Source organism: Saimiri boliviensis, chromosome 20 (assembly GCF_048565385.1).
Source record: "Saimiri boliviensis isolate mSaiBol1 chromosome 20, mSaiBol1.pri, whole genome shotgun sequence".
Lineage (NCBI taxonomy): Eukaryota > Metazoa > Chordata > Mammalia > Primates > Cebidae > Saimiri > Saimiri boliviensis.
The window spans coordinates 29,369,807-29,655,222 of record NC_133468.1 but is presented as its reverse complement, the minus strand read 5'-3'; the positions used below and the strand labels follow the sequence as shown (position 1 = coordinate 29,655,222).

Below are 285,416 nucleotides of genomic sequence, written 5' to 3'. Positions count from 1 at the left end.
CCTGACTGCTACGTTTGCTACTATCACCACAGTAAGGAGAACTAGGCTTGCTGGGCTGCTGTTCATCAATTTTACAAGCAGATTTCAGTCACCTCTGCTCTCCAGCAAGGCTGGCAGAGAGGGCTTTCTGTCTCAGATATCCCGGTTAATGGAGCATTCATGTGTATTTTGCACAGATCTCCTGTTCCCAGAGAATTATTTAAAAAAAGAAAAGAAAAGAAAAAGAAAAAAATGCACTTGGCACTAAAACCTCGGTGACCATAGTTTAATCTGGCTTTGATACACACAAAGGCTCGCCAGATCTTTTTGTTGCTGGAGGGCCATAGTTAGGAGTATGAGTTACTATTCCTACCTTAGGTATGCAGATCTGCTGGTAAATAAAGAGTTCTGGTGGGAAAAAGAATGCTCTATTAACCACGTCTTATGATCTGCAGTCTCAGCCTGCCTGAGAAGCTACGCGTATGGATGAAGACAGTTTTTCAGGCCCCACAAATATCTGTCTTAATGAAGATGTATGCTACCCTATTAGCATGCCCTCATTTCTTCCAAAGCTTGCTGTTACATTTGCAATGGATGGCAGATGTTTGCAGAACTACCAAATGCCTTTACACTGAGTTCCCATAAGATCTTCCGCCCCATGCTTTCCCTTCAGGAAGGCGAGTGATACTGAAGAATTGGCTACCAGATCATTCTGCCCTTGCCAATCACAGAACTAACAGAAATATACTCTATCCAGCCCTTGTAATTAGACTCTGTGGCACTGATATTTCAGATGAATACAGTAATGTTCAAAATAAGCCCAGATTCATCTCACAGAGGAAAGAATGATGCGATCCAAGCTGATTTTCATGTCAGGAAGAGACAGTGTTTTATTTTTATGATTCCATGTAGATTTATGTTTTTATTACCTATCACACTCAAATAAGAAAAAAAGTATAAAAGAGCATGTTTGCCTATTTTCCCATACAGGGGATCTCATAAACTGCATTAAGGATGTGATCACTATACTTACATGTTTTACAGTAATGTTTCCTTAACGGCCGAAAGCACTTTCATTTAATATTAATAAAGCAGATGTTTTGGCTGAAAATGACTGGAAATCACAAGGCTTTTATATGTTCATGAATGATGGTGCCTTCTTCTGTAATGTTCTCTAAGTGGTCAATATCTCCCTAGCCCAGAGGCCCAGCCTCCCAACAGAAATGAGGCAGGTTGATTGCTGTGTTGCTAGTCTCTTTCTTCTTCTTCTTCCTTTTTTTTTTTTTTTTTTTTTTTTTTTTTTTTTTTTTTTTGAGACGGAGTTTCACTCTTGTTGCCCAGGCTGGAGTGCAATGGTGCGATCTCGGCTCACCGCAACCTCCGCCTCCTGGGTTCAGGCAATTCTCGGGCCTCAGCCTCCTGAGTAGCTGGGATTATAGGCATGCGCCACCATGCCCAGCTAATTTTTTGTATTTTTAGTAGAGACGGGGTTTCACCATGTTGACCAGGTTGGTCTCGATCTCTCGACCTTGTGATCCACCCGCCTCGGCCTCCCAAAGTGCTGGGATTACAGGCTTGAGCCACCGCGCCCGGCTTTTTTTTTTTTTTTTTTTTTTTTTGAGACAGAGTCCTATCTGTCACCAGGCTGGAGTGCAGTGGTGTGATCTCATCTCAAGCTCACTGCAACCTCTGCCTCCCCAGTTCAAGCAATTCTTCTGCCTCAGCCTCGCGAGTAGCTGGGACTACAGGCACACGCCACCACCCTCAACTAATTTTTGTAATTTTAGTAGAGATGGGGTTTCACCATGTTGGCCAGGATGGTCTTGATCTCTTGACCTTGTGATCCACCCGCCTCAGCTTCTCAACATGCTGGGATTACAGGTGTGAGCCACCGCACCCAGCCATTTATCTTTTCTTAGAGCCTTAAATGAGGGTAAATTAGGGAGAACAGGAATTCCATTCTAATGAACCAATGTCTGAAAGACAAGAAGTGTGGGAAGAGACTTATTTCTTTCTTATCAGCCCCTCCACTGCAACGAACTTTAATTTTGAACTGAAATACAGAAATTGCCATAGGCAGCCAGACACAGTGTCTCACGGCTATAATCCCAGCAGTTTGGAAGGCCGAGGCAGGTGGATCACTTGAGGTCAGGAGTTTGAGACCAGCCTGGCCAACATATAGTGAAATTCCATCTCTACTAAAGATAAAAAATAAGCTGGGTGTGGTGGCACGTGCCTGTAGTCCCAGCTACTTGGGAAGCTGAGGCAGAAGAATCACTTGAACTTGGGAGGCAGAGGTTGCAGTGAGCCAAGATCATATCACTGCACTCCAGCCTGGGTGATAGAGTGAGACAAGAAAGAAAGAGAGAAGGGAAGGGAAGAAAAAGAGAGAGCAAGAGATACAGTAAAAGAGAGAAGGAGGGAGGGAGGGAGGGAGGGATGAAAAGAAAGGAAAGGAAGGGAGAGTGAGCCATGGGCCAGGCATGGCAGCTAATGCCTGTAATCCTAGAATTTTGGGAGGCCAAGGTGGGAGGATCACTTGAGGTCAGGAATTCAAGACCAGCCTAGGCAACATAGCAAGACCCTGGGTTTGCAAAATAAAATAAAATTAGGCGGGCATGGTGGCATGTGCCTATAGTTCCAGTTACTCAGGAGGCTGAGGCAGGAGGATCACTTAAGCCCAGGAGTTCAAGGCTGCAGTGAGCTATGATTGCACCGCTGTACTCCATCCAGCCTGGATGACAGAGCAAGACGCCATCTCTCTAAATATATATATACATATATGAAATAGCCATGGAGCTGAACATCACTAATAATCAGGGAAGTGAAAATCAAAACCACAATGCAATACCACCTTACTCCTGCGAGAATGGCCATAATCAAAACATCAAAAAACAGTAGATGTTGGCATGGATGTGGTGAGCAGGGAACGCTTCTACACTGCTGGTGGGAATGTAAACTAGTACAGCCACATGGAAAACAGTGTGGAGATTCCTTAAAGAACTAAAAGTAGAACTACCATTTGATCCAGCAATCTCACTGCTGGGTATCTACCCAGAAGAAAAGAAGTCATTATTCGAAAAAGATACTTGCACACACATGTTTATAGCAGCACAATTCACAACTGCAAAATCGTGGAACCAACCCAAATGTCCATCAATCAACAAGTGGATAAAGATATATATATATATATATCTCACAGTGGTTGAATGAGACAGAATGTTCCTAGGTACTACAGGAAAAATTAGCATTCAGATAAAAAGTTATCTCAGCAAGGCAATTTTACTTTCTGCAGAAAGGGTGCTCATTAGCCATCTTGCCGTGAGAGTACAATGAACAAAGGAAAGGCAGGCCTATTTATTCCTCATGCATTGGGTTCTTACTGCTGTGTCCAATCTCTGTTGGTTGGAGCCAGACCTCACAATCTAAACTAAAACCTGATTGGCTAACAACTTAAAACTTTTCTAAATAAGTAAAGGCAATGGAGAACAAAGGAAAAGAGGAAGTCCAAATAAGGAAGGGGCATAGGCCCCTCCTTATTTGGAGGGGCCTATGCCTGTGAGCACATCCAGCATAGATATCTTGGTTAAACTCCAAGTACAAGTAGAATGTACTATGTGCCCATGAGCAAGTCTAATAGCTACATAAGATAGGGCTTAACAAAGAGTTATTAGTAAAAAGCAAGAAGACTTTGAAGAAAGTTAGTCTTTTAAACAAACTATTACTTCTAACATTTATTGTTCTTCTTTAACAAGAAGGGAGACTCTGAAGAGGTACTTTTTACTTTCTACAGTGGTCAATATCCCTCCAGCCCAGAGGCCCAGCCTCCCAGCAGAAATGAAGGCAGGTTGGTTGCTGCCTCCAATTCATGATATATATATAATGGAATATTATGTAGTCATAAAAAGGAATGAATTAACAGCATGTGCAGTGACCTGGATGGGATTGGAGACTATTATTCTAAGTGAAGTAACTCAGGAATGGAAAACCACACATCGTATGTTCTCACTAACATGTGGGACCTAAGCTGTGAGCACGCAAAGGCATAGAGTGATACAATGGACTCTGGGGGCTTGGGGGAAAGAGAGGGAGGGGGTGGGGGATAAAAGACAGCAAATATGATGCAGTGTGCGCTGCTCGGGTGATGGGTGTACCAGCATGTCATAAATCTCCATTAACAAACTTACTCATGCAACCAAATACCTCCTGTACCCCAATAACTTACAGAAAAATAAAATCTAAAAAATAGAAATAGCCATGGGACACATGACTTTACCACTAAGGCAAATCAGAGTACAATTTGTGGGGTGGTGGGGACCGACAGAGCTGCTCTACTGAGCCCCGGCTGGGAGCATTTGGCGCCCGCATTGCAAACTCTGCTTTGGTGGCTGTATGACAACGCTCCCATCCAACAATGGGCCTGGGCACTCTCTCTCTCTTCACCATAAAAAAAGCAGCTGGTTGGGTAAATTTCCCCTTGGCAACCTCTCGTTCAGACAGATAGAAGATTTTTGAAATGTGCGGGGATATTTGCTCCGTAATACCCTGGACGGTTCAACACTTGGCTTGTCTCAGACACACACTATAAATAAAAATGAAAACCCCACACCGGTAATGCAGAACCCGGCTGGCTCCCATGCCTTCCAAAGGCAGACGACTGGCTTATCAGGAATGCCTCCCGGTGCAAGCCAGAAAGGGAGTGGAAGAGTGAAGCCGTGGAGGTTAAAACATACAACCTAATGAATTTATCCGTGGGTCCGGCAGCCCTGCCAGCGAACGCAAAAACACAGGGCGCAGTGGTGAGGTTAAAGGGTTGGATTCTCTCCGGCTTTGAGGAATAGATGCTTGCAACACTGATTGAAATGGGGGCCTGGGGCACCTAGCTTTTTCCCTCAGCCGAGGAAACATTCTAAAGACCCAGCATGCCCCTCCAGAAGTGGTTCTCAGGGTGTGCAGAATTGATGAATGGTCCTCTGCATTCACAAGAAGCCATGAGGAAGGCTTATTTCAGCCAGGGGCTGAACTCATCCAAATCTGTCACTCTGTACAAGGACCTCTAATCCACGAGGACTCACATCCCTCCAGTCCATTACCAGAATAACCTGGCCTTGAATGGACAAATAACTGGAGAATCGATTGTTTTCTTTGACACGGAGAAGGGCTTCAGGGATACTCTTAATGAATGAGGGAATGAGTGAATTAACCCACACAAGGACGCCATGGCTTTCTCGGGGGTGGTTATAAGTCTATGCTCCAAGCAGAATTGTCTGTAGTCCAGATCACCTTGGAGAAATCCCTTAGATGGGACAGAGAGAAGCAGGATAAATGTCTCCCCGGCAGGGGCTCCTTGTAGCCACCATTACAGGCCCTGTCAGAGCCTTTGCTCCATCTCTCAGAAGGGCCGTGACTTACTCAGCTCCAGCTGCCAAAACAAATTACCATGGACTGGGTACTTCGACCCAAGTTGTTAATTTCTCACAGTTCTGGAACCTGGAAGTTCCAGCGAGCTCCGTCTTCCTGGCTTGCAGATGGTGCCTTCTCATTGGATCCTTACACCTTGATCTCAGTTAGCCAAAAGGCCGAGAAGCTGTATCACTGTATCCTTACAATGTAAGAAAGAGAGCAAGCCCTCTGATGCCTCTTCTCACAAGGGTGCTACTCCTGGTCATGAGGGCCCCACCCTCATGACCTAATCATCTCTCAGAGAACCCACCTCCTAGTCCCATCACATTGGGACTCAGAGTTTTAACACAAATTTGGAGGGGACACAGACATTCAGCCCAGAGCAGACTGGCTTTCCATCCCTGGTGGGGCCATCCTGTTTCCCCAGCTACACCCAGACAGATGGAACAGGGGGATGGCTTGGCAGGTGCTCAGCTGCCCGGCTGCACAAAGCCATCAGCTTAAATGCTAGAATCCACTCTGCAGCCAGGGGCAAAAACACACTTCCTGCCCCAAGCTGCTGCAGCCTGTGGTCTTGTGTGTTTGCATTAGTATTTTCCTATCCTCCTCATTCACCCTCCTTTATTTTTATGCCAGGCATGATGATTAAAATTCTGAAATTTTAAACAGCTAAGTGAGGCCATTACAAGATAGAGCTGTTTGAAATCCCGACAGCTGTAATAAGCCCCTTCGCCCAGGAATCCACAGCTAGTCCACGCCCAGGGCACCGGGCACCTGTCCCTGCTGGTCACAGAGCCCATCAAGTTGAGAGCCCCCCCCTCTCAGCTTCTAGAGCGGAGGGTGTACAAGTGGTTCAAGGAAGCCCAAGACATTTCAAGGGAGTGTCAGAAAATGATGCTTGCAATCAAAATGCAAGAATGTTCCACCCAATGAATAATGGAGTGGTCTTCAATAATCTATTGGCTTATATTAAAAATTCCAAAATAATATGAAATACGAAAATCATGGGAAATGATCAAGCTATATTTTGAGGAAATGGAAGCTGGCATGCGGGATGCCTCCAGACCTCCACCACTCAGCTACGCACACACCAGCCTCTACCTTCCAGCTCCCTGTCTGACTCCACCTCCCTCCACCAGCACCTCCCATTTTTTTTGCCCCAATTCCCCTCTTCCTCCCTCCTCTTAAAGAGTCAGGCTTGGCGGGGCATGGTGGCTCACATCTGTAATCCCAGCTCTTTGGGAGGCCAAGGCAGGAGGATTGCTTGAGGATTGCTGGGGTTCAAGACCAGCCTGGGCAACATACTGAGACTCTATCTCTATACAATTTTTTTTTCTTCTTTTTTTTGAGACTCTATCACCCAGGCTGGAGTGCAGTAGCATGATCTTGGCTCACTGCAACCTCCACCTCCCGGGTTCAAGCGATTCTCCTGCTCAGCCTCCTGAGTATCTGGGACTACAGGCACGTGCCACTATGCCCAGCTAATTTTTGTATTTTTAGCAGAGACAAGGTTTCATCATGTTGCTCAGGCTGGTCTTGAACTCCTGATCTCATGATCCACCCACCTCAGCCTCCCAAAGTGCTGGGATTATAGGCGTGAGCCACTACACCCAGCTCTATAAAAACATTTTGTTTTAATTATCCAGGCATGGTAATGTGTGCCTATAGTCCCAGCTACTCTGAGAGACGAGGGTGGGAGGATTGCTCGAGCCCAGGAGATTGAGGCAGTAGTAAGCCATTATCTTGCACTCCAGCCTGGGCAACAGAACCAGACTTGTCTCTAAAAAAAAATTTTTAAATAAATAAATAAGACTCAGACTTAAACCCTCACTACTCCAATGTGCTTGTTTCCTGCGGCTGCCGTGAACAAATTATCATAAAGCGGAAACTTAAGAGAAATGCACTCTCTCGTAGTCCAGGGGACAGAAAGCGAAAACCACAGGGACAGGAGGGCTGCCTCCTTCTGAAGGCTCTGAGGGAAGGTCTATCCTGCCCATGCCCCCGCTCCATCTTCTGCTGGTTGCTGGCAACCCCAGGCTTGCAGTGGCATCCCTTCCAATCTCTGCTGTCCTCACAGTGTGTTTGTGTGGGGATCTTTTCTGCCTCTTATAAGGACACATGTCATTGGATTTAGGGCCGACCCTAAATCCAGGGTGATCTTATCTCGAGATTCATTTTGTTTGCTTGTTTTTTTTTCTGAGATGGAGTTTCGCTCTTGTCACCCAGGCTGGAGTGCAATGGCGCAGTCTCAGCTCACTGCAACCCCCACTTCCCAGGTTCAAGCAATTCTCCTGCCTCAGCCTCCCAAGTAGCTAGGATTGCAGATGCCCACCACCACACCGGCTAATTTTTGTATTTTTAGTAGAGATGCGGTTTCACCATGTTGGCCAGACTGGTCTCGAACTCCTGACCTCAGGTGATCCACCCACCTCAACCTCCCAAAGTGTTGGCATTACAGGTGTGAGCCGCCGCGCCCAACTTGAGATTCTGACCTTACTTAACTGCATCTGCAAAGAGCCTATTTCCAAATGAGGTCACATTCATATGCACTAACCCATTCATATGGGTTAGGCCCTGGATATATCTTTTGGGGGACCAGTGGTCAATCTATTCCATCCACCACAGCTGGTATCCCAGTGGCCCGGGGCCCCAAGCTGCTGCATCCAGCATTGATTCTCCATCTACATCATGTGTAGCCCATTACCAGCACCCCTCTTCTGGGTACTTCTTCTCTCAGCCTCCAGGACCCCACCCTCTCCCCTGGTTCTCCTCCTAGCTCCCTGGAGGCCTTTTCTCAGTTTCTGCTGGTTCCTTCTCCTCTCCCCATTGTGTTCACATTGGAAGGTCACAGGCTTAGCTGTTACTTTTTTTTTTTTTTTCTTCCAGAAACAGGATCTTTCGCTATCACCCAGGCTGGAGTGCAGTGGTGCAATCACAGCTCACTGGAGCCTCAAACTCTGAGCTCAAGCAATCCTCCCACCTCAGCCTCCCGAGTAGCTGGACCCACAAGTGTGTGCCACCATGCCCAGCTAATTTTTAAATTTTTTTTGTAGAGATGGAGTCTCGCTATGTTGCCCAAAGCTAATCACAATCCTTCACTTGTGTTAAATCATCCCTCTGCTTTTCTTTTTCACTTCTTTTTCTTTTTTAGAGACGGGGTCTCATCCTGTTGCCTAGGCTGGAGTGCAATGGCACCATCATTGCTCAGTGCAGCCTCCAACTCCCTAGCTTAAGCAATCTTCTCATCTCCGCCTCCTGAGTAGCTGGGACCACAGACATGTGCCACCATGCCCAGCTAGTTTTTTTTTTATATATATATATATAGATGGGGTCTTGCTATGTTGCCCAGGCTGGTCCCGAACTCCTGAGCTAAAGGGATCCTCCTACCTTGCCCTCCCCAAATACTGTATTACAGGTGTGAGCCACTGTACTCAAACTCTGCTTCTCTTTAATGTTTTCCTCAAATACATGTATCCCTAAATACATATATTACATATATACATATATACATAATAGATACATGCATAATATATATGATGTTTCTTCATTCACATTTTTAAAAAACATGTTTATGTGCATGGAAGTGCTGACAGTAGTCATCTCCAAATTATAGGCGACTTTTAATTTTCTCTTCGTTCTTTCCTGTATTTTCCAAAGCTTTTGTAATAAACCCTGATTTTTCGATCAGACAATGATGAAATGCATGCCCAGAGATACCTGAATGGCCTCATTGCAAAACAGGAGGCACGCTTGTTTGTGAGGCAAATCAATGTCACTTCTCTCCTTATGTCCCTCTATGGCTTACCCTCAAAAACAGGTTCGGATTTGTTTAAGAGGGCAGACAAGCAAATATTGCATAAATGAATCTTGAAAACGACGTGCTTATTATGACTGGCTGGGTGAGCTGCAACGGAGCCTTCACCATTCTGCTCCCCAGGAGGGGGCCCCCCAGGTTCAGCTGCTGTTTCTTCCTGTGATTTGTAAAGCTGATCTGCAACCTGGATGGGTCTCCAGTCTTTTTACGGAGATTTATCTCTTCCATTATAAAAGACACTGACAATTCTTTTTCCCTATTGCAACTGCCAGGCACACCCACCCAATGGGGCTGAGGGCCATGCAGCGGAGTGGGGTGGGAGGCTGCAATGGGGAAATGACGCCTGTAATCCTAGCATTTTGGGAGGCTGTAGTGGGAGGATCTCTCAAGGCCAGGAGTTCAAGACCAGCTTGGGCAATATAGTGAGATTCTGCCTCTACAAAAACAAACAAACAAAACACAACAAAAACAACTTTGTGGGAAGACAGGGGACCGTGATGGGGGAGTAAGGGGCACACAGGATGTCAAATGAACAAGCTATGTTCTCATTTCAAGCTGGATGGCGGGCATGTGTGTTGCTCAGGCTGGTCTCAAACTTCTGACCACAGGTGATCTACCCGCCTTGGCCTCTGAAAATGCTGGGATTACAGTGTGAGCCACCATCCCCATCCCTTTGCTCTTTTCTTGTTTGTTTAGAGGCAGGGTCTGGCTCTGTCGCTCAGGCTGGAGTGCAGTGGTGCAATCATAGCTTAATGCAGCCTCCACTCCTGGGCTCAAGTGATCCTCCCACCTCAGTCTCCTGAGTAGCTAGGACCACAGGCACGCACCCCCATGGCTAGCTAAATTTTCTTATTTTTTATAGAGACGGGGTCTCTTCTAAAAATACTGAAAAAGAAAAAGAAAAATGAGCCAAGCCAGGTGACAAACATTTGCAATTCCAGCTACTCGGGAGGCTGGGGCACGAGAATCACTTGATCCTGGAAGGTGGAGGTTGCAGTGAGGTGAAATCATCCCACTGCACTCCAGCCTGGGTGACAGAGTGAGACTCTGTCTCAATGTATATACATATATTTATTTATTTATTTGGTAGTGGAGAGACATTGGATTTTTCTCGAAGAGCTTCTCCCTCTCCCACCCTAAAGCCATCACCCTTCCAGTTTTACAGACACACACGTATTTGCACACACAGAGACACAGGAAGCTACACACATGCAGAAATGATGTGCACACACATGCTCTTGCAAACATACATGTACCTACGCATGCACATACAGATACACATGTGCACCCTCATACTGACACACACACTCACACACACCACGGCAGCCTGTTCTCCGAAACGCCACTTCCCCTGATCTCCCCCCTCTCTCTCTCTTCTCATCAGCCCTCGCTGGGTCCCAGCTCCTCAGCATCTCCCAGGATGAAGTCCCTGAGACACCATATCAGAATCTCCTAAGGACTTCAGATGAGAAGGGAATCAAGAGAAATAACCACTAAATGCATGTGGAACAGAAAGTGAACGTTAGCACAGAAAATAGTGCAATGCAAATACGATGTGCCTTTTAGCTAATGGCACTGCAGCGTGTAAGTTTCCTGAGTCTGATCATCGCACAGTGGTTATGTCTGACGTTAGCTAGAGGTGAAGCTGGGTGAGGGGGGATCTGGGAACACTCTGTACCATTTTTGCAGCTTTTCTCTATGTTTCACACAAACTCAAAATAAAAAGTTGTTTTAAATCACCTTGGGAGGTTTTTTTTGTTTGCTTGTTTTTTGTTTTCCCCCCACCCCCACCTTGGGAGTTTTCTGAATCAATGTTCCTGGACCCAGTGCAGACCCAGGGAAGGAGAAACTCTAAGCCCGGCGTGGTGGCTCACACCTGTAATCCCAGAGCTTCGGGAGGCCAAGGTGGGAGGATCACTTTAGGCCAGGAGTTTGAGACCAACATGGGCAAAACAGTGAAACCCCCACCTCTACAGAAAATTTCAAAAATTAGTCGGACTTCATGGCACATGCCTGTAGTCCCAGCTACTCAGGAGGCTGAAGTGGGAGGATCACTTGAGGCCGGGAGTTTGAGGCTGCAGTGAGCTATAATCACACCACCGCACAGAAGCCTAGATGAGAGAGGGAGACCCTGTCACTAAAGAAATGAAAATAAGAGCTGGGTGCAGTGGCTCACACCTGTAATCCCAGCACTTTGGGAGGCCGAGGCAGGCAGATCACAAGGTCAGGAGATGGAGACCCTCCTGGCTAACACAGTGAAATCCCATCTCTACTAAAAATACAAAATATTAGCCAGGCATAGTGGTACATGCCTGTAGTCCCAGCTACTCGGGAGGCTGAGGCAGAAGAATTGCTTGAACCTGGGAGGCAGAGGTTGCAGTGAGCCGAGATTGCACCACTGCACTCCAGCCTGGGAACAGAGCGATGCTCTGTCTCAATAAAAACAGAAATAAAAAAAATTAAGAAACAAAAATGGGGCCAGGCACGCACCTGTGATCCCAGAACTTTGAGAGGCCAAGGCAGGAGGATCCCTTGAGCTTCATAGTTTGAGACCAGCCTGGGCAACGTGGCAAAACCCCCATCTCTACAAAAAGTAAAGAAATTAACCAGACATGGCAGTGTGCACCTGTAGTCCCAACTACTCAGGCGGCTGAGGTTGGAGGATTGCTTGAGCCCAGGAGGTTGAGGCTGAAGTGAGCTCAGATTGTGCCACTGTACTCCAGCCTGAGTGACAGAGTGAGGCCCTGTTTCAAAATAAATAAAATAAATAATAAAATGGGAGACACTGTTTTGTAGGCAGGAATGGTCAAGGAGATGGGCGAGGTTGCACACGGCCCCTTGGCGTCTTCTCACACACGCAGTGCTGCTCCATGCTTTCCAGGAGACCTTGAATAAGTGACTAAAGGTCAGCATCTATCCACAGACCTCAGGCCCATTTATTTCTGACCCTTGTCTTTACCAGAGGGTGCTCTAAATGGATGTGCAGGAGGCAACCCTTGGACCCTAATGAAAGCAGCAAGCTCTCTACGCTTGTGAAACTCATACAATCCCATTTTCCAGCTAAGAGCTCTTCTCTCCCTTGCAATGGCCTATCACACCCGTGAATCACAGGGCCTGATCCCTATCTGCAGGGAAGAGGTTTGGAAGGACACCCTTTGGATGCAGGGTAGGCAGGCTGCAAGTCTGGACTTAGCCTGTGAGGGTTCTCAGCTTCACGCTGGAAAGAATTCAAGGGCAACTCTCTCCGGTCTGGGCCTCCAAGATGACAAAGAAAAGGGCCGTGACCATGTGTGGTCTATTTGCTGCAAGAACTGTGCTCGACACGTGCCCGAGGACAAGGTCATTAAGAAATTCGTTATTCAGTCTGGGCATGGTGGCTCATGCCTGTAATCCCAGCACTTTGGGAGGCCAAGGCGGGTGGATCACCTGAGGTCAGAAGTTCAAGACGAGCCTGACCAACGTGGTGAAACCCCAGCTCTACTAAAAACTACAAGAACTTCAGTCTGGCTTTGAGTGTGATTTTTCTAAGAAGTAGAGAAAATAATAATATATATTTTTTTAAACAACAAAAATTAACTGGGTGTGGTGGCAGGCACCTGCAATCCCAGCTACTCAGGAGGCTGAGGCAGGAGAATCGCTTGAACCCATGAGGCAGAGTTTGCAATGAGGTGAGATCACACCATTGCACTCCAGCCTGAGTGACAGAGCAAGACTCCATCTCAAAAAGAAAAAAAAATTCATAACCTGAAACACAGTGGAGGTCGCAGCAGCAGTCAGGGACATTTCTGAAGCAAGCATCTTTGAGGCCTGTGTGCTTCCCAAGCTGCGTCTGAGGCTAGAAGCTACATGATGGTGTGAGTTGTGCAGTTCACAGCAAAGTCATCAGGAATCAATCTCGTGAAGCCCACAAGAACTAAAGACCCCCACCCCAATTTAGACCTGCGACTGCTGCCCCCGACCCCCACCAAAGCCCACGTAAGGAGCAGGGTCCTCAAAGGCTGCAGACTATACTCTGGAGAAAAATTAAATGGAAATTGTACAAAAAAAAAAAAAAAAAAGGAGAATTCAAGGGCGAGCCAGCGGTAGGGTGGAAGAAAAGAGTTTTATTGAGGCTGCAGGGCTGCAGCTCTGTGACGGCTCCTGTGAGCAGGGCTGCCCCATAGGCCAAGAGCAGCAGCTCAGGGCAGCTCTGCAGTCACATTCATCCCTACTTCTAATTACATGTAGATTCAGGGAGCAGTTTGTGAAAAAAACATTTTTTTTGAGACAGGGTCTCACTTTGTCGCCGAGGCTGGAGAGCAGTGGTGCTATCTCGGCTCACGGTAACCTCTGCTTCCTGGGTTCAAGCAGTTCTTCTGCCTCAGCCTCCCAAGTAGCTGGGATTACAGGCATGCACCACCATGCCTGGCTAACTCTTGTATTTTTTGGTAGCAACGAGGTTTCACCATGTTGGCCAGGCTGGTCTCAAACTCCTGACCTCAAGTGGTCTACCCACCTCAGCCTCCCAAAGTGCTGGGATTGTAGGCGTAAACTACCTCGCCTGGCCAAAACAGCCTTATTGAGGCTGCAGGGCTGCAGCTCTGTGATAGCTCCTGGGAGCAGGGCTGCCCCACAGGCAGAGAGCAGCAGCTCAGGGCAGTTTTGCAGTCAAATTCATACCTACATTTAATTACATGTATATTAAGGAAGTGGTTTATGAAAAATTTTCACTTTTTTGTTTTGTTTTGTTTTGTTTCTGAGACAGGGTCTCATTCTGTCGCCCAGGCAGGAGTGCAGTGGTATGTATGATCTTAGCTCACTACAACCTCTGCCTCCAAGGTTCAAGCAATCCTCCCACCTCAGCCCCGAGTAGCTGGGACTACAGATGTGAGTCACCGCACCCTGCCACCCACACTGGTGGGTGCGTCTTATGGAAAGCTGCTTCTACCCTGTTTTGGGGGGGGGTTTTCTGAGACAGACTCTCACTCTGTCACCCAGGCTGGAGTGCAGTGGTGTGATCTCGGCTCACTGCAACCTCTACCTCCTGGGTTCAAGGGATTCTTCCAACTCAGCCTCCCACATAGCTGGGATTTCAGGCATGGGCCACCATTGCCCAGCTAATTTTTGTATTTTAAGTAGAGATGGGCTTTCGCCATGTTGGCCAGGCTTGTCTCGAACTCCTGACCTCTGGTGATCCACCTGCCTCAGCTTCCCAAAGTGCTGGAATTACAGGTATGAGTCAAGGGGTCCAGCCCCCATCCCTGTTTTAACTAGTGCTCAGTTTGGTTGGGTGTCCAAGCCCCATCTCTGGAGTCAAGTCCCGCCTCCTACCGCCCTTTGAGAGGGTGGGGCAATGGTCTGTCCCCAAAACTGCCCTAATTCTGGCTGGGAAGATCTTGCCAGGTGCAAGGGGAGGGATGGAGATGAGTAGGGTTGCATAGAGTTTCTGTTACAGCCATAAATCCTTTGTTTCTCGGAAACGTGGACCCTCTTCCCAATAATAGGCATTTTTTTCGGAAGAGGTGTCTTCCAGAAGGTTTCTTTTCACAAGACCAAGGAATGTCTGAGACGCTCTTTCCCCAGGCACTACAAGACCATAAAGTTCCTCGTCTCCTCTCCCACTCTGTGAATTACAGCCTCTTCCTGCTCATTTATTATTCATTATTACTGTGACATATCCAGCCATCTAATTCATTGTCTCCAAACACTGACTTCATCTCCTTCCTTAAATGCTCATCCAGCTGGAATTTCTTCTGAGAAACTCCTGAGCCTCACACTGGTGTTATCTTTCCCCAAACAGGCATGATCTGCTTAGAACTTTATTGGAGATCTCGTAAAAGAGCCCTTCGGAAGCAATCAGGGACCCAATGTGTCACCAATCACTTAGCACGAAGAGAGGACAAACAAGAGCGAAATGCAATTGCCGGTTCCGCGGCACTGCAGAGAAAACTGAAGGTGTCATCCTGCAGGTTTCCCGGGGTCAAGAACGCTCCAAACACGCCCCCGATCCTAAGAGTTCATCCTGGCCACCAAGGTTGTCACCTGCCTGGGGACAGGGGAGGATGGGCCAACATGTCTAATTCCCACAGGTCAGCAAGAGGCTGTCCGCCCGCTGAGAAGTGAGAGGGATCAGGGACCTCTTTTTTAGGGGCCTGTGGACCCCACAGCATGGAAATTAAGTAAAATTCTGGTTCTTTCCAGAGAAATTCCAGGCATCTAGCTAGCCCGAGATGTAAATAAGTCAATTGTTAAAACAAAAGGTAAGAGTCGGGCCGGGCACAGTGGCTCACGCCTGTCATCAATCTCAGCATTATGGGATGCCAAGGTAGGTGGATCACCTGAGGTCAGGAGCTGGAGACCAGCCTGGCCTACATGGTGAAACCCCATCCCTAGTAAAAATACAAAATTATCCAGGTATGGTGGTGCATGCCTGTCATCCCAGCTATTTGGGAGGCTGAGGCAGGAGAATTTCTTACGTCCAGAGGCAGAGGTTGCAATGAGCCAATGTCGTGCCATTGCCTTCCAGCCTGGGCAACAAGAGCGAAACACTATCTTTAAAAGAAAAAAAAACACATAAAGGTAATAGCAGCCTAAAACAATACGCCAAGAAAGTTAGAGCTCCAGAGATGTTCGCTTACCCTGTAGAAACTAAAGGTAACATTTTACCATATGTCCCTGAGTTGTGTTTCAGAAACTGGAACCTCCGCTGAAGACCTGAGGTAAGGGGGAACTGAAGATGGAATTCTGACCACCGTAATTTGGTCTAAATTTCCTTCTGAGGGGCGTTGAGGGAATCACACCTGTGAGACAGTTAACATTTTTCTCTGCTGACCCCAAAGTTTTAAACAAAGCTTCTCTTCCTTAACCAATTTCAAATCAGAAAATCTTTGAGGCTACCCATGACCACTAGGGTGGCCATAAGTAGTAAGCCCTCGCTTCAAGATACCGCACCTTTTACACCTAAACCAATGTGTGACCTTCATATATTAGTTCACAATTTTGCCTGTAGCTTCTGCTTTTCTGAAATTTACCTCTGCCTTTTAAAACTTTTGCCTGCAACCCATCAGTGAGGCCAGAATTTGAGCATTTTGCAACCTGGTCCTTCTTGCTTGGCACCATGCAAATAAATGCCTCCTTCCCTCCCTCCCTCTCTCCTTCCCTTCCTCCCCCTCCCTTCCTCCTTTCTTTTATTTCTTTCCTTCTTTCTCCTTCCTTTTCTCTCTTTCTTTCCTTTTTTCCTCTCTCTCTCTCTCTCTTTCTTTCTTTCCTTTGACAGGGTCTCACTCTGTTGCCCAGGTTTGGGTATAGTGGTATGATGTCAGCTCACCACAACTTCAACTCAAGCAATCCTCCCACCTCAACCTCCCGGGTAGCTGGGACTACAAGCACACACCACTATGCTCAGCTAATTTTTTGTATTTTTGGTAGAAATGGGGTTTTGCCATGTTGCCCAGGCTGGTCTCGAACTCCTGACCTCAGGTGATCCACCTGCCTAGGCCTCCCAAAGTGCTGGGATTATAGGTATGACCCACCATGCTCAGTGTATTTTTTTTTTAAGACAGAGTCTAGCTCTGTCTCCCAGACTGGAGTGCAGTGGTGCAATCTCAGCTCACTGCAGCCTCGCCTCCCAGGTTCATGGGCTTGTCCTGCCTCAGCCTCCCAAGTAGCTGTGACTCCAGGCATGAACCACTAGGCCCGACTAATTTTGTATTTTTTTAGCAGAGTTGGTGTTTCACCGTGTTGGCCAGGCTGGTCTCAAATGCCTGACCTCAAGTGATCGGCCTGCCTTGGCCTCCCAAAGTGCTGGGATTGCAGACATGAGCCACTGCAGCCAGCCAATGTATTTAGATACACAAATGCTCACCATCGTGCTGCAATCGCCTGCAGTATTCAGTACAGTCACATGCAGCGCAGCTTATGACTTAGGAGCAATAGGTTACATCATCCAGCCTAGGTGTGTGATAGACCACACCATCCAGGTTTGTATCAATACACTCTACATTTCACACACCACACAACAATACATTTCTCAGAAAGTGTCCTTGGCTTTAAGTAACACATGGCTCTCTATCTGAGTCACTGAGTATGTTAAAACTGATCCAATTGTACCCTTTTTTTTTTTTGAGATGGAGTTTACCCTCTTGTTGCCCAGGCTGGAGTGCAATGGTGAGATCTCAGCTCACTGCAGCCTCCACCACCTCCCGGGTTCAAGAGAGTCTCCTGCCTCAGCCTCCCAAGTAGCTGGGATTACAGGTACCCACCACCATGCCTGACTAATTTTTTTGTATTTTTAGTAGAGACAGGGTTTTACCATGTTGGCCAGGCTGGTCTAGAATTCCTGACCTCAGGTGATCTGCCCGCCTTGGCCTCCAGAGTGCTGGGATTGCAGGTGTGAGCCAACATGCCTGGCCCAAATTATATATTTTAAATATGTGCAATGTAACATACTACAATTATACCTGAATCAAATTGAAAAAAAAAAAAAAAAAAGTCAACTCAAGGAACTAGAATAAAACATTTTCAGAAGGAGAGCTTCACCTACCCACTGGCCCTGAATTTCTACATCTTTTAACCCAACTTCTAATTTTAGATAGAAAAGAAAGAAAAAGAGAAGAAAAAAAGACACCGAAGTGAGACATCGCTTTAGAAATGTGTTGAAAATACATTAAACACTGAGATGTTACCATAATAAACTAAATGAATAATTCCAGATCTGTCTTATCAAATATTTTTAAATATTTTAAATTAGCAAGAAAATTAATGTTGGGTTCATAATTTTAATGAATATATCCTATTATGTTCTAATGAGGGGTTTTTTAAATTTTGATTTTATTTTTGTGATAGAAGCTTTTCTTTCCAAGTCTTCTTAAAGGGACTTCACTATTCCATATGTTTAAAGCACAATTTTAAAAGAATGAATCTGTTTTAAACTAGATAATGAAGTTCCCACAGGGCACAGATATGTGCCCTGACTTATCTCATGTGCAGACTTTCTACCTGGTCCTTCAGTTGATTTCCAGTCTGTTTCTTTTTTTCTTTCTTTCCTTTTTTTTTTTTTTTTTTAAAGAGACAGGGTCTCACTCTATCACCCAGGCTGGAGTGCAGTGGCACAATCACAGCTCACTGCAGCCTCAAACTCCCAGGTTCAAGTGATCCTCCCACCTTAACCTCCCAAGTAGCTGGACTACAGGTGCGTACCACCATGTTCGACTAATTGTATTTTTTGTAGAGACGAGGGTCTCACTATGTTTCTCAGGCTGGTCTTGAACTCTTGAGCTCAAGCAATCTCCCTGCCTTGGCCTCCCACAGTGCTAGAATTACAGGTGTGAGCTACCTCACCTGGCCCTGTTTCTTTTCTGTTTTTAGGCCTTGCACAAGTCACGCTGCCACTACAAGCCTCAGTTTCCCCATTTGTAACACGGAGACAATAATCCCTCAGCCCCACGTAGCCCCATGCATGGCACACACTACAGAGATGAAAGAGGGATTTTCTTCCTATATAGCAATAGCTGATAATTTATTTGATGTTACTCTCAATTACCCTGAAAACTGTTATCTCCCAAAAGGATGTCGAAGGAAGAAAACGATCATGCTTGCTGCCTCCATTCAAGCCTGAGTGCTGTTTATACAATAAACTGGGTGCTTCTGGATGCGACATAAAATGTTCTTTAAAAAAATCCCACTTTTCATTCCTCACCTGCCAGACAGCTGAACCACAGCTTTATGAAATATGAAGGAAGCCCACTTTTATGGCCAGGCCTTCATCTTCAGGTTCCTTGGCATGCGAGTCCCTCCAAGTTATTTTATTATTTCCAAGAAACCGTAACTGAGCCTTTTTATATACCTTCTGTTGTCGTAAGAGTGATCACACATAAAGCATGTCAGCCGAATCTGAGAAAGGCATCCTTCATCTGGTTTACTGTTTCCTTGAGACAGCTGCTCTCTGGGCTTGTTCGGCTGACAGCTTTGATAGGATTATTGAGCACAGCTTTTCATGCAGAAGAAACCTGGAGACTGAGGCAGTCCGCCCTTGCTTGGTCAAGCCAGGGGGCTGGGGTTAACAGGAGGCTACTCTCAGGAGATTCGGATCTGGCGAGCCTGACCCAGCCCTCCCACACCTGCATTCGTACCACTGAAACAGCAGTGAGGGGCTCAGCCACCCTGCCCTCTGTGTCTCCACCCTCCTTAGGGTTCCAGCCCAGCCCCAACGCCCTGCTGGGGCCAGCCATCTTGCCCCTTTTCAGCCGAAGGACCAGGTAAGATGCATCTTCACAAGCAACAAGTCAGGGTACAAGTCTGTGCCTTGTGTTAACTTCATTATATAATAATTCAAATCTGATTTGTTCTCCCTCTTTTTACAGACAGGGTCTTGCTCTGTCATTGAGGCTGGAGTGCAGTGGCACCATCTCAGCTCACTGCAACCTCTGCCTCCTGGGTTAAGTGATTCTCCTGCCTCAGCCTCCCGACTAGCTGGGATTACAGACACGTGCCACCACACCCAGGTAATTTTTTACTTTTGTAGAGACGGGGCCCCACTATGTTGCCCAAGGTAGTATCAAACCCCTGGTCTCAAGCAACCCTCCTGCCTCGGCCTCCCAAAGTGCTGGGATAACAACCATGAGTCACAGCACCTGGCCTTTTCTCTTTAAATTGTGATTTTAAACAGATGCAATAGTTAAGTCCCTTTAAGAAGACGTGGAAATAAGAGCTTCTGTTACAAAAATAAAATCAAATTTAAAAAAGCCCCTCATTGGAACATAATAGGATATATTCATTAAAATTATTTACTCAACATTCATTTTCTCTGTATTTGCTAATTTTAAATGTTTAATCTGACAAGACAGAGCTGAAATGAGGCAGATCTGGCTCCAATTCGACTTCCTGGACCTCAATTTCTCAGTCTTTAAAATGGGGACAGAAAAAAATACTTAAAAAAAAAAAAATCCAATCAAGCCCTGGTGGTGAACAGGCTTTGTAAATTAGCCCGAGGCCTTGGTGGTTCACGTTTGTAATCTTAGCAGTTTGGGAGGCCGAGGAGGGCAGATCACTTCAGGTCAGATCGAAACCAGTCTAACCAACACAGTGAAATCCCATCTGTACTAAAAATACAAAAATTAGCCGAGTGCGATGGCACATCCCTGTAATCCCAGCTACACGGGAGGCTGAGGAAGGAGTATCGCTTGAACCCGGGAGGTGGAGGTTGCAGTGAACTGAGATAACGCCACTGCACTCCAATAATAATAAATAAATAAATTGGCCCGAGGCGAGCTGTTATTGTCATTATTATTCCTTCTTTGCTTTAGAAAGACGCTCACCCTCCTCCCGCAGGCCCTGAGGCTTGCAGATAAACAGTGAATGTTTGCCGACTGCAATCCCTGCAGAAGCGCTCCTCCCTTGAGCCGGCTCAGCCTGGCAACCCTGAAGAAATCACTTAGCAAATTTAGCAAACCGAGGAGCGCCAGCCTTCCCGCAAGACACCTCCTACTTCCTAAAGGGAAGTCTCTAAATGCCCCCCCCAAAAAAATCTCAAAAAATAATTATAGCCTCATTAATTGTGGAAACAAACAAATGCAGAGGGAAGACGACGACCCAAATAAAAGGACATGGCAAAGGGGGACGCGAGGGTCCTGGAGGGGGGCGGCGACCCCCCACTTGGCTGCACTCACCTGGACCTGCAGAGGCAGAAAGCATGGGGCGGGGCCTTGGCGAGGTGGGGCCTGAGGTGGGCGGGGTCAGGGCGGGGCCACTTGATGGGGCGTGGCCCGCAGCTGGGGGTGTGGTGGGTCGTGGTCCACCGGCGGGGACAGGACGCCAAAGGCCGGAGAGGGGGCGAGGCCTGGGAAATAACACGACGTGGGTGGAGCTGGGGCAGGGCCTGGGATTGAGAGGGGGCGTGACCTTTCCGCCTCTCTGGCATTGCAGGTGCAAGGAATGGGGATTCCCGGCCGCGTGGCCCTGCAGGTGCGTGGAGAAGAGGAGGCCAGGTTGCGGCGTCGCAGCAGTGAAGACAGCTTTCTCCTCTCTAAGGTTAGAACTACGTGAGCACCACAGGCTTGGTGGAGCCCCCGCCTCACAAAATAGGGGCACTCCAAGAGGAGGAGGAGAGACACCCCCAAAGTATTAGGAAATTCCTGGCTCCTTCATTAGCAACCCGGAGTCTTTCCAAGGAGAGATCTGCACTCCCTCTTAGGAGGTGAAACTCCTCCCCAAAACTGCTTTGGCCACTGGGTTCATACTTCAGTAGTCACAAAAGCCATCGCCCTCCCTGCCTCCCCTTCCCTCCCTCAACCCTGGAGGCAGGCAGTCATGGGCACTGGCGCTGAAGGAGCTAGAGGAGGTAGTCAGCACCCCTGCCTCAGTACCCTGGATCTAATGTGGAGGAAAGTAAAGCAACCTTTATAGGCCAGGCACAGTGGCTCATGCCTGTAATCCCAGCATTTTTGGGAGGCTGAAGTGGGCAGATCACCTGAGGTCAGAGTTCGAGACCAGCCTGGTCCATACGGTAAAACCCCATCTCTACTAAAAATACAAAAATTAGCCGGGCATGGTGGCATGAGCCTGTAATTCCAGCTACTCTGGAGGCCAAGGCAGGAGAATCACTTGAACCCAGGAGGCAGAGGTTGCAGTGATTGAGATCACACCACTGCACTCCAGCCTGGGTGGCAGAGCAAGACTCCATCTCAAAAAAAAAGAAAAGAAAAAAAGAGAAACTTTTATAGGGTGGCTTGGTGGGGTCCATTTCCAGCAAGGTCTCAGAACTTTTCTTTCCAAGTTGTTTATGCCCTTTTTTGTTTGTTTGAAACCTGAAGTTTGCAAAAATCCTTCAAGAATCTACGTCGCAAACCTAGATTTATGTTTTTGTTTTTGTTTTGAGGCGGAGTCTTGCTCTGTCACCAGGCTGGAGTGTAGTGACACGATCTCGGCTCACTGCAACCTCTGCCTCCTGGGTTCAAGTGATTTTCCTGCCTCAGCCTTCCAAATAGCTGATACTACAGGCACATGCCACCACAACCAGCTAATTTTTTGTATTTTAGTAGAGACACCGTTTCATCATGTTGGCCAGGATGGTCTTGATCTACTGACCTCATCATCCACCTGCCTCGGCCGCCCAAAGTGTTGGGATCACAGGCGTGAGCCACTGCGCCCTAGGTTTATGTTTTAACCCTGTGGTCCCCAGAAGCAAGGTGCAGGGAATATATTCCATGGATGTGTTCACATCCACAGGGACCAGGGCTGCTTTCTTTTTTTAAGAGCAGAACCAGGAATGGGCAGGTGGGTAACCACTACATTATTGTCTATTAGCAGACATGATGCATATCAGGTCCAAATGGAAAGTTTCATCCACCAGCTTCTTCCCTCTGCTTTGAGAATGAGAGACATCCACCAAGAAGCAGCTCCTTCTGCCTGGGTCCCAGAATCAGACACATGGAGCTGGCCCACAGCCACAGGCTCACACCATGAGGGAAAATAACTGTTTGTTTTGGCAAGCCACTGAAATGTGTGTGATGTTTGTTATTGCTGCAAATCTGACTCATACAGTCTGCAAACTAAAAACAGAAACAGCAGGAAGGGGCACGGGTGTTGAAAAACGTCTGGGCAAAATGATGATGTAGTCTATGTACTTTGGTTCATCAGAAGATTTCTTGCACAAAGGGAGGAGGGAAGGAGAAAAGGGACAGGCACAGGTTTTGGAATTGTGGGGAAAAAGGCTTCTCCACTCCTTTGTGAATGTAAAGATCACCTCATTGTTTGAAGACCCTGTTTTCTAGTCTCCTGAGAGGATCTGAGGAGGTCATATATACACAAAGCTGGCACACACCAAGCCTGCGGGACAGGTTAACTCCCTCTCCTCCCTCTACCTCATTCTAAACTTTACTGTAGCCGGCTGGGCATGAGCTAAGCAGTGCTAACACAGAGCAGGTGAGGCTCCCGGCTGACCTCCAGACCCCAGCATCTTGGGAGATGGGTCCAAAACTATCCATGGAGGCTGGGCCAGTACCACCCCAGGAATGAACCCGTGAGTGTGCCCTGAATTTAAAATAACCAGTCCCTCAGAATATCCACCCCATAAGGTCCCATGCATGGTTAATGTGGCCCAAGAACCCAGCTCTGCCCTGGTGTTGGTCCGTTTTCACACTACTATAAAGAACTACCTGAGGCTGGGCACAGTGGCTCAAGCCTGTAATCCCAGCACTTGGGAGGCCAAGGCAGGCAGATCACCTGAGGTCAGGAGTTCAAGACCAGCCTGGCCAATATGGTTAAACTCAGATCTACTAAAATTACATAAATTATCTGGGCGTGGTGACACATGTCTGTAATCTCAGCTACTTGGGAGACTGAGGCAGGAGAATCACTTGAACCTGGGAGGCAGAGGTTGCAGTGAGCCAAGATTGCGCCACTGTACTCCAGCCTGGGTGACAGAGTGACACTATGTCTATTTAAAAAAAAAAAAAAAAAGGAACTACTTGAGACTGGGTAATTTATAAAGGAAAGAGGTTTAATTTACTCACAGTTCTGCATGGCTGGGAGACCTCAGGAAACTTACAATCATGATGGAAGGTGAAAGAGAAGCAAGTACCTTCTTCACAAGGCAGCAGAGAGAAAGAGCCCGAGGGGGTAACTGCCACGTTTACACCATCAGGTCTCAGGAGAATTCCCGCAGTATCATGAACACAGCATGGAGGAAACCTCCCCTATGATCCAATCCTTCCTGCAGGTCCCTCCCTCATCACGTGGGGGTTACAATTCGATGAGATTTGGGTGGGGCACACAGAGCCAAACCGTATGAGCCCTCCCGCAAATTCCCCAAAATAGGTCATAGGGGACGCCCCACAGGCAGTCCAGAAAAGAGAACAGACTCATCGAAGGGGTTGGGCTCAAAATCCCTCCAGTGGGTTCAGCTTTGGAATACAAAATAAGAAAGCCCCTATGTTTCAGATGCCCCTTTCTCAAGATCAGGTTCGGAGTGTGGGGTTTCGGGTGTACATGTATGTACCATGGGCTCTTGTCCCCTTTCCCCTTGAGATGTGTGCTTCCCTTTTGCAAGGGTGGACTCATGCTGCCCAACCAGGGACAACATCTCCCAACCTCCCCTACAGATGGGCGTGGCCACGTGGTCATATGACTGAGTTCCAACCAATGGAATGAGAGGACCTGGTTAATGGAAATGTCCCTGCCTGTCCTCCCATCTCTGACACATTGTCAGGTGGGTAGTGATGCCCATGGTGACTTTGGAGTGAGCTGGTGGCATTGGCAAAGACTCAGGAGCCCCCCACCCCACCTCCAATTTGAGAAGGAAAAACACTCCTACCCTGCTGGGCCACAGAGCCTGTGAGGTTTATCTGTTATAGCAGCTAATGGTACTTTAACTAACTCACCTCTCAATGTCCTTAGCCTGGTCCTGCCCTCAAGGGGCTCCCAGTCTAGTGTCCACAGCAGTTGGCCATTCAGTGACAACAGTGAAGCACTGAAGAAGGTGAATTCAGCCTCTTCCTGATAACAAAGAGTTATCAGGGTGGGAGGGGGTTGTGGGAGGGACAAGAAGAAGAACATGGGCTGGATGTGGTGGCTCAGCCTGTAATCCCAGCAGTGAGGCCGAGGCAGGTGGATCATCTAAGGTCACGAGTTCGAGACCAGCCTGGCCAACATGGTGAAACCCAATTTCTACTAAAAATACGAATATTAGTCAGGTGCAGTGGTGGGCATCTGCAATCCAGTTACTTGGGAGGCTGAGGCAGGAGAATCGCTTGAACCTGGGAAGTGAAGATTGCAGTGAGCTGAGATTGTGCCACTGCACTCCAGCCTGGGCAACAGAGCGAGACTCCATCTCAAAAAAAAAAGAAAGAAAGAAAGAAAGGAAGCATGCCAGATGGGAGAACAGCATATACCAAGGGTTTTCCCCTAAAACGTGTCCCCGCAAAATGTCGTATGTTGAAATCCTACCCAGAATGTGACCTTACTTGGAAATAGGGTTGTTGCAGATGTCATTGGTCAAGATGAAGTTATAAGGGTGAGCCCTAATGCAGTATGATGGATGTCCCTATAGAAAGGGGAAGTTTGGATGCAGAGGTATGGAGGCAAGAACGTTTCATCATTTCGTGAAGAGATACAGGGAGAAGATGGCCACGGACAAGCCCAGGAGAGAAGCCTGGTGTAAATGATCCCAGCAAGCCGGGCGCAGTGGCTCATGCCTGGGACCCCAGCACTTTGGGAGGCTGAGGCAGGTGGATCACCTGAGGTCAGGAGTTAGAGACCAGCCTGGCCAACATGGCAAAACCCCATCTCTACCAAAAATACAAAAATGAGCCAGGTGTGGTGGTGCGTGCCTGTAATCCCAGCTACTTGGGAGGCTGAGGCAGGAGAATCGCTTGAACCCAGGAGGTGGAGGTTACAGCGAGCTGAGATCACGTCACTGCACTCCAGCCTGGGTATCAGAGTGAGACTCTGTCTCAAAAAAATATAATATAATATAATACATGCTGCTCCCAGCCCACAGAAGGAATCAACCCTGCTGACACCTCTATCATGGCCTTTGTTCTCCTGAACTGAGAGAGCATACATTGCTGTCGTAGAAGCCACCCAGCCTGTGGTACCTTGTTACAGGAGCCCTGGTAAATGAATTCACCAAGTAAGTCACAGAGGTCGAAACTGCATGCAGCTTGGGGGCGAGGGGTGGGGGGAGTGGGGACTGCAGACAATCTGTAGCAAAGTAGGAGGTGGGAGTGAGGGAAGATGAGGTAGGGAGGAGGGGAGCTCTGTGCCATGTTCAGGAGTTCGAGGTTTGTCCTTGGTTAAGGCAGAGAGGTCTTAGAGCCAGGAGGGAAAGTGGTTGGTTTGAGCTTTATAAAAACCCACCTGGGCCAGGCGCAGTGGCTCATGCCTGTAATCCCAGCACTTTGGGAAGCCAAGACAGGAGTATTACTTGAGCCCAAGAGTTCAAGAACAGCCTGGGCAACACAGTGAGATCCCATATCTTTTTTTTTTTTTTTTTTTTTTTTTTTTGGCCGAATTCTAACCACTAGACTACTAGGGAGAGACCCCGTCTCTACAAAAAGAAAAATTTAAATTAGCCAGGCATGGGGGTGCACCTGTAGTGCCAACTATTCAGGAGGATGAGGATTGCTTGAGCTGGAGAGGTTGAGGCTGTAGTGAGCTGTGATTGTGCCACGGCACTCCAGCCTGGGCAACAGAGAAAGACCCTGTCTCAAAAAAACAAATAAATAAAAATCAAAAAAAGAGAAAAGAGAAGAAACCCAACTGGGCTTCAGAGTGAAGGAAGCTGCTACGGCCATCCAGGCACGAGGCGGAGTTCTAGGGCAAAGGGAGGGAGAGAAGAGGGCAGTTCTGGGGTATGTGGGCAGTGGCACTAACAGGATTCCACAGCAGTTAGTGGGGGCTGAAGGTGACCCCCACCCACACCTCTGTTGCTACTGTGATCTGTCAGAAGAACCCAGCACAGGTCAGCCACTCCCCCAGCCTAGCCCAAGCAAGGCGACCATTTCCTTGGGAACCCGCTACTGTCTGAGCCCAGCCCTCCCCAGCAAACTCAGAAATCTAATTTCCATTCATTCCGGTGATATTTATCGAGCGCTGGCTGTGCACCAGACATTGATTTTCTGGGCACGGTGAAATGGTTCCCTCTCTCTTGGAGGTGACCTGGCATGAACCAGGTTCAAAGAAGTGGATGAATAAAACCACAGTGCCAATTTAGTGACTTGCCCTGAGAGACACAGTTATCGGCATGCTCCCAGGAGAGCCAGATGAACACAGTCTAGCTGCTTCAGATGGACAGTCCTTCTTGCAAACGGACTTTAATTTCTTATCCAATAGGCAGGTCTCCTAGAGAAAGACACCAATGCCCCCAACTTTGCCTGCTTAACCCAGAATCAGAACAAGAAGAGGGAGGTGAAGAGGGGGCTCTGGACTTGGGTAGCCTGAGGCTTTCTCTCCCACACCAAGGATCAGTCCTGGCGAAAACACCTCGATGCCTTAGCCAAGATGCCTCTTGGCTGGCCCCAGCTGAACGGCTGTCTGCCCACAGCTGTCTCACCAGCCTGCTTCCCTGTGCCTGGGCTCTTTGCAAACAGAGTATGATTCAATTGGCCAGATTTCCATGAACTGAAATTACAAACCCAGGCCAGGCTGCCCTCCAGTGACTGCCCCCAGATCCGACAGCACAGGCATTCTGGATTTTTCTAAATCCTCCAGCATCCCACTCACACACCCGGAATCCCATTGAAAGGGAATCCCACCCAGGGCAGAGACATTGCTTTTCCAGGCACCCTCATTCCCGGAGACAGGTTTTGGGTAAAGCTAATGATACCCCAATGTCAGGACCCCTCGCTTGCTTGGGCCCCTGCAGGAGTTGGGAGATGCTGGGAGTCATAGTGTTCTAGGTGGAGAGAGAAGCCAGGTTGGGGTCTGCAAACATGTCTAGTAAATTACCTAAAGGGGTGGCAGAAGAAAGGGGCTTGAATATTCAGGGTTCCTATACTTCGTAGTGATTTCTTTTCTCACTTTAAATAAACATTCACTTTCATACCTAAGCTTATACTGTATTTACATATTCTTTTCCTCAAAGGGAATCCCCTCAAAGTATCTGAGCTTCAGGCCTCACAAAGCCTGGATCCACTCTTGAGGGTTTTCCTGGAGTTCTAATCCCAGCTCTTCTCCCGCCAGGAAAATGCCCACCGCCCCTCCAGCCCTCCCCAAGGTGACCATAGCTGTCAGAAGGATCCACGTGGCTGCTGCAATCATGTTTTTTCTTCATTTCATTGGAGGGAGAGACTTTCATCTTTTCATAACACATGTCTTCATGTTCCTTTCCGGGGACATTTTTTAAGCTCTAAAATTTTTTTTTTAAACTTTGAACATTGCTTTCAAAGTTGAATCACGAATTCTGGTGCCTCCCCCTCAAAATCAGAGTACTGTATTTTTGCAAACGAAGGAAAGAAACATCAGCTGTCTTCCCTCAGTCATCTGTCTGTCTGACTGACACATTTTAGGGACAGACGGTCTCAGTGCTTAATTTATGCCTTTGGATATCTGAACGAACTTCGTGCAATCATTTTGATTTGGGAGTTGCTGTATGGCCGTCTACGCATCTCTTAGTCTGGTCTCTGGTTTGCTGTCTCTTCAGCCAGGGAGATTTTTGCTATATGCCCCGCCCCCCACCCAGTGCTTTGTTTTGTGTCTGTTGGTTCCCTCCCCACCCCACCCCCGTGTCAGCTGAGCTCCATATGGGACTGCTTCAGGTGCCAAATTCTCCATTCAGGATAAAGCCTGTTACATTCGGACAATGTGCAGGAGGTGCTGCAGCCAGGGCACCGTGGCCATGGGAATTGGTGTTAGGGCTCTGGACTCTGCAAGTTTCCCCTCCAGGAGCCTACATCCATCGCCCCCTGACAAGGTCGGTCTGCTTCTCCCCGTTCCCCATCCCAGCCAGAGTCCCTGACCCTTCGTCTCCTCCAGCGCATAAACATTCTCTTTATACCCCTCCCTTTGCCAAGAGCTGCCACCTCTGTGAACGGCAATCACAGGAACAAATGCATGATTCATAGGACAGCTCTTGTCCTGGGAGTGGGTGCTGAGGGAGGGGACCATGAGGCCCACGGAAGCACTTTGGTTCAGGGAACATTCATTCATTGATGCACATCTGTGCTGCCTGGAAGTGCATTAAAGAGAATCAGATGTGCTGCTACTTCTGAAATAGCTTTTGAATGTGCAAAGTGGCCGAGGAGGGCGGGGAATGGCAGTGGGGCTGACAAGGTGCTGGGTTGCTAGGGCTTCATTCCAGCTTTGTCCTTGAAGCACAAAGCCTTGATTGCCCTGTAGTGGCCCTTCTGGGTGCCTGGGGAGGAGACAAGCCCATCTCAGCAAGAGCAGGGCCACCGAGACCTCCAAGGGGCAGCACTCCACTCTGTCACCAAACAAAGAGAAGATTCTTTCAGCTCTATGGCCATTTTAGAAACAGGAACAGCCCAGCCCAGTGGCTCATGCTTGTAATCCCAGGGCTTTGAGAGGCTGAGGTGGTAGGATTGCTTGAGCCCAGGAATCTGAGACCAGCCTGGGCCACAAAGTCAGACTATGTCTACAAAAAATTTAAAAACTAGCCAAACATAGGGTATATGTGGAAAGTAAAAAATTCCTCTTCAAAATTTCCCTTCTTATTAAAGAATCATAATAATAAATGTTAGAAATAATAGTTTCTTTTAAAGACTACCTTTCTTCAAAACCTTCTCACTTTTTGCTAGTAACTCTTTGTTAAGCCCTATCCTATGTAGCTGTTACATACAAAGGAATAAATGCATTCTTTGTCCTTGTACTTTAACCAAGATATTTATGTTATTACTTTTCTAAGTAATTTTGCAAGCAACTTCCTCTCCCTTCCTTATTTGGACTTCCTCTTTTCCTTTGTTCTCCATTGCCTTTACGTATTTAGAAAAGTTTTAAGTTGTTAGCCAATCAAGTTCAGTTTAGATTGTGAGGTCTGGCTCACACCAATGGAGATTGGACACAGCAGTAAAGACCCAATGCATAAGGAATAAATATGCCTGGCTTTCCTTTGTTCACTGTACTCTCGTGGCAAGCTGGCTGACAAGTAGTACCCTTTCTGCAGAAAATAAAATTGCCTTGCTGAGAAAACTTTCTGTCTTAATGCTAATTTTTCCTTGTGATACCTAAGAACAAGCATTCTTTCTCTAACAGTATGCAGCTGTGGCCCCAGCTACTTGGAGGCTGAGACAGGAACATCACCTGAACCTAGGAGTCAAAGACTGCAGTGATCTGTCATTGTGTTACTAGACTCCAGGCTGGGCAACTCAGTGAGACCCATCTTTTAAATAAATTAATAAGAACAACAATAATAATAAAAAAGGAAACAGAAACAGCTCTGTCATCCCGGTCTAACAAGGATTTCCCCTCCACCTTCACCAGGCTCCCAGGTCCCACAGCTTAACTCAGTCTCAGCTCCACCACTCACCATCCAGGGCACCATGGGCAAGTAACCAGGCCTGGGAATCAGCAAAGGTGCATCCTCCTGACAAAAAACTCTCACCTCCCCAACTTCTGATCTGCTTGTCTCCATACAAACCAACTTCTGATCTGCTTGTCTGTGTGCAAACCAAGTATTCAGAGGACCACCTGACTGGCAGACCAAACTTCCCGAACTGCCACTTGAGGAACATGGAACCAAGAAGGCATGCAAAGGCCAAGGCCTGGGTCCCGAGGCATGTGCCTTCGTCCTGACCTCTAGTGGCAAGTGACAGAAATCCCAACCCAGGCCGGGCGCGGTGGCTCATGCCTGTAATCCCAGCACTTTGGGAGGCCGAGGCGGGTAGATCATGAGGTCAATAGATTGAGACCATCCTGGTCAACATGATGAAACCCCGTCTCTACTAAAAATACAAAAAAATTAGCTGGGCATGGTGGCGCGTGCCTGTAATCCCAGCTACTCAGGAGGCTGAGGCAGGAGAATTGCCTGAACCCAGGGGGCGGAGGTTGCGGTGAGCCGAGATTGCGCCATTGCACTCCAGCCTGGGTAACAAGAGCGAAACTACGTCTCAAAAAAAAAAAAAAAAGAAATCCCAACCCAACTTGTTAATGCCCATAGGTGAGAGGTGGCTTCAGGCATAGCTGTACCCAGGCACAGAAACAACATTGTCAAGACTCCCTGCTTCTGCAATTCTGGACTTTGTTTTCCTTCTTTTGGCCTGATTCTCAGGCAGGCCAGCTCCCTGTGGTGCTGCCTTCTCAGCCCAGCCTTGCCATCCAATTACAGGAAAGGGTCCCCGATCCAGATCCCAACAGAGGGTTCTTGCATCTCACACGAGAAAGAGTTCAGGGTGAGTCTGTAAAATGAAAGCAAGTTTATTAATAAAATTAAAAAATCATCAGGCGCAGTGGCTCACCCAGCACTTTGTAATATCCTGGCACTTTGAGAGGCCAAGGCAGGCAGATTACGAGGTCAGGAGTTCGAGACCAGCCCGACCAACATGGTGAAACCCTGTCTCTACTAAAAAAAATACAAAAATTAACCAGGCGTGGTGACACATGCCCGTAATCCCAGCCACTCAGGAGACTGAAGCAGAAGAATCACTTGAACTCAAAAGGCAGTGGTTGCAGTGAGCCAAGATTGTGCCACTGCACTCTGGCTTGGCAACAGAATGAGACTCCGGTCAAATAAAAAATAAAATAAAATAAAATAAAAAGACAGCCGGGTGCAGTGGCTCACACCTGTAATCCCAGCATTTTGGGAGGCAGAGGCAGGTGGATCACCTGAGGCCAGGAGTTTGAAACGAGCCCGGCCAACATGGTGAAACCTTATGTCCACTAAAAATACAAAAGAATTAGCTGGGCATGGTGGCTTGCACCTGTAGTCCCAGTTACTCTGGAGACTGAGACGGGAGAATTGCTTGAACCTGGAAGCAGAGGTTGCAGTGAGCCAAGTTTGTACCACTGCACTCCAGCCTGGGCAACAAGAGTGAAACTCTGTGTAAGAAAGAAAAAGAAAAGGAAAGAGAAAGAGAAAGTAAAGGAAGAAGGGAAGGAAGGAAGGAAGAGACGGAGGGAGGGAGGGAGGGAAGGAGAGGAAAAGAAAGAGAGAAAGGACGACTCCCTAGAGCAGCCTCGAGAGCTGCTGGTTGCCCATTTTTATGGTCATTTCTTGATGATATGCTAAACCAGGGGTGGGTTATCCATGCCTCCCCTTTTTAGACCATATAGGGTCACTTCCTGACGTTGCCTTGGCATGTGTAAACTGTCCTGGCGCTGGTGGAGGGTAGCAGTGAGGACCACCGGAGGTCATCGCTCTCGTGGCCATCTTGGTTTTGGTGGCTTTTAGCTGGCTTTCTCACTGTAGCCTGTTTCATTAGCAAGGTCTTTATGAGCTGTATTTCATGCTGATCTCCTGTCTCATCCTGTGACTTAGAAGGCCTTCATCATCTGGGAATGCAGCCCGGCAGGTCTCAGCCTTACTTCACCCAATTCCTATTCAAGATGGAGTTGCTCTGGTTTAAAAGCTTCTGACAACCCCAATGGAAGACAGACCCTCTTGTCCAAGGGCTCCAAGCTAAAGTCTCAGGGTTATGTGCCCAGCCCTGGACTGACTAGTCACTGTGCCAAGGAAGATGGATCGATAATGACTAGCTTAGGGATGGTGTCAGGACTACCCTATCCACGTGAAGTGGGGTGGCAGGGTGTTCCCTAAAGCAAACTCAGAGGCACCAGAAGGACGGGGACAGTCTACTGGGAAGAGAAATACAACAGACATCCGGCATGGAGTGAGGACAAGGACCCTGTCATAGTTTCGTGCTGTTTAGGTGGAGTGCAACCATCGCTTCTGATTCCAGGTTTGTTCTCCCTGGGAGTCAGATTAGAGAAACTGGGGTTTGAACTGAGCCATTGAGAGGAAGCACAAGATCTCCACACAGGCAAAGAAGAAAAAGCATTTCAGGCAGAGGGAATGGCATAAGCAACGGCTCTGAGGTGTGAAACACAAGGCTCACAGGGTAGAAAGAGCCCTGGCTTGGGAGCCTGATGGATGCAGTTAAGCCCAGCTCTAACTCTAGCTTACTGTGTTTGGGTGTCTCAGTTCCTCCTCACTACGTTTTTCCTTCCTTCCTTCCTTCCCTTTCTTTCTTTTTCTTTCTTTTTTGATGGCGTTTCGCTCTGTCTCCCAGGCTGGAGTGCAGCGGCACAAATTCAGCTCACTGCAACCTCTGCCTCCTGGGTTCAAGCAATTCTCCTGCCTCAGCCTCCTGAGTAGCTGGGATTGCAGGTATGCACCACCATATCTAGCTAATTTTTTTTATTTTTAGTAGAGACAGAGTTTCACCATGTTGCCCAGGCTGGTCTCAAACTCCTGATCTCAGGTGGTCCGCCCACCTCGACCTCCCAAAGTGCTGGAATTACAGGCATGAGCCACCACACCCAGGCTGTATAATTCCATTTATATGAGGTATCTAGAGCAGTCGGACTCATAGAAACAGAAAGTGAACGGTGGTTGCCAGGAGCTGGCGGAGGAGGAATGGGGATTTGCTTAGCAGGGACAAAGTTTCAGTGTGGCCACATGACAAAGTCCTGGAGATGGATGGTGGTCACGGCTGCACAGCAATGTGAATGTGTTTAACGCGACTGAACTGTACACTTGAAAGTGGTGCAGGCCAGGTGCAGTGGCTCACACCTGTAATCCCAGCATTTTAGGAGGCCAAGGCAGGAGGATTGATTGAGGACAGTTCCGGACCAGCCTAGGCAACATAGCAAGACCCCATCTCTACATATCATTTAAAAATTAGCCAGGTGTGGCCAGGCACGGTGGTTCACACCTGTGTAATCCCAGCACTTGGGAGGCCAAGGTGGGTGGATCACAAGGTCAGGCATTCAAGACCAGCCTGGCCAACATAGTGAAATTCCATCTCTACTAAAATACAAAAACAGCTGGGACTACAGGCGCCCGCCACCCCCTCTCTACTAATACAGTTTTTAGTAGAGACGGGGTGGCGGGCACCTGTAGTCCCAGCTACTTGGGAGGCTGAGGCAGGAGAATAGCTTGAACCCGGGAGGCAGAGGTTGCAGTGAGCTGAGATCACGCCACTGCACTACAGATCAGGCAACAGTGCAAGACTCCATCTCAAAACTAAATAAATAAATAAATTAGCCAGGCGTGGTGGCATGTGCCTGTAGTCACAGCTACTCAGGAGGCTGAGGCAGGAGAATCACTTGAGCTCAGGAATTGGAGGCTGCAGTGAGCTATGATTGCACCACTGCACTCCAGCCTGGGCAACCAAGTGAGACCCTATCTTAAAATAAATACATAATATAAATATTATATTATATATAATTTTAATGGTGCAGATGATAAACTTCCTGTTATGTGTCTTTGACTATGGTTTTAAAGAAAAGACTGGAAGATGGGGTAAAGAAAGAAACCAGCGAATTTCTCCTGCTCTCTCCCTCTGGGGGAAGCCTCAGGCAGTGGCTCCTCCATAGCCACACCCCCTGCCGCACAATCCCTCCCTCCGAGGTCCCAGCTTCCTACGGTCAGCCTGCCACGCCTCCACCCCCAACCCCATGATCCAGATTCTTGGCTCCAGGAAATCACTTCCCCCTGGGTCTTACCAACCCTAGGGGTGGTTGTGGCTTCGTGCGTTGATTTTTGCACTTCCCCTTTTGGTTTCTTAACTCTGTTCTACCTGGGTAACCAACAAGTTTACTCTGAAATACCCAGAGTGGTCTCTCTTTTCCTGACTAGGCCTCGTGTGTTACACAGCTTCATGAATGGCTCTCCCGCAGAAGCCCATATTAGCCCAGTGGCCAGTGTGGTCAAAGGGGTCCCCAGCACCCCTGGCTGACTGGGGAACACAGGGGTCCCGGCAGAAGCCTAAATGCTTGGCTACCTCTGATGCAGTCTGCTCAATCAAGAACCAAGCTGCTGCCCTCGCTCAAACCCCGAGCAGCAGCCGGCCAGGCCTCTCAGCTTCCCCAGCAGGTGGGGCCCCTCGTGGCAGCCGCTCCACAGGTGCAGAGGAGAAATCAAAGAGAATCTACAAGCACCCTTCCCACGGTGTGGTTCTGTAAGTAGCTGCAGCTTTTCATTATTTATACCTGCCAGCTCCAGCGGTAGCTGCTCCCTCAGCTTGGGCTGGGCTCCCACCCGGCCTGGTTTGGCTCTAGCCTGGCCTTGGGGACTCCCTGGGAGGTTGTCCCATGACTCTTTAAATTCTACTTTTCCTTAGACTGCCTGAAGATAAGCAATCTGGAGGTCATCTCCCTCCTGCCTCCAGAACCCCCCAAGCTGTCCTCCCACCGGGACAGCCCTTCTCCAAAGCCTGGAAAGAGAAAATAAAACTTGCGACACTCCCCAGGTGGGCCAGGGCCTGGCCTGATTACCGAGGCTTTGGACTGACAGGCAGATAGCACCTAGAGCCACCAGCACAGCGACCCAAATGCAGAGACAGAGAGGCAAAGGTGAGGAGGCCCCTCCCACCCCTCAAGATTACCAACACCAGCCCCCAGCCCAGGCAGGAGGAGCCAGGCTCAGAGAAAAGGAGGCGGTGGTCCAAGGTCACACAGCCTGTTGGATGGTCGGGGCAGGATGGTATTGGGGACTGACAGTTTTGCATTCTCTGGGCTGTGCAGCAGATTCGCCATTGTCCTCCCTCACTTCAGGGACCCCCTACATTCGACCCAGGATCCCACCCTGGCTGCCCTGTCCTGGGTGTCCAGCCCTGCTCCCTGGACCCAAGCTGACTTTGGTGGCCGCATTCCCTTTTATATCAGCCAGCTTATGAGTTGCAAGCAACAGAGATGGATCTGGTTAATTAGACAGAAGGGAATGATGGGCAAGGTACTAGGGAGTCCACACACTTGCATTTGGGGAAGCCATGGCTGCCCCGAGCCAACACGGTCCACGTGACCGCCACCCCCGGAAGGAGCCCCCAGGAAGAGCAGACCTCTCTGGTTGGCTGAGCTCAGGTCACATGCTGAGGCTGCAAGGCATGCTGGGAATGGAAGACCTAGTGTTTTCGGTTCCTAGAGCGGGAGGTGTCCCCGCTGCCCACCAAGATGCTTAAGGAGGGGCTTCAGTTGTCAGACTGCAGAAACAGATGATCTGTGACCTACAAGCTTGGGATTCAAAATCCAGGCTGCCCCTCATTCACTGGATCCCACCTCCCATTCATTCTGCACCCCCAACACTTTCACCCACAGCCCAGAAATTCAGGGGCATCTTCACCATCACTCTGCACCAGGGCGTTCTTGGGAAGAAGGTGGCCATCACTGATGTCCTTCTCCGAGTCCCCAGCTCAGCATCTGTGGCTGCAGAGGGGCAGCTGGCCCCAAGGAGGCTCTGATCATTCCAGGAGCAGGAGTCCTCTATGGTGTTTGGTGGGGCGGAGCCAGGAAAAGCAGTCAGCCTTAGACTGGGTGCCGTGGCTCACGCCTTTAATCCCAGCACCTTGGGAGGCCAAGTCAGGTGGATTACTTAAGGTTGGGAGTTCGAGACCAGCCTGGCCAACATGGTGAAACCGCATCTCTACTAAAAATACAAATATTCGTTGAACATGGTGGCAGGCACCTATAATCCCAGCTACTCAGGAGGCTGAGGAAGGAGATTCACTTGAACTTGGGAGATGGTGGTTGCAGTGAGCTGAAATCACGCTGCTGCACTCCAGACTGGGTGACAGATCAAGACTCTGCCCCCCCAAAAAAAAACAAAAAACAAAACCTGCTGCTACTGGGACTGAGTCTTCTAGAAGCCAAAGGTCACAGATCCAAACTCAGCAGGTGTCTGAACCTTACTGGTCCCCAAAGGAAGCCCACCCCTGGCCTCTCCCCTGAGAAGGAAGTTGAGCTCTCACCTTGGTTCATAAAATAGAAACTTCTGCCTCCCCGGGAGATACCGCTGTGGGGGCGACCACCTAGCTCTCTTTCCTTCTCCATTCCTGTCATGGCCAGCGAGTGACCACTGTGACTGTGAGATTGGCAAGGGCTGGTGCCACCAGGAGGCCGGAGCACCTGTTCTCCTCTAGGCAGAGACCTCAGGGATCAGGAAGAAAAGAGAGTCCTTCTTGCCTCTCTCCTCTTCCAACCTGTGGACATAGGAGGCAGGAGCTACTGGCTCACCACTCAGCCCCAGAAACTTACTGTCTTGCAGTCCTAGAGGCTGGAATTCCAAGGTCTGGGCAGGTTGCTTCCTCCTGAGGCCTCTCTCGTTGGTTTGCAGACGACTGTCTTCTTGCTGGGTCTTCACATGGTCATCCCTTTGTACGTCTATGTCCTAATCTCCTCTTCTTATAAGGACCAATTTATATTGGGTTAGTGCCCACACTAATGATCTCACTTTAACTTAAACACCTCTTTAAAGAGGTCTCCTTGGCCAGCCACTGTGGCTCACGTCTGTAATCCCAGCACTTTGGGAGGCTAAGGTGGGCAGATTATGAGATCAGGAGTTTGAGACCAACCTGGCCAACGTGGTAAAACCCCATCTCTACTAAAAATACAAAAATTAGCTGGACATGGTAGTGGGCACCTGTAATCCCAGCTACTCGGGAGGCTGAGGCAGGAAAATCCTTTGGACCAGGGAGGCAGAGGTTGCAGTGAGCCGCCAAGATCGCAGCGTTGCACTCCAGCCTGGGTGACAGAGTGAGATTCCACCTCAAAAAAAAAAAAAAAAAAAAAAGCCGGGCGCGGTGGCTCATGCCTGTAATCCCAGTACTTTGGGAGGCCGAGGCGGGTGGATCACGAGGTCAAGAGATCGAGACCATCCTGATCAACATGGTGAAACCCCGTCTCTACTAAAAATACAAAAAATTTGCTGGGCATGGTGGCGCGTGCCTGTAATCCCAGCTACTCAGGAGGCTGAGGCAGGAGAATTGCCTGAACCCAGGAGGCGGAGGTTGCGGTGAGCCAAGATCGCGCCATTGCACTCCAGCCTGGGCAACAAGATCGAAACTCCATCTAAAAAAAAAAAAAAAAAAAAAAAAGTCTCCAAATATAGTCTCTGGGGGCAACGGCTTCAATGAATGAACATGGGGAGAGTGATGCAATTCAGCCCGCAGCAGGTTGGCTCAGTAGGCAGCTCAGTTGACGTCAGTCCTTCAGCGGGGCCTGTTCCCTGTCCACGGTCATTACTGTCCTGCCAGGTGGATCTTGGGACTCACCCTTGGCATCTTGGGCCACAGTGTCTCCCTGTTTACCCAGATGCTGTGGTATCAAGTTGTGGTGACATACATGATGTGGACCTAGGAAGAGGAGCCATCCTGGGGATAAAGCCTTCATCACAGAAAGCAAAGCAGAGAAACCCTCATGACACTGGACTCACTAAGTGAAACCCACACTGGCACCCACCCTGCCTCTGGTCTTTCAATCACATAAGCCAGAAAGTCTTCTCTAATGTTTGCGCCAGAGTGAATGCAAACAGCGGAACCTGTTTTGATAATGTGTTTGTGTCTTTGCGGTTCCTGTCGAATGTTATTCCCACGCACCACCAGGCTCCCTGGGGAGGTATCAGGCCAGTGGTCACCGGGAACAGCTATTCCACCCGCTTGGGTTTCTTTCTTAGAAACTTATATCCTGATGGACATTCAAAACGTTATCTTTTTACAAATCGATATCAAGCTTCTCTGAGTGTCCTTTGGAATTTACACAGCAGGATGTCCTGGAGAAACGGCCGCTAGGCCTTTATTCCCTTGCGTAACCTGAATATATCTGGGTGTTCTCATGGACCAGTCCTTGCAATGTATGCTAATGTAAATCTTTCATATCAGCTTTGTCAAAAGGGAGGCCCAGGGGCTTTAGACAAATCCTTTCAGGAACATTTTCTGAAAATCCTCACTGGACATCTCTTTCTCTCTCCAAAGTTTCCCACTACTGGCATCTACTAAAATAGCTCTACAGCTTATTCATGCAGCACCCTGGCTACTATTTATTTCTCCCTCCTCCTCTCTGGGTCCCTCAATCCACTCTGCATTTCCGAATTTCTGCCCTATGATTCTCCTCTAATATAGCCTCCTTCTATTGTTCCTGTTCTTGAGAATTAGCTTTTTCTTAAAGAATAGTACATCAGGATCTCACGCATGCTTGCAATCCATGCACAGTACCTCACACATTCAAACATACATACGCACATCCTTACAAATGCACAAAGTTCATATACGCATATATTCATATATTCCACACATTCACTCATGTCCTTACACAGACTCACACAAATGTACACACACACAATGCACACAAACATGTATCCCCATTATGTGCACATATTCAAACATACATGTATCCATTATATGCATGAATTCAAACATACATGTACCCACTATATGCACACATTCGAACATACATGTACCCACTCACAAGACACTCATGTTCATTCATACACAGGTTCACATTTACTCACACACCTACACACACTGATGCCTGCACACATATATGTACTCACAAATACACTGACACACATATTCACACTCAAGCTCACACACACACACAGCTATAGAGTGAATGTGGCCCCCTAGAAAGCATATGTTTAAATCTTAATCCCCAGAGTGATGGTTTTGAGAGAGGGTAGGTAAATAGGTCATGAGGGAGGAGTCCTCATGAATAGGATTAGTGCCCTTATAAACAAGGCCCCAGAGAAGCCCTCACCCATTTTGCCACATAAGAACACCGCAAGAAGGGAGCTGTCTATGAACCAGAAAGTGGGTCCTCACTGGCCAAGGAGTCTGCCAGTGTCTTGATATTGGACGTTCGGCCTCAGGAACTGTGAATAATAAACTTCTATTGTTCAGAAGCCACCTAGTCAGTGGCATTCCATTATAGCAGCTCAGTGGACTAAGACACACACTCACAGTTATGTATCCTGTGGGAAGTAGAAAAGTTCCTTGTTAAAGTATCCTTTCTTCTTAAAGAATAAATCATAAGTATGCTAATAACTCTTTGTGAAGCCCTATCTTATGTAGCTGTGAGACATGCCATGCTTACAGGCACGTGGTACATTCTATGTCCTTGTACTCTAAGATCTCTGTGCTGGACGTGCTCACAGGCATGTCCCAGCTCTCCACTGCTTTTACCTGTTTAGAAAAGTTTTAAGTTGTTGGCCAAGCAGGTTTTAGTTAGATTGTGAGGCCTGGCTCCAGCCAGCAGAGATCAGACACAGCAGTAAGGATGACCCCAAATGCATAAGGGATTCGTGTGTTTTCCTTTGTTCATTGTACTTTGTGGCAAGATGGCTAGTGAGGGTACCCTTCCTGCAGTCTAGAAAGTAAAAATTGCTTTGCTGAAAAATCCTTTGTCTCAGTGCTAATTTTTCTTTGTGGAACTGAGCATCTATTTCCAGCATATCCTTACACTCACATAGACACACACACCCTACTGCACATTTTCCCTTCCTCTCAGGGACCTCTAGCAATGCCACCAAACTCCATCAGGCTGGCTTCGTACATCCCACACGTTCACTCCCACACTCATACAGACTCGCACAAATGCACACACACATACAGCACATTCATTCAAACACACGTGTATTCATTATGTGCACATATTCAAACATGCATGTATCTATTACATGCATTTCCTCCATGAAGGTGGGGAGTCTGGCATCTCGGGGTTGCCAGCCCACGAGCCCCTAGGTGCCAACACTCCTTCTCCAGCCCCCAGGATCTTTCCCTGGGGAAGGAGGAAGATGCTGCCTACAGCTGTCCTTTCCCTGGTGGGGGCTGTCAGCCATGGGATGTTTCTTGCATCTTGACCTGAAAAAGTTACAGGGACATCCCCACTCCCAGATTCTTGAAAAGCCCCTGAGTGGTCATGAAATCCATTTTTGGTGGGTCTGTGAAACGCCAGAGGATAGGAGAACAGGCCATCCAGTGATGCTGCTGCTGATGCCCCCACCACCCTGGTAGCTGCTGGGGACATGGTGACTCCCTATAGCCCCAGTGGGCTCTGGGAGGATTTCTGTCTGCCCCTACCCACTGGCACTGGCTTGTAGAGGTTGCCTTCAGAGCTTGGGTACACCTGCATTATTCCCGGCTCTCCAGGCCTGCCCACTGCATTTTAGTTCATTGATACTGCAGGCTACTGGAAGGGTCACTCTTCCTTTCCCAGCTGGTGACTCTAACAGTGAGAAGTCAGGACAACCTCCACTTTGCAACAAAATCCTGGTTTACTCAGCCATTCTTGCTTCCAAGGGGTTCTATGAAGCACCTGGCCCACCATGTCTGAATGTCCAAACTTAGCTCCACCACGACCAGTGGGTGGGCCTCAGTGATCCATTTCCCCCTTCCGTTGAGATGCTCTTTGACAAGTGAAGGCCAGCCAGATGCTCCTCTGGGCAGCGAGACTGTCCACCTCAGAAATGGAGGCACTGGCTGGACACGGTGGCTCCCGTCTGTAATCCCAGCACTGTGGGAGGCGCAGGTGGCAGGATCCTTGCTTGAGACCAGGAGTTTGAGAACAGCCTGGGTAACAAAGCCAAATCCCATCTCTATTAAAAAAAAAAAAAAATTTTTTTTAAATTAGCCAAGCATGGAGGCACATATCTCTAGTCCCAGCTTCTCAGGAGGTTGAGGCAGGAGGATCTCCTAAGGCCAGCAGTTCAAAGCTGTTGCAATGAGCTATGATTGTGCCACTCAACTCCAGCCTGGGCGACAGAGTGAGGCCCTATCTCTTAGAGGGAGAGAGAGAGAGAGAGAGAGAGGGAAATGGAGGTGTTGGCCTCCAGGACAGGAAAACCCTCAATACGGGGTCTCACAGATACTCATCTTCCAGTGCTTAAGCCCCCCATCCGCATGAAGACTCGAGGAGACTTCAACCCCGTCCTCCCGCTCACTAAGCCTGGTGCCCTTCTCAAGTGCTCGCTAACAGTGGTCTTAACCATTTCCCCCGCAGCAATTTCAGCACAACTGTACATCCCAAGGAGATCTCATGGATAGGACCACAGTGTCTGCCACGGGCATCCATTCTCCACCAAGAAATGACTCCAAGTTCTTAAGAAATGGGACACCTCTTAAGGTAATGCTAAAAATTTCCTTCCAGCCTTTAACTTCATGAAGCATTTTGACTTCCTTGGTTTAATGAATGTATGTGAAAATCTGGTCCTCCAAATCTGCGTGTCCTCCCAAAAATAGAAATTCCGATCACGGCATGTTTTTCACAGTGGCGTCCCTTTGACACAGGTGCTATTTTAAGCCTCATGAATTCCTTTAGCAGCATAACATTCAACAGTTAGGTGGTACCTGTGGCACCCACCACCAGGCCTGGCACAAAATAAGTCCTCAAGAGATAATTTATTGGCTGACAAAATGAAATAAGGCATGGTGTTCTCTTGGCTCTGCAATTCCTGCGATGCGATTCTGACACTAGGCACTTGGAGTTAACATTAGACTCCACAGGTTCAAGGGCGTGGTTCCCAGCAAGACCACCCTCATTTCAGAGGCCAGTTCAGGGGTCACCAAGCCACATGCACTTCTGACCAACTGGCCACCAGTCTGAGACAGGGAAGGGTTTCATGACCCTCCTGAGCATCAGTAATTTGCCAAAATGACTCAGAATTCAGGTAAGTTCTATACTTGCAATTACAGTTTTATTATAAAGAGTACGAATCAGGGCCAGGTGTAGTGGCTCACACCTGTAATTCCAGCACTTTGGGAGGCCAAGGCAGTGGGGGTGGATCACAAGGTCAAGAGATCGAGACCATCCTGGTCAACACAGTGAAACTCTGTCTCTACTAAAAATAGAAAAATCATCTGTGCATGGTGGTTTATGCCTGTAGTCCCAGCTACTCAGGAGACTGAGGCAGAAGAATTCCTTGAACCCAGGAGGCGGAGGCTGCAGTGAGCTGAGATTGCACCACTGCACTCCAGACTGGGCAACAGAGCCAGACTCCATCTGATTGTTAAAAAAAAAAAAAAAAAAAAAAGATTCCACAGCCTCTAGATGTCAATTTGTTGTGGTCCTGACAGCCCTGGAAGCCCTCCCGGGATGGGTTGAAGGCCCACCCCCATCCTTCCACTGAGCCAGCATCACAGGTCATGGGGCCAGCCACCATTGCTCCAACCAGCAGCTCAGGCCAAAGCCAGCAGAGACAATCTCCTGAAAACCCTCACGCCGTCCTCTGTAGGGACAGACAGGGTATGTGAAAGACTCCAGTCACTCCTGCTTCCAGTGATCCTGCAAGCCTTTCTGTTATACTGGACCTCTAAAGGAGAGCTGAGAAATACAGCATATGCAATCTCTCATCCCCAGCTCCCCCATCCTGGGATGGGGTGCCAAGGGACAGCCAGGCACTCGGATCAGCTGGGACCAGACTGCCAGAGCCCATCAGCGGATGAGCAGGTAAAGAAAATATGGTGTGTATATATCAGGGAATACTACCCAGCCATAAAAAAAGAATGAGGCTGGGCATGGTGGCTCATGTCTGTAATCCCAGCACTTTGGGAGGCTGAGGCGGGCAGATCACTTAAGGCCAGGAGTTTGAGACCAGCCTAACCAACACAGTGAAACCCCATTTCTACTAAAAATACAAAAATTAGCCAGGCGAAGTGGCGTGAGCCTGTAGTCCCAGCTACGAGGGAGGCTGAGGTGGGAGGATCACTTGAACCCAGGAGATGGAGGTTGCAGTGAGCAAAGATAATCCCACTGCACTTCAGCCTGAGTAACAGAGTGAGATTCCATCTCAAAAAAAAAAAAAAAAAGGAAATGGAGCAGGGTGAGGTGGTTCATGCCTGTAGTCCCAGTACTTTGGGAGGCCACGACAGGAGAATTGCTTGAGACCAGGAGTTCAACACCAGCCTGGGCAACATAGTGAGACCCTCATCTCTACGAAAATTTAAAAATTAGCCAGGTGTGGTGGCACACACCTGTAGTCCCAGCTACTTGGAAGGCTGAGGTGGGAGGATTGCTTGAGCCTGGGAGGCCAAACCTGCAGTGAGTCATGTGCTGCTGCACTCCAGCCTGGGTGACACAGCATGACCCTATCTCTAAAAAAAAAAAAGAATGTCTTTTCCAGCAACTTGGATTAAAGTGGAAGCCATTATCCTTAATGAAGTAACTTAGGAACAGAAAACCAAATACTCCACGTTCTCACCAATAAGTTGGAGCTAAGCTATGGGTATCCAAAGACATACAGAGTGGGGACATTGGAGACCCAGAAGGGGGATGACAGTAGGGAGTGACGGATGGAAAACTATGTATTAGTATAAAGCACACTGTTCAGTGTTAAAACGTGTGCTTTGAGTGAAGGGACCCCCCAAACAGGCTTTGTGTAAGCAACATGGATGTTTATTCACCTGGGTGCAGGTGGGCAGAGGCTGAAAAGGACGTCAGTGAAGGGCGGTGGGATAGGAGTTGGTTTTATAGGTTTGCGGTGGGCAGTGGAAAGTTACAGAGTAAGATCAGTTACAGCGGTGGGGTGGGGGCAAGGAGTATACATTACCGTAAGTTCAGTTACAATGGACTGTGTGGGGTAAGAGTAGTTAAGATGGTAGGGTGGGTGAGGAGTATTCACATTATTATAATAACAGTTAAGATGGCAGGGTGGGGTGACTGTCTTAACTCAGGCAAGCTCTGCTGGGCTATCAGGGCTAATGGCAAATGCAGGCAGGGGTTTGGGGGTGATCAGCCGAGGCAGGCAGGACTTCAGACTTTCTGGGTCCGTGCTTGCACATGGAGGCCTGACATGCAGGTGACAGATACTCTAAAATCCTAGACTTCACCACTATACAATTCTTCCATGTCTCCAAAAACCACTTGTACCCCTCAAGCTATTGAAATGAAAAAACAAAACAAAACAAAACAAAACAAAAAACAAAAAAACTTAAAAATAAATTTTTGGGCTGGGTGTGGTGGCTGGGATAACACCTGTAATCCCAGCACTTTGGGAGGCTGAGATGGGTGGATCACCTGAGGTCAGGAGTTTGAGACCAGCCTGGCCAAAATGGTGAAACCCCATCTCTACTAAAAATACAAAATTCAGCTGAGCATGGTGGTGCATACCTGTAATCCCAGCTACTCAGGAGGCTGAGGCAGGAGAATCACCTGAAGAGTGGGGGGGGCGGGGTGCAGAGGTTGCAGTAAGCCAAGATCATACCACTGCACTCCAGCCTGGGCATCAGAGTGAGACTCTGTCTCAAGAAATAAATAAATAATAAATACTTTTAAAAAGAAGAGGAAAAACTGAATTGGCAGAGCCACACAGTGTAAGAAACTAATCAGATCTATTCGGCTGGAAAACCAATTTTGCACAATTGTGTCCATTTTCCCCCATAAGGAGTTTCATACCTTGATGCAAATGGGGAGATTTCGGGAAAAGTGTAATTTAATGTTAATTTGCATTTCTGACCATGGAGGGGTATGTGAAATGTGCCTTCTTTTCTATTGCATAGATAAAACAGTGGCACTCTGAGAGGCTCAAAAGGAAGCTTCCTCCCCCAAAAGCCATCCCCTACATAACCCTAAAACAAAAATGGCGCATCTCAGAAGGGCCTTGGAGGTGTCGTTGGAAGGTTGATACCTGCAGCTGCGATTATGCTTGCATTCCCTGACATGCAGTAGGTGCCCATAAACACCCGATGGCTGGATGAATTCACAAGCTCTTTATTCAGTGGTCCCACCCCAAACCTGCATCCCTCCAACAGTCCTTCCGTTTCCATCTAAGGTGAGGGGGGCAGGGTTGTTGATGGAAATAGGCAAGAACCAAATTTGCAAACTCCCCTGCTGGCCTCACAATAATTCATGCTCATCTGCGTCTAATAAAATATGGAAGCAATTTTACAGGAACATTTTGTGCTTTAGCGATTCATTTAACTCTTTCCTCCAGGGGGCACGTTGTCTATCCTCATCCAGATGTGTGGGAAGTTCCGTGAATAAATCTGCAAATATCTTAAGAAGAGATGCTCCTCTCCCCGCTGGGAGCCCAACTCTAGTGAAGGAAAGCTTGAAAGTGAACACTAACCAAGCTGATCCTGGCCTCCTTTCCCACCTGTGGTTTCGTGCCCCTGTGTCTGTCCCACTGCTGATGTGACCTGAAATTGCTAGAGGAGGTGAGTGCTGAAGGCAATGTCCTCTAGAGTCAAATTCACCCCCTCACTTGGCATGGCCTCCAAGAGATGAGCTGCTGTCCACCCCATCAGCCCTCAACACCAGACCACCAGGAAGGACACTCAAGTGCCACAGCGGCTGCCACCGTCTCCCCGGACACCACGAACAGCCCCTTCACTGTTCCCAGCTGTGTCCGCCTCTGTGAGCTGCCCCCAAACTCCTTGCAGATTGAAGAACGGATGAATAAAAATGAGTAACACCTGCCCCGAGCCGCCCACCTATCGCTCCACTCACGTCCTGATTTTCTGGGTCACTAATTTTTTTTAATTAAACTTTTCATTTTCGGATGATTGTAAATTCACATGCGGTTGTAAGAAATAATACAGCGAGAGCTCATGAATCCCTTACCTGATTTCCCCCGAGCGGTAGCTGTCAGGCCTCCATGTGCGAGCCTGAACCCAGAAAGTCTAAAGTCCTGCCTGCCTTGGCTGATCACCCCGCACCCCCGCCTGCGTTCGCCGTTATCCCTCATATCCCAGCGGAGGTTCCCCCGGCCGTTAAGCTGCTGCTTTTTTTTTTTTTTTTTTTTTTTAATTATTTAGTCATTCTGTTTGCAATTGAAACTGGGAATTCAGAATTAACATTCTTGCCCGTGAGCTCCTTACAGACACCAGAAAAAGTTTCAGCCTCGTGTTCCACATACTTCTGCTGTGCTTTGTCCAAATGAACCTTTATGAGCCGACTGCCATCCAGTTCCACGCGGATTCTCTTGCCCACAATTTCTCTTGGGAAGAGCAGGTCCTCGAGGACTGGACCGTGCACAGCTGTCAGGGTACGACTCCTGAGACGCTTTTGCTTAGTTTTTGTACGGCGTTTTCAAGTTGGCTTAGGCAGAATTCTCCTCTGAGCGGTAAAGACAACATGCTTCCCACTGAACTTTTTCTCCGATTCGCGTACTAGCCGGACTTGGATTTTCTGGAAAGATTTTAGTTGAGGAACGGGAACGAAAATTATGATAGTTTTCCGGCCACCACCAACTTCAATCTCCTTGGCTGCTGTGATATTCAGCTCCCCGAGCTGAGCCTTGAGGTCTGAGTACACCTCCAGCTCCAGAAGAGCCTGGGAGAGGCCGGACTCGAACTCATCTGGCTTCTTGCCACTGGGCTCCGCGATCTTGGCGCTCGAACTGAACGTGGCTTTCTCCTTGGTGAGCGCCGACTTAGGAAAAAGCCGGATATTAAGCTTCTAAACCCACCCTGCCAACTTAACTGTTATTATGATAATGTGAATACTCCTCACCCCACCCTGCCATCTCAACTACTCTTGCACCTTACCCCACCCGCCGCTGTAACTGAACTTATAGTAATGCCTACTCCTTGCCCCACCCCCACCACCGTAACTAATCTTACTCGGTAACACCCCTGCCCCCTCCCCAAAAGATTTGCCCCAACCTATAAAGCCAACTCCTATCCCACTGCCCTTCGCTAATGCCCTTTTCGGCCTTAGCCCACCAGCACCCAGGTGAATAAACAGCCATGTTGCTCACACAAAGCCTGTTTGGGGGTGTCTTCATTCAAAGCTCCAGTTTTAACAGAAGCATCTTGCTAAACTATAGTACAATATTGGGTCACCAATTATTTATTTATTTATTTATTTATTTATTTATTTATTTATTTATTTTAAGACGGAGTCTTGCTCTGTTGCCCAGGCTAGAGTGCACTGGCACAATCTCAGCTCACAGCAACCTCCACCTCCCAGGTTCAAGCAATTCTCCTGCCTCAGCCTCCCAAGTAGCTGGGATTACATGGGCCTGCCACCATCCCAGCTAATGTTTTTGTATTTTTAGTAGAGATGGCGTTTCACCATGCTTGCCAGGCTGGTCTCCAACTCCTGACATCATCTGAGCCCAGCCATCTTCTTCTTATTTATTTATTTATTTATTTGAGACAGTCTTGCTTCTGTCGCCCAGCCTGGAGTGCAATGTTGCAATCTGGGCTCACTGCAACCTCTGCCTCCCAGGTTCAAGTGATTCTTTTGCCTCAGCCTCCCGAGTAGCTGGAATTACAGGCGCCCACCATCGTGCCCAGCTGATTTTTGTATTTTTATTAGAGACGGGGTTTTGCCAAGTTGGCCACGCTGGTCTCAAATTCCTGACCTCAGGTGATCTGCCTGCCTTCCTTGGCCTCCCAAAGTGCTGGGATTACAAAGGTGAGTCACCATGCCCAGCACAATTTTTTTTTTTTTCTTTTTTTTTTAGGAGAGAGGTCCTCACTCTGTCACCCAGGCTGAGTGCAGTGGCACAATCATAGCTCACTGCAGCCTCTACCTCCTGGGCTCAAGTGATCCTCCTCAGCCTCAGCCTTCCAAGTAGCTGGGACTACAGGCACGCACCACCATGCTCGGCTAATTTTTTTTAAATTTTTGGAGAAATGGGGTCTTGCTATGTTGCCCAGGCTGGTCTCAAACTCCTGGCCTTAATCGATCCTCTCACCTTGGCTTCCCAAAGTGTTGGGATTACAGGCATGAGCCACCATGCCTGGCTGGTCAGCAGTTTTTTAAATGTAATATCCCATCCCTATTTTGTAATATTTGATAGGAAGTTTATTTTCACCAAACAGATAGTTGACCCCACTTGCCCACTCCAAAATCTGCTTGGCTTGTTTACCCAATATTTCCCATCTGGATAAAGGACACTCATTCCCCAAGTCCCAGATCCACATTAAGGAGTGATTCCTGTCTCTTCCCTGCATTCTCCCACCCAAATCCAAACTATCAGCAAGCGTTTTTTTTTTTTTTTGTTTTTTTTTGTGTGTGTTTTTTTTTTGAGATGGAGTTTCGCTCTTGTTACCCAGGCTGGAGTGCAATGGCGCGATCTCGGCTCACCGCAACCTCTGCCTCCTGGGTTCAGGCAATTCTCCTGCCTCAGCCTCCTGAGTAGCTAGGATTACAGGCATGCGCCACCATGTCCAGCTAATTTTTTGTATTTTTACTGGAGACGGGGTTTCACCATGTTGACCAGGATGGTCTCGATCTCTTGACCTCGTGATCCACCCGCCTCGGCCTCCCAAAGTGCTGGGATTACAGGCTTGAGCCTGGCACTATCAGCAAGTCTTAAGGATCCTAGCCTAAAAGTCCCGAATTCACCCACTTCTCACATCCTCTTCCACACCCACTGGCCCTGCCCTTTAGCAGAATTGCCTCTGTCACTTCTGGGGCCCACTGAAAAATGAACACAGGGAGCCCCCTGTTCAAAAATTATTAAGAATTTCAAACCAGGCATGGTGGCTTCAACCCAGGAATTCAAGACCAGCCCGGTTTGGCTGGGCGCGGCGGCTCATACCTATAATCCCAGCACTTTGGGAGGCCGAGTTGGGAAGATCACCTGAGGTCAAGAGTTAGTTGGCCACCAGCCTGGCCAACATGGCAAAACCCCGTCTCTACTAAAAATACAAAAATGAAGCCAGGCGTGGTGGCTCACTCCTGTAATCCCAGCACTTTGGGAGGCCAAGGCAGGTGGATCATGAGGTCAGGTGTTCGAGACCAGCCTGGCCAACATAGTAAAACCCCGTCTTTACTAAAAATACAAAAAATTAGCCTGGCATAGTGGCGGGTGCCTGTAATCCCAGCCACTCTGGAGGCTGAGGAAGAAGAATCGCTTGAACCCGGGAGGTGGAGGTTGCAGTGAGCTGAGATCACACCACTGCACTCCAGCCTGTGCAACGGAAACGAGACTCCATCTAAAAAAAAAAAAAAAAAAAAGACCAGCCTGGGCAACATAGCAAGACCCCATCTCTAAAAAAAAAAATCATTTTAATTAACTGGGTGTGGTGGACACACCTGTAGTCCTAGCTACTCAGGAGGCTGAGGCAGGAGGATCGCTTGAGCCCAGGAGCTTGAAGCTGCAGTGAGCTGTGATCACACCACTGCACTCCAGCCTGGGCAACAGAGAAAGAGATCCTGTCTCTAAAAAAATTAAAAGAATTCAATATGGCAGCAGCCAAGCATTAATCCAGCCCAGGGATTAATGCTTCTAAGTGCAGAGCTCTGTGAATTGTACAGGTCCCACATACATGAAGCCGGCCCTGCCTCTCCAAGCCCCCCAGGAACATGCTGACAGCTGAACAAAGTGAGTTTATTGATGTGATGCAAGAAGCATGCACAGATCTTGGGAAACCGGAGGCATCTCCGTAAGGATGTGTTTAGGATTCAGGCTGGTGTTGTATGTTTTGGAAGATAGCTCAAGGAAGCAAGGCTTTGCCCTGGATTGCATGCTGTTAAGAACCAGGCCATCCCACAATTGAGCATCCCCTTTTTTTTTTTTTTTTTTTAAATTCATTTAATTATATTTTAGATTCTGGGATACATGTGCAGAACATGCAGGTTTGTTACACAGGTAAACATATGCCATAGTGGTTTTATGCACCTACCACCCATAGGTATGAAGCCCCGCATGCATTAGCTGTTTATCCTGGTGCCCTCCCTCCCCCACCCCCCAGCAGGCCCCAGTGTGTGATGTTCCCCTTCCTGTGTCCATGTGTTCTCATTGTTCAGCTCCCACTTCTAAGTGAGAAATACGGTGCTTGGCTTTCTGTTCCTGCGTTAGTTTGCTGAGGACAATGGCTTCCAGCTCCATCCATGTCCCTGCAAAGGATATAATCTCATTCCTTTTTATGGCTGTGTAGTATTCCATGGTGTATATGTAGCACATTTGCTTTGTCCAGTCTGCCATTGATGGATATTTGGGTTGATTCTGTCTTTGCTATCGTGAAGAGTGCTGCAATGAACATACGTGTGCATGTATCTTTATAATAGAATGATTTCTATTTCTTTGGGAATATACCCAGTCATGGGATTGCTGAGCCAAATGGTATTTCTGGTTCTAGATCTTTGAGGAATCGCCACACTGTCTTCCACAATGGCTGAACTAATTCACACTCTCACCAACAGTGTAAAAGCATTTCTATTTCTCCACAGCCTTGACAGCATCTGCTGTTTCTTGACTTTTTAGTAATCACCATTCTGACTGGCATGAGACGGTATCCACAATTGAGTATCTTGATAATTTTTTTTTTTTTTTTTTTTTTTTGAGACTGGGTCTTGCTCTTTTACCCAGGCTGGAGTGCAGTGGCACAATTACAGCTCACTGCAGCCTCACCCTCCTGGGCTCAAGCGATCCTCCTGCCTCAGCCTCCCAGAGCACTAGGAGTACAGGCGTGAGCCACCTCACCTGATCATCTTGATCGTTCTCATCTAGAAGGTGAGAAAATTGAGCAAGCCTAGAATTGTGATTATTTATTTACTTTCATTTTATTTTGAGACAGAGTTTTGCTCTTGTTGAGTGCAGTGGCGCTATCTTGGCTCACTGCAACCTCCACCTCCTGGGTTCAAGCAATTCTCCTACCTCAGCCTCCTGAAGTAGCTGGGATTACAGGCACCCACCACCATGCCCAGCTAATTTTTTTTTTTTTTTTAGTTTAGACAGGGTTTCACCATGTTGGCCAGGCTGATCTTAAACTCCTGACTTCAGGTGATCCACCCACCTTGGACTCTGAAAGTGTGGGAATTATAGGCATGAGCCACCATGCCCGGCCTTTATTTTTATTTATTTATTTATTTTTGAGACAGAATCTCACTCTGTTGCCCAGACTGGAGTGCCGTAGCACAATCTCAGCTCACTGCAACCTCTACTTCCCAAATTTAAGTGATCCTCCCACCTCAGCCTCTCCAGTAGCTAGGATTACAGGCGCGCGCCACCACACCAAGCTAATTTTTGTATTTTTAGTAGAGGCAGGGTTTCAATTCACCATGTTGGCCATGCTGGTCTCAAACTCCAGATCTCAAGTGACCCACCCTCTTAGGCCTCCCAAAGTGCTGGGTTTACAGGCATGAGCCACCATGCTCAGCCCATTTTTATTTTTTTGAGCCAGGATCTCATTCTGTCACCCAGGCTAGAGTACAGAGGCATGATCATGACTCACCGCAGACCCTTGACCTCCTGGGCTCAAGCTACCCTCCCACCTCAGCCTCCCGAGTAGCTGAGACTACAGGTACACGCCACCATGCTGGGCTAACTTTTTATATTTTTTGTAGAGATGGGGTCTCGCCATGTTGCTTAGGCTCATTGATTAAAAAAAAAAAAAAAAAGGAAAGAAAAATTCAAAGGCTCAGTCTCTCCTGTCAGCCACAATGGGGCATGTTTGGTTAATTCTGTGGTTAATGCTGTCCACATTTTATCGGTTTTCAGACATCGTTTCGGGGGAGGAGGGGTCTGACTACTGTCTCGATTCGTCACGGCCAGAGTGGCCTTGCCTGACGCTGATGATCTGTGAAACCATTTACCTCTAACAGGAGAATACCTGGGCCCAGCCGTGAGAGTGCAGGAGGCTGTGACACTTTTCTCTCTCTCTCGCCATCATCCCTGGCCCAGCTTCCTGCAACGGCCCCATCCCCCACCTTCCCACTTCGGCCTAAACTCCATATAGCAGCCAGCGTGATCTGTTACAGCAGCAGTGAGATCAAGCCAGTCCTCTTCATAAATTACCAGTAACTTCTGTTGCAGATTGAACTGTGCCTCCCAGAAAAGATGTGGCCAAGTCCTGACCTCTGGTGTCTGTGAAGGTGACCTTATTTGGAAACAGAGTCTTTGATTGAATAGGGCCTTAATCATTAAGTTAAGGATCTTGAGATGATATCATATTGATCTGGGCCCTACATCCAAGGATTGGAGTCTCTTTTTTTTGAGACAGAGTCTCTCTGTGTCACCCTGGCTGGAGAGTGCAGTGGCGTGATCTTGGCTTACTACAACCTCCACCACCTGGGTTCAAGAAATTCTCCTTCCTCGGCCTCTCAAATAGCTGGGATTACAGTCGTGTGCTACCATGCCCGGCTAATTTTTGTATTTTTAGTAGAGATGGAGTTTTGCCAAGTTGGCCAGGCTGGTCTCTAGCTTCTGACCTCAGGTGATCCACCCACCTCGGCCTCCCAAAGTGCTGGGATTACAGGTGTGAGCCACCACACCCAGCCTTGTGTCTTTTTAAGAAGAGAAGATAGGCTGGGCGCAGTGGCTCACGCCTGTAATCCCAGCACTTTGGGAGGCCAAGACAGACAGATTACCTGAGGTCAGGCGTTCCAGACCAGCCTGGCCAACATAATGAAACCCCGTTTCTACTAAAAATAGAAAAAATCAGCTGGGCGTGGTGGTGCACACCTGTAATCCCAGCTATTCAGGAGGCTGAGACAGGAGAATCGCTTGAACCCAGGAGGCAGAGGTTGCAGTGTGCTGTGATTGTGCCATTGCACCGCAGCCTGGGCGTCAGAAGCAAGACTCCATCTTAAAAATAAAAAAAAAGAAGAAGAGAGAGAGAGAGAGAAGGAAGACGGCTGGACTCAGGAAGTGGTGTCTCAGGCCTGGGAAAAGAGTGAGACCTGTCTCTTAAAAAAACTTTTTTCACATGTGCAGATTGTGCGGGTAAAAATAAATAAATAAATAAATAAATAAATAAATAAATAGAAAAAGAATTTTAAGTTACAAAAGGAGGCTGGGCACAGAGGCTTACACCCATAATTCTTGCACTTTGGGAGGCCACCTCCGGAGGATCCCTTGAGACCAGGAATTTGAGACCAGCTTGGGCAACATAACAAGACCCCATCTCTACCCCCCTCCAAAAATACAAAAATTAGACGGGCATGATGGCGCCCACCTATAGTCCCGGCTACTCAGGAGGCTGAGGTGGGAGGATCACCTGAACCCAGGAGGTCAATGCTGCAGTGAGGAGCCATGATGGTGCCATTACACTGGCCTGGGTGACACAGCGAGACCCTGTCTAAAATAAATAAAAATAAAATTTTTAAAGGAAATTAAATTTCTAAAAAGGAAAGAGAGTGATCATAGTGAATAAGAATCAGAAAAGAGGGCAGGTGCGACCACGGCTCACACCTGTAATCCCAGAACTTTGGGAGGCTGAGACAGGAGAATCACTTGAGCCAGGAGTTCAAGATCAGCCAGGGCAACATTGCAAGACCCCACCTCTACAATTAAAAAAAAAAATTACCCAGGCATGGTGGTGCACACTTGTAGTCTCAGCTACTTGGGAGGCTGAGGTAGGAGGATCATTTGAACACAGGAGGTAGAAACTGCAGTGAGCCGTGATCGTGCCACTGCATAGCAGCCTGGGTGACAGAGCCTCCTGAGTAGCTGTCTCAAAAGAAAAAAAAAAAGGCCGGTGTGGTGGCTCATGCTTGTAATCCCAGCACTTTGGGAGGCTGAGGTGGGCAGATCATGAGGTCGGGAGTTCAAGACCATCCTGGCCATAGTGAAACCCCGTCTCTACTAAAATACAAAAAATTGTGCTCGCTTCGGCAGCACATATACTAAAATACAAAAAATTAGCTGGGTGTGGTGGCGTGTGCCTGTACTGTAATCCTAGCTACTTAGGAGGATGAGGCAGGGGAATTGCTGAAACCCAGGAGACAGAGGTTGCAGTGGCCGAGATTGTGCCGCTGCACTCCAGCCTTGGCGACAGAGCCAGACTCCATCTCAACAACAACAACAAAAAGATCAGAAAAGCTGGGCGCGGTGGCTCATGCCTGTAATCCCAGCACTTTGGGAGGCTAAGGCAGGTGGATCACCTGAGGTCAGAAGTTTGAGACCAGCCTGACCAATACGGTGAAACCCCATCTTAAAAAAAAAAAAAAAAAAAAAAAGATCAGAAAAGAGAACATGAGCAGCCGAGCATGTTGGCTCACACCTGTAATCCCAACACTTTAAGAGGCAGAGGCAGGTGAGTCACCTGAGGTCAGGAGTTCAAGACCAGCCTGGCCAACATGGTGAAACCCCACCTCTAGTAAAATTACAAAATTAGCCCGGCCTGGTGGTGCACGCCTATAATCCCAGCTACTTGGGACGCTGAGGCAGGAGAATTGCTTGAACCTGGGAAGTAGAGGTTGCAGTGAGCCGAGATCGCACCACCGCACTCCAGTCCAGGCCGCAAGAACAAAACTCCATCTCCAAAAAAAATGAGAACATGAGCGACGCTCAGGAAGAAAACGGAGGTGGGCAAGGTTGAAAACGAGTGAGAAAAGGGAAAATAAACTTCACCAAGAAGAGCCCTGACCTGGAAGGGAAAGAGTCTGAAAGGGGCCCGCTACCTCTAAACTACCCCTCTCCTCCTCCTGAGGGAAGACAGGACCCTGTGGTCAGCACGGGCTTAGGATTCATACATCAGCAGTAACTTCCTATTTTGAAGCTAAGAAAAAATAAAGAAAAGAAAATAGAATAACTCTGGTTTCTTTGGCAGCCCCTTTCTCCTCTGTGGTCTTCTTGGCCCCTAGAATGCTGTAAACAGAGTTTAGGAGTTTATCGCTGCAACTGGGTTTCTCTTTCAAGCCTTAGGAGATCGCATTTTCGTTTGTTGCTAGGTAGCGCTGAAGGTGAGATTTTGGGTCGAGAGCAGCCTCTGCCCCCTGAGGCATCACATGCAGCTGGTTCGATGCCAATGGGAGGAACTTTTAGATAAATGATTCCATCTGTCTAGAAACAACAATTTGGGGAAAACGTCTACCAGTTGTTGTAGATATAAAAGAGAGTCTTTCTCAAATCTCACAATTAGGCCAGGTGCCGTGGCTCACACCTGTAATCCCAGCCCTTTGGGAGGCCAAGGCAAGCAGACCACCTGAGGTCACAAGTTTGAGACTGGCCTGGGCAACATGGTGAAACCTCGTCTCTACTGAAAATATAAAAATTAGCTGGGCATTGTGGTACATGCCTGTGATCCCAGCTACTCAGGAGGCTGAGGCTGGAGAGTCGCTTGAACCTCCAGGGTGGAGGTTGCGGTGAGCTGAGATCGCACCACTGCACTCCGGCCTGAGCAAGAGAGCCAGACTCTCTCTCAAAACAAAAAAGAAACAAAGAAAAACAAAATCTCACAATTAGCACCTGCCCTAACAAATCAGCTTCAAGGAAAGCAAGATGTGACTGATGAACCCTCCCTGGGGTTAGAATTAAGGGCTCTCCTCCTATCTTTTTTTTTTTTTTTTTTTTTTTTAGCGTTTATTTCAAGTTCAGGGGTGCAAGTGCAGGTTTGTTATGTAGGTAAACTTATGGCATGGGGTCTGGCGCGTGCTGCGTCCTGAGCTGCACAAGGGTTCAAAGACCTAAGAGGGAACGGTGGGGAATAAAGAAAGACACAAACAGAAACAGAGAGAGCGGGGTCAGGCGGTCTGAGAGGTGAAGGATGTCAGTCTCCCCAACCTGTCTCAGTGTACTTTATCATATAGGAGATGTTTTACTATTCTTTTTTCTTTTTCAAATGGAGTCTCGCTCTGCCGCCCAGGCTAGCATGCAGTGGCATGATCTCAGCTCACTGCAACCTCTGCCTCCCAGGTAAAAGTGATTCTCCCACCTCAGCCTCCTGAGTAGCTCATATTACAGGCATGTGCCACCACACCCAGCTAATTTTTGTATTTTTAGTAGAGATAGCGTTTCACCATGTTGGCCAGGCTAGTCTTGAACTCCTGACCTCAAGAGATCTGCCCACCTCAGCCTCCGAAAGTACTGGAATTACAAGCATGAGCCACCATGCCTGGCCGGATGTTTCACTATTTATAAAGCAGTTTCACAAACATGGCTCTCACTCCAGTCTGCTGGGTGAAAACTCCCTCACGCATCTTCCCCAACATGACCCCAGCCCTGTGTGTGCGAGGGGAGAGGTCACTGCATGGAGTTGGTCTGCTTTGGGGCCCATTTGCTAATGCATAGGTCCCTGTGCCTCTGAGGGCTCAGGCATCCCAGCTACTAGGGAGGCTGAGACAGGAGAATCACTTGAACCCAGGAGGTGGAGGTTGCAGTGAGCTGAAATGACACCACTGCACTCCAGCATGGGCAACAGAGTGAGACTCCATCTCAAAAAAAAAAAAAAAAAAGAAAGGTGAAAAGGGACAGAATTTCTAGAAAGTTCTAGAAGGATCTGCCACCTCCACATCCCCTGGTCTTCCTCTTCAGCCACTCAAGGCTGCCTGCCCACCTTCAGCACAAAGCTGCCACTTAACTCTCATGTCTGCTCCTTTTTAAGGCCAATTTACATCTTGTCTCACTTAGCAGGCATAATTTCCTTTTTGTGACTAAAAATTCCTCTTTTTTTAACAAGACTTTTTTTCCTCTTTCCTCTCAGCTTGTCATCAGTATTCTGTAAATAGTACAAGGCAGAAAGCAATTAATTCACCTGCAAGAAACAGGGAATTCCTATTCAGAGATTAGACTTTCGCTCTCTTTTTTAAGGAGAAAGTTCTGTAGAGAGAACCACTCGGGCTTCATTTGTATAAAAATGACAGTGATTTTCCAAATTTCAGATTCATCCCATAAAAAGGTCTGACATTTGTCCCCTGGCTGTGAAAACGAAAGTTCTCACCTGCAAACGGAAGCCTGTCCTGTTTAAACTACAGTCTAATGAGAATGTCACATCCCGGTGGATTTTTCTGCATAAAAGGAGAGAAAACCTCAACTTTCCTCGTGAGGGCCTGAGAATACAGCTTTCTCTCTAAGCATTTTCCTCCGGTATAACTTTTTTTTTTCTTTTAGAGTTGGGTGTCTGGCTATGTTGCTCAGGCTGGTCTTGAACTCCTGGCCTCAAGTGACCATCAAGTGCTGGGATTACAGGCATGAGTCACCACGACCAGCTGTGTGTCTGCATGTGTGTGCATGTGTGCGTGAGTGCGTGCATGTGTGTATTGTGTTTTTTAGGGGTTCTTTTTGTTTTGTTTTGTTTTTTGAGACAAGGTCTTCCTCTCTTCACCGTGGTTGGAAAGCAGTGGCGCCATCACTGCAGCCTCAAACTCCTGGACTCAAGCGATCCTCCCACCTCAGCCTCCCAAAGGGCTGGGACCGCAGGTGTGAGCCACCACACCCAGCCAGGTGTAGCTTAAATGAGAGTCACTGTACCAAGAAATGGCCTGGCCAGAGAACTGACTCCTCCGCTTCTGAGAAGGTACAGCCCACCCCTCCCTTCCCTACCGTCCCATACCCTCCCCTCCTGCCACCTTCAATAGGTCATGGGTGGGGCAGGTAGCCCACCAATACCCCGAGAGCCAACTGCATGCATCTCTTCCCAGATACTGGTTCTGTGGCACCACGTGGGTGGCTTGGAGCCAACTCGATGGGAAAATTTACATGGCAGAGTCAGCAGCCCCAGCGCGGTGGCTCACACCTGTCATCCCAGCACTGTGGGAGGCTGAGGTGGGCAGATCACAAGGTGAGGAGTTCGAGACCATTCTGGCCAACATGGTAAGAACCCCATCTCTACAAAAAATACAAAAATTAGCTGGGCATGGTAGTGGGCACCTGTATTCCCAGCTACTCAAGAGGCTGAGGCGGGAGAATCACCTGAACTCCGGAGGCGGGCCAGGCACCGTGGCTCACACTTGTAATCCCAGCACTTTGGGAGGCTGAGGCAAGCAGATCACAAGGTCGGGAGATCAAGACCATCCTGGCTAACACAGTGAAACCCCGTATCTACTAAAAATACAAAAAATTAGCCAGCCGTGGTGGCATGCACCTGTAATCCCAGTTACTCAGGAGGCCAAGGCAAGAGAAACGCTTGAACCCGGGAGGTGGAGTTTGTGGTGAGCCGAGATCATGCCACTCCACTCCAGCCTGGGTGACAAAGTGAGACTCCATCTCAAAAAAAAAAAAAAAAAAAAGAAAGAAAGAAAGAAAGCAAGAAAGAAAAGAACCAGGGAGGCCGAGGTTGCAGTGAGCTGAGATCACGCCACTGCACTCCAGCTTGGGCAACAGAGGAAGACTCTGTCCCAAAAAAAAAAAAAAAAGCAGAATGCTACCAGCCAGCATGAGAAGTAGGTGTGGGTTCACCAGCACATCACTCTTCTGGGGAAGCTCTTTGGCACAGACCACAAGGGACCACCACCAAGAAGAATCAAGCCTCCCTGACTCTGCCAGTCCCGGCTCGCTATGTGTGGGGCTCCGGGCAGGCAGGCCCCTATCCTTCTCCTGAAGAGTGTCTTCGCCTGCACTGGACCCTACTAGCCCATCTGGCTCCACAAGATGGGGCCAACCAGACCCTAGGAATTCAGGAACCAAGCCAGGGTCTCTGTCTGTGGGCAGGATGGTCCCAAATGTTACTGGAAACAGGGAAATGTACAGATAGGCAGAAATGAGGAGTGGGAGGCCGGGCTCAGTGTTTCACACCTGTAACCCCAGCACTTAGGGAGGCCGAGGCGGGCAGATCATAAAGTCGAGATCGAGACCATCCTGGCCAACATGGTGAAACCCGGTCTCTACTAAAAATACAAAACTTAGCTGGGCGTGGTGGTGCATGCCTGTAACCCCAGCTACTCGGGAGGCTGAGGCAGGAGAATCACTTCAACCTGGAAGGCAGAGATGCAGTGAGCCAAGATCACACCATTGCACTCAAGCCTGGCGACAGAGCAAGACTCCATCTCCAAAAAAAAAAAAAAAAGAAGAAATGAGGAGTGCGCGACTGGGGCCTTGTCTTTTCTTTGTAATTATTGAGACTTCAGGTCTCTTGGCTTTTACCAAAGGATGTTTGCTGCTGAGGAAGCTGGAAGCTGCAGCTACAATGGGCGTTTCCAGGGGAGCATGAGAGCCCCAGGTAAGGACCCCTGAGTTAGATAGGAAGGACAGGGCTTAGTGGGAGGGCAAGGTGCATCACTTTTCCCCCACCCAGACCCACAAACCACAGTATCACATCCCCATGCAAGGCCCCACTCCTCTCTGTCTGCCCGTCTGATTTCGTGATTCCCAGTTATTCCCATTCCCACAACAGATAAACATTCTGATGGGTTCAGTGCAAATACTTTTATCAAATCTCACTCTGTCATCCCAGATGGAGTGCAGTGACCCGATCATAGCTCCCTGCAGCCTCCAACTCTCAGCCTCAAGCAATCCTCCCACCTCAGCCTCCTAAGTAACTGGGACCACAGGTGCACACTGCCATACTCGGCTACATTTTCTTTCTTTCTTTCTTTCTTTTTTTTCGAGAGGGAGTCTCACTCTGTCGCAAGGCTGGAGTGCGGTGGGGCTATCTTGGCTCACTGCAACCTCCAACTCCCTGGTTCAAGCAATTCTCCTGCCTCAGCCTCTGGAGTAGCTAGGATTACAGGCACATGCCACCACACCAGGTAACTTTTGTATTCTTAATAGAGACGGTGTTTCACCATGTTAGCCAAAATGGTCTCAATCTCCTGACCTCGTGATCCACCCGCCTTTTCTCCCAAAGTGCTGGGATTACAGGCATGAGCCACGGTGCCTGGCCTAAGTTTTAATTTTTCATAGGGACAGGGTCTTGCTATGTTGCCCAGGCTGGTCTCGAACTCCTGGCCTCAAGCGATCCTCCCACACTACTGTGATTACAGGGATGAGCCACTGCTCTTGGCCCAAATGTCTTCTTAAACACCTGTGTTGTTATTTGGCACGTGGGTATTTTAATGTACACAAATGGCATTGAGCTGTGGCCTTGTGGCATTGCTTTCTGTTTTCAGGCAGCACTAGACTTTTTTTTTTTTTTTTTTTTTTTTTTGAGACAGAGTCTCGCTCTGTCACCCAGGCTGGAGGGCAGTGGCAAGATCTCAGCTCACTACAACCGCCACTTCCCAAATTCAAGTGATTCTCCTCAGCCTCCTGAGTAACTGGGACTACACGCATGCACCACCATGCCCAGCTAATTTTTTGTATTTTTAGTAGAAACAGGGTTTCACCATGTTGGCCAGGCTGACCTCAAATGATCCACCTGCCTTAGCCTCCCAAGGTGCTGTGATCACAGGCATGAGCCACCGCGCCCAACCAGCACTGGGCTTTTTACATGACGCTGTGTGGGCTTTTTAAATGACGCATCTAACCAGTCACGTCTCCCTGCTGGACCATCTTCTGTGTTTCTGCCCAGCTCACCTGCCCACTCCCCTGGGGAGGGAACCCCAGGGCATCTCCACCTCCCGGTGCACAAATGTCATTGAGACGAGCAGCGTGGGACTGGGTAAGGACCTATGCAGAGCTGTCCCTAGGTAATGATGGCATCAGAGTGAGAGGCTGGACGAGGGTATGGCTGGGGGAACTTCGTGGTGCTGTGATGTGTAAGAGATCATTAATTCCAGGATATCACCCCAAGGAGAATGTGTGTGGGCCAAAGATGAGGGGCCCCTGGGAGGGCTGAGCACCAATCGTAAGGCCCCAGACCCCATCCCCGGCCAGGATCCTTGCTAAGTGGCAATTAGAAAAATTCCTCTTTACAGAAAACAGAATGTCATTTAGGTCGTCAACTACAGAGCCAGTCCTCTGCCCTCTAGTAAAAGCTTCCAGTGGACAAGAAAAGCTTGGGAAAGACAGAAGGAATAGGCTCCACAGCTCAGGCAGGGCCATGGCCTCACCAATCAGAAGGACAATTTTTTCTTCTTATCGCCCAGGCTGGAGTACAGTGGTGTGATCTCAGCTCACCGCAACCTCCACCTCCTAGGTTCAAGAGATTCTCCTGCCTCAGCCTCTCGAGTAGTTGGGATTGCAGGTGTGTGCCACCATGCCCAGCTAATTTTGTATTTTCAGTAGAGACAGGGTTTCTTGGTCAGGCTGGTCTCGAACTCCCAAACTAAAGTGATCCACCTGCCTTGGCCTCCCAAAGTGCTGGATTACAGGCCTGAGCCACGGCGCCTGGCACATTTTTTTTAAGAGATAAGGTCTCACTTTGTTGCCCAGGTTGGTGTGCAGTGATCCAATCATGGGTCACTGCAGCCTTGCACTCCTGGGCTCAAGCGATCCTCCCGGCTCAGCCTCCTGAGAAGCTGGGACCACAGATGCACACCACCATGCCTTGCTGACTTATATTTTTATTTTATTTCTGTGTGTGTGTGTGTGTGTGTGTGTGTGTTTTGAGACAGAGTTCTGCTCTGATTGCCCAGGCTGGAGTGCAATGGTGCAATCTTGGCTCATTGCAACTTCCATCTCCCAGGTTCAAGTGATCCTCCTGCCACAGCCTCTCAAGTAGCTGGAATTACAGGCACCCACCATTATGGCTGGCTAATTTTTGTATTTTTAGTAGAGACGGGGTTTCACCATGTTGGCCAGGCTGGTCTTGAACTCCTGCCCTCAGGTGATCTGCCCACCTCAGCCTCCCAAAGTGCTGGGATCACAGGCGTGAGCCACCACACCTGATCCCTTGCTAATTTTTAAACTTGTTTGTAGAGATGGAGTCTCACTATGTTGCCCAGGCTGGTCTTGAGCTCCTGACCTCAAGCAGTCCTCCCACCTCAGCCTCCCAAAGTGCTAGGGTTACAGGTATGAGCAACCATGCCTGGCCCCAGAAGGGCAATTATTACCCAGTGACAGCGGAAGGAACAGAGACACAGTCAGTGGGTGGTGACAAGACAAGAGCATTCACTCTGACGGCTTCTAAGCACGTTAGAGATGTGAGCTTCTGGCAGGGCGTGATGGCTCACATCTGTGATCCCAGCACTTTGGGAGGCCGAGGTACAGGTGTATCACGAGGTCAGGAGTTCGAGACCAGCCTGTCCAACATGATGAAACCCTGTCTCTACTTACAATATCAAAATTAGCCGGGCGTGGTTGTAGGCATCTGTAATCCCAGCAACTCAGGAGGCTGAGGCAGGAAAAACGCTTGAACCTGGGAGGCGGAGGTTGCTGTAAGCCAAGATCCTGTCACTGCACTCCAGCCTGGGTGACAGAATGAGACTCCATCTGAAAAAAAAAAAAAAAAAAAAAAAAAACAAAGAGCTTCAGCAGAGCAGAAGGGAGGGAGGGGAGGAAGCACAGGAGGTTTGAGGAGAGAGAAGGATGAAATCACTGCTGCAAACCTTCTGGGAAAATGTAGAGGAGCTGCCGGGCAGCCCATTTGAAGTCTGTGAATTTAAAGTGAAAGTCCAGCCAGGCCTGGTGTGGTGGCTCACACCTGTGATCCCAGCACTATGAGAGGCCGAGGCGGGTGGATCACCTGAGGTCAGGAGTTCAAGACCAGCCTGGCCAACATGGTGAAACCCCATCTCTACTTAAAATATAAAAATTAGCTGGGCATGGCTGTGGGCACCTGTAATCCCAGCTAATCAGGAGGCTGAGGTGGGAGAATTGCTTGAACCTGGGAGGTGGAGGTTGCAGTGAGCCAAGATCACGCCACAGCACTCCAGCCTGGGTGACAGAGTGAGACTCTGTCTCAAAACAAAGAAAAAAGTGGAAGTCCAACCAGACATGGTGGCTCACACCTGTAATTCCAGCACTTTGGGGAGTTGAGGTAAGGAGGATTGTCTGAAGCCAGGAGTTCAAGAGCAGCCGGGGCAACATGGTAAGATCTCATCTCCACAGAAAACTAGCTGGGTGTGGTGTGGTACACATCTGTGATCCTCCCAGGGAGGCTGAGGTGGGAGGATTGCTTGAGCCCAGGAGGTGGAGGCTGCAATGGGCTCTGATCAAACCACTGTACTCCAGCCTGGGCAACAGAGTAAGACCCTGTCTCTAAAATGAATAAATGAATGAATGAATGAATAAAGAGATGAATAAATGAAGTGAAAGTTCAGCTGAGTGGGTGCTTTCCCAGTGATGCTTGGTGGTCCAGGCACAGATGCAAGCAATCCAGCCCGTTCACGTCACTCTTGCTGGGGGAACAATGTCAGGAGAGACAGAAAAAAGCAATTGATTTTTTTTTTTTAAAGACAGAGTCTTGCTCTGTCACCCAGGCTGGAGTGTGGTGGTGTTATCTTGGCTCACTGCAACCTTCACCTCCTGGGTTCAAGCGATTCTCCTGCCTCAGCCTCCAGAGTACGTGGGATTACAGGTGCCCGCCACCATGCCCGACTAATTTTTGCATTTTTAGTAGAGACGGGGTTTCACCATGTTGGCCAGGCTGGTCTCCAACACCTGACCTCAAATTATCTGCCCACCTCGGCCTCTCAAAGTGCTGGGATTATAGGCGTGAGCCACTGCCCCCAGCAGGAGTTGATTTTAATTATGAACCACAATTAAGGAAGGCAGTGACCACAGAGAGACTAACAGTGAGGCCAGACGGAGAGTTCTGGAACAGGAGGGGAGAGGTCAGCAGGGAACTGTCTGAAGTCCCCTTTCCAGGTGACGGAGGGTCCCAGGAGTGACTGCAGGGAGGGGTGGCTGAGAGGCGCGTTGGAAAAGTTCACAGGAGCTGCAGCAGTCCTGGTGTCCAGAGAGACAGGAAGTAGCCTGGCCTGTCCATGTGGGTGACGACGTCCTTGGGAACAAGACAGCAAGAAGGATGGAGAACACAGTCAGCCGGGAGCCCGGGTCTTCAGTGGATGAGGAGGTGAAAGCAGAAAACCAGCAGACACAGGGACCAAGAGGGACAGCAGGTGACTCCACTGCCTTTGGATGATAAATGTCTTGGATGCAACCACAGGAAGCATAAACGATGTGGACCCGATCTTCCATTCTGCGGTACGTAGTGTCTAAGAGAAGAAAGAGACCCTGGATCAGACAGTCCCAGGGGAAGTGGGGTCCTGAGAGCCCAGAGGGGTTCGAGGGAGGGGACCCACCTGTGAGAGGCTGAGTGGTGGCTCCAGGAGCTGGGGCAGAATGCGGGGTGAGGAGGAGGGTCCAGTCATATGAGGCAATGCACAGGTCTGGTGGGAGGGCCCATGGCACAGAGGCTCTGTCCTTTGAGGGTGACTGAATCAACAGGGGAAAGTGAGGCATGATGAAAATAGCTGTGGATGGCCAGGCACAGTGGCTCACGCCTGTAACCCCAGCACTTTGGGAGGCCAAGGTGGGCAGATGACCTGAGGTCAGGAGTTTGAGTCCAGCCTGGCCAACATGGTGAAACCCTGTCTCTACTAAAAATACAAAAATTAGCCAGGGGTGGTGGCAGGTGCCTGTAATCCCAGCTACTTGGGAGGCTGAGGCAGGAGAATCACTTGAACCCAGGAGGTGGAGGTTGCAGTGAACCAAGATCAGGCCACTACGCTCCAGCCTGGGCAACAAGAGTGAAACTGTCCGGAAGGGAAGGAGAGGAGAAGGGAGGGGAAAGGGAGAGGGAGAGAGGGGGAGAGAGGGAGAGAAGGAAGGAAGGAAGGGAGAAGGGAAGGAGGGAGGGAGGGAGGGAGGAAGATAACCGTGGATGACCTCAGAGGGCCACAGGTGACATTTCCAGCTGAGGTTGAAGTGTGGGTGCTCCAAGAAACTGTGGGGTGACTGCTCCCCCTTGTGGCCATATATGGCTAAAGCAAGTACAAGTCCAGATTCACACCTGGAGAACAAGGGCCATTGCCTGAAAGCAACAGTAACCAGGACAGCAAGGGCAGGTGCAGAGCTCCTGGTGAGCAGAGACCGCACCTGCACTCCAGCCTGGGTAACAGAGTGAGACCCAAGAAAGAGAGAAAGAGAGAGGGAGGAAGGGAGGAACGGAGGGAGGGAGGGAGGGAGGAAGCGAGGGAGGGAGGGAAAGGTCTGGTAACTCTGGCTGAGACCCAGGCCTTGTCCCACCTTCCAGGTGACAGCAGTTTGGCTCTGGTCTGAGGTCACAGCTAATTGGCTACAGATCTGTGACTAGATCTCAGGTCTGCTTGCTGTTCACCCTCTGTTTACAACAACAGGGTTTCTTCTAGAACAGGGGTTCTCAAATGTTAGTGCCCATTCTAATCTCTGGAGGACCATACCTCCAGATAAGGCTGAAGAATGTGCATTTTTGGCCGGGCGCAGTGGCTCACACCTGTAATCCCAGCAATCTGGGAGGCCGAGGCGAGTGAATCACCTGAGATCGGGAGTTCCAGACCAGCCTGATCAACATAGAGAAACCTCGTCTCTACTAAAAACACAGAATTAACCAGGCATGGTAGTACATGCTTTAATCCCAGCTACTTGGGAGGCTGAGGCAGGAGAATCACTTGAACCTGTGAGGTGGAGGTTGCAGTGAGCTGAGATCATGCCGTTGCATTCCAGCCTGGGCAACAAGAGCAAAACTCCAGCTCAAAAAAAAAAAAAGAATGTGCATTTTTGGCCAGGTGCAGTGTCTCATACCTGTAATTCCAGCATTTTGGGAGGCCAACATGGGAGGATTGCTTGAGCCCAGAAGTTCAAGGCCAGCCTGGGCAACATGGCGAGACCCCATCTTAACAAAAAAATATAAAAATTAGCTGGGCATGGTAGTACATGCCTGGCGTCCCAGCTACTTGGGAAGCTGAGGTAGGAGGATCACTTGAGCCTGGGGGGTGGAGTTTGCAGTGAGTTGGAACTGTACCACTGCACTCCAGCCTGGATGACAGAGCAAGACTTTGTCTCAAAAAATAAAGAATTGACCGGGCATGGTGGCTCACGCCTGTAATCCCAGCATTTTGGGAGGCCAAGGGGGGGTGGATCACAAGGTCAGGAGTTCAAGACTAGCCACCTGACCAACATGGTGAAACCCCATCTCTATTAAATAAATAAATAAATAAATAAATATTTAAAAAAGATTTTGCATTTCTAATCAGCTCCCAGGTGATGCTGACGCTACAGATCCAGGGTTTGCAGCTGAGAACCATGGTTCTAAAAGTGAATTGTGAAAAATTAGCCCGGCATGGTGGCAGGCACCTGTAATCCCAGCTAGTCGGGAGGCTGAGGCAGGAGAATTGCTTGAACCTGGGAGGCGGAGGTTGCAGTGAGCTGAGATCCGGCCACTGCACTCCAGCCTGGGCAACAGAGCGAGACTGCATCCTTTCACTTTTTGACATCCCTGTAAGTATCTGTTTTTGTTGTTGATTGTTTGTTTGTTTGTTTTTGAGACAGGATCTGGCTCTGTTGACCAAGCTGGAGTACAGTGGTGCAATCATAACTCACTGCAGCCTCGAACTCCTGGGCTCAAGGAATCCTCCCTCCTCAGCCTCCCAAGTAGTTAGGACTAGACATAAGCCACAACCCCCAGCTAATTTTGTATTTTTAGTAGAGACAGGGTTTCCATGTTGGCCAGGCTGATCTCCAACTCCTGACCTCAAGTGATCCTCCCGCCTTGGCCTCCCAAAGTGCTGGGATTACAGATGTGAGCCACCGTGCCCAGCCCCATACCATCTTTTAAAAATACTTATGAATTTTGTACCTCAGGATTAGAATTAGGATTAGAATTTAGTACCTTAGGAAAATAGCAAATCCATGAATTCACACATACTATATACTATTTAAACTGTTTCCTCTCTAAATAAATTTAAGTTTAAAAAAGAAATTGATTAGAAAGACCAATATTGATGGACTTATAAAAACAGGGGCCTGAGCTGGGCCCAGTGGCTCACACCTATAATCTAAGACCTCTGAGAGGCTGAGACAGGGGGACTGCTTAAGTTCAGGAGTTTGAGACCAACCTGGGCAACATAGCAAGACCCTGTTTCTTCCAAAAGACATAAAAAAATTAGCTGGGCATGGTGGCTTTGTCTAGTCCCAGCTACTCAGGAGGCTGAGGAGGGAAGACTCTTTGAGCCCAGGAGTTCGAAGCTGCAGTGAGTTATGATTGAACCACTGCACTCCAGCTTGGGCAACAGAGCAAGACCCTTTCTCAAAAATGAACAAACAAACAAAAGCGCAGAGACTTACAGGGATTCAAAAAGTGAAAGGATTTTGCCTGTGATCTGAGAATTCCTGCTTCCATGGATTCCAGGGAAAGGCGAATCGTGGAGACGCAGAGTGGCATCTCCTGTAAGGAAAACTCATGTTCTTTTTCCCGCAAGCTGTAAGTCACTTCATGAGGACAGAAAAGCAATTCTAGTTATTTTGCATTTGTATTTTGTGACTTCTTTTGCATATCATTCTTGATAACTCACGATAGCATACTTATTTCCCTTAAAATATGTGAATTTACATAGATGCTACAATTTTAAAGTATGATTTTTATAACATTTTGGGACTAGAATTCTTTTTCCTGAAGGGATGCATTTTCTGTTTTATAATGAAAGTCAGCTGGAATATAAGCTTCTGCACATAATAGATTACTTTAGAGACAAATTTTCAATATCTTTTTACTTATAAATGAGTTGTGTTGTTATTAAAAAGCAACTTTATTCAATTATGTTTATTTCTTTATTTTATACTCTGCCTCATTTCGTGTCTATCTGAGACAACTTAGAATACATATGATAAAATACAAATTAAAAAAACAAAAACTGGGAGTTAAAAGTAAGACGTCAAAGTAAGGGCAAAGGAAACAAACTCTCCAGACCCAAGTGGTGAAGAGCTGAGTTTCAGGCCAGAGGCAGTGGCTCATGCCTGTTCTCCCAGCACTTTGAAAGGCTGAGGCAGGTGGATCACTTGAGGTCAGAAGTTCGAGACCAGCCTGGCCAACATAGTGAAGCCCCGTCACTACTAAAAATATAAAAATTAGCCCGGCATGGTGGCATGTGCCTGTAGTCCCAACTACTCGGTAGGATGAGGCTAGAGAATCATTTGAACCCTGGATGTGACGGTTGCAGTAAGCTGAGATTGTGCCACTGCACTCTAGCCTGGCGACGGACTGAGACTCCATCTCAAAAAAGGTTTATAAAGAGAACAATGGGGTTCTTGTTTTGTTTTGTTTTGTTTTTTGAGACAGAGTTTTGCCCTTGTTGCCCAGGCTGGAGTGCAGTGGGGCGATCTCGGCTCACTGCAACCTGCACCTCCCAGGTTCAAGCGATTCTCCCGCCTCAGCCTCCCGATAGCTGGTATGCAGGTGCTCACCACCACACCTGGCAAATTTTTGTATTTTTAGTAGAGTTGGGGTTTCACTACTTAGCCAGGCTGATCTCGAACTCCTGACCTTAGATGATCCACCTACCTCAGCCTCCCAAAGTGCTGAGATTAGACATAAGCCACTATGCCCGGCCAGGTTTTTAAATTTTAATTTATTCTATTTATTTATTTTGAGACAGGGTCCTGCTTTGTTACCAAGGCTGGGATACAGTGACAAAATCAAGGCTCACTGCAGTCTCAACCTCCAAGTCATCTCCCACCTCAGCCCCTATGAGTAGCTGGGACTACCGGCACACACCGCCACCTCTGGCTAATTTTTTTTTTTTGACAGAGTTTTGCTCTTGTTGCCCAGGCTGGAGTGCAATGGCACAATCTCCACTCACCTCAACCTTCACCTCCCAGGTTCAGGAGATTCTCCTGCCTCAGTCTCCCAAATAGCTGGGATTACAGGCATGCGCCACCACTCCTGGCTAATTTTTAGTAGAGACAGGGTTTCTCCATGTTGGTCAGGCTGGTCTCGAACTCCCGACCTCAAGTGATCCCCCCACCTCGGCCTCCCAATGTGCTGGGATTACAGGGATGAGCCACTCCATCTGGCCCCATCTGGCTATTTATTTTATTTTATTTTATTTTTGAGACGGAGTTTCGCTCTTGTTGCCCATGCTGGAGTGCAATGGCACAATCTCAGTTCACTGAAACCTCCGCCTCCCAGGTTCAAGCAATTCTCCTGCCTCAGCCTCCTGAGTAGCTGGGATTACAGGTGCATGCCACCATGCCCAGCTAATTTTTGTATTTTTAGTAGAGACGGGGTTTCACCATGTTGTCCAGGATGGTCTCAATCTCCTGACCTTGTGATCCGCCCTCCTCGGCCTCCCAAAGTGCTGGGATTACAGGCTTGAGCCACTCCATCTGGCCCCATCTGGCTAATTTTTATATTTTTTGTAGAGACAGGGTTTTGCTATGTTGCCCGGGCTGATCCCCAACTCCTGTGTTCAAGCAATCCTCTTGTATTGGCCTCTCAAAGTACTGGGATTACAGGTATGAGCCATCACTCCCGGCTTATTTGTCTTTTTAAACTTTTTTTTTTTTTTTAAGAGACAGAGTCTTATTCTGTGACCCAGACTGGTGTGCAGTCAGTGGCACAATCATAGCTCATTGCAGCCTTGAACTCCTGGGCTCAAAGGATCCTCTAGCCTCAGCTTCCCAGATGGCTGGGATTAAAGGCACAGGCAACGACACTTGGCTAATTTTTAAATTTAGATAGATAGATAGATAGATAGATAGATAGATAGATAGATAGATTGATAAGGTGTCGATATGTTATCCAGGCTGGTCTCAAACTTCTGGACTCCAGCGATCCTCCCACCTTAGCCTCCCAAAGTGCTAGGATTACAGGCATGAGCCACTGCACCTGGCCTAAACATCTTTAAATGTCAATACCTGTACATATTTCTGTCACATAGTGACATGGTGATAGATAGAATGTATAGCAAGCAATCAGAGTGCAGTGTCTCTATCATGGCTCACGGCAGCCTCCACCTCCTGGGCTCAAGCAATCCTCCCACCTCAGCCTACCAAGTAGCTGGGACCACAGGTACATGCCAGCTAATTTTTTAAATTTTTTGTAGAGTTTGTAGCCCAGCTAATTTTTTAAATTTTTTGTAGAGTTGAGGTCTTGCTATGTTGCCCAAGCTGTTCTCAGGGTAATTAGCAAATCCCTCTTCTCAAACGTGTACCATTTCCTTGTGTTGGGAAGGTTCAGTATCCTCCTCCTAGCTATTTGGAACTATATCTTGTTGTGAATTACAGTCATCCTACACTGGTATGAAACACTAGAACTTATTCCTCCCATCTAGCTGTAATTATGTATCCTTTAACAAATGTCTGTCTTCCCCCTACCCTTCCCAGACTCGAGGATTCTCTCTTCTACTTTCTACTTCTATGAGATCAACTTTTTTTAGCTTTCCCATATGAGTGAGAACATGCGGTGTTTAACTTTCTGTTCCTGGCTTATAGAGAAGAGTGTTTTAAGACATTAAACTGTTGATACCATCTTTCCATCAACAACTCCCAAATTTATATTCTCCCAACTCCAGACTCATACATCCAACAGCCACCCACATCCCTCCACTTGGGGTCCAATAGACGTTTTAAACTCAACACGGCCAAAACCAACTCCTGATCTTCCCCCACGAAACCCACTCCATCTGCAACCTCCCCCACGCTTCAGTTGATGGCAGTTCCATCCTTCTTGGAAGGATGGGGCCAAAAGCCTTGAATCTCTCCCACCCTTCATCTATCAGAAATAGTATTGGTTCTATCTTAAAATTGCAAGGCCAGGTGTGGTGGCTGAAGCCTGTAAGTTCAGTGCTTTGGGAGGCTGAGGTGGGAGGATCCCTTGAGGCTAGGAGTTTGAGACCAGCCTGGACAACATAGTGAGACTCCCCCATCATCTCTACAAAAAAAGTTTAGAAATTAGCCAGACAGGCCAGGTACAGTGGCTCACGCCTGTAATCCCAGCACATTGGGAAGCCGAGGCAGGTTGATCATGAGGTCAGGAGATTGAGACCATCCTGGCTAACACGGTGAAACCTCATCTCTACTAAAAATACCAAAAAAATTAGCCAGGCGTGATGGCACGCACCTCTAGTCCCAGCTGCTTGGGAGGCTGAGGCAGGAGAATCACTTGAACCCGGGAGGCAGAAGTTGCAGTGAGCCGAGGACATGACACTGCACTCCAGCCTGGGAGACAGATCAAGACTTCATCTCAAAAAAAAAAAAAAAAAAAAGAAAGAAAGAAAAAGAAAAAGAAAAAAAGTTAGCCAGGCATGGTGGCATGTGCCTGTGGTCCCAGCTATTGGGGAGGCTGAAGTGAGAGGCTCACTTGAGCCCAGGAGGTTGAGGCTGCAGTGAGCTGTGATTGCAGCCCTGCACTCCAGCCTGAGTGACAGAGACCCTGTCTCAAAAATTAATTAATTAATTAATTAATTAAACATAGCAAAATAGTCAGAATCTGGCCAGGCACAGTGGCTCACACCTGTAATCCCAGTACTTTGGGAGGCTGAGGCAGGAGAATTGCTTGAACCCAGGAGGCAGACATTGCACTCCAGCCTGAGCAACAGAGTGAGGTTCTGTCTCAAAAAAAAAAAAAATAATAATACAGAATCTGTCCACCTAGGCACTTGTCCCCACCTCTGCTGTCATCCATCCTTCCATCCTGCCCCCACCCTTATATGCTGTCTCGTCTCAACCCAGATGCCTGAGTGATCCTTTGCAAACATGAATCATGTCATGTCATGTTTGGGTTCCAGTCCCTACTGTGGCTCCCAAGTTCACGCCAAAAACTTGGTGAGGTCCTCCTGTGGTCATGAGGCTCCACATGGCCCCTCTTACTTCTCTAACTTCAATTCTCACTTGGCTCACCCACCACCCCCTTGATCTTCCTGGAATACATCAGACACATCTCCAACCTTTGTTGTATCCCTGGCCGCTCTCCTGCCTGGGACAACCTTCATGCCAGGTACCTGCACACCTTACTTCCTTTTCTTCCTTTTTCTTTTTTGAGATAGAGTTTTGCTCTGTTGCCCAGGCTGGCATGTAGTGGCTCAAACACAGCTCACTGCAGCCTCAACCTTCCTGAGTCAAGCCACCCTCCTACCTCAGATTCCTGAGTAGCTGGGACTGCAGGCATACACCACCATGCCTGGTTATTTTTGGGTTTTAGTAGAGATGGGGCCTCACTATGTTCAGGCTGGTCTCGAATTCCTGGGCACAAGCAATCCTCCTGCCTCAGCCTCCCAAAGTGCTGGGATTACAGGCATGAGCCACCACACCTGGCCCTCAGCAATACCACTGATCCTGCTGAACATTTTTTCTCCATTGCTCAAATCTCCTTCTAGCAATCTATATAATTCTATGATCTTATTATTATTGTATCAGTCAGAACAGGCCAGGTTATACTGCCATAACATACACTACAAACTCCAAAATCGGTGATGTAAAAAAACTGTTTATTTCTCACTCATGCTACATGACTCAGGGACCTACGCTGATCAAACGGGTTTCATTTCGAATATTTCCAGTTTTCATGGCTGGAGGTAGAGGGGAAGTTCTGTGGGGCCTCATGCTAGCAATTAAACACTCTGCCCGGAAGTATCGAATCACTCCTCACAATTCATTGGCCAGAACTGATCACATGATTTCAACTAACCGGAAGAGAAGCAGGAAGTAAAAGTGCATCATGGCTGGGCTCGGTGGCTCTCACCTGTAATCCCAGAACTTTGGGAGGCCAAGGTAGTTGGATCGCTTGGGCTCAGGAATTCAAGACTAGCCTGAGCAACATAGCAAGGCCTCACCTCTACTAACATTTTAAAAAAAAATTTTTTTTTCCGTTTGTTTTGTTTGAGATGAAGTCTTGCTGCGACATCAGGCTGGAGTTCAGTGGTGCGATCTTGGTTCAGTGCAACCTCCGCTTCCCAGGTTCAAGCTGTTAAGCACATCACTCGCCTAAAGAGACCACCAGGCAGGTATGTAGGCAAAGGAGGCCGTTTTATTTCGTGCCCGGGTGCAAGCGGGCCAAGTCTGAGAAAGGAGTTAGGCAGGGAGAGTAGGAAAGGGTATTGGTTATCTAGATTGGGCAGATGGTCAGTTTAAAGGTGGTAGTCTATTTTGGAGAGGGGAAGAGCTTCACAGGGTGCATGATCACAAGGGTAGGGGTTATCTATTACAAACAGGCATGGTCATAAGGGTGGGGGTTATCGGTTGCAAGCAGGGGAAGGCTGCGGTAAATACGTAGTTATCGGGTGGGGGTTTTGAGAAACCTAATATCTACGGAGGAAATTTTGCAGGGCTGAGCTGGAACAGTGGTCGAATGTCGCAGGAGGAGAGCAATCAGTTGAGGCAGGAGCAAGTTGTTTCACCTCTCTTTATGGCCATCCAGTTATTTCAGACTTTCTGGCTCCTGGAGACCATCTGGAGGTGTATGTGCAGGTCACCAAGGCTGTGATGGCCAGGCTTGGACTTGGAGTCCCGACAGAAGCCATTCTCCTGCCTCACCCTCCCAAGTAGCTGGGATTACAGGCGCCCACCACCACACCTGGCTTATATATACACACACACATATATATATGTGTGTGTGTGTATATATATATATATATATATATTGTATTTTTAGTAGACAAGGTTTCACCATATTGGCCAGGCTGGTCTCCAACTCCTGATCTCAAGTGACCCGCCCGCCTTGGCCTTCCAAATTGCTGGGATTACAGTCATGAGCTGAGCCACCATGCCCAGCCAAAAAAGAAAATTTTAATAAAGAAAAATAAAAAATCCTACCACGTACCCAGAAGGGGGAGAATTCAAAATAGAGAACAGCACTAATAACTACTCTAATTTGTCGATTTTTATTACTTATCTTCCCCACTAAAAGGTAAGCTCCACAAAAGCAAGTATCCCCAGCACCTAGAACAGTGCCTAGCACTTAGTAGATGCTCAGAAAACTTTTTTTTTTTAAGTAAGTAGTTGGATATCATCATTATATTTACATCTGTAATTAAAAGGCCTTGTCTATGCAGCAGGCCTGGGGCAGGGATCAACTAACAGGTGCTATCTATACTGCCAGGGAATTCCCAAAAGCTGTGCTCATCCGGGGACGGTGCAAGGCGCTCACCTGTGCAGCCAGCACGCCATCTAGTGGACGCAGCGGGCAGTCAGCGCGGCTCCCCACACACCTGCCCCTCCTGGGTCCCAGGCTACCACTAGTGCTCCAATTCTGTGCACACCATAGGGCAAGGCAGTCCCATTATCCTTCCCTGCAGGGGAGGGTGGAGTTCCAGGACTGCTGCCTGTCACCATCCTCTCCTTTCATCCATCCACAACTCTCATCTACCACACTCAGGAAGAATCAGACAGGACAGGTGTGGAGAGGGAGCAACTGACTCAGCACACTATTTTATTATTTTATTTATTTATTTATTATTTAATTTATTTTGAGACAGTGTTTCTTTCTGTCTTCCAGGCACCCAGGCTGGAGTGCAGTAGTGACGCGATCTCAGCTCACATCAACCTCCACCTCCCAGGTCCAACCAAGTCTCCTGCCTTAGCCTCCCAAGTAGCTAGGACTACAGGCGCCTGTCACTGCGCCCATCTAATTTTTGTATTTTTAGGAGAAACAGGGTTTCACCCTATTGGCCAGGCTGGTCTTGAACTCCTGACCTCAAGTGATCCACCTGCCTTGGCCTCCCAAAGTGCTGAGATTACAAGCATGAGCCACAGCCCCCAGCCCCTCAGCACACAATTTAAAGGAACACCAAACCACTCAGTAAGCAAGAGGTCTTGGCCAGGCGTAGTGGCTCACACCTGTAATCTCAGCACTGTGGGAGGCCAAGGCTGGTGGACTGCTTGAGGCCAGGAGTTTGAGACCAGCCTGGCCAACATGGTGAAACCCCGTCTCTACTAAAACTATAAAAATTAGCCGGGCATGGTGGCACACGCTTTTAATCCCAGCTACTCAGGAGGCTGAGGCAGGAGAACTGCTTGAACCCAGGACGTGGAGGTTACAGTGAACTGAGATCGCACCACTGCCCTCCAGATTGGGCAACCGAGTGAGACTTAGTCTCAAAAAAAAAAAAAAAAAGACCTGAGTTCAGCTTTTTGTTTTCATAAGAGATGGGGTCAGGCTCTGTCACCCAGTCTAGCTTGCAGTGGCATGATCATAGCTCACTACAGCCTCCACCTCCTGGGCTCAAGTGACCCTCCCACCTCAGGCTCCCAAGTAATTGGGACCACAGACACGTGCCAGAAGCCCGGCTAATTTTTTACGTTTTTTTTGTAGAGGTGGGGGGTCTCAAACTCCTGGCCTCAAGCAGTCCTCCTGTCTTGGCCTTTGAAAGCACTGAGGCTGCAGGCATGAGCTACCACACCTGGACCTGAATGCAACATTTTAAAGCATCAACATTAATGCAAAGGCCAGTGGTGGCTCATACCTGTAACCTCAGCACTTTGGGAGGCAGAGGTGGGAGGATCACTTGAAGCCAGGAGTTCAAGACCAGCCTGGACAACATAGTGAGACCCCACCACTTAAAAAAAAATAGCTGGATATGGTGGTGTGCGCCTATAGAGCTGGCTTCTCAGGAAGCTGAGGCAGGAGGATCGCTTGAGCCCAGGAGTTTGGAGCTGCAGTGAGCTATGATCGCACCACTGCACTTCAGCCTGGGCAACATAGTGAGACCCCGCATCTCAGAAAACGTTAATGTAAAAAAAAAATCCATGATAAAATATAACATCTTATTTTATTTTATTTTTGAGACAGAGTTGCACTCTTATTGCCCAGGCTGGAGTACAACAGCATGATCTCAGCTCACTGCAACCTCCACCTCCCAGGCTCAAGCAATTCTCTTGCCTCAGCCTCCCGAGTAGCTGAGACTACAGGCGCCCACCACCACACCGGCTAATTTTGTATTTTTAGTAGAGATGGGATTTCTCCATGTTGGTCAGGCCGGTCTTGAACTCCTGACCTCAGGTGATCCAGCCACCTTGCCTCCCAAAGTGCTGGGATTACAGGCATGAGCCACCACGACCGGCCAAAATAACACATTTTAAAAGAAAAATAGATCCATATGCCTTATGTCAAATTGTTTTAATAAAAATGGATCTTTCCCTCTGCATCAGGCTCCAATAGAGACCACACCCATGTCAGGAATCCTGTGCCTCACCCGCCTGGCCCTGGAGGGATGAACGGGCGGACCAGCCAGGGTGGCTGAGCTGGCCCACTGCCTGGAGCTCAGCAGTATCAATGGCCTCTACCTCGTTGACGTGGGAGTGCCTCCAGCCCTACTCTGCACCAGCGAACCAATAGCAGCAACCCTGGGACAGTCCCCTGGGTGGCTCCTGGGCTCAGATCACAGGCTGCCAGTACCTGAGTGGTTCTGTCGCTGTCCACTGCAGGCCAGGATTAGGCCTGTGCCCACACAGTGACCCAGGACCACCCCATCTCTAAGGCTGTGGACCTCAGACTCAGTCATTGCATACAGCAGATGAGATCCTCCCATGCGACCCCCAAGAAAGGGAGAAAGGAACCCTTGCTGGTACTATATAGCCCTGCCTTGTTTTTTTGTTTTGTTTTGTTTTGTTTGAAATTGAGCTGAAATTCATAAAACATAAAATCAAACCATTTTAAAATGTACAACTCGGCTGGCCACGGTGGCTCACATCTGTCTTCCCAGCACTCTGGGTGGTCGAGGCAGGAGGATCACTGGAGCCCAGGAGTTTGAGACCAGCCTAGCCAACATGGTGAAACCCCATCTCTACTGAAAAAAAAAAAAAAAAAAGCCAGGAGTGGTGGTACACACCTGTAATCTCACATACTCAGGAGGCTGAGGCACGAGAATCATTTGAACCCAGGAGGCAGAGGCTGCAGTGAGCTGAGATGGCATCACTGTACAACTGCACTCAAGTCTGGGTAACAGCGAGACTATGTCTCAAAAAAATAAAAAGATAAATACACGCGCACACACACACACACACGGAGAGAGAGAGAATAAAATGTACAATTTAGCCAGGCATGGTGGCTCACGCCTATAATCCCAGCACATTGGGAGGCCAAGGCAGGAGGATTGCTTGAGTCAAGGCATTTGAGACCAGCCTGGGCAACACAGTGAGACCTCATGTCTACAAATAATCAAAAAATTATCTAGGCATGGTAGTGTGTGCCTGTGGTCCTAGGTACTAGAGAGGCTGATGTGAGAGGATTGTTTGAACCTAGGAGTTTAAGACCTGCCTGGGCAACATAACAAGACCTCATGTCTACCAAAAAAAATTTTTAATGATCCGGGTGCAGTGGTGCGCACCTATGATCCCAGCCACTCAGGAGGCTGAGGCGGGAGGATCACTTGAGCCCAGGAGGTCGAGGTTGCAGTGAGCTATGATCGCACCTCTGCGCTCCAACCTGGGCAACAGAGTGAGACTCTGTCTCAAAAAATAAATAAATAAATAGATAAGTAAATCAGTGAAATAAAATGTACAATTCAGGGAAAGCCAACACATTCACAGTGTCGTGCAATCCTCACCTCTCACCAGTTCAAAACCTTTTCATGACCCCAAAAGGAAATCCCGACACCTCTCTTGTTGTATAACCAAGGGTTACATGACCCTGAAGAAAATGACAAAATTCAGGGCCCAGTGGGGACCCTGCGTTTACACAGGGGAGACCAGTTTAAGGTTTTTATGCAGTGAGGGAAGCAGGCACAGAGCTAGGGTTAAACACAATCCCCTACCCTCTTGGGGTAGTATATATCTAATTTTTTTTTTTTTTTTTTTTTGAGACAGAGTCTCACTCTCTTGCCCAGGCTGGAGTGCAATAGTGCGATCTCGGCTTCCCGCAACCTCCGTCTCCCGGGTTCAAGCGATTCTCCTGCCTTAGCCTCCTGAGTAGCTGGGATTACAGGCATGCACCACCACACCCAGCTAATTTTTGTATTTTTAATAGAGACGGAGTTTCACCATGTTGGCCGGGATGGTCTTGAATGCCTGACCTCAAGTGATCCCCCCACCTTAGCCTCCCCAAGTGTTGGGATTACAGGCATGAGCCACCCCACCTGGCCAGTAGGGTCTGTCTTTTAGCTGAGACATATAGTAACAGGAAGTAGAGTATTAGGGGATCCTCTGGTTGGATTATAAAAGATAGAGACCTGGAGGAGACAAGAGCACAACCTCAAAGTAGGGACAGCCTTTCCCTGTAGTAGTCAAGGACACACCTTCCTTGGCTACAGAACAATCCCCAGCCATTTTCCCACCCTGAGAGTCTCTGGTCCTTCCACAGACACGTCATCATACGAAGTGAACACCCATGAGCCTGGTGTCCTTCACCTTTTCCGCAAAGCCCAGCCCGGGTGGTGAAGTTTATCTCCAAGACAAACAGAGCTGCCCCTGTGTCTGTGACTGCCTGTATTTGCTGATGACGTCATATCTGTCCTGGGCTTCCTGATCCAAGTGACTCCAGGGTGAGTCTCTGGTCATGGTGAGTCATGCCTCCACCCACCCTGGCAGATAAGGATGTGGCTCCAGGAGTGACCCGGTCCTTAGAGAGCTAAGCTGGGGTGAAACCCTAGAGGAGGTGTGGCTGCTGATATAAAGGCTGCTGACGAAGGTGCATCTCAGACCCCCAAACCCACACTCAGCACCCTGCAGCAGACTCCGTCTATACCACATGGGCAAAGCTCACAGCATCTCATTCCCATTTTGCAAATGAGCAGGGGGAAAGGCTCAATGTGGAGAAGCATCTTACTAGGACACACAGCAAGAAAATGCTGGAAGGGGCCTGGCGCAGTGGCTCACGCCTGTAATCCCAGCACTTGGGGAGGCTGAGGCAGGCAGATCATGAGGTCAGATCAAGACCATCCTGGTCAACATGGTGAAACCCCATCTCTACTTAAAATAAAAAATAAATAGCTGAGCATAGTGGCACGCATCTGTAGTCCCAACTACAGAATCATTTGAACCCAGGAGGCAGAGGTTGCAGTGAGCCAAGATCATGCCACTGCACTCCAGCCTAGCGTCCAAGCAAGACTGTCTCAAAACAAAGAAAGTGACGGAAGAGTTTGCTTACCTTCTGGTAGCAGAGGCGGCAAAATCAGTCCAAGAGCAATGATATCAAAAGACCAGTGGAGGAGAGGTGTTCCATGGGAGAGGCGGGCAAAGCCAGCTTGTAAAGCATCACTCAGGACACTGAGGTCTCGGAAGTGTGGGTCTGGACTCCAGCAGCCTGACCCGGGATTCCCCCAAAGCAGCTGTATCCAGATGGTAGCCTGGGGCAAGGGTGGCTCACAGGGTTTCTTCCAGGCTTCTTTGGTCACTTGGCCTATCTGTGGCTCAGGCATTTCTCTACTATTGTAAGGCAGAGAAATAAATAAGCCAGCAGAAATAAATCAAAGTCAGGAGTGGTGGTGTGCACCTGTGGTTCCAGCTACTCAGGAGGATCACTTGGACCCAGGAGTTAAAAGATACGGGGAGTTATGATGGTGCCATTGTACTCCAGCCTGGGCAACAGATTAGGACCGCATCTATCATAAAATAAAGTCATTAAATAAATAAAATAGTAAGAAAGTTCATTCAAGAAAGTTTACTCTGTTGGCCAGGTGCAGCGGCTCACGCATGTAATCCCAGCACTTTGAGAGGCCAAAGTGGGCAGATCACCTGAGGTCAGGAGTTCGAGACCAGCCTAGTCAACATGGTGAAACCCCATCTCTACTAAAAATACCAAAAAAAGTATCTGGGCATTGTGGCAGGCGCCTGTAATCCCAGATACTTGGGAGGCTGAGGCAAGAGAATGTCTTAAACCCGGGAGGCAGAGGTTGCAGGGAGCAGACATCGTGCCACTGCACTCCAGCCTGGGCAACAGAGCAAGACTCTGTCTCAAAAAAGAAGAGAGGAGGAGAGGGGAGGGGAGGGAAGTAAGTTCACTCTGGTCAGGCGCAGTGACTCATGCCTGTAATCCCAACACTTTGGGAGACTGAGGTGGGTGGATCACAAGGTCAGGAGTTAGAGACCAGCCTGACCAAAATGATCTCTACTGAAAATACAAAAATTAGCTGGGTGTGATGGCGGGCGCCTGTAATCCCAGCTACTCAGGAGGCTAAGGCAGAAGAATTGCTTGAACCAGGGAGGTGGAGGTTGCGGTGAGCCAAGATCACGCCGTTGCACTCCAGCTTGTGCAAACAAGAGTGAAACTGTCTCAAAAAAAAGTTCACTCTGTTTAAAAAAAAAAAAAAGTAACTAAACTTGAAATGGATTTGCATGGTAGTTGCACAACCTTTGTGGGGGATGTGGAAATTTCACGTGACTTGACCAACCAGACTGAAAGTGGGGGGTGAAAGACTAGGCCAGCAGACTTCAGCGTGAGCTGCAATTTCTGTTGACTGGAGGTCAAAGGCAGCCTTGAAGGGGAGGGAGGGGACAGCCAACGCAGACAGTGACTTTCCCTCGCCCTCCACTCAGGCAGCGCTGGCTGCTATCCCCCACTCACCTGGCGTCACACCTGGTAGGTGGCAGCCATATCTCTGGGGAAGTGTCCCCAAGGAAAACCGTGGCCTCTCACCCCTCCCTCAAGGTTATCTGGAGCGCTGCCCACTCCAACTCCTATTGACCAGGACACAGGGAACTGGGGACATGACCGTGATGTGACTTGCCCCAAGTCACAAGGGGATGTTGTCACTGAGACAGGAAGTGAATTCCCCAGACCTGCTGTTTTCCCACCAGGATCAGGACACCATCCTTGCATTCTCTCCCATTCCAAGGAGACCTCAGACACCAAAGTCACACAGCCTCCAGCTGCTCCAAATTGGGAAGGTGGTTTCCTGTTGTAGCCAATGTCAGGTTTATGAGTGCCTGGAAACATTTCCAGGCAAAAATGTCACCTCTTGGCCAGGCACAGTAGCTCATGCCTGTAATCCCAGCACTTGGGGAGGCCAAGGCAGGTGGATCACCTGAGGTCAGGAGTTCAAGACCAGCCTGACCAACATGGAGAAACCCCGTCTCTACTAAAAATACAAAATTAGCCAGGTGTGGTGGCACATGCCTGTAATTCCAGCTACTCTGGAGACTGAGGCAGGAGAATCACCTGAACCCGGGAGGCGGAGGTTGCAGTAAGCCGAGATCGCACCACTGCACTCCAGCATAGGCAAGAAGAGCGAAACTCTGTCTCAAAAAAAAAGCCACCTCTTTGTCCCAGCTGCTGTGCCTACCCTAGAAGGAGGAAGAATCCGTTGATTCTAGACTCAGGAGTCTATTCAACAAGCAAACAGCAGTCAGAGTCCGGGGGAAGGCGGGGGATGCACACACCCACATATTTTCCCTGTCAGAGTCAATATCCAAATGTTTCAAAACCTAATACGATCTAAATGACTTTCTGTCATTCTGCCATGAATAAACAGCCAAAATCTCAGCGCCTTTTGTGCTCAGAAGAAAGCTGCTGCTAGAAGAGAAAGAATCTTGGCCAGACACAGTGGCTCACGTCTGTATTCTCAGCAGTATGGGAGGCCAAGGTGGGAGGATCGCCTGGGGCCAAGAGTTTGAGACCAGCCTGGCCAACATGGTGAAACCCCATCTCTACTAAAAAATACAAAAATTAGCCAGGCATGGTGGCACATGCCTGCAATCCCAGCTACTGGGGAGGCTGAGGCCGGAGGATCACTTGGACCCGGGAGGCAGAGGTTGCAGTGAGCTGAGATTGCGCCACTGCACTCCAACCTGGGTGACAGAGTGAGACTGTGTCTTAGAAAATATGTATGTATATTAGACCAGCTCTTGATGTCAGAAAAATATATGACTCTTATTATGTATTTATTTATTTATTTTGAGACAGAATCTTGCTCTGTTGCCCAGGCTGGAGTGCAGTGGTGAGATCCTGGCTTACTGCAGCCTCAACCTCCTGGGCTCAGTGAATCCTCCCACCTCAGCCTCCCAAGTAGCTGGGACTACAGGCATGCACCACCACGGCTAGCTAATTTTTGTGAGACAAGGTTTCACTATGTTGCACAGGCTGGTCTTAAACTCCCAGGCTCAAGCAGTCCACCCTCCGCAGCCTCCCAAAGTGCTGGGATTATAGGCGTGTGCCACCACACCCGGCCTCTACTTATCTTTTAACATTTTCTCTTTCAGAAGAGGAAAGTTTGGCCACACAGGGTTGCCTCTGATGGTCGTTTTTGTCTGCACCCCACCTGATTGCACACCTGTGGCTATGTTCAGGTGCCAGGTACCGCCTCACCACACTGGCCTCTTACTGATGTTTCTAGCAGATTTGTTTCTACAACAGCTCAGGCCTTCTGCCACTTTTCACTGTATTCCTCATTGTGCCTCATCTCTGGCTTGGAAGTTTCACAAATCTATCAGTGCCGTGAACAATGAGAGAATGCAACCATATGGTCGGGAATGGTCGCTCATGCCTGTAATCCCAGCACTTTGGGAGGCCAAGGCGGGCAGACCACCTGAGGTCAGGAGTTCTAGACCAGCCTGACTAACATGGTGAAACCCCGTCTCTACTAAAAATGCAAAATTAGCCGGGTGTGGTGGCGCATGCCTGTAATCCCAGTACTTGGGAAGCTGAGGCAGGAGAATCACTTGAACCCAGAAGGCAGAGGTTGCAGTGAGCCGAGATCGTGCCATTGCATTCCAGCCTGGGCTCTGTCTCAAAAGTCAAAAAGAGAGAATGCAACCGTTTCACTAAAAGGGGATGTACCAGCCTCATGGATCTTGAAATTCAGCATAAAACAAAAATTTCCATTAGACAAATGCACACAATGATGAATTATTAAAACAAACCTTGAATAGTAATTTACCCATTTCTGTAAATATGTCCCCAACATATTGAAGTGCAGGAATGCTTAAGAATCAATGCAAACTTTGCTAAGTGCAAAAGGCAGGCTTCGCCAACGAAACCCTTTGGGACGTGCCTTCGGTATCTGATCACTATAAAAGTTTTAGCATGGATTGGCCATAATGTTTGGAAGTACTGTGGGCCCAGAAATTCATGGTGGAAAGAACTTTTCTATTTTGATACTCACTGCTAAGATGCCCTCACAACTAAAAGGCTGCACTATATGCATTAGTTACTGTATTTAGAGATTTAAAAATCTATAGTTGCTCTAGTGTTGGTAAGGCAATATGCAGGCACATAGGGGCAGATCATCCATCCCTTTTTACTTTTTTTTTTTTCTTTGAGATGGAGTCCTGCTCTGTCACCCAGGCTGGAATGCAGTGACGCAATCTTCGCTCACTGCAACCTCTGCCTCCCGGGTTCAAGGGATTCTCTTGCCTCAGCCTCCTGAGTACCTGGGACTACAGGCGCCTGCCACTCTGCCTGGCTAATTTTTGTATTTTTAGTAGAGACTGCTCCTTGCAGTCAGGAGCAGCAAAATAGACACATTCTGGCCAGAGACGAAGGAGACAAAGGAGGCAAAGGGACAAAGGTCTGCTGAGAAGGCTTAAAGGTGAAATAGCGGAGGGTCAGGGAGCTTTTTTCTTTCCTTCTTCTCCCGACCCCAACACCCCCAAGAAGCTGTTTTCTTGCCCTCCTCACAACTGCCTAGAAAGCAGATACGGGCTGGGTGCAGTGGCTCACACCTGTAATCCCCATGCTTTGGGAGACTGAGGCAGGAGGATGGCTCGAGCCCAGGAATCTGAGACCAGCCTGGGCAACATAGCAAGACCCCATCTCTGCAAAGAAAAAAATAGCCCAGTGCAGTGGCAAGTGCCTGGAGTCCCAGCTACTCGGAAAGGTGAGGCAGGAAGATTGCTTGAGTTGAGGAGTTCAAGGCTGCAATAAGCTGTGACTGCGCTGCTGGACTTCAGCCTGGCAATGTGAGCCCCCATACCCGGCCACACGGTTGCATTATTTCATTGTTCACGGCACTGATAGATTTGTGAAACTTCGAAGCCAGAGATGAGGCACAATGAGGAATACGGTGAAAAGTGGCAGAAGGCCTGAGCTGTTGTGGAAACAAATCTGCTAGAAACGTCAGTAAGAGGCCAGTGTGGTGAGGCGGTACCTGGCACCTGAACACAGCCACAGGTGTGTAATCAGGAGGGGTGCAGACAAAAACGACCATCAGAGGCAACCCTGTGTGGCCAAACTTTGCTCTCCTGAAAGAGAAAGCGTTAAAAGACAAGTAGAGGCCGGGTGTGGTGGCTCATGCCTGTAATCCCAGCACTTTGGGAGGCCGAGGTGGGTGGATCACCTGAGTTCGAGACCAGCCAGGCCATCATGGCAAAACCCTGTGTCTTTACTAAAAATACAAAAAAAGAAACTTAGCTGGGCATGGTGGCATATACCTGTAGTCCCAGCTACTTGGAAGGCTGAGGCAGGAGAATTGCTTGAACTCGAGAGGCGGAGGTTGTAGTGAGCAAGATCATGCCACTGCACTCCAGCTCGGGGGACAGAATGAGACCCAGTCTCAAAAAAAAAAAAAAAAAAAAAAAAAGGAAGATAAAGGACAAGTAGGCCTCATGGAAAAGAATATTCCATTCCATTCCACCCCCTTGACATCCCCTGCTGTCCCTTTTGGGGAACACTTAGCAATCCAGGTGTTTTTCTTCTGGCTTCACTTTGGTGACAGCAGCTACTAGTATAGAAATATATTAAACATCATAGCAAAAAGCACAATTCCTTTTTTTTTTTTTTTTTTTTTTTTTTTGAAACAGAGACTCTATCACCCAGGCTGGAGTGCAATGGCACGATCTCGGCTCACCACCTCCTGGGTTCAAGCAGTTCTCCTATCTAAGCCTCCTGAGTAGCTGGGACTATAGGTACCTGCCACCACGCCCAGCTAATTTCTGTGTTTTTAGTAGAGATGGGGTTTCACCATGTTGGTCAGGCTGGTCTCAAACTCCTAACCTCATGATCCGCCTGCCTCGGCCTCCGAAAGTGCTGGGATTGCAAGCGTGAGCCACCTTGCTTGGCCCCCACAATTAATTTTGCACCAACCTTTTGTTTTGTTAGACTTCTGTAAAAGTACTTCAAAGGCTTTCCTCTCAGAAAAATCACCAAGTGAAGGGAAAATGGTTCCAGAACTTAGTGCATTTGTTGATCAAGGGAGAATACTTGGCATACCCGCAAGGATTTAAGTCTTACTAAGAGGACGTTTGGAGCCGTTGTCGATATTTGGAGTTCTGTCAATACAGAAAACAAATTTGCTTAGGAAAGGAAAGTCTGGAATTTTCTCTGCTAATGTTTTCCCATGGGAAAAAACAAATCAAGACAAGAAAAATGAAGATAAGCCAGGCAGATCAACTTCCACAAATCCGGCTGGGCCATTTCCCCGAGAAGCCAAGTCACCAAGAAGTTTTCAGGGCGACAGATCAGCGTCTCTCTCTGCCCCTGGAAAAGTAAAGAATGTTCACGTTATCTTGGCCTTCAGCAAATCAATAGCCTCTTCTCGCAGAAGCCAACCTGCACCTAGAGAAAGATTGCAGAACCAGAGCTGTGGGTAGAAGTTTAAAAAAGAATACACAGGAGCCTAAAGAATTGCCTTTCTTTGGTCTGTTGGCCATTTCGTAAGTTCGGAAATGTAGTGGTCTCAATTCATTAGAAAGAAACATGAGCCATTTGTTATAGATGTGGGCTAATATTTATAGTCTTAATACTAGGGTTCCAAAATATCCATAAAATATTTATAATTGTCAAAAAAATAAAAGTAAAAAAAAAAAAAAGAATACAGAGAAGCTGGGCACGGTGGCTCATGGCTATAATCTCAGCACTTTGGGAACCGAGGCGGGTCGATCACCTGAGGTTGGGAGTTCGAGACCAACCTGGCCAACACTGTGAAACTCTATCTACTAAAAATACAAAAAATTAGCTGTAGGAGAATTGCTTGAACCTGGGAGGCCGAGGTTGCAGTGAGCCACAGATCGGGCCACTGTACTCTAGCCTGGGTGAGAGTGAGACTCCGTCTCAAAAAAAAAAAAAAGAATACACAGAATTTTATAACTAAAAGTAACTTGAAGACCAACTGCTGTATGTCAGAGATGTAAACACAGAGACCAAGAAGTGGAAAATGCCTTTTCTTTTTTTTTTTTTTTTTTTTTTTTTTGAGACGGAGTTTCACTCTCGTTACCCAGGCTGGAGTACAATGGCGCGATCTCGGCTCACCGCAACCTCCTCCTCCTGGGTTCAGGCAATTGTCCTGCCTCAGCCTCCTGAGTAGCTGGGATTACAGGCACGCGCCACCACGCCCAGCTAATTTTTTGTATTTTTAGTAGAGACGGGGTTTCACCATGTTGACCAGGATGGTCTCGATCTCTTGACCTCGTGATCCACTCGCCTCGGCCTCCCAAAGTGCTGGGATTACAGGCTTGAGCCACCGCGCCCGGCCAGGAAGTGGAAAATGCGTTTTCTGATAGTACAGACTGGTAGCAACAAACTGAAACATAGCCCTGGGCCTCCTGGGGCATTATCTGTGACACCACACAGTTCTCACTGGAGAGTGAGAACTACAGAGGCCCTTTCGTGTTTCTGGATGACATTGCCATCCAGAGTTCCTCTGGTAACAAATATTTAAAATTATGGATTAAAATATAACAAAACTGTCATCCGGTCACAGTGGCTCATACCTGTAATCCCAGCACTTTGGGAGGAAGGCTGAGACAGGTGGATCACCTGAGGTCAGGAGTTCGAGACCAGCCTGACCAACATGGTGACACCCCATCTTTACTAAAAATATAAAAATTAGTTGAGCATGGTGGTGTTCACCTGTAATCCCAGCTACTCAGGAGGCTGAGGCAGGAGAATCGCTTGAACCCAGGAAGTAGAGGTTGCAGTGAGCCGAGATTGTACCACTGCACTCCAGCCCGCAAGACAGAAAAAAAAAAGGTACAAACCATGCTTCCATTATTCATGTTAAAACAAACAAACAAAAAAATAGGTTCTCTCCCTGCCTACCCCAAAGATGACCCCGTAATAAAAAAAATTACTGAAACAAATAAGGAAAAAAATCCACTATGATAGGGAACAGCAGACACGACTGTGGCTGAGTAAGAATAAAAACAACCAAACCAAACCAAATCAAACAAAGCAAACAAAACCACACAGAACTATCCTGGTAGACACTATAAAATAATTTTTTTTTTTTTTTTTTTTTTTTTTTTTGAGACAGAGTTTCACTCTTGTTGCCCAGGCTGGAGTGCAATGGCGCGATCTCGGCACATTGCAACCTCCACCTCCCCAGTTCAAGCAATTCTCCTGCCCCAGCCTCCCAAGTAGCTGGGATTACAGGCATGTGCCACCACGCCCAGCCATAAAATAATATTGTAAGTGATTAAAGAGATGCAGGAATAGAAGCTATAAAGAAATAACATTCTGAAAAAGAAATCGAAAGACCTGCACCAAGTAAAACAATTGTATTACTAATTTTTTTTTTTTTTTTTTTTTTTTTTGAGACAAAGTCTCACACTGTCACGCAGCTGGAGTGCAGTGGTACGATCTTGGCTCACTGCGACCTCCATCTCCCTGGGTTCAAGCAATTCTTCTGCTTCAGCCTCCTGAGTAGCCAGGACTGCAGACACCCACCATCACACTCAGCTAATTTTCTGTAATTTTAGTAGAGCTAGGGTTTTACTGGGTTGACCAGGCTACATTTGAACTCCTGACCTCATGATCTTCCCGCCTCTCCTTCCAAAGTGCTGGGATTACATGTGTGAGTCACAGCGCCTGGCTGCGTTACTAATTTTTTTATTTTTATTTTTGCAAGACAGAGTCTCACTCTGTCACCCGAGCTGGAGTGCAGAGGCATGATCTCAGCTCACTGCAACCTCCACTTCCTGGGTTCAAGCAATTCTCCTGCCTTAGGCTCCTGAGTAGCTGGGATTACAGGCGTGTGTCACCATGCCTGACTAATTTTTGTGCTTTTAGTAGAGACAAGGTTTCACCACGTTGGTCAGGCTGGTCTCGAACTCCTGACCTTGTGATCTGCCTGCCTCGATCTCCCAAAGTGCTGGGATCACAGGTGTGAGGCGCCGTGCCCTACCTTGCATTACTAATTTTTAAACAACCCAAAAGCAAGGCTCAGGCCCACATGGTTTCACTGGTGAATTCCATCAGATATTTAAATTTAAATATCGAATTCTTCAAAAACTCTTCCAAGAAATAGAAAATGAGAAAAAAACAGTTTAGCAGTTCTAAAAATGTTAAGTATAAAATGATCATGTGATCACTTGTGAACATGTGATCATGTTAAGTATAAAATGATCAGGGGCTTTTTTTGCTATATAAGGTGAACTGTGTTAGTCCGTTTTCACACTGCCGATAAAGGCATACTCAAGACTGGACAACATACAAAAGAAAGACGTTTCTTGGACTTGCAGCTCCACATGGCCAGGGAGGCCTCACAATCATGGCGGAAGGCGAAGAGGAGCAAATCTCATCTTACATGGATGGCAGCAAGCAGAGAGCTTTTGCAGAAAAACTTCATTTTTAAGATGATCAGATCTCATGGGACTCAATTCACTATCATGAGAACAGCCCAGGAAAGACTCATCCTTATAATTGAGTCACTTCCCACTGGGTTCCTCCAATGACACGTGGGGACTGTGGGAGTTACAATTCAAGATGAGATTTGGGTGGGGTCACAGCCAAACTGTACCATGACCATTCACAGGTTCTGAGGATTTGGACTTGGAGGGCATCTTTGGGGATCCTTTATTAAACGTACCAGAGCTAGCGCTAAGCACTATTAAAGTAGATCTCCAATTTACGACGGTTCACCTTTGACGGTTTGAATTTATGATGGTGCAAAAGTGATACACATTCAGTGGCAAGTGTCCTTTTTTGAATTTTGAATCATGATCTTTCCCTGGGCTAGGAATATACAGTAGGATGCTTTCTGGCAATGTTGGGCAGGTGGAGTGAGCTCCCAGGTCAGACACAGCATCACCAGGGTAAACAGCTGATACTCTGCAGCGCACTGTGGTGGCAGATGGTTTTGCCAGCTGCAGGCTACCACCAGGCTAAGCTATGATGTTTGGTAGGTTAGGTGTATTACATGCATTTTTCAACTTGATGTTTTCAACTTACGATGGGTTTATTGGGCTATAACCCCCATCACAACTCATAGGGCACTGGTGTAAAAAATCTTGTTTATGTTAACAACATTTGTAAGACACAATAGCAGGTGACAATGTCAATAAGTTTTTTTTTTTTTTTTAAACAGAGTCTCACTCTGTCACTCAGGCTGGAGTGAAGTGGTGTGATCTTGGCTCACTGTAACCTCCTCCTCCCAGGTTCAAGTGATTCTTCTGCTGCAGCCTCCTAAGTAGCTGGGACTACAGGTACACGCCACCATGCCCGGCTAATTTTTTGTATTTTTAGTATAGACAGGTTTTGCCATGTTGGCTAGGCTGGGATTACCATGCCTAGCTAATTTTTGTATTTTTAGTAGAGACGAGGTTTCGCGATGTTGGAATTTGAACTCCTGAGCTTATGTGATCCACCTACCTCGTCTTCCCAAAGTGCTGTGAACCACCACGCCCAGCCTGCACTACCCTTTGGTGTTGCTACAGACCAGGAACTGACCACTCTCAAAGACTTCTAAAGGAGTAGCTTGGTCATAACCAGAAAATTATTTCCGTGAAGGAGCATTAACTATGATTGCATATCTGTTTGAAGATTTGCATATAATATGAACCTGGTCCTTTGATCAAATTCCAACCTCAGTAATCAAATTGGGCCACCTTGAGATACTTGTGGGCCTTTTTTTTTTTTTTTTTTTGAGGTAGAGTCTTGCTCTGTTGCCCAGGCTGGAGTACAATAGCACAGTCTCGGCTCACTGCAGCCTCTGCCTTCCGGGTTCCAGTGATTCACCTGCCTCAGACTCCCGGGTAGCTGGGATTACAGGTACACACCCTGACACCCAGCTAATTTTTGTATTTTTAGTAGAGACAGGATTTCACCTTGTTGGCCAGGCTGGTCTCGAACTCCTGACCTCAGGTAATCTGCCCACCTCGGCCTCCCAAAGTGCTGGGATTACAAGCATGAGCCACCGTGCCTGCCCATTTGTGGATTTTATGGTGGTTTGTTAATCTCTGTCTTTTCCAGCTCTTAACCACACCACCGAGCTGCGGAGGTGTTAAAAGTCAAGCCTCTACTCTTTCCAGCTCCTCAAATGACCCCCTGGCAGCAGGGGGTGAAACGATCTCATTCATCAGAAGGCACAGAGGGAAGTTCTAAGACAAAAGGTGAAGTGAAAAATTAAGGTGGCGATTTTCAAGTTTCAATAAAAAACCAACAGACGTTCTTGCAGAGCCGAATGGTAGTGATTATAAAGTCATGAATGTGTCTTCTGTATGGGAAGTGAAACCCAGTTGGCAAATCTCATAAACTAAATACTGTAAATCTGTTCAGGAAGGAGGCATCTGCTTCCATTGCCAGAAACTTGGGAGTGATGTGTTATTTGCCCTCTAACATCAGGGTCATATAACCTTTTGGTTCCCAAGCATGATATGTGTTTTTTTTGTTTGTTTGTTTTGAGACGGAGTCTTGCCCAGGCTGGAGTGCAGTGGCACAATCTTGGCTCACTGCAACCTCTGTCTACTGGGTTCAAGCGCTTGTCCTGTCTCAGCTTCCCAAGTAGCTGTGACTACAGGCGCCCACCACCTTGCCTGGCTAATTTTTGCATTTTTAGTAGAGGTAGGATTTCACCATATTGGTCAAGCTGCTCTCAAACTCCTGACCTCAGGTAATTCACCCACCTTGGCCTCCCAAAGTGCTGGGATTACAGGCATCAGCCACCACGCCTGGCCACATGATATATTTTATAGCTTGCAAAACCCCATAAAACTGTCCCCAAGTCGCAAGTGACAGTTTCTGTTCTAAGTCCAGTGGCATCTCTTCCTTTCGGTGTTCCCATCTGGGTCACACAGTGCCTTCATTGTGTTTGTTACCTAGTGAACTTTAGCATAAGATTAGTTTAGAAGTCTCACATTTTAGCCCATAACAGATGCAATTGCACTCACAGAGAAGTTTGTGCATTTTTGTTTGCTTTTTGAAAGAGTCTCACTCTGCAGCCCAGGCTGGAATGCAGTGGCATGATTACAGCTCACTGCAAACTCCACCTCCTGGGCTCAAGCCATACTCCTACCTCAGCTTCCAGAATAGCTGGGACTACAGATGCACACCACCACACCTGGCTATTGTCTTTATTTCCCTATATTGCCCAGGCTGATCTCGAACTCCCGGACTCAACCAATCCACCTGCCTCCGTCTCCCAAAGTGCCGGGATTACAGGCATGAGCCACCCTGCCTGGCCCCCAGATAGAAGTTTTTTTGTGGCCGGGTACAGTGGCTCACACCTGTAATCCCAGCACTTTGGGAGGTCAAGGCGGGCAGATCGCAAGGTCAAGAGATTGAGACCATCCTGGTCAACATGGTGAAACTCAGTCTCTATTAAAAATACAAAAAATTAGCCAGGTGTGGTGGTGCGTGCCTGTAGTCCCAGCTACTCAGGAGGCTGAGGGAGAGGAATCCCTTGAACCCGGGAGGTGGAGGTTGCAGTGAGCCGAGATTGCGCCATTGCAGTCCAGCCTGGCAACAAAGCAAGACTCCGTATCAAAAGTTTTGTTTGTTTGTTTTTGAGACAGTTTTACTCTTGTCCCTCAGGTTGGATTGCAATAGTGCTATCTCAGCTCACCGCAACCTCCGCCTTCCAGGTTTAAGCAATTCTCTTGCCTCAGCCTCCTAAGTAGCTGGGATTACAAGTCATGCGCCACCACGCCCGGTTAATTTTTGTATTTTTAGTAGTGATGACGTTTCACCATGTTGACCAAGCTAGTCTCTAACTCCTGACCTCAGGTTATCTGCCTGCCTTAGCCTAAAGTGCTAGGATTACAGGCGTGAGCCACCAATTCCAGAAGGTTTAAAAAATCAGAATAGCCGGGCGTGGTGGCTCAAGCCTGTAATCCCAGCACTTTGGGAGGGAGGCGGGTGGATCACGAGGTCGAGAGATCGAGACCATCCTGGTCAACACGGTGAAACCCCGTCTCTACTAAAAATACAAAAAACTAGCTGGGCGTGGTGGCGCGTGCCTGTAATCCGAGCTACTCAGGAGGCTGAGGCAGGAGAATTGCCTGAGCCCAGGAGGCGGAGGTTGCGGTGAGCCGAGATCGCGCCATTGCACTCCAGCCTGGGTAACGAGAGCGAAACTCCGTCTCAAAAAAAAAAAAAAAAAAAAAAAAAAAAAAAAAAAAAATCAGAGTAAGACCTCCTGCCCTTGTTGGGTACGAGTCTCAGGTGCTAAGCCATGGTTCTTACTGGGGAGAAGGTTGTCATCCAGCCCAAGGTACATACTCCTGGAAAAGGCCCAGAGAAGGCAGCTGCCTCGCCCTTTGGCAGGGCCGGGGCTGGGAACAGGGAACCCAGGAGCCACACACCTGCACAGAGTGTGAGTGATGACAAGAAGAGCGGCTTCCCTAACACCTCAGCTCAGGTGGTTTTGTAAACCCTGCAACAATCTTGTGAGTAGCACAGTTATATTGCACTGAGTTAAAGGTCGTTGTTAACGTAAAGTTTAAAGATGTACCACGGGGCCTGGCGCCGTGGCTCACGCCTGTAATCCCAGCACTTTGAGAGGCCGAAGCAGGCAGATCACCTGAGGTTAGGAGTTCAGCCTGGCCAATATGGTGAAACCCTGTCTCTTCTAAAAATCCAAAAAAAAAAAAATTAGCCCAGTGTGGTGGTGGGCGCCTGTAATCCCAGCTACTCGGGAGGCTGAGGCAGGAGAATTGCTTGAAGCCGGGAGTCGGAGGTTACAGTGAGCTGAGATTGCGTCACTGCACTCCAGCCTTGGCGACAGACTCTGTCTAAAGAGAAACAACAAAAAAGTACCACTGTTTCGGTAACTATGTCTCGGCATTTATTAACTTTTTGATATATCAGGAGCTTTCAAAACTGCAAGTGGCAGCCTTTCTCCACCTAGGAGAGCCCATGCCCCACAGGTGTTCCTCTAACTTTTGGGCAGCGGGGCAGGGAGAGATCAATCAGAGAAATCAATACAACTGGGGAATGGGGCCCCTCTTCCCTTGGTCCCCAAAAGGCAGGGCTTAGAGGAAGCGCTCATGGAGGGCGTGGGCCTCGGGGTCTCCGGGGCTAGCACCAGGCGAGGCAAACAAGGGCTCTAGGACGACAGTCTAAACACCCCCAGGCTCCCTCTACCCTAGCTAAACAGCAAAGCGAGCAGCCCCCTCCGCACCGGGTCCCACTCCAGGGTTTCGGGTCCTGCGTTGCCTGAGCTCTGGGAGGGCCGCTAGGGGGCGCGCCGTGGCCTCCCCGCCCTGTGCGCCACAGGTGGGGTGACCCCGCCCGCACGGGCCCCTTCGACCACGCCCACCATCTGCCAGGTCCCGCCTCCTCTCCGCCCACCCCGGCCAACTCAAGGGGAGCCGCCCCGCCCATCCCGGCCCGGCCCCGCCCACCAGGCCGCCTCAGGTGGGGGCCGCCCCGCCCGCCCCAGGTGGGGCCACCCGGCCCGCCCCGCTCGCCTGGGCCGCGTCCGGCCGCCGTTCTCTGCTCGTCGCAGACGGCCGAGGCGGCGCCGCAGCAAGTTTTGACATTTTGGCGGCGGAGGCGCGCGCTGGCACTCTCCGGCCGAAGGCTACGGCGGTGGCCCACACTCCGGGGTCCCTTAGTCGCGCCCCGGCGCTCCCGCTGCCCGGAGTCCGGCGGCCACGAGGCCCCGCCGCGCCCTCCAGCCCTCGCTCGTCCGCCCGGCTGCCGCAGCCATGTCCCGGGGGCCCGAGGAGGTGAACCGGCTCACGGAGAGCACCTACCGGGTAAGCCCGGGGCTTTCTACCTCGGGGGTCAGAAGGGGACTTGACGTGGGAGGGTACTTCCCCTGGCCCCCAGCTCCCCTTCCCACCCCCTCCCCCCGTCCCCTCCTTTCACCTCGCCCCGTCTGTCCCACTCCTCCCCTGGCCCTTCACAGTCCGTGTTCTTCCTCCTCTGGCCCTCTCCCTTCTCCCTGTCCCTCCCCTTCTCTCCGTTTCCCACTCCCCACCTTCCCTGCTCTTCCCTCCCCTCCTCCCCGTGCTGCTTCCCAGTCCCTTTCCTTCCCCAGCCCGTACCTCCCCTTCTGCCCTTCCGCTCCCCCATTCACTCCCTACTCTTCCCTGTCCCTCCCCTCCTCCTGGGTCTTCCTTCTCCCCCTTGTGTCTCCTCCTCCTCCCCTGTCCCTGCTCCCCTTTCTCTCTCAGTCCTTCCCTGCCCATCCCCCTCCTCCCTCTCCCTTCCCCTCCTCGAGCTTCTTCCTCCTCCCGCGTGTGTCTCCCCCTCCTCTCCTGTCCCTTCTCTTCCCTGTCCCTCCTCCCTTCCCTGACCCTCAGGGCGCTGGAGACCGCCGCTCTATCCCCATCAGCTACACATTTTACAACCAGTGCAACTTAGGTTGGGGAGGGGTCTGTGGTGCGTCGGTGGGGCCCACGTCCCCCTCCCAACTTCTTGGAATCAGTGACCCGCGCTGGCCTGACTGCCGGGCTTAAGCCCTCCGGGACCAAAGACACAAGCTCGAGTTTCCTCAGAGAAAAGAAAGCGCCCAAGAATGTGGGGGAGAAACTCCCCTGTAATTAGGATCGCCAGGTGAGCAGGGCTCAGGGCGTTCTCCAGGGAAACACCCTCCCCCTTAGACCCTTCCTCTCCCAATTTTTAATTGAACTTGGCTTTTATATTTGGGTTATTTGGTAAGGTTCTTGGAGTCAAAGAACACCCGAGGTCTTAATGAAATTGACCTATCTTAAGGAATGCGTCGATGGCCGGGCTCTTAACTTGAACGTGTTAAGAAAGACTTTTTCCAGAAACAGACATACACTTAGGATTAGTGGCCAGCTGAGTTAGTTTAAGTACTAACAAATGAATTCCAGTTGAAATAAGATATGTGTTTAATCATCTGCTATTAATAGAATACAAAACAACTTTTGTTTTAATTCAGCCTAGGCACCTCGAACCCCTGAAACTTTAAAGTTCACATATAGCATGTTTAAGGTTATAAATGGTTGGTTGGTTGACGTGTTTTATCTTTTTTTCTGTCCCTGGTGCTTGAATCAGGAAGTTTGGTCATTTTAATAGACTTTTTAAACTCTAAAATTTAGTTTCTGGGTTTTCAAGGTCTGAATTCCTAAAATCAGAGGAGTCTATCAACTTTTGTTGAAAGAAAGTAAGAGAAGAACACGAACATTTTCATTATGTATTGAAATCCAAGAGACTATCTGTTTAGTTTATCTTAACACACAAAGTGTATACTGTCTCTATGAATTATGCCTCACAGATAGGGAGAGTAGATACAGTTGACAGAGCGTTTTTGATGCTCAGCCACTGTGACCAAAAACTTTTCCTGTTGGTGTGTTGCCTTCATAGAGGGCAATCTTTAGAAATTTGGGAAATTCGAATGTTAAAGTCCTACGTTTGTACTGAGATTGCCACTATTTAAATGACCCGGAAGACGGTGCTGCAGGAGGTGTAGGGTGCTGACCGTGTGTAAATAAAACGTTCTTTCGGCTGGACTCTGACCTGGGAAGTAAGTAGTAGCTGCTGTGATGATTGTCAGTGAAGGGAAAACCGTGTAATTGAGGAACACAGATTATTGCAGATTTGTGTCAGAGTCTGATATCTGCTGGGGTGCAGAACACCACTGCCTTCTGCCCTCCTTCCAAGAACAGAGCGCTGTGTATCTTCCCAGTATCAGCTGCGGTAGCAGCTTGAGACCAGCAGTCAGGTGTTCAGAGTAAATACCGTTACTCCCGCTTCTTACTGGCTTTTAGTAATGATTTGTCAGAGGGACTTTACCAAGGCGTCACAAATGCCAGCCTCTTGGGCATGTCGTATTACCCAAAGAATGGAAACAGTGTGGATTTTGTCATTTTGGTTGTACGTGTTTGTAAACATAAAGCTATGTAAGGAGACCAAAGACCAGTACCTTTTAGCTTTCCATTGCCAGGTGTCTGAAAGCATACTGGAAAGCTCACTAAATGTTTGTTGATTGATTTTAATTACTATTCCCTTATTAGTGTTTTGGGATCATGGTTTTTTAATGTCCAGGTGGTAGGATAAGAATTTACAGCATCAGACGACAAGTTTATGTCAGCTATGAAATAGTGATGTCTGTTAGCCCATGCTTTGGCCATGAAGGAAATGCAAAGTAAAATTGTACATCTAGGGGTTTGAAAAACCTTTCACCGCCTCTGTGTTTGGTTCTTCCCCGCCCCCGCCTCGATGTTCAAGCTGAAAATAATTTCAACTTAATATGGCAAAAATCTGGCAGTGTTGATGAACCTAGCGCTTTTAAGAAGAGGCGTCCTGGCCGGGAGCGGTGGCTCAAGCCTGTAATCCCAGCACTTTGGGAGGCCGAGGTGGGTGGATCACAAGGTCAAGAAATCGAGACCAGCCTGGTCAATATGGTGAAACCCCATCTCTACTAAAAATAGAAAAAATCAGCTGGGCATGGTGGCGCGTGCCTGTAATCCCAGCTACTCAGGAGGCTGAGGCAGGAGAATTGCCTGAACCCAGGAGGCGGAGGTTGCGGTGAGCCGAGATCGCGCCATTGCACTCCAGCCTGGGTAACAAGAGCGAAACTCCGTCTCAAAAAAAAAAAAAAAAAAAGAAGAGGCATCCTTTTATGTTACCTGACCATCTACAGTATTTTACTAATAGAAAAGCAACCCAACCAGGTGTGCTCACAAAAGCCACCTGCAAGTTTTTTTTTTTTAATGACTTGCTAGTATGGGTTTTAGATTAAAAAAAAAAAATACTCAGGTTTCTCCAATTTTGAAGTAAAGGAATAAATTCTTTAGAGAAAAGGAGGGATTATAAAGTAGCGTGATTCTCTGTAGACAGTATCAAATTTCCTTAAATGTATGCTATTTACACATTTGCTGACATGTCCAAAATGTATACTTAGGCAAATGATGACTGGAGATCCAGGCCAACTCCCAGGAGGATGTGTATATTTTACTCCTCCATAAACAAATGATGTTATAAAGCCCCCAAAATGTCAAGTAATATTGCTGTTACTCATTAGAGTTCAGCCAAAAATCCCTCCCCGAACACCCAATTTAGTCTATAACATGCCCATAGTTTGCCCTCAAAAGCTTGCTTGTGATTTTGCATGGTTTTCTGATGAGTTTATGCTGTCATGATGGAGGAGGAAGTTAAAAAAAACACCTCAATTAAGAGTAGCCACAGCTTTCCTAGAAGGACTGTTAAAGACAGGAAGTGGAGGAAGGACGGGTGTGGCGGGATCCAGGGATGTCCTACCTACAGAAATCTTGCTAAATGGAGTGAAGAGGGAAATGTCGCAGAAGCCTTTCAGTGTCACCTCAAGGAAGCATCCTCAGACTCTCTTTCAGATTGCAGACACCCCCTTCCATCTCCCAGCTCCACCTTAGGCTATGTTACCTTCCTCCATAACACTACCTTAGAAGAGGCTATGTGATGTATTTCTTTTTTTTTTCTTTTAGTGTGATGTATTTCTTTTTTTTTTTTTCTTTTAGTGTGATGTATTTCTTTTTTTTTTCTTTTTTTGAGATGGCATTTCAGTTTGTCTCCCAGCTGGAGTGCAGTAGCGTGATCTCAGCTCACTGCAACCTCTGCCTCCCAGGTTCAAGTGATTCTCCTGCTCAGCCTCCCTAGTAGCTGGGATTATAGGCACCTGCCACTATGCCCAACTAATTTTTTAAAAGTATTTTTAGTAGAGATGGGGTTTCAACATGTTAGCTAGACTGGTCTCAAACTCCTGACCTGGTGATTTGCCCACCTCAGCCTCCCAAAGTGCTGGAATTACAGGCATGAGCCACCACAACTGGCCTCGATGTATTTATTTCTTACCTTTCTTCCTCTCTTCCCACCCCAACTAGAATGTGAGCTCCACTAGGCAATGAGCTTTGTTTTGTTTTTGTTTTTTATTCCAAGCACTTAGAGCAGTTACTGGCACATAGTAGGCATGCGTATTTGTTGAATGAATGGGCATTTATCCATTTAATATATGAAGCACCTGTCCTTTGCTAGGCTTCTGGTGCCCTCCTATTTCATAGAGTTTGTTTTTTGGGTTTTTTTTTTTTTTTTTTTTTTTTTTGAGACTGAGTCTTGCTCTGTTGCCAGGCTGGAGTGCATTGGTGTGATCTTGGCTCACTGCAACCTCCGCCTCCCAGGTTCAAGTGATTCTCCTGCCTCAGCCTCCCCAGTAGCTGGGATTACAGGCACGAGCCACCATGCCTGACTAATGTTTTTGTATTTTTAGTAGAGATGGGGTTTCACCATACTGGCCAGGATGGTCCTGATATCTTGACCTTGTGATCCGCCTGCCTTGGCCTCCCAAAGGGCTGGGATTACAGGCGTGAGCCACCGCACCTAGCCTATTAGAGTGTTTAATTCTGAGTAAACATCAGCCCTCCAAGTGAATGTGGATTGTGTTTGCTTAATTTTTTATTTATTTGTTTTTGAAACTCTTGCTCTGTTGCTCAGGCTGGAGTGCGGTAGTGCAATCTCAGCTCACTGCAACCTCCACCTCCCACTTTCAAGTGATTCTCCCACCTCAGCCTCCTGAGTAGCTGGGACTACAGCCACCCGGCTAATTTTTGCATTTTTTGGTAAAGGCAGGGTTTCACCATGTTGGCCAGGCTAATTGTTAACCAGATTGAGAAACTGAGGCCTAGAGAGTCTGTTAGTGATCAGCTGCCACATCCCACTAACCATGCTAGTGTTTGTATGATAATTTAGTTTCCTGTGACCTACAGGTACATAAACCAAATTACATTTTTATAATGCAGCGATCTAAGATGTCACTGGAATTTTTTGTCATTCTCTTAATTCATCATCATTGACATGTTTTGAACAAACTCTAAGAAAATAAGGCCAGGCGTGGTGGCTCATGCCTGTAATCCCAGCACTCTGAAGGAGGCCAAGACGGGTGGATTGCTTGAGCCCAGGAGTTCAAGACCAGCCTGGGCAATGTAGTGAGTCCCTACCTCTACAAAAATGCAAACGTTTGCTGGGTGTGATGGCGCATGCCTGTAGCCTCAGCTCCTCAGTAGGCTAAGGTGGAAGGATCATGAGCCCAGGAGGCAGAGGTCGCAGTGCTGAAATTGTGCCACTGTACTCCATCCTGGGCAACAGAGTGAGATACCATCTCAAGAAAAAATAGTAGGCCAGTCGTGGTGGCTCACGTCTGTAATTCCAGCACTTTGGGAAGCCAAGGTGGGCGGATCATGAGGTCAAGAGATCGAGACCATCCTGGCCAACATGGTGAAAGCCTGTCTCTACTAAAAATACAAAAATTAGCTGGGTGTGATGGCACATGCCTGTAATTCCAGCTACTCGGGAGACTGAGGCAGGAGAATCACTTGAACCCCGGAGGCAGAGGTTGAAGTGAGCTGAGATCATGCCACTGCATTCCAGCAGCGTGGCGACTGACAAAAATAATAATAGTGATTATTTTTTAACTGAAAGCTGTGTGAACTGTTGAAGAAAACAGAATTCCAATTTGTTTTAATTTCATGCACATTAGATTTCCCTTGCAGGTCTTTGTAAGACAAGAAGTAATGCCCAGAACTGAAGTAGCGTATCAAATGTAAATCAAAAGCTACAGGCATGTAGCTGGGACCACAGGCATGCGCCACCATGCCTGGCTAATTTTTCATATTTTTGGTGGAGACGGTGTCTCGCTGTGTTGCCCAGGCTGGTCATGCACTCCTGAGCTCATGTAATCTGCCTGCCTCGGCTTTCCAAAGTGCTGGGATTACAGACCTGTCTTCCAAGCGGTAATAATTCCAACTTAAAAATAAGTTACTGTAAAAGCTACACAACATTTAGTTTATCTGCTGACTCATGCAAATATATTTTAAAATTTGTTTTTAAAACTTTGAATTGAATAGCAATATACATAAAGTTATGATAACTCACTAAATTGTCACAAACTGAACACAACTCGGTAACTACCCAGCTCAGGAAGCAAACCATGGCTACCCCGTGAAGTTCCCCTTGTGCCACCTCCCAGTCACTGCACCCCTCCATGGGTAGCTCCTCCTTTTTTAATTTTTTTTTTTTGGAAGACGGAGTCTCGCTCTGTTGTCCAGGCTGGAGTGCAGTGGCTCAATCTTGGCTCACTGCAACCTTCACCTCCTAGATTCAACCGATTCTCCTCCCTCAGCCCCCAAGTAGCTGGGATTACAGGCGTGTGCCACCACTTCTGGTTAATTTTTGTATTTTTAGTAGAGATGGGGTATCACCACATTGGTCAGGCTGGTCTCCAACTCCTGACCTTGTGATCCGCCACCTCGGCCTCCCAAAGTTCTGGACTTACAGGTGTAAGCCACCTCGCCTGGCTGGGATTATTTTCTTTCTTTCTTTCTTTTTTTTTTTTTTTTGAGATGCAGTGTTGCCCTGTTGCCCAGGCTGGAGTACAGTGGTGTGATCTCGGCTCACTATAACCCTTGCCTCCCAGGTTCAGGCGATTCTTCTGTCTCAGCCTCCCTAGTAGCCGGAATTACTGACATGCGCCACCACATGCAGCTGATTTTTGTATTTTTAGTAGAGACAGTGTTTCACCATGTTGGCCAGGCTGGTCTCGAACTCCCGACCCCAGGTGATCCACCCGCTTCCACCTCCCAAAGTGCTGAGATGACAGGCGTGAACCACTGCGCCCAGCTGGGATTATTTTCAGACTACTCTAAGAGATTATGAGTATGAATGCTCTCGCTCATGTCTGATGGGCATAGGCCCTCATTTCTCTTGGGTAGATACACGGGAGCAGACTGGCTGGATATCAGACATTCAAATATTTTGCTTTAGGAGGAGCTGCTGATTGAGGTTCCAAAGTGACGCAGCAGTTGCCTTTCCACCAGCTGAGTATGAGAGTTCTGGTTGCTTTTCATCCTTGCCAGCTGCTGCTGTTTCCCTGCCTTTTAATTTTTGCCATTCTAGTGGGCATGTGCAAATAAAAAATTTTAAATTAAACACAAAACAAACAAAACCATTTGTTCCAGTTCTGCTGGTGATCTGCTTTTTCTCTGTAGGGTGTCTGTAACCTTGGCAGGGAGCCCCATGGGAAATCCTTAATGTCAGAGGAATTCTGGTCTCAGGCCATATAGTGGTGGTAGTCACTAGAGTAAAATGTAAACTTACGTTCATTAGACTCTAAAACTATCATAACTGAACACAGGAAAGGGTTTTTTGTGTGTTTGTTTGAGATGGAGTTCCGCTGTTGTCCAGGCTGGAGCGCAGTGGTGCAATCTCGCCTCACTGCAACCCCCACCTTCTGGGTTCAAGTAGTTCTCCTGCCTCAGCCTCCAGAGTAGCTCAGATTACAGGCATTTGCCACCATGCCTGGCTAATTTTTTGTATTTTTAGTAGAGACGGGGTGTCTCCATGTTGGCCAGGCTGGTCTCAAACTCCTGACCTGAGGTGATCCGCCTGCCTCAGCTTCCGAAAGTGCTGAGATTACAGGCATGAGCCACCACACCCAGCACATGAAAGGGTTTTATTACATAAAGGATGTTGAAGGCACAGATTAACCCTATTTAAACTGGAGTGCTTGGAATGGGAGCAGAGTTATGGTTAATTCCATTTTCTTGTTAATTAAATATTAATCAAAATACCTTCCCTTTTTTTTTTTTAATGTAACTTTTCTTGAAAATGTCCTACTTGGGCCAGGTGCATTGGCTCATGCCTGTAATCCCAACACTTTGGGAGGCCAAGGTGGGTGGGTCACCTGAAGTTGGGAGTTCCAGACCAGCCTGACCAACATGGTGAAACCTGGTCTCTACTAAAAATACAAAAATTAGCCAGGTGTGGTGGCAGGTGCCTATGAAGGCTGAGGCAGGAGAATTGCTTGAACCCGGGAGGCGGAGGTTGCAGTGAGCCAAGACTATGCCATTGCACTCCAGCCTGGGCAACAGAGCAATACTATGTCTCCAAAAAAAAAAAAAAAAAAAAAAGGGTAAATAAGTACACCCAGAATCCTGCAAACCAGAGATAGCACTAACTCTTGCTGTCATTCTTTCTGATCTTTTTCCTCATGTATTCCCATGTCACTCAGTTTTCTGTGCTTTATCATTTTGATGACTGCACAGGACTCCATTTTTCCTCATAATTTATCGACCAGCACCTGCTGTTGGACATAGATTGTTGCCAGTAGTTTGCTGTTAAAGCGTGGCAGTGGGCGTGATTGCAGTTAAAGCTTTGCACATATCATAAGCAGATCCTTGATGTTTTCCTTAAGCCACATTCCCAGAAGGGAGCTCCGGGTCAAAGGGCAGGTACATTTTAAAGCCTGTTTGCTCCACGTTGCAAAATGCCCTCCAGAAAGCAGGCACCAAATGATGCTGTCCTCTGCATTGCGTGAGAGTGTGCCTTTCTCTGAACTCCAGCCAGTTAGGTAGACTTCCTTTTTTTTTTTTTTTTTTAGGAGAGGGAAGTCTTGCATTCCCTAGGCTGCCCTAGAACTCCTGGGCTCCAGCAATCCTACCTCAGCCTCCTAAGTAACAGGGACTACAGACATGTACTGCAGTTCCCAGCTCAATTAAGTAGATCTTTCAAACCACTTTCTTTTTTTTTTATTTGAGACAGAGTTTCGCTCTCGTTACCCAGGCTAGAGTGCAATGGCGTGATCTCAGCTTACCGCAACTCCGCCTCCTGGGTTCAAGCAATTCTCCTGCCTCAGTCTCCCGAGCAGCTGGGACTACAGGCGCGTGCCACCATGCCCAGCTAATTTTTGTGGTTTTTTTTTAGTAGAGATGGGGTTTCACCTTGTTGACCAGGATGGTCTCAATCTGTTGACCTCGTGATCCACCCGCCTTGGCCTCCCAAAGTGCTGGGATTATAGGCATGAGCCACCGCGCCCGGCCTCAAACCACTTTCTTTTAAGTAACACATAGAAGAGGCGTGTGTGTGTTTTCAGTAGTAAAGCATGTGTACCATATAGAAGATGGACGTTGGCCAGAACACCTACGATTTCATGCCCATTGCTAGGCAGACTTTCCACCATAAACTTAGAACTTCTGGATATGTGCAGGGTGATTACAGCTCTGTGACCTTTCAGACCTGTAGACTTATGTTCTTATGTGCCTCAGCCTTGATTTTATACTTCTGTTTGCTTTCCTAACCTTGAGACCTTTTGGTTTATCATGATTTTAGTGACTTGTTTTAGATTTTAGTGATTTTAGTTCCTGTTGTAACAGCTGCCTGAAGTCTTTGTGGATAAAAGTGAGATGCATGTAAATGAGATAAAATGTGGCCAGTTTCTCTCTCTTTAAAAAATAAAAGAAAAAAGAGTACCAGAATGTGTTCGCAAACCAGGGAGCAGAATAGATGGGCCCAACTCAGAGATGTAACTGATCATTTGCAGCATCCGAGACTGCCTGTGCTTTTGAGAGAATAGCAGGTGCGTGAAATAGCCTTGGGTTTGTTGCTTAAACTGTGTTTATGACTGTGTGGTGGATCACAAGGTCAAGAGATCAAGACCATCCTGGCCAACATGGTGAAACCCCATCTCTACTAAAACCATACACACAAAATAGCTGGGCATGGTAGTCCCAGCTACTTGGGGGTAGGCTGAGGCCGGAGAATTGCTTGAACCCAGGAGGCAGAGGTTACAGTGAGCCAAGATCACGCCACTGCACTCCATCCAGCCTAGTGACAGTGCGAGACTCCATCTCAAAAACAAACAAACAAAACCCCTGTGTTTATTCATACGGTACTTTGGATATTAAAAAGTCCCTAAACAATAGCAGTTCCGCACTGGTTAATGCTAGTGCGAGAGGAGGGAGACTTTGACTTCTCACACTCTACCTTCTGGAGCATTTACATTTGTTTGTTTGTTTCTTTTGTTTTGTTTTTTGTTTTTGCAACGGAGTCTCACTTTGTCGCCCATGCTGGAGTGCAGTGGCGTGATCTTGGCTCACTGCAACCTCCGCCTCCTGGGTTCAAGTGATTCTCCTGCCTCAGCTTCCTGAGTAGCTGGGACTATAAGCATGCACCACCATGCCCTGTTAATTTTTGTATTTTTAGTAGAGACAGGGTTTCACCATGTTGGTCAGGCTGGTATCGAACTCCTGACCTTGTCATCTGCCCGCCTCAGCTTCCCAAAGTTCTGGAATTACAGATGTGCATCCTGCAGGAGCGTTTACATTTTTTAATGTGAATTTGTTACTTTTATAACATTTAATGTAAATGAAGCAGATAAATATGTAGATAAATATATGTATATTCCATTTTAATGGGCATGTTTTTAAAACTAAGCTAAAATTTACCATCTTCTGCCTCTGTTTCACAAATTACTCATTTAAAGATAAACCTAATTTTAAATCTTACGGTTTCTGTCTTGATTTTTACATATGGGAGTATACCTTTAACATTTACTTACCCAAGACTACACATGCAGCAGGCAAGTAACTGAACAAAACTGAAAACACTCATTCTAGTTCTTAAAACTGTCTTTTGAAAGTCAAGACTGTACTTTCAAGGATCATTTCTATAGTTTGTTCAGAAGTTTCTCTGAAGGTGTAGAGCAAAAACAAAAGTCATTTCTGATGTTGCAAGCAATTAATTGCTCTGCAGGCATGGCTATGTCTTTGAAAGGCAAAAAAGCAGGTGACAACAGGGACAAGAAAAGGTACAAGAGTGGTAATAACTTTTCAGAAGTATGGGGGAAAACTCAGATGATTAAAACATAAGGCCTTCTCACGCCTATAATCCCAGCAGTTTGGGAGACTAACGCAGGCGTATCACCTGAGATAGGGAGTTCAAGACCAGCCTGGCCAACATAGTGAAACCCCATCTTTACTAAAAACACAAATAAATCAGCCAGGCGTGGTGGTGGGCACCTGTAATCCCAGCTACTTGGGAGGCTGAGGTGGGAGAATTGCTTGAACCCAGGAGGCAGAGGTTGCAGTGAGCTGAGATCACGCCACTGTACTCCAGCCTGGGCAACAGAGTGAGACACTGTCTCAAAAAAAAACCAAAACAACAACAACAACAACATCATAAAGCCTCAAACAAATGTACAGAAAAGAGTTGGAATAGGTCCCAGTTGACAGATCCAAACAGCAACTACCCTAATCCAGCAGCCCCCCACTGAGTCAGGAGGAGGGAGGGCCCTGCCTGTTGAGGGAGGGGAGAGGAGTACAGGAGGCAGTACCCACTGTCACTTTCACATGACCGTCTGACACAATTGCCTGAGTCCTGGTTAATAGACCAATCTGTTTCTGGCCACAAAACCTCAAGTGACAAATCAGGAAAGTCACAGTGGTAATTCCTCATACTTAGGGGCCATAATTTTTTTTGGATAATACTTTGATGATTTTTTTTTTCTTAGCTTCCCTATTGCCCAGGCTGGAGTACAGTGGCATGATTACAGCTCACTGCAGCCTCAGCCTCCCAGGCCAAAGCCTTCCTTACACCTCAGCCTCCCAAGTAGCTGGGACTACAGGCAAGTGCCACCATGGCTGACTAATTTTTATAATTTTCATAGAGATGGGATTTCACTATTTTGCCCAGGCTGGTCTTGAACTATTGGGCTCAAGCCATCCACCTGCCTGTTTCCCAAAGTGCTGGGATTACAGCGTGAGCCACTTCATGGCCCAATTGTGATTATTTTCATGGTCTAAGTAGTATATTTTATCATAGCATGGGCTTATCTTATACTTTGAGCAGCTTAAGATCAGGACATCAGCTATGTCTGACAGTACAGTGTGTGTCTAAACAGTAAAATGCAGGCACAAGTACAGTATGCTTTTAAACAAAAAAGTTTAAATGTGCAAAACATTGTGGGGTTTTTTTTTTTCTTTTTTTCTTTTTTTTTTTTTTTTGAGCGGGAGTCTCTATCACCCAGACTGGAGTGCGGTGGCACGATCTCAGCTCACTGTAACCTCTGCCTTCCAGACTCAAGTGATTCTTCTGGCTCGGCCTCCTGAGTAGCTGGGATTACAGACATCTGCTTAGAGACTCAGTCCATCTCTTACGTGCTCTGAGGAGGTTTCCTCAGCTGACCAATGCATCCCTTGTCATCCCAGACTGTTGTATATGCTCAATAATACCCTATTTTTTTATTTGATGTTGTGCTTTAGTCTGTAAATAAGGATGATGATATACCGACCTCCTAGGCTTGCTGTGAAGATTAAACATGGTCATATATGAAAGTTCCTAGAATAGTGTCTGGCACATCATAGGTATTCAGTTAGGGTTAACTGTTAGTAGGTGCAGCGTGGGTTTACTAGAATATCACCACCCCAAGAGTATTGATTTTCATCTGTTTTGTTTATTGCCCTCCCCTTTATGTACAGGATGACTGAGTAGTTGGAGCTGAGTAAATAACTGATGTTATTGAAAATGTTGGCACACATTTTTATATCCCTGAAGGAGCTATATGCTCCTTGAAGGTTACATAGTGTTGTTTTGTTTGAGACAGGGTTCTTAACTCTGTCACCCAGGCTGGAGTGAAATGGCATGATCATAGCTTATTGCAGCTTCCACCTCCTGGGCTCACACAAATTCTCCTGCCTCAGTCTTCTGAGTAGCTGGGACTATAGGTGTGCACCACCAATTGTTTTTAATTTACGTAGAGTCTTGCTCTGTCTCCTAGGCTGGAGTGCAATGGCGTGATGTCAGCTCACTGCAACCTCCACCTCCCAGATTCAAGTGCTTCTCCTGCCTCAACCTCCTGAGTAGCTAGGATTACAGGCATGCGCCACCACGCCTGGCAGATTTTTCTATTTTTAGTAGAGACTGGGTTTCACCATGTTGGTCAGGTTGGTCTCAAACTCCTGACCTTGTGATCCACCTGCCTCAGCTGGGATTACAGGTATGAGCCACCGCTCCTGGCCTAATTTATTTCTGTTTTTTGTTTTTTGTTTTTTTTATAGAGGCAGGGCCTGCCTCACTTTGTTGGCCAGGCTGGTCTTGAACTCCTGGGCTCAAGCAGTCTTCCACCTCTGCCTCCCAAAGTGCTGGGATTAAAGGCATGAGCCACTGCACCTGGCCCTTGAAGGTTTATTTAATTCCTTATCGTGCTGCAGCATAATAAGAACTCGAAAATATTTGTGTTATAAATGCTGAACTCCTGTGCTGGTCACACTGGGTGACTGGAATCATCACCAGCTCCTTAGTGGCCCTGAGATGACGTCGGTAATAACAGCTGCCATGTTATAAGCACCTGTTAAGTCTATGCCGAGCTTACCACCAACAGTAGTTCTTCCTGCAACTGTTTTCCTGAGCACCACAGCTGTGCCAAGCACCATGGTTACCACCAGGAGCCACACTGCAGAAAAGACAAAGAGGGTCTGTGCCCGTCTAGAGTTTATAACTGTGACAGGACAGCAGTGCCAGGTTCCAGTAGCCCCAACCCCTCCCCTCCGCCTGGACTCACCCATAGCGTAAATTAAACCTGCTTGCTCCTTTCCTACCCTCTGTCCCAGAGGGGGCCAGCCTTTGCTACTTCGGACTTTGTTTTGTCTCAGTATTGAAAGCTTACTATGCATGTAGGTGAAGTTTGAGAGGAGTTTTAAGGCATTTTAAAGAAGTCTTTAGAAAGTCGAATATAGGAGAGAAGTAGATGAGAGACAAAAAAAAAAGTTAGTGCAAAGAACATTGTAGAAATGTTGATTCCTGGCTGGGTGTGGGGGGCTCATGCCTGTAATCCCAGCACTTTGGGAGGCTGAGGCAGGCAGCTTACTTGAGGTCAGGACTTCAAGAGCAGCCTGGATAACGTAGTGAAACCTCGTCTCTATGAAAAATACGAAACAATTAACTGGGCATAAGGGTGTTGGGCTGTAATCCCAGCTATTCTGGAAGCTGAACTGCTTGAGTCCAGGAGGTCGAGGCTGCAGTGAGCTGAGATTGTGCCGCTGCACTCCAGCCTGGGCAAGAGAGCAAGACCCCATCTCAAAAAGAAATGTTGATTCCCCCTTACTGGTGTCTGATAAATAAAAGTAAAAGATTTAAACTTTTTGAATTATTTGGAGTTTTTGAACAACTTCTCAGATCGTAAGGGCTGCAATTTTATTTTATTTATTTGAGATGGACTTTCTCTCTTGTCAACCAGGCTGGAGTGCAGTGGCGCAATCTAAGCTCACTGCAGCCTCTGCCCCCTGTGTTCAAATGATCCTCCAACCTCAGCCTCACAAGTAGCAGGGATTACAAGAGGCCCACCACCATGCCTGGCTAATTTTTGTATTTTTAGTAGAGATGGGGTTTCACCATATTAGCTAGGCTAGTGTTGAATTCCTGGCCTCAAGTGATCCACCTACTTCAGCTTCCCAGAGCGCTGCAATTATAGGCATGAGCCACCACGACCTCCCACCTGCGTTTTTAAGACAGTAGAATGAGGCCGGTTGCAGTGGCTCACGCCTGTAATCCCAGTACTTTGGGAGGCCAAGGTGGGTGGATCACCTGAGGTCAGGAGTTTGACACCAGCCTGGCCAGCATGGTAAAACCCTGGCTCTACTAAAAATAAAAAAGTTAGGCCTGGTGCCATGGCTTACGCCTGTAACCCCAACACTTTGGGAGGCTGAGGCACACGGATCCTGAGATCAGGAGATTGACACCATCCTGGAGAACACAGCGAAACCCCATCTCTACTAAAAATACAAAAAATTAGCCGGGTGCCATGGCGCGTGCCTGTAGTCCCAGCTACTTGGGAGGCCGAGGCAGAATAATTACCTGAACCCGGGAGGCAGAGGTTGCAGTGAGCCGAGATCGTGCCACTGCACTCCGTCCTGGGCGACAAAGTAAGGCCCCCATCTTAAAAACAAACAAACAAACAAAGAAAGACGGTAGAGTGATCTGTCTCACAGAGTCTGGTTGAAGGAAGTTTACTAGAATTATTCCAGATGCTACTGTAAGAGTGGCATTTGGCTCGGTATGGTGGCTCATGCATGTAATACCAGCACTTTGGGAGGCTGAGGCAGGAGGATCATGAGGTCAAGCGATCAAGACCATTCTGGCCAACATGGTGAAACCCTGTCTCTACTAAAAAATACAAACATTAGCTGGGCATGGTGGTGCACGTCTGTAATGCCAGCTACTCAGGAGGCTGAGGCAGGAGAATCGCTTGAACTCAGGAGGTGGAGGTTGCAGTGAGCCAAGATCACACCACTGCACTCCAGCCTGTGTGACAGAGCGAGACTCCATCTCAGAAAAAAATAAAAAAAAAAAAAAGTAAGGCCGGGCACGGTGGCTCAAGCCTGTAATCCCAGCACTTTGGGAGGCCGAGGCAGGTGGATCACGAGGTCAAGAGATCGAGACCATCCTGGTCAACATGGTGAAACCCCGTCTCTACTAAAAATACAAAAAATTAGCTGGGCATGGTGGCGCGTGCCTGTAATCCCAGCTACTCAGGAGGCTGAGGCAGGAGAATTGCCTGAACCCAGGAGGCGGAGGTTGCAGTGAGCCGAGATCGCGCCATTGCACTCCAGCCTGGGTAACAAGAGCGAAACTCCGTCTCAAAAAAAAAAAAAAAAAGTAGCATTTGGAGAGAACTAGTGCAGTAAGCCAGCGTATTTGACCCAGTGAAGTTCCTGTTACATGCTTCGAGGCGTTCTAAACAAATGTAACCCAGCATATAAGATGTTCTTTCCTGTAAATTGATTGCTTGCTTTTTTGTTCCAGAACACACCTTTTAAAAACAAAAACTAGGCTAGCAAGAACACTTAGCCCAACAGTCTAGTGTACTCTGTGGCCTTCAAAGTGTGTATCTTTTGACAACTATATCAGACTCAGTAACTAATCAATTAGTGGTTCCTTAACATATGTCATTCGTCTGTGATGGTTTCATATTTCTAAATGATATTAAGGTAATATTAAAGGTGTTTGCATTTCTTCTTTTTTTTTTTTTGGAGACAGAGGCTGGTGTGCAGTGGGGCAATCTTGGCTCACTGCAACCTCTGTCTCCTGCTTCAAGCGATTCTCCTGCCTCAGCCTTCCAAGTAGCTGGGGTTACAAGTGTGTGCCACCACACCTGGCTATTTTTTTTTTTTTTTTTTTTTTGTATTTTTAGTAGACACAGGGTTTTACCATGTTGGCCAGGCTGGTCTCGAACTCCTGACCTCAGATGATCCGCCTGCCTAGGCATCCCAAAGTGCTGGAATTACAGGCATGAGCCACCGTGCCCAGCCCGAATTTCTTCTTTTCACCATGACTCTGAATTGTCTTGGTATTTCTTCATACCTGTTTTCCTGTAAGACAGTGCATTTCCAAGGACTGGAGCTCTTTCTTCATTCATCTTTGTGTTTCCTGGGTCCAGCGTGTTGTGGGCTCAGTGTAGGCATAATAATAAAGTTGCAGAAATGTGTAGATTTGTATGATGTTTCAAGGGCCGAAATGTGAGACTTTACAGAGTTGGTGGAATGAAACATAAGTACACCTGTTCACATTCTCTCTCTCCCCCACACAGGCACAAACTTACACAAACAGGAAAATCCCAGAAAAGAGGCACATTTGCAGATCCCAGTTGAAATGTTACTATTAAGACTGAAAGTTGTCTTATATTAGTAGTCATCTTGGCACAGCAGCTTAGAATAGGAAGGGTTGCGTTTCCATTCTTTCTTTTTTTTTTTGAGATGGAATCTGGCTGTTACCCAGGTTGGAGTACAGTGACACCATCTTGGCTCACCCCAGCCTCCGCCTCCCAGGTTCAAGTGATTCTCCTGTTTCAGCCTCCCAAGTAGCTGGGATTACAGGCGCATACCACCATGCCCGGCTAATTTGTTGGATTTTTAGTAGAGATGGTGTTTCACCATATTGGTCAGGCTGGTCTTGAACTCCTGACATCAGGTTCCATTCTTTCAGATAAAAACATGAATCTCTAAGAACCAAGCAAAAATGGATACTGATATTATCCTAGTAGGAATTTCAAGAAGTGATTTTTACTTCCATCTTATGGGCATTACTGATTCCCTCTGGAGTTCAGATCTAAAAGTTGCTTGAATTCTGGGGCAGAGTTCCACAGTCCCTCGCCTGGTGGAGGCCAGTGTGGACTAGACATTGTCCCGAAGTCTGATACCTTGCTAATTGCCAAAGCTAGGAATGCCTTGCCAAGAAATACATGTAACTATATAGAGTTTTAGTGTCTGTGGACCTTAAACCCAGTATAATCATCCACATGTAAACTACAAGGGAAAGTGATTTTGAACGATTCTGTTCATAGGCAAATGTAAAGCCTTTGTCTAGTAATTAAAATAGAATGAAATTTTCTAGTCTTTTTTAGTCTGTTTTTTTTTGTTTTTGTTGTTTTTTGAGATGGAGTCTCACTGTCACACAGGCTGGAGCGCAGTGGCACAATCTTAGCTCTCTGCAACCTCCGCCTCCCAGATTCAAGTGATTCTTCTGCCTCAGCCTCCAGAGTAGCTGGGATTACAGGTGCATGCCACCATGCCCAGCTAATTTTTGTATTTTTAGTAGAGGTGGGGTTTGACCATATTGATGAGGCTGGTCTCGAACTCCTGACCTCATGATTTGCCCACCTCAGCCTCCCAAAGTGCTGGGATTACAGGCATAAGCCACCATGCCTGGCCAAACTTTTCTAGTCTTTTTAAAAATTTTATTTTTTGTGGAGACAGAGTCTCCTTATGTTGCTCAGGCTGGTTTCAAACTCCTGGCCTCAAGCGATCCTCCTGCCTTGACCTTCCAAAGTGCTGGGGATATAGGCATGAGCCACTGTACCCACCTGAAATTTTCTAGTCCTGAACTAGTTTCAAGACAGTTATTTTTTTCTTCAAGTTACTCTACCAGATGTCCTGAGCTCAGTTTGTCTTACATTGTTCTCCCTTCCCATTCTTTTTCCAAGTTACCAATTGAAAAACCTAGATTTTTACACTAATGTGGGTGGCGCTAGGTCTGGGACTTAATTTTCTTAATGGGCTTGATAATTTTGTGCAGAAGATGTGAACCATTGTAGAACATCCTTCTCTCTTATCTCAGTGTATTAGGGCCAATCTTTGGCTTAATTGTGCTTTAGCTGCAGAATAATTCTTGCTGCCTAAGTGAGTAGGGAATAGGAAACAGAGTGTGTGTCACAGAAATCTGTCTCTTTAAGAAACGAAATGGAAGGTGGTGGCAAGGTGATTGCATCTGGTAATATATTGGAAGAGGTGGCAGTGCATGGCTTTCAATAATCGCACTGGTCCTGATCGCTTGGTTGGCTTTAGGGAGCTCAGGCTGTCATAGGTGCTCCCAGGACTCTGAGAGTATTCTCTGAGAGGCCGAGCCCAAGAACTGTGCCTGTGTGTCATTGACCGCTGGCCCAGTGGCTCCCTCGCAGGTTACATTGCTAGGGACAGGGCCACATAAGCCTGCAGGCCTCTTGGCTACCTTTCTGCCATGATGTTTGCACCCTGAAGGACAACTTTTGCAGTAATAATTCTGTATAAACCAAAACCTAGATTGTGGGTAAAGATGGGAAAGGAACAATGATGATATCATCATTAAAGTCTCCCGGAGTTTTCTCGGCGCGATGAAGATTTCCTATGAAACTCCCCCTATTAGAAAGACACAGTAAGGATTTTTGCCTGGAAAAACATTGGCCAGACTCCCTCCCCAGTCATAGCTGGAAAAACAACTGCTACGCCAGCTGGAGATTTGCCTTAAAATAGCTGGGTTATCATTTTCTGCTAATGGGTCAAATTGATTTCCACCCTAAGAGGGGAAATTGCTGTAGATGGCTCCATAGGCACAAATGCTTTGCAGACCAGTGACGCGTGTCCAGCTGTCTGGGAGTCATGTTCCCAAAGGATGGGATGACCTGTGCATCCTTGTACACTGGGCTCTGCTGTGGGCTGGCTAGAGACGACCAAAGAATGAGCAAAGACACACGTCTCTGTGGCCATTCCATAGCATTAGGGATTTAGATCCCCGAATCCTTAGCAGCCTGTAATGGAAGAAGGGTGAGGGTGGGGGTGGGGTGGAAGTTGTTCCTTTAAAAAAAAAAAAAAAAAGACCAGTGTGGTGGCTCATGCCTGTAATCCCAGCACTTTAGGAGGCTGAGGTAGGAGAACTGCTTGAGGCCAGGAGTTTGAAACCAGCCTGGGTGATATGGTTTGGCTCTGTGTCCCACCCAAATCTCATTTTGCATTGTATTCCCATAATTTCCACGTGTTGTGGGAGGAACCTGGTGGGAGATAATTTGAGTCAGGGGAGCAGTTTCCCCCATACTGCCCTCATGGTGGTAAATAAGTCTCCTGAGATCTTTCTAGGGGTTTCCACTTTTGCATCTGCCTCATTTTCTCTTGCCGCCACCATGTAAGAAGTGCCTTTCCCCTCCCGCCATGATTCTGAGGCCTCCCCAGCCATGTGGAAATGTAAATCCAGTTGAACCTTGTTTTCTTCCCAGTCTTGTGTATGTCTTTATCAGCAGCATGAAAATGGACTAATGCACTGGGCAACATAGCAAGATCCCATCTCTAGAAAAAATTTAAAAATTAGCTGGGTGTGTTGATACGCACCTGAAGTCCCAGGTACATGGGAGGCTGAGACGGAAGGATTGCTTGAGCCCAGGAGTTTGAGATTACATTGAGGTCTGATCACACCACTGCACTCTAGCCTGGGCAACAGTGAGAGTCCCTATCTCAAAAATAAATAAATAAATAAATGCATTTATGAAGTGTAATTTATACGCATAAAATTCACTCATTTTAAGTGTACAATGGTTTTTAGTAAATTTATAAAGTTGGGCAAGCATCACCACAATTGAAATTTGTGACACTTGTGTCACCTCAGAAATATCCTTCATTCCCATTTGTTATTATTACTCATTTTCACTTCCAGCCCCAGGCAACCACATAGATTTTGTCTGTATAGATTTGTCTTTTCTATACATTTTATATAAATAGTTGTAGGATATGTGGTCTTTTGTGACTGACATAATGGATTTTATCCACGTTGTATAGTGTCTTACATTTTATTCCTTTTTTGTGGCTGAATAATATTCCATTATATGAATATACCATATTTTGTTCTTCCATTCACCAGTTGATGGACACGTGGGTTGTTCCTAAACAAGATTTGTTTTAGGCCACATTAATGCCTAATATTTAACAGGTAATTTCAACGACAGCTTGGAAAAACATAGGATTGGAAAGCAAAATTCACAAAGACAGCCCTGGTATTTGCAGAATTGTAAGCCTGTTAGGACTTAGTAGGTAGAGGGCTGAGCCTGGCAGCTTTTTGAACCTTGGTTGGAGTTATCGCCTTGAGCAAGGGAAGTTGCAAGCAGTGGCACCATTACCTAATGCTCAATTTTTGAGGCTAATTGGCCCACAGGGCTTTGTGTCTGAGGGATGTGTTCAGATGAGCTGGTGGAGCTGAAGGTACAGCCTGCAGGTGGTTCATCTGTGGGCGCAGGCGTCTCTTGTGAAATACAGATGTCAGAACCTGCTGCTGCCAAGGCCACTGTGAGGCATTAATCAGATGATCCAGACACTGTTCTTGGTGCTGGAAATGGCGGTGATGATTACATTAAGATTCCTAGCCTTGGCCAGGTGAGGTGGCTCATGCCTGTAATCCTAGCACTTTGGGAGACTGAGATGGTTGGATCACCTGAGGTCAGAAGCTCGAGACCAGCCTGGCCAACATGGTGAAACCCCATCTCTAATAAAAATACAAAATTAGCTGGACGTGGTAGTGTGCTCCTGTAGTCCCAGCTACTGGGGAAGCTGAGGCATGAGAATTGCTTGAACCCAAGAGGTGGAGGTTGCAGTGAGCTGAGATCACGGCACTGCACTCCAGACTGGACAACAGAGCAAGACTCCATCTTAAAAAAAAAAAAAAAAAAAGATCCCTAGCCTTGATTACGTGTAGTTTCTACCAAGGAAACAAACAGGGAATATCTTATATGGTATGATAAGCACTTTAAAGAAGAAGAAGCCAGGAACAGAGCTAGAGAGAGGCTGGGGTTGCCACCATCTGTCGAAGAGGACAGAGGATGGTCAAGGAAGGTGTCTCAGAGTTTGTGGGAATGGATGTGACTTGTTCGGAGGACAGCCCAGAGGCCAGTGTGACTCAGCGCAAACCCGGATGGAGCACGAAGCTGCAGGGAATGTCCCGGCTGTCAATGTCTCTTCCCACCCTGTTGTTAAAAGGACAGAAGTCACTGATGACATTCACTTTTGATAAACACAAGAGCTGAGCCTAAACCATACCATACCAGGAAACGACCTTTCATAATTTCCCTCCCTTGCTTAGCTATTTCCAGTCATGTGGTATTTTTTAATGCTGATGAGAAATAGTGTATGGTGCTTTTAAAAGATATTATTGTTCGGCTGGGTGCGGTGGCTCATGCCTGTAATCCCAGCACTTTGGGAGGCTGAGGCGGGTAGGTCACGAGGTCACAAGTTCAAGACCAGTCTGGCCAACATGGTGAAACCCCGTCTCTGCTAATGACATACAAATTTAGCCCGCACCTATAATCCCAGCTACTTGGGAAGGCTGAGGCAGGAGAATAGCTTGAACCCAGAAGGCGGAGGTTGCAGTGAGCCAAGATGGCGCCATTGCACTCCAGCCTATGCAACAGGACAATACTCTGTCTCAAAAAATTAAAAATAGAAAAAAAAAAAGATACTATTGTTCGCCTATCAAATAGGCAAAAAATATGACAGTACCAAGTGTTGGGGAGAATGTGGCAAAACAGTACTTTCACACAGTGGTTTCAGGCATGAAAATGGCTACAGTCTTCAAATTTGGCAGTATCTAACAAAATTGAGAAATCTGTCACATACCCTGTGTCTCAGCAATTCTGTTTCCGGGTAAATTCTTACCTGGATGTACTAGGAGACAGGTATCATTCCTTTCCACATCGTTAGTATTAGCAGAAGCTTGTAAGCCATCTACATGCCCGTCAGTCAAGAAGCAGATGGGTAAAATGCAGTCTCTTTCTATCACGGGTATATATATGTATGTTTATGTACATCTATATGTAAATAAAAAAATTTATTTCAAGAAATTGGCTTCCATGATTGTGGGGCTGACTAGTTGAAGATCCGAAGGATAGCCTGGGAGCCGGCACTGCAATCTCTAAGCAGAATATCTTCTGCCTTAGGGAAACCTCTGTCCTTCAGGCTTTTGACTGATTAGGTTATACCCACCCTGATTATTGAAGATAATTTCTTTTCTTTAAAGTCAACTTTAAATAACAGTTGTGGTGTAGACGTTGACCGTATCTACAAGATACCTTCATAGCAACACTATGTTTAGACAGCATTGTGTTAGATTCGTGGGTTGGGGTTTTTTTGTTTTGTTTTGTTTTGATTTTTTTGAGACAGTCTCCCTCTGTTGCGCAAGTTGGAGTACAGTTTTGTGATCATGGCTCACTGCAACCTCCACCTCTCTGTCTCAAGCAGTTCTCCCACCTCAGTCTCCAAGCACCATGCCACCCCACCTGGCTAATTTTTTGTTTTGTTTTCAGTAGGGGCAGGGTCTTATTGTGTTGCCCAGGCTGGTCTCAACTCTTGGGCTCAAGCAATCCTCCTGCCTCAGCCTCCCAAAGTGCTGGGATTTCAGGCATGAGCTCCCATGCCCAGCCTAGATTCGTGTTTAATTGACTAACAGAATACTGTAGCTTCACTACCTGGACACTTCAAATGAACTGTCATTAGGGGATACCGTATGGAAGTTAAATAGGAAGAAACTTCATCAGCATAGGTCGAGGTGAGCAGATCTCAGAAGTATGCCACTGAATAAAGAAGTAAGATGTAACAGTGACATGCCTTATATGATACCATTTAAGAATTTATCTAAGTTTTTTTTTTTTTGTTTTTTGTTTTTTGAGACAGAGTTTCCCTCTTGTTACCCAGGCTGGAGTGCAATGGCGCGATCTCGGCTCACAGCAACCTCCGCCTCCTGGGTTCAGGCAATTCTCCTGCCTCAGCCTCCTGAGTAGCTGGGATTACAGGCACGCGCCACCATGCCCAGCTAATTTTTTGTATTTTTAGTAGAGACGGGGTTTCACCATGTTGACCAGGATGGTCTCGATCTCTCGACCTCGTGATCCACCCGCCTCGGCCTCCCAAAGTGCTGCGATTACAAGCTTGAGCCACCGCGCCCGGCCTATCTAAGTATTTTTTAACAGACAAAGCAAAATTTTATGTTAATCTTGACTAAATATATGCATGTGTGTGAAATTATAAAATATAGCTTAGGTAGTTAACAGCAGTCTGAATTAGTGGCTCTTCCAGGGGAGAAAAGAAGGGGTGTGAGACTTGGATGGGGTGGCCAAGGCACCCTGTCATTTTATCTCTAGCATTTTGGTGCCTTTTCAGCAAAGGGAACCAGTGTGACTGTTAACTATTAAGAATTATTTTTGTTTTTGAGACAAGAGTCTCACTTTGTCGCCCAGGCTGGGGTGCAGTGGCACGATCTTGGCTCACTCCGCCTCCTGGGTTTAAGTGATTCTCTGCCTCAGCCTCCCAAGTAGCTGGGATAACAAGCATGCGCCATCATGCCCAGCTAATGTTGTATTTTTAGTAGACACAGAGTTTCTCCATGTAGGCCAGGCTGGTCTCAAACTCCCAGCCTCAGGTGATCTGCCCATATCAGCCTCCCAAAGTGCTGGGATTACAAGTGTGAGCCGCCATGCCTGACCAACTGTTAGTAATTTCTGTGGGGACTACAGGTAGTTGTGGATTCTATACCACTCTTCCCCCTTGCCCCCCGCCTCCCCCAGCAACCCTTTTTTTGAGACAGAGTCTCACTGTATCTCCCAGGCTGAAGTGCAGTGGCGCAATCTCCGCTCACTACAACCTCCACCTCCTGAGCTCAAGCACTTCTGCCTCAGCCTCCCTGGGACCACAGGTATACATCGCTATACACAGCTAATTTTTTGTATTTTTGGTAGAGACGGAGTTTCGCTATGTTGCACAGGCTGGTGTTGAACTCCTGACCTCAAGCAATCCTCCCACCTTGGCCTCCCAAAGTTCTGGGATTACAGGCATGAGCCACCGTGCCCATCCACATTCCCCTTTTTCTTTCTTCTTATACTTTTTTTTAAGGGAAAGAAAAGGAGAGGGAGGATCAGACGTATTTATTTGCCCAGGCAGAATTGGTCCACATTATGCCATTAGATTAATTACATTCACCAAAAATCAGGAGTAAGATTACAAGAACACTTCTAAAAAGAAAAAAAAAAGTATGGTAGAGATGCCTACAGTCACTCATACTAAAATACGTCAGTCCTCTGACCTCATCAAAAGCATTTTCATCACACTTTTATTTCACCATTCATTTGAAGGAGCTACTGAGGCCTCAGGCAGGTGCAAAGGTCAGCAGGGAAACTGCTTGCACCTGCTTCCACCCCACCCCTTGCTGCTGGTAGGACATTCAGCAGGGTTTGAAAAGTCAACATGTCAAAGCTTTGGTGTCATGTCTGTAAAGTGGGCTTAGTAACAGCCATGATGTTAGGATCAAATGAGACAATCGATGTCAAATGTTAGCCATAGAGCCAGACACATAATGGCACTCCATAAATGTTACAATGTGTCTCAAATGGAAAAAAGTTAATGATGTAAATATTCTGGGGCCAGATATGGGATCACACCTGGAATCCCAGCACTTTGGGAGGCTGAGGTAGGAGGATTGCTTGAGTCCAGGAATTTAAGAACAGCCTGGGCAACATAGCAAGACCCCCATCTCTACCAAAAAATCCCAAATTCGCCAGATATGGTGATATGTGTCTTTGGTCCCACCTACTCTGGAGGCTGAGGTGGGAGGATCGGTTGATCTCAGTAGGTCAGCAAGGCTGCAGTAAACCATGTTCATGCCTCTGTACTCCAGCCTGGGTAGCAGAGCAAGACTCTGTCTCAAAAAACAATAAGTAAAAATAAATAAAATGTTCTCAACCGAATAAAGCAGAAGATTGTAACACCTTCAATATCCTTTGTCCTGTACCCATCTCTAGAGGTGCTGTGTTCATGATCTCCCTTGTTCTGACGATGACACCAGGGTGGAAGAGCTGATGCCATTTATTTTCATATTAGAGACAGGAAGTGGAGGTTCCTGGAGATACCTGTGTAAACAGGAGTGTTCCTTTGTTTGGAGAGTTGACTCACATTTGAGAGCTTTTCTCTTAGAATATTAATTACTACAGTTGGTTCAGTGTGTACTGAGTATCAAGTGCTATCAAAGTGCTTGCAGAGCACATGTTAAGCACTCCATAATGTTAAGTTACCTCACTGAATCTTCATGCCCCTTATGAAGTAGAAAGTGTCATGATTCCAACCGGGCCCGGTGGCTTACACCTGTAATCCCAGCACTTTGGGAGGCCGAGGTGGGCGAATCACAAGGTCAGGAGATCGAGACCATCCTGGCCAACATGATGAAACCCCATCTCTACTAAAAATACAAAAATCAGCCAGGCGTGATGGCGGGCGCCTGTAGTTCCAGCTACTCAGGAGGCTGAGGCAGAAGAATTGCTTGAACCCAGGAGGCGGAGGTTGCAGTGAGCTGAGACCGCACCACTGCACTCCAGCCTGGCAACAGAGCAAGAATCCGTGCCAAAAATAAATAAATAAATAAGAAAGTATCATGATTCCCATTGCAGACAGGAAACGACTCACAGGCTTTATATAGAGGCTCACAGAGGTGGTGATATGATTTGCACAAGAATTCAAGGCCACAATTTCTTTCTGCCGGATTTCTGCCATACCTCCCAGGCCCATTGCTATTGAGATGGCATCTTATAAATTACAGAAAACACAATTTAATACATAATGCAAGACAGCTAATATAATAGGTAATATTGACCAACAGGGAACCAAAACATTTGACCAACAGAAAGCATTTTTATGGGTTTATATATTTCATTGAGTATTTCTGATCTAGCTCAATACTGCAAAGAGAAACATCTCCGTGGTCTAATTTTCCTGTACTTGGCTCATGCTCCAAATGCATGATGGGTATGAACAGCATGATTCTTGTGACCATCTGTTAGCCCACAGGCAGCTGTCTCCTTGCCAAATTTGCTTACTAATACTTTCCCTAAAGGGAGAGGAGGTGATCAAGTATTGATGATGTTAGTCCAGGAACGGCAGCTTCCAGCAACACTCGGGGAAGAAGGAAGCAAGATTTTCTACAAATAAAATTGATCTTGGCTGGGCACGGCGGCTCACAACTGTAGTCTTAGCACTTTCGGAGGATGAGGCACTGGCCACTGCACTCCATCCTGGGAGACACAGTGAGACTGTGTCTCAAAAAAAAAAAAAGATCTTGACATATCCTCAGTTAACCCTTGTTACAGCCATTTTTGCCACATGACATTAGAATGTACCTTGATTGGTGGGAACATTTGTGACATTGCTTGGTTAATTTGTATGAGATCGTAGAGAAGAAAATACGTAAAATGTCAAGGATACTACATACATTACAAGTCATAGAACTGCGTATTTACTTAGATATTCTTAAATCACTTTTAATGCTTATCTGTCATAAATATTATACTTTTAGCTGAGGAAAACAAAGCACTGAAATATCAAATAATTTGTCCTTGTTCATATAGAGATTTTTTTTTTTTTTTTTTTTTTTTGAGACTGGGTCTCACTCTGTCACCCAGGTTGGAGAGCAGTGGTGCGATCTCAGCTCGCTGTAACCTCTGCCTCCTGGGTTCAAGTGATCCTCCGCCTCCTGGGTTCAAGTGATCCTTCTGCCTCAGCCTCCCGAGTATCTGGAACAACAGGCGCCCACCATCACACCTGGCTAATTTTTGTATTTTTAGTAGAGACGAGGTTTCACCATGTTGGCCAGGCTGGTCTCGAACTCCTGACTTCAGGTCATCCAACTGCCTAGGCCTCCGAAAGTGCTGGAATTACAGGCATGAGCCACCACACCCGACCTATAGAGAGCTATTAAACTAAAAGAGAAACTAATTCTTAGAAGTTTAAAGTCTACTCAGCTTAGCTGGCTAGTCATAAGTGAATTAATGTATCCTTTATTAATTATAAATAAGTGCAGTTAATTTATGCACACTTTCATATTGGTAATTCTTTGAAAATGAATTCTAAAAAGTCCAAATGCTAAGGAAGCCAAAACCATTGTAAGATTACATAATTCATTTCTCATAATTATTCATAATTCATAATTATGATCTGTAACTTTACAGAGCCGGGGAAATGCTGGGGTAACAGACCAGCTAGAAGTCTGGTGGAAAGTGCCTATTGGTTCCAGGGGGCCTGTCCCCAACATTTTATTTAGAATAGCTAATCACTTATTTTCCAGTACTGCTAAGGTTTTGCGGTAGAACCAAGCCTTCTTTGTATGCGACTCAGCACAAGAAGAGTGATGTTACCACTAGCCTAGAATTTATTGTGCAACCATAGCTATGACTGCCCTTCCCTGGTTGGAAATGAAACTCATTCTGGTTAAAACCAGTTTGGCAAAGTTTCCTCTTTGCCAGGCAGTAACTGGTGGAAATATACTAAGCTTTTGTTACTTTTTTAGTAACAGTGCCACTTGGCCCATTTGTATTTTTTCTGTTCACTTTAAGATTCACTTGGTATCCTAAGCCTTTTAATTCTTAGTGCCAAACTTAAATTAAAATGGATTTGTTCGTTACCCTGATGACTCTTAACATTGCAGGCTGTTTAAAATTCAAGTCTTCACAAGCCTGGCGATAGCACTGACCTTTGCCTCAACTATGGCTCTCCCCCAAAATGTGGGGCCCTTGCAATTTACAAGTGAATCCACAACTACTATAAAACTAGAGATTTTGGAATACAAAGGCAGCATTGCCTTTTTGTTCCTGGGTTTAAAACTAACATGTACTTCAGCTAAAAGATGTATGGCCAAGAGCCAATATAGGAATGGATTTTCCACTGCTAAAAATGCCAAAATTTCTGGGGGAGAAATTTCTGTAGCTTAACCTAAGTACAGCAATAAGTCTATATGTTGAAGTTTTCAAGCTTAAAAATTCTAGTATTGACTGTAAGCTCATTGTAGTCTCAAGTCTTAGTCGAACTGTTCCTCCCCACCCCCCGGTAGAATCATTTGGATAGGGGTTTATGTATGATGTTAACTTGGAAGTTCTCATTAATTTGCTCTTCTTGATGTTTTGGGTTTTTTGAGACAGAGTTTCACTCTTGTTGCCCAGGCTAGAATGCAATTGTGCAATCTCGGCTCACTGCAACCTCCGCCTCCCTGGTTCAAGCAATTCTCCTGCCTCAGCCTCCCAAGTAGCTGGAATTATAGGCATGTGCCACCATGCCGAGCTAATTTTTTTTGTATTTAGTAGTGATGGGATTTCACCATGTTGCCCAGGCTGGCTCAAACTCCTGGGCTCAAACAATCCATCTGCCTCGGCCTCCCAAAGTGCTGGGATTACAGGCATGAGTCACAGTGCCTGGCCTATAACAATTATAAATATCTTTAAAATAAGTTTATCTTTTAATTAGAAATGTAGCCATTTTTGAATGAAATTATGAGATTTTGAAAATTAGTGAAATCTCATAGATTGCTAGTGGAGGATGTAAAATGGTGCAGCTGCTCTGAATAAAAGTCTGGCAGTTTCTTATCAAGTTAAACATGTGCCTACCATGTGACACAGCAGTGGGGCTCCCGGGTTATCCTAGAGATATGAAAACTGACGTTCACATAAAAACCCGTACGTGATCGCTCAGATCAGCTTTGTTTGGAATTGTAAAAACCTGGAAACAACCCAGATGTTCTTCAACAAGTATGTGGATAAACAAACTGCAACTTATCCATACCCTGGAATAGTACTGGCAAAAAATAATAATAATAAATGACACCCAACAACTTGGGTACATCTTAGGGCATTGCACTGGGTGAAAAAGGCAATCTTAAAATGCTGCATACTATATGATTGCTTTTTTTTTTTTTTTTGCTTTTTTTTTTTGAGATGAAGTCTCACTCTGTCACCAGGCTGGAGTGCAGTGGTGTGATCTCGGCTCACTGCAACCTCTGCCTCCTGGTTTCAAACTATTCCCCTGCCTCAGCCTTCCAAGTAGCTGGGATTACAAGTGCACCACCATGCCTAGCTAATTTTGTATTTTTAATAGAGATGGGGTTTTACCACGATGCCCAGGATGGGCTCCATCTCCTGACCTGATGATCCATCCACCTCAGCCTCCCATGATGCCTTTTTGTTTTGTTTTGTTTTTGAGATGGAGTCTTGCTCTGTCGCCCAGGCTGGAGTGCAATGGCATGGTCTCAGTTCACTGCAACCTCTGCCTCCCAGGTTCAAGCAATTCTCTGGCCTCAGCCTCCTGAGTAGCTGGGATTACAGATGCCTGCCACCATGCCTAGCTAATTTTTGTATTTTTAGTAGAGATGGGGTTTCACCATGTTGGCCAGGCTGGTCTTAAACTCCTGACTTCAGGTGATCTGTCCGACTTGGCCTCTTAAAGTACTGGGATTACAGGCATGAGCCACCCCACCAGGCTGTGAGTCCTTTTATATTGCATTCTCACAATGACAGAATAGTAGATGGAGCTCAGGAGGTGTCAGAGGTGAGGATCGGTGAGGAGAGTGTGATTATTAAGTGGTGGCACAAGAGAGACGTGTGTTAATGGAACAGTTCCGTATTTTGCTTGTGGTGATGGTCATACCAATCTACATATATGATAAAGTTTCACAGTAATGATGAAACCAAGCCAGGCATGGTGTCTCACACCTGTAATCCCAACACTTTGTGAGGCTAAGGCTAAGGCAGGTGGATCACCTGAGGTCAGGAGTTCGAGACCAGCCTGGCCAACATGGCTCTACTAAAAATATAAAAATTAGCTGGGCATGGTGGTGAGCACCTGTAATCTCAGCTACTCAGGAGGCTGAGGCAGGAGAATTACTTGAACCCAGGAGGCAGAGGTTGCATTGAGCTGAGATCATGCCACTGCAGTCCAACCTGGGCAACAGAGCAAGACTCTGTTTCAAAAAAAAAAGAAGTGATAAAACCTTCCCCCCAAAATAAGTGATAGAAAAAGTGGGAAAATCCACGTAAGGCCTGTAGTTTGGTTAATAGTACTATATCAATGTGAGTTTTCTGGTTTGATAATATACCATGGTTGTAGAAGATACCACATATAGAAGCATACCTGGGAACTCTGTGTATTATTTTTACAACTCTTAGGAGTCTTAAACTATTTCAAAATAAAAAGACTCCAAAGAAAAGAATTGAGAAGAGATGACAGAAGTAACAGCTGTGGACAGATCAGCCTGGGCGACATAGCAAGACCCTGTCTCTTATAAAAAAAAAAAAAAAAAAAGAAAGAAAATTGTATTTTAATTACCTGGGCACAGCTCTGAACTCTGTGGTTCCAGCCCCCTTCCTGACTGGGAAAGTTGACCACCTGATGATTGTCCCCGACCCAATGAAAGGAAAACAGAAACCTCTCAGCAGAAACCCAGTGGCGCCTGATTACTGTAGAGCGGCTATTCGCTGGAAATGAAGCCAGCAAGGCAGCCACCCTGCTGTGCACACACCCACAGCTTCCAGCTGGCAGTGATGGGCTTCACTCCTAAATACGAACTGACCATCAGGGATCACCAGATGTGTGAGGATAGTAACACGAAAGACAGGGATATCAAACAATGAAAGGTAATAGGGAGATGATATGGGAACTGGAATAAAACACACCAAAAAAATTATAATTAATTCAGAAGGAGAAGCTACTGCATCTATAAAACAAGAACAGGAGGATGCTTCTAAAAAGAAGCAATCAAAAGGCTGGGTGTGGTGGCTCACACCTGTAGTCCCAGCACTTTGGGAGGACAAGGTGGGCAGATTGCTTGAGCTCAGGAGTTCTAGACCAGCCTGAGCGTCATGGCGAAATGTTGTCTCTACCAAAAATACCAAAAATTAGCCAGGCATGGTGGCACATACCTGTGATCCCAGCTACTTGGGAGGCTGGGGCAGGAGGATCACTTGAGCCTGGGAGGCAGAGGTTGTAGTGAGCCAAGGTCACACCACTGCACTCCCAGCCTGGGTGACAGAGCAAAACTCCATCTCAAAAAACAAAAATAAAAAGCAATCAAGAGACATGAACATGCTCTTAGAAATTAAAAATATATCAAATTAAAAAATAGAATTGGAACATAAAGTTGAGGATATCTGTTATAGTTGTAGAACAAAAATACACAAAGTGGAAAATCAAAAATTATTATAAACCCAGGATATATAAAATCTTCATCAGAGTTCCAGAAACAATGAAGAGACAAGAAATAGGAACGACATTTGGACTTGAAGGACATAATTTTCCACATGGCTGGGGTCCCACTGAGTATCCAGTAAAATAAATGAAAAAAAAAAAAAAACTAATTTTGGGAGAGACCATGGTGCAATTAATTATAGAATACAGGAATAAAGAGAGGCTTCCAGAAATAAGCTTTTTTTAAAAAAAAGTCACATGGGAGGAACCCACAACTGACTTCAACAGCAGACCCAGATGCTAAAGACAGTGGAGTAATACCTATATTTTTTTTTTTTTTTTTCATGAGACAAGGTCTCACTCTGCCACCCAAACTGGAGTGAAGTGGTACGGTCACAGCTCACTGCAGCCTCAACCTCCTGGACTCAAGTGATCCTGCCTCAGCCTCCCAAGGAGCTGGGGCCACAGGCACAAGCCATCACAGCTGGCTAATGTTGTTAATTTTTTGTAGTGATGGGGTTCTCAATATGTTGCCCAGGTTGGTCTCAAACTCCTGAACTCAAGCAATCCTCCCACTTCAGCTTCCCACAGTTCTGGGATTACAAGCGTAAGCCACCACACCTGACCAAATGATATCTTAAAACTTCTTCTTTTTTTTTTTTTTTTTTTTTGAGACGGAGTTTCGCTCTTGTTACCCAGGCTGGAGTGCAATGGCGCGATCTCGGCTCACCGCAACCTCCGCCTCCCGGGTTCAGGCAATTCTCCTGCCTCAGCCTCCTGAGTAGCTGGGATTACAGGCATGCGCCACCATGCCCAGCTATTTTTTTTTTGTATTCTTAGTAGAGACGGGGTTTCACCATGTTGACCAGGATGGTCTCGATCTCTTGACCTCGTGATCCACCCGCCTCGGCCTCCCAAAGTGCTGGGATTACAGGCTTGAGCCACCGCGCCCGGCCGATATCTTAAAACTTCTAAGGAAAATAGTTTCAGTCTACACTGCTCTTCTCAGCACAATAGCAAACAAATGTCAAGGTAAAGGTAATTTCAGACACATGGGGTCTCATTTACCTCTCATGCATCAGTTCTTAGATCATTTTTGGAGAGTGATCTCTCTTTTGAAGAAAGAGGAAGACGTGGACCTGGCTAACAAGCTCTGCCACAGGCCACCAGAACAGTGCTAGGTCAACAGTGACAGTCAAGCCAGACTGAGCAGGATGGCGGAGAGTCCTTAGAGGAAGGCTGGGGGAAAAGACAGCACGAGAGTTTAGCTGAGAGTTTTGTACATTTGAAAAACAGTATTGACAGGCCTCAGCCAAGTCGAATACAGCATGGGGACAAATTTAACACAGATAAACAGAAAATTAGGCAAAGGTGGTGGGGGTGGGGGGTGGGCAGAATGAAACAGTTGTCCATCCCAGGAAAAACAGCAAGGCTTTACCAAGAAAGGAAACCATCACCCTTATGACAAAGTCATAATGAACACCAACTATTGGTCCATCGGGAAATTGCCATCTAGTTGCATAGGAAGTCCACTGGATGGCCAGGCACAGTGGCTCACGCCTATAATCCCAGCACTTTGGGAGGCCAAGGCAGGCAGATCACAAGGTCAGGAGTTCTCGACCAGCCTGGCCAACATGGTGAAACCTCATCTCTACTAAAAAAATACAAAAATTAGCCGGGCATGGTGGCAGGCACCTGTAATACCAGCTACTCGGGAGGCTGAGGCAGGAGAATTACTTGAACCTGGGAGGTGGAGGTTGCAGTGAGCCAAGATCATGCCACTGCATTCCAGCCTGGGCAACAGAGTGAGACTCCATCTTAAAAAAAAAAAAAAAAAAAAAAAAAAAAAACACTGGAAAGGAAGAGTGAGAGATATAAAGACCTAAGGCCCCATCTGCTGTAGCAGGAATCCAGAGTTACTCTCCAATATTGAGAAATCAAGAATATTTATAAAAAAGAATATTCAAAACTTAACAATAAATACAAAAATAGGAGTGTTAGTTGAAAGTGCTCTTGGGAGTAAGACCAGGGGTTATGGAAAGGTTGAGGCATGGGTTGTTTTTTTGTAATCGTTGTTTGATAAAAATAAGGGTTGTCATGTTCTCTCTCTCGTCCTGATTCATTTATTCTGAAGAGTATGTATGTAAAGCACCTGCCTCTTTGAATATTGGGTAGTTGTTCATTCTTTTTATCATTTGGTATCTATAAATGGCGTATGCATTTGGGGAGGGGGTCGATGAGACTTGAATGGTGTGTTTGGGATGATGAATATCATAAAGCTTATTGTTCCTAGATGGAACAAATACATAAAGTTGCCACATGTTCTGAGTCATGAAGTCTGGGAAGCGTAGGAATGATTTATTTTCTGTACTTCAAAGTTAGGGTATTTTAAAACTGAGTTCAACATCCTAAATAGTTGCTTGTCTTATACCTGTCCTAGCATTCGTCTTTATCACTTTCTAGTGATACAGGAATAGCACGTGTTAAAATGGAACCTGACGCTGGCTGCACTGTGAAATCCATGAAGGGGAACTGCCTTCTCATCCTTAGCTGTGTGCACATGGCTGGGGCCACGGTAGTTACTTCACAAGTCCAAGTTTATTCACAAATAAACTAATCACTAGAAAGACACCAGGGAGGCTGGGCGCAGTGGCTCACATGTGTAATCCTAGCACTTTGGGAGGCCGAGGTAGACAGATCACCTAAAGTCAGGAGTTTGAGACTAGCCTGGCCAACATGGCGAAACCCTGTCTCTACTAAAAATACAAAAATTAGCCAGGTGTCGTGGCAGGCGCCTGTAATCCCAGCTACTTGCGAGGCTGAGGCAGGAGAATCGCTTCAACCTGGGAGGCAGAGGTTGCAGTAAGCCAAGATTGCATCACTACACTCCAGCTTGGGTGACAGAGACTCTGTCTCAAAAAAGAAAAGAAAAGAAAAATGCCAGGGACACCCAGAAAGAAGTTTCCAGGCAGGCCTGTGTCCTAGGGCCATCAACAATGTGCCATCAATGCCCACACCCCCATAATTAGGCACAGTAAAAACAAAATCTCCTGGAAATTTCTATTCAATTGATAACCAAAACATTGCCTTTATACTTAAGTAAAGGTGGCTGATCCTGCACACGTGTTCCTTAACACTAGAACGACAACCAGTAACAATCTACTCCAACCCAGGAGGATGCCCGGCCCACAGTCTCACAGTCCCTGCAGGAGATGGTAGAGACATGAATGTCTGCTGCCTGCTCCATTTATAGCAGGTTCTAGGGAGCCCCTTGGGCAACTGAGAACTGCCAGGGTTATGGGCACCTTGCTGCCTGAGAGCTCTGTTCCATCAGGTAAGGGAATAGATATTCTTCATGATTTTTAAATCAGCAGGCCGGGCGCGGTGGCTCATGCCTGTAATCCCAGCTGTCTGGGAGGCCGAGTCAGGCGGATCACGAGGTCAAGAGATCGAGACCAGCCTGTGGTGAAACACCATCTCTGCTAAAAATACAAACATTAGCAGGGCATGGTGGTGCATGCCTGTAATCCCAGCTACTCAGGAGGTTGTGGCAGGAGAATCACTTGAACCCGGGAGGCAGAGATTGCAATGAGCCAAGATTGTGCCGCTCCACTCCAGCCGGGCAACAGAGCAAGACTCCATGTCCAAAAAAAAAATAAAAACAAAATTAGCATTCATTACTTTGTAGACTGCGCTATTAATCATCCTTAGTTCTCCTGGGCCACACAGCGACAAAATCTGAAAATGACTTGGTTTATTGTTTATTTTATTAATTAGTGTGTTTTGTTTGTTTGTTTGTCAGAATGTTGTGGAACAGTTCAATCCTGGGCTTCGAAATTTGATAAACCTCGGGAAAAATTATGAGAAAGCCGTAAATGGTAAGTCTGTTTTTCTGAATTGATACTCAGTAAATATTTAATTATTTTTAAATGCTTAGTATTGAAGTTTTAAATACCTCTAAATGGTAAAAATTGTTTAAATGAATTTAATCTGCAGAACTTTGCAATGACAGTACACAGTGACGTTAGCGTATTTGAAACAAGTCACTTGAATGATAGTGAGGCTACTATAAGTGATGTATTTTAATTGTCAAGCCGTGCTTTCTACTTTTTAAACCAAATTCTTGGTAAACTAACAACAAATATAAAATGCATACATAAGACATTTATAAGTTAGTTCCCTACAGCACAGAAATTACTCCTTTTTATTTATATAAAAGAATTTCTTGGCTGGGCGTGGTGGCGCACACCTGCAGTCGCAGCACTTTGGGAGGCCGAGGCAAGCGTATCACCTGAGATCGGGAGTTTGAGACCAGCCTGGCCAACATGAAGAAACCCCGTCTTTACCAAAAATACAAAATTAGCCAGGCCTGGTGGCACATGCCTGTAATCCTAGCTACTCAGGAAGCCGAGGCAGATAAGTGCTTGAACCCGAAAGGTGGAGGTTGCAATGAGCCGAGATTATGCCATTGCACTCCAGCCTGGACAACAAGAGCGAAACTCTGTCTCAAAAAAAAAAAAAAAATCAGTGGTCCCCTTAAAAACCTAAAATGCTAGCAATCACCAAATTCTAACATGCTCAAGACAGTTCTCCCCCAAAATGTAGCAAGTATCACCCCAACACATTTAGACCCTAGTTTCACCCTCTGCCACGATTCACTGAGACTACCAAGTACCATCAGTAGAAAATGTAGTTTCTGGCTGGGCATGGTGGCTCACGCCTGTAATCCCAACAATTTGGGAGGCTGAGGCATGTGAACTCCTGAGGTCGGGAGTTCGAGACCAGCCTGACCAACTTGGAGAAATCCCATCTCTATTAAAAGTACAAAATTAGCCAGGCGTGGTGGCACATGCCTGTAATCCCAGCTGCTCAGGAGGCTGTGGCATGAGAATCACTTGAACCCGGGAGGCGGAGGTTGTGGTGAGCGGGTATCTTACCATTGCACTCCAGCCTGCGTAACAAGAGTGACACTCCATCTCAGGAACAAAAGAAAAGAAAAGAAAATGTAGTTTCTGACAGATTTGAAGGCGGCTTCCGATCAAGTTTTACATCTTTGACTTATCTTTCTTCCCCCTCCGTCCCTCTCACTCTCCCTTTCCCCCTTCTCTTTTTTTCTCTCTCCTCTTTTTTTCTCTTCTTTTCTTTCTCTTATTTCTCTTCCTTCTCTCTCCCTCCCTCCCTTCCTCCTCGGTCTCTCTCCCTCTGCCTCCCTCTTTTTTCTCTTTTTCTTTCTCTTCCCTCCTTCCTGTTTTCTTTCTTTCCTCTCTTTCTCTTTCTTTCTTTCCCTCCTCTATCTCTCCCTCCCTTCCCCTCCCTCTCTTCCTCCCCCTCTTTCTTTCTTTCTCTTCTCTTCTCTTTTCTTTTTTCTTTTCTTTTCTTTCCTGAGTTCAAGCAGGAAACTCAGGAAACTCCTGCTTCAGCCTCTCGAGTGGCTGGGATTACAGCCATGCACCACCATGCCCAGCCACTTTTTGTATTTTTAGCAAAGACGGGGTTTCACCACGTTGGCCAGGCTGTTCTCAATCTCCTGACCTCAGATTATCCACCCACCTCAGCTTCCCAAAGTGCTGGGATGACAGGCATGAGCCACCGTGTCAGGCCTCTTAATTCTCTTTTTTGCCATATTACACCTTTGATTGCTCCCTGTTGGTATTTTGAAAATAAACCTGTAGCCTCACACACGCTCAGCATGAACCTGCCCCAGGAACGCGGGGCGAGCTGGCTAGACTGTGGACTCTGGGTGAGGAGGCGCACCACTGTGTGTAGTCACTGGAAAAGCAAACTGCTCATTTACTGTCTTCTGCCTCCCTTTGCTTTCGGGGACTTCAGCAGCAGGAAGTGCAGCAGGTCTGGGAGTTTTCTCCCTTGCTCTCCAGCATTCCCCGTGACTTCTGCAGGTGCCTCCGTCCCCCAGAGAGCCAGAACTGCGCACTGCTGACTCTCCCTCGAAGACTGCTTAGTCACAAGGCCACAAAGTCATTGCTTTAGATGTCCTTGTGAAGGAAATCACTGTGACCTGCAGTTTTTTTTTTTTTTTTTTTTCCTTTCTTTCTATCATGAGCTGCCTCCCTGAGGCAGAGTTTTACAAGGTGAGTCGGTGAGCTGCCTACAGCTTAGTTTCCTGCCAACAAGCCGCCTCCCCAAAGGGCTCTCACCATTTGAGCACCTCCTGGGGAGTATTCTGTACTTCAGAAAGTATTTCCAGAACTTCTGCAGGCCATCTGGTTGTGCCTCTGCTGAAGCCATTGAGAAATTTAGGTGAATATGTAATGTCCTTGGTGAAAATTTGGAAATAGTTGAGGCAACCAGAAGTGCAGTCCCCAGTTAGGTTAGAACACCAGGAAGGCTGGGCGTGGTGGGCTCATGCCTGGAATCCCAGCACTTTGTGAGGCCAAGGCAGGAGGATAGAGTTCGAGACCCCCATCTCTACAAAAAAAAATTTTTAAATTGCTCAGGTCAGGCATGGTAGCTCACGCCTGTAATCTCAGCACTTTGGGAGGCCAAGGCGGGCAGATCACCTGAGATTTGGAGTTCAAGACCAGCCTGGCCAACATGGTGAAACCCCGTCTTAGCTAAAAATATTAGCTGGGCGTGGTGACACGTGCCTATAGCCCCAGCTACTCGAGTGGCTGAGGCTTGAGAATCACTTGAAGCGAAGAGGTGGAGGTTGCAATTAGCCAAGATCATGCCACTGCACTCCAGCCTGGACAACAGAGCAAGCCTGCCTCAAAAAAAAAAATTACCTGGGCATGGTGGCATGTGCCTGTGGTCCTAGCTATCAGGAGGCTGAGGTGGGAGGATTACTTGAGTCCAGAAGTTGGAGGCTACAATGAGTTGTGATTGTACAACTGCACACCAGCCTGGGAAACAGAGCAAGACCTTGTCTCAAATAAATTAAATTAAAATTTTTAAAAAAGGAACCCAGGTAAACAGGTGAATGGCTAGGAGCATTGTACAGACCGGCGTCACAATAATATGAGTGGTGTGGGATGGTGTGGACTGGAGGCCCTGCAGAAGCTGAGCTAGCTGACAGATGCTAAGTTTCAGCAGGCACACACTGCTGCACACATAAAAGACAGCAAGTAAGCCAGGACCTGGGGTCCTTGCTGGCATGGGTGGCACACTGTTGGGGAGTGGGCGGAGTAGGGTCAGATCCCTTGGGCACTTGAATGCACACGTCAGAGCTTGTCATATGCTATGTCAGTCAGGCTGCACACATCACTGCCTGCAAACCTGGTGGCTTCAGACAGCAACAGCTGCTGCTTTCTCCTGTAAGGGCAGGGCAGTTCTCCAGACCCTTGGGACTCCCTCCTGCACCAGCAGTCTTCTGGGGCCTGTGAGGGGCTATGGGTTGGATGCACTCTCCCCATGGGGTCTTTCCCCTTCAAGGAGGCCAGACTCGGTCCTCATTCAGTAGCGGTGGCGTTCTAAGAATATAAGCCCCAGTGCCCAGCACCTCTCAAGCCTCTTCGGGAGTCATGCCTGTTGACAACCTGTGGGTCAAAGCAGGTCCCATGGTCACACCACCTGGGTGGGGACCGCATAGGCTGGGAATTCTGGGAGGTGTGATTCCTGGAAGGGCATTACTGTAAGAATCTACCATGGGCTTACCTCGTGGGCAGTGAGAGGCCACCAAAGGCTTTGAGCAGAACGTTCACCCAATGAAACCATATTTTAAGGAAAAAAATATCAGGTAGAAGCACATAGATTAGTCTAGACCTATGAAGTATTTGGCCAACCACTAACATAGAACTAGGCCAGGTACAGTGGCTCATGCCTGTAATGCCAGTACTTTGGGAGGCTGAGGTGTGAGGATTGCTTGAACCCAGGTGTTCAAGACCAGCCTGGGCAACATAATAAGACCCTGTTTCTAGAAAAACTAAAAAATCAGCCAGGTGTGGTGGCATGAGGGAGGATCGCTTAAGTCCAGGAGTTTGAGGCTGTGGTGAGCTGTGATCACACCACTGCACTCTAGCCTGGGCAACAGAATGACACCCTGACTCTTACAAAATAGATATATAACTAATATGCTTCTTTCCTTAAAACAATGAGCAGTTTTGAGATGAAGTCTCGCTCTATCACCCGGGTTGGAATGCAGTGACACGATTTGGGCTCACTGCAACCCCCACCTCCCTGGTTCAAGCAATTCTCCTGCCTCAGCTTCCTAAGTAGCTGGGACTACAGGCACATACCACCATGCCCAGCTAAGTTTTATACTTTTAGTAGAGATGTGGTTTCGCCATATTGATCAGGCTGGTCTTAAGCTCCTAACCTCGTGATCCACCCACCTCTGCCTTCCAAAATGCTGGGATTACAGGCATGAGCCACCACACCCCGCCAAAAAGATCTTAATGTGTCCACAAAAGGGGGACAAAATTATGAAAGTATTATTATTTATCTCTTCAGGCTAAATTTTAAAATTTTCAAGTTAACTTTATCATAATAGCAAAGATATTTTACAAGACCAAGAAGGTTACATAGTTTTAAATGTAAGTCAACAATTAATGAAAAAATTTGATTTAATGTGTGGATGCAAATCAAAAATTTTGTTTAAATATTGTGTAATCCTGCATGCCATTCCCCCATTAATTTGCTTTTCAGATTATCAGTACTTTCCAGCTTCAAATCTTCACACTAAGATGTTACATCTTATAACTTGATGGTTTACTGGCTCCACACCTTGGGTTTAGGGGGAGTCACTTCTTCGTTCTAGCTGAGACCAAAGAGTCAGATAGCACCATCGTTTAGAGCTGAGGAAGTGAAGCGCCCAGCCAGAGCTGTGTGCTTTCCTTCCCGCTGACTCAACACTGACCTTGGGCACGTCCCAGAATGTCTCCACTCCACTGCCCTTAGTGAGACAGGCTGATGACATTACGACCCACCTCTTAAATCGTTGGATAGATTACCTAAGTACATATATAAATGCTCATTGCTACTGTTCTTTCTACAATCACACTTTAAGGTTATTCTGAGTCTTATAATAGTACAGTAGAGCATTACATTTCGTGAAGTTGTTATATGTATAGAGTAAAAATCATAACTTTTGTAATTTTCCTGTCTTTGCCAAAAAGCAAAAAAAGTAGTATTTTTTTGCCAGAAAAAAATACTAATCTCTTGGCTTTTCATACCTTCAGCTGGATCTGCACATGAATTCTATGGCTCACAACTAAAATCCCAGCACTTTGGTAGAGGCTCAGGCAGGAGGATCGCTTGAGCCCAGGAGTGCAAGACTAGCCTGGGCAACAGAGAGGGACCCCAACTCTAAAATAATAAAAATAAAAATAATAAAAATACATATATATTTTTTGAGATAGAGGATCTCACTCTGTTGCCCAGGCTGGAGTACAGTGGTACAGCTGTGGTTCGCTGCAGCCTTGACCTTCCGGGCTCAAGCGATTCTCCCACTTCAGCTTCCTGAGTAGCTTGAACAATAGGCATTTACCACCACCACCATGCCTGGCTAGATTTTTTGTTTGTTTGTTTTTAATAGAAATGGGGTCTCCCTATGTTGCCCAGGCTGATCTCGAGCTCTTGGGCTCAAGTGATCCTCCTTCCTTAACCTCCCAAAATGCTGAGTAAAGGTATAAGCCACCGCACCCACCCCCCTCAACATTTTTTTTTTTTTTTTTTTTTAATTACTGAGGAATGGTGGCATGTGCCTGTAGTCCCAGCTACTCAGGAGACTGAGGCAGAAGGTATCAGGTGAGCCTTCTGATCCCTTGAGCCCAGGAGGTTGAGGCTGCAGTGAGCCATGATCGTGCCACTGCCCTCCAGCCTGGGTGAAAGAGCAAGACCCTGCCTCTCAAAAAAAATAAAATAAAATCCACCAAGTTAAAACAATTGCTCGCTGTACATCGGGGCATGGCAGCTGGTGTGGCCTCTAGGATTTCTGAGGGCACGTTTAGCTCCAAAACACTGTGGTCTCCAACGCTCCAGGGGAAACTGATTTCTAGGTCTGAAATCAAACTTAGAGTAAAATTCCAAATAAATGTTTTTCTCCAAATTTACATTAAGCAGGCTGGGTCTGTATCATATCTTCAAGCCCCTCAAACCTAGATTGTAAAGTGAAAAAAATGTGTTAGCAGCTTCCATTTGTTCATTTATTGCTCACATTCTTAGGGCATTTTAAGGATGAGCAACCTTTGTTCAGAAAGGATAGGTAATTTGCCCCAGGAGATCACATAGTTATAATTTAGTCTTCAGAATTAGTTTGAAGGGGGCAGTATTATTTTTAAGATAATCAGAACCCACTGTGTAGCAATACAGTTTTTTCCTGTCTTTGCCAAAAAAGAAAAAAAAAAGTAGAGCATTCAATTTATTTTTTTGTTTTTTGTTTTATTTTGAGATGGAGTCTCGCTCTGACACCCAGGCTGGACTGCAACCTCCACCTCCTGGGTTCAAGCGATTCTCCATCTTCAACCTCCCAAGTAGCTGGGACTACAGGCACATGCCACCATGCCTGGCTAACTTTTTGGATTTTTAATAGAGATGGGTTTCACTGTGTTACCCAGGATGCTCTCAATCTCCTGACTTTGTGGTCCGCCCACCTCAGCCTTTCAGAGTGCTGGGATGACAGGCCTGAGCCACCGCACCTGGCCTATTTTTATTTTTGAGACAAGATCTGGCTCTGTCACCCAGGCTGGCATGTAGCGGCATGATCTCGGCTCACTGCAACCTCTGCCTCCTAGGCTCAAGAGGTCCTCTCACCTCAGCCTCCCAAGTAGCTGGGACTGCAGGCACATGCCACCATGCCCGGCTAATTTATGTATTTTTTATAGAGGCAGGGTTTGATCATGTTGCCCATGCTGGTCTCAAACTCTTGAGCTCAAGCAATCCTCCCACCTCAGCCTTCCAAAGTGCCGGGATTACAGGTGTGAGCTGCCATGCCCAGCCAAATCCCTAGTTCAACGTCAGAACACAGTTTCAGAGTGGTCTGAAACTGGCATCACGAGCAAGCAGAGCCTTCCGTGGACTTTGAGCACCTGCTGCTGAAGGTTCCTCGGGGCTGGTCAGAGACGAGGATCTGTCTCATGGGGCTGTCCCTTGGGTGGGGGCCTCCACCCTGGCATGCTCTCAATGCAGGCCTTACCTCCTGAGAGCCACATTTACCACAGCCCGAGCCTTCCTGCAGCCAGAAGGGACTGAGGGGTGTTTGGAAGCAAACCCATGTCACTTTCTCCTTTCTTTGTCTAAGTGACAGTTTTGTGTGTCACCTTTCGTGTCTAGCTATGATACTGGCAGGAAAAGCCTACTATGACGGAGTGGCCAAGATTGGTGAGATTGCCACTGGGTCCCTCGTGTCGACTGAACTGGGTGAGTATCTGTCCCTTTATACATAAAGCCCACTCACCATTCTGTGAACCCTGATATAAAAGCATGGGATGGCCCGGTCAAGAACAGAGCAGAGAGCTGGGCCAGCACGCTGTAATTCTGTTTCTCTGCAGCCTGTGGAAATGGAGGGTGGGCCGGGGCTGGTGCTGGAGGCCTTGTTTTCTAGCTAGTCTCCCGGCTATCCTAGGAAGTTGAGCTTCTGCCTGGGGTGTCTGGGCTCTCGCCCTTCCCACTGGGAGTTTGACCTACATTCCTGATGGGCAAGCCAGGCCTCCTGGGGCCTCGGACTGTGGCCGGAGTGTTTCCTGTGACTCACCTACCAGAAAATCCAACTCCTTGACGTTGCTCTCTTGGCCCCCGCTTCTTTCCTGGTTGCTTTCAGCGGTGATTTTTCCGGTTCTGCTGGTATGAATCGCTCTCCTGTGCAGGCAGAGATGGCGGTCACACCCTGGGCAGTGCCCGCTGCTGAGGGGATCTGGGCTTCTGTGTACAGAGCCCTTCACTGTCAGGAGGAAAGGGGAGCTTTTAAAACAGCCCCACACAGCACCCTCATTTCAAACACATGTTGAATGTATTTTATTGTACAAAGTGTAAGATTCTTGGCTTAGCAACAATCATCATTAATTTGCAAGGCTCTGAAAACTGGAGGAAAATAATGGTAAAGTGTGTGTGTGTGTTTAAAGAAAAATACATCCATGCCCAGTTAAAAAGTAGGAAGGGGAAGCAGAGGAGGGGGCGGGTATCACCAGAGGAAGGTGCAGGCAAGTCACACAGTTTCTCCATGAAGTCGTCTTCAGAATTGTTTGGGAAGCTCTTAACTGACCCATAAAAGACGAGGAGAAAAGGAGAGGCCTGACAGCAGAGCTGGGCTCTTGGGAGCAGAGGGATCCGGGTCCTCACGGCTCTGAGGACTTTGCACTCAAGTTTACAAAGCCATAGGCACACGGTAGATCATATGCTGGAAGTGATGCTGTTAGTGAATAACTCAGTACTGTGAGAGAGAGTTACATATATATTTTATTTATTTATTTTTTTAGTGAGACAGAGTTTCTGTCACCCATGCTAGAGTGCAGTGGCATGACCTGAGCTCACTGCAACCTCTGCTGCCCAGGTTCAGGTGATTCTCCTGCCTCAGCCTCCCAAGTAGCTGGGATTGCAGATGCATGCCACACCTGGCTAATTTTTTTTGTATTTTTAGTAGAAATGGGGTTTTACCATGTTGGCCAGGCTGGTCCCGAACTCCTGACCGCAGGTGATCCTCCTGCCTCAGCCTCCTAAAGTGTTGGGATTACAATCGTGAGCCACCATGTCCAGCCCATACACACACACACACACACACACACGTGTGTGTGTGTGTGTGTGTGTGTTTTTGTAGAGATGGGGGTCTCTCTATGTTGGCCAGGTTGGTCTTGAACTCTTGGCCTCAAGCAATCCCCCCCACCTTGGCATCTCAGAATGCTAGGACGATTGGCCTCATCCAGCCCAGTACTGCTATATTTAGTAGACTCATTTACATGCAGAAAATTTTCAAAGTCCTGCCTGTGCCCCAGTTGGTGCCATAATCCCTCATGTGCCAGCGAGGACGGAATCATAGTAATTACAGTCCAATCACAATGAATTTAATAAAATACAGAGACTGCCAGATGTAGACAGAAGCAGGATATTGTGGGGAGTTGTTGAGATGATTATAAGCTTTCAAAAATAGCATGAATACGAAGAAACCTCCTCTTGGCGTCATGCATCAGAAAGAAAACATGTGTGACCCTTACATTAAAACATATGGTGCTTTGACTCACCGCACCCAGTTTGCCTTTTTAATGTTTTATGGGTCCTGCCGCTGTTTAAATAAGACTTCTGTTCCACACCTTACTTGAGTCAGCCGTGAGTTCCTAATGTTGAAACAGCTATTTCCACAGCAACAATGTTGTTATTAAACACAACACAGGTTTAGAACTTTCATTTCAGTGAGGAAAATATTTTGCAATGGTGAAATTTCTTTCATGTGTGTGCATATATATGTGTGTGTGTGTGTGTGTGTGTGTGTGTGTGTGTGTGTATATATTTTTTTTTTTTTTTTTTTGAGACAGAGTCTCACTCTGTCACCCAGGCTGGAGTGCAGTGGTGCAATCTTAGCTTGCTGCAGTCTCTGCCTCCTGGGTTCAACCGATTCTCGTGCCTCAGCCTCCCGAGTAGCCTGGATTACAAGTGCCCGCCACCATACCCAGCTAATTTTCATACTTTTAGTAGAGATGGGGTTTTACCATGTTAGCCAGGCTGGTCTTGAACTCCTGACCTCAGGGGATCGCCCACCTCCACCTCCCAAAGTTCTGGGAGTACAGGCCTGAGCCACTGTGCCTGGCCACTTGTATGTATGTATTTTATTGAGAGGGAACAGAAATAACTTTCTGTTTTGTTTTGTTTCAAGCTGCCCTCTTGCTTAATATTCGCTATCTCATGTAGTTACTGGTTTTTCTTCTCGTTTCTAACAATCCCATCGTACAATGATATCTCAGGAAGAGTTACTTTTGGAGGTCTCCTGTTAACTTCCTTGACTGGCTCCATTTTTATTTTGTTATTGATACAGTTGACACTAAAATGCCACCCCATATCTGTTTAAATTCCCTGTATGGAAGAGTTGTGGACAATTCATAGAAAAAAAGGCCAAAGGTAGATCGTATTCTTCTCATCTTCCAAGAAGATTTTATTGTCTAGTTACTGTGTTTCAGTATTTGGTATTCACAACTTCCTCATGAAACTTAAAACTCTCATATGAGAAAACTCAAAGGGGTGTGAGTTTCACATGTGTGAAGATCATGAATCATTTCAAAATGTTCTTTCCATGTGCCTTGAGGGTTGGCCTCTGTTACAGCAGCACCATTTCCAATGTCTAGCTGTGGATACTTCCACTTAGATATCTCCCTCCTGGCATCAGCTCACTCATTGTTGTGTGAATAACACAGGATGCTTTTGCCCAAAAGTAAAAAAACGCCCAATGAACAGTGACTTATGCAATCAGCGTCTTTATGATTCCACATGAGGAGCAGCAGGCTCTCAGTTAATCGTCACTAGGGACCTAGGTTCCTTCTGCCTGTCTTCTCGTCCCCATCCTCATTTCCTCATGGTACCGGCATGGCTGCCACTGCTTGCCCAACCATCACATCCTGTCTCTCCCCATTGTCTCCAAACGCAGGAAGGGTAATTTCTTCTCAGGTGTGCCAGTAATCTTTGCCCCAAAGGTCCAGCTCACAGCCCCTTATGCCCCATGGCCCAATTTAGATCACATGCCCAGGACCCAGCGGCCAGCAAAGCTCCCCAGGCATGGGCCAAGGAACAGAGCAGAGAGGACATGGCTGTTAGGAGATGGCCTGGTGACAGCCCCCACATCAGCATCTCTGGTGTTCAAGGTCTGTTTTCAACAACTTTCAGTGAAAGAGCAGGACTGACAGAATGATTAGCGGTGCCCTGGGTGTACATGGGACCCCCACGTTTTGTGTGTGTCTGAGTGGAGCAATATTCTTCTCCCTGGCGGGCTGGTGTGTGGTTTTACCAGCATGCTCATACTTCAAACTTCATAATTGCGGCTGGACACAGTGGCTCAGGCCTGTCATCCCAGCATTTTGGGAGGCTAAGGAGGGTGGATGACCGGAGGTCAAGAGTTTAAGACCAGCCTGGCCAACATGGTAAAACCCCGTCCCTAATAAAAATTTTTAAAAACTAGCTGGGTGTGGCGGCGCACACCTGTAATCCCAGCTACTTGAAAGGCTGAGGCAGGAGAATCACTTGAACCCAGGAGGTTGAGGTTGTGGTGAGCCAAGATCGTGCCACTGCACTCCAGCCTGGGCGACAGAGTGAGACTCTTGTCTCAAAACAAAAAATCTCATAATTGCCCAGGCTGACCTTGAACTCCTGGGCTCAAGCGATCTGCCCACCTCAGCCTCCTAAAGTTCTGGGATTACCACCCAGCCACTATGCCCAGCTGTGAGTATGTTCTTATATAGTGTGCCTACAAATGTCTGAACTACCTTTTCCCATGTGTGGTTTAAGACTGCCCACCTTTACAAGATAGCAGTAGTGACAGCAAACCTTGGGTACCTGCTGTGAGCCGGGTGAGGGACCAGGCCAGTATTGTATGTGTTTCATGGCCAAGTTCTCTCAGCAGACCTGTGAGTCAGATTTAGGTGTCCATGCTGTTTTATAGGCCCCACAGTGAAACTACCTGCCCTGGGTCTCACACAATTAATTGATCTGTGCTTCAGCTTTAAAATCTGATTTTTTTCAACTCTGTCATCCTGCACTTCACTGATGCAAAGGAAACAGGAAAGAGCCAGCCCAGAAGGGGCCCCTGAAGAGGAAGAATATGCGACCCCCACAATGGGGTCTTTTTCTTTTATTTTTTTGAGACAGAGTCTCGCTTTGTTGCCCAGGCTAGAGTGCAATGGCGCAATCTCAGCTTACTGAAACCTTTGCCTCCCGGTTTTAAGCGATTCTCCTGCCTCAGACTCCCGAGTAGCTGGGATTATAGGTGCACGCCACCACGTCTCGCTAATTTTGTATATTTTCTTTTCAGTAGAGATGGGGTTTCACCATATTGGCTGGGCTAGTCTCTAACTCCTGACTTTGGATGATCCGCCCACCTTGACTTCCCAAAGTGCTGGGATTACAGATGTAAACCACCACACCCAGCCTGACCAGGACCTTTTCAAGAAGGAGATGAGAGGTGATCATTAGTGTTTGAGCGGCTGGCAGGTGTCATGTTTAGTGGTCACAGTCCCCTTGGAAATGGTGGTTTCATTGGTGTTCTCACCATAAATGCCAGGAGTTATGGGGTAAAGATGATGGAAATCACAGCGGAGTAGTGTGCGTGTGGCCCTTCTTAGAAGTATTGCTCAGCCCACTGGGCACAGTGGCTCACGCTTGTAGTCCCAGTACTTTGGGAGGCCGAGGCAGGCAGATCATGGTGGTCAGGAGATTGAGACTATTTTGGCTAACACGGTGAAACCTCGTCTCTCTTAAAAACACAAAAAATTACCTGGGCATGTTGGCACACGCCTGTAGTCCCAGTTACTTGGGAGACTGAGACAGGAGAATCCCTTGAACCCAGGAGGCAAAGGTTGCAGTGAGCCGAGATCACGCCACTGCACTCCACTCTGAGTGACAGAGGAGACTCTATCTCAAAAAAAAAAAAAAAAAAAAGGAAGTAGTATCACTCAGCTCTTGTGCCATCTTAGAAGTATTGCCCAGCTCTTGCACCGCCGTGCTTCCATACAGAAACACAGGTCTCTGGACATGCCCACCACATGCTGGGCACTTCCGTTACCTCACTTCATCCTCACCAGCCTCCTGGGTGACTTCTTTCTCCGTGGCTTCAGGGTGCAGTGTTCCCTTGCGGGTGGCTGATAGGCCCTAAGGGTAAACTTGGCTGTCATCTTTTTCTGCATGGGCATAAGAAATAACCTCCATCGGTGACTACCTTGGATCACATGCCCGAGCAATGTGTTTTGCAGCCAAGCAAGGCAGAGCATAGACTGTGGGGGCAGTTACCCCTCCAGGGATGGCAGGGACATGGGTGCTGCCTGGGTTGCAGAGCTCACCCCATCCAGGCACGCCCAGGAAAGATCCTGTGACCTAGGAAAATAATTCCAGGCTACCTTTCACTTTCCCTGGAGACTGCCAGAGAGTGTGCTTCCTGGCACCTATGAGTTGCTCCAAAGAGGTGACATTGCCACATTCCTGCTGTTAATTTGTTGAGTGACCTTGGGCAACACTTCACCTTTGGTAGTGGATTAGTTACTTATCATGGCGGTGATGGCCACGCCTTGCAGTACATTAGATAAAATGAGATGATGTGGGCAATATTTCACCTTTGACAGTGGGTTAGTTACTCATTATGGAGGTGATGGCCACGTCTCACAGGACATTAGATGAAACGAGATGACACGCCTTGTGGCTTCTATAGTCTCAAATAGACTAGAAAAATGCCTTTCTGTTTCCACTTCACACATTTGCACATATTTCAGAATTTTAAGAGTGCTAATTTTCTTCATTGACATTGTTCTCATCACAGAGTAGGTAATAAATATCTTTGTAACAATATATAGCGTTTTTATTCTTTTTCTTTTTTTTTTTTTTTTTTTTTAATTTTTTGAGACAGTCTCCCTCTGTCACCCAGATTGGAGTGCAGTGGTGTGATCTTGGCTCACGGCAACCTCTGCCTCAGCCTCCCAAGTAGCTGCGGTTATAGATGCACACCACCATACCTGGCTGATTTTTGTATTTTTAGTAGAGACGTGGTTTTGTCATGTTGCCCCGGCTGTTCTTTAACTCCTGACCTCAAGTGATCTAGCCACTTCGGCCTCCCAAATTGCTGGGATTACAGACGTGAGCCACTGCACCTGGCCGGAATATGTATTTTTCTTGATTATTCATGAACCACTTGTTCAAGACTTTCCATTGTATCTTTGTTTTATATTTCATTACTCTCTCCTTTACTCTCTTCCATATATCTTTGGGATGACTCTGTTATTCTAATTTCTTAAGTGGTATATTTAACTCATTAATTTTAAAAACAGACAGCCCTGCTTTGCATGGTAATGGCATTATAAAAATGTGCAAGCTGAAACCACGCAGTCATCTTTTTTAGTGACTTTTTAAAATGTTTGTTAAAAACTCTCTCATTGTTAGTTATAAATGTACAGGGAAATTAAAAAATATTGAAACTAATATTATTACACTGTAATTTAAAGGATTCGAAACATTGAGAATTAGCGTTTTTATTTGTAAAAATCCTACCAGGAGTAGTGTAAATAGTGCTTGCTGCCGCCTTCTCATGGCTTACAATAGAGCAAGTACCTTTTCTATGCTTTAGCAAATTGCCATACTCCTTGCTAAATTTGGATCAGCTTCCAACATTTTATCCTTGTGATTACAATGGTGTTAAATAACTTCAAGAGTTCCTTCAAGGTGAAGTGATTTTTTGTTTTTGTTTTTATTTTTGGCTGCCATTGCTTTCTGAAACATCCTCATCCTTTTCATCACAGCCACTTTGCTCCATTACATTGATAAGTATTGGCTTCACTTAGTTCCTGTGGCCGTTCAGCGGCTCAGAAGCCGGCAATGTCAGCATTCCTGATCAGCTATTTCTTCTCTAATTCCATTTACATTTGACTCAGTGTTGCTACCTTTCATTTCATTGCTGCGTTTTCAATTTTGTTGGCCAATTTCTCTTGCAGTTATTCATTTTTGTAACATCACGTGAGTTATCACTGGGAGACAAGGAGGCAACACAGGGACACACTGCTGTCTGTGGGGGTTGCTCTGCTATCCTTGCACCAATAGTACACTGTCTTAATTACTACAGCTTTCTGATCTCGATATCTAGTAGCAGAAGTCCTCTCGCTTTGTGTTTATTTGAGATTACTTTGGCTATTCTAAGACCTCTGCATCTGTTTATATTTTGGAATCAACTCGTCAATTTCGACTTTAAAAAATTCACTTGGAATTTTTATTAGGAATACGTTGAATTGGCCGGGTGCTGTGGCACACACCTGTAATCTCAGCGCTTTGGGAGGCCAAGGCGGGTGGATCATGAGGTCAGGAGTTCAAGACCAGCCTGGCCAACATGGTAAAACCCCGTCTCTACTAAAAATACCAAAAAAGTTAGGCAGGCATGGTGGTGGGCGCCTGTAATTCCAGCTACTTGGGAGACTGAGGCAGAGAATTGCTTGAACCTGGGAGACGGAAGTTGCAGTGAGCTGAGATCATGCCACTGCACTCTAGCCTGGGTAGAGTTGACGTCTTAGCAATATTGGATTTTCCACTCCATGAAAATGGTACATGCTTTCATTTATTTGAGATTTCTTACATTTCTGTAGCACTACTTTGTATTTCTTTATTGTGGAAGTCTTGTACTTTTTTATAGAGCCATTCTTAGACGCTTATGGTGTTTTGTCCTATTGTAAATGGTATTTTAAAATTTTTATTTCCTAATTGCTGGTTCCATTGAGTTTTTTATTTCAGTGTCTGTCTTTCATTACTTAAAGTCCTATTTCGTTCTTTATTGAAATCTGCAAATTAACTTTTTGTTGTATTTATTTTTGAGACAGAGTCTCGCTCTGTTGCTCTGGCTGGAGTGCAGTAGCGCAATTTCAGCTCACTGCAACCTCCACCTCCAGGGTTCAAGAGATTCTCCTACCTCAGCCGCCGAAGCAGCTGGGACTACATGCCTGGCTAATTTTTTATATTTTTAGTTGAGATGGGGATTCACCGTGTTAGCCACAGTGGTCTCGATCTCCTGACCTCATGATCTGCCCTTCTTGGCCTCCCAAAGTGCTGGGATTATAGGCATGAGCCACTGTACCTGGCCTGTTGTTTTATTTTTTATAGCGGCTTGAGATATAGTTCACACATTTAAAGTATACAAGTTCACTGGTTTTTAGTATATTCACAAAGTTGTGTGATTATCACCACAATTAACTTTAGGATATTTTCATCACCTCAGAAGGAGATGCTGCACCTATTAGCAGCTGCTTCTCATTTAACTGCAACATATCCAACAATTAATATACTGTATATCTTTAACATTTGTTATTATCTTTTTTTTTTTTAGTATAGCCGTACTAGAAATGATTTTTACCTATCCTGATAGCGTGAAGTGGTCTCTCATTTTTTTCTTTCACATCTCCCTAGTGACTAGTGACACTGAGCATCTTTCCATGTTCTTACTGGCCATTTGCATGTCTTCTTTGAAGAAATGTCTGTTCAGATCCTTTGTCCATTTAAAATTATTATTTTCTTAAATTACTGAGTTTGCAAATTGACTTTTAGGCTGGAGTGCAGTGGCACGATCTCGGCTCACTGCAACCTTCGCCTCCCAGGTTCAGGCAATTCTCATGCCTCAACCTCCTGAATAACTGGGACTACAGTCGCCCACCACTATGCCTGGCTAATTTTTGCATTTTTAATAGAAAAGGAGTTTCACCATATTGGTCAGGCTGGTCTCAAACTCCTGACCTCAGGTGATCCACCCACCTCAACCTCCCAAAGTGTTGGGATTACAGGCGTGAGCCACCATGCCCAGCTATCTTTTCATGTTCTTACTGGCCATTTGCATATCTTCGTTGGAAAAATGTCTGTTTAGATCCTTTGCCCATTTTAAATTATTGGTTTTTTAATTATTGAGTTTACAGATTGACTTTTGTCATTTATACAGCAGTTACCTTGTTTGAAGTTCTTGAGAGTCTGATTCTGCTGGGTACTGTTTTGTATCTCTTGATGCCGGTTCATGAAGGATTCTTTCTGTAAGGGTTTTGTCAAGCCCTCTCATTATTCTCTTCCATGTTGGGCTGCTTGTTCTCTTTCATTGATTGTGGGTATAGTTGTGGTTTTTTTTGCCATTGGAAATCACCAAGAAGTGAAAAGGAGAAATGCCAAGAGCCTCTCCGATTCTCTGATAAACAATACAGTTGGCCAGGCACAGTGGCTCACACCTGTAATCCCAGCACTTTGGGAGGCCGAGGTGGGCAGATCTCAAGGTCGGGAGATTGAGACCATCCTGGCCAACATGGTGAAACCCCGTCTCTACTAAAATAGAAAAAATTAGCTGAGTGTGGTGGCACACACCTGTAATCCCAGCTACTAGGAAGGCTGAGGCAGGGGAATCACTTGAACCCAGGAGGTGGAGGTTGCAGTGAGCTGAGATGGCACCACTGCAGTCCAGCCTGGCAACAGAGCAAGACTCCATCTCAATCAATCAATCCAATCAATCAGTCAAATAGTTTACTTCCTACAAAGAAGATACACTTTAGTATACATAAGCAAAATTTGCAAGTTAGTCTTAGTATCTAAAACTCAACAAGTAATGACAGATTTAAATGATCTACAAATCTATCAGACCTATATTTCTCCCCTACCAGAGAACTCATTTCTTGATTTTGCTTCTTAAAATAAAAGGTCCTTTATGAATAGAATCTATTCTTCTAGTACAGAGATGATTCAAAAAATGTGTCCTTGCTCTTTTTTTCAAGTATATTTGAAAGTGATAGAAAAATATTGATGATTTAAGGGAAATACCAAATTCTAGTTATTTTCATGCTAAATGTTCTCAATGACTTGAGGATAAGAGTTGGCATATAATTTGAAACGTTTCCGTTTCATTTTGCTAAAGTATTAGCTTTACCAGATAGATGTACCTTAACTGCAGGGGTGAACAAACTACAGCCAGGGATGACCAGGGACTGCTTGTAAAGAAAGTGTTATTGGAACACAACCGTACCCATTTGTTCCTGTCTGTGGTTGCATTCAGGATATGGTAGCAGGACTGAGTGGCTGCAGCAGAGAAGTTTGGCCCGTTAGCTGGGCTTGGTGGCTCACGCCTGTAATCCTAGCACTTTGGGAGGCCAAGGCAGGCGGACCACCTGAGGTTGGGAGTTTGAGACCAGCCTGACCAACATGGAAAAACCCCCTCTGTACTAAAAATGCAGCATTAGCCAGGCATGGTGGCACATGCCTGTAATCTCAGCTACTCAGGAGGCTGATGCAGGAGGATAACTTGAACCCGCGAGGTGGAGGTTGCAGTGAGCCAAGATCACACCATTGCACTCCAGTCTGTGCAAAAAGAGCAAGACTCTGTCTCAGAAAAAAAAAAAAGAAAGAAAGAAAAGAAGTTTGGCCCACAAGGCCTAAAATTTTACAATTTGGCCCTTACCCAGACAGTAGAAGATCTCTTGTGTTGTACAGTTGCTTGCTTCAATCAGAGTAATCATGAGAGGGATTTGGTATCCTTTTCTCTTTTTTTTTTTTTTTTTTTTTTTTTTTTGAGTCAGAGTTTGCCCAGGCTGGAGTGCAATGGCACAATCACAGCTCACTGCAACTCCGCCTCCCGGGTTCAAGCAATTCTCCTGCCTCAGCCTCCCAAGTGGCTGGGATTACAGGCCCATGCCATCACACCTGGCTATCCTTTTCTCCAAAGAAAAAGCACTTCCTTACTACGAGCTAGCTAAGTGTCTGGATTTAAGGTGCTTTAATATCATAATCCTAACAACCACAGTAGCATGCGACACTCAAGTCCTAACCACCCCGTTGGGAACAACAAACAAACCATAAATCCAAATCCAGAGCTCTGTAGTCAGGGTTTGGCCAGTACAATATTTTAATCCCGCTGTTTGTTTGTTTATTTTTGAGACAGAGTCTCGCTTTGTCGCCCAGGCTAGAGGGCAGCGGCATGATCTAGGCTCACTGCAAAATCCGCCTTCTGGGTTCAAGCAATTCTCCCACCTCAGCCTCCCAGGTAGCTGGGACTACAGGCGTGCACCACCATGCCCAGCTAATTTTTGTATTTTTAGTAGAGACGGGGTTTCACTATGTTGGCCAGGCTGGTCTCAAACTCCTGATCTCATGATACACCTACCTTGGCCTCCCAAAGTGTTGGGATTATAGGCGTGAGCCACCGCGCCCAGCATGACTTCCACTTTTGTTCCTAAATCAAGCAAGGTTTATTTTTATAACTCAGAAAATATTGAAAAGGTGAAAGGGAAAACAGAAATGGTCAGGGGAAAATGTTTTGCCAAAATATTTAAAAGAAACTTTGAATCCGTGTTTTCATCTTTAAAGCAGAGAAAAATAAAGGTGGTTCTCATTTACTTCGTAGGAAATGACACTTTCTTTGGGGAGTTTATAAATTTGCTGTGAGCTTTTTAGAGCTCACCATTATGTAAATTTAGGCTATGTTATTTTGTTCCAGTTTAGTCAGCTATTGCATTTTGAATCATTTATTGTTTGGGCTAGTTTCTTAAATTGGGCACAAGACAGAAGATTTTATCTCTTCACCATCAGGGAACCTGGAAAATCGTAGGTTTTCTTTAATCATTGATAGAATGCTATGGGTCATGTGATTTTTTAAAAAACCATATTATAAGGTCGGGTGCGGTGGCTGACAGCCTGTAATCCCAGTGCTTTTGGAAGCCAAGAAGGCGGATCTTGGGGTCAGAGGTTCAAGAGCAGCCTGACCAACATGGTGAACCGCTGTGTCTACTAGAAATAGAAAAATTAGCCGGGTGTGGTGGTATGCACCTGTAATCGCAGCTACTCAGGAGGCTGAGGCAGGAGAATCACTTGAATCCAGTAGGCTGAGGTTGCAGTGAGCCTAGTTTGTACCATTGCACTTCAGCCTAGGTGGCAGAGCAAGACTTCGCGTCAAAAAAAAAGAAAACAAAACCATATTACAGATTTGTCTTGCTGATACTCATAATCCAACCCAATAGTATTTAGTCTAAAAATTAGAGCAGAAGCCAGGTACTGTGGCCCAGGCTGAGCACAGTGGCTTACGCCTGTAATCCCAGCACTTTGGGAGACTGGATGGATCGCCTGAGGCCAGGAGTTCAAGACCAGCCGGGCCAATGTGACAAAACTTCATCTCTACTAAAAATACAAAAGTTAGCCGGGCATGGTGGTGTGCACCTGTAATCCCAGCCACTAGGGAGGCTGACGCATGAGAATTGTTTGAACCTGGGATATGGAGGTTGCAGTGAGCCATAATCACACCACTGCACTCCAGCTTGGGTTACAGAGTAAGACTCTGTCTCAAAAAAAAAAAAAAAAAAAAAAAAAATTAGAGCAGAAAAAAAATTTTTGAAATATTCTAAAAAATGTTACAAATTCACAAAAGTATGACAAATATATTCCTAATATCTGGATAAAAGAATTCATGCTACAATAGGGAAAAAGTGCTGGGCTGAGCCACAGCAGTTATAATTGACCATAATCATTTATCATTTAGTTATAGTTTGGGCTCACTTTAAAGAGATTAAGAATTTCCCACAAAAATAGCAAAGAAACAATAGGAGATGTTATCTGAGCACAGTACCTGCTATATGCCAGGCACAGTTCTAAGCACGTTATAAATGTGATATTAATTCCTATAGTTGTCATGACAGCACTGCGAGGCCCATGCTGTTATTTCCATTTTACAGATGAGGACTGAGGTACAAAGACAGTAAGTAACTTGCTGAGGTCACGTATCTGGTCAGTGGCTGGTTCATCTGATCACATGTTACCTACCAGGTAATTGACCTAGCCTGCCAACTTAATTTTCTACATGTCAAAAAGCTGAGCTTTAAAAAAAATTTTTTAGAGATGGGGTCTTGCTATGTTGCCCAGGCTGGTCTCAAACTCCTGGGCTCAAGCAGTCCTCCCACCTCAGCCTCCCAGAGTGCTAAGATACAGGCTTGAGCCACTGCACCTGTGCTGTGCTTCTCTAACGTGCTTTAGTTTATGGCTGTCAGAGTTCCCTGCCCATTAGAATTCAGCAAAACAAAGGATTTCGTTAAATCTCAAACCATCATATGGTCCCACAATGACTCAACATGTAAGTATGAGTCTATTTTCTTGGATTTTCCTCAGCTGCAGTCACAATTTTGCTGTTGTTACTTAGAAGCATTTATAATGTGATCATTTATTTCAGCTTTTTTTCCTTGAGTTATTTCAGTTTGGGGTTTGGAAAATAATTTTTTCCCGCAAGCAAGCACATGATCAATAGCTTTAGACCTTGCAGGTGGCTTTTCTCATCTCATTTTTTGGGTGGATGTTCTTTCTTCTCCCTTTGGGAGCAGGAAAGATCGAAGCTAGAGTAATTAGAGAGAAAGATAGGCTTATAATTTATAAAACCTGTAAGAGCCAAAAAAAATTAGCCAGGCATGGTGGCACATGCCTGTGATCCCAGCTACTCAGGAGGCTGAGGCAGGTGAATCGTTTGAACGCGGGAGACAGAGGTTGTAGTGAGCTGAGATCTCACCATTGCTCTCCAGCTTGAGTGACAGCGAAACTCTGTCCCCCTCAAGGAAAAGCCTGTAAGAGCATGTAGCGTGTAAGTCCATATGTCAGGTAGGCACATTGTTATAAATATGTATAAATTCATAAAGTTTAGGAAGATGTTCTGTATTGTAAATCGTACTTGTTTACAAAGTTGTTAAAAGAAGAACATTCCTTCTCAGCTTTGAAGTGAGTATATACACACTCGATGTACTATAATTAGTAAATATTACTTACATAAAAGCTGAGTCATCAAATCAGGATTAGCCAGTTTAACACTTAATGCCTCCAGACTGCTTGCTGGGCACGTCCTAAGTGTAAATCTGAAATATCATTGCCTGATTTTCATTATAACTTTATTGCACTTGCTTATTCTCTTAAATCTCTGGATTTTTAAGTGTTTGAACGGAAAATTGTTTAAACCCAATTTTCACAGTTACTTAAATTGGTCTTGTTCTCCTTGAAGTATATCGTGTGTCCTAGTAACTCAAGATGGAGAGGGCGTAAGCGTCCCTGTCCTCACGCTATCAGCCACAGCCAAAGAATAGCTGGCCAAGGGGCTGCTGCAACTGGTCGGGACAACTGGCCTGTCATGGTGAGGGGGTGGCACAAAGGACCTGGAGCTGTGCCTCTGCCATCATCACCGTCCTTGTCCACAAGAACTACTTACGTCCTCTTACAAGTAGGTGTGGATTTCTTACTTTTTCACAGCATTGTGCCGGGCCAGCAGTGAAGGGTCAGGAAATAAATACCAGGTTATGGCACCCAAATTGGGGGTGGGAGTTGAGAGCATCTCAAGAAAGAGTGGCTGTGCTCAGACGAACAGGTAGCAGCAGAGGGCGTAGCCCCCGTGACAGGTTGAAGAGAGGGATACTCAAAGATGGATGCAACTAGAATCACGAAGTAAGTGGGGCCTGGCCATGCCAGACGCATTCCCAAGCACACCATGGTCCACGATGGAGGGTAGACAGTTCTGCTGGGGCGTTAGGCAGAGTCTGTTAGTGCATGTGGGGTTCTAGAAGTTTTTTTGGTCTTTAGCAACTTGGGAACAAATGCACATCCTTACATACTCTTTCCTCTTCTGAGTGACTTGACAAAACTGGTAAAAGTAAGGGTGCCAACAAGCACATGGAAAGATATGCAGCGTCACTAGCCATTAGGGAATTACAAATCCAAATCACAAGATAACTACAGCACACCCAATAGAGTGGTCACAATTAAAAAGTCAGACAATAACAAGTGTTGGCAAAGGTGTGGAGAAATTGGAACACTTCACCATTGCTGGTGGGCATGGAAAATGGAGCAGCCACGTTGGAGCCATCTGCCAATTTCTTAAAACTCAATCATAGAGTTACCATGTGACCAAGAATTCCATTCTAGACACCAACTCAAGAGAAATGAAACATATGCCCACACAAGGTCTTTTTTTTTTTTTTTTTTTTTTTTTTTTTTTTGAGACAAAGTCTCACTCTGTTGACCAGGCCGGAGTGCAATGGAGCAATCTCAGCTCACCACAACTTCTGCCTCCCAGGTTGAAGCAATTCTTCTGCCTCAGCCTCCTGAGTAGCTGGGATTGCAGACATGCGCCACCAGGCCCAGCTAATTTTGTATTTTTAGTAGAGATGGGGTTTCTCCATGTTGGTCAGGCTGGTCTTGAACTCCTGACCTCAGGTGATCCACCCACCTCAGACTCCCAAAGTGCTGGGATTACAGGGGTGAGCCACCACGTGGTCTGCAGGCATATGTCAAGACACATAGTCTTGACCACAAATGTTCAGAGCAACACAACTCACAAAGGTGGAAACAACCCAAATGTCCACCTGCTGATAAGTAGACAAAGTAGAATACTATTTAGCCATGAAAAAGAATGAGGTACCGATACATGCTGCAATACAGGTGAACCTTGGACATGTGCCAAGTGAAATAAGCCAGATTAAAAAGCTATTTATTATATGATTTTGTTTATATGAAATCCCCAGCATCAGCAAACCACATAGACAGAAAGCAGATTTGGAGACTTCAAGGGAGAAAGCAGATTTTGAGACTTGAAGCAGGAGAAGAGAATGGGGAATGGCTGCTTAATGGTATCTCTTAGAGTGGTGCAGATGGTTTTGAATTGGGTAGTGGTGACAGTTGCACAATATTGTGAATGTACTAATGTTACTCTTGATAAACCTATGCATATCATACCACCAAAAAAAGAGCTGAGTATGCCAATATGGGGTATTCTGTTGAATTCATACCAAAATCAGTAAAATAGGCATTGTAATAGTTCAAGAGGCTAGCTGTACATACCCAGCTTGGAAACCTGTAGGGGTAGCAGTTACTTGACCAAATGTTTTCTGGCCCTCTGAAAAATTCAGGCAGCCTGGCAGCAATGCCATTAACATCTGATTGCTACCTTACTCTCCTCAACTGTTTGCACAAGAAGGCATCTGAGGCCAGGTGGATCACTTGAGATCAGGAGTTCAAAACCATCCTGGCCAACATGGGTGAAACCCCATCTCTACTAAAAATACAAAAATTAGGCCGGGCGCGCTGGCTCATGTCTGTAATCCCAGCACTTTGGGAGGCCGAGGCGGGTGGATCACGAGGTCAAGAGATCGAGACCATCCTGGTCAACATGGTGAAACCCTGTCTCTACTAAAAATACAAAACATTAGCTGGGCATGGTGGTGCGTGCCTGTAATCCCAGCTACTCGGGAGGCTGAGGCAGGAGAATTGCCTGAACCCAGGAGGCGGAGGTTGTGGTGAGCCGAGATCGCGCCATTGCACTCCAGCCTGGGTAACAAGAGCAAAACTCCGTCTCGAAAAAAAAAACACAAAAATTAGCTGGGCACGGTGTCACATGCCTGTAATCCCAGCTACTTGGGAGGCTGAGGCAGGAGCATTGCTTGAACCTGGGAGGTAGAGGTTGCAGTGAGCCAAGATTGCACCATTGCACTCCAGCCTGGACAACAGAGCCATACTCTGTCTTAAAAAAGAAGAAGGTATTTAGGCCAGGCTTGGTGGCTCACACCTGTAATCCCAGCACTTTGGGGGACCAAGCTGGGCGGATCACCTGAGGTTGGGAGTTCAAGACCAGCCTGACCAACATGGAGAAACCCCATCTCTACTAAAAATACAAAAATAGCCTGGCATGGTGGTATATGCCTGTACTCCCAGCTACTCCGGAGGCTGAGGTAGGAGAATCACTTGAACCTAGGGAGAGGCGGTTGCAGTGAGCCGAGATCATGTCATTACACTCCAGCCTGGGCAACAAGGGTGAAACTCCATCTCAAAAAAAAAAAAAAAAAAAAAAAAAAAAAAAAAAAAAAAGTATTTGAAAACCTGAATTGGGTCTTGTTGGTCAGTCAGATCTTTCAGATGGCGTGCTACACGCTTTCCAGCCCTTCCTATGTGCACTGCCTCACAACCTCACTGTGACCTTGTAAAGAGTTTTAGTTGGCCCCGACTCAGTGCGCTTTGCACAGTAAATGAATTTTATTAGCATTAATGGCAATACAAAATTCAGGAGTCTCATTTAGTTTTCACAGCAGTCATCTGAAGTAAAAGCTATTATTCCCATTTTTTGGACAAGAAAATGGAAGCTTAGGTTAAGTAACTTGGCTAATTTTGTCCCACTAAGGAGTACACACAATCAGTAAGGAGCAAAGTTGGGTTTAGATTCAAAGTCCTTGATTCCATGGATAGTAGAATATTCACCACAAAACTCACGGCGCTCAACCTCAGGCCTCTCTAGCTAGCCTCTCCACCCCTTCTAAAACCTGGTAGGGCACGTAATTTTCAGTTTGTAGTTTTGTATTCTCTTTCTTAAGGGGGACCCCATAAATGTTGGATGCCTATGCAGAGAGCAAATCATGAAAACAGTCTTCAAAAACTGGAAGACTGGGCATGTAAGAGAAGGATATACTTATAGTTTTATTTATTTATTTATTTATTTTAAGACAGTCTTGTTGTGTCGGCCAGGCTGAAGTGCAGTGGTGCGATCTTGGCTCACTGCAACCTCCGCCTCCCAGGTTCAGGCGATTCTCCTGCCTCAGCCTCCCGACTAGGTGGGACTACAGGCACCCACCACCAAGCCTTGCTAATGTTTGTATTTGTAGTAGAAACAGGGGTTTCACCATGTTGGCCAGGCTGATCTGAGCTCCTGACCTCAAGTGATCCTCCTGCCTTGGCCTCCCAAAGTGCTGGGATTACAGGCGTGGGCCACTGCGCCAGGCCTATTTATGCATTTGTTTATTTTACTTTCAACTTACATTTTGACTCGGGGTGCATGTGCAGGTTTGTTATCTGGGTATATTGCAAGATGCCAAAGTTTGGAGTATGACTGATCCTGTCACCCAGGTAGCGAGCATAGCACCCAATAGTCACTTTTTCAATCCTTATTCCCCTCTCTCCCACCCCCACCATGGGCCCCAGTGCCTGTTGTTCCCATCTTGATGTCCACGAGTACCCATGTGGAGCTTCCACTTACAAGCGAGAATATGCGGTGTTTGGGTTTCTGTTCCTGCATTAATTCACTTAGGATACTGGCCTCTAGCTGCATCCATGCTGATGCAAAGGATATGATTTCCCTGTTTATGACTATGGAGAGGAGGGTTTAGACCTCCTGTGTATTATACCTTCAGTCCAGTTAAGGGAGGATCCAGGAAGCCAGAATTTGGTTCAGTATAAAAATGGCCTTAGGCCGGGAACAGTGGCTTGCACCTGTAATGTCAGCACTTTGGGAGGCCGAGCCAGGTGGATCATGAGGTCAGGAGTTTGACAGCAGCCTGACCAACATGGTGAAACCCCATCTCTACTAAAAATACAAAAATTAGCTAGGTGTGCTGGTACCTGACTGTAATCCCAGCTACTCAGGAGGCAGAGGCAGGAGAATTGCTTGAACCTGGGAGGCAGAAGGTTGCAGTGAGCCGAGATTGCACCACTTCACTCCAGCCTGGGTGACAGTGTGAGACACTGTCTCAAAAAAAAAAAGAAGAAGGAAAAAAAAAAGGCCTTGGGACAAGCCTTTCTGTAAACCCTGGAAAGGAACTGTGAATTACCATGCTGCTGCAATGTCTCAAGAACAGGACTAAAGCTGAGGGAAGATGTCCGGTGATCCTTCAGTGGCACCTGCTGGAGGGGAGGTATCAGCGGGGGCGGTGGCAGCAGTTTCTGCACCTGTGCCACTCCTGCCCACCTCAGTGATAAACTTATGGTAAGGCAAGGATGTGAGAATTGGATATATTTAAGGATGAACTTAGAAATACTTGTTGATTGACTGAATGAGTGTATTGGATAAGAGTATTGGGCTCCAATCCAATGACTCAGATTTCTCTGGGCTTTCTTGAAATCAGGGTCGTCATTTACACCATTAATAAGGCTTGGTCCCAACCTTCAAGATGCCTGCAACACAGTAAAGGAGATTGTGAACTATCTATCCGCATGCACACACACATATACATTTATATGTACAGTTTTCATACAGGGCAGAATGCAAGAGTAAAATGGTACAAAGGCTACAGGATTTCATGGGAAGAGATGTTCCCACCTGCGTGGGGGTCAGGGGGAAGCTGAGTGTCAGGTGATGGGTAATATCCCCATGGTCAGCATCAGAAGTAGAAAGGGTGATATTTTCTGGGGAAGGGAACAGAGAGGGGGGGATGGGATATTTCCATTGACCTGGGATTTAGGGCTCATGGAGAGGATCGTGGGAGATACATTTTAAAAACACTTAATGGAGCCTTGTTATTTTGTGTGCCGGGCTGCAGATTCTGTGTTTGTATGTTCTTGTTTCAAATTGAAATAAGAATTAGTGTTATAAGACTAAAAGGTTTTTGCATTATTAAAAACTGAGTAATATTTTAGAAGCATGAGTTCAAAGGTAAAATAAAAATTACTAGGTGACTAAAGAGGCATATTAAATGGTGAGCTCTTTACAATGAAGCTGGACTTTGAGAGTCCAGAGTAAGTCTGTTCCTATAACTCTCGGGTGCACTGAGGCTGATCTGTATGACTCAGGCGTTTATAACAAAGGCAGGGCTGTTAGTAGCTTCCATTTTTGTAACTATAGAAATCTGTGACCTACTGAGCTCCCCCTTTTTCTCTTTAATATATTTGATTAAATATTTTAATCTTACCCTATGTTTATTCTACTGCCTAATTTCCCATTTCATATTAACATTTTAAAATAGCTTATGAGTCCCCTGGGAAGCTTAGAACCATACTTTCATTTTCAAATGGGGATTTAAATATACTTTATATGTATATTTTAAATGTATACCTTTACTGAGAAGTGAACCTAATAAACATCAAACTCAATTTCTGTATTATTTTAAAATGCCGTTTTTACATAATTAAAACCTGTGCCTAGAGACTTTGCGCACTGCTTTTCAAAATATGACATTGCACACATGTTCCCTGGCACCATCATGGAGCCCGGAGCCAGGAAGGAAGATGAAGACTGAGGTACTGGGATGGGATTCAGGGTTTGCTTTTCTTGGTTCATGGGGAAAATTGTCCCTTAGTAGTAGGGCGGGGAGGGGTAGCTGTCCCTTAGTATTCTGAAAAGGATATCAAACCACATATCCAATAATCAAGGAATTGCAGTAATTTTTCTTTCGTATTTAAATCCCAGGGTGCTTATTTAAATGAGCATCTCCTGTCTGGTAGGCATTGTTCTAGTTGCTAGGGACAAATCAATGAAACAGAAGTCCCTGCCACCAGGAAACTAACATTCTAGTCGGGGGTGGACAGATAAACAAGTCTAATACCCAGGTAGTAATAAGGCAAGGGGCCACTGAGTGATAGAAGGGGTGGGATGCAGCTGGTTTAGGTAGGGTCAGGGACTTGTCTTTGGGGGGAGCTCATCAGAGAGGTGCCAGGAAGAACATTCTATTGGGGGCTGGCACGCGCAAAGGCCCTGAAGCTTTAGTGGTCTTGGGTCACCCATGTAAGGCAGTGTGGCAGTCGAGGATGATGTCTGGAGACAGAAGTCTCGAGGCTGGGTTGCGTAGGGCTTCGGGGGACCCGGCAAGGGCTCTATCTCTTAATCCCAGCTGCAGGTGGGGCCTCTGGATGTTGTCAACTGAGGAGGGATGCCACCTGACTGACATTTTTATTTTTATTTTTATTTTTATTGTTTTTGTTTTTTTGCTTTTTTTTTTTTTCCTTTTTTTTTGACACGGAACTGACTGACATTTTAAAAGGCTTTTCCTGGCCTCTGCATGAAACCAGACTGTAGACTAGGTACAGTGGCTCATGCCTGGAATCCCAGCATTTTGGGAGGCCAAGGCTGGTGGATCACCTGAGGTCAGGAGTTCGAGACCAGCCTGGCTAACATGGTGAAACCCCATTTCTACTAAAAATAAAAAATTAGTTGGGCATGGTGGTGGGCACCTGTAATCCCAGTTACTCGGGAGCCTATGGCAGGAGAATCGTTTGAACCCAGGAGGTGGCAGTTACAGTGAGCCAAGATCTCACCACTACACTCCAGCCTGTGCAGCAAAAGCGAAACTTTGTCTCAAAAAATAAAAAGTCAGTCTCAGCACGTTGATGCTACCTCCTGCACAACCATGCACTCTGAACTGAAACGGCTTCTAGTACAGGGCAGTCCCTCCCCAGTGCATGTGCACCCCTGCGATGCTGCCCAGACCTCCAGAGGTAGCCAGCTTCATTTTTAAACATTGCTCATACAGGCTAATTAAAATGGGCTGGCTGATGCTGAGTAGACATTTGTTTCCTTGTAATTCACACATCCCAGACATCGCTCTGTCCTTGGGTACCCGGTAGAGTAACTCTAGTTCCTCGTCTATGTAATTTCCCCTTGCGTATTTGAATGAGTAGTTAAGAGTGCAGTTTCAGGAACAGACATGGGTTCAAATCCCAACTTACGACTTTTAATACCTTTCAGAAAACCATCTAACCGGGCTGGGCACAGTGGCTCATGCCTGTAATCCCAGCACTTTAGGAGGCCAAGGTGGGTGGATCACTTGAGGTCAAGAGTTTGAGGCCAGCCTGGCCAACATGGTGAAACCCCATCTCTACTAAAAATACAAAAAGTAGCCTGGCATGGTGGTGCACACTTGTTATCCCAGCTACTTGGGAGGCTGAGGCAGGAGAATCGCTTGAATCTGGGAGGCGGAGGTTGCTGAGCTGAGATCACAGCACTGCATTCCAGCCTGGGCAATAAAGCAAGACTCCGTCAAATAAATAAGTAAATAAGTAAATCAGCCAACCATCTAACCTCTGAAAGCCTCAGTTTCCTCCTCTGTAAATTGGGGGTGATGACAGTACCTCCCTCACGGGGTTGTGAACTCAGTGAGACCATCCCTTCGAGGCAGCCACACAGTGATGGGTGCAGAAGAAGGGCTTGAAATCTCCAGCTGTTCACTCCTGCTGTGTGCTGTTTGTCTTCATTCCCCCTAAGGCAGAAGTGGAAACATCCGCACTAAGAAAACGTGAATTTATCTGCTTGCTCTTATTCCGTAGTTGAGTTTTCACTGGGAAGTATCAGCTATGGTAAAATGGATTCTAGATTTTGTGGAATCTCCCATAATTCACATCATAATAGGACCTAATAGGGTGTGAGGTTTTCCATCGAATGAATGAATGGCTGATTGTCTGAAACTTGGGAGCACTAGCCCTGTTTTATTGTGTGTTTTTTCAACCAGAAGTGGTTACTTTAAAACAAAATAAGATTATCTTAGTTCCTTGGGAAAAAAACTCTTAAGATTTTTAAGATGGTTTTCCTTGGTAATATTGAACTGAAACTTTTAGTACTTTATCTATATACTGTGCACATTTAAAAACTCATTTTTGAGTTTAGAGGTCCTAATTTATTTTTATTTTTATTTTTTTTTAGATGAAGGCTCCCTCTGTCACCCAGGCTGGAGTGCAGTGGTACAATCTCAATTCACTGCAACTTCCACCTCCCAGATTCAAGTGATTCTCTTACCTCAGCCTCCCAAGTAGCTGGGATTATAGGCGTGCGCCACTACGCCTGATTCATTTTTGTGTTTTTAGTAGAGATGGGGTTTCACCATATTGGCCAGGCTGGTCTCGAACTCCTGCCTCAAGCGATCCACCCACCTCTGCCTCTGTAAGTGCTGGGATTACAGGCATGAGCCACTGCGCCCGGCCCCATATTTTAATATTTTTAAATGTTTTAAAGTCCAGATGTGGCATTTTTAAGCCTTGAATAAAAATGCCTATGGTTAATTAGTAGAATCATAGGGAATAAGTAGTTGTTAGCCTTATTCATTATTGATAATACACCTGTTTTCATTTTTGTTAGCATGAAAATGGTTGTATTTTAATCTTCATCTACTAATCAGTAAAGAAGGAAGATGAATAATTAATGCCAATTTACCTCTATATAATAACTTGTAGAAAACTTTTAGTCAGTTAATGTTGTCTTGCATTCAGATATAAAGGAAACAAGCGTTGCTGGGCATGGTGGCTCACACCTGTAATCCCAGCACTTTGGAAGGCCCAAGCGGGTGAATCACCTGAGATCAGGAGTTCGAGACCAGCCTGGCCAACATGGCAAAACCCAGTCTCTACTAAAAATACAAAAATTAGCCATGTGTGGTGGCACATGCCTGTAGTCCCAGCTACTCGGAAGACTGAGGCAGGAGGATTGCTTGAACCCAGGAGTCAGAGGTTGCAGTGATCTGAGATCACGCCACTGCACTCCAACCTGTGGGACAATGAGACTGTGTCTCAAAAGCATAGAAAGGAGACCAGGCATGGTGGCTTACGCATGTAATCCCAGCACTTTGGGAGGCCGAGGTAGGTGGATCATGAGGTCAGGAGTTCAAGACCAGCCTGGCCAAGTTGCTGAAACCCCGTCCCTACTAAAAATACAAAAAAAAAAAAAAAAATTAGCGAGGTGTGTTGGGGGTCCTGTAATCCCAGCTATTTGGGAGGCTGAGGCAGGGAACTGCTTGAACCGAGAAGTGGAGGTTTCAGTGAGCCGAGATTGTGCCACTACACTCCAGCCTAGGCGACAGAGCAAGACTGTGTCTCAAAAAAAAAAAAAAGCCGGGCGCGGTGGCTCAAGCCTGTAATCCCAGCACTTTGGGAGGCCGAGACGGGTGGATCACGAGGTCAAGAGATCGAGACCATCCTGGTCAACATGGTGAAACCCCGTCTCTACTAAAAATACAAAAAAAAACTAGCTGGGCATGGTGGCGCATGCCTGTAATCCCAGCTACTCAGGAGGCTGAGGCAGGAGAATTGCCTGAACCCAGGAGGCGGAGGTTGCGGTGAGCCGAGATTGCGCCATTGCACTCCAGCCTGGGTAACGAGCGAAACTCCGTCTCAAAAAAAAAAAAAAAAAAAAAAAAATTATAAGGGAAACAAGCACTTGTCATCTGTATATAGATGCAAAATTGATCAATTATTTCTGTGTGATACATAACTGATACACTTGAATAAATTAACATTGTCCTTTTAGCTAAAATAAGAATAGTGCATTAAAACCCATCTTGGGAAATATTTTCTCTTTATTGCAAATCATGTGCTTTAACTTGACAGTACTTGTCTAGAGTATTTACGCTACATCAGTTTAATTGCTAATCAAAAGGCAAATGGGAAATAAAGATTTAATTTGCTTCCTGAATCAATTTATCAGTCTATTTGAACTGTCTCTTATTAGAGAGAATTGTCACCTAAGCCCTGGATCTCCCTGCTCTTTCATATACTGAATACTTTGTTACACTTTTCAGAGGAGGCATCTTTACTAAGTACTACCTTAGGTGTTAGAAGCCAAGATCTCACTCAAAAGATGTGACACTAAAATACCCAGAATGTTGTCTTGTCTTTTCTTTTTCTTTTTTTTTTTTTTTGAGACAAAGTCTAGCTCTGTTGCCCAGGCTGGAATGCAGTGGTGCTATCTTGGGTCACCACAACCTCCGCCCCCCCAAGTTCAAGTGATTCTCATGTCTCAGCCTCCCGAGTAGCTGGGATTACAGGTGTGTGCCACCACACCCAGCTAATTTTTGGTTTTTTGGTAGAGACAGAGGTTAGCCATGTTGGCCAGGCTTGTCTCAAACTCCTGGCCTCAAGTAATCCACTGGCCTCAAGTAATCCACCCGCCTCAGCCTCCCAAAAGTGCTGGGATTACAGGTGTGAGACCTTGCACCCAGCCCTGAATTTCTGACTTATGTGATTTTTGTCGCTGAAGGACTTCTTTTAACATTTTTTCACAAGTCAGTTCTACTAGTAACCAATTCCCTCAGTTTTTATTTGTCTCAGAATGTCTTTATTTCTTCTTCACTTTTGAAGGATTATTTTACTAGATAAAGAATTCTGTGTTGAATTTTTTCTTCCAACACTTAAGTATGTCACTCCAATCTCTCCTTGCTTGCATGGTTTGTAAAGAGAAGTCTGATGTTGTTCTTATCATTGTTCCTCTAGAAGTAAGGTTTTTTTTTCCTCTGGCTTCTTTTAAGATGCATGGCTCATGCCTGTAATCCCAGCACTTTGGGAGGCCGAGGTGGTGGATCACCTGAGGTCAGGAGTTCAAGACACAGCCTGGCCAACATGGTGAAATGCCATCTCTACTAAAAATACAAAAATTAGCTGGACTCGGCAGCATACACCTGTAATCCCAGCTATTCAGGAGGCTGAGGCAGGAGAGTTGCTTGAACCTGAGACGTGGAGGTTGCAGTGAGCTGAGATCAGGCAATTGTACTCCAGCCTAGGCGACAAGAGTGAAACTCTGTCCCAAAAAAAAAAAAAAATTTCTTTTTGCTAGTCTACAGTTTGAATATGCAATACCAAGGTGTCAATTTTCTAGTATTCATCCTGTCTTATGTTCTCTGAGCTTTTTGGATCTGTGGTTTGGTGTCTGTCATTAAGCTTGGGAGATTCTCAGATATTAGTACATCAGTTTTTATTGTTGCTGTTCCCTTCTCTCTTTTTCTCCTGGTATTTCCATTGTGGGTATTTCCACCTTTTGTAATTTTTCCATAGTTCTTGGATATTCTGTTTCATTTTTCCATCCTTTATTCTCCTTGCATTTCAGTTCAGAAGTTTATGTTGACATATCTTCAAGCTCATTCATTGTTCCCTTGGTCATGTCCAATCTACTGATGAGCCCATCAAAGACATTCTTCATTCCTTCATTTTTATTTCTAGTATTTCTTTTTTGTTCTTTAAGTTTCCATTTGATACAGTTTGGATATTTGTCCCCTCCAAATTCTGTGTTGAAATGTGACCCCCAATATTGGAGGTGGGACTTAGTGGGAGGTGTTTGTGTCGTGGGGGCAGATCCTTCACAAATGTCTTGTTGCCCTTCTTGCAGTAGTAAGTGAGTTCTCTGTTAGTCCACATAAGATCTGGTTGTTTATCAGCATGACACCCCTCCCTTCTAACCGTGTGACATGCCTATGCTCACTTTGCCTTCTGCCATGAGTAAAAGTTTCCTGAGGGCTTACCAGAAGCCAAGCAGATGCTGGTACCATGCAGAACCATGAGCCAAATAAACCTCCTTTATTAATGAATTAACCAGCCTCGAGTATTCTTTATAAGTAACACAAAACGGACTAACACACCATCTCTTTGCTTCTGTTACTCATGTCTTGTTGCACAATGCCCACTTTTTCCAGTAGAACTCTTAGCATATTAGTCATGGTGGTTGTCAGTTCTCTGTCTGATAATTCTGGATTCTCTACCACATCTGAATCTGATTCTGATGCTTGCTTTGTCTCTTCAGATTGTGTTTTTTCTTAGCATGCCTATGTTTGTTACTGTTAGAAGCTGAGCTGGGTGCGGTGGCTCATGCCTGTAATCCCAGCACTTTGGGAGGCCAAAGCGGGCGGATCACAAGGTCAAGAGATCAAGACCATCCTGGCCAACATGGTGAAACCCTGTCTCTTCTAAAAATACAAAAATTAGCTGGGCATGGTGGTGCACACCTGTAATTCCAGCTACTTGGGAGGCTGAGGCAGGAGAATCACTTGAACCCAGGAGGTGGAGGTTGCAGTGAGCCCAGATCGTGCCAGTGCACTCCAGCCTGAGGGCAGAGTGAAACTCCATCTCAAAATAAATAAAATAAAATAAAATAATAAAAGAAGCTGAACATGATGTGTTGGGTAATAGTAACTGAAGTAGATGAGCCTTTCGTGTGAGGATTTCTGTTTATCCGGCTAGGAGTTAGCATGTATTTAATATAAGATTAAGTTGTATTTGTAACAGAGTCAGAGGCTTCAGTTCTCCTCTGATATCCTTGTTGTCTCTGCTGTTGTCTTTGGTTTTCCCAAAAAAAAAAAATTCTTCTAAATGAAGCCTATGTTTTGTGACTCTCTGCTGTAATGCACAGATATTAGTCAGGTACTGGGGAGGGGAAGTGTCTTCCTCTTACGTTTAAATCCATGTTTGGATAGGGTAGGCCAGAGTTCTAGGACGCCTTTCAGAAGAGTTTCTGAGTTGTTTTTTTTTCCTCTCCCTTTACTTGAGACAGGAAGACTGGAGGGGGCTGGAGTTAGCAAATCACCCTTTCCCTGGTCGGATAAAGCTTTATTACGGCAGGTTCCCTTGAGGCCTGGCCTTCCTTACAGAGAACATAACTAGGACAGATCAAAGCTCTGGGCTTATTTCAGAATGTTGGTCTCCCACCCCCTCCACCAGAAGCCCCAGGGGAATCTTCTCTAACCTCCCTAATGAGAAGGTGGTGGGACTCCTAGAAGTAAAACTCATAAAAGTGTAGGGACCGCCCAAAAGACTGAGCCCCCTGGGGTTTTCAACTCTCAGATTACTCCATGCCAAGCACCCAGCAATTCATCCATTACAGCTTAAGAGATCCTGCCAGGAATGGCTTCAGCACTGGTCTCTGCTCCCTGTGAGCTGTGAGTCTCTGCGTCAACCTGTCTGTCTAGTTTTCAGGGCGTGTCTTATACCCTGTGAACTAAATTCTGTCATGAATCTCAAAATTACTGTTTCTTATTTTAGCTTGTTTCCATTTGTTGGGCTTATTCTTGTTTTAAGGGTCTTAGAGCCACCACGCCTGGCCTCCCAGGTTCAAGCAATTCTCTTGCCTCAGCCTCCAAGTAGCTGGGACTATGGCACGTGCCACCATGCCCAGCTAATTCTTGTATTTTTAGTAGAGACGGGGTTTTGCCATGTTGGCCAGACTAGTCTCGAAATACCTCAAGTGATCTGCCCACCTTGGCCTCCCAAAGTGCTGGGATTACAGGTGTGAGCCACCACACCTGGCCTCAAGTGATACCTGTAATCAGCTTTACTTTAATCTGTGTAGCATAGCTGTAGAACAGTGCTAGATGGCTGCTTCCACTGTCATTTTACTGTCTGATTCCACTTGTACTAATGTGTAGGAAGTAGTGTGTGACTCAGGCGTTGCTCTGCATTCTCTGGAAATAAAGTGGGTTCTGATTATCCATGGTCAGATATAAATGGAAAGGATCTTTATGCCTACACGTTCTGGGCAGTTCAGGTGCATTAGTAATCTCCATCTGGTTCCTCTAAATTTACACTGTGAATTGATGAAGAAAATGTATTAATAGTCTAGTGACTTTATTCGTTTTCTTTTTGGAGACCGGGTCTTGCTCTGTCGCCCAGGCTGGAGCACAGTGGTGCAATCAGCCCACTGCAGCCTCGAACTCCTGGGCTCAAGTGATCCACCTGCCTCAGCCTCCTGAGTAACTGGGGACTACAGGCATGTTCCATGAAGCCCAGCTAATTTTTAACGTTTTTTGTATCAATGAGGGGGGGTCTCACTGTATTGCCCAGTCTGGTCTTGAACTCCTGGCCTCAAGTGATCCTCCCATCTGAACTCCATTAAGTTCTGGAACTTGAGCCACCATGCCTGGCCCTGTGTTTCCAATGAAAACATTCTATGTGGCTAGGTGCGTGACTCATGCCTGTAATCCCAACACTGGGAGGCCGAGGTGGGTGGATCATGAGGTCAGGAGTTCAAGACTAGCCTGGCCAAGATGGTGAAACCTACTACAAAATTTACTCTGCTAAAAACTCTAAAAATTAGCCAGGTGCAGTGTTAGATTCCTGTAATCCCAGCTACTCAGGAGGCTGAGGCAGGAGAATCACTCGGGTGACAGAGGTTGCAGTGAGCCAAGCCTGGCCGACGGAGTGAGACTCCATCTCAAAAAAAAAAAAAGAAAACATTCTGTATGTTCATACTAATCATTTTCCTTAAGGTTTGTTCTTCAGCATTTTAACTCCATACCACCTATTGGCTAAAAGCAGCTCTTTATACTATATTGTCCAGTATTGTTCTCTATACTGTATTGTGCTTATTTGTTCATAGTTTCTAAAATTAGAGTGATACTACTATTAACCATTCTTTTTTGTTGGGCTTTCCAAACCCTGCTAGACAAGCTCTCACAGAGCTGTAACACTCTGTGTGAATTATTTATGCAAATATCAAGACAAATTGATGGTAGAAAACATCTTTTAGGGCTGGGTGTGGTGGCTTACGCCTATAATCCCAGCACTTTGGGAGGCAGAAGCGGGTGGATCACTAGGTCAGGAGTTTGAGACCAGTCTGACCAACGTGGTGAAACCCCATCTCTGGTGTGCACCTGTAATCCCAGCTACTCAGGAGGCTGAGGCAGGAGAATTGCTTGAACCCAGGAGGTGGAGGTTGCAGTGAGCTGAGATCATGCCACTGCACTCCAGCCTGGGCAACAGAGCGAGACTGTCACACATACACAAAAATGTCTTTAGTTATGTTGAGTTCATGCTTTTGACATACATGTGCATTGCCACTTATTTAGACTGAATCACAGTACTGTAATGACTGCTCTGAGTTTCTTCCCAGGTGACTCCAAACATAACTAGGGAGAAAAGGAAGCAGGCGGCCCAGCCTGCCTAGCACCGTGGTGCGGTTCCTGTCGGGCCACGTACTTAGCTCTGCCTCATCTGAGTCCCGGCTGTGCCTGCTTCACCCCACCCTCGAATATTTTCAGGGTGGTTTTTCTTTTTTCCTTCTCAAATGTAATTTGTGAAAAAGTAGGTTACAGAACTAAGAGCAAACAAACCCATGTGGCATCGCATTTTAAACATAAAGTCACACTTGCTCTATTTAAGATCAAACTTCTGCAGATCGAACAGAAAGGCCGTTTTCATCTTTCGTTTCAACATACACTTTCAGCAGCTTGCAGAATGGCAGCCAAGATGTGTGTTAATCCTTTCTGTGACTGCGGACTCTGCGGCGGCTGCTGTGAGGCCAGCATCTGAGTTCCACAAGCAGTGAGGGACAGGAATAACAAGGCCAGGTGTTCCCCGCCTGCCCTCGGAGTGAAAGGGCTGCTTCACTGAGCCTCTCCCCTGCACTGCGGGAAACCACGGGCAGGAGTGTGGAGCGTGCCCAGGGGCCCGGCCAGGCCAGAGCACCAGGCTCAGCGGTGTTGGCACCCACCCTCGCACACACCTTGGTTTTGGCAGCACGCTTCCCAGAGATCCACATTATATAAGGCTGTGGAAATAAAGTTCATGAAAGAGAACAGTATGAGAACAAAAATGTGAATGCATTTCCTCTAGCCCAAATCACCAAATGCTTTAATCCAAATTATTTTTAGATGTTTATTATTTTTTAAGTAGATCTGCCTTGCCAAGAATAGAGTGTCTGATTTTGTAAATAATTGGAGTGGGTTTTGTTGTTGTTTATTTTTCATCCCCAGTGAGGAATTGTTTGTGGGGTTTGAAATAGATGTGAAAATAACTCAGATTATATCTGAAATGACTCAGTGGCTATAAAATGGCATATTAGTGGAATTATGTCCTTGGCTGTGTGAAGGTGGCTTTTGCGAAGAATTCTGGTCAGCTGGTTTTCTCATGCTGTGTTCTGGAAGATGAATTCAGCATTGTTAAGGATGTGGAGTGGGATGGCCGGGCTCAGGCTCATGTCTGTAATCCCAGCACTTTGGGAGGCCAAGGTGGGTGGATCACCTCAGGTCAGCAGTTTGAGACTGTCTTTGCTGAAAATACAAAAAATTAGCCAGATGTGGTTGCAGGCACCTGTAATCTCCGCTACTCAGGAGGCTGAGGCAGGAGATCACTTAAACCTGGGAGGCAGAGGTTGTGGTGAGCCGAGATCACACCATTGCACTCCAGCCTGGGCGACAAGAGTGAAACTCAGTCTCAAAAGAAAAAGAAAAGAGGGATGTGGAGCGGGAAGCTTGCTGACTCAGAGGTTGGTGCCCTGAGCACTGGGATGGTTCTGTCCTTGCTCCCCGTGTTTAGCCAGTGGGGTTACCCATCAGAGCACCGTAAAATCCCACAGGGCTTAGGGACTAGGTTTTATACCTGTCACAGTGTACAGCCCGACTGAGTTACCCATCAGAGCGCCGTAAAATCCCACAGGGCTTAGGGACTAGGTTTTATACCTGTCACAGTGTACAGCCCTGCAAGTTCTGCTTCTCTGAGAGCCTCTGACCCTGCCTTGTCTAGGCAGCGCCGTTTGCAGAGGGCTCTGAAGTACAGTTCAGGAGCTGGTTTTCCAACACCATGGGGTGAAGGGGAGTTACATGTTACGCCTGCACTTTGGAAAGATCCCTGGCACCTGTGAGGAAGGTGATCCAGAAAAGAACAAGCTGGGAGTCCAGAGAGAGGATGAGGGATGCGAGCAGATGCTGGGGTTAGACAGGCATGAGAGAGAACCTCCTTGAAAGCCCATGTGGTGGCACATGAGTGCTGGGGGCTGGGGGTTGATGGGAGAATCCTCTGCTACCTCTGGTGGATCAGATTACTGGGTGACCATGTCTTGGTGACTTCACGCGCCATTCCCCAGGCTGTCCGTCCTGGGCAGGGAAGAGATCAGAGAGCTTGGAAAGGGACATGGCTGTGCCCTACAGGTGGCTCCGATAATGGATGCCCAAGGGAGTGAGACTTTGTCGTCGGGCGTTATACGTGGTTGAGAAGTCAACCCCTTGTCTGGCTGGCAGCTGAGAGCTGGAATTCAGGAATGTAGGGCAGCCAGGGAGGTCACTTAGAGACACATTAAGTATGAGGTGTGTCCAATGGGACATCTGTGTGGTTGTGTTCAGCAGGGGTTGAATCCTGAGCTGGGACGAGGGAAGCCTGGGTGGCCAGTGTGAGACTCAGATGTCTTCAGATGTCCCCAGAACAGAACACGATAGGGCCATTTGTATGGTGGTCATAGCCGAGGCCAGAGTCCAGTCTGTTCTTCCTCTCTCTGCATATTCTACCACAGTCCTCATTCTGATTCTTCCTCTGCAGCTTCTCAGTTCCCCACTAGAATTCCTTTTTTGGGGGGGACAGGGTCTCACTCTGACATAAGGCTGCAGTGCAGTGACAAGATCTTGGCTTACTGCATCCTCTGCCTCCCAGGTTCAAGCAATTCTCCCACCTCAGCCTCCTGATAGCTGAAATTACAGGTGCACACCACCAAGCCCAGCTAATTTTTTGTATTTTTAGCAGCAGTGGGTTTTTTTGTTTTTTTTTGTTGTTTTTTGTTTTTTTTTTTTTCTTTTTTCTTTTTCTTTTTTTTTTTTTTTTGAGACAGAGTTTTGCTCTTGTTACCCAGGCTGGAGTGCAATGGCACGATCTCGGCTCACCGCAACCTCCGCCTCCTGGGCTCAGGCAATTCTCCTGCCTCAGCCTCCTGAGTAGCTGGGATTACAGGCACGTGCCACCACGCCCAGCTAGTTTTTTGTATTTTTAGTAGAGACGGGGTTTCACCATGTTGACCAGGATGGTCTCGATCTCTCGACCTCGTGATCCACCCGCCTCGGCCTCCCAAAGTGCTGGGATTACAGGCTTGAGCCACCGCGCCCGGCCGCAGCAGTGGGTTTTGCCGTGTTGGCCAGGCTGGTATCGAATTCCTGACCTCAAGTGATCCTCCTACCTCAGCCTCCCAACGTGCTGGGATGACAGGCGTGAGCCACCGCACCTGGCCTGGAATTTTGTCTGGCCTCTGAGCTGTAGGATGGTTCACTGGTACATTTTGCTGTTGGTCAGCATTGTTTGATGGTGGTGGTAATGGTGGTTCCAGATGATTCTATGTGTTTCTCCTATTTCTTAGGTGACAGACCCTAGGAAATCCATTTGGTTCCTGCAGATAAGTTAACAGCAAGAGGCTCTCGTTCACCTTTATCAGATGTCACCTGCAGAAAGGTGACAGAGAGCTGGCGCACTGCCACTAAGTGCAGAGATGTGATTGCAAACCGAGAGGCCTGATTGCTGCTCTCGGGAGTGAGACTCCTCTGTCCTGGACCATCCTCCCCCGCCATGTGACTATGCTTGGTTTCAGAGACCTGGTGTATTCCCGGGAGAGGCAGGGCTGAGCATTCTTCCTGCTGCGGTTTCCCCTGGCGTCAGTATTTTCCAAAACATTGCAAGAACTAACGTGAGAAAAAAGAAATAGCCTTTATCTCTCGTGCCTGACAGCTAATCACATTACTCTGGGGATTAGATAAAAATAAATCATTTTTTATTCCTATAGTTAGCTACTGTGATGACCCAAGTAATCATTTGTGAGAGAATTTCAAAACTTAAATCAATTTAGGGAACAAGTAAATACAGAAAGGGCCACGTGGGCCAGGCATGGTGGTTCACACCTGTTATCCCAGCACTTTGGGAGGCCAAGACCAATCCGGGTAACATGGTGAAAACCCATCCCTACAAAATACCCGCTCCCCCAAAAAAATCTGGATATGGTGGTGCATGCTTGTAGTCCCAGCTATTTAGGAGGCTGAGGTAGAAGAATGGTTTGAACCCGGGAGGTAGAGGCTGCAGTGAGCCAAAGTCACAGCACTGCACTCCAGCCTGGGTGACAGAGCCAGAACTTGTGTCAAAAAAACAAAAGACAAAACGGAGTCATGTGAACTTGAAGAGAGCTGGCATTTGTCTCATTAATGATGTTGTAGAGACTGTTTGCTCTCAGTTGTGTCCCCCTGGAAGCCACCATGGGGACCCCACTGTGCTCCTGATGTGTCTGGGGTGATGCTTTAAGACGCTGAGGACAGTGTTGTTCTATGTTTCCCTGTTCTGTTTCACTCCCTAATACTTTACAAAACTGTGCAATGGGCTGGGTGTGGTGGCTCACGCCTGTAATTCCAACACTTTGAGAGGCCGAGGCAGTGGATTACCTGAGGTCAGAAGTTTGAGACCAACCTGGCCAACACAGTGAAACTCTGTCTGTACTAAAAAATACAAAAAATTAGCTGGGCATGGTGGTATGCACCTGTGATCCCAGCTACTTGGGAGGATGAGGCAGGAGAATCACTTGAACCTGGGAGGTGGAGGTTGCAGTGAGCCAAGATCGTGCCATCACCCTCCAGCCTGGGTGACAGAGCAAAAAATCCCTCTCAAAAATGAATGAATGGATGAATGAATGAATGCAGTGCTTTCCTCTAACTTATCTGGTTTTGTTCCCAGGCCATGTCCTCATTGAGATTTCAAGCACCCACAAGAAACTCAACGAGAGTCTTGATGAAAATGTACGTGATCTGTTTTTCTCTTTGCAGAAAACACTTGTTTTATGTTTTAGAACTTATTTTGCTTAAAGTCTCAAATCTGGCATGAATTTTTTATTTCCTTTTGTTAACAGTTTAAAAAATTCCACAAAGAGATTATCCATGAGCTGGAGAAGAAGATAGAACTTGACGTGAAATATATGAATGTAAGTGCACAGTTCTCCTCCAGCCCCAGCCTTGGGCTGCCTGACCTCCCAGCCCGAGGAGAACCCATCCCCACTGTTTACTCATCAGCAGCAAACAGAAGTGGAGTTCGGTGTTGATCATGCCCGGATACATGAAACCGAAAAGGTCCCTTTGGGATGTGTGAGCTGGTTTTTGCTAACATTTGGGGTCTCTCTTAGAAAGCGTAGAGGCCAGGGGCGGTGGCTCACACCTGTAATCCCATCACTTTGGGAGACCGAGGCGGGCAGATCCCTTGAGGTCAGGAGTTCAAGACCAGCCTGGCCAACATAGTGAAACCCTGTCTCTGCACAAAAAAAAAAAAAAAAAAAAAATTAGCTGGGCATGGTGATGCATGCCTGGAGTCCCTACTTGGGATGCTGAGGCAGAAGAATGGCTTGAACCTGGGAGGCGGAGGCTGCGGCGGGCCAAGATCGTGCCACTGTACTCCAGCCTATGCAATAGAGCTAGACTGTGTCTAAAGAAAAGCGGTGGGGGGGAGGCATGGCACCCCTTGTTTGTCCGCTGTTGTTCGTTCCAGCAGGTTTCTGCAGGTCCCCTTCAGGGTGGCCCTATAGCCCCAGTATTCAGGGCTCTTGCCCGCTTCCTTGCTACTGTAGAGAACTTGCTTCTGCCACCCAAAGTCCCTTTCTGCTCACCAAGCCCTCTGCGTGGCAGTTGGTGTGCGAGCTGCCCTGAACTCATCCCTTCTTTGTGGTCCTTGTTAAGCCTGCTGCCTGTCTTTGCACTCCTGGCTGGAATATGTTATCTGATAGTTAGCCTTCAGAAACTCTAAAACATAGACACCTTCTTTTTTTTTTTGGAGATAGAGTCTTGCTCTGTCACCCAGGCTGGAGTACAGTGGTGTGATCTCAGCTCACTGCAACCTCTGTCTCCTGGGTTCCAGCAATTCTCATGCCTCAGCCTCCCAAATAGCTGGGATTACAGGTGCCTGCCACTGCACCCTGCTAATTTTTGTACTTGTAGTAGAGATGGGGTTTCACCATCCTGGCCAGGCTAGTCTCAAACTCCTGACCTCATGATCCACCTGCCTTGGCCTCCAAAAGTGCTGGGATTACAGGCATGAGGCACTGCACCCAGCCAGACACCCCACTTATCTGCACTTCACAGATTATAGGGAAAATAGGGATTTGAATTCTGATGTGGGTCTGTTAGACTTAAGACCCTGAGTTCGCTGGATGTGGTGGCTCACCCCTGTAATCCCAGCACTTTGGGAGGCCAAGGTAGGCAGATCATTTGAGGTCAGGAGTTCAAGACCAGCCTGGCCAACATGGTGAAACCCGTCTCTACTAAAAATACAGCTGGGTGTGGTGGTGTGTGCCTGTAATCCCAGCTACTAGAGAGGCTGAGGCAGGAGAATCACTTGAACCCGGGAAATGGAGGTTGCAGCAAGCCTAGATCGCATCACTACGATCTAGCCTCAGTGACAGAGTGAGAGTCAGTGTCAAAAAAAGAGACCCTGCATTCTTAAATACTCTGCAACACAGCACCCAAAAACAACCCTAAGCTATTGCACCTGTTCATTCTGTTTCTTGAAATCGTAAGTCATAAAACAGCCAGGAGCATGTAACCTAATTTGGTGGCTAAGTGCTTTGGGTGGGACTTTGAGACTTTGGATGGCAGAAGAAAGTTAACCACCCAGCGTCAAAAAGCCTTTGAGGAAAGAAGGAATAAAAGAAAGAGCAGATGTCCTCAGAGAACAGCCATTCTGGTCAGGGGCTCCTCGTTCAAACAGGGACCTTTAGAACAAAGGCAAGACATTAACATTGAATGGATGGGGCCATGTGAACTGAGAGGTGAGGGCCCTAGTCAGTGCGAGAGTGGTGCGAGCTGTGGTATGAGGGTCCCAGCCAACATGCAGATGGTGTGAGCTGTGTGCTAAGGGACCCAGTCAGCATAAGGATGGTATAAAATGAGTGAGGGCCCCAGCCATTGTGAGGATGGTGTGAACCGCAGGGTGAGGGTCCCTGCCAACATACCGATGGTGTGAATGGCAGGCTGAGGGTTCCAGCCAGCATAAGGATGGTGAAATGAGTGAGGGCGTCAGCCACTGTGGGTATGATGTGAACTGCAGGATGAGGGTTCCAACCAGCATGCAGATGGTGTGAACTGCAGGGTGAGGGTTCCAGCCAGCATGCAGATGGTGTGAACTGGAGGGTGAGGGTCCCAGCCAGCATAAGGATGCTGTGAAATGAGGAGTGAGGGCCCTGGGCAGTGTGATGATGGTGTGAACTGCAGGGTGAACTGCAGGGTGATGGTCCCAGCCAACATAAGGATGGTGTGAAATGAGTGAGGGCCCTGACCATTGTGAGGATGGTGTGAACTGTCAGGCAAGGGTCCCAGCCAGCATGCAGATAGTGTGAACTGCAAGGTGAGGGTCCCAGCCAGTGTGAGGATGGTGTGAACTGCAGGGTGAGGGTTGCAGCCAGCATGCAGATGATGTGAACTGATGGGTGAGGGCCCTGGCCAGCATGAGGATGGTGTAAAGTGTGGGTGTGGGGGCCCTGGGCAGCAGGAGGATGGTGTGAACTGGTGTGAGTGTAGGGGCCCCAGCCAGTATGAGGATGGTGTGAACTGGTGTGGGCATGGGGGCCCCAGCCAGCAGGAGGATGGTGCGAACTGGCTTGGGTGTGGGGGCCTCAGCCAGAGGAAGGATGGTATGAGACTGGCTTGGGTGTGGGAGCCCCAGCCAGCAGGAGGATGGTGTGAAACTGGTGTGGGTGTGGGGGCCTCAGCCAGAGGAAGGATGGTGTGAGACTGGCATGGGTGTGAGGGCCTCAGCCAGTAGAAGGATGGTGTGAACTGGCTTGGGTGTGGGGGCCCCGGCCAGCATGAGGGTGGTGTGAACTGGCATGGGTGTGAGGGCCCTGGCCAGCAGGAAGATGGTGTGCACTGGTGTGAGTGTGCGGGCCCCAGCCAGCATGAGGATGGCATGAAGTGAGAGTATCATATCAGGCCCTGAGCAGCCACACACAGTGGAAGTGTAAGCAGAAGCAACTGTGTGGCAATTTGTGTGGCACCACAGTAAAATAAGCACAGCATTTAACTTACAGGCAACTCTAAAAAGATACCAAACAGAACACAAGAATAAATTAGAGTCTTTGGAGAAATCCCAAGCTGAGTTGAAGAAGATCAGAAGGAAAAGCCAAGGAGGACGAAACGCTCTCAAATATGAACACAAAGAAATTGAGGTGAGCTTTTCAGCAATATCTTGTTTTCTTTTGTTGTTGATAATTTGTACAGTTTAAGAGGAGGTTGGCCGGGTGTGGTGGCTCACCCCTTTAATCCCAGCACTTTGGGAGGCCAAGGTGGGTAGATCATTTGAGGTCAAGAGTTCAAGACCAGCCTGGCCAACATGGTGAAACGCCATCTCTACTAAAAACACAAAAATTAGCTGAGGTGATGGCAGGTGCCTGTAGTTCCAGCTATTTGGGAGGCTGAGGCAGGAGAATCGCTTGAACCTAGGAGGCAGAGGTTGCAATGAGCCAAGATTGTGCCACTGCACTCCAGCCTTGGTGACAGAGCAAGACTCCATCTCAAAAAAAAATTTTTGAAGTTGATCTCATAGAGGTGGAAAGTAGAATGCTGGTTACCTGTAATTCTCTAGATAGCTGAGGATGGTGAGTGTGTCGATGCAAGGGGAGGGAGTGGATGAAGGAGTGCTTGGTTAATAGGTACAAACATACAGATGGATAAAAGGAATAAATTCTAGTGTCCAGGAGCAGAGTAGGGTGACTGTAGTTAATAGCAATGCCTTGTATATTTCAAAATAATTAGAAGAGAGGTCTTGGAACGTACCCAACACGCAGAAATAATAACTTGAGGTGATGGACACCCAAGGACCCTGTCTTGATCATTATTACACGTGCCCCATAAATATATATGAATGTCATGTATCAGTTTTTTAAAATAAGCATTTTGACTGAGAGCTGAAGGATGTGGAGTTTTCCAGAGTTAAGAATAATTAGTTAGCGGCCTCCTGCCAAAACATGGGCTTTTTCTCCTGGCTCTGAAAGGAGAAGAGGCTCTCCATGATTGGTGTTACTATTCCCACTATGCAGATGGGGAAAATGAGGCTTAGGTTATATCATATTTTATTATTCCATTTTCACGCTGCTGATAAAGACATACCTGAGACTGGGCAGTTTACAAAAGAAAGAGGTTTAATGGACTCACAGCTCCACGTGGCTGGGGAGGCCTCACAATCATGGCAGAAGGCAAGGAGAAGCGAGTCACCTCATACATGGATGGCAGCAGGCAAAGAGAGAGTGTGTGCAGGGAAACTCCTGCTTATAAAACCATGAGATCTGTGAGACTCATTCACTATCACAAGCCTAGCACAGGAAAGACCAGCTCCCACCAGGTCCCCCCCGAAACACTTAAGAATTATGGAAGCTGCAATTCAAGATGAGATTTGGGTGGGGACACAGCCAAGCCATATCACACATTGTTGGCATTTGAAACTGGGTTTGAACCTGGAACTTTCTGGTTCCAAAGCCCATGGTACTTCCCAGTAGGACACAATCATATCTCTGGAATACAAAGTAATATTTGTGCAAATCACCCCATGGGAAGGTGTCAGCGACTTCTCTTTGCACATGAGTCAGGGACCTCACGGAGAACAATGGTATCTACCTGGGTCAGGTTACAACATACTTTCCTCTCATGTGTTTATTATTCAAATAAAGCAGGCATGGGCCAGGCGCGGTGGCTCAAGCCTGTAATCCCAGCACTTTGGGAGGCCGAGGCGGGTGGATCACGAGGTCAAGAGATCGAGACCATCCTGGTCAACATGGTGAAACCCCGTCTCTACTAAAAATACAAAAAATTAGCTGGGCATGGTGGCACGTGCCTGTAATCCCAGCTACTCAGGAGGCTGAGGCAGGAGAATTGCCTGAACCCAGGAGGCGGAGGTTGCGGTGAGCCGAGATCGCGCCATTGCACTCCAGCCTGGGTAACAAGAGCGAAACTCCGTCTCAAAAAAAAAAAAAAAAAAGCAGGCATGAAGATGGCAGAAGATAAACGTCAGGCTGTGTGCTATCTGATGCTCGTGTCATACTTATGTAACTATTATTTTTTTTTAGTACGTGGAGACCGTTACTTCTCGTCAGAGTGAAATCCAGAAATTTATTGCAGATGGTTGCAAAGAAGCTCTGCTTGAAGAGAAGAGGCGCTTCTGCTTTCTGGTTGACAAGCACTGCGGCTTTGCCAACCACATACATTATTATCACTTACAGGTGGGCATGGTGGCAAATTGCATTGAGTGTATTAATAACTTTATTTCATATTTAAATGCCCCAGAAGGCTGGACCATGGCTCATGCCTGTAATCCCAACACTTTGGGAGGCTGAGGCAGGCAAATCACCTGAGATCAGGAGTTCAAGACCAGCCTGGGCAACATGGCAAAACTCTGTAAAAAAATTTAAAAAACTAGCCAGGCATGATAACATGTGCCTGTAGTCCTAGCTACTCAGGAGGCTGAGGTGGGAGGATCCCTTGAGCCTGGGAAGTTGAGGCTGCAGTCAGCTATGATTGTGCCACTGCACTCCAACCTGAGCAACAGAGCAGGACCCTGTCTCAGTCAGTCCATACATGGAGAGATGTACACACAGGCACGCCCCTCACCTTCCACAGGTCCCCAATATAAAGCAGTGGGCCATTTTCCCAATGAAAAGATTCTAATAGGCCAGGCACAGTGGCTCACGCCTGTAATCCCAGCACTTTGGGATGCTGAGACAGGTGGAGCATGAAGTCAGGAGATCAAGACCGTCCTGGCCAACATGGTGAAACCCCATCGCTACTAAAAATAAAAAAATTAGCCAGGCATGGTACCACACGCCTATAGTCCCAGCTGTTTGGGCGGCTGAGGCAGGAGATTTGCTTCAACCTGGGAGGTGGAGGCTGTAGTGAGCCGAGATCATGCCACTGCACTCCAGCCTGGGCAACAGAGTGAGACTCTATCCCCCCATCCCCCCAAAAAATTAATAAAAAATACATCCATATTTAAAGTCCTTCATAAAATAATGCTTCATCATTGAGAATAGCACATTTGCTCTTCTCACCTGCGAGTCAGCTTTTCCCAGGCGCTCTGATGTGTCCTCAGCATCAGTGTCTTCACCATAGCTGCCACTGAGTCCCCGCGGGCCCAGGTCTACCTCACCTGGGCAATTTGAGATGCTCCCTTCATGGGTCTGTGTATGGGGGTCACAGGCAGTTCTGTCCCAGCCCACAGGCCCCATTCACACACATCAGTACAGCTAGGCTCAGTGATGCATTCATTCCTCTTGATGGTGTTTGTTCCTGGTTTCTTCAACTGAATGACCTCATCACCCTCCTTCCAGCACACGCAGCTGCAAGCTTAGAACCCCCAGGAATCATTATGCAACACATGCCATAATGTGTTGTTTTAAATTATGAACCCTTTTGGGCCTTTGTAAACATCCAGAACTAGCAGTGGTTGAGGCCAAGTATTCATTGTTCTTCATAGTACAGTCAGAGTGTTCCAAAATATCAGAAGCTTTGCAAGAGCTTGAATATGAGTCAACTTCATCTTTGTTTTAAAGTAAAAATACCTTGTATGTAGGCAAATGTATTTTCTATACACTTTTTACAACTGTAAAGAGTATTCAGGACTGGGCATGATGTCTCACACCTGTAATCGCAGCACTTTGGGAGGCCCAGGTGGGCAAATCACTTGAGGTCAGAAGTTCGAGACCAGCCTGGCCAACATGGTGAAACCTGTCTCTATTAAAAATACAAAAATTAGCCACGTGTGGTGGGCGCCTGTAATCCCAGCCACTTGGGAGGCAAGGCAGGAGAATTGCTTGAACCTGAGAGGCTGAGGTTACAGTAAGCCCAGATCGCACCACTGCACTCCAGCCTGGCCGACATAGTAAGACTGCCTAAAAAAAAAAAAAAAAAAAAAATACCCCGAAGGAATGTTCAGCTCCCTAAACTAAAACAGATTTAAAATGAGAACAGCAGACTAGGCACAGTGGCTTATGCCTGTAATCTCAGCCGTTTGGGTGGCCAAGGCAGGAGGATCACTTGAGCCCAGGGCAACATAGTGAGACCCTGTCTCTACAAAAATAAATTTTTTTTAATTAGCCAGGTGAGGTGGTGTGCACCTATGGCCCCAGCTACTCAGGAGGCTGAGGTGGAAGGATTGCTTGAGCCCAGGAGTTCGAGGCTGCAGTGAGCTGTGATCATACCAGTGCACTCCAGCCTGGGTGACAGAGCCAAGATCCTCTCTCAAAAAAGAAAAATAAAATGGTTAAGGCGGGGTGTGGTGGCTCATGCCTGTAATCCCAGCACTTTGGGAGGCCAAGGCAGGTGGATCACGAGGTCAAGAGAGCGAGACCATCCTGGTCAACATGGTGAAACCCCGTCTCTACTAAAATTAAAAAAATTAGCTGGGCATGGTGGCTCACACCTGTAGTCCCAGCTACTTGGGAGGCTGAGGCAGGAGAATTGCTTGAACCCAGGAGGTGGAGGCTGCAGTGAGCTGAGATTGTGCCATTGCACTCCAGCCTGGGTAACGAGCGAAATTCCATCTCAAAAAAAGAAAGAAAATGATTATAGCCAAGGAAAGAATTGCTGTACTAGGTGATCACTTTTGTCAACCGTGCATCTGTACTAGTTTTGGGAATGCAGAGTTCACTTTAGAATCTTCTCTTCCCAGAGTGAGGGCATCCTGTGGCACCGGGACCGTAGGCTGGAGGGTTCAGAGGTGACCTGGAGGTCCTCTTCCTCTGTGACACCCCGCCATGTCATGAGGCAGCCTGGCCCCTTTTCAGGGAGCTCCAGTTATCAGCAGAGTCTTTCTTAGACTTAACCATGGGTCCCAGTAATGCTTTATAGAGTGACACAGATCAAACCTGCTCCTTTCTATACTGGAAGTTTCTTCAACTATCTGAAAACTGGTTTTGTGACTTGCCTTAATTCAGCTAAAGCACCCCAGACCTTTCTGTGGAGCTGGGATGAAGCAGGCCCAAGCAGCTGGTCCGCGTTGCTGCAGAGGGTCAGGGTGATAGCCGAGGGTCGGGTGGTGTTGACTTGGTGTGTCAGGGTGACAGTTGGGGGTGGGATGGCGTTGACCTAGTGTGTCAGGGTGACATTTGGGGACAATAGTGGTATGGGGGCTTTGCCCCCCCTCCAGCACTGACATCAGCTCCCCTGCCCCTCTTTGTAAACTGAGAGGCTGATTAAAAGCAGCGTGACTGACATGTACACAGCTGCAGGGCAGGGCCCCGACTTCCCTTGTCTAACCAGAGTGCTGCTCAGAAAAGGGGTTCACTGGAAGGGCCTGGGGGCCCCTCTGGGAGCCCAGTTGTCAGGCTTGTGGGTGCTGGAGGGGCGCTCAGCCTCCAGGGCTGCAGGGTCTCATCCCCGCTGGTCAGGGTCTGCTCTGCAAAGCCTTATTCGGCCTGTGGTGGGGTATCCCTCGGCACTGCACCACTCACCGACGACAGTCCCTCTTTCCCCTAGATACTCTCTGGACAGAGTCGGAGTCAATTCTCTCATGCGTGAACCAGTCAGAGTCAGTTCCTGGGCTGGTGGCCTGTGTTGGAGGCGCTGCTTTGAGTAGGAGTGGGAGGGAGAAAGTGATGGTTAGTTAGTATTTTGGGGGCCACCTGGAAAACAGGATTCATCCAGATTGTTCCCTGCCTCCCTTTGAGTTTCTGTTCTGGTTCTTAACCATTTACCATCTCCGTATTAGTCCTAAGCTCTGTATTCACAGAGCGAGAGCAGGAACTTTCCGTTTGATTCACCGTTCATGCCCCTCTCAGCCAGTGAGATACAGCAGATGCCCTAGGTGCTTAAACTGCTCCCCGAGTTTAACCCAGAGCCCCCACACTCCTGCTGCTAAGCCTGTAATAGGTTATCAGCGATATGACGAGATGGAATTTTTCTCAGCTCTTCAAACAGTTGTCTTTGTCTTTAGTTTTCTTCTTTTGGATTTGCAGTCTGCAGAACTACTGAATTCCAAGCTGCCTCGGTGGCAGGAGACCTGCGTTGATGCCATCAAAGTGCCAGAGAAAATCATGAATATGATCGAAGAAATAAAGACCCCAGCCTCTACCCCCGTGTCCGGGACACCTCAGCCTTCGCCCATGATTGAGAGAAGAAATGTGGTAGGAGTCAGTTTTCTCTTCCAGATTTCAATTGTGTGTTTCCTAACTTCATCCAGGCCAAATTCGTCTTTGGTGGTAGAAATCAGAAGTCCTCCTTATGACTTCCAAGGCCACCTTTTTGCACCTCTATCCTCATACCTTGAGATGTGAAGTTAGCTGGGCACATGTTTTATACTATATTTGGTGCTATTATCTTTGTTTTGAAAATTTTATTCTTACTGGCTTTTTTGTTGGGTTTTTTGTTTGTTTTTTGAGACAGAGTCTTGCTCTGTCGCCCAGGCTGGAGTGCAATGGTGTGATCGCAGCTCACTGCAACCTCCACCTCCTGAGTTCAAGTGTTTCTCCAGCCTCAGCCTCCCAAATAGCTGGGATTACAGGTGCCCACCACCATACCTGGCTAATTTTTTGTATTTTTGTATTTTTATTTTTGGAGATGGAGTCTTGCTCTGTCACCTGGCTGGATGCAGTGGCACCGTCTTGGCTCGCTGCAACCACCACCTCCTGGGCTCAAGTGATTCTCCTGCCTCGGCCTCCCGAGTAGCTGGGACTACAGGCATGGGCCACCACACCCAACTAATTTTTTGTATTTTTAGTAGAGATGGGGTTTCACCATGTTGGCCAGGATGATCTCTATCTCTTGACCTTGTGATCCACCCACCTCAGCCTCCCAAAGTGCTGGAATTACAGGTGTGAGCCATCGTACCCAGCTTCTTGCTGTTTTTAATTGTAATCATTTCAACTAAGTTTTTTCCCAAGGAAGGAACTATAGGTATCTCACAAAATAAATTAGACACACTCCGATGCCATTCATCACAATGTCAGGCACTTCAAGAAAAAAAACAGGCATCAAGGTATTCACAGTAATGAATTTGCACATTTGTAGTTTGCCAATCTTTGAACCTGGGCTCTCTGTGGAGACTGGGATGTAGCAGGTAGTTTAAACACGCGGGGCTGCTCTTTCTGCCCATCTCAAACACCCTGAAATGTGGCCGGGTGCAGTGGCTCATACCTGTGATCTCAGCTCACTGCAACCACTGCCTCCTGGGTTCAAGTGATTCTCCTGCCTCAGTCTCCCAAGTAGCAGGACTACAGGTGCATGCCACCACACCCAGAATCTGTGGCAGGAGATCTGCGTTGATGCCATCAAAGTACCAAAGAAAATCATGAATGTGATTGAAGAAATAAAGACCCCAGCCTCTATCCCCATGTCCTACCCCCGTAACTTTGGGAAGCTGAACACTCGAGGTCAGAAGTTCGAGAGCAGCCGGGCCAACATGGTAAAACCCCATCTTTACTAAAAATACAGAAAATAGCTGGGTGTGGTAGCACCTGCCTGTAATCCAGCTACTTGGGAGGCTGAAGCAGGAGAATCATGTGAATCTGGGAGACAGAGGTTGCAGTGAGCTGAGATCATACTGCTACACTCCAGCCTGGGCCACAGAGTGAGACTCTCTCAAAATAAATAAATAAAAATAAAGCCTATGATTAAAAAAAAAAAAAAAGCCTTGGGAATCTGTGTAATTCCAATTCTGCATGATACTAATATTAGACTAATACAGAATTTTTCACAGGTTAGGAAAGATTATGACACCCTTTCTAAATGCTCACCAAAGATGCCCCCCGCTCCTTCAGGCCGAGCGTATACCAGTCCTTTGATCGATATGTTTAATAACCCAGCAATGGCCGCACCAAAATCAGAAAGGATAAATAATTCAACAGGTAAGAGATTTCTTTGAAGATACATTTTAAATTTGTTTTAAGATAAGCTGTGAAATAAATATTTTGGATAAATGTGTTGCAAGGTCTGGAGGTAAACAAGCAGGTATAGTGGATACATTCAGCCCTGGCTGTGCAGGCATGAGTTCAGAACAAATACAGGTCTAAACTATGAGATGCACTGATAAGTGATACATTTCTCTGACACTCACCAGTTCTGCACACTGACTGATGTTTAGCCAGCACAAACATACGGTTGAGAATTAATATATTTACAAATAAATGGAGGCTGGGCGTGGTGGCTCATGCCTGTAATCTCAGCACTTTGGGACGCTGAGGCAGGTGGATCACCTGAGGGTCAAGAGTTCGACACCAGCCTGACCAACATGGTGAAACCCCGTCTCTACTAAAAAATACAAAAATTAGCCAGAGGTGGAGGCATGCACCTGTAGTCCCAGCTACTTGGGAGGCTGAGATAGGAGAATTGCTTGAACCCAGGAGGCAGAGGTTGCAGTGAGCTGAGATCGCACCACTGCACTCCTGCCTGGACAACAGAGTGAGACTCTGTCTCAAAAAGAAAAGAAAAGAAAATTGCTGTTGAGTTCAACACCAGCAAGGTAGAGAGTGGCAGGTTAAAGGGGCAGCAAGGTGTATGTTGTAATCATGAAGAATCTGCAAGAATAAAGCAGAAAGAGATCTGGCATTGTTTTAAATTAAAGATGCTTGCTGTATTACTAGCTTGGGAAAACTTGAATGGAAAACGAAAATATATATATATTTTTAAAAGGGCCTGAAGCAGTGGCTCACACCTATAATCCCAGCACTTTGGGAGGCCAAGGTAGGAGGATTGCTTGAGGCCAGGAGGTCAGGACCAGACTGGGCAACATAGTGAGACACTGTCTCTACAAAAAAAATTTAAAATGATCCTGGCATGGCAGCATGTGTGCCTGTAGTCCCAGCTACTTAGAAGCCTGAGGAGGGAGGATCCTTTAAGCCTGGGAAGTCCAGGCTGCAGTGACCTGTGATCCTGCCACTATACTCCAGCCTGGGCAACAGAATGAGACTCTGTCTCAAATGTTATGCATACATATATGTATATATTTTATGTTTTTTCCCCTGGAGTGGAAATATCAGCCTGCGTTTGAATGGAAACGAACAGTACAGCCTCATGAGTAGAGGCTCTGGGATGGGCCTGCTGGAGCTGCTTCCTGGCCCAGCCCAGCACTTGCCAGCTGTGGGGTCTGTCCTGTGGATAATGGCAGCACCTTCCTCCTGGGAGTCTGGCAGGATGGCAGCTGTGAGGCATTGAGATTGGCGATGGGCCCCTGGTGAGGAATCCATAAATGGAACTCATCCTCACCTCATCCTTCCCACGCCTGGGGGTGAGAAGCTGAGCAGCCGGCATGGCAAGACTGACTGTGTTTGCAGTTTTCTTCTTTTCTTTGTGGACATTGGCAGTTGGGTTTGAACCGTGGCCCCGGCCTGCCTGTGCGATTGCAATTGCAAGGGCGGTTTGGCGATGGGGCAGTTTGCCTCTCAGGAGAGCCATCCTGGCCAAAGCAGAGCGCAGATAAACCTGGCAGACGCTGCCTTGTCCTTGGGTCAGGAAAAGAGCCCACAGCTGCAGGGATCCTCTTCTGCACTGTGCGTGGCTTCAGGCCGCGGGCTGCCTCTGTTTCTCAGCAGTCCCTGTCCCTTCTGGGCAATGATCAAGGTGAGGAAATACGACAGGGTCAGTTTCCATGGAAGGAGCATTGGTGGCAAGATGGGCATGGGTGGCTGTCTGGGGCTTGCTCATTGGAACGTGCCTATTGATTCTCATGCTTTGAGAAGCCATTACCGCTACATCCCCTCCAACAGCTACTTCCGAAGATCCCAGTTTACAACGATCAGTTTCGGTTGCAACTGGACTGAACATGATGAAAAAGCAGAAAGTGAAGACCATCTTCCCGCACACTGCGGGCGCCAACAAGACCTTACTCAGCTTTGCACAGGGAGACGTCATCACGCTGCTCATCCCCGAGGAGAAGGATGGCTGGCTGTACGGAGAACATGATATGTCCAAGGCGTAAGTCTGGGCGTGATGGTCCCCGCAGGGCTCCAGACGGCCACTCCCTTCCAGAGCAGCCAAGCTGCAAGTCGTCTTTGTGGGCATGTTCACATTTTAGCCGAAGTGAAGTTTCTGGTTTCGTTCTAGTTTAGTTAGCTCGGGTTATTCGATCCAAGGCTATTTTCTGTATGTCTGTGCGTGTAGAGATAGAATGGTGCATGCCTAGGTTATTAGATCATGTGAAGTCACCTCTCTGCAAGTAGTAAACATTCTTTAGTTTTTTTAAAAAATTTAGCGTCTAGCCGAGTGCTGAGCATCCCAGCACTTGGGGAGGCCAAGGTGGGCGGATCACCTGAGGTCAGGAGTCTCCAGACCAGCCGGGTCAACATGGCGAAAACCCATCTCTACTAAAAATACGAAAAGTAGCCAGGCATGGTGGTGCATGCCTGTACTCCTAGCTACTCGGGAAGGTGAGGCAGGGGAATCTGGGATTGAACCTGGGAGGTGGGCGTTGCAGTGAGCCGAGATGGCGCCACTGCACTCCAACCTTGGGTGACAGCAAGACTCCATCTCAAAAAGAAAATAATAATAATAATAATAATTAGCATTTGATTTCTTGAGGATAATCTGCATATCAGATATACTTTGTTAAAGTTTAGCACATAGGTAGTTTGAATGCCATCCTCATAATTTCAGCCATAAGTATGTGCACAAGTCTTACTGTAACTGGCTTGTCAGTTTTCTAGATAGATTGTTCAGATGTGTTAAATAAAACCATATGAAAAATAAGCAAAAGGGTAATCCAAATCAAGTTAATGTTATAAATACAACATATATTGCTTTTTAGCCAGGCATAGTGGTACACGCCTCTAGTCCCAGCTACTCGGATGCTGAGGTAGGAGGATTGTTTGAGGCCACAGTGAGCTACGATCGCCCCACTCACTCCAGCCTGGGCAACAGAGCAAAAGCCTGTCTGTATTTTTTTTTTTTTTTAAAAAAAGGAAAACTTTTGTTTGTTTATTTTTGAGACTGAATCTCACTCTGTTGCCCAGGCTGGAGTACAATGGCACAATCTCAGCTCACTGCAACCTCCACCTCCTGGATTCAAGCAATTCTCCTGCCTCAGACTCCTGAGTAGCTGGGATTACAGGCTCCTGCTACCATGCCCAGCTAATTTTTGTATTTTTAGTAGAGACGGGGTTTCACCATGTTGGCCAGGCTGGTCTTGAACTCCTGACCTCATGATCTGCCTGCCTTGGTCTCCCAAAGTGCTGGAATTACAGGCATGAGCCACCACACCTGTCCAAGAAAAATTTTTAGCAATACACATTGTTCAGTATATCTGAAAGTCCATATTCATCTATTCAAAGCCTTAATTTCATTCACTCCACACGTGGGCCTTTATGGTGCAGTCTGCCCTGAGCTTTCATCAAGCTGTTCAGGGAGGTTTCCCTGCACACTTGCCTACTGCTGATAGGGTCTTTTCTCCTTCTTTGCCTGCAGGAGGGGCTGGTTCCCGTCGTCATACACGAAGTTGCTAGAAGAAAATGAGACGGAAGCAATGACTGCGCCCACGCCAAGGTAGCCCTGAGTGTGGCTGAGCGCTCTCAGCAACAGAAACCCCTGCCTGATGTCTCCATAACTCATCACCATCTGGCTGTAGCTCTGTCGCAGGCCCTGCCCTCAGCCCCGGCTCTCGTGGATCAGTGAGAGATGAGACTGTGGCCCACGGTGCTGTCTGCCGTGACTTCTCTTGTCCCCGAGCTTTGCTGACTGCTATGAGGAGACACAGCCCAGGCCACCTCCTCTCCCTACTTCTGCGGCCCCCTGAAACTCCCTCCCTGTCCCCTGCACCTCCTGGTCGCTAAAGCCAAGGCATGTGTTTTCCATCCTTATCTTACATAGTAGCCCTTAGCACTGTTGTATGCTTTTTCTGGAATGTTCTCTGACCCTGGCTGCTTGATCTGTGCTCTGTCATCTGCCTCACCAGCTTTTTACACCCTCTTCTGCCCATCAGTTAAGCATCAGTGTTCTTGGGGGTCACCCTGGGTCCATCCTTCCTGCCTGTGCTGGGCCATCTCGTCCACTCCCGTGGCCTGAACTACCCTGATGACCTTCGCCGAGCACCTCCTTGCTGAAAAACCCCAAATTCGTATTCTAGGCCAGATAATAACAGTAGTAACTGCACTGATTCTCTCATTTAATTCTCGCAGCAGCCCCATGAGGGTGGGCCCCCATTTTAAAAAATGAGGCCAGGCCAGGTGGCTCACGCTTGTAATCCCATCCCAGGCGGGTGGTCATGAGGTCAGGAGTTCGAGACCAGCCTGACCAACACGGCGAAACCTCGTCTCTACTAAAAATACAATAATTAGCTGGGCGTGGTGGCACACACCTGTAATCCCAGCCACTCAGGAGGTTGAGGCAGGAGAATTGCCTGAACCTGGGAGGCGGAAGTTGCAGTGAGCCAAGATCGTGCCACTGCACTCCAGGCTGGGCGACAGAGTGAGACTTCATCTCAAAAAAAAAAAAAAGAAAAAGAAAATGAGGTCAAGTGCGGTGGCTCACACCTGTAATCCCAGCACTTTGGAGGCCAAGGAGGTGGATCACAAGGTCAGGAGTTTGAGACCAGTCTGGCCAACATAGTGAAACCCCATCTCAGCTAAAAATACAAAAATTAGTTAGGGGTGGTGATGCACGCCTGTGATCGCAGCTGCTTGGGAGGCTGAAGCAGGATAATTGCTTGAACCCAGGAGGCAGAGGTTGCAGTGAGCCAAGATCATGCCATTGCACTCCAGCCTGGGTGACAGAGTGAGACTCTGTCACACACAAAAACAAAACAAAACAAACTAAGAGTGTTTTGTATTGACATATGTACTGCATGGGGAGGTGTGTGTGAGGCTTGAGTTCCGTTTTTGGTTTGTGATCGCTCATTACTGTCATCCTTGGTCAAGGACACGGAGGATGTTTGGAGTTTGCACGGTGAGACCTTGTCTTATGTGTGTGCTCTTGTCCTTTTTGGGTTTGAGCCCTGCGCCGGTGAGAAGCATCAGCACCGTGAACTTGTCTGAGAGCAACAGTGTTGTCATCCCCCCACCCGACTACCTGGAATGCTTGTCCATGGGGGCAGCTGCCGACAGGCGGGCAGACGCGGCCAGAACTACATCCACCTTCAAGTCGCCGGCGCCCAAGCCAGAGACCGTGGCTCCTGTGAGTAAAGCTGCACGGGGGTGTCCTTTGTACCAGGCTCGCTGCCACTGGGAGGCACTGGCCTGTTCCCACCATGACAACCTTGCTCTGCTCTGCCCCCAGTGGGAAGACGGTCACTGGGGAGGAGGAGGAGGGGTCTTGTCACCTTTGATCCTCTGGATTCCCTTCCTTGTCATGCAGCCTTTAACCTTCTTGACTCCAGCCCTCTGTCTTGTCGGTGACAGTTTACACACAGTAGCCCCCAGCTTGCTAGATTCTGTTAGGTTTCTTCTCTCTCCTGCCTGGCTGCAGTCTTTTAGCCATTTAATCACCATTTTCTTCCATTTTCATATGTTCTGAAGGGAGGCTTAGGTTAAAAGTGCTAACTTCATCTTTCTTTAGAAAGTTTACTCCCAGGCACTCCGTATGTTATCTTTAACCCTAAACCCTCTGTTCTGGGGTCTTAAGGTTAAAGATAACCCTGAAAGATAACCTTAAAAATGCCTCTGGGGGCCTAGCATACCGCCTGGGCTCTCAGAACCGATTCATCCATTCCCGCAACCGCGCATGTCTGCTGGACACCAGGCCCTGCCTCTTTGGAACTTCGGTTCTAGTGATAGGAAGCAGACAATAAAAAATAAACAAAAACATCGAGATAAAAGCCATGCAGAGAGCCAAGTGTGCTGGCTCACGCCTGTAATCCCAGCACTTTGGGAGGCCCAGGCGGGTGGATCACGAGGTCAAGAGATCGAGACCATCCTGGTCAACACGGTGAAACCCCGTCTCGACTAAAAATACAAAAAATTAGCTGGGCGTGGTGGCGCGTGCCTGTAATCCCAGCTACTCAGGAGGCTGAGGCAGGAGAATTGCCTGAACCCAGGAGGCGGAGGTTGCGGTGAGCCGAGATTGCGCCATTGCACTCCAGCCTGGGTAACAAGAGTGAAACTCCGTCTCAAAAAAAAAAAAAGCCACGCAGAGAATAATACAAGGTGAGGTGATGGTGGGTGGGGGGGAATGTGGCTGGACATCACTCCCGGGTTAGATTGGCTGAGCTTGGTGCACCCTGGTGTGAGACCCCTGGGAGAAGGGAAGGAGGCTGGGCAGTGGTGTCTGCACACCTCGCTCCAGGAGCTGTCTCGCTTTGGGTGAAGGAGCCAGGGTTCATACCTTGCGTGTGGGGCCTTTGTTTGGCTGTGAGTGGTGCCCAGGCAGTGTCTCTCAATTATGGGAAATGGTGCAGTTCTGAAATGTGCTCCAGACCTTCACGTGACTCCGTGTGAGCCTTGAGGCGCCTGCGAACGTAGACTGGCCTCAGTGTAGGCTGCAGTGGCATGCTTTGGTTTAGGAATGCTAGCTTTCGAAACTGTATTCAAAATGTCTTTGAGGCCAGGTGCAACGGCTCAAATCTGTCATTCCGGCACTTTGGGAGGCCAAGGCAGGAGGATTGTTTGAGCCCAGGAGTTTTAGACCAGCCTGGGCAATATAGCAAAACCCCTTATCTACAAAAAATACAGAAGTTAGCCAGGTGTTACGGCACATGCCTGTAGTCTCATCTGTTCGGGAGGCTGTGGTGGGAGAATCGCTTGAACCCAGAAGGTCAAGGCTGCTGTGAACCGTGCTCATACCACTGCACTCCAGCCTGGTGACAGAGACCCTGTCTCCGAAAACATAAAATGAAAATTGTTGACAGTGTAGTTGTTTGAATCTGGATGCAGATCAGCTCCACGCCTTGGAATTGGTGGATGGTCTCGTGAGGCCTTCTCCATCTGTCCATCTCCCCTTCTGTCTCTCTTTCTTTGCAATCTGTTTGTAAAAGAACCGGTCGTTTGTCCTGGTGGGTGTCCCCCATGTGGGTTTTGCTGACGGCGTCCCTGCTGCATTTCCCCGTGTCTCCTGTATTTCTGTAGATTGGTGGTAAGGCCTCAGGCCTTGCTCAGAGTCTGTTGCTGCTTTGCTTGTTTGCCTGTTCGGTTTTGCTGGAGCATTTCAATGGTGAGGAGGCACATGGGGACATGTATTTGTCTCTTTGCGATGTTCATAGCTGTTGATGTTCGCCTAGCCTGCTGCTTTGTTAAGGTTGGATAATGCCTTTTAAGGTAAAAGAATCTTGCCCCAAAAAATCCGTTAGTTCTGGGCCGGGCATGGTGGCTCACACTTGTAATCCCAGCACTTTGGATCACCTGAGGTCAGGAGTTCAAGACCAGCCTGACCAACATGGAGAAACCGTCTCTACTGAAAAATACAAAAAATTAGCCAGGCATGGTGGCACATGCCTGTAATCCCAGCTACTTGAGAGGCTGAGGCAGGAGAATCACTTGAACCCGGGAGGCGGAGGTTGCAACGAGCCCAGATCATTCCACTGCACTCCAATCTGGTGACAGAGGGAGACTCTGTCTCAAAAAAAAAAAAAAAAAAAAAAAAAAATCAGTCTGGAATTATAAGTGAGAACGCCAACACTTTGGCCAACACAGGATAGTCTCTGGTGTTATGAAACGAAAACACACTATTGTCAGTGCATTTATCGTGGGTGAAGCTTGGTGAGGAAAGCATCGTCACCGCCGTTCTTACTGCAGGGAACTGGATGAATTGAAGCAGCCTGGTTTTAAGTATCAGTGTACTCAGTAATGACAGATTCTTCCTTACTTAGCACTGGGGAGTGTAAAGGTGACCTGGCTTCATTTTTAAACCTCTTCATTGGCTGAATCATGACATTCTGTCAGTGTCGGGCAGCTGCTAGCGATCTGAGGCTTCCTGCTTCCTCGGGCAGAGCACACACAGCACTGTCCCCGAGGGCTCTGACCTGGAGGGCTGGGCTGGGGCTGCCTGCAGGGGGCGACCCGGTGCTTTGTAGCCTCCACGGCACAGTTGGCCCAGGTGGACACCACTGCCGCCCTTCCCACTTGAGATCCTGTTCTCAGCTCGTACCCACAGGCTTCAGCCTGTCCCCTCCACGGGAGAGATTTCCAGTCATCCTGTCCCCGGCTGCCTCCACGGGCTGCACCCGCCAAAGTTCACTCCCCCACAGACCACTCTCCCTCCCACCTCCACCACACAGACACACACACATGCACGTGCGCGCGCACAAACACACACACACACACACCCCTTGTTTTCAGGTTCCCAGTACACGCACACACACTCAAACGCTATCATCTTTAGGTGCCCCCTTTCTGTCTCGAAAGCTAGAAGGCTTTTCAGTCTTTCCTTTTAGCAGCCTTTCATTTCTGGTTTCATCTAAGAACATTCAAAAGCCCCAAATAGTTAATGAGAATGCCCTCCTTCTGTGGATTCTAATAATTTCAGTTGTCATTGATTCTGTGTGTGAGTCATGATTGCCCATTAACTTAATGATCACTGAAATCAACGAGAAGGCCTCTCCAGCACAGGGGTGGAGTTGACGCCCACAGGGAGGTCATGCTTATCACTGACAGCAGCTGATATTCCCTGGACAGCAGACTTCTGTCAACAGTCACATGGCAGGGAGGGTTCGGCTGTAGGGGAGGGGTGGACAGAGATGAGACCATCCCATCAGCACTCATCCAGCCGGCATCTAGGGGGTGGCTAGTGCCAGGCCTTCGAGACACAAACAGGAATGAGACCCACGCAGGGGTGGAGTCCAGGGAGCACATGATGCCTGGGGCTAGGACAAGGGGAGAGGCCAGGCTTCCTGGGACGCGTCAGGGGAGGCTTCTAGGAGGGAAGCATTGGAACCAAGCTCTGAGGCATGAGCTTCAGCAGAAGCACAAGGCCCAGGCACTGTGGTATCCTGGGGGGACTTAAGAGCTGGGGTTGGGCAGCAGCCAGAGAGGCAAGACGAGCCCCCACTCAGGCTGCTGCCTGAGTTCTGGCTGGGCTGCGAGGGGAGTGGCGCCCCCAGCCCGCGGCCCCTCCTGTCTTTTGTACCTGCCTGCCCTTCGCACCCTCATGGTGCTTCCTGTGTGGGACCTCCCAGGAGGCAGAGGGATTGCGGGGTCTCGGGAAATGGAGAAAGGGAGGCACAGAAGAATGACAGCTGCTCTCCAGGGCCCACAGCAGATTAGAAACCCCGTTCCCAGCCTCCACATCAGTGCACTTTCCCAGTAGCAAACCCCGTGGCCTTCTGCGCCCTGTTATTTTAACATCCTGAGCAGACTACAAAAGCGTTGCGAGGGGTGGTGGGGACCACAAGTCACCTGCGTCCAGCCTCTATGGATGCGTTCCTTTTGTTTTGGTTTTGTTTGAGAGGGAGTCTCACTCTGTCACCCAGGCTGGAGTACAGTAGTGCGACATCAGCCCACTGCAACCTCTGCCGCCTGGGTTCAAGAGATTCTCCTGCCTCAGCCTCCAGAGTAGCTGGGATTACAGGCATGTACCATCACGCCTGGCTAATTTTTGTAGTTTTTAGTAGAGACGGGGTTTCCACATCTTGGCTAGGTTGGTCTTGAACTCCTGACTCGTGATCCACCTGCCTTGGCGTCCCAAAGTGCTGGGATTACAGGCGTGAGCCATTGCGCTCGGCCAATAGCGCTCCTTCTGCTAGACAAGCGACCACGTTTCACCCAGACCGATCCCAGTCAGGAGTTCTGGGAGTGCAGCTGCGGGAAGCAGCCTGCATAATTATCAGTGCTGCTCCATGGGCCATAGCTGGGAGCAGGGAATGGCTGTGTGTTCTGGGCCTCCTGGCCTCGCAGCCTCCTGAACCAGCAGGGAACACAGATCAAGCATCTGTGTCAGGGACGAGCAGTGCAGATGGAAATGCCCCCTGCCTAGTCCATCAGCCACAGGCACACAGGGCAGCAGAGCGCTTGAAAAACAGATGGTGCCACAAAGGAACTGGATGTTTCATTGTATTTATTTTCATTTATGTATTTATTTCATTTTTTGAGATTGAGTCTTGCTCTGTCACCAGGCTGGAGTGCAGTGGCGTGATCTCGGTTCATGGCAACCTCCGCCTCCCGGGTTCAAGCGATTCTCATGCCTCAGCCTCCCAAGTAGCTGGGATTACAGGTGGCCTACCACCATGCCCATTTTTGTATTGTTAGTAGAGGTGAGGTTTTGCCATGTTGGCCGGGCTGGTCTCAAACTCCTGACCTCAGGTGATCCACAGGCCTCAGCCTCCCAAAGTGCTGGGATTACAGGCGTGAACCACTGTGTCCAGCAAATTTTATTTTACTTAACTAACTTAAGTAGCCATATACAGCCAGTGGCTGCCACACTGGACAGTTAGGAATAGATCATACAAAATAGGACAGTGTTCCATTTAAAAACTCGCTCTAGCTGGGCACGCTGGCTCATGCCTGTGATCCCAGCTACTTGGAAGGCCAGGTGGTAGAATCACTTGAGCCCAGGAACTCGAGTCCAGCCTTCACAACAGAGAGAGAATCATCTTAATATAGAGATAAAAAGAAAAAGTTTGATCTGTATCGTGGTGGTCGAGAAGCAGGGACCGTGGCTGAGGCTCAAAAGATGGCAGGCTGCCGAGCGCGGTGGCTCACACCTGTGATCCCAGCACTTTAGGAGGTCGAGGCTGGAGGATCATTTGAGCCTAGGAGTTTAAGATCAGCCTGGTCAACATAATGAGAACTCATCTTTATAGCAAATTAACTAAAAAAAATGACCAGGTATGGTGGCTCATGCTTGTAATCCCAGCACTTTGGGAAGCCGAGGCGGGTGGATCACCTGAGCTCAGGAGTTCGAAACCAGCATTACCAACATGGTGAAACCCCATCTCTACTAAAAATACAAAAAAAATTAGCCGGGCATGGTGGCAGGCGCCTATATTCCAGCTAGTCAGGAGGTTGAGGCAGGAGAATCACTTGAGGCAGAGGTTGCAGTGAGCTGAGATTGCACCATTGTACTCCAGCCTGGGCAACAAGAGTGAAACTCCATCTCAAAAGGAAAAAAAAAAAAAAAGCAAGCCAGGCATGGTGGCATACACCTGTAGTCCCAGCTACTCAGGTCTGGGATATAGCACAGCTTTCCCCAACATCATCAGCTGGTTTAGACATTGTGGTCAGGGAAAGCTATGTTACTCCAGGTGGACAGAAGGAAGCTGACACACACAATTCCAGGACTGTGTTCCCAGCTCTCAAGGGTGCCAGAGTCCCCTGGGGCTTTCAGGTGGCAAAGGCTGCCATCTTTTTTTGAGACAGAGTCTCGATCTGTCACCCAGGCTGCAGTGCAGTGGCACAATCACAGCTCACTGCAGTCTCGACTTCCTGAGCTCAATCAATCCTCTCACCTAAGGCTCCTGAGTAGCTGGGACTTCAGGCATACACCTGTAGTCCCACCTACTCAGGATACAAGAGAGCTGGTAAAGCATCCTAATGTTTTTTAAAAGCATTTTTAGGCGGGGCGCAGTGGCTGATGCCTGTAATCCCAACACTTTGGGAGGCCGAGGCGAGTGAATCACCTGAGGTTGGGAGTTCGAGACCAACCTGACCAATATGGATAAACCCTGTCTCTACTAAAAATACAATAAAATTGACCGGGCATGATGGCTCACCCCTGTAATCCCAGCACTTTGGGAGGATGAGGCAGGTGGATCACGAGGTCAAGAGATGGAGACCATCGTGGCCAACGTGGCAAAACTCCATCTCTACTAAAAATACAAAAATAAACTGGGCCTGGTGATGGGCACCTATATTTCCAGCTACTCGGGAGGCTGAGGCAGGAGAATCACTTGAACCCAGGAAAGAGATCGTGCCGAGATCGTGCCACTGCACTCCAGGCTGACAACAGCAAGACTGCATCTCAAGAAAAAATATATATATACAAAAAATTAGCCGGGCATGGTGGTGAATGCCTGTAATCCCAGCTACTTGGGAGGCTGAGGTAGGAGAATCACTTGAACTTGGGAAGCGGAGGTTGCAGTGAGCTGAGATCGCACCATTGCACTCCAGCCTGGGCAACAAGAGTAAAACTCCGTCCACCCAAAAACAATGTTCTATGTAGTTTTACATACAGCTACTGTCAGTTATAGGCAGTTTATTTTAACCCTGGAATGCTTAGGCTTAGATGTACAGGGAGCCATCCTCCATGGAGTAGCCCACTTACCTGGGAAGTCCCACGGCTGTCTCGTGACGGCACGCTCTAGACCATCTGAGAGCAGGGGCTTCTCCCCAGTGGGTAGGGGAGACTCACTAGGTCTAGAGTTGGGGTCAATAATGATAAGATCTCGCTATGTTGCCCAAGCTAGTCTCAAACTCCTGGCCTCAGATAGTTCTCTTGCCTTAGCTTCCTAATGTGCTGGGATTACAGGCGTGAGCCACTGCGGCCAGCCTACATTTTTTTAATTTACGTATTCTCTCCTGCAGTTCCAAGTGAGGAGGTGTTGGCTCCCTTCCAACATTATAAATAAGCAGACAGCTCTCCTTTTTAAAAGCAAACCCGCATTTTACAGCGTGTGTTCGCCACGGCGTGAGCCCCTCCTGAGAGCACCAGAGCCCGTGTGCAGGCCTGCACGCATCTTCGTTTGCGTCACAACGAGGGCACGCTAGCTTCCAAAAAGATCCCGCTGACTCAGAGCAGTGGCTTTTCCCTATTTGGGCCTCAGCGTCCCCGTTTTGAGAATAAAGGGGTTGATCTAGATCAGAAGGAAACTGGAAGACAAGCCCGGCCCCTAGACGAGGACGGGAATGAGTTTTCACACTGAGGACAGGTTATCAGCGAGGGCTGCTTCTGTTGTCCAGTAATTTACCTCCACCTGGCTTGGAAACGTTCTTTAGAGATGTTCCTTCTGCTCAGGAGCAAGGCCACCCTGCGCTGCCTCGTTCACTCTGTCCTGCCTTCTGCAGTGAGGGCCACCGGCATTCTCTGCTGTGGCCTGAGGAACACGCGGTGCTGGGCGCTCCGAGCTGCCTGGGACCCCTCGGAAAGCCAGATCAAATAGTCCCCCACCCTGGGCACGTGGCCCTGCGGCGGGCACCCCAGAAACTCTGCACAGGCGGGAAAGCGGAGTGGAACAGCCACCGAGCAATGGGCAGTCAGCTGGTGTCCACACACGCATTTTGGATTCTTGGGGGAGATTGGTGGGGGGGGGTCCTAAGATGTGTCCACCCTGGCCGCAGTCAGCCACTTGGTGGCCTCGCTCTCCAGTCCCCAGTTGCAGCCCAGCCCACTCTCTAGTGGCCGCTGGTTTCATGGCCTTAGGGGTCTCCTGTCTTGATAGGGACACGAGACATGCAGCAGGCAGTGCCCGCAGGGCCCTGGGTGCTGGTGGCAGTGCAGTCTGTGGCCCGGAGGTGTCCCCCACTGCAAGGAAAGGGAGCAGGGAAGAGGGCAGATCTGGGCACGGTGACCACTGCAGTGGGCTGAGTGGGAGGTGAGCGGTTAAGTCAGGGATGCAGGGAGGGTGCTGTGAGACCCCTGGAGGCCACCAGGTAAGAGGCGCCGTGTGTGCCCAGCCCCATCCTCGTCATGGGTCTGCTTTGCCGTGGAGAGGGAGGCAGAGAGGCTCCTGCCAGCCTCATACCCAGAGGGAGTGCTGGGGTTTCAGCTCCCTGAGAAACAAGCAGATTAGTTAAAGGGGAAATCTGCCTGAACATGTCCAATACATATTTTAAAGGAAACACTGTATTATGGAATACCACAGACTGAAAAGTACGCGATCAATTTTCACGATGTGACTCCGCATACCCAGTAGGACATTGCCGGCCTCCAGGATCCCCCACATGGTCCATGCCCGTGACCATCCCTTCTCTAAGGCCAGACTCCACGAGCGCCAGTATGGAGATGGCCATTGGGCTGGCCCTGTAGGGACAGTCGCTTGGCACTGTGAGGTGACCGTCTGCACAGAAGCCGGTTCTGGCTCTCCCATGGATGGTGTCTGGTGTTTCTGGTCTGGGCTGTTTCACCAGGGCTGCCTGAGTGTTTCGGGGCCCATGGGCGTGTGCCCTGCTTGTTCCTATAGGGAACAGGATTGGTGGGTCCCAGGCGTGCACAGGGTTGGCCCGACTCTGAGTGGCTTCAAGCTGTTTTCTTAGGGGTTCTTTTCCCCGCTCTGTCCTCCCGACAGGAGTCGGTGCTTCTTACTGCGTTCCTTGCAAGGATTCACTGGGACTGTTTTAAAGTCCCCTAGCGGCCCAGGGGGGCGTGAACAAGCGCTGGGGTGTGCTGGAGCTAGGTAGAGGGTGTTTCTGGTTTCCACTTTGAGAAGCGCCTTCCTCTAGCAGAAGCTGCAATTGGGAGGGACACGGTGTTGGCTCCATGACTCCGGTGGCAGAGGAGGGGAGGGCCAAGTGGAGTCGGGCTTGGCATGAAGTGTGCCTCAGGCCCGGCCACGGCCCTCCCGCCTGCCCTCTGGGCCACGGAAGGTCTTTCTGCAACAGGGTCCACGGACGCCAGTACCATGAGCACACGCAACAGGCACCCTGGGGCATTAATATCATAAATTAGCCTGTCAGCATCGCAGAGCCTGCACCTTACACCAGCAAGGACTTCCTTCAAGCCTGCTGAGGAAGTGCTGCATGCCCCACAGGGAAAAATCACTTTTGCAGCCATTTAAAGCCCTGTAAGATGTGCAAGGCCAGCCAGTGGCTTCCAGTGCAGAAGCAGACACCGGATAGGCCTGGCCGCCCTGCCCAGGGGCTCTGGAGAGGGTAGAACAGGTCTCAGGCCATGCCCCTGGGGCCCGCAGCCCACCTTCTGCCTCGAGTCTGTACATCCAACCTGAATGGAGGCCACCCCAGAGGAGGCCAGGCCCAGGCCTCCACGTCCAGGAACGGCCTGCACTCTAGAGCTGGCATCGGGCAACAGCGGGGCTCCTGGGTCGATGCTGAGAGGTCTGCATGCTTCCTGAGACCCCCGGGGGTGCTGGGCCCCTTCCTGGGGCTGTCAGGACGGTGAGGCCGGGCCTCGGCTGGTCACACGGTGTTACACTGCCCTCTCCTGGACAGCCGCCCAAACTCTGCTCCATGTGTGCAGGCTGGAAAGATTGTTAAACCCTGCAGGCTTTTTGGAGCGAGGGAAAGGAAGGTGCGCGCCTGGCCCAGCGCTGCAGGCCCCTTTGCACTTTGCTTCCATCTTCTCTTTTCCTCAGTTTTCGGCTTCCCCGGCTCTCGCAGCCCCCAAAGCTGCCAGGGTTTTACTTTTACTTCTTGTTCTTCACGTCATCCTTCAGGAGTCAGCTCCGAAAAAGCACATCCAGTCTCGGGTCTGCGCTCGAAAGGCCAGGGCTGAGGACCTCCGTTTCCCCCAAGCCGGAGATGTTCTGTTTGGCACAACTGTTTTCTTCCGTGATGTTGCTCTGTTGTTCAAGCTTCATGTGAAGCTTCCCAAGTTCCGCAGACTGCTCGTCCACACGCGAGCTCCCGACATCTCACACCTCCCGGGTGGGAGTGGGCCGTGCCACGCTCTCACACCCTCACTTCCCTGCCGAGCGTTTTCTCTTCTTGCCTTATTCTTCCAAGTGAATATAGACAGTCTCCCGGATCGGGTTGGGGCATTTTTAAACATCCCTCATGTTTTAGATGCCTTTACCTTCAGGTCTTTAAATTTAAAATCTCCAATATAGGCCAGTCGCAGTGGTTCACACCTGTAGTCCCAGCGCATTACAAAGTCGAGGTAGAAGGATCACTTGAGCTCAGGAGTTTGAGACCAGCCTGGGCAACACGGCAAATCCCCACCTCTACCTAAAATAATTTTTAAAAGACCAATTCCAAGCCCTCCATAAACTTCTTTATCTTTCTCACAGAATGATGCCAACGGGACTGCAAAGCCACCTTTTCTCAGGTAGGTGTGGCTTCCTACATGAGCCTCAGCATGTGACTTTGCTCTTCCCTATAGTGTCCCCCAGAAGGGCCTTTGGTGCCCAGGCCAGGAGGCTCAGCCTGAGAAAGGCCTTGCCCTATGGGACCGTGGGAGACCGTGGCCCCCTGCTCCCTTCACCGCCCGCTTTAGAACACCCTGGGAGCAGGGCCTGCCCACCCCAGAGCAGCCCCCACCTCACCCACAATGCAGGGCTAAAGAGGTGTGGGCGCCCACATCCAGAACCTTTAAAAACTGGGCTCGTTCTACAGCGGGCGGTATAGGGTAGGAATCAGCACTGAACAAAACTTTCATCAGAAAACACTGCTGGGGCCTGTACAAGCTGGGCAGGTGGTCGGCAGCACAGTCCCACAGGGCAAGAATGGGTTATGAGCGCTGTTAAAATCCAATTTCGGCCAAGCATGGTGGCTCACGCCTGTAATCCCAGCACTTTGGGAGGCTGAGGCGGGCAGATCACAAGGTGAGGAGTTTGAGACCAGCCTGGCCAACATGGTGAAATCACATCTCTACTAAAAATACAAAAATTAGCCAGATATAATGGTACTTGCCTGTAGTCCCAGCTACTGGGGGAGCTGAAGCAGGAGAATCGCTTGAACCCGGGAAGCGGAGGTTACAGTGAGCCAAGATTGCCCCACTGCACTCCAGCCTGGGTGACAGAGATTCTATCTCAACAAAAATCCAATTTCCCTCATGGAGTGGAAGTTCTGAAAGATTGTTCTTATCCCCTGCAGCGGAGAAAACCCCTTTGCCACTGTGAAGCTCCGCCCGACCGTGACGAATGATCGCTCAGCACCCATCATTCGATGAGAAGACAGCCAAGGACTCTCCTGGGCCTCTCCTGTTCTCCCTTTCGGAACGATGGGCACATCCTGTCTGCCTCATGCTGTTGGGAAGCTTCAACAGAGGAGCCTGACTCCAATGTCACCTGCCTGAGCAAATCATGCTTCTGTTTCACATAGTTGGGTTGACACGTTTCTGCCTTTAAGATAACTGAGTAATAGTCTAATGACCAACTCAATCATTTAAAATATTTTCTTCTTATTCTGTTCAAGAAGCAGTGAACATGGTTTCAATCTTTACTGTATTTTTTTAATGAATTTTTTTCCTTAATAAATCCAGAATAAGGGATAATCTATGCTTTCATGACTGGCTTTCTGCACGTGATGCAAATGAGACCAGTTTTATAAAGTATGTGCTTTTAGTAGCATTATGTCTAGCTAAAGAAAATATCACATAGGTTTGCATCTTAGCATGCAAATAATTTTAAGCAATATAAATTATGAAAATACCACATACATGTAATTTTTTAACTAAAAATTTTTAAACTTTAATGAAATGTGGAGCTTCCGGAGATGGAGAAACCCCATTCCCTCCAACTCCTACAGAGCTGTAGAGTGCTAAGACATTTTGCCTGCCCTTATCACAGCCACCTGTCATACTTGACGGAATCCCCTCCCAGAGCTCCTTTTCTCAGTAAAGTCACCGGCTGGATTCGCCACACAGCCCATCCAGGACACGGGGCTGGGCATTGGAGTCACAGCTCCTGTGTTCTCCCTCAGCTAGTTGGCCAAAGCTGCATCCATTACCAATACACTCAAACTTCTCGGGGTCCCGGTTTCTCCATGTTTCAGTCAGGTCGGACTCTCAAAGGATGTGCATAAAGCCCACGTGACCTCTGGTGCCTGGAGAGGGCAGGTTTTCAGCCCAGCAGCCATGACGCACACAGAACCCGGCCCAGCAGCGTTGGAAGTGAGGACTCAGCGGTGGCTGCCCTGAGCCCCAGGCTGGAATTCATCTCTGGCTGCCAAGGATCTGGACCTATTTTGGAGTGGAGCATCATGGCTAAATTCCCGGCCCAGGTATGGGAATCTCAGCACCTTGTGAGGCTAAGGCAGGAGAATCACCTGAGGTCAGGAGTCTCTCCTAAAGATAGAAAAAGTAGCCAGGCATGGTGGCAGGCACCTTTGATCCCAGCTACTCGGGAGGCTGAGGCAGGAGAATCACTTGAACCCAGGAGGCAGAGGTTACAGTGAGCTGCGATCACACCACTGCACTTCAGCCTGGGTGACAGGCTACCAGCCTGGCTGCTCACCGTGTGTGTTGGGTGCGCTGGGGCTTATCACCTCTCCTCTGGCCTTGCCATAGTGTACTGTTTTCCTATGAGGTGGAAATTGGGAAAGGTCACATGCGGGTAAGCCAGTGGACATGGGCGACGCTTCAGGCTCCTTCCAGCCACGTAGGGCAGTGTCACCATCTGCCTCTCCTGGGAGGACAAACCAGGCACCCCCCATGCAGGGCGACAAGCACCATGAACTGTGTTAGCCGCCAGGTCTGTTCTACAGAAGGAGCTGTGGCCACATGAGAATTCAGTCCACAAGACCTCTGTGGCCGTGTTCCCCACTTCAGACGTCAGAGCAGGCCTCAGGAAGCCCATTTGCAGCCGTGGGGAACTGCGGGGTGTGGGTGAACTACCTTTGGTGCCCTACCTTGGGGATGTGTCTGGTTTTGTTACAGGGTAGGAGAATGGGGCCTGGGCGGTCTCAGATGCAGCTGGAGGTTCCACCTCACAGACCAGAACCGGGGGGATGGCCTCGTCCTTGGCACCAAGGTGCCTGCTCTGTAAATGTCAAGGGGTTACGTTTAATTTTAACAATAAAAAGAACTTGAAAACAAGCACACTTTCTTGAGCTATAGTGCCCGTGGAGGAACACAAGCTGGTCCTGACCAGCCCGGGGACCGCTGAGGCCGCGGTGCAGGCGTTGCTCCAGTCTTTCCTGGGTGTTTGAAATCACGGAGTAAGCAGCACCAGGTCAACAATGGTATGAATCTCATTTATTGAAAACATTATTTCTCACCTTTCTCAAATTGAAGACTGCAAAAAATAAAAGCAGTGCTTTATTGAGTTGTCATGAGCCTCGGGCGGGAGCAGCAGCTCTGCCTCTCCACGCTCAGGAAACTGCAGCTGGCGTGTGCCACACCGGTCCCACCTCGCTTTACAAAACAGTCCTGAAGCTGAATCAAATAAAACTATTGTACACGACATTTACATTAGAAAAAGAGAGCTGGGTGTAGGAACGCCGGGCGTGGTGTTCCCTTTAAGCGAAGGTGGCTCCACAGTTGGGGCATCTTCGCTTCCTCAAGGCGAAACAGCAGATGAACCCAAAGGGAAACAGAATGATGGCCAGGAAGATGCCCAGGAAGGTGAAGCAATCCTCCAGCACCCCGACCCTGCAGCAGAAAGGGCAGTGCGGTCAGGACCAGGGCGGGCACCGGAACCCTCACCCTCCCAGCCTTACACTCAAGGACCGACCAGTGGCCATGATGGAAATGGGGACCACTGATGAGTGACAGTGACCATCTACCTGAAAATACAGCCCCCACCACTCCCCCCCCACCCAGCCCACTAGCCTGGAGAGCCCCAAGAACGGTCTACCTGTGCCCATTCATGGAATGGCCCTAGCTGCTATTTAACCCCTACATGTAACATTCAGAAAAAAGGAGGAAGACGACAGTCGGAAGCTCTCATCAGTTAACCTGGAGAGGCCCGGCCAGGCACATGGTGGCTCACGCCTGTGATCCCAGCACTTTGGGAGGCTGAGGTAGACCCATCACTTGAGGTCAGGAGTGGTCACCGAGACCAGCCTGGCCAACATGGTAAAACCCATCTCGACTAAAAATTAGCCAGGTATGGTGGCAAAGGCCTGCAGTTCCCGGCTACTTTGGAGGCTGAGGCATGAGAATCACTTGAATCCAGGAGGCAGAGGTTGCAGTGAGCCAAGATAGAGCCACTGCACTCCAGACTGGGCAACAGAGCGAGACTCTGTCTCAAACAAAAAACAACAAAAAAGTAAAACCTTGAGAGGCAAGATCATTTCAGTGCCACAAGCCACCACACATCTGCTCTTAGAAAAGGAGCAACCAGCAGCTTGGGGATCTGGTCAGGTTCGGGGTTCGGTCGGTTTCTGTTCCTTTGGTAGTGGGAGTGGCTTAATGGGAGGGAGCTCATAGTTGGCCATGTTCACACAATGTCTGAAGGCCACTTATTTTCAGAAATGTGATCCCAAAGCCAACTCTTCAACAAAGTTTAATGTCTGTAACAGACTAAACTAAGACACCTGCAGGCCATCCCCCAAATCCTGCACCTGTGAGCACAGGTTCAATGACCTGAAATCATCAAACCCAAGTGTCAGTTTCAGAGGCCCCAAAGGTAGGAAGCCAGGAGCTGTGTGCTCAGCTCAGATCCTCAGGCTATTTCTGGAAAATTCTGGACACAGCTGAAATTAAAATAAAGACCACAGTAGCCAGCTCAGGCCAAATGAGAAAAGCTTCATTCTCACCAGACAGGCAGACCCCAACAAGCGCCTTCTGGGCCTCCTGGGCCCCCAAATTCCCTCACCCACCCAGTACTGAGGTAAGTGAAAAGAACACCACAGCGGGGTGGGGTATCTGACAGGTGATGGGAACTGGGGCTTTGGGGAAGGGGAGCCTACAGCAAGGTTGGCACGGTCCCCTGCTACGACAAGGAAGTGTCAGTGACTAGCAGTGTCTTGCTAAGGGGAGAAAACTTGGCCACCCAGGGGACCCTATTCCCCTTCCGGCACCCTGAATGTTTCCAAGCTGCTTCCTGGGGGTCCAGACTCAGGAGGACTGCTGCCCCCGCCCCTGCTCAGCAAGGCAGGCTGGGGACCAGAAACCCTACCCACGGAACCTGTTCCCTGCCTCTCCAGGAAGTATGGGAAAATAAATCAGGATATTCTGAAGTTGCTTTCCACTGCTTAGAGAAAAAGTCAAACTTCCTGCCCACTGCCTCCCTCCAACCTACTCGAGCAGCTCCGTTCAGCAATCTCCAAGGAGGTTGGACGGGGGGGTTCACTCCCGCAATGGCAGCACTTTGAGAGGCTGAAGCAGAAAGTCAGCAGTTCAAGACCAGCCTGGGCAACAAAGTAAGACCCTCCCCGATCTCTCTCAAAAATTTAAAATTAGCCAGACACAGTGGTACGAATTTGGAAAAGGGGGATTCTTTGTTCAGCCAATTTTGGGAAACTTCTCCTTGTCTCCTAGACAGTTGCTATGCCCATTAGTTCTTTAAAGTCTCTGAGAAGTCCTGTAGTGCTCCTATACCCAGTGTTTCCCAAACTCACATGATGCCACCTATCTGTGTGGAGGGGCTGGGCTGCAGAGCACACCAGGAAGCCCTGCTCCAAGGCAAAGCCCATCAGAAGACGTGAGTCTGTCAGCAAAGTTTCCATTTCTTGTGTGGACTTTTACAGAAGTGTCCCCTGTCTAAGCACCACAAGGTCATCAGGCCAACACAGTTGTTCAGCATTGCCTAAGGCTGCCCCCACCAGTCCAGACTGGGCAAGACACCTCCGCCCAGCCCTGCCTGGCCCCAGGACCCTCTCCCCCAGGTGTCAGGTAGGCAGAAGTCCCAGCTGCCGCAGCTCCCAAGACCACACTGCCGCAGCTCCCAAGACCACACTGCCGCAGTGGGGAAGCCTCAGGAAGGCCGAGCACAGCTGTGTCCCCACACACGCAGATGGCCACAACAGGCTCTGGGGAGCTGGGGGGAGCCAGTGGCCACTGGCCTCTCAAGGGAGCATCTAGGCTTCCTTTTCCTGTTTCTTCCTGGCATCTACAGTTCAGATCCCAAAAAACACACTAGCTTTATGTTCTGGTTAGAAAATGACCCATGAAAAAGCAGACGGGAGGCTGAACGGGCTGAGAAATCCTTCCATGGGAGAAGTCGTTCCCCTGGAGTGGTCCCCAGTGAGTGTCACCTGCGCCCCCTCAGCTGGCCCAAATCAGTGACCATCTGAGCACCTCGCCTCAGGACCAAAGCTGCTGAGGGCTAGGGCTGTGGGCAAAGTTGTGGGCAGAGCTGACTGCCCACTCAAAGGCCCAGAGGTACCTGGGAGGAGGCTGGGTAAAGGGGTGTGGGTGGGAAGCCCGGGCTGGAGTCCACCCATGGGGCACAGAAGAGGCATCTGGGTGTGATGGTGGGGTGGGCAGGGGTGGTGCTGCCTGGTGACCCCACCACACCAGCCTCCCACCTGTGACTGCTGCTCTCTGCTGGCACAGGAGTCCACGGGCAGCAGCGTTCTCCTGCCTCCTCCCTAGTTCTCCATCCAGAACCCAAAACCCACCTACACTGTCAGAGCTCAGCAAGCAGGAAGGCTGCTCACTCTCGCTGGATTCCCACTGCCATGGGCCAGGACACCGGCCCACCTAAGCCCTAGGATTTCCAGCAGCGCCAGCCCTGCCCACCCAGGCCCTGGCACCTCGCTTCCCAGCCCCGAGGCTGCAAACAGCACAATGGCCAAACCTAACATGCTGACCCCACGGCCTCCCAAGTACAGGGGAACACCCTCCTAACCCATGGAGTTTCTGTACAGACCCATCACATCCTCAGCCAGAGCACAGGGCTGGGCCACTTGTGCCACCTGGGCTGAGCCCCTTGGTCCGCGAACCCACTCTGGCACCTCCCCATCCCAGGTCCACTCAACCCCCGCCCTCCTACCCACCTCCAACGCTGCTTAAAGAGGGAAAGAGGGCCAAGGCCACTGGGTCTCTGGGGAGAGCGAGGCTGTCCCTTAGGTGCCGCCCAGGAGCTGGACAGATCCAGTCACCCCAGGAGGCTCAAGCCTCCACCAGCAACAGGACGCTGTGATCCAGACCCCAGAACCCCTGCCTGAGAGAACAAGCACTTGGGCCTGAGAGTTCTGAACGGGCTTTTGAGGGCTGACCACGAGAGCTCTGCCTTCACCTCTGGCTCTGGGGTCGACCCAAGGGTGGGCAGCATACCCTACCCCAGTATTCCACAGCCATATGCACAACTTCAAACGCCAAGAGGCACTGAAGGCAGAACTAGCTGCCACTTGACAGCAAACTCACCTGGCAGCAACATGTGACCTGCACTGGTGTGTGGCTATTTATAGCATCATTTATCCTACTTTATCTGAATATTCATGTCTTGCTGCAAAAATATTAGTTTTAACTGCAGTACTGCCCTAGACCTCAAAAGGAATGTTGGCATCATTTAGTTTTTTAAAACACCAAATCTTCTGAACTGAGACACACAATCTAGCTTCTAGACCAAGACTCCTCAAGCTGCAGGGCAGGCCCATTCCCAGCGCCAGAGGGGAGAGGGGGAACTCCTGCCCCAGAACAGCTGCCATCCCCACCAGCCTCGAGTTCTCTTCCCTTCTAAACCCAGAAGAGCCCACCTGGGTTGGCTGGGTGGGTGTGTCAACCCTCTCAACCGCTCCCATCCTGACCTGCTCCCTCTAGCTGCCCCTCCCCCACTCTTGCGCACTAGGCAGGCTGGGGCCTTGGAGAGATCATGGCCACCCGGGAAATTAGGGAACTGACTAATACTGAGAGCACTCCCTTAAGGCAACTCCAGCATTGCAGGGAAAGTGGCCAATTGCGCTGCTGCCATTGCAGCGGAGCCCGAGGGGCTCCCACCTCACCAGGGACAGAGAGGGCTGGGAGCAGGGCTCTGAGCTGCCCGGGGAAAGGGCCATCCTTGCCCCTCCCTGTTTCCTTACAGGCACTCTACTGGAGGCTGAAGCCAGGGTGTGTCCAGGGCCTCCCAGCCGGGAAGGATGTGGCTAGGATCTGAACCCAGATGGGCTCCCGAGTCATGGACACCCATCCTGCAGGCCCCAAAGGCAGTCAGTGCCACAGGGGGCTGGCCCCAGGGCACCAAGCTGCCCTCTGAGCCCACAGTGGCCTCATGGAACCATCTAGGCCCAGAAGCAATCCCAGACCACCACCCCACTGGCAGACCAGGCCTCACCAGGAAAAGGAGACACAGGGCTTCCTCAGAGGACTGTGCGCTTGAAGTCACACTCCAGGCAGGGTGAGGTGGCCTCAAAGCAGCTCTCGAGGGGGAGCTGCCTCGCTTTGGGAGAGTTCACCAGGACCTCCCAGGGCCATTCCCAACAAATCCAATGGCCAGGGCCAGCCCCGGCCTCCCCTGCAGAAGAAAGGCCTGGGGAGGTGCCTGGAGACTCTGCCTGCCACCACACCCACCCCAGTGGTGCCACCTGGCCTGCAGCTGGGGTCTGAGCCCAAGGTCAGGGACTCCGGAGGCCTTGGAGGCCACACCTGGGCCCCAAGGTCCGAAGCCCTGCCCAGCAAGCAGCCTGGGGCCAGGCAATGCCCCCACACCTCAAGCCAGAGCAGTCAGGTCAGGGACAGCCCACAGGCTATGCATATAGGCAGGCCATTCTGGCCAACTCAGCCACTTCCTCAACCAACTGGCTTCAGGTCACAGGTGGCAGGAGGGAGCAGCCCCTCCACAACCATCATCAGGAAGCCCAAGGCTTTCACAGCCTCCTTCCCCTTAAGCCCTTCCCAGACTCCACAGTCTCCCCCACTGCCCATGCCCTCCACAGCCCGCCTCTGCCCCTCAAAGGCCCTGGCAGCCTCAACACTGGCCATTGAGCCACACCTCGGACCTCTGGGCACCATCTGCCCTCCACAGCTGTTCCCTTCCCTTCTGAGACCCTCCACTTTACAGGATTTCCTATTTCTCTGGTCAACCCAGAAACTAAATACCCAATGACAGGCCAGCCAATACTCATGGGAGTCAGTGCTGCCTTGGCCTTCCCCACTCCTGCCTCCACAGCCTGCAGGGCCCAGGCTAGGCTCCAGCCCACAGGAGCCCCCCAGTGCAGCCACTTCATCCTGTACCTAGGGACAGCCACACCCCCAGGCGAGCAAAGACTGGCCTCCCTGGGCAAGGGAGAACCCGGCTTCAGAGCAGCCGAGGCCTCAGGCAGGGCAGGGCAGGGCAGGGCAGGGCAGGGCAGGGCAGAGGTGAAGCAGGAGGGTGGGAGGAGCAGGGATGTATCCGCTGCCGGGCTGCGGAAATGCTTCCTCGTAAACGGCTAAAAAGGGCAGACAGAGTCAGGGCGCTTCAGCAGAGGCCTGGCCAGGGCAGCAGAGCCACAAGGGACATGGGCTTCTCCGGCCAAGCCTCACTCAGAGGAACTAACAAACGTGTGACTTGGGCAAATTCCTGCCATGCCACCAGGCAGGGAGGGGGACAGAGCCCAGCAGGCTGGACCTGGGGCAGGAGGAAGTGAGCTCATGTGAGTGGTGTCCTGTCTCCCAGTCCTGAGACATGCATGTGTTCAGGGAACCATCTCCACTCTCCTCGAAGAGAGGAGAGGCCGAGAGACCACACACCCTCTCCCCATGCCAGCAGCAGAGAGTCCAGCCCCCTGCTCACCCCCTGGCCGCTGTAGGGCACACAGGTGCCCATCCCATGCCCTATGCTGCTGCAAAGGCACAGAAACACCTCGGGGAGCCAGGGCCACTCTCCAGCATCCAGGGCACCAGGGCAGAGGGCAGGGATGCGTGTGCTGGGAGGGCCTTGCTATCAACTCAAGGGGGTTCCCAGAGGATCACAGAGTGCTCTGATCCCAACTTAAAGGCCTATGGCCCCAACCTTGTCCAGAGAGGACCCAGCCTCTTCCCTGCCTGCTGCAGCTGCCCAGGGGCAAAGAACACAGTGATCAAGTAACCGAGGGCCCCACCCCTGCAGCCTCTGGGGGCCAAGCCCAAGAGCCTCCCCAGAGCACAGCCTGACCCAGCTTCAGGTTCTGCATAACTGGGGAGCACCGCCAGGTCAGCGGAAGCCACAGGCCTCCACAGGACACAACTCCCACCTAGGGAAAGGGAAGTGGCAGAGCCAGCACCCCTCAGCCCTGGGATTTCTGGGCCATCCCTCACTGCTGCTGGTTTCCCACCTCTCCAAGTTGAGGGGCTTGGGCAGAAAAGAGCTTCAGAGACACCACCATGTCCCAGGCAGGGCAACAGGCCCCGCAGTTCCTGGCAGGGCCAGGACTGGAACCCAGCTACTCCAGCAGGCTGGAAACTGCGATGGCAGAGCATGGACCCTCTGCCACCTCCATGTTCTGAGTCCCTTCACACCCACACAGCTCTGCCGGCCCCCCAACACAGTTCGGCTCCCAGAGAGAACTGTCCCGGAGGCAGCCAGTGCCCCACCCTGCTCTCCCTCCACCTCCACTCTAAAGGCCAATGTTTCTGCTGGGTGGTGACCAACTGTGTCAAACTGATGTCCCAGTTAGAGTTTGTCATGGGGTCCCCGTGAGGGCAAGCTGCCACAACCTGCCTCAGGGTCCCAGCCTCTTGTCCCCACCTCTGGGATGCCCTCCCACTTCCCAGGAAGTCACCGACTACGGCTGTGAAATCACTCACTTCCCCATGATTCCGCTCTAGGCCTTACACACACACTTTTGAAATCAAGTCTAGTTCCAAACCAGGGTTTCTTAATTCCATCTAAGAGGCTTCAACTTCCTCCTCTCAGACACAGGCTAAAAACCCTGTCCCTGCCAATTCCACCCTGACTTCCAAAGCAATGTGAACACCCCCAGGTGCCAAGGGGTATATTTAATTAATTCTTATTTAAATTCGAATCCTCAAAACCTCCACAAAACAAGTCTCCAGCTGCACCTTGGGGCCCTATGAAAACCAGAAAAGGTGTGCAGTTCCAATGTGATGATATGAAAAAAAATTATTCCTGCCTCAAACCACCGGGTCCAGCTCATGGAAGAGCATTTCAAGCCAGCTTTAGATAAAGCAGCTCTTACAGCCGTGGCTTCTCCCACTGAGGTCTCTCCTGCTGGTGCACTTAATCCAAATGCCCCTTCCGGGAAAACGAAACCTTCCACCACCTTCGACAATCAACTGCAGAGTAAACTTTCGGAAACTGGATGAAAATGCAGACACCTGATTCCTTGCAAGTCCCAGAACAAAGACGGAAAGACCGCGAGTCCCGTTACCACTCCTGCATCCCAATCGCTTGGGGTGCAATGGCCCACAATGCATTCACCTCCCTAGGAAAAAGAACCCACCCCTTTTTTTTTTTACCCCCGCAAAATGTGTTCAGAGCCAAGGGTGAGTTGACTCATGCTCTCCCACACCGCACACGGCACCCTGTCCGTCCCTCTCTATAAAGGACTGGTTAAGATCCAAGTCAAACTGGACCCAGTCCCACAAGCAGAGCTGACTTTGTGAGGTCCTGTGGGGTAGGGCGGGGGTCCTCAGAGACTCCAGGGCCAGTCCCCAGGCTGCAGACCCACTCACCTGCAGACGGGACAGCCTCCCACGACCACGATGGAGTTGGCGGGGTACCGGGTGACGGCCCGGCTGTGGATGTTGTAAACCCTGGGGTGGTGGGTGGGTATCCCTGTGGGCGGGAAGGCAGGTCATTAGGGGACAGGGAGGAGAGATCCGACCGCGACAGGGACTACTCTTCCTGTACCCCCACCTCCACCCCCCTAAAAAAGCCCCCGGTCCTTTCCACCCTCGGGACGGCCACCGCGGGCCTGATTCGGAGCTAATCTGCCAACAACGAGCGCCTCGTGACTCAAAGTTCATCTGGGGCAGGGATCCGGCCTCGCCGGGTACCATGGGCCAGAGGACGAGACCCTCAGCAGCGCAGGGTCCCGAAGCCCGCCCGGGGACCCCCAGCTCCAGGAAGGACACCCAGACGGGCCCCACCGGCCTCCGGACCTGCGTCCCCCGCCCAGGCCTGCACCCCCCGGAAGCGGCCGGCGGGGAAAGTTGGTTCCGGGCCCACCTGTGACGAGGTAGGGGTAGGGCGGCGGCGGGGGCGCGGCGGGGATGGCGCCGTAGCCGTGCGGGCCGCACGCGTAGTCGCCCTGGCCGGCCTCCAGGTTGTAGGCGGGTGGCCGCTCCTGCAGCAGGGGCTTGTGGTCCATGGCGGCCCGGCCGCGCCCGCCGCTCCGGCCCGGCTCGGCTCGGTCGGCCCCGGCGGGGGACGCGGCGGCAGCAGACGCGGCGGACCGGGCTGCTCGGGCCCCTCTGAGGCAGACGCGGGGCGGGGCGGGGCGGGGCGGGCGCTCGCCGCGGGCTTCCCCCGCCCTCCCGGACCCAGTCACAAGACCGGGGTCACGTGGCTGACGGGAGGCGGGGCGCAGGGCGGGGCCGCCGGGGCCTCTTAAGGTGGCCGCGCCCACCCGAGGCTGTCTGTTCCCCTGCGCCTCTGCGCTCCGCCCCGCCGCGCCGTCGCCGCGGCTCTCAGACCTACAGGGGCCGGGAGACCCCACCTCCGCCACGACCCAGAGAAGCCCCATAGGGCAGTGACCTTTAGGGCCTGGGGATGCACCCCCACCTACCCCTACGCTCCGATCTCCGAGGCCAACCTACCTCGGAGGTCCCCCTACCCTTGAAAGCGGGCGGGGCCTGGGAGGGGCGGGGCCGGGTGGGTCCCCGACAGCCCCAACCCCAGCCCTCTGCCCCTGCGATCGCTGGCGCTCCCAGCGGTGCAAAGGGCACACCCGGGCGTGCACCCCAGCTACGGCTTGCGAGGTGCTCAGCTGCGGCGCATTCCCTCGGTTTGCCCTTTTTTAAAGACAATTAGGCGATTTACAGGGGTCGTGGCCAATGCTTACAAATAACTTCCCCATTTGGGGACAAAATTCTAAATATTGGGCACCTGCCGCGTAGCCTCAGTTTCCCTAATCGTCAGGCAGCCCGGCCAGGTGCTTTGCTTACCCCTAGAGGCCAACACGGGACCGGGCTCAGAAGGGGGCGGGGTTTGGCGGTGGCAGGTGCGGGTTGGAGCCCGCATCTAAACCTGGGTGTTGTCTGACTTCTGGGACCGCGTCAGGCGCCCTCGTTGAAACATTTACCCGGCTTCACGGGTTTGCCAGGACAACTTTAAAACGAACGATTGGAACGTTTAGTTTTCCGTCCGTCCGTAGCGCCTCTGCACCTTTTCAGGGGCACCTGTAGTGGTTACTGTTTTCTGTCTCCAGTTTTCTCACCTGCACTTTGCTCTCACCTGCATTGTAGCTCTGGGACTACTACAGCTCTTCTCGAACCGCGCCTTTTAAATTTTTTAAAAAAATTTTTGTAGGGGGGTTGCGGAGGGGGGCTCTTCTGCTCTGTCACTCAGGGACAGTGCAGTAACACAATCATTGCTCAATGTAGCCTCGACCTCCTGGGCTCAAACCATCCTCCCATTTCAGCCTCCTCAGTAGCTGGGACCACAGGCGCACACCACCATGCCCAGCCAATTTTTAAAAAATTTTTATGGGATCTTGTTATCTGGCCAAGCCAGTCTCGAACTCCTGGCTTCAAGCAATCCTTTTGCCTCAGCTTCCCGAAGTGCTGGGATTACAGGTGTGAGCCACTGCACCCGGCCTCATTTTTTTTAAATAAGGGATCATTAAATTTAATAAGGGATCGATTTAATAAGGGGTCATTATATATATATGTACATATATATATGTGTGTATATATATATTTTGGAAACAGTCTCACTCTGTTGCCCAGGCTGGAGTGCAGTGATGCAGTGCTGCTCACTGCAGCCTCAACCTCCTGGGCTCAAGAGGTCCTCCTACCTCAGCCTCCTGAGTAGCTGGGACTACAGGTACACACCACAGCGCCCGGCTAATTTTCTTATTTTTTCTTTGTAGAATAGGGTGTTGCTGTTTCCCAGGCTGGTCTCATAGCCTGAGCCATCATACCCACCTGATCATAATATTTCTTTATCACAAGAGTCCAGCTCTTCAAAGCCCATTCCCATCGCTCTTGTACCTGCTGTGCTAGTCATCATCCCTACAATCCTCGAAAGAGGAACTGAGGGGTGGTCCAGGTACATCAGAGGACTGACGGTGGCCTCTGGCACTAACGGACAGCCAGATTAAGATTGCAGACTAGGCCCGGTGCTGTGGCTCACACCTGTAATCCCAGCACTTTAGGAGGCTGAGGTGCATGGACCACTTGAGGTCAGGAGTTTGAGACCAGCCTGGACAACATGGTGAAACCCTGTCTCTACTAAAAATACAAAAATTAGGCCAGGCACGGTGGGTCACATCTGTAATCCTAGCACTTTGGGAGGCTGAGGCAGGCGGATCACCTGATGTCAGGAGTTCAAGACAGCCTGGCCAACATGGAGAAATCCCATCTCTACTAAAAATATAAAAATTAGCCAGGCAAGGTGGGTGGGTGCCTGTAATCCCAGCTACTCTGGAGGCTGAGGCAGGAGAATCACTCGAACCCAGGAGGCAGAGGTTGCAGTGAGCTGAGATCGTGCTACTGCACTCCAACCTGGGCAACAGAATGAGACTCCATCTCAAAAAAAAAAAAAGAGTGGAGACTGACCAGGAGTGGCCAAGGGCTTTGGAGCCAGTAGAGGTCCTGGTAGGCAGTGAGGAGGCCATTGCTCCTGGGGGCAGCTGTCCAGGCACCATAAGGTGACAGCCCCTGCCCAGGGAATACTGGGGTGCAACCTCATGCCTCATCAACCATGAAGAGAGGTGGCTCAGGTCAACCCTCCTGACCCCTGGTCAACTGGAGCCACCTGCATTCTCCTCCCAGCCTTGCAAACTGCTAAAGAGTAGCAGCTGCAGGCCCAGTGATCTCCTTTCCTATCACATCAACAAAAGCTGGCACATTTCCCTTCAATTTCATGGCTAATTGTCCCTTCACCGCTTGCCTGCATTTCCTGTTAAACCCTACAAAATCCCCAGCTGCTGGTTCCCTTCTCTTCTAATAGTTGTTTTTGCCCTAGCAATGCCTCTGGGTTTGGAACTCCAAGTTTGTGAACTCTGGGGTGTGGCTTTGGGATTTCCCGACATGGCTTTGACAAGTGCTGCTCTCAGACATAATGCAGTTCCTGCCCCTTCAAACGTGCAGCATGCAGGAAGATGGAACTACTGTTCCAGGCTCTGTGTGCAAGCCCTGGGGGCACAAAGAGGATGACCGGGACACAAGTAGCAGTCAGATAGGGGGCCAGAGAGTAACTGCGGTAGAGGGAGCTAGACAGTAACTGTGGTGGAGAGAGCTTTGTATGGTGAGAGGGTTAGAGGTGCCACACACAGGGTGGTGATGAGGCTGGGTGCCTGAAGAGTACCAGGACCACAGCCTGGCTTGGAAGGCCAGTGGAGAGTCAGCCCCAGGGACCAGGGGCAGAGCATTCCAGGCAGGGTGAACTGCAATCCCAAAGAATACACAGCGACCCATTATATGCCAGGGCTTGTCATTTGGTGTGGCCGGAGTCCTGGAGAGTCTCTAGAAGGCAGAGGTGGGGCTGGCTAGGGAAGGCAGTGCCAGGCATTGGAGTTGGCATAGCATCCTCTAAGAGCTTACTGGTGAACTACTTAAGAGTTTGAACAGGGGAGTGTGAGCATCAGATTTTAGTATTAGAAAAGCGTCTTTGTGAAAATAGACTATTGGAAAGAAGACAAAAAACAGTGTCTTTAGGGAGGGGCACAGTAGCTCACACCTGTCATCCCAGCACTTTTGGAGGCCAAGTTGGGAGGGTCGCCTGAGGACAGGAGTTTGAGACCAGCCTAAGCATCATAGCGAGACCACCATCTCTACAGATAATTTAAAAATTAGGTGGATGTGGTGGCGTGTGCCTGTAGTCTAAGCTACCCAAGAGGATGAAGCGGGAGGATCGCTTGAGCCCAGGAGTTTGAGGCTGCAGTGAGTCATGATCGCACCACTGCCGACAAAATAAAATAAAGTGAGGCCAGTTATCGTCTTGTCTGCTATGTACTGACGAACTCGGATGTGAAAGGCTCTGTGCACAGCTCTTTACATGCCTGGCACCTCTGCTCATCCTCATTCCATGAAAGTGGCATTCCCAATCCCCCAGGTGCTTGATGAGGAAACTGAGAGCTGGGTGAGGTGGCTCACACCTGTAATCCCAGCACTTTGGGAGATCACTTGAGGCCAGGAGTTCAAGACCAGCCTGGCCAACATGAGGAAACCCTGTCTCTACGAAAAATACAAAAAGCTGGGTGTGGTGGCTCATTGCCTGTAATCCCAGCTACCGAGGAGGCTGAGGCACGAGAATCACTTGAACCTGGGAGGCAGAAGCTGCAGTGAACCGAGATCATGCCACTGCACCTCAGCCTGGGTGGCACAGCAAGACCCTGACTTTAAAGAAAAAATGGGCCAGTCATGGTGGTTCATGCCTATAATCCCAGCACTTTTGGAGGCCAAGGCGGGTGGATTGCTTGAGGTCAGGAGTTTGAGACCAGCCTGGGCAACATGGTGAAACCCCATCTCTACTAAAATTACAAAGTGATGGCGCACACCTATATTCCCAGCTACTTGGGAGGCTGAAGCATGAGAATCGCTTGAACCCAGGAGGTGCAGTTTGCAGTGAAACGAGATCGTGCCATTACACTCCAGCCTGGGCAAACAGAGTGAGACCCTGTCTCAAAAATAAAAAAAAAAAAAGGAAACTGAGGCACAGAGAGCTTCCATATGTTTCCAAGTTCTCCCAACCAGTAGAGGTGGATCTTCAAACACCAGATGTACCACACTTAATCCTAGGATCACCCCACAATGCCTCCATGCCAAGTACATAAGAAAAGCATACCACCTCTTGCTGGTTTTAACAGAAATACATTCCTATCAAAGACTTGGAATACATAAATACACATACATTTCAGATCGCCGAAAATCTGCTCTGTATCCGCTTTTGGTTTTCTTTCCTGTTTCTTTAGAGACGATCTTGCTCTGTTTGCCCAGCTGGAATGCAGTGGTGCGGTCATAGCTCACTGCAACCTCAACCTCCCAGGCTCAAGCAATACTCCCACCTCAGCCTCCTTGAGCAGCTGGGACTACAGGTGCCACCACCAAACCTCTTTTTTTTTTATTTTTTTGAGATGCGGTCTCCCTCTGTTGCCCAGGTTGGTCTTGAATTCCTAACCTCAAGTGATCCTCCCACCTCGGCCTTCCAAAGTGCTGGGATTACAGGAGTGAGCCACCACATTCGGCTCAGCTTTTTATCCACCTTTGTATCATGCAGACATTTCTCTTTTTATAAAAAAAAAAAAAAAAAAAAAAAAAGACGGGGTTTCACCATGTTGGTCAAACTGGTCTTGAACTCCCGACCTCAGGTGATCCGCCCGCCTTGGCCTCCAAAGTGCTTGGATTACAGGCGTGAGCCACCGCACCCGGCCTAGCAGACATTTATTTTTATTTTTATTTTTTTGAGAGAGAGTCTCACTCTGTCACCCAGGCTGGAATGCAGTAGCGTGATACTGGCCCACTGCAGTCTCCACCTCCGGCTTCAAGTGATTCTCCTGCTGCTTTAGCCTCCCCAGCAGCTGGGATCACAGGCATGCACCACCACGCCCAGCTAAGTTTTATATTTTTAGTAGAGATGGGGTTTCACCATGTTGGCCAGGCTGGTCTTGATCTCCTGATCTCAGGTGATCCGCTCACATCAGCCTTCCCAAAGTGCTGGGATTACAGGTGTGACTCGCCGCACCCAGCCTCATGCAGACATTCAAAAAATATTTTTTAGTGCTGCCATTCCCATATAAATGAATAAAGGTGATTTTTATTGCTCTGTGTGAATGTTTTCACTGGGGACACTCAGCAAGAAGACCTGGCTGGACAGTGGAGGGGCTGGCTCCTGCCTGGGGGACGATAGAGATGTCTTTTTCCCGAATCCTTGACAGTCAACACAGACTTTCCTCCAGTGTACTAGAGGAAACCAAAACCAGGATCATGCCCTTTCTTGAATGCTCTTGAGAAATGCTGATAACCCACCACGTGAGCTTCTGGGCACACAGAAGCAGCAAGTATCTCACATGATTGGGATTGGGACCAAAAAGGGAAAAAAAGGGGAAAGCAAATACAATTTCAAAATCCAAGGCTGTGGCCAATTACAAGGGCCTGGCTCAGGAAAGGCCCTTGCCAAATATTTGCTGAATATTTGCTAAATGTTTACCTTAGATAAACACTTCAAGTCCCAAGTTTTATGGTTAGCCTGTGGCAAGCCTTACAATACTAGGCAAATATTTTGAAATATTTTGTAACTTAAGCATGTAAGTTTCTACATGACACAGATAAAAATTTATCTTGCTGAGTGGCATGACAAATTATATCACAGGTTGTGTGTGTATATACGTACATATACACATATATATTTCCTCTATGTATATATTTACACATTTTTAAATATATATTACATTCTTCATTCTCTAATGGGGTGGTCTTCACTACATAAATCTGCCTGGTAGAACAAATTTAACTCACACAATGAAACACAGAAAGCATTCCTTTGTAATCCACCTTTTCGTTTTGTTTTGAGACAAAGTTTCACTCTTGTTGCCCAGGCTGGAGTCAATGGCACAACCTCCACCTCCCGGGTTCAAGCGATTCTCCTGCCTCAGACCCTCCAAGTAGCTGGGATTACAGGCATGTGCCACCACGCCTAGCTAATTTTCTATTTTTAGTAGAGACGGGGTTTTTCTATGTTGGTCGGCTGGTCTTGAACTCCTGACCTCAGATGATCCACCTGCCTCAGCTTCCCAAAGTGCTGGGATTACAGGCATGAGCTATCACACCTGGCTATAATCCACATTTTCAAGCTCTTGCTGCAAGAACAAAGAACAAATTCTGGGCCAGATATGGTGGCTCATAACTGTAATCCTGATACTCTGGCAGGCCAAAGTAGGAAGACTGCTTGAGGCCAGGAGTTCAAGACCAGCCTGAGCAACATAGTGAGACTCTACCTCTACAAAAAAAATGAATGAATGAATGAATGAATAAATAAATAAATAAATAAATAACAAAAGCAGACAGGTGCAGTGTCTCACGCCTGTAATCCCAACACTTTGGGAAGCCAAAGTGGGTGGATGACTTAAGGTCAGGAGTTCGAGACCAGCCTGGCCAACCTGGTAAAACCTCATCTCTGCTAAAAATACAAAAATTAGCTGGGAATGGTGGCAGGCACCTGTAATCCCAGCTACTCAGGAGACGGAGGCAGGAGAATGGCTTGATTCCAGGAGACAGAGATTGCAGTGAGCAGAAATGGTGCCACTGCACTCCAGCCTGGGCTACAGAGCTGGACTCTGTCTCAAAAAAAATTAATGAAAGTGCAAATTCGGAATAGCAAGTTTCTGGCTAAGTAAGTTTCCAAGCTGCTGTACTCAAAATCCTGAGAAGCAGTTGCAGGATTTACAGATGCACTGATACCTCCAGACTAAAATGCAGATGTCAACACATTTCCGGCAACATACACAGAATTCAGTGGACACCTTTTATCTCTGCTATATTCAGAGCAACAGAACAGGGTGCTTTTCCAAGACTTCTTTATTGGTGGCTGTTGGAAACAGATGCTCAGTGCGAGCATTTCTTGGGGCGAGCAGAAAGCAAAGTTGCCTGATGAGAGGTCCTTTGTCTGTGCTGATTTTGTTTTCTTTGCAGCACAGAGCACCTGTCTCCAATAGTGGCGCGGCGGGGTGGGGGGGAATCCAAGAAAACTTCGGCCAAATTTGGATGTGGAGGACAGTGAGTTGTGATTGAGATAACAAGTGGTTCTTATCCAGACTGTTCTATGTCCTCCCTGTGGGATGGGCACCAGAGACCTCAAGCATCCTTTCAGAATTATAATCATGTCCATTCTTTGGGGGCATTTTTATTTCCTCACCTTCCAGAATGACAGAATCCTCACTTGTAAATGGAACTTCAAGGCCAGGTACAGTGGCTCATGCCTGTAATCCCAGCACTTTGGGAGGCCAAAAAGGGAGAAACACTTGTGCCCAGGAATTCAAGACCAGCCTGGGCAACAAGATCTCTACAAAAAATAAAAACCAGGCTGGGTATGGTGGCTCACGCCTGTAATGCACCTTGGGAAGCCGAAGCAGGTTGGAATTCCAGACCAGCCTGGCCAACATGATGAAACCCCATCTCCACTAAAATACAAAAATTAGCCAGGCATGGTGGTGGACACCTCTAATCCTAGTTAATTGGGAGACTCAAACAGGAGAACTACATGAACCCAGGGGGCAGAGGTTGTAGTCAGCCAATATCACACCACTGCCCTCCAGCCTGGGTGACATAGCAAGACTCTGTCTCAAAGATAAAAACTTAAGCCAGGCATGGTGGCATGTACCTGTAGTCCCAGCTACTCAGGAGGCTGAGGCGAGAGGATCACCTGAGCCCAGGAGGTGGAGGCTGCAGTGAGCTATGATCATACCAGTGTACTTCAGCCTGGGCCACAGAGCAAGACCCTGTTTCTAAATAAATAAATGGAAATTCAGGAACTTCAGGGGAGAAAGCAGCAGCATGTACCACTCTCCTCTTTTGTGTTGAGTCCTGTGCTGTGATTCATACTTCCATATTCTATCATCACAATTAACCATAGAGCCATGATGCACAGATATTATCATCTCCAATTTACAGATGAGGAAAGAGCCTATCTGTCCATTGAGCTGATTCCCTGTGTGGGCCAGGACAGTGTATGCCTCAAACAAAGTAAGAGCTGAATAAATGTTTAATTAAACTCAAGGTCATGTGGCCATTATAATTTGGCTGCTAAGCAGGGATTCAAACCTAGGTCCTTCCACCTCCAGACTCAAGCTCTGGTTCATAGACCATACAGGGCATCCCCTCTTCAGGCTAGAAATATGTCTGGATCATTACATAAGGCCATTCCTCATTTTATATATTTATTTCATTTATTTTGTTTTTTCTTTTATACCCTTTAGGAACTATTTCTATATTTATTTTCTTTTTACAGCAAAACCATGATCAGGATCAAGAGCAGCCAGGCACAGTGGCTCACATCTGTGATCCCAGCACTTTGGGAGGCTGAGGTGGAAGGATTGCTTGAGCCCAGCAGTTCGAGATCAGCCTGGGCAACATAGCGAGACCCTATCTGCACTCCAGCCTTGGGCAACAGAGTGAGACTCTGTCTCAAAAACAAAATAAAAAGAAAAAAAGAAATCTGTACTTGTACCCTCTAAATATATAGAAATTGTATTTTTAAATTGAAATAATTTATGATGGTAGAGAGAAATGAAGTGGAACTTGAGGCAAACTTGTCCCCAGTCACCAGAGCTCTGTGCTTGGTGACACCCAGCAGGCATCATCTTTGGTTGGAATGAAGCAGAAAAATGACCACTCCCAAGTTGAGATGGAGAGGTCACTTCCTTCAGTAAGGGCGCAGCTTTCGGGACCCACTCCCACATGGTGATGTTTAGGGGATGCGCTCAGGGCCTACAACGATCTGGGTCTCTCTGTCATCTTACTTTGCCAGCAGTGCCCAGAACTTGGTTCTGCTTCAAGCCACAGAGTGGAGGAGACACTGAGGCTTGGAGATGCTGTTCATGGAGTCTTGGCTTTGCAGAACAAGTGGGCTTGGGGGACAGCAGTCATAGGGGTCCTCCAAAGAAGAGGGGCTGCCATGGTGAAGGGACAGAGGGAAGGAGCCCCCAAGGTCTCCCACTGCCACTGTGGCAGGAGGGTCCCCTCACCTCTCCCCCATCCTTCCTCCTCCCCATCAGGTCCCCCCATCCTCTCTCTGGCCCAGCCAACCCTCTGCTGCCTCCCTGGTCTGTTCTGGGGGCTCCTACCTTCAGCTTGCACTGTGGAGGCCATGACTGGCCTCAGGGTTACCCAGGAGCAGTGTGGGGTACCTGAGTACAGGGCCAGGAAAAGCCCCCTTAAACTCCAGCAGAAGCCAAGCAGTCACCGGTGGGGCAGTGACTGACATGAAGGAGGGACCAGGCAGACGGCCATGGGGAAGGAGTCATTGGGGTCATTGGGAGGCTGGAGGAACTGAGCAGAGCCAGGCCTCCCTAGGGACAGAATGCAGCCTCACAATCCTGCCCCACCGCCAAGATTCTCAAGTTCTAAGCCTGGAGTCTGGCCACTAGCCAGAGACTCATGGTGCCCACAGCTGGGTGGCACCCCTCAGAGCTGGGACAGTTTGGGGAGAAGCTGGAGGAATACCAATGCCAAGGGAATCCTTGAGAAAATCCCTGACCTAGGAGAAATGGCGATGGACAACTGGCCACATGAACGCAAAATGCGACAAGGCAATGCCCAGGCCAGCAGCCCAGTGTCAGCCTTTTCCGAGGCCCTAGAAAGTGTCCTTAGGGTCAGTTGAGGGGAGCAGATAGCCTGATCTGTAAGTAGGCAGTTCTTCAGTTCCACGAACCAAGCCCTCTAGAAAGCCCCGCTCAGACTGGGTGTGAGGGCTCATGCCTGTAGTCTCAGCACTTTGGGTGGTTGAGGCAGGAGGATGGCTTGGGCCCAGGAATTTGAGACCCCATCTCTACAAAAAATAAAATTAAAAAAAAAATCATCATTCCATTCATTCATTCATTTTAGTGGACCATTTTCCTTACTTTCCTGGGATAATTCCTTTTTGCATTTGCAACATAGCATTAGACAAAGGGGTCAGGTATGGTGGATCATGTCTGTAACCCTGGCACTTTGGGAGGCCAAGGTGGGTGGATCATGTGAGGTCAAGAGTTCAAGACCAGCCCAGCCAACATGGTGAAACCCCATGACTGCTAAAAATATAAAAACTAACCAGGTGTGGTGGCGTGCGCCTGTAGTCCCAATTACTCAGGAGGCTGAGGTGGTAGGATCACTTGAGGCCATGAGGTCAAGACTTGGCCTCCCAAAGAGCTGGGATTACAAGCGTGAGCCACCATGCCTGGCCCCGCTTTAGTTTTAGAGAAACCCTTTTCCATGGAAACATAATTCTCCTGTATTCCTGTTTCAAGGAACTATGACTTATAGTCTGTCTCGTGTGTGTGTGTGTGTGTGTGTGTGTGTGTGTGTGTGTGTGTGTGTGTGTGTATACAGCCTTACTGAGGTGTAATAAAGGTGTCTTGCTTTTTTAAGAGACAGTCTTGCTGTGTTGCCCAGGCTGGTCTCGAATCCCTGAGCTCAAGCGATCCCCTGCCTCCACCTGCCAGAGTGGTAGGATTACAGGTGTGAGCCACTGCTCCCAGCCTTGTGTCTTGCTTTTAAAGCCTACACAACCTTCTTATCCATCTCATGACCACTAGTCCTGTCCCCTGTTACCTGCAAGCTTCCTGTCTCTGCACACCCCTCACACCATCAGAGTAATTTTCCTTGAGTAACCGTGCTCAGCCCAGCTGCCAACTCTCCCTGCTTAAAAACCTTCAGTGAGAGCCACAGTGTGAGAACCTGGCCCTTCAGCGTGTCATTCAGGACCACCCTGCCCTGCAACCAGTGACCCTAAGTGCCCTGAAATAAGCATCTTCCACAAGAGCCAGTCTTGTCTTTTTCTTTTTGAGACAGAGTCTCAGGCCAGGTGCGGTGGCTCACGCCTGTAATCCTAGCACTTTGGGAGGCTGAGGTGGGCGGATCACCTGAGGTCAGGAGTTCAAGACCAGCCTGGCCAACACGGCGAAATCCTGTCTCTACTAAAAATACAAAAATTTTAAAAAAGAAAAATAAAATACAAAAATTAGCTGGATATGGTGGCAGACACCTGTAATCCCAGCTATAATCCTAGCTACTCGGGAGGCTGAGGCAGGAAAACTGCTTAAACCCGGGAAGCAGAGGTTACAGTGAGCTGAGATTGTGTCATTGCACTCCAGCCTGGGTGGCAGAGCAAGACTCCATCTCAAAACAGAGACAGAGTCTCACTCTGTCACCCAGGCTGGAGGGCAGTGGTGTAGTTTTGGCACACTGCAACCTCTGCTTCAACCTCCGAGATTCAAGCAATTCTCCTGCCTCAGCCTCCCGAGTAACTGGGATTATAGGCACACACCACCACCCCTCGCTAATTTTTGTACTTTTAGTAGGGATGGGGTTTCGCGATGTTGGCCAGGCTGGTCTCGAACTCCTGACCTCAGGTGATCCATCTGACTCGGCCTCCCAAAGTGCTGGGATTACAGGCATGAGCCACTACAAGCCAGTCTGTCTTTCTTCCTCTGAACTCCAGCATCACTCACTTGGAACACATGGTTAAGTACCACTTCACAGGAACATTTCACTGGTGTTGATGTTGTTTTAAGACGAGTTCCCCTCCTCCAAGGAGGGACTCTCACACAACTTTCCAACTAAGCACACAGGCTCCAGGTCAGGCTGCCTGGGCTCAAATGCCCCATTTCCTTGACCTACTAACTAGAAGCCCATCTATAACTCAGTTTTCTCATCTGTAAATAGGGTAATAATTGCACCTGCTTGGTAGAATTTTTGTGAATAGTAAATAAGGCAGTGCTTAGCACTAAGCCTTGATCTGTGCTATGCAGTTATTCCCTCTGAGCACTAGGTATTCCTCAGCAACTTTTTTTTGAGACAGGGTCTTGCTTTGTCCTGCAGTCTGGAGTGCAGTGGTACAATCACAGCTCACTGCAGCCTCAACCATCCAGGCTGAAGCAATCCTCCACCCTCCCAAGTAGCTGGGACTACAACCATGCACCACATCTGGCTAATCATAAGTTTTTTGTAGAGATGGGGTCTCACTACATTGCCCAGGCTGGTCTGGAACTGCTGGGCTCAAAAGATCCTCCTGCTTTGGCCTCCCAAAGCACTGGGATTATAGGCATGAGCCACCATACCTGGCACCAATTTCTTACTCTGAATATTAACATCATGGATTTAACTGATGTCTTATTTCCTTTAAGAAAAAATACTGGCAGGGCGTGGTAGCACATATCTGTAAGTCCAGCACTTTGGGAGGCAGAGGTGGGTGGATCACCTGAGGTCAGGAGCTCGAGATCAGCCTGACCAACATAGAGAAACCCTGTCTCTACTAAAAATACAAAATTAGCTGGGTGTGGTGGCACATAACTGTAATCCCAGCTACTTTGGAGGCTGAGGCAGAAGAATCACTTGAACCCAAGAGGCAGAGGTTGCGGTGAGCCGAGGCAGTGCCACTGCACTCCAGCCTGGGCAACGAGAGCGAAACTCATTCTCAAAAAAAAAAAAAAAAAAAAAAAAAAGCTTTTTAGGGTTACACCTGTATTTATTTTGATATTTTTCCACAGCTGCAGGCCCCAAAGAAAAAGAATACCTAAGGCTTTTGGGTTATAGAAGATGGGTTAAATCTAGATTTGTTCTTCCCAAAGTGTAGGGCACGTTGGGAGCTTGATGTAAGGCTAAGTGCCCCACAGGGTCGTGGGGTGAGCCTTATGCTGTGCTGAGGCGCAGGATTTGAGAAATAAAGAGACAGGACACAGAAGTACAAAGAAAACGCAGCTGGGCTTAGGGGGCCACACCACCTATAAGCGGAGTCAGGCAAGGCTGGCTGGCAAGGCAGCGAAGCCCTGAATGTCCAGAAGCGCGAGTATTTATTGTGTATAGGTTAGGGGGCAGGGCAGTGAGTGAAATCATCTTTAAGGATAGTGATAGGGTCGTGAGCAATAAAACATAGGGTCCACACCCACTATGTCACCTAGGCTAGGAGACGGACAGCGCGCAGCAAGGGGCCCGTTCCCATGAAGGCAAGGGCCCGGTTCCCACGAAGGCAAGGGCCAGGTGCAGTAAGGGGGTGTAGTGTGCGATACATTTATCTATGGGAAACTACTTCTAAGAAGATTTATTGGAGGATGCTTAAATCACATAGCAGTGACAGAGCTGTTAAGGTTACTGCTACCTACTGGCAGCTTCCCATGGGTTCTATGGGAAGATACTTTTTAAGCAGCACAGTAGCAAAAGCTGATAAAGTTCACAGTCACTAAGGTGGATTGCCGTTTTGAGGGCAGCCTTCTACAAGAACTGGAGCAAGGTCCTACAACTCCTTTATTAAGAGGAGTGGCTCTTACCCCAAGCCTGCCATACAGCGGGTATCTTTACGATACTAAATGCTGCCACTTGAGCCATGGATTTTTGTCCTGGTATAACTGTCTTCCCTTAAACCATGCTCTGTACTGTGTTTGCTCTAGGCATTCTTCTAATTATAAGCTGCTTATTCCTTAATTCATGCTCTATACTGTGTCCACTCTAGGCATTCCTCCAATTATAAACTAAAATATAATTATAGTTATATATGTAAGGAAATATTCTTTAGGCACTCATACTATCAACTATTATATAATTATATATATAAGATTATATAAAGGAAGCTTACAAGCCCTATTTCTATAAACTAATATATAATTATGTAAAGGATTATATAAAAGGAAATAGCTGAGTAGTAACACTATAAAGTGAGATATTCCTTAAACCCCAACTGTGCCAGGGCTTTGCTTAGCTCTCATTCCTTGGTGCCTATATGGGGGGTTACCCACACCAAAGCAATTCAAACTAGGCCACTGCTCATCCAATTAGATTCGCTTATTATTAAGTAAATTCATTATTCAGTAAACTTAATTTTTAAAAAATAATGTGGGGTCTCGCTGTGTTGTCAAACTCCTGGCCTCACGTGATCTTCCCATCTTGGCCTCCCAAAGTGCTGGGATTACAGGAGCGAGCCACTGCATCCAACTATAAACTATTAAGTAAATTTCACTTGCTACATCAATAAACCACATGCTCTCCAAAGCCCATATATCCTTCACAGAGGTTATATTATTTTGCAACCTCATGACTCACCCTGGAATGACATGCTTTTTAAGTCTTTTTTTTCCTTTGAGACAGTCTTGCCCTGTTGCCCAGGCTAGAGTGCAGTGGCACCATCATAGCTTACTGCAGCCTAGAACTCCTGGGCTCAAGCAATCCTCCCATCTCAGCCTCCCAAGTAGCTCGGATTACAGGCACACACCATCATGCCCAGCTAATTTTTTTTTTTTTTTTTTGTAGAGATGGGGTTTTACCATGTTGGCCAGGCTGGTCTCAAACTCCTGAGCTCAAGTGATCTGCCTGCATTAGCCTCCCAAAGTGCTGGGTTTTTAAGTCCTCTTGCTGATATTATAGAACCTATCTTTGGGTTTTTATGCGAATGGATTAACCTAGTCATGTCCTTAGGAAATAGTGACTTGATGTGTTACCATTATGAACAGTTAACATTATAAATCTGTTAGCACTGTGGGAAGTTTCTGCCTGTCTTGTTCATATTGTGTACAAAGTTACAAGGCTGTCTAGAAATCCCACTGCTTTGAGATTCAGGGTTGACTCTTCCTGCTCATGCCTTCTCTTCAGGACACCTGGGTGACCTGGTGTCTGGAACACACAGACCAGCATGTTCTTCACCTGACCTTTGTGTATGAGCCCTGGGGTGGGCACTACTGGGGCCCTTTTCCTCCTTCTTTTCTCAAGTCACCATCAATGTTGACCGTTCCTACTTTTTCTGGGACCATTTTATTAGTTCCTTGTATCCTGTGTTTTCCTGTTTCAACATGGACATGCACACAATATCACTTTGTAAGCAGATGAAAAGTAACATACCCATACATTAGCAATATCCAACCATATTTGCTTTTTTTTTTGAGACAGGGTCTTGCTCTGTTGCCCAAGCTGGAATGCAGTGGCATGAACACATCTCACTGCAGCTTCAACTTCCCAGACTTAAGTGATCCTCCCACCTCAGCCTCCCAAGTACCTGGGACCATAGGTACACAACACAAAGCCTGGCTAATTTTTTTTCTTTTTTTTGAGATGGAGTTTTGCTCTTATTGCCCAGGCTAGAGTGCAGTGGAACAGTATTGGTTCACTGCAACCTCCACCTCCCAGGTTCAAGCAATCTTGGCACACTGCAACCTCCACCTCCCGGGTTCAAGCAATTCTCCTGCCTCAGCCTCCAGAGCAGCTTGGATTACAGGCATGTGCCACCATGCCTGGCTAATTTTTGTATTTTTAGTAGACACAGGGGTTTCACCCTGTTGGCCAGGCTGATCTCGAACTCCTGACCTCAGGTGATATAGCCGCCTCGGCCTCCCAAAGTGTTGGGATTACAGATGTGAGCCATCACGCCCAGGCTCCTTTATGTTTTTCTTAATTTGACTTCCTTGAGATTAGCAGGCATATTAATCTTTGGCTGCCTCTCAGTACCAAAATCAAATTCTCTCTTTCTCCCACTCATTTCAATGTGGCTGACAGACTCTAGGCTGGCTCCCACCCTCTCTGTGTGCTGTGCAACCCTTGAATGGAACTGTGATTTCCTTCCAGCTAATAGAATATGGAAAAGGCAAAAGGGTTTGGCAGATGTAATTAACTGAAATGAGTTGCCTTGGAGTTCATCAAAAGGGAGAATATCAACCAGGTGCGGTGGCTCATGCCTATAATCCCAACACTTTGGGAGGCCAATGCGGGTGGATCACAAAGTCAGGAGTTTGAGACCCGCCTGGCCCAACATGATGAAACCCTATCTCTACTAAAATACAAAAAATTAGCCAGGCATGGTGGTGGGTGCCTGTAATCCCAGCTACTTGGGAGGCTGAGGCAGGGGAATCACTTGAACCTGGGAGGCAGAGGTTGCAGTGAGCTGAGATTCTGCCACTGCACTCCAGCCTGGCAACAAAGCAAGACCATGTGGGGAAAAAAAGGGAGAATATGTTTGGTAAGCTTGGTTTAATTAATAGAAGCCCCTGGAAGAGGGATTTGGCCCTTTCTGAGGCTAGAGCCTCTCTGTCCCACTGGCCTTGCAGAAGCAAGCAACTATGTTGTGATCAGCCCCTGGAGAGGGCCATGTGGCAGAAAATGGTGGATGGCTCCAGGACCTGAGGGAGGCTAGCAGTCAGCAAGAAGCAGGGTGCCTTCAATCATCAGTTGGATGGAAATGAATTCTGCCAAGTTGACAAGCTTGACAGTAGATTCTTCCCCACTCACACCTCCAGATGAGAATGCAGCCTCTCCCTCCAACATCTTGACTGCAGCTCCAAGACACCTGAGCAGAAGACACAGCCAAGCAGTGCCTAGACTTTGCCCCATGGAAATCGTGAAAGAATAAGTGTGTGTTGTTGGAAGTTGATCAATTTGTGATCATTTGTTGTGCAGTGTCTTAGTTCCTTTGGGATGCTATAACAAAATATCTAGATTGGGTAATTTATAAGTGATAGAAATTTATTTCTCATGGTTCTAGAGACTGGGAAGTCAAGGCCCCAGCAGCAGATTCAATGCCTGGTCAGGGCTCTCTTGCCTCATAATTGGCCTCTTGCCATCACGTGGCAGATGAAGCAAACAGCTGCCTCAAACCTCCTTTTTTAAAAAAGTTTTAATTATTAGTAATCTGAGACAGAGTCTCACTGTGTTGCCCAGGCTGGAATGCAGTGGTGTGATTTTGGCTCACTGCAACCTCCCAGGGTTCAAGCAATCCTCCTGCCTCGGCCTCCCAAGTAGCTCGGATTACAGGCGCATGCCATCATGTCTGGCTAATTTTGGTATTTTTAGTAGAGATGGGGTTTTACCATGGTGGCCAGACTAGTCTCGAACTCCTGACCTTAAGTGATCTGCCAACTTCCCCTCACAAAGTGCTGGGATTACAGACCTGAGCCACTGTGCCTGGCCTGTGTTTTCCTTAATATGACTTCCTGTAGATCAATAGGCATATTTTATCTTTGGCCGCCTGTAGAAGCCTTTCCATACCTCAATCAAATTCTCCTCATTTCTCGGAATCACTTCCACCACCTACTCCCATGTCTTACTGTTCACCAGCATTTACTGAACACTTACAATACCTAAACATCTATGCCAGGCAGTGAAGTAGCTGGTCAAACTATGCATTAAGAAATCCACATTCCTGGCCAGAGAGCCTTGAGGGGGAGGCCTTTAGGGACGCGACACCATTCATCCACCAGGGGGGCATGGATATGGCCTCTGGTGACTTGCTCAAAGCAAGACAGAAGGGACAGGAGGAATTCCTGTCATCCAGGCATCAGTCCCAGCCTTGTTGCTGATGAGCTCCAAGGGACAATGACTGGGTTTTTGACAGTTTGGTATGTAAAATAATTCAAATTTACAGCTGTTGGAACTTTTCTGATCCTTGAGAGGAATGTGGCTAGGTGGTTTGACTTCACATGGCATGCATTTTTTTTTTAACTTCTGCCTTTTTTTCCTGTAAATAATTAGGAGGACTAGGCCAGGTATGGTGCCTCATGCCTATAACCTCAGCGTGTTGGGAGGCTGAGGCAGGAGAATGGCTAGAGCCCAGGAGTTCGAGACCAGCCAGGGCAACATAGTGAGACCCTGTCTCTATAAAATTGTGTTAAATAAATAAATAAATAAAGAGTGGCCGGGTGCGGTGGCTCACACCCGTAATCCCAGCAGGCAGATCACTTGAGGTTGGGAGTTAAAGACAAGCCTGACCAACATGGAGAAATCCTGTCTCTACTAAAAATTAGCTGGGCATAGTGGTGGGTGCCTATAATCCAGCTATTCGGGAGGCTGAGGCAGGAGAATTGCTTGAACATGGGAGATGAAGGTTGCAGTGAGCTGAGATAATACCATTGCACCCCAGCTTTGCAACAGAGTGAGACTCTGTCTCAAAAAAAAAAAATTAGGAAGACTAAATGGAACCCGAGATAAATCCCCACAGGTTACAATCCCTACATAGGGAGTAACAAATTATCTTCCTTGAAACTACATGGATAGAATTGCTGTAATTTATACACCTGTCTTGCATGGAAAATGTAATCCTGGCCAGGCATGATGGCTCATGCCTCTAATCCCAACACCTTGGGAGTCCAAAGCAGGCAGATCCTTTCAGTTCAGGAGTTCAAGACCAGCCTAGGCAACATGGTAGAACCCCATCTTTACTAAAAATACAAAAGAAAAAAAAAAAGCTGGGCATGGTGGCATGCACCAGTATTCCCAGTTAGTCGGGAGGCTGAGGCAGGGGAATCACTTAAACTTGAGAGGCAGAGGTTGCAGTGAGCCGAGATAGTACAAATGTACTCCAGCCTGGGTGAGAGCGAGACCCTGTCTCAAAAAAATAAAGAGTGGGGGAACACCATGGCTCATGCCTGCTATAATCCCAGCACTTTAGGAGGCCAAGGCAGGTGGATCAACTGAGGTCAAGAGTACAAGACCAGTCTGGCCAACAGGGTGAAACCCCATCTCTACTAAAAAAAAAAAAAAATATATATATATATATATATACATATAGGCCAGGTGTAGTAGCTCACGCCTGTAATCCCAGCACTTAGGGAAGCCAAGGCAGGTGGATCATGAGGTCAGGAGTCGACATCAGTCTGGCCAACATACTTAAACCCCCTCTCTACTAAAATACTAAAAATACAAAGATTAGCCAGGTGTGGTAGTGTGCACCTGTAATCCCAGCTACTCAGGAGGCTGAGGCAGGAGAATTGCTTGAACCCAGGAGGTGGAGGTTGCAGTGAGCCGAGATCATGCCACTGCACTCTAGCCTGGGCAACACAGCAAGACTCTCTTCTAAAAAAAAAAAAAAATTAGCTGGGCATGGTGGCATGTGCTGTAATCCCAGTTACATGGGAGGCTGAGACAGGAGCATCACTTGAGCTCAAAAGGCGGAGGTTGCAGTGAGCCGAGATTGTGCCGCTGCACTCCAGCCAGAGTGAGACTCTGTCTCAAAAAAATAAATAGCATAAAATAATTTTTAAAAAAAGAAAATGTAATTCTGCTAAAACTTCTCTGTCTCTGCTTATGTAAGTTAAATCTTAACCTCCTCACTTCAGAATGCTGACCCTCATTTCTTGGGAGTCGGTGTTCCCAGGTGGTCATCCTCAAGCTATATACCTAACCACATTTTCTGAATTACATTATTTAAGGTTGACAAGTATGCCAACTCCCCTCTTTTGCTTGGGAAATCTGGATGTCTTTGTAGGTGTGGTATAATAAGAAACATATTTGGCCTTTGTCCCTAGTTTTTGGCTCAGAGCACCCCATGACCTTGGAATTTCCTGAGTGATAGGTGTGTCTTTTGTTATTAATCACAATGGCTGGCAGTCAGAAAGACCAAGTGATTAGAGTCTGAATTTTAAGCCCCACCCTTTGACCTCTGGAAAGGGGGAGGGGCCTAAAAATTAATTTCTATAAGAACTTTTGGGCCAAGTAGGGTGGGTCACACGTGTAATTCCAGCATTTTGGGAAGCCATGGTGGATCACTTGAGCCCAGGAGTTCATACTAGCCTGGGCAATATAGCAAGACCCCATTACTACAAGAAATTTAAAAATTAGCTTAGTAAAACTATAGTCCCAACTACTTGGAAGGCTGAGGTGGGAGAATCACTGGAGCCCAGTGAGGTCAAGGATGCAGTGAACCATGACTGTGCCATTGTACTCCAGCCTGGGCAACAGAGCAAGACCTTGTCTCAGGGGAAAAAAGGACTTTTGGCCAGGTGTGGTGGATCACGCCTGTAATCCCAGCACTCTGGGACGCTGAGGCAGGTGGAACACCTGAGGTCAGGAGTTCGAGACCAGCCTGACCAACATGGTAAAACTCCATCTCTACTAAAAATATAACAGTTAGCCAGGCATGATGGTGGTGCCTGTAATCCCAGATACTCGGGAGGCTGAGGCAGGAGAATCACTTGAACCCGGGAGCCAGAGTTTGCAGTGAGCCAAGATTGTGCCACTGCACTCTAGCCTGGGTGACAAGAGCAAGACTCCATCTCAAAAAAAAAAAAAAAAAAGAACTTTTGAGTGAGATCTGACAAGGAAGGTGAAATGCCCAGAGAGGGTGTGAAGCTCCATGCACCAACCCTCTCCATACCTTGCCCCATGCACCTCGTCCATAAGGTTATTACTGACTTATAACCTTTCTAAGAGGCACGAGAATCACTTGAACCCAGGAGGTGGAGGTTGCAGTGAGCTGAGATTGCACCATTGCACTCCAGCCTGGGCAACAAGAGCAAAACTCCATCTCAATAAATAAACAAGTAGGCCGAGCACAGTGGCTCACACCTCTAATCCCAGCACTTTGGGAGGCTGAGGTGGATGGATCATAAGGTCAGGAGATTGAGACCATCCTGGCCAACATGGTGAAACTCTGTCTCTACTAAAAATACAAAAATTAGCTGGGCGTGGTGGTGGATGCCTGTAATCCTAGCTACTTGAGAGGCTGAGCAGGCAGGAGACTAGATTGAATCAGGGAGTTGGAGGTTGCAGTGAGCCAAGATCATGCCATTGCACTCCAGCCTGGCAACAGAGCAATACTTCATCTCAAAAAATAAAATAAAATAAACAAATAAATAAATAAATGAGAACAGAGCATGAAAGTTTGGAAATTTTATAGCCTGGCTATGTGGTAGAGAAGGAAAGAACATTTTCAGGGGTGGAATTCAAGCAGCCGGTGGAGCAATCATTTGCTAGAGAGATTTACATGACTAAAAGGGAGCCAAGTGCTCAGAGTCAAGAAAATGGAAAAGAAGCCTGGAAGCCATTTCAGAAGTCTTCAGGACAGCTCCTCCCATCACAGGCCCAGAGGCTTAGGAGTAAAGAATGGCTTCAGGGGCCAGGCCCAGGGCTCCACTGTCCTGTGCAGCCTCGACACTGGTTCCTACATTCGGGCTCTCCAGCTCCAGCCTCAGGCCAAAGGCCCCAGATCTAACCAAGCTGCCACTCCTAAAGGCACAATCTGTAAGACTTGGCAGCTTCCATGTGGTGTTAAACCTGCAGGTGCACAGAATACAAGAGTGAAGGAGACTTGACAGCTTCCGCCTATATTTCACAGGATGTATGACAAAGCCTAGGTGTCCAAGCAGAAGCCTGCAGCAAGGATGGAGCCCCTGCAGAGAGACTCAACTAGGGGAGTGCTGAAGGGAAATGTGGGGTTGGATCCCACACACAGAGGCCCCCCTGGGGCAATGCCTGGTGTAGCTGTGGGAAGGGGATCACTACCCTCCAGACCAGACCCCAGAAAGGCAAATCTACCAGCAGCTGGCACCCTCAACCTGGAAAAGCCATAGGCAGCAAACTCCAACCTGTGAGGGCTCTCCCTTGACACGGAGTACAGGGAGATTAAGCTTTAAGGTTTAATGTCTGCCCTGCTGGGTTTTTTTCAGACTTGCCTGGAGCCTGTAACCTCTTTCTGTTGGCCAATTTCTCCCTTTTGGAATGGGAATGTTTACCCATTGCTCGTACCACCATTGTATATTGGAAGTAAACAACTTGTTTTTTTATCTTACAGGCTCTTAAAGCGATTCTTTTCTCTCAGCCTCCTCAGTAGCTGAGATTATAGGTGCTAGCCACCGTGCCTGGCTAATTTTTGCATTTTTAATAAAGATGGGGTTTCACCATGTTCAACAGGCTGGTCTCAAACTTGTGACCTCAAGTGATCCATCCACCTGTCCAGGCCTCCCAAAGTACTGGGATTATAGACATGAGCAATCACACTTGGCTGGCCATGTATTCTCTTTCAAGTTTTGGTTTACAGAGTCTTAAAAGAATTAAAGACAGAGTCTTGCTATATTGCCCAGGTTGCAATGGCTTTTCACCAGCAGAGTCCCACTACCGATCAGCACTAGGCTACTCAGGAGACTGAGGCGGGAAGACTGCATGAGCCCAGGAGTTTCAGGCTCTAGTGCACAATGATCACACCTGTACTTGGCTTAGGCAATATAGTGAGACCATGTCTCTAAAAACAAAAAAAAAAAAAGAAAAGAAAAGCATTTACTAAAGATAATCTCTCTACAAAATGTGATTCGAAATCTGTACTTAATGGCCGGGTGTGGTGGCTCATGCCTATAATCCCAACACTTTGGGAGGCTATGTCGGGCAGATCACTTGAAGTCAGGATTTCAAGACCAGCCTGGCCAACAAGGCAAAACCCCATCTCTACTAAAAATACAAAAAGTAACCAGGCATGGTAGCGGGTGCCTATAATCCCAGCTACCATGGAGGCTGAGGCACAAAAATCATTTGAACCTGGGAAGCGGTGGTTGCAGTGAGTCGAGATCGCACCACTGCACTCTAGGCTGGACAACAGTGAGACTCTATCTCAAAAAAAAAAAAAAAAGAAAAAAGAAAAGAGAAAAATATATGTAAAACAAAATTAGTAAGTAATATAAACAGAAACGCTTTATTTTATTTTTTTAAAGACAGGGTTTCACCATGGTGGTCAGACTGGTCTTGAACTCCTGACCTCAGGTGATCTGCCCGCCTTGGCCTCCAAAGTGCTTGGATTACAGGTGTGAGCCACCATGCCCGGCCAAAAATGCTTTATTTTCATTCTCAAAAAATTGAGCCAAAATTTATAAAATTATTTGAAGGAGTTTTGACCTCCTTAATTTCCAACCTGTGATGGATCATCTTTCCTCAGCAACCCAAGAATTCTGACTAGCTATGTGAACTTAGGCAAGTTACTTTCTCTTTCTATTGACAGATGGGGCCAATAACAACTATTGGGTCTGCCCTTATATAGGGTGAGCTCCAAAGAAGGCCATCTCAGAAAACTAGCCAGGCATGGTGGTGCAGACCTATACTCCCAGCTACTCAAGAAGCTCAGGGTAGATGATTGCTTGAGCCCAGGAGGTTGAGGCTACAAGGAACTATGATTATGCCACTGCACTCTAGCCTAGGTGATGGAGTGAGACCCCATCTCTCTCTCTCATTCACACACACACACACACACACGCACACACACACTCGTGTGATGCTGTCACTTGGTAAGTTATCCCACTCATGTAAAATTAGGAGAGTTGCTTTTACCATATGTCCTTTTTATTTTTGAGACGGTTTCACTGTCACTCAGGCTGGAGTGCAGTGGCACAGTATCAGTTCACTGCAACCTCTGCCTCCTAGGCTCAAGTGATCCTCCCACCTCAGCCTCTCAAGTAGCTGGGATTACAGGCCTGCAGCACCACGACCAGCTAATTTTTATTTTTAGTAGAGATGGGTTTCACTATGCTGGCCAGGCTGGACCATATGTCCTTTGTAAAACCCTTTCTTAATTGTAAAACGTAACACACACAGAGAAGTGTATCAGACATAAATGTTGTGAATTATTGTAAAGCAAAACGTGACACCACCCAGGTCAAGCATGAGAATCTTGCTGGCCACAGCCAGGCCTCTGTGCATCCCTTTGCTGCCCCAAAGGCATCCACATCCTAGGATGACATTATTCTAAACACTTCCCTGTCTTTATACTTCTGCTACCAAACACATCCTCCCAAACACCATAATAAAGTTCTTGTCTGTTTTTGAACTTCACATGTCATTGTGAATTTCACATATATGCTTTTTTGTTTGGCCTTTTTTCCCTTGGCATATGTTCAAGACTCACCCATGTTGTTGCACTTAGTTGTACCTCATTGTTTTGTTACCGATAATATTACACTGTATTAGATTGGTGCCAAAGTTACTGTAGTTTTTGTCACTGCTTTTATTTATTTATTTATTTTCTGAGATGGAGTCTCACACTGTTGCCAAGGCTGGTGTGCAACGGCATAATCTCGGCTCACTCCAACCTCCACCTTCCAGGTTCAAGCAATTCTCCTGCCTCAGCCTCCTGAGTAGCTGGGACTACAGGCATAAGCCACCATGCCCGGCTAATATTTTGTATTTTTAGTAGAGATGGAGTTTCACTATGTTGGCCAGGCTGGTCTTGAACTCCTGACCTCGTGATCCGCCCACCTCGGCTTCCCCAAGTACTGGGATTACAGGCGTGAGCCACCACGCCCGGCATTTATTTATTTTGAGAAGGAGATTCTGTTGCCTAGGCTGGAGTGCAGTGGTGCAATCTCAGCTCACTGCAGCCTCCACCCCTGCTGGGGTTCAAGTGATTCTCCTGCCTCAGCCTCCAGGAGTAGCGGGGATTACAGGCACATACTACCATGCCCCGCAAATATTTGTATTTTTAGTAGAGATGAGGTTTCACCATGTTGGTCAGGCTGTTCTCGAACTCTTGATTTCAGCTGATCCATTGGCCTTGGCCTCCCAAACTGCTAAGATTACAGGTGTGAGCCACTGTGCCCAGCCCCCCCTTTTTTTTTGTTTCAAGTCGGATTCTCACTCTGTCACCCAGGCTGGAGTGTAGAGGCATGATCTTGGCTCACTGCAACCTCCATCTCTTGGGTTCAAGCAATGTTCCTGCCTCAGCCTCCTGAGTAGCTGGGATAACTGGCATGTGCCACCATGCCTGGCTAATTTTTGTATTTTTAGTAGAGATAGGGTTTTGCCATTTTGGCCAGGGTGATCTCAAACTCCTGACCTCAAATGATCCACCAACTTCAGCCTCCCAAAGTGTTGGGATGACAGGCGTGAGCCACTGCGCCCAGCCCTGTCATTACTTTTAATGCCAAAAACTGCAATTACTTTTGCACCAACCTAACGTGACTCCATCATACCAATCATGCATTCCACTACAGTTGGACACCTGGGGCTGTTGTTATACAGAAAACGCTGATAAGGTGTGTGCGCACAGCACCTGAAGCACTGCTGGACCACAGTGCAGCCCCAGCTTCAGCTCTGTGAGGTCATGTCACTGATTTCCCCACTGATGGTACCAGCTCATACTTCCACTTGCTTAGCCTGTCTGCTGGGCAACTCAGAGTGGGTTTAATTTGCATTTTCCTGCTTATAGCTGCAGTTGAGCACTTTTTCTTAAGTTTATTGACCATTTGTTTCTTTTTCTGCTTTCTACTTTTTTCTTTTGAGACAGTCTTGCTCTATCGCCCAGGCTGGAGTGCAGTGGTACAATCACAGCTCACTGTAGCTTTAATCTCCTGGGCTTAAGCAATCCTCTTGCCTCAGCCTCCCTAGTAAGTGGGACTACAGGCATGTACCACCACACCTGGCTAATTTAAAAAAATTTGTTTGGGCTAGGCACAGTGGCTTGCACCTGTAATCCCAGCGCTTTGGGAGGCCAAGGCGGGCAACTCATGAGGACAGGAGATTGAGACCATCCTGGCCAACATGGTGAAACCCCATCACTACTCAAAATAGAAAAATTAGCTGGGTGTGGTGGCACATGCCTATAATCCCAGCTACTCAGGAGGCTGAGACAGAAGAATCACTTGAACCAGGGAGGTAGAAGGTTGCAGTGAGCCGAGATTGCACCACTGCACTTCAGCCTGGTGACAAAGCAAGACTCTGTCTCAAAAAAAAAAAAAATTTTTTTGTAGGGATAGGGGCTTGCTTTGTTGCCCAGGCTGGTCTCCAACTCCTGACCTGAAGTGATCCTCCCACCTCGGCTTTCCAAACTCTTCACATTACAGGCATAAGCCACGATGCCGGGAGATTCCTGGCTCTCGGAGAAACCTAAGGAGATGCTGGGGAAGATCACACCTGCTGGCCAGGTGCCATGAATCCTCAGGACCCTGCCTGCCTGGGATTTCCTGTGGAAGGCTCAGGGGAACAGAGACCAGGAGGTGCTTCAGCTGACCCCACTGGGGGTAGGTCCTGCCTGTGGCGATGGTTAGTGGAGTTCTGTTTCTATGCTGGAAAGGGAGCTGACAAAGTTGGGATGAGAAACATCATGCTGGAATAGGTTAATTACACGAAATGAAACTCATTTGTGTGAATGATGATAAAACACAATGCAAGACATTTTAGGTATGATAATTGGTTTGACAAATTATATTTCTGGAGTCAAAATATATAGACATGCTCCTTGAAAAATTATGCAGGCATAACACAGATTGGAGACTGGTTTAGAACATACTGTGCAAGTTTACCATTATCAGGAGCTCCTCAAATTACTGTCAGGAGCAGTCATGTGGCATTGTGCAGAGCAATGCACAAAGCAAGCTTCCAGTCCCCTGCTAAATACAAAGACCATATGGATGCCTACTGGGATGTACACATTAGGGACTTCAATTAAAGGGAGACGGCAAGTTTTATCTTGTTTGCTGGAAAGCGATTTCTGTTCAGTCAGGGACCTGGCCTTTCCTATGTCTATTACTGATCCTTGTTAGACTGGAAAGGGGTCTTGACGTAGACCCTAAGAGAGGGTTCTTGGACCTCACATAAGAAATAATTTGGGACGAGTCCGTAAAGTGAAAGTAAGCTTATTTTATTTATTTATTTATTTATTTATTTATTTTTTAGAGACAGGGTCTCACCATGTTGACCAGGCTGGTCTCGATCTCTTGACCTCGTGATCTGCCCGCCTCCGCCTCCCAAAGTGCTGGGATTACAGGTGTGAGCCACCACACCCGGCCCGAAAGTAAGCTTATTAAGAAAGCAGAGAAACAGACTGGGTGCAGTGGTTTATGCCTGTAATCCCAGCACTTTGGGAGGCCGAGGTGGGCACATCACTTGAGGTCAGGAGTTTGAGAACAGCTTGGCCAACATGGTGAAACCCTGTCTCTACTAGAAATATAAAAATTAGCCAGGGGTGGCGGTGTGCACCTGTAATCCCAGCTACTCGGGAGGCTGAGGCAGGAGAATTGCTTGAACCCGGGAGGTGGAAGTTGCAGTGAGCCGAGATCACACCACTACACTCGTCGGGGCAACAGAGCAAGGCTCCATCTCAAATAATAATAATTATCATCATCATCATAAATAATAAAAAGAAAAAAGTAAAGGAACAGAAGAATGACTATGCCAGGCTGGGCACGGTGGCTCATGCCTGTAATCCCAGCACTTTTGTAGGGGTCCAAGGTGAGCAGAGTTAGAGGTCATGAGGCCAGCCTGGCCATCATGGTGAAACCCCGTCTCTACTAAAAAAAGAAAAATTAGACCAGGCACGGTGGCTCATGCCTGTAATCCCAGCACTTTGGGAGGCTGAGGTAGGCAGATCACCTGAGGTCAAAAGCTCAAGACCAGCCTGGCCAACATAGTGAAACCCTGTCTCCTTTTTTTTCTTTAAAAAAAAAAAAAAATTTTTTTAATTTTCTTATTTTGACAGCAAACCAAATAGCGTGAAACCCTGTCTCTACTAAAAATACAAAAATTAGCCAGGCATAGTGGTACGCACCTGTAGTCTCAGCTACTTGGGAGGTAGAGTCAGGAGAATCGCTTGAACCTGGGAGGCGGAGGTTGCAGGGAGCCGAGATTGTGCCACTGCACTCCAGGCTGAGTGACAGAGTCTCAAAAAAATAAAAATTAGCTGGGTGTGGTGGTGGGTTCCTATAATCCTAGCTACTCAGCAGGCGAGGCAGGAGAATCACTTGAACCCCAGAGGCAGAGGGTGCAGTGAGCTGAGATCGCGCCACTGTACTGCATCCTGGGTGACAGAGAGAGACTCTGTCTCATAAAATATAACAATAATAAATAAAAAATAACAAAAAGTAAAGGAATCAAAGAATGACTACACCACAGGCAGAGCAGCAGCATGGGCTGCTGGGTTGAGTATACTTATAGTTTACTTCTTGGTTCTGTACTAAACAAGGGGTGGATTTTTCATGAGTTTCCCAGGAAATTGGAGGGCAATTCCCAGAACCAAGGTATCCTCCCCTTTCTAGGCCATATAGGGTAACTTCCTGAGGTTGCCATGGCATCTATAAACTGTCATGGCACCAGTAGGAGTGTCTTTTAGCATGCTAATGCATTATAATTAGTGTATAATGAGCAGTAAGGACAGGCAGAGGTCACTTTCATCACCATCACAGTTTTGGCTGGCTTCTTTACCTACTGCATCATGTTTTAGCAACAGGGGCTTTGTGACCTGTACCTTTGATAGCAAACCTCCTGACCTGTGACTGAGAATGCCCAGCCTCCTGGGAATGCAGCCCAGCACTTCTCAGCCTCATTTTACCCAGCCCCTGTTCAAGATGGAGTCGCTCTGGTTCAAAAGCTTCTGATCCTTGTACCGTAGCACCGACTTGATCAATTTATCCTACCGTGAAAGGAAAATAAATCTCAGGACCCCAAGATCACTAAGCCAATGAGAAAAGTCAAGCTGAGGATTGCATCAGACAAACCTGCCTCCTATCTTATTCTTCAATAAGATAGCTAGAAAGTTAAAAAGCGCTACATACCTCCCTCACAATTTGTCCACAAGGAAATTCCCTTGGGGCCTCAAGATTTTTGCCCTAAAACAGTTCTGATGAATTTTACCCTGGCAATGTAAATTGACAACTTACCTTCACAGGTACCAAGCAGGAATTCATCCCTCTGCTCACTGAAGACAAATGTATATCTGATTGCTTCCTCTGCTCTACTGTTTATACAAAAATGCAGATTCACTGAGCCAGACAGTGACTAAGGCGTAAGTGACTATTCCTCTACCCCACCCACATGTCAATTGTGTATTCAGTGAAAGGTTGATCACAGACTCAAAACAATGCAACCTTCTGGCCAGGCACAATGGCTCAAGCCTATAATCCCAGCACTTTGGGAGGCTGAAGTGGGTGGATCACCTGAGGTCATGGGTTTGACAGCAGTCTGGGCAACATGGCAAAATCCTGTCTTTACTAAAAATACAAAAATTAGCCTGGAGTGGTGGCATACACCTGTAGTCCCAGCTACTCGGGAGGCTGAGAAAGGATAATCGCTTGAACCCAGAAGACAGAGGTTGCAGTGAGCTGAGGTCTCACCACTGCACGGTAGCTTGGGCAACAGAGTGAGACTCTCTGGGGGGGGGGGGGGGGGAAGAACTTAGGGTATGAGGACATGGATCCCCAGCCCCTGAATTCAGGAAAACTACACTGAACTTTGTCGGCACACATGAAAACTGCAAAGGGCCACAGAAAGCTCCTAATTCAATGTCTCTTTTAATATGGAAACTAAAGCTAAAGAGGCGATAAATGGCTACAGAGTGTCACAGGCAGAACAGAACCCCGGACTCCCTGCCTCCAGGCCGTTTCTGCAGCAGTCTAGTGACCACTCATCATTCTTCCACTAACAGCACCCTAATCTTCCTCTGATGAAACACCCCCTGTGCCTGGTTGAGCCCTTCAGGTGGGCTCCGTCCACATCTCCAGATGAAGTCCGCAAATGCCAATCCCTCAGGCCCAAGCTAAAGTCAAGGTTAGACACAGGACTCCGCAGAGCCACCCAGGATGAACAGGAGGCTTTTCTTCCACTGGAGCTGGCCTATGTGGGGCTCCCCAAGAAATGAAGGCCCAGGAAAAGCCTGTCTGCATCCCCAGAAATGAGAGAGAACTGATGGATGTGTGTGTGGGGGGAAGGGTCACTAGATCCAACCAGGTGACATTGCTTTAGCCTCAGTGTCAGGCTAATTGGCCTTTCATCAGACGCCCTTTTTTTTTTGTTTTTGTTTTGAGAAGGAGTTTCACTCTCGTTGCCCAGGCTAGAGTGCAGGGTTCAAGCAATTCTCCTGCCTCAGCCTCCCAAGTAGCTGGGATTACAGGTGCGTGCCACCAAGCCCGGCTAATTTTGCATTTTTACTAGAGATGGGGTTTCACCATCTTGGCCGGGCTGGTCCCAAACTCCTGACCTCAAGTGATCCACCCACCTTGGCCTCCCAAAGTGCTGGGATTACAAGCGCGAACCACTGCGCCTGGCCCAGACAGCTTTCTTTTTTCTCCTTTCTCTATCCTAACCTTGCCAGTTTTCTCCCAGGTGGGATACAGTGGTTTCAAATCCCAGCTCCGTTGCTTACAACATGAGTGATTCCACCTCTGAGCCTATAAAATGGGAACGACACTGCCAGCTGTTTGGGTTGCTGGGAGGATGAAATGAGAAGGCCCGAGTAAAGCACTTACATCAGTGCCCAGCACACAGGAGGCACACACATATTGTTATTAATATATTAGGCCAGCTTGCACTGGGTGTTGTCACTGGCAATAGAGTTTGAGCAATCCAGGGCCTGTTATTGACACCACAGCACGCTATAGCCACAAAACCACATGTGCTTCCAGGAATCCTCCCGAAAGAGTAAAGCTTTAAGTGTAGTTCTGGGGGTTCAGTCAGGATGGTGGGAGAGATTGTACAATTATAATAGTCACAAACCTTCTTGAAAGGCCAGAAGGTTTTTGCAAAAGCCTTGGGAAGGTTATGGCTAAAGGCAGCCTAATCCCCTTTCCTTGTGCAAATAACATAGAGTAGGCCATGCCTGTAAACCCACCACTTTGGGAGGGTGTGAGGGGCAGATCACAAGGTCAGGAGACTGAGACCATCCTGGCTAACACAGTGACACTCCGTCTCTACTAAAAATACAAAAAATTAGCCAGGGGTGGTGGTGGGCGCCTGTAGTTCCAGTTACTTGGGAGGCTGAGGCAGGAGAATTGCTTGAAACCAGGAGGCAGAGGTTGCAGTGAGCTGAGACCACCCCACTGCACTCCATCTCAAAAATAAAATAAAACAGTAACAGAGATACAAAGGAATGTAAATGAGTTTATCTAAATAAGCTGTGTACTCACGTGGTCCTAAAACTAACCTTTAATCATTCGCGGGACGGATGGCTCTCTGTGGGGCGGGCAACCAGGTCTGTTACCAACAAATGATGTTTGCTTTAGGTCTCAAACCTCGCCACATTATCCGCACCTGTGCTCACTCAGAGCCTCTCTTATTAAATCTGTACTGAATAAATGCCTGGAGTGCCAGCTGGTCAGGGCCGGCGCCCGCTAACTCTCTGCAGTATCTGTGGCCGTGGGCCCCTGGCCGGCTTTTCCACTCTATTCTATGTTTGAGTGCATTTGCTCATCCGTCGCCGGCTCAGCGTCCGCAGGTCGGACCCCGACGTGTAGTGTGTGCTCAAAGACTACGTCTCTGGAAACCAGGAAGACACCCATTCCCTGCGTCCTCTCTACGCCACACGCCGGACGCCCACACGCTGCTCCTCAGGTCGCCGCGGCGCCACGTACCCAGGTACCCTCCCGGCCACCCCTTCTCCTCGCCTGCGGGCCGTGTCCATACCGCCTTCTCTGCTCCTGCAGGCCGTATCCTGGAGGGCGGCCGAGCGGTCCGCGGGCCGGCGCCGCCAGAGAAGACGCTGGAATTCGCTTCGGCGGACTCACGACTCTTGACCCGGCGCGACCCCGGAAGTGGGCGGGCGCACGACCTCGAAGCCATGACGCGGCGTACCGCAGCCAATCGCAGGCCCCAGGCCGCAGCGTACCGGCGAGGCCGGCCAATGAGCGCGAGGCCTGAGGCCGCTTCCGGCCCGCTCTCTTGCCCGGGCCCCTGGAGGGCCGGCCCGCCTATCCAGGCAGCCAAGTAGCCAGCGATCGCGACTCCGCCTCTCCCGGCTCCGGCCCAGGTGAGTGCAGCGCGGCACCCCGGCTGCAGCGGCGGCCAGGGCCGTGGGATAGGTTGGGGCGAGGAAGGGCTGGGCGCGCCGTCTTCCCCACCACTCCCAGGCTGTGTTTGCATGAACACTAACGGGGCGGGAGGAAAGAGGGACAGCACTTGTCCTTTCGCCGGCACACCTGGAGAGTACCACCCCCGTCCCGTGCCCTGGAACGCCCACAGGCTAGCGCAGTGGCCAAGCAGGTGACGCCCTGACTTCCAGCCTTTGGACTGGAGCGGTAGGAGAAGCGGATCGCCGGATCCTGGTTGTTTTCGAGAATCACGCAGCAAGGGGCCTGCCTAGCCCTCTCCCTGGACATTGATAGGAGCAAATCTGCTTGTCGTGAGATTAGCTTCGGCAGATGGTCAGGGCCCGGAGCTCCAACATATGCCACTGGTGGCGTTGCAGGGGCCCCACCTGTCACCCAAGTGTACAGATCTGGCTGAGGGCCAGGCAGACTCAGCACACCTCCTGCCCGGCTGGGCTGGGCGGACCCTATTCTTCATGAAAGAATCAACTACTATGCAAATTCTGCTGCTGCTTCCCACCTTTAGGACCCCGATGTCGCTTTTGAGCAGCCCCTGCACCTTGCAGCCAGCGAGCTACGGTAGTAGGCATTGCCGACTCTGTTTGTACACCGGCTGGGAGTGACAGTGTAAAAGAAAAACAAGCAAGAAACCTTTTAGGAAGGACTCCTAAGGCTCAGAGGAAGTAAGTGCTTGGGGAGTGTTCTTGGGACCTCGCCTTTTCCCTCACCACATTTCTGTTCCCGCTTATCTTGGGTGCTTTTTTTGGCCTCTGAAAGGATCTCTGAATAAACCGATACAGAAAGGCAGATGGCTTTGGGGGAATGAGCAGACCTTCGTGGAACAACTGAAGGTTCAACTCTTATTCATTCTGTAGAAATTCTTGGTGAATTAGAGGCTGCTGATTTGGAAGATTTTCCTCCGTCCCTCTAACCCTACAAAACAAAGTCCCAGGATCCCTGAATCATGGGACTTCATGCTGCGACCCCCCTTTCAAGAGTCCTCTGACCCAGTGACACTGCACAAGTTGCCTGATCAGCTCACAGGCAGAAAGTGGCCCATGAGGAGCTACGGGGAGCCTCCGGGCAGAGGCAGAAAGAAAATGTGACTGACAAAGCCTGTTTACCAGATGTCAACTCTAGCTGGGAAGTGATGGGTCACTGGGTCTCCACTCTAAGGGGAGTTTGTAAATACAACAACCCCCACCTCTTCCTTTCACTGTAGCAGAGTCTCCTTCCGTTAACTGACCCGAAGATTTAATTATATCTATGAGGAAATGAATGCTTAGTCATTTCTCTGAAGGAAATTCAAAGTCTCCTTTCATTAAGCTAAACTTGCAGACTGAGTCTAACTAAACTGCTTGCTTATCCAGTGAATTCAGAGCTATCTTTGTTTTTTTGTTGTTGTTGTTTTCATTTGTTTTCCTCTTTGAGACAGGGTCTCCCTCTGCTGCCCAGACTGGAGTGCAATGGCACAATCATAGCTCATTGTATCCTCAAACTCCTGGGCTCAAGTGATCCTCCTGCCTCAGCCTCCCAAGTAGCTAGGATCACAGGTACAAGACACCATACCCAGCTGATTTTTCTTTTTTTTAACTTTTTATTTTTATAGAGACGGGTCTCCCTGTGTTGCTTAGGCTGGTCTTGAATTCTTGGGCTCAAGCGATCCTCCCACCTCAGCCTCGAAAAGTGCTGGGATTCTAGGCATGAGCCACTGTTCCTGGCCTCTGAGCTGTCTTTGAAGACTAACACCTTTATCACTATAGAAAGTGACAATTAAAAAAAAACAAAACAAACAAACAAACAAACAAACAAAATCCTTCATCTTCCCCCAGCATTTTTTTTTTTTTTTTTGTGACGGAATTTCGCTCTTGTTACCCAGGCTGGAGTGCAATGGCGCGATCTCGGCTCACCGCAACCTCCGCCTCCTGGGTTCAGGCAATTCTCCTGCCTCAGCCTCCTGAGTAGCTGGGATTACAGGCACGCGCCACCACACCGAGCTAATTTTTTGTATTTTTAGTAGAGACAGGGTTTCACCATGTTGACCAGAATGGTCTCGATCTCTTGACCTCGTGATCCACCCGCCTTGGCCTCCCAAAGTGCTGGGATTACAGGTGTGAGCCACCGCGCCCGGCTCCCCCAGCATTTTATTGAAGATTTTCACACATACAGCCAAGTTGAAAGAATTATACAGTTGCCGGGCGCGGTGGCTCAAGCCTGTAATTGCAGCACTTTGGGAGGCCGAGGCGGGTGGATCACGAGGTCAAGAGATCGAGACCATCCTGGTCAACACGGTGAAACCCCGTCTCTACTAAAAATACAAAAAATCAGCTGGGCATGGTGGCGCGTGCCTGTAATCCCAGCTACTCAGGAGGCTGAGGCAGGAGAATTGCTTGAACCCAGGAGGCGGAGGTTGCGGTGGGCCGAGATCGCGCCATTGCACTCCAGCCTGGGTAACAAGAGCGAAACTCCATCTCAAAAAAAAAAAAAAAGAATTATACAGTCAGCATCCTCATCCCACCAGCTAGATTCTACTATTGACACTTTACTTGCCTTATCACGTATCTGTCCACCAATCATGACCTTACTTTTTAAGTTATTTATTTATAGTATTTGTTTTCCCTGGAGAAGTATTTCTGTCTCAGATCAGGGGGTTGGCAGTGTGTTGCGAGTAAGTGGTGGTGATTATCCTTAAATGTTGTTTCAACACCCACTGTGTACAGAGATTATTATGGAAATGAAGAGGCCTAAGATAGACCAGAAAGGGACTTGGTTTTGTTTTTCTGGTTTGTTTTTGTTTTTATTTTTTTGAGACAGAGTCTTGCTCTGTTGCCCAGGCTGGAGTGTAGTGGCGTGATCTGAGCTCACTGCAGCCTCCAACTCTTGAGTTCAAGCAGTTCTCCTGCCTCAGCCTCCCAAGCGTCTGGGATTACAGGTGCGCATCACCATGCATGGTTAATTTTTGTAGTTTTAGTAGAGATGGGGTTTCATCATGTTGGCCAAGCTCGTCTCGAACTCCTGACCTCAGGTGATCCACTCACCTCAGCCTCCCAAAGTGCTGGGATTATAGGCATGGGCCACTGTGCCCGGCCGTGGTTTTTTATTTTTTATTTTTATTTTTTGAGACAGGGTTTTGCTCCCTCACCTAGGCTGGAGTACAGTCTCTCGATCTCAGCTCTCTGCAGCCTCGACCTCCCACGCTCAAGTGATCCTCCCATCTCAGCCTCCCAAGTAGCTGGGACTACAGGAGCACACCATCATACCCAGTAAATTTTTGCATTTTTTGTAGAGACAGGGTTTCGCCATGTTGCCCAGACTGATCTCGAACCCCTAGGCTAAAGGAAACCAACCACCTCAGCCTCCCAGAGTGCTGGGTTTACAGACATGAGCCACTGCACCCAGCTGATTTTTTATTTTTTAAGAGATGGAAAAGAAGTGGCAGTCTGTGACAAGAAGTGGCGACTAACAATGCTGAATAAAAAGTAAATAATACCAAGTAAAAATGCCAAGTGACATCAATAGTAGTCATTGAATTCTTGCTGGGTACTGAACACTTTATTAAAAGCTCTGTGGCCATATTATCTCATTTAATTCTTATAACAAATAGGTATGTATGTTACTATCCCATTCTGCCTTTTTAATTTTTTTTTAGATGGAATTTCACTCTGTCACCCAGGCTAGAGGGCAGTGGCACAATCTTGGCTCACTGCACCCTATGGCTCCTGAGTTCAAGCAATTCTCCTGTCTCAGCCTTCTGAGTAGCTGGGACTACAGGCCCATACCACCACGCCTAGGTAATTTTTATATTTTTAGTAGAGACAGGGTTTCACCATGTTGCCTAGGCTGATCTCAAACTCCTGACTTCAAGCAATCCACCTGCCTAGGCCTCCCAAGATGCTGGGATTACAGGCATGAGCCACCGTGCCCAGCCCCATTCTGCCTTGTATAGATTAGGAAATTAAGGCACAGAGCCGTTAGTTAGCTTCTGGTGGTATGCAAAAGTGAGGATACCAGAATGCAACATTCTGAGATCCAGGCAGCTCTGAACTCTCTTAGTCACTGTGAAGATGCCAGAGGGACCCTCAGGCCTGATTAGTAAGGCACGAAGGGGTAAGTGGAGGTCTCCAGGGGTTCCAACTCAGGCCCCTGGACACAGATGCCAGTTCCAAATGGTGCCAGAAGGCTGGTGTTCTGATTTTTGTATGTTTGACGGGCCTTGGTGCCCTGGGGTGGCCATTCTTCGAGGGGTTGTTACTGCCTGAGCTCGATCCATTCTGCTGGGCATCTCCCTCCTGTTTTTCTCCTCCCCTTCCTGTTACGGGCATTTCCCAGAGCTGAGCTTTTGTTCTGCTTCCTATCTTCCCGTTTCTCATCATGTCTCTCACTTCCTTCTCAGCCTGCATTCTGTCTTCTTGGTGTTTGTAAGATATGCCTTGTCCTGGCCAGGGGTGGGGGCTCACACCTGTAATCCCAGCACTTTGGGAGGCTGAGGTGGATGGATCACCAGAGGTCAGGAGTTTGAGACCAGCCTGGCCAACATGGCGAAACCGTGTTTCTAAAAGTACAAAAATGGGCCAGATGTGGTGCTGCAAAGGTCTGTAATCCCAGCTACTTGGGAGGCTGAGGTAGGAGAATTACTTGAACCCAGAAGGCAGAAGTTGCAATGAGCCAGGATGGCACCATCACGCCAGCCTAGGAAACAGAGGAAGACTCTGTCTCAAAAAAAAAAAAAAAAAAAAAAAAAAAGATATACCTTGTACCCAAAGAGTCCATTTTCTTTTTTTTTGCAACAGTCTCACTTTGTCGCCCAGACTGTAGTGCAGTGGCTTGCTCTTGTCTTACTGCAACCTCCGCCTCCTGGTTCAAGGGATTCTCCTGCCCAGTCTCCTAAGTGGCTAGGATTACAGGTTTGTGCCACTGCACTCGGCTAATTTTTGCATTTTTTTTTTTTTTGAGACGGAGTTTCACTCTTGTTACCCAGGCTGGAGTGCAATGGCGCGATCTCGGCTCACCGCAACCTCTGCCTCCTGGGTTCAGGCAATTCTCCTGCCTCAGCCTCCTGAGTAGCTGGGATTACAGGCATGTGCCACCATGCCCAGCTACTTTTTTGTATTTTTAGTAGAGACGGGGTTTCACCATGTTGATTAGGATGGTCTCAATCTCTTGACCTCGTGATCCACCCGCCTCGGCCTCCCAAAGTGCTGGGATTACAGGCTTGAGCCACCGCGCCCGGCCAATTTTTGCATTTTTTTAGTAGAGACAGGGTCTCACCACGTTGGCCACACTGGTCTGGAACTTGACCTCAGGTGATCCGTCCACCTCAACCTCCCAAAGTGCTGGGATCACAGGTGTGAGCCACTGTGCCTAGCCTATTTTTTTTTTTTTTTTTTTTTTTGGGTGGGAGGCAGCTGCTCTATTTTCAGATGTACTTCTATCTCATGCCATCGTCACAGTCACCCAGCCATCTGGAGCACCCGCATGGCTCTGGCATGCTGCAGGAACACAGGCCCAGCCTCCAGGCACCTAAATAAACCCTGCCTGTCTCCTATCGCTCTGGTTTTTAAGTCAGACTGGTTGTGTCTTCATCTGTAGGTGCTTTCCTCTCTTCAGGCCCTGGGGCAGTGTCCTGGGTTGGATCTGGGAGCTGCCCTGTTAGGCAGAGCTTCTCCTGCGATGGCCCCTGGGGCTTCATCCTGTAGCTCTGTGTTTGGCTACGTTGTATCTAGCCATGTGGCCCTGCCACAGTGGAAAGACTGTTCCTACCAGGAGCCAGGGCTCCAGGAAGGGCACCCATGAGATCAACAGCACTATTGGCCTTGGAGGTGGGGCCAGGCATAGCCAGTGGCAGAGCTTGGAATAGCCTTGGCTATGCCTACAAAGCACAGAGAAGGAGGAGAGAAAGGGCTGGGTGCATAAGCTCACACCTGTAATCCCAGTGCTTCGGGAAGCCAAGGTGGGAGGATCACTTGAGGCCAGGAGTTCAAGACCAGCCTGGGCAACCTAGCGAGAGCCCATCTCTACAAAAAAAATGTAAAAATTAGCCAGGTATAGTGGCACATGCCTGTAGTCCCATCCACACAGGAGGCTGAGGCGGGAGGATGGCTTGAGCTCAGGAGTTCAAGGCTATAGTGAGCTATGACTGCACCACTGCACTCTAGCATGAGCAACAGAGCAAGACCCTCTCTCTAAAAAATAAAAAAAAGAGAGAGAAGAAAAGAAGAAAGAAAGGAGTAGAGAATGGCAGAAGAAGAGAGCCTGGGAAAGAGGACGAAGTCACTGAGGGAGCATAAAGAGAATACCTCTATGTCCTTGAATTCACATGGTCACGTTGGCTATGGCTAGAATACCAGGCCTATGTAAATGCCCTCAGCATGCCCAGATAGAGGTCAGCATAGGGGAAGGAGACCTGCCCACTGGGGAAAGGGCGCCTGGAGAGGCAGTGGGGTAGTTAAATCTTTTGAGATTCAACTAAATCTGTAAGCTTTCATTGATTCTTTTGAAAACAAAGATCTGGTCAGGTGTGGTGGCTCAAGTCTGTAATCCCAGCAATATGGAAGGCCGAGATGGGAGGATTGCTTGAGGTCAGGAGTTTGAGATCAGCTTGGGCAGCATAGTGAGAGTCTGTCTCTACAAAAGATTTTTTAGAATTAGCTGGGTGTGGTGGTGCATGCCTATTGTCCCAGCTACTCGGGAGGCTGAAGCAGAAGGATCACTAGAGCCCAGGAGTGCAAGGCCACAATGAGCTGTGATCAAACCACTGCACTCCAGCCTGGGCATCCAAGTGAGACTTTCTCTCTACTTTTTACATTCTTTTTTTTTCAGACAGAGTCTTACTCTGTTGCCCAGGCTACAGTGGAGTGGCACTGTCTCAGCTCACTGCAACCTCCATCTCCCGGGTTCAAGCCATTCTCCTGCCTCAGCCTCCTGAGTAGCTGAGACTACAGGCATGCACCACCATGCCTGGATAATTTTTGCATTTTTAGTAGTAGAGACGGGGTTTGACCATGTTGGCCAGGCTGGTCTTGAACTCCTAACCTCAAGTGATATATTTTTTTAAATTCTTTCAAGAAACAAAGAAGAGGCCGAGAATGGTGGTTCACGCCTGTAATCCCAGCACTTTGGGTGGCCAAGGCAGGAGGATCACCTGAGGTCAGGAGTTTTAGACCAGCCTGGCCAAATGGTGAAATCACATCTCTACTAAAAATACAAAAATTAGCCAGGCATGGTAGTACGCACCTGTAGTCCCAGCTACTTGGGGAGCTGAGGCAGAAGAATCATTTGAGGTTACAGTGGAGGTTACAGTGAGCAGAGATTGCACCATTGCACTCCAGCCTAGATGATAGAGCGAGATTCTGTCTCCTAAAAAAATTTAAAAATTAAAATAAATAAACAAAAGCACAAGTAATAGTCACAGTAGAAGTCTCCGTGGTTAGGCCGGCCACAGTGGCTCATACCTGTAATCCCAGCACTTTGGGAGTCCGAGGAGGGCAGATCACCTGAGGTCGGGAGTTTGAGTCCAGCCTGTCCAACATGGAGAAACCCTGTCTCTAAAAAAAAAAAAAATAATAATAATAATAATAATAATAATAATGTCTCTAAAAATAATAGTAATAAAAAGAAGTCTTGAACTCCTAACCTCAAGTGATGTATTTTTTTAAATTCTTTCAAAAACAAAGAAGAGTCTGGGTACAGTGGTTCATGCCTGTAATCCCAGCACTTTGGGAGGCCAAGGCAGGAGAATCACTTGACTCTGATGTCCCCTGGGCTGGGATCCTGGATACTGACCCTCATCCTCCTACCACAGGTTACCTCCAGCCGCCACCATGCCCAACTCAGTACTGTGGGCAGTAGACCTCTTCGGGAGAGTGTACACACTGTCCACAGCTGGCCAGTACTGGGAGCTGTGCAAGGATGCCCAGCTGGAGTTCAAACGCGTTAGCGCCACCATGCAGTGCTGCTGGGGCATTGCCTGTGACAACCAGGTCTACGTGTACGTGTGTGCCAGCGATGTTCCCATCCGCCACCGTGAGGAGGCCTATGAGAATCAGGTAGCGTCTCTCATGGTTAAAGTTGCTGAGTGGGTCATTTTGCTGGGTTATTGGTTAAAATGACAAACCACAGGCCGGGAGTGGTGGCTCACACCTGTAAGCACTTTGGGAGGTCTAGGCAGGCAGATCATGAGGTCAGGAGTTCGAGACCAGCCTGGCCAATATGGTGAAACCTCGTCTCTACTAAAAATACAAATATTAGCTGGGCGTGATAACGCGCACCTGTAGTCCCAACTACTCAGGAGGCTGAGGCAGGAGGATCGCTTGAGCCTAGGAGGTCAAGGCTGCAGTAAACGATAATCATGCCCAGCACTCCAGCCTGGGCAACAGAGCAAGACCCTGTCCTCCTGCGCCCCCTGAAAAAATCCAAGTTGCAAAGCATCCAGGGTCTTTGAAGCTGAAGCCATCATTGTGTCCTCACCAAAGCAGACTGGCCAGGTCCCCACAAGGACAGGCTCCAGTGGTTTCCGGGAGCCCAGGACAAGGTGTGCCCTCCAATGCCTGGCAGGGGGGTTCTTTGCCCTTTGGGGCCGTGCTGATGTATTTGCTGGCTCGTGATGAAGAGGCGTGGGGGTCCCCAGTCACTGGGTCCCATGGAGGTTCTCTGCTCACTTCCTATTCTGGAGATCAATGAGGGGGCTGGCTGGTCAGGGTCAGCTGGCCCTGGAGATGCCCGGCCTGCCTGGGTTCCTACCCAGCAGGCTTGGGTCCAAGGCCACCCCTGGGTCCAAGGCCGTCCCTATATCCCTGGCCCTCAGCGCTGGAATCCCGTGGGCGGCTTCTGCGAGAAGCTCCTGCTGAGTGACCGCTGGCTGTGGAGTGACGTGAGTGGGCTCCAGCACCGGCCACTGGACGGGGTGGCTCTGCCCTCGCCGCACTGGGAGTGGGAGTCCGACTGGTACGTGGATGAGAACTTTGGAGGGGAACCCACCGAGAAAGGGGTAGGTGAACTTGGTACCCCCCATGGCTGCCCTGTGGGAGGGGGCTCCTGGGGCCCTACCTGTCCCCGCCATGCTTCTGTCCCTGCACCCTGTGGTGCCTGAGCTCTGCTTGCTGCAGCGGGATGGGAGCTTGGGTGCTTCAGGCTGTGCCTTCCCTCCCCACCTTCCCCAGCTCTTCAAATGCCTTCCCCGCAGAGCCTGAGAGCCCCTGCCTTGGTGTTTCAGGGGTGGACATACGCCATCGACTTTCCTGCCACCTACACGAGAGACAAGAAGTGGAATTCTTGCGTACGGCGCCGGAAGTGGATCCGGTACAGGAGATACAAGTCCCGGGACATCTGGGCCAAGGTCTTTGTGCCTGAATGTGATTTGGGGGCAGGACAGGGCCAGGACAGACTGTCACATGCAGCCTCCTCTCCACCGTTCCCACCTACGCACCAGGGGACACCACACCCATCCCAGGACCTGGCCTGTGAGCTGTTTCCTGTCCCGGGAACACCACAGCACTGCGTGTCCCTTTACTTGGGAGATGGTCACCCAGGGAGCCAGACCAGGCCCAGGACAGCACAGAACCTGCCCTGACCCTGGTGTTCAAGCTGCTTTGTCCCTGACCAAGCCTCTGTCTGGCACTTTGTCCTCCCCCTCAGCCAAGGGAGGCACCTCTGGCTCTAGTGTTGCACTACAACCCAAAGAATCTCCCAGCTTAGGGAAGACAGGCCCAGACTCAGGTCTTGCCGTGGCCTCCAATGAGCGGAGGCCTCCCTGGGGAGTCCAGGGCTGAGAGGTGGGACTGCCCATGGAACTGGAAGCAGCCCGGCGACCAGGGAGCTGGCCCTATTTTTTTTTTTTTTTTTTTTTTAGGCAGAGTCTCACTCTCACCCAGGCTGCAGTGCAGTGGTGTGATCTTGGCTAACTACAACCTCCACCTCCTGGCTTCAAGTGATTCTCTGCCTCAGCCTCGAGTAGCTGGGATTACAGGCACATGCCACCACGCCTGGCTAATTTTTTTGTACCTTTTTTTTTTAGTAGCGACGGGGTTTTACCATCTTGGCCAGGCTGGTCTTGAACGCCTAACCTTGTGATTCACCTGCCTCACCGTCCCAAAGTGCTGGGATTATGAGTGTGAGCCACCATGCCTGGCCCTTGTTTTTTTTATTTTAAGAGATGGGGTCTTGCTCTGTTGCCCAGACTGGAGTGCAGTGGTGCACTCATAGCTCACTGCAGCCTTGAACTCCTGAGCTCAAGCAGTCCTCCCACCTCAGTCTCCCAAGTAGCTGGGACTACAGCCATGCACCACCATACCCGGTTAAATTTTTTGGTTTTTTTTTTTTTTGGAGACAGAGTCTCGCTCTTGTTGCCCAGTCTGGAGTGCAATGGCAAGATCTTGGCTCACCGCAAACTCCACATTCTGGGTTCAAGTGATTCTCCTGCCTCAGCTTCCCAAGTAGCTGGGATTACAGGTGCCCTTCACCATGCCCAGCTAATTTTTTGTATTTTTAGTAGACACGGGATTTCACTATGTTGGTCAGGCTAGTCTTAAACTCCTGACCTCAGGCGAACCACCCGCCTCGGCCTCCCAAAGTGTTGGGATTATAGGCATGAGCCGCCGCGCCCAGCCTTACCTGGTTAATTTTTAAATTTTTTGTAGAGGCTAGGTGCTGTGGCTCATGCCTCTAATCCTAGCACTTGGGAGGCTAAGGCCGGTAGATTGCTTGAGTCCAGGAGTTTGAGGGCAGTCTGGCCAACATGGTGAAACCCCGTCTCTACTAAAAATACAAAAATTAGCCAGGCCTGGTGGCATGTGCCTATAATCCCAGCTAGTTGAGAGGACTAAAAATACAAAATTTAGCCAGATGTGGTGGCACGAACCTGTAATCCTAGCTACTTGGGAGGCTGAGGCAGGAGAATTGCTTGAATCCAGGAGGCAGAGGTTGCAGTGAGCCAGGATTGTACCACTGCACTCCAGCCTGGGCAACAGAGGAAGACCCAGTCTCAAAAAGAAAATAGTAATCATTAAATAAAGTAAGTTTTTTGTAGAGATGAGGTCTTGCTATGTTGCCCAGGCTGGTCGTGAACTCCTGGCCTCAAGCAATCTTCTTGCCATGGCCTCATAACACTGGGAAGGCCAATGACTTTTAAAGACTTACACTGGCAGGGCCATGTGTTGTCATCAGCCCCATTGTTAAGGCTGGGAACAGAGTCACCGAGGTCTGGTCACTGGGAAGCCCAGAGCTGAGACCTCGTGTGCATCTGCCTTCCACATGGGGGCAGCAGTGACCACTCAGGGATGATTGTCCAGGCCTTGGCCAACAGGGAGGACGGGGCAGGGGCCCCCACAGTCCTGATGCTGCCTTTCCTGTGAATACAGGCAGCTGTGGGCCGGGCAGGAGAATGGAGGTCTGGATAGCAGGTGGGCAGGAGGTGGGTGCATGCCCAGGTGGCCACCAGGCGCTGACTGCTGCCACTTCTCACATCCTTGCTTCAGATCCCCTCGAAGGATGACCCCAAGGAGCTGCCCGACCCCTTCAATGACCTCTCTGTGGGGGGCTGGGAGATCATGGAGGAACCTGTGGGCCGCCTGTCAGTGTGGGCTGTGTCTCTGCAGGGCAGGGTAAGGCCAACCCATCTCCCTGCCCCTGCTCCACACCATCCCACCTCCTGTGGGGTCCTGTCCTGTTTACCCCATGGGTCTCGCTTGTCCCAGGAGCCCCAGCTCCCCAACCCCAGGTCTGCTCCTGGCCTTTCTCTTCTCCAAGCCCCCAGTGTGCTCATCAGTGCCCAGCCTCAGCTCAAGTACCTTCAGTGGGACCTCAAGACAGATTCTGAGTTCCTGATGGAGCCCTGTTTGTGCCTCCCACAGTCTTCAGGAATAATGTGGTAGTGGGTGTGTGGGTGATGGAAGGTGTGCCAGTGGACGGATGGGTGGAAGGTGTGTAGATGGATATGTGTGTGCATGGAAGAGTGGATGGGTGGGTGTGTGGATGGATGGGTGGATGGCTGAGGATGGATGGATGGATGGGTGGGTGGGTGTGTGGATGGATGGGTGGGTGGTTTTGTGGATGGATGAGTGGGTGGGTGTGTGGATGGAATGGGTGGGTAGGTGAGTGTGTGGATGGATGGATACGGGGGGGGTGTGTGTGTGTGTTGATGTAAGGAAGGTGTACAGATGGATGGAGGGATGGGTGTGTGGATGGATGGATGGATGGGTGGGTGTGTGGATGGATGGATGGATGAGTGTGTGGATGGATGCGTGGGTGAGTGTGTGGATGGATGGGTGGGTGGGTGGGTGTGTGGATAGATGGGTGGGTGTGTGGATGGAAGGGTGGGTGGTTTTGTGGATGGATGAGTGGGTGGGTGTGTGGATGGAATGGGTGGGTAGGTGAGTGTATATATGGATGGATAGGGGTGTGTGTGTGTGTGTGTGTGTGTGTGTGTGTGTGTTGTAAGGAAGGTGTGCAGATTGGATGGATGGATGGGTGGATGGGCGTGTGGATGGATGGATGGGTGGGTGTGTGGATGGATGGATGGATGGATGGATGTATGGATAGATGGGTGGATGGGTGTGTGGATGGTTGGCTGGGTGGATGGGTGTGTGGGTGGATGGGTGTGTGGGTGGATGGGTGTGTGGATGGGTGGGTGGGTGTGGGTGTGGGTGTGGATGGATGGGTGGGTGGGTGGGTGTGTGGATGGATGGATGGATGGATGTGTGGATAGATGGGTGGGTGGGTATATGGATGGATGGGTGTGTGGATGGAATGGGTGGGTAGATGGATGTATGACTGGATGGATAGGGGTGTGTGTGTGTGTGTGTGTGTGTGTGTTGTAAGGAAGGTGTGCAGATGGATGGATGGATGGATGGATGTGTGGATGAGTATGTGGATCAATGGGTGGGTGGGTGTATGGATGAATGGATGGATGGATGTGTGAATAGATGGGTGAAAGAGTGTGTGGATGGATGGGTGGGTGGTTGTATGGATGGATGGGTGGATGGATGGGTGTGTAGATGGAATGGGTGGGTAGATAGGTGTATGGCTGGATGGATGGAGGTGTATGTGTGTGTGTTGATGTAAGGAAGGAGTGCAGATGGATGGATGGATAGATGAATGGATGGGTGTGTGGATGGATGGGTGGGTGGGTGTGTGGATGGATGGGTGGGTGGGTGTGTGGATGGATGGGTGGCTGAGTTTGTGGATGGATGGGTGGGTGGATAGATGAGCAGGTGAGTGTGTGGATGGATGGGCGGGTGGGTGTGTGGATAGATGGGTGTGTGGATAGATGAGCAGGTGGGCATGTGGATGGATGGGCAGTGGGTGGGTGTGTGGATGCATGGGTGGGTGGGTGGCAGATCTGTGGCTGTTCAGAGAGAGGCAATCCCATCTGAGGGAGTTTGTGAGCTAAGTAGAGGCATCAAAATAGCCCCTGACGGCAGCAGAGGCCCCAGGGGTTCTGGGCTCAGGGCCCTGACACTCGAGTCGCAGCTTTCAGCCGCATGGCAGGATTCTTCAGGAGCTCTCGACCATGGTTCTCCAGGGGCCTTTGCAATTGTCAGAAGTTGCGGGTTCTGTCACAGCCTCCCTCTGGGGCCATATTGGCCTGGGCATAGGCAAACACAGTTGCTTCCTCTGAGCCCTGCTGAAGGTCGGTGGGCAGGGGCCGGGCAGAGCATGGGAACTGGCCCAGGACTGAGCTGCCATCGGGGGGCCGTGCCCATGTGGGTGCAAAGAGAAGGGAGAACAGGGGCCGTAGAGCAGCATTTGTGTCCCCAAATGTCAGCTGTGAGCCGGTGCTGTCTGTACCATACCTGTGATCTGTGAGAGGCAGCACCAGGACCTGGGCTTCTATAGAAACTGGGGAGACAGATGGGCCCTGAAGCCACCTGCCAGCAGAAGGGAGGCTCTGTCCTGCAGGGCCTGCTGTAGGGAGATGGTGGCAGAATTGGGAGGCTGGGGTCCCCAGTCTGAAGATAGCCCTCTGGGCCATGAAGTGAGATGCAGTCTCCTCCAGGCAAAATGAGCCAAACAGTTCAGACACTCTGAGCATGTTGCTCCCAGTCTTTATCATTCAGTTAAGGAAAAAAGAACTGACATCTTAGTTTTATGAATGGGAATTGGAGGTTTTCCTATTTATCCATTGGGACCTCCACTTCCTCTAGATCCTGGTGTCATGAGAGCACGTTGCCACAAGGGGGCGCAGGATACATGGGCTGGCCGGAGTAGCCAGAGACCCACATGCCTGAGGCTGGAGTCAGGTGGTGGGTGGGTGTCCATGAGTGGGTGGGGTTGGGGGCATCACCCCAAGCAGATGAATGGAACAGGTGTATCCCCCAGGACCGCTGGAATCCAGGGTTTGAATTTTTTTGGCTGGAGTAGGGGCCAGGGAGTGAGATCTGGACAGTCAGGGTACACGGGTCCCACCCCCCACCACACTGAGACCCCCGTGCTTGGCTGGTGTGAATGAATTGATGCGAGTACCCTGTCCTTGACTTGCCTCCCAGGTGTGGTACAGAGAGGACGTCAGCCACTCCAACCCTGAAGGGTCCTCCTGGTCCATGCTGGACACCCCTGGGGAGGTGGTTCAGATCAGCTGTGGGCCTCACGACCTCCTGTGGGCCACGCTCTGGGAGGGGCAGGCCCTGGTCCGGGAAGGAATCAACAGGAGCAACCCCAAAGGTAGGCAGCCCAGCCCCACCACCCCGCCTACCCTGTACTGGGGAGAAGGGTTAGGGTCACTTGTTCCTCAGCAATCCAGGCTGATGGGGGCCACTTGGGGCGGGGGGGTTTCTTGGGGTCCTGGTAGGAAGTTCCTGGTCCATCGTGGAGCCTCCTGGATCTGAAAACGGGATCATGCACGTCTCAGTGGGAGTAAGCGTGGTCTGGGCCGTCACCAAGGACCGGAAGGTAAGACAAGGATGCCACACCGGGTCCCTTGAAGACTGTTTTCTGTTCTTGCGAGTGTGGTCTAAGCAGCTGGGCACAGTGGCTTACGCCTGTAATCCCAGCACTCTGGGAGGCCAAGGCCAGAGGATCACTTGAGCCCAGGAATTTTAGACCAGCCTGAGCAACATAGCAAGACCCCATCTCTACAAAAAATAATAAAAAATTAGCCAGGTGTGGTGGTCCATGCTTGTGGTCCCGCTACAAGGGAGGCTGAGGTTGGGGGATTGCCTGAGCCCAGGAGTCAGAGACCGCAGTGAGCCATGATCGCACCACTGTGCTCCAGCCTGGGTGACAGAGCAAGACCCTGTCTAAATTAAAAAGAAAACCTGGTCCAGGTGCAGTAGCTCATACCTGTAATCCCAGCATTTTGGGAGGTCGAGACGGGCAGCTCACCTAAGGTCAGGAGTTCGAGACCAGCCTGGCCAACATGGCGAAACCCCATTTTTACTAAAAATACAAAAAATTAGCTGGGTGTTGTGGTGGTTCCTATAATCCTAGGCTACTTGGGAGGCTCAGGCAGAAGAATCGCTTGAACCTGGAGGCAGAGGTTGCAGTGAGCTGAGATTGCACCACTGCCCTCCATCGTGGGCAACAAGAGCGAAACTCCATCTCAAGAAAAAACATAAATAAATTAAAAAATAATAATAATTAAATGACAAGAATGAAACTCTGTCTCGAAAAAAAGAAAAACCCATTAGAACAAATGGGGTTTCACCATGTTGTCCAGGCTGGTCTCAAACTCCTGACCTCAGGTGATCCACCTGCCTCAGTCTCCCAAAGTGCTGGAATTATAGGCATGAGCCACTGCGCCCAGCAGCATCTCAGGAATTGTAACAGCACAGGGTCTCCAGTGGGTCAGAGACTGATGGGGATTTCCCCAGGCCACCATGGAGAATTGATAAGAACAGCCCAGATGGAATGCTGGGTGAGCTTGGTGGGTAGAGGGTGACCAGCAGCTGAATCACAGAGCCACAGGTAGTCTGGGAAAATCTGGTAGGAGTGTGTGTATTTTTACACGTTGACATGAAAAAAACTTACCTTTAAGAGTATTTCCATGCCAGGCGCGGTGGCTCAAGCCTGTAATCCCAGCACTTTGGGAGGCTGAGGCGGGTGGATCACGAGGTCAGGAGATCGAGACCATCCTGGTCAACACGGTGAAACCCCGTCTCTACTAAAAATACAAAAAATTAGCTGGGCATGGTGGCGCGTGCCTGTAATCCCAGCTACTCAGGAGGCTGAGGCAAGAGAATTGCCTGAACCCAGGAGGCGGAGGTTGCGGTAAGCCGAGATCGTGCCATTGCACTCCAGCCTGGGTAACAAGAGTGAAACTCCGTCTCAAAAAAAATAAAGAGTATTTCCTAGACTGGGTGTGGTGGCTCATGCCTGTAATCCCAACACTTTGGGAGGCTGAGGCGAGCGGATCATAAGGTCAGGAGACTGAGACCATCCTGGCCAACTTGGTGAAACACTGTCTCTACTAAAAATACAAAAATAAGCTGGGCGTGGTGATAGGTACCTGTAATCCCAGCTACTTGGGAGGCTGAGGCAGGGGAATCACTTGAACTGGGTAATGGGAGGTTGAACCAGGGAATGGGAGATTTTGGTGAGCCGAAATCACACTACTGCACTCCAGCCTGGTGACAGAAGAGTATTTCCTGAAGCACTTAGACCCAAAACAGGGGTCTAATTTTTTCTAATAATGAGGGGTTTTTTAACTGGTTTTTCTAAATAACATTATTAAGGCCGTTGTCTTTCACAAGGACCAACTTGATTCAAATAAAGTAGCCTTTTCCAAGCATTAAGCTGGAGAATGGGCAGGAAGCTGCCAGGACACGTGTGGCTGAGGCCAGGGGACCCTCAGCCCTCATGGACAGCGCCAGGCACAGGAGATGCAGCCGAGGTGTGGGAAGAGAGACATGGACTATGGATTGGGGCTTCCTTGCTAAATGATGTGCCCTGCTCATTTGTGACATGAACCAAAGGATTAAATTATTCATTGGTTCTCCCTGAAACTTAAACGAACAAACCAACCTTCTGTTTCAGTGGCCCTCCAGGAAGGCATGTTTATTTCTGACTTCCCCAGGTGTGGTTCCGAAGAGGCGTCAACTCTCACAATCCCTGTGGCACCAGCTGGATTGAGATGGTTGGGGAGATGACGATGGTGAACGTGGGAATGAACGACCAGGTGTGCTTGTGGGTCCACAGCTCCTAAACAGCAGGGGTCTCAGAATGGGGGCTCCCGATACCACACAATGGCCTGGTGGCCCCTTCCCACTCGAAGAGCTCATGAGGTAGTACAGCTGGGGGTCCTAGCGCCTCTGCACACTCTGAGGGTCCCAGGGTCCTTGCTTATCCCTGGGTCGATTTCCTAAGGTCTCTCAGAGCAGTGAGCAGGGATCTGCCCTGGCAGGGAGGGGTTCCTGGAGACTGGAAGTTTCCTTGAGAAATGTGTAGGTGAAATCAGGTGTGGTGGTCGCCAAGCGAAGGATGAAGCTGACCTCCTAACATGGACTCCGAGGATGCAGCCTCTCTCTCTTTCCCTTTTTTTTTTTTTTTTCTTGAGACAGAATCTCACTCTATCACCCAGGCTGGAGTGCAGTGACCTGATCTTGGCTCACTGCAATCTCCACCTTTCAGGTTCAAGCAATTCTCCTGCCTCAGCCTCATGAGTAGCTGGGATTACAGGCTCGCACCACCATATCTGGCTAATTTTTGTATTGTTTGTAGAGACAGGGTTTTGCTATGTTAGCCAGGCTGGTCTCAAACTCCTGATGTCAAGTGATCCACCCCCCTTGGCCTCCCAAAGTTCTGGGATTACAGGCATGAGCCACCACACCCTGTCAGTCCAGCCTCTCTTAAGCATCATCTGCACAGTTTTACAGTGTGGCCTTCTCATAGATAATGAGGATTGGGGATTTTTAAGACTCAAAGGGTGGACTGGGTGCAGTGCCTCACACCTGTAATCTCAGTACTTTGGGCAGCTGAGGTTGGCGAATCACCTGAGGTCAGGAGTTCAAGACTAGCCTGGCCAACATGGTAACACCCCGTCTGTACTGAAAAGACAAAATTAGCTGGGCCTGGTGGTGGGTGCCTGCAATCCCAGCTCCTCAGGAGGCTGAGGGAGGAGAATCATGGGAGGCAGAGGTTACAGTGAGCCGAGATTGTGTCACGGCACTCCAGCCTAGGCGACAGAGCAAGACTCTTGTCTCAACAACAAAAACAAGAAAAAACAGGGCCACCTCTGGGTTCACTGGGGCATCAGCTGCCCACCAGAGGCCACATGAAAGACAAGGAGGCAGGTGAACCTCACTTCCTAACACAGCATCCCCCAGCTCCACTGCTTCCCATGGACCTTGCCACCTTGAAGCCCTGGGTCTGCCTGAGGTCAGGGAGACAGGACCAGGTTGAGGCTTCTCCTGAGCCCCCTTCCAGCATTTGGCTTCTGTGCCTACCACATAGCTCCTCTCTTGCGCCTTCCCGGCCCATACACACTCATGCGTGTACCCACTGTACGTGGAGGGCCCTGCCTGCATTTTGCACCCCCAGGAAGGGAGAGGAGCCCCCAGTCCTGCGCCCAGCTTCCTTAGAGCAGCACCTCTCTCTTGCAGGTGTGGGGCATCGGCTGTGAGGACCGAGCCGTGTACTTCCGGCAGGGCGTCACCCCCAGCGAGCTCAGCGGGAAGACCTGGAAGGCCATTGTCGTGGCCCGAGAGTGTGACCGGTCTCACTCTGGCAGCTCGTCCAGTCTCCTCAGGTGATCAGGGGCGGCAGGGTGTGCAGGAGTCAGGCCGGGATGGGCTGTCTGAGCCTAGGTGGTCACGTCCAGAGGAGGCTGCCACTTGCCCCACTGAGTCCCAGGACTTGTCCCAGGCAGGAGAAAATGGGTCTTTCCACTCACAAGAGCCACAGCCCTCCTTCCTCAGGCCCACAGAAAAGAGGTCCTGGGGACAGCCCGGGATGGCCACTGGAAGTGTTTGAGACACCCTGGGCTGCCTGCTGGTGGTGGCCCCTGGGAGCAGGTAAGGCTGGGCTGTCCTGATGGAGGCAGGGCTCAACCCCAAACAGGGCTGTTCCCTTGGTTCCGGAGGCTGAAGGTCTGGGGCAGAAACAGTTTCTCTGTGGGGTAGAAGTAAAGGCCCCTCTGTCAAGAGGAAGCAAGGAGAAGAAAGAGGGTCTCTGCCTGGCCCGCAGCAGTGGTCTCACACTCGGGCGGCAGCATCGCCTGGAGGGCTCGTTCAGACTTTGAGTTTCTGTTTTGAGACTTGGCATTTCTCACCAGGCCCTGAGGCAATGCTGCTGCAGTTTGGGGGCCGAACCTGGGGGTCCCTGGGTCTAAAGAGCGTGGACAAGACCCAGCTCTGCCTGCCAGCCATGAAAACACAGGCAGGTGACTCAATGTATGAGCAGGGAACAGCTCAGCTCCACAGTGGGAGTGTCCTCATCATGGGCGTGGACGGAGATGCCACTCGGGGCCCGGGCTCTGCAGCCATCCATGTTCCTGCCTGTAGCTTCGACCCTCCCCTGCCCCTGGTCCAAACCCCTCTGTGCCCCAAGCCTGGTGGTCACCACCCTGCTGTGCTGTCAGCCCAGAGGGCCAGAGAGGACGGTTGAGGCAGGCGTTTGCTCATGTATCACCTGAGAGTTTAGTCGGCTCAGCTGTCATCCAGGCTGGAGTGCAGTGGCATGATCATGGTTCACTGCAGCCTCCAACTCCCGGGCCCAAGCAGTCGTCCCACCTCAGCGTCCCAAGTAGCTGGGATTACAGGTGTTCACCACCACAGCTGGCTAATTTTTGCATTTTAAGTAGAGAGACAGGGTTTCACCATCTTGGCCAGGCAGGTCTCAAACTCCTGACTTGAGGTGATCTGCCCACCTGCATCTCTCAAAGTGCTGAGGTTACAGGCATGAGCGGCCACACCTGGCCAGTTGGTAGTTCTTAAACTGGAAAGCACATTAGAATCAGCTGAGAAGCTTCAAAAACTACAGATGCCAAATCTTTATGACTTGGAGGTTAGCAGTGGCTTCTTAGATATGACACCAAAAGCACAGGCAATGAGAAAATACAGATAAATTAGACTTTATTAAAATGAAAAACATTTGTGAATTAAAGGCTATTATCAAGAGAGTGAAAAGTCAGTGAAAGAAAGGCAAGGCTGGGTGCGGTAGCCCGGACCTGCAATCCCAGCACTTTGGGAGGCCGGAGTGGAAGGATCGCTTGAGCCCAGGAGTTCAAGGCCAGCCTGGACAACACAGTGAGACCCCATCTCTACAGGAATTAAGAAAAAAAAAATTATCTGGGTGCAGTGACATGTGCCTGTAGTCCTAGCTACTTGGGAGGCAGAGGTGGGAAGATCACTTGAGCCAGGAGGTCAAAGCTGCAATGAGCCATGATCATGTCACTATGCTCTAGCCTGGGTGACAGAGAAAGACTCTGTTTCCAAAAAAAAGACAATGACAAATGCCAGTGAGAACATGGAGAAACTGGAACCCTCATACACTGCTGGTAGGAATGTGAACCGGTGCAGCGACTATGGAAAACAATGTAGCCATTCCCCAGATACTCAACAGGACTGTAGTGTGAACCAGCAAATCCACTGCTGATGTATACCCAGGAGACTTGAAAACATGTGTTTTAGTCTGTTTTGTGTTGCCGTAAGGGAATCCTGAGGCTGGGTTTTTATAAAGAAAAGAGATTTATGGCCGGGCACGGTGGCTCACGCCTGTAATCCCAGCACTTTGGAAGGCCGAAGTGGGCAGATCACTTGAGGTCAGGAGTCCGAGACTAGCCTGGCCAACCCGGTGAAATACCATCTCTACTAAAAATACAAAATTATTCAGGTGTGATTGGTGCATGCCTGTAATCCTAACTACTCAGGAGACAGAGGCAGGAGAATCGCTTGAACCTGGGAGGTGGAGGTTGCAGTAAGCCTAGACCGTGCCACTGCACCCCAGCCTGGGCGACAGTGAGACTCGATCTCAAAAAAAAAAATACTAATTCTAGATCTTCACCTTCAGATGTGTCAGTGTGATTGGTCTGCAGCATGGCCCAGGCGTGATTTCCCTAGGAAACAGGGGCTGTTGTATACCTTGCACAGAGGAAGAGACAGGAGTTCAGAGAGGCTGTGACTTGCCCATGGTTCACATGCAGTCATGGTGGAGCATGCTGGGGCCGGGCCAGCCTGACAGTGCCTGTTCCCCCTGCAAGGGAGTGATGGGTCTCCCCTGATTTGTCCCCAGTGCCGGCTGCTTCTTTGGTGATGAGGTGAGGGGCAGTGGCGAGTCTGCGCCCAGCGACACGGACACCTCCTTGGAAATCGAGAGACCAGGGCCTGGCCAGCCTCTCCCTGCAGAGCCTCTAGACAGTTCCAGGAACCCCCCGGGGAGCTCGGCCTCAGGCCCAGGGGCTGGCAAGACCACAGAGGATACCATGGAGGATGCCTGCCCAGCGAAGAGCAGCAGGGAGGCCGGGCTCGACACACACCCTGGTCAAGCCTCCACTCTGGCAGAGCTGCCCTGGACCAATATTGACCTCAAGGAGCCCAAGAAAGTGCCCGGCCACTTGGTCGCCAGCTTCCCCGAGACCACCAGCCTCTCCTCACTAGGGGTCCTCCCGCTAGGCTTGGAGGAGCTGTACGGGGTGGATGACCGCCCGCTGTGGGCCTGGGTGTCGGGAGGTGGCTGTGCGGTGGAGGCTTGTGCTGTGCCCAGGTGGTTCACTGTCCAGGCAGGTAAGGTCTCCTGCAGAGCCCAGAGGCATCACCGGGCCAGGTGCCCTGGGGGTGTGGGATGTGGGAGGAGGCTGGGGGTGGGGTGGGCAGGCCTGCTGTCCTCCCTGTATGCCTCAGTGTACTCAGCAGCCCTGAACCAGACACTGAGCTCCTCTGTGGCCTCCAGAGACCAGCCCGAGGCTGTCAGAAGCTGGAAGCACAGGGGCCAGTGCCCCTTCCCCTGCCTGCAGCCCCTCCCCCGTGCTAGCAGCGGTGGTCACTTTCCAGGCTGAATTACTGGGGGACAGCAACTTGTCCATCAGGGCGAAGGGTGGAAGGGGGCTTAACAGTGATCATAGCTTCTGAGCTACAAAGGGCTGATTTGGTGGAGGGGAACGCCACAGCTTCCTGCCCAGCTGCGGGCAGGACGGGGCCCCAGCACTGAGGCTCTGGCTGCCCTGCAGGCCTGTCCCCCTCAGTGCAGACCCTGTCCCTGTCCATCACGCCGGCCCAGACCGCTGCCTGGAGGAAGCAGATCTTCCAGCAACTCACGGAAAGGACCAAGCGGGAGCTGGAGAAGTTCAGACACTACGAGCAGGCCGTAGAGCAGGTGGGTGCACCGTTGGCCCCCCACACATTTTTTTTTTCCAACAATCATTCATTCAGCACTGACTGTGTACCACGTCTGAGGTGGGGTGGAAGGAATCGATGGATATTTCTATCCACCCATCTCCCGCTGAGATGCAGGCGTAGGTAAATGAGCTCTGAGTTTCTTCGTCCATCCCGAAGACTTCTGTTCAGGCCCCACTGTGTTCCAGGCTGGGTGGAGGCCCTGGGAACCCAGAGACGGCAGCAACCTCAGAGAGTGGTGGGTGGGAAGGGGAGGATGGCCAGGGAGGGGAGAACCACACTGTCCCCTCTCTGCTGGAGGGAACCCCGGGCGCCCAGGGGTGCAGTGTGTGATTGCAAGGAGTTCGACAGAGGGCGGCCAGAGACCCCACCGCAGGGCCGACCCTGCTACTGTCCCGCTGTCCTTTGGCAGAGTCTGGACTTCAGAGGCTCACAGTCGAGTGTGGGGGTGACAAAAAAGTCACACAGCACGTGACCTGCTTCGTTCAAGGGCCCCTGGACACAAGTAGGCTGTGGTTAGGGTTCTACCTCTGCCACTGGCTCACTCTGTGACACCAAGCCAGGCACGGAGCCTCCCAAGCCTGTTACCCATGCAGAAGGCCGGGTGGCAGTGCCCACTCCCTGGCTGTTTGAGAGAGAGGAGGTTGTGCAGAACAGCCCCGGCTCAGCCTGCACCTGTTGGGTGTCCAGCAGCGTCACTGTTGTCATTAGTGTGGGGGAAACTGGGCTGAGAGCTGGGAGTGCCGGGTGGGCCCTTCCCCAGCCCCGCCCTCCTCCCCTGGCACTCCGGGCCTGCCTGTGACGGTGTCCGCTGCCCTGGCCTGTGCAGTCAGTGTGGGTGAAGACTGGAGCGCTGCAGTGGTGGTGCGACTGGAAGCCCCACAAGTGGGTGGATGTGCGCGTGGCCCTGGAGCAGTTCACGGGGCACGACGGTGCCCGGGACAGCATCCTCTTCATCTACTACGTGGTCCACGAGGAGAAGAAGGTGCCTTAGGGCCCTCAGGAGATGGGGCCAGGAGAGGGGTACAAAAACAGGGGGGCCCCAGGGAATGCATACAGAAATGGGAGTATTCAGGGGAGGGGTACAGAAATGGGGATACTCAGAGGATGGGTACACACATGGGGGTGCTCAGGGGAGGGGTACAGAAATGAGGGTGCTCGGGGGGAACAGAAATGGGGTACTCAGGGGAGGAGCACATAAATGGGGGTGCCCAGGGCAAGGGTACAGAAATGGTACTGAGAGGATGGGTACCCACATGGGAGTACCCAGGGGAGGGGTACAGAAATAAGTGCCAAGGGAGGGGGCAGGGCTGGGCATGCCAGCAGAGAGGGTCCCCCAGGGCCAGGGTCCCAGGATAAAGCACAGTGGGGATCACCCTTCAGAAGCCCTGGGTGACAGCCCTGCCGGTCACCTGCTTTGTAAACAGTACATCCACGTGTTCCTGAATGAGGTGACAGCACTGGTCCCTGTGCTGAATGAGACCAAGCACTCCTTTGCCCTGTACACCCCCGAGCGGACGCGGCAGAGGTGGCCGGTGCGTCTGGCTGCCGCCACCGAGCAGGACATGAATGACTGGGTGAGTGGGTGGTGGTCCCCTCGGGCTGGGGAAAGGGACAGCCACGGTGGGGCAGCCTGGCCTGGTCTGCTCCCCTGTGACCAGCACTGTGCCATGCCAGCTCGCCTTGCTCAGCCTGTCCTGCTGCGAGAGCCGGAAGGTACAGGGCCGCCCGTCCCCGCAGGCCATCTGGTCTGTCACCTGCAAGGGGGACATCTTCGTGAGCGAGCCCAGCCTGGACCTGGAGGCCCAAGAGCACCCCCTGCCCTGCGACCAGATGTGAGTGGGCTGCATCCTGGGTAGGATCTGGGGCCAACCTTAACCCGGGGAACACTGAGGACTGAAGTCCACACATGGCCAAGCTTCTCACTGACCAGCCAGAGGCATGCCCACTGGTTCCCAAGCCCTAATTCCCCCTGGGTCTGTACAAGGACCCCAAGATGGTGACCCAGAAGCCCCACTGGGCCCAGGGTGAGTCAGTGCTACCCAGCAGCCTCTGAGTATCGGGAGAAATGTGGAGTGCAGGTGAGGGGCTCAGTTCTCCACCACAGGGGGTTTCCAGGCCAGGGCAAAGCAGCCAGACCAGCGGTGAGCTGTGATCACACCCCATGCCACGGCACTTCAGCCTGGGCAACACAGTGAGACCCTGTCTCAGAAAAAAAAAAAAAAAAAAAGCCACAGAGGGGGAATGAGGTTCCCTGGGGAGATGTGAGCTGAGTCCTGAGGAGGAGCGCCTCGCAGGGAACATAGGGTCTATGATTCTGTCTCTTGTGGGACAGAGAGGCTGCCCCAGGGTGTCTCCCCAAGCTGACGAGGGCCTGGGCTTCATTACCCATGGGCACCAGAGCTGGGGACATAGTGAACCAGAAGCTCCAGCCACAGCAAGGGACAGCAGTATCCTATCAGAGGATTCAGACCGCCTCTGGTGACAGTGACAGTGGCAGGGCCTCGGCTGCAGGAGGCTGACCCACACCAGCTGCAGCCTGCACTCTGCCTGCCCAGGAGGCCGCGGTGTGGCTGTGCCACCTCCCAGTGACACCCTGGATGCCCAAGGGCCATGCTGTCACTCATACAGAGGATTAGACGTCACCTCCAGCTCTGGGCTGTGACATTCAAGCCTGGCTGCACCTGCCACTGTGGCCAGCCTGTTCCCCTAGGTCCCAGACCCCAAGGGGCCCTGTGAAACACGCCGCTGGCCTCATCCCCCTCCATGTCACCCTGGGGATGAGGTGGGTGGCTTCTGGAAGACTCCTAGCCTGTGGGGAGGGTCTGACCTGCACAGCCCTAGCACCAAGACCCTGCACCTCTCATGGGCTGTCATTTTAGTGTCAATTAATATGAAAGTAGAGGTCAGGCAGAGTGGATGGTCTGTGCTGGGAGACTGAGGGCTGGGAAAATACCATAACCATTAGAGGCCACGGAACAAAAGCTTGGCTGGGCAGGTTGGAAAGTGGAGCCTGAGGGTTTCTACCTTCCCTCTTCGATCCTTCCAGGTTCTGGCGGCAGATGGGAGGCCACCTGCGGGTGGTAGAGGCCAACAGCCGGGGTGTGGTGTGGGGCCTTGGCTATGACCACACGGCCTGGGTGTACACAGGCGGCTACGGAGGCGGCTGCTTCCAAGGTGAGCTCAGCCCGCAGCCCCGCCCAGAACATTCCTGGATATTCTTCCCTCTAACCCCCATCTGGGTTCCCTGTCCAAGGCCAGGGCCCCTGTCCCAGTGTTCACACTTGGCTAACAGCTGGCTGACAGGTGACCTTCACCACTGCCAGCCTCCATCCAGGATGGTCCCTCCCAGGACCCACCTGAGCTGAGGTCCTTGAAGGTTCCAGAGAGGCAGTGGCCAGGGCCCACCAGCAGGTCCAGCTCCTCATTTTTAGACAAGGTCCCAGGGCGTTAGGGTTCTTCCTTCGGGGTGAGCACTTGCTGATCTTCTGTGGGCTTCCCAATTTCTAGGAGCCAGGGTTCCCTCTGTTCCTACTGGAAAAGGAAGGCAGAAACAGATATTGAAACGGGACGTTCTAGGCCACAGCTCACATGTCCCCTGGTGGGGAGCAGCTAACCCCAGGGAACTGTGGTCCCCTGAGACCCCAGGAACACATATCTGAGCAGGCTTTCCAGCTTTACCTCTCTTCATTTTACGAGTGAGGAAGCTGGGGCTCACAGAGGTCACGTTCATGGTCCCAGGTGCCTTTGGTCACAGAATGAGCTGGGTGGGCCTCATGCCTCCCCGGTGCTAAGCAGGAAGGCAAGGTGGGAAGAGGTGTAGCTAAGAGCACAGCGAGAGGTGGGGGTGCTGGAGGGGTGGATGGGAGCTGAAATGCACTGCAAGCTGTTCTCATCGAGGTTGTACCATCCCAGAATAATCACGGTCCTGCAGGGGAGAAACCCAAGCCAGGCCGGCTCCATGAGATAAGCTCAGCAGGCCTGTTTGCCCCTCTCCCCTGACCTGGCTCCAGCCTGTCTTCCCCACCTGTCTGTGGGAATCCGTGCTTCAGATGGAAAGCCAGAATCCCAGTTGGGGGCTCTGTGGCCTCCGTCCCAGCAGCCACTTCTCCCCACAGGCCTGGCCAGCAGCACCAGTAACATCTACACACAGTCGGACGTGAAGTGCGTGCACATCTACGAGAACCAGCGCTGGAACCCCGTCACAGGCTACACCAGCAGGTAAGTGGCACAGGTAGCCAGCCAGGGTGCTACCTGGCACAGGCCTGAGTTCTGGCAAAAACGGGACAGCAGCATCCACCGTATCATGGAGTCCAGTAGAGCCTGGTGTCAGGCCTCCAGCAGGAAACTAACCGGATCTGATCGCTCACTGACATTTTCTTTTTTTTGCTTGAGTCTTTTTTTTTGAGACAGAGTCTCTCTCTGGCTGGAGTGCAGTGGCACGATCTCAGCTCACCGCAACCTCTGCCTCCTGGGTGCAAACAATTCTCCTGCCTCAGCCTCCTGAGTAGCTGGGATTACAGGCATGTGCCACCATCCTTGGCTAATTTTTTGTAATTTTAGTAGAGATGGGGTTTCACTACGTTGGCCACTCTGGTCTCAAACCCCTGACCTCAAGTGAGCTGCCCACCTTGGCATCCCAAAGTGCTGGGATTACAGGCGTGAGCCACCACATCTGGACGAAAGTCTCTAACTATGTGGACAGAGTTTCTACCTCCAAGAAATTTATGTAATTCCTTCATAATAAGATTCTGTTCCTGATTCAAGCACCCAGGATAGAAGAAAGGCTTTGTACTTTTCTATACTCGAGTTTTGACATCTTTTACTAGACGGTATTTCATGTTTTTGGATGCTACTGTAAGTGGAAGATTCAAACTTCTAAATTTTTTTTTTTAACTTTTTGAGGCTGTCTAAAGAAATGCAATTGGTTTTCTCTCATGCTTTTTTTTTTTTTTTTGGAGACAGAGTGAGACTCTGTTACCCAGGCTGGAGTGCAGTGACACAATCTTGGCTCACTGCAGTCTCTGCCTCCCAGGTTCAAGCAATTCTCCTACCTCAGCCTCCCAAGTAGCTGGGATTACAGGTACACACCACTATGCTCGGCTAATTTTTGTATTTTTAGTAAAGATGGGGTTTCGCCATGTTGGCCAGGCTGGCCTCGAACTCCTATATTTCCGAGGCCTGCCTCAGCTTCCCAAAGTGTTGAGATTACAGGCATGAGGCACCGCACCCGCTTCCACTCCTGCTTTTTCCAAATTGACAAAATAAACACTAAGTGATAGAAATAACAAACTCTGACAACCCTGATCTCACCAGCCAAAGACAGCAACTGCAATTAGCATGTAGAGGGCGGCCTTCTGACCATCCTGTGTGTGCCTGTTGGGGGCAGACAAGGCCAGGCCCAGGGGAAGGGGCTCTGTGGCCTCTCTGTTTCGTACCCAGGGTAGACCCAGTGTGTCTGGCCTTACTCTGTCTTAGATGCCTTGACCATATGTGACCTTTTCAGCGTCCTATGGAACCACTTGAAGGATGTCTCTGTGTGTAAATATTTGTGTGTCTGTGTGTTTACCCCAGTAAATCAAGGGATTTGAGATTTTCAAATATTTGACACACATCGCCAAAATATTTCAATCCTGAAAACCTCCACCTAAACTGTGGGCAGTGTCCACACAGCCTGGCAGCACGCTCGGATCTCAGCCCCCTCCTCAGTCCTTACGGAGAACAGGGCAGGGCTGTGCACCACATCTGCCTCAGAGAGGGCTGACCGAGGGCCACAGCTGGACATCACAGTGCATGCCCCAGCTGTGGTCTCTGGGCATCTCAGCCTCACAGCCGCCCCCAAAACCACCCCATGTGCTGCTTCCTGGCACTCTAGTGTCCTGTGGTGGCCATAACAAAGCACCACAAACCACATGGTTTAAACAAGAGAAGCGTGGCCATGTGTGGGGACTCACACCTGCAATCCCAGTGCTTTGGGAGGCTTAGGAGGAGGGATTGCTTGAACCTGGGAGTTGGAGATCAGCCTGGGCAACAACGAAAGACTATCTCTACAAGAAATTTAAAAATAAATTAGCCAGGCCTGGTGGCATGTATCTGTAGTCCCAGCCACTCAGGAGGCTGAGGTAGGAGGATCACTTGAGCCCAGGAATTCGATGCTGCAGTGAGCTATGATCATGCCACTGCACTCCAGCCTGAGTGACAAAGTGACAACCTGTCTCTGGGGGGGAAAAAAAGAAACGAGAGAAAGAGAAAAAGGAGAAAGAAAGAAAAGAAAAAGCAAGAAAGAGAAAGGAGGAGACCAAGAAAGAAAGAAAGAGAGAGAGAGAGAGAGAGAGAGAAAGAAAGAAAGAAAGACAGACAGACAGACAGAAAGAAAGAAAGAAAGAAAGAAAAGAAAGAAAGAAAAGAAGGAAGGAAGGAAAGAAAAAGAAAGGGAGGGAGGGAAGGAGGGAGGGAGGGAAGGAGGGAGGGAAGGAGGGAGGGAAGGAGGGGAAAGGAAAGGAAGTCTTCTCTCCTCTCTGCATGTCTCTGTCCAAATTTCTTCTTTTTATAAGGACAACAGTCCTGTTGGATTAGGCCCTCCCTAGTGACCTCATCTGAACTTGATCATCTGCAAAGACCCTATTTCCAAACCAGCTGACATTCCCAGTACAGGGGTGTGGGGTGAGGACCGGAATGTCTTTTGAGGCAAACCGTTCAACCCATAATAGCCTGTCTGGGGTCAGGCTGAGGGGACTCTGGAGGGATAATGGAAAGGAAAGCGAGGTGGCTTCCAGCCTGCCCAGAGGCTGTGGCCTCTCTAGCCTGGGTACCCTGGTGATGTGGGGTCTTCTGGGTGGGTCTCCTGCCTGGGACAGTGCTGGCTTTGACTGTCACCTCTTTTTTTTTTTGAGATGGAGTCTTGCTCTGTCACCCAGGCTGGAGTGCAGTGGCACAATCTTGGCTCACTGCAACCTCTGCCTCCCAAGTTCAAGTGATTCTCAGCCTCCCAACTATCTGGGATTACCAGCGCCCACCACCATGCCCAACTAATTTTTGTATTTTTAGTACAGATGGGGCTTCACCAGACCTCAGGTCTGGAACTCCTGACCTCAGGTGATTCGCCTGCCTTGGCCTCCCAAAGTGCTGGGATTACAGGTGTGAGCCCCTGTGGCCAGCCAGCTGTCACCTCTTAGGAGAGCGAGTGTCTGGAGGTGGCTGGAGCTCAGTGCTTCCCTTCGGGGCTGCCACCAGGGCTGTTATGGGGGTGCCTGAGTGAACCGGTCCCCCAGTCTCCCTCATCACCGGCCCGTCGTTCTGCCGCAGGGGTCTCCCCACCGACCGGTACATGTGGAGTGACGCCTCGGGACTGCAGGAGTGCACCAAGGCCGGCACGAAGCCCCCGTCCCCACAGTGGGCCTGGGTGAGGGGAGCAGGAATCTGCCCACCCACCCCTCCTTGCCCCTCCTCGAGTGTTCTGACTGCCTCCTGGATGTGGGGGGCTCCCGTCCTCACTGACCCACTCCTCCCAGGTTTCTGACTGGTTCGTGGATTTCAGCGTACCAGGGGGCACGGACCAGGAGGGTTGGCAGTACGCCAGCGACTTCCCTGCGTAAGCCTCTCCCTGTGCAGGGCCTTCGGGCTGGGTCCTGAGCATCAGGGCCCTGGAGGGCACGGCCCCCAGCCTCACTGCTCTGCCAGGCTGAACCCTACCCCCTAAGCCTGGAGAACTCTGGCTCCCCAGCCCCTGGCCTCGCCAAGGAGCAGACCCCAGGTGCCAGCCGAGTTCCTGCAGGGGGAGGAGCCAGTGGAGGAGCTGGGAGGGGCCCAGGGGAGCACTCCCTGCACACCTGGCACCTGGGGCCTTGGGGCGTGGCACAGGTAGAAACTCCATGGCTCCCCCACACCAGGCTTATCTCTGTTGTGCTGGGCCTGGGCTCTGGGAGGGTCAGATGGTAGCACCCGGGGCGCCAGACTGAGGGGCTTGAGGACAGCCTTAGCAGGGTCAGCTCTGGGAGGCTTTGAGCCAGGCCCTGAGTGATGCAGGGCCCAACATGAGATGTCATGTGAAGGGGCAGTGTGAGCCCCTCCGAGAGAGGCGGTCGCCGTCTCCAGAGGCCTGGGACCCTGGCAGCGCAGCGCCTTCGCAGCACAGTCTCAGTCTGTCCGAGGGAGACAGAGCCAGGGCAGCCTTAGCCAGGGCCCAGAGCCAGAAGCTTCTGAGCAGGCCGAGACCATCCCCTCAGCCACAGCCAGGCCTCTGAGAACACCCTCCCCTGGCCGCGGGCCCAACCTGACCCAGGGCTCTTGCTCCCCAACAGGGCTCCGACAGGGCCTGGGGAGGGAGGGCTGAGTCCCCTTCGCCTGACCCCTGATAGGCAACTGCTATGGCCTGGCCCCAGGAAGGCCCTGACCCCCTTCCCCAGGGAGCCTCCAACTTGTGGGAGACCCCAACCCCCGGAAGGCCCTCCCTGCAGGTCCCTGGGGCTGCGCACAGCCCTGACCCCACTGGGGCAGCCAGGAAGCGTCTCCCGAGAGCCGTGCGTAGTGACACCTCCTCCTCTGAACCTCATCTGTGGCTTCCGCCCAGGCTCTATGCCCTGTCCCGGGTAGAACAAGAATGTTTGCATGTAGGGACTTTCCAGAAACTTCCACGAAGTAGCCCTGATTTCATCTTCTTCCTTCTTGCAGCTCCTACCATGGGTCCAAAACGATGAAGGATTTTGTGAGGAGGCGGTGCTGGGCCAGGTGAGGCAGGGCCGCGGCGTGACTGTCAGCTCCTGGAGAAGCCGCCCCGAGGGAGCGCTGGTTCCCCACACCCGGGGCCGATCTCCTGGCCTCTGACCTCAGTCCCAGGGGAAGAAGCAGTGGGGAGTGGGGTGAAGAGGGAAGCTGAGTCTAAGTAAATGTCAGCCCAGGAAATGCCTGCGGGCTCCCAACGCTCTCTGGTTTCAGAAGAGTTTGTTTTCATGAACAAATAAATGTCACTGGCACGCTCTGCTTGTGATCTGGACAGAGAACGGGGCTTGGCTGGGGGTAGGGCGGGAGCCACCTCTGGGCCCCTCTTTCCACCATTCGGGGGTGGACTGCTTTCCTCCTCCTGGCTCCAGCGGGAAGAGGCCCTTGGGGTCCTCAGGCTGTGCCTCCTCTCCACTATACAGAAAATGCAAGCTGGTGACCAGCGGGCCCTGGCTGGAGGTGGCCCCCATCGCCCTCAGGGACGTGTCCATCATCCCGGAGAGCCCCAGTGCTGAGGGGAGCGGGCACAGCATTGCGCTCTGGGCTGTCAGCGACAAGGGAGACGTGCTGTGCCGCCTGGGCGTGTCGGAGCTCAACCCCGCGGTGAGCGCCGGGCCTGGCAGATTCTTCCTGAAATGAGGACCCTTGCTCTGGAGTCCCGCTGGGCTCGGACCCTGCTCAGGACAAGCCCCTGGGACCAGTGGACACCGCCTGTGGCCCGAGTGGGTCCCTGCGCTTTGGGACAGTTGGCCAGGGAATGAGGCTGGTGGGGCAGGGGTGACAGAGGTGGGCCCAGGGGTACCTTGGCTCTTTGGCACCCAGTCCGTGATGGTCAGCACCCTGGTGAGGTGCACATGCCCACTGGGGTGCTTTCCCTGCTTACAGGAGTATGAGACGCACCCAGGAGTTCAATGAGCACGAAGATCAGGCTGGGTGGGGCTGTGTGACCCTAGTTGTCCCCCAGCTACCGGTGCTGCCCACCCACTAGGCCCATTTCTGCTGGGCCTGGAGGTGGGGCCTAGGGGTGGGGCCCTGGTGACCTCAGCGCCCCTCCTTGCCGTCTGCAGGGCTCCTCCTGGCTGCACGTTGGCACTGACCAGCCCTTCATGTCCATCTCCATTGGGGCCTGCTACCAGGTGTGGGCCGTGGCGAGGGATGGGTCTGCCTTCTACCGGGGCTCCGTGTACCCCTCACAGCCAGCCGGTGAGCGCCACACTCCAGGAGCCCCTGCTGGGCTCAGCTTCAGTCCAAGCTGATGTTTGCTGAACATCCCCTTGGGACCAGGTGCCAGGGCTGAGCCAGGGTCCCCCAGAAGCCATGTCCCCTCCCACTAGGACTGACCAGGAGGTGGTCACGCTGGTATTGTGGCAGCCGGAGCCAGGCCTACCTGGCCCTTCCCATGGGTGGCCTCTGTGTCTTGGCCCTGCAGCTCCCACTCCACAGTGACCACTCTGGTGGCCACCCGGGAGGATGGGCTGTGCTGGCTTGTTCTTCGCCAGATGTCCAGTGTCCAACACAGGGTACGCTGGTACTTGGCTGCCCTCCACACAGGGTTGGGTTAGCCAGGCGGCCCCTGAGGCTGGGTCTCCACCGTGGGCGGGGCTGGAAGCTTTCATGTTGCGCTGGCGAGATGGGTCCATCGGAGCAAGCCATGGCTTCCAGAGAACCCCCAGGATGGCAAGGCACAGGTCAGCTCTGTGTGGCCCACAGCCGACACCTGGCTACACATCTGAGATACAGCTGGGGATGAGGCCCACAGCCCCACCTGGTCCGTGCGAGCAGGAGGAGGCCGCGTGCCTAAGTCAGCTTACCCTTCGCAGGTGACTGCTGGTACCACATCCCACCGCCCCCGAGACAGAGGCTGAAGCAGGTGTCCGTCGGTCAGACGTCAGTCTATGCCTTGGATGACAACGGCAAGTAGCTCTTTTAAAAATTTTTTTAATGTTTTGGCCCGGCCCGGTGGCTGTCACCTATAATCCCAGCACTTTAGGAGGCTGAAGCGGGCAGATAACCTGAGATCAGGAGTTCAAGACCAGCCTGGCCAACATGGTAAAACCACATCTCTACTAAAAATACAAAAATTAGCTGGGCATGGTGGCAAGGGCCCGTAATCCCAGCTACTTGGAAGGCCGAGTCAGGAGAATCACTTGAACCCGGGAGGTGGAAGCTGCAGTGAGCCGAGAGCACCCCTCAAGGATAGAGCAAGATTCTGCTTCAAAAAAAAAAAAAAAAAAAAACCAAAAAACCAAAACCTTTCATTTTTGTGGGTACTGAAGGTTCAAGCTGCAGAAGGTGTAGTGAACCAAAATTGTGCCACTGCATTCCAGCCTGGGCAACAGAGCGAGACTCCATCTCAAGAAAGAATTATTTCTTGCTGTAGTCGCCCTGTTGGGCCGGCAGATACTGGGTCTGATTCACCCTTTGGACCAGGCGTCCTCAAACTTTTTACACAGGGGGCCAGTTCACTGTCCCTCAGACCGTTGGAGGGCCACCACATACTGTGCTCCTCTCACTGACCACCAATGAAAGAGGTGCCCCTTCCTGAAGTGTGGCGGGGGGCTGGATAAATGGCCTCAGGGGGCCGCATGCGGCCTGCGGGCCGTAGTTTGGGGACACCTGCTTTGGACTATTGTTTTGGCAAGTGGTTCTTCTGATGTAAGACCTCACTAACCACCGTACAAGGCGCCCAGCTGACGTCAGCCTCTGCTGACCACACCCAGCCCCTTCTTACTTGTTTAAATAATTTCTTGCCCTCATTTATTTTTACTTCTATAGCTTTAGGGGTACAAATTGTTTTTGGTGACACGGATGAGTCACACAGCAGTGAAGCCTGAGATTTCAGTGTACCCATCAGCCAAGTAGTGTACCTTGTACCCGATATGTAGTGTTTTCTTTCTCACCCCTCTCCCAGCCTACCCGCTCCCGAGTCTCCATTATATTCACACTGCATGCCTTTGATTACCCATAGCTCAGCTCCCACTTGTAAGTGAGAACATGTGGTAATTGATTTTCTATTCCTGAGTTACTTCACTTAGAATAATGGCCTTCAGTTCCACCCAAATTGCTGCCAAAGACTCGATCTCATTCTTTTTGTGGCTGCATAATATTCCATGGTGTATGTGTACCACATTTTCTGTGTCCACTCATGGTGGGCACTTGCCCTGGTCCCTATCTGTGCAGTTGTAAACTGCTGCAGTAAACATGCGTGTGAAAGCATCTTTTCCGTATAATTACTTCTTTTCATTTGTGAAGATGCCCCGCAGTGGGATTGCTGGATGGAACGACAGATCTACTTTCAGTTCTTTGAAACCTCTCTGTACCGTTTTCCATAGAGATTAATACGAATTTACATTCCCACCAGCAGCGAATAAGCGTTCCCTTTTACTTTCACCACATCTATACCAACATCTATTGTTTTTTTGGTTTGTTTTTTTTGTTTTTGTTTTTGAGATAGGGTCTTGCTCTGTCTCCCAGGCTGAAGTGCAGTGATGTGATCTCAGCTCGCTGCAACCTCCACCTCCTGGGTTCAAGCGATTCTCCTGCCTCAGCCTCCCAAGTAGCTGAGACTACAGGTGCCCACCACCACACCTGGCTAATCTTTGCATTTTTAGTAGAGATGAGGTTTCACCATGTTGGCCAGGCTGGTCTCCAACTTCTGACCTCAAGTGATCCACCCACCTCGGCCTCCTAAAGTGTTGGGATTACAGGTGTGAGCCGATGTACCTGGCTCTATTGTTTTTTGACCTTACAATAATGGCCAGTCTTGCAGAAATAAAGTGGTATCAGTATCATTGTGGCTTTGATTTGCACTTCTCTGATGATTAGTGGTGTTGAGCAGTTTTTCATGTTCGTTGGTCATTTGCATATCTTCTTTTGGGAAATGTCTATTCATGTCATTTGCCCACTTTTGATGGGATTATTGGTTTATTTTGCGTGTGTGTGCTGATTTGTTTGAGTCCTCATAGATTCTGGATATTAGTCCTTTGTCAGTTGCATAGTTTGCAAATATTTTCTCCCATCCTGTGGGTTGTCTGTTTACTCTGATGATTATTTCTTCTGCTATGCAGGAAAACTTTTTAATTTGTTCTCCTTTATTTATTTCTGTTTTTGTTGCATTTGCTTTTGAGATCTTAGTCAGAAATTCTTTGCCTAGGCCAAGCTCTTAAATAGATTTTTTTTGTTTTCTCGTAGAATTTTTATGGTTTTAGGTCTTAGATGTAAGTCTTTGATCCATCTTGAGCTGATCTTTTTATATGGTGAGAAATACAGATCCAGTTTCATTCTTCTCCATGCAACTCTCCAGTTTTCCCAGAAGCGTTTATTGAACAGGGTGTCCTTTCCTCAATTTATGTTTTTGTATGCTTTCTCAAAGATCAGTTGGTTGTAAGTATCTGGCTTTATTTCTTGGTTCTCTCTTCTGTTCCATTGGTCTATGTGTCTGTTTTTATAGCAGCACCATACTGTTTTGGTTACTGTAGGCTTATAGTATAATTGAAATCCAGTAATGTGGTGCCTTCAGATTGGTTCTTTTTGGTTAGGATTGTTTTGAGCATTCAGCCTCTTTTTTGGTTTCATATGAATTTTAGGGGTTTTTTTTTCTAATTCTGTAAAAAATGATGTCGGTATTTTAATAGAAATTGAATCTGTAGATTGCTTTGGGCAGTATGGTCATTTTCATGATATCGATTCTTCCACTGATTCACCCCATACTCATCAATCCATGAGTGTGAGATCTATTTCCATTTGTTTCTGTCATCTATGATTTCTTTCAGCTGTGTTTTGTGGTTCTCCTTGTAGCGATCTTTCACCTCCTTGGTTAAGTACATGCCTAGGTATTTTATTTTATCTTTTGCAGCTGCTATAAAAGGGGTTAGGTTCTCAATTTGATTCTCAGCTTGGTTGCTGTTGGCATGTAGCAGTGCTACTGATTTATGCACGTTGATTTTGTAACCTGAAACTTTCCTGAACTCATGTATCAAATCTGGGAGGCTTTTGGAGGAGTCTTTAGGGTTTTCTAGGTATACGATCATATCACGGGCAAACAGAAACACTGTGACTTCCTCTTTTCTTACTTGGATGCCCTTTCTTTCCTTCTCTTGCCTGATCGCTCTGGCTAGGACTTCCCTTGTCCTCAGTTTCTGCCTCTGCAGAAACAGGATCAGGACACCAACCGTGCCCAGCACAATAGGGTGATTATGAAGCTTGGGGACGCCCAGAATGTGCAGAGGGCAGAGTTGGCTGCAGCCTAGGCTCCTGAGTGTGGAGAGGCGCAGGAAGCTATGGCCCCAACTCGGGTTCCAGGACTCTCCCGTCCCCAGCAGCTTCCAAGACCCAGAAGTGGTTAGAGTGGGCCTGGCCCCGGGTTGCTGGGCCGCAGGGGCAGAAGGGTCTTCCCCTTTGACCCTCACTGCTTCTCTCCTCAGGAAACTTATGGTATCGCCAGGGGATCACGCCCAGCTACCCGCAGGGCTCCAGCTGGGAGCACGTGTCCAACAACGTGTGCCGAGTATCCGTGGGGCCCCTGGACCAGGTGGGGGCACTCAAGGGGTGTCACGCTCTTGGGGTGCTCCAGTTCCCTCTCATGTCTCCCCCATCCTGTGCCCAGCCGTCTCAGTGCAGCTGGGTCCAGGGACTTCATGGCATCTGTGCTCCAGGTCTGGGTGATCGCCAGCAAAGTGCAGGGCAGCCACAGCCTGAGCCGGGGGACGGTGTGTCATCGCACAGGCGTGCAGCCCCACGAGCCCAAGGGCCAGGGCTGGGACTACGGCATCGGGGTGAGCGGGGCCCTCGGCTGGGACTATGTGGTCCCCTTGTGCCTGCACTGGGCGCTGAAGACGGGGACGGCCACTGTGGGACAGTCCCCTGGGACCCAGTGTCGGAATTGGAGGGAGGCCCCCAGGCAGAGCCCCTCGGGCACCCTCAAGCCCCTGCGTCCCCTGGTGATACAACTTTCTCCTTGCAGGGAGGCTGGGACCACATCTCTGTCCGGGCCAATGCCACCAGTGCCCCCCGGAGCTCATACCAGGAGCAAGAGCCGAGTGCTCCACCAGAGGCCTATGGCCCCATCTGCTGCTGAGGTGCCCCCCGACACCTAGATGCAGGGGTGGTGCCCAGTTTGGGGGATCAAGGCTGAGCCATTCTTGTGCTGAAGTGTGCACTGGTGGAGGGATGTCACCCAAGCGGACTCAGGAGGGAACCTGGCCCCGAGGCTGTGGCCACTTCAGAGGCAGTGGCTGCGACAGCCCCGAAATGTGAAGCTCTGCAGACACTCCTGCACGTGTCCCTGTCTGCGAGAAGCCCCAGGGTGTGGGGCGTGGGGTGGGAGCTGCACCTCCCAGAGGCCCCGGCCCCTCCCACCCTTCCCTTAGGCCTCTCCCTCCTGCCTTTCCAGGACTAGAACCTGGAACCTGGAGCCCGCCAGGAGCACGGGCCCTGGGGCAGCAGAGCCCAGGACGGAGCCCTGCTGTGCTGGCATCTCAGCAGCACCTGGGTCCCGCCACCCCTGGCCAAGAGAGACGGCCATGGGGCCCAGGGCCTCTTTACCACGTGCAGTGACCCCTTCTCAGAGCAGGACTTCCAAGGAGGCTTTAATTTCACAAGTGAAGGAAGGAGGCTGGGCGAGGTGGCTCATGCCTGTAATCCCAGCACTTTGGGAGGCTAAGGCGGGCAGATCACCTGAGGTCAAGAGTTCAAGACCAGCCTGGCCAACATGGTGAACTCCCGTCTCTACTAAAAATACAAAAATTAGCCAGGCCTGGTGGTGCGTGCCTGTCATCCCAGCTACTCGGGAGGCTGAGGCAGGAGAATTGCTTAAACCTAGGAAGCAGAGGTGGCAGTGAACCGAGATGGTGCCACTGCCCTCCAGCCTGGGCAACAGAGCGAGATTCCTCCTTCAGCAGCAGGCATGAGCCACCTCCCCCGGCCCTCAGCTGCTTTTGATCCCCTGTGCCCCATTTGGGGGTTTGCTTCCTCAACCTGAACACTTTGCCCAGGAGGTCATCAGACCCCAGCTCCAGGCTCTGCTCGGTTGGAGAGGGGATGACTGTGCCACCTCCTGACCTTTCTGGGGTTCTGGTCTCATTGTCATCAGGGAGTCCGTTGTTTGTATCTGTACAGTTTTGCTGTACGGGGTTTGTCACCCAAAAGCTGATGCTGAGAAAGGTCTCCCTGGGGCCCCTCCCACAGGCGTCTGAGGGACCTGGAGTTCCCGTGTTTCTGAAAGTAGGTCCTGGTGCCGCCAGGTGTGAGCTCTCAGATCAATCACGGGAAGGGCGGCAGCCACCTACAACCACCCTGTCCTGTCTGTTTACATTTCACTATCAGGTTTTCTCTATGTGGGCATTACAGTCTGTCCCCCTACAACAGGGACCTGTGTGTTCTGCTGCAACCTGCTGTGTCTGCAGGTGGCTCTCAGCAAGGCACGGGGAGGGCCTCACCCTGCAGGACAGCAGTGATGCGTCCTCTCACTGCTGAACACCAGTGGCTTACCTGCCTGGCATTACATCCTCAGAAGCTTTACTCAATAAACATTTCCCCTGGAGTGTCAGCGCCATACTGTTTTTAGCGATAAATTGATTAAAACACGTGGCTCCCCGCGCTCTTGAAGCAGCCATTGCCATGAAATCTTTTATTTTTGCTTTATGACACAGCATCCATTTCATGAATACTTTGAAGGGGCCATAAGAAAAAATAAGAGCCAATTTGGGTCATTTGAGAAACATTTTCAGCACAATTGCAGCTGGGGCACGGGCCCTTCGGCTCCACCTGGGTTTTCCCAGATGGGACAATCACAGTTCTGGCTTCTCCGATGGTGGGGATGGGGATAGGGATCACGCCTCTGGAGCTCTAAGGGCGCCTGTCTGCGGGGGGGGGGGGGAGGTGGATGCGTCCACGGCCCCAGGGGACATCGAGGGAGTCTCTGACCCGCTTGTCCAGGGACTTGAGGAAACATCCCAATGGCCAAGGCAGGGGCTCCCCACAGGATAAAAGGATCCAGCCTGACCTTGGGGTCCAAGAGAAGGGCCAAGGGTGTGGACATGGCCCCTGTCCCCTTTCCTCCTCGAAACGCTGGACACCCCAAAGCGGGACTATGGCTGCTGAGGATCCTGTGTGCTGTGGCCCTCTGTCCTAAAGGGATGAAGGACTGGGCGGCTCTGCCCAGGTCACCCTCTAGGAAGCAGAGGAGGTGGAGTTGCCAGTTCAGGGCAGAAACCATTGTCCTGAAGGCGGCCACCCCCAGGCCCTCCTGCTGCCCTGGAGAAGCCCTGGGCTGCAGCTGGATGCTGGGCACAGTCTCCATCTCCTGGATCGAGGCTCTTCTGGGTTTTCTGACTCAGCTTGTTGGTCCATTCAGCAAGTTCAAGGGCGAACCAAGCCCTGCTCTGGCCACAACTCAGCCGGAAATGAGCTGCCAGGTTTGTAGCACCTGAGTGCCCCCAATGGTGAGGTCTCTGTCATCTTGTGTCCCCACTGGGCAGGTGCCCTGCAGTGAGGCCCAGGCTCTCTCTGTCCCAAGCTCTCAGCTGCATCAACCTCAGCTCACAGGGATGGGTCACCCTGACCTTCCAGAGCACCCCCTCCCAAGAGACAGACCCAGCAGCCTCGGGTCCCCACCCTGAGCCATGCTGAAGAACAGCTGGGGTGGTAGGGCCAGGACCAGACCAGGCCTCTGATTGAGTCTCATTGAAATGAGACCAATGTGCCTGGGCCACCTTTCGGAGACCCTGACCAGGAAAGTTAGGCCTAAAGCAGTCAATGCCAGATCCTAAGGGTGTCACCTGTGTCCTTACGTGGCCAGGGCTGACCCCAAGCCTGCTGCCGCAAGCATCTGGTGCCAAGATCCCCAACTTGGGAGGGCAAGGCCACCTGGTGGGGACAGGCCAGCCAGAGCCCTCGGCCTCTGCTATGGCAGCCACATCCCCGGCCCAGCATGGCCCTGAGGGCCTTTGGGACATCTCTGGGCAGAGGCACGAGGGAGGGGAGAGCCAAGAGCTAGTGGGGCAGGAATGCCCAGCAGAAGGAAGCAGGGCTTGGGGCAGCAGGGATGTGCCAAGTCACCAGGCCTGGCCATGAGGACAAAGCACCTGGGCAGGAGGAGGCACGAAACTGCCACCCCCAGGCTCCACCACACAGAGGGCCTTGTGGGTTACCAACTCAAACCAGGACGCAAGCACGTTGTAATGTCCTAAAGACAGCATGGTGCCAATTACATGACAAACCCATACCAGAGACAATAAGTCATGGCAGAGGCAGGGCTGGGGGGTGCACACCCCCTCCCTGCACAGGTGAGGGCTGAGCAGGAGACCTCCGAGTCATCTTGGGGAGTGACCCAGGGTTTTGGGACTTCTCTCCCATGCCCAGAAGGGCTGTGCTAGGAACACCCTGCCCTGTCTCCTGCTCCAGCTCCACGGTGCCCCTCAGACTCTGCCTCAGACCCTTCACAACGTGGCACAGCCTGGAGTCACCACCTCCAGGAGCCCTGATTCAGAGGGAGGAAGAGACTCCAGCCCCTCCCCCACCGTTCAGCCTTTGAGGATGACTGTGAGGTCATCTGCCCTGAGCAGCCTTGGGCTCTGCCAGGCTTGTCCTGGGCCTCAGATTACTCCAAATGAGGGCGCTAAGCCCAGGCCCCATGCAGCCCTACAATGAAGGTTGGCGGGGGGAGGTCCTTGCAGGGCCTTGGCCTTGGAAAATCTGTAAGGAACCTTTTCCTGGGATCTCCCCTTGCCCTGGAGGAAGTTGGGGTGAAGAGAGTTTAGTTCAGAGGCTAAGGAAGGCCTTTCAGTGCCCGCTGAGACCACCTGGCTCAATGAAAACGGAGAACCGCCTGAGCCCTACCCAGAGGTTTGGGCCTCATGCCACTGTCTGGGGCCACAGCCTCAACTGGGCCACTCGCTGGTCCCCAGCTGGGCAGGAAAAATGGCTCCAGGGAAGTGACTGAATGTTGGGGGGAAATGGAGCCGCTGGGGCTGCGTCCTCGTGGGGTGTCACCACCCGTCTGGGCCTTGTGGCTTGAAGGCCGGGGCTGGGAGAAGCAGGCCGGGCCACCACAGCCACCATCACTCCCCCCACACCCCCCCCCCGCCACAGCCAGGCACTAGGTGCCCTCTCGGAAGCTGTGGATCTGCGTGGAGTACCTCTGCAGGTGACCCTGGGGCTGGGCCTCTATGGCTCCCAGTGCGCCCCCAGCTGCCTGCTGCTGCTGTTGGTAGTGCTGGTAGAGCTTGGGGCCCGGCCCCTCCAGGCCTGGGAGGCGGCCACTAGACATGGTGAGGATGGTTGTCGTCAGCGATTTGATGTAGTTCTTGGCCAGCGTGAGAGTCTCGATCTTGGAGAGCTTCTTGTCGGCACGCACGTGGGGGATGACCTCGCGTAGGGCCTGGAAGGCGTTATTGAGCTTGTGCATTCGCTGCCGCTCCCGCTCGTTGCTCTCCAGCCGCCGCTGGATGCTGCTGTCCCGACGGCCCCCAGGCCCTGACGGTCCTGACCGCCTGCGCCCGCCCTCGCCCCGAGGCCCTGCTGCTCCTCGGGCTGCCCTGCTCCGCAGACTCTTGGCTGGCTCTGGGCGTGGGCTGGGCAGGGGCCCATCGGGAGTCCCCTCCCCGGGGGTGGCCTCTGTGTCCTGCACCGGGGCCCGGCGCCGCGGGGGCCGGTTCTTGGTCTTCATGGCCCTGGACTGGCTGTCCCAGGAGGTGGTGGCAGGGAGATGAGGCCCTTGGAGCTGAAATCCAGAACACAGGACACTCTGTGGTCACCCCACACGGACGGGGACCCGCTGGGGTGCCATCCCCGGCAGCTTCCTCCTGCTGACAGCAATGGTACCAGGGGCAGGGGCTGGTGCTCAACGCCTGGAGATCCTTCTGTTTACACCTTAGCCCTGGGCTGACCCCACACCCCACCAAGCCCCTGCCTCACCTCATACAGACCCCCGGAACCTGTCCCCATCCCTGTGTCCTCCTTTCCCCTGGTTGACACCCTGATCCCTGGATCTTTCTCTGGCCCCGTACCCCTCACTGCCCTCCGAATGCCTCCTGAGCTCGGTGACCTTTGCACTTTGCCTAGACCACTCTGAAATGTGTCCCCCACCCTAGCTTAGGGGGCGCCTCTGCCGAGGGCGGCATTCACTCCTTCGCCTATGGGCAGGCAGTGACTCCAGCCACCAGGCTCTCGTCCTGCCCTACTGGACCTGACACGCGAAAGGACAGCGCCAGAGCCAGAACCACTGCAGACATGGGGCAGCCGTGGAGGTCAGAGGTCGGCAATGGCCAGGGCCTGGCGATAGCCCCCAGTGCCACCACGTGGATGGCCCCCGTAGGGGCTCCAGACAGACCCCAAGTCCCCCACCCGGGTTTTCCCCCAACCCCCACAACCCCACCGCTAGGTCCTGCCCCTGGGTCCCCTTCCCGCGGCCCTCCAGGAGTTCCCAGCTCCCGGGTTACCTGGGGATCCGCGGCCGCACGCGCCGAGGCTGCCCACGGGGGACAAGGACACGTCGCTTTAGCCGCCCCGGGCGGGGCCGCAGACTCATGCAAATGAACCCTCGGGGCGGGACCGGGGCGGAGCCGGGGTCTGGGTGTCCCGGGCGGGCGCAGAGCGGCGGTGGCAGCACCTGCGGCTGGCGGGCGGCGCCCGGGGCTCTCGGACCAGGTGGCCGTACAGCACCGCCCCCAGCTTCCGCCCCGCCCCCAAGACAGACAGCCGCCCCCACCTGCCTCTCCCCATCCTCTCCCTACAGCACCCCCACCCTCGTCCCCGCAGACAGCCGCCCCCACAGGCCTCTCCACAACCTCCCCCTCTAGCCTCCGCCACCTGCCCCGAGATAACTTCCCCGCATCCGTCTCTCCCCATACTTCCCCTACAGCCCCCTCAAGACAGCCTGCGTCCGCGTTTCCCTTACTCTCCTCTCCCAGAACAGCCTCCCCACAAACTGGCTTTCCTCATCCTCCCCCTCAGTTTCCACCCGCACCTCCCCCACATCCGTGCACGAGACAGCCTCCCCACACCCGCTTTCCCCCGACCCTCCCCCATCACAGCACCCCCGCATCCATGCCTCCCGCGACCCTCCTTCCCTGGCCCCTGTACCTGTGGCGGGGCCCCAGGCCCATTCCGCAGATGGGGAAACTGAGGTCTCTGGGAGCTGCCAGGCTGAGGGGCAGCCCCGGTTCAGGCTCAGAACACAGAGCCCAGGTCCCAGGAGCACTCGGGGAGGAGACGCTCCGCGACAACGCCGGCATCTCACAGGGGCTCCTGCGCCTTGCTGCCCTGGTTGGTTAGCCCCCACTCGGGGGCTCCTACGGGTGGATCCCGAGCTGGGGTGGGAGTGAGGGTCTCCCTGGGCAGGTGTGCGGTCCGCAGGAACGCCTGTTTTTTTATGGTTTTTTTTTTTTTTTTTTTTTTTTTTTTTTTTTAAGACAGAGTCTCGTTGTCGCCCAGGCTGGAGTGCAGTGGCGCCCTCTCAGCTCACCGCAACCTCCGCCTCCCGGGTTCAAGCGATTCTCCTGCCTCAGCCTCCGGAGTAGCTGGGATTACAGGCGCGCGCTACCACGCCCAGCTGATTTTTGTATTTTTAGTAAAGACGGGGTTTCACCACGTTGGCCAGGCTGGTCTCGAACTGCTGACCTAAGGTGATCCACTTGGCCTCCCAAAGTGCTGGAATTACAGGTGTGAGCCACCGCGCCCAGCGGTTTTTATGGGCTCTGGGTCTCCCAGGTAGGGAGACAGATGGCTTGGGCTCAAAACCAGCTCTGCTGCCCCCTGCCTCAGTTTCCTCGCCAGTTACAGGGGGATTAAAAAGTGCTTAAAGCAGTTTTTTTTTTTTTTTTTTTTTTTTTAAGACAGAGTCTGGCTCTTCACCAGGGTGGAGTGCAGTGCTGTGATCTTGGCTCACTGCAACCTCCGCCTCCTGCATTCAAGCAATTCTCCTGCCTCACCTTCCCAAGTAGCTGGGTCTATAGGCGCACGCCACCACGCCTGGCTAATTTTTGTTTTTAGTAGAGATGGGGTTGGTCAGGCTGTTTCAAACTCCTTACCTCAAGTGATCTGCAACCTTGGCCTCCCAAAGTGCTGGGATGACAGGCGTGAGCCACTGGCGCCCAA

General features: G+C 49.0%; 4 protein-coding genes and 3 pseudogenes across 15 annotated transcripts; 3 read left to right on the top strand and 4 right to left on the bottom strand.

Annotated features, from left to right (window-relative positions):
- Positions 1-45,138: 45,138 nt before the first annotated feature.
- LOC101040275 (small ribosomal subunit protein eS7-like) lies at positions 45,139-49,812 on the bottom strand (annotated as a pseudogene).
- Positions 49,813-72,612: 22,800 nt separating this feature from the next.
- Positions 72,613-200,257, top strand: BAIAP2L1 (BAR/IMD domain containing adaptor protein 2 like 1). Of its 6 annotated transcripts, XM_074390748.1 has the most exons (16): positions 72,613-72,674; positions 72,788-72,907; positions 78,199-78,396; positions 128,773-128,848; positions 136,197-136,283; positions 170,472-170,533; positions 170,644-170,715; positions 173,806-173,943; positions 175,837-175,989; positions 179,719-179,886; positions 181,458-181,605; positions 183,463-183,670; positions 185,156-185,233; positions 186,679-186,859; positions 197,511-197,548; positions 198,316-200,257. In XM_074390748.1, exons 3-16 carry the CDS (start codon positions 78,394-78,396, stop codon positions 198,389-198,391), a joined length of 1,488 nt encoding a protein of 495 aa, XP_074246849.1. In that variant the 5' UTR covers positions 72,613-72,674; positions 72,788-72,907; positions 78,199-78,393; the 3' UTR covers positions 198,392-200,257. The 6 variants fall into 6 exon arrangements, 5 of the variants coding, with proteins under 5 accessions (XP_074246849.1, XP_010343089.1, XP_074246848.1 ...); XM_010344787.3 differs by having other exon boundaries at positions 72,617-72,907; positions 78,199-78,379; XM_074390747.1 differs by having other exon boundaries at positions 72,617-72,907.
- LOC120360459 (small nucleolar RNA U3) lies at positions 104,344-104,428 on the top strand (annotated as a pseudogene).
- LOC120360431 (U7 small nuclear RNA) lies at positions 165,422-165,471 on the bottom strand (annotated as a pseudogene).
- A 142-nt stretch (positions 200,258-200,399) lies between the features above and the next one.
- On the bottom strand, positions 200,400-209,467 carry BRI3 (brain protein I3). Its single transcript, XM_039460548.2, has 3 exons — positions 209,199-209,467; positions 208,703-208,805; positions 200,400-200,812 (listed from the first exon to the last, which is right to left on the bottom strand). Exons 1-3 carry the CDS (start codon positions 209,338-209,340, stop codon positions 200,680-200,682), a joined length of 378 nt encoding a protein of 125 aa, XP_039316482.1. The 5' UTR covers positions 209,341-209,467; the 3' UTR covers positions 200,400-200,679.
- A 31,704-nt stretch (positions 209,468-241,171) lies between these two features.
- TECPR1 (tectonin beta-propeller repeat containing 1) lies at positions 241,172-279,873 on the top strand. Of its 7 annotated transcripts, none has more exons than XM_010344790.3 (27): positions 241,172-241,286; positions 241,871-242,027; positions 249,146-249,389; positions 250,148-250,330; positions 250,556-250,678; positions 252,816-252,941; positions 255,825-255,999; positions 256,127-256,227; positions 258,350-258,451; positions 259,875-260,020; positions 262,504-262,994; positions 263,438-263,583; positions 264,433-264,588; positions 265,031-265,180; positions 265,281-265,438; positions 266,653-266,780; positions 267,722-267,824; positions 270,909-271,005; positions 271,115-271,194; positions 272,274-272,330; positions 272,744-272,924; positions 273,389-273,524; positions 274,142-274,234; positions 277,745-277,851; positions 277,976-278,095; positions 278,284-278,398; positions 278,713-279,873. In XM_010344790.3, the coding sequence occupies exons 3-26, from the start codon at positions 249,165-249,167 to the stop codon at positions 278,395-278,397; spliced, it is 3,498 nt and encodes a 1,165-aa protein (XP_010343092.3). In that variant the 5' UTR covers positions 241,172-241,286; positions 241,871-242,027; positions 249,146-249,164; the 3' UTR covers position 278,398; positions 278,713-279,873. The 7 variants fall into 7 exon arrangements, with proteins under 7 accessions (XP_010343092.3, XP_074246846.1, XP_010343093.3 ...); XM_074390745.1 differs by adding an exon at positions 242,780-242,897 and having other exon boundaries at positions 278,284-279,873; XM_010344791.3 differs by having other exon boundaries at positions 263,453-263,583; positions 278,284-279,873.
- Positions 279,874-280,304: 431 nt separating this feature from the next.
- On the bottom strand, positions 280,305-283,882 carry BHLHA15 (basic helix-loop-helix family member a15). The gene is made up of 2 exons (XM_003934301.4): positions 283,760-283,882; positions 280,305-283,041 (listed from the first exon to the last, which is right to left on the bottom strand). The coding sequence occupies exon 2, from the start codon at positions 282,985-282,987 to the stop codon at positions 282,418-282,420; it is 570 nt and encodes a 189-aa protein (XP_003934350.2). The 5' UTR covers positions 282,988-283,041; positions 283,760-283,882; the 3' UTR covers positions 280,305-282,417.
- Positions 283,883-285,416: the final 1,534 nt, after the last annotated feature.

Excerpts from the sequence above, each read along its gene's own strand:
- BAIAP2L1 (XM_003934235.4), top strand. The coding sequence starts at position 93,636 with ATGTCCCGGGGGCCCGAGGAGGTGAACCGGCTCACGGAGAGCACCTAC. Across the intron at positions 170,534-170,643 it reads ACGAGAGTCTTGATGAAAAT|TTTAAAAAATTCCACAAAGA; the intron begins GTACGTGATCTG and ends TTTTGTTAACAG. Across the intron at positions 186,860-197,510 it reads AGCCAGAGACCGTGGCTCCT|AATGATGCCAACGGGACTGC; the intron begins GTGAGTAAAGCT and ends TCTTTCTCACAG.
- BRI3 (XM_039460548.2), bottom strand. The coding sequence starts at position 209,340 with ATGGACCACAAGCCCCTGCTGCAGGAGCGGCCACCCGCCTACAACCTG. Across the intron at positions 208,806-209,198 it reads CTACCCCTACCTCGTCACAG|GGATACCCACCCACCACCCC; the intron begins GTGGGCCCGGAA and ends TCCCGCCCACAG. Across the intron at positions 200,813-208,702 it reads GGAGGCTGTCCCGTCTGCAG|GGTCGGGGTGCTGGAGGATT; the intron begins GTGAGTGGGTCT and ends TTTCTGCTGCAG.
- TECPR1 (XM_010344790.3), top strand. The coding sequence starts at position 249,165 with ATGCCCAACTCAGTACTGTGGGCAGTAGACCTCTTCGGGAGAGTGTAC. Across the intron at positions 250,679-252,815 it reads CCCGGGACATCTGGGCCAAG|ATCCCCTCGAAGGATGACCC; the intron begins GTCTTTGTGCCT and ends TCCTTGCTTCAG. Across the intron at positions 262,995-263,437 it reads GTGGTTCACTGTCCAGGCAG|GCCTGTCCCCCTCAGTGCAG; the intron begins GTAAGGTCTCCT and ends GCTGCCCTGCAG.
- BHLHA15 (XM_003934301.4), bottom strand. The coding sequence starts at position 282,987 with ATGAAGACCAAGAACCGGCCCCCGCGGCGCCGGGCCCCGGTGCAGGAC.